Source organism: Xylaria bambusicola (genome assembly GCF_022495145.1).
Source record: "Xylaria bambusicola strain CBS 139988 unplaced genomic scaffold F5B22scaffold_44, whole genome shotgun sequence".
In the NCBI taxonomy this organism is placed as follows: Eukaryota; Fungi; Ascomycota; class Sordariomycetes; order Xylariales; family Xylariaceae; genus Xylaria; species Xylaria bambusicola.
This window is the reverse complement of record NW_025953597.1, coordinates 210-205,642: the sequence shown is the minus strand read 5'-3', so window position 1 is coordinate 205,642 and position 205,433 is coordinate 210. Positions and strand designations below refer to the sequence as shown.

Below are 205,433 nucleotides of genomic sequence, written 5' to 3'. Positions count from 1 at the left end.
AGAGGGATTGGATCATCCACGACCGGGGGGTTAGGGCTGAGCGGTTTGAAGAGGGAAAGATATGGTCCAGGAGAAGAGATCGGTGCGAACCTAACCGATTTCACAGGCTTGATTGGTAGAGCAGGCAGCAGAGCAAGGGCGTCACTGGCCGAACCACGATCTGCAAGTTCTCGAAGCCGCTGCTTTCGAATACGAGATGGTTCTCCACGTTTGATCGTTGACTGTTCATAATTCGGAGGCGCGCTGACAATCCCATTACCCGTCACTATATACCTTGTTGTTTTCTTTGGTAAATAAACTGGCTTAGCAGCCAAATCATCTTCGCACACTTGCGTGCTGCACTCGGTCTTGTCGAATGGTTCTGTCTGCGTGCTGCCATCGACCATCAAAGCCTGCTTCGGCTCTTCCAAAGGCTCTAAAGGCTCTACAATGGCCGTGGTGATGGCAGGAGAGAAAGAGAACGTTGGCGGGGTCGGTTCAGGGCGACAAGAAGAAAAGGGATATGGTACTACCGACGCTAAGACTTTGACGGCGTACATGCGCAACCTTGAGATTGCTTTCTTGGTATGATCACGCAACATGGCGGATACCGACGGCCACACGACCTTCACGACAACTGGAGTTAATAAATGCCGGCCATCTAGGGAAAAAGAGAACAATAGGGACAGAAACTGATCCGAATCTCAAGAACGCAAGCTCCCTTGACTATCTACTCTTCTCCCCGGGACACACCAGACAAGATATTAAAGAACCCCAAAATACTAACCTGGCAAGCAAGTCGGAGGTATGGTAGCATAGGCATAACTGCTGCAAGGGATATATAGGCCCCGCATTTGCCCCGGTCGCTGTTGATGTAGTAATAAGGGAGCCAAACTGCCAGCAGCGAGACTCGGAATTTGTCGCCGAAGAAGAGATACAGGCCTGCTAGGCCGAGAATATGCGCATCGAACATATATTCGTGTGGCTCCGGGAGAGACTCAATGTGCTTAGACATCATGGCGGTTCCGAGAAACAAGAAGAGGTCGAGGGAGGGCCGCCACACGGCGGTACTGCTGCCGAAGAGGCAGCACACAAACAAACCGAGAACGAGAAGTCCAGAGTTCGCTGTGTACAGCATCATGACCATCAGGCTAAGACGGGAGTCAGTGGCCATAGGCACATTTGATTAACGCCTAGGAGAGGGGAATGACGATGACCCGTACAGGAGAACTCCTTTGAACAACAAAACAGTATCTCAAGAGATACATACAGGTGATGACATACAGCTTGTGTGTGTATAGGTATATAGGAGGGGCGGGGTTAAGAGAGGCGTTGAGGAGAGCGAGTTTGCAGCAGCTGAACTTACAAGGTGATGATGGCCTTGGTGACCACTTGGTGGAGGGTGAACATCTTGATGATCTGCTCTTGAAAATAACAATGAGAACGATGGTGTTGGTAATGTTGCTGGCGCTGAAGCGGAAGCTTGAGCTGGAACTGAGAACCGATGGGGATGTCGAAGAAGAGGAAGAGGTCAAGGATGAGAGCTCTAGAGAGGACTCAATGTTGTAGGTATGGAGCGGCTTCGAGTAGGTAATGCAGGTGGTTGGTTGGCGTGGATAGGTACATGTTGAGGTAACTAATAGAGGGTCGGTTGTTTGCCTCGCGAGGGAGGTAGAGAGACACAGCCAGCACTCAAGTGGTCAGGTCGACGACGGACCACCCAGGTGAGAGGCCGTGCTACGCGAGATACGTACCAAGGTACTTCAGAATCGCGGCTATAGCAACAAGAAGGTGAATGATCAAAGGTGCCTACATATCTTCTCGTCTACCCTTCGAGATACTCAATGCCATGGAACGCCCGTATTGAATGGATAGCTGATCAGAGGGGTTTACGGCCGAAGTCATCAGATCGCCAACCAATTAAGTGATTATTTTTCTAAGATGGAATGGCCTTCTTCATCGGTCGCATACTAATTCAACTTCATTCGACGAGTAACCGTTGTGTTTCATAAATTGAGGGCAAATCGGGCTCAATGTGAACATCCATTTGCGGGCCGGGCGCTTCCATTGTGTGAGGGACAATGCAAACACTGCCGTACTCAATGTACTACTATTGTATACAATGGACAAAGTACCCTTTGATAATACCCTCAGGTCTTCTATAAGCCACCCAACGTATTTTCTAGTTAATACATTTATATCTGTACCAGTGTTGGCTGCCATCGAAATCAATGCGGCACAACCAACGTCGAAGCGGGAGTTTATATACTGTCTCTGGCTGTACTTTTGATTAGATTACATAAGTACATGAGTCCTATTTTTGAATGCACCTCATCCCTTGACAACCACTTGACTACTTACCCCTCCCTTGATTTGTTTCAAGAAGACCGGGATAGATCTTTGCAGGTATTTCAAAGCCACAAAGACGGAGAATGACTAAATCTATCGCGTACAATAATTCAACCGATTAGATTGCATCAACGCCCGTCCATGGAATTCCAATTTTTCTATTTCATAATTGCATATATTGACTTCGCCAAATTGCAACGACTTTTCCAGCTCCTACCGAAACATCTTTGGCCCCCCCCCCCCCCCCCTTTTTTTTTTTTGAAGCTTGTAGAATCCTGAACACATTAATGTTGATGACGAAGACAGTCAATTCTCATGCCGTCAAAAGGCATCCTTCAACCCAGCCAGTTCCCTACGATCTTTTTGACAATTTAGTGAGTTACTCGTACCAATATTATTGAGCGAAGAATAATTCAGCTTTGATTCCTTACACTCGTCAACTCTGAAGATCCTATGCCAGATTTCGTGCCCAAAGGCTACATGTAAGACATGGGACTTAGTGGTAACTAAAGCGTCACGTGTTTTTGCGCTATCATATAGAGGCGTAATCATACACTATCAACAAAACTCATTCAGGTATAAAGTCTACTTTTTATACAGCTTTTTAGCGGTTTATGCAATTCTATAGGACTGAAAAGGTCTCTTGGGATATCTGAATAGGATCCTCTGGACTCGTAGGTTATAAAAGTACACGCTCGAGGTATATGTAATCCAGTAGGTCTCTTCGATGGTAATATTTCATAATTGGGGTCAGAGGCACAATTTATGTCAGAAGGGATGCATATGACATACGGTCAGGCTCTCAATGTGGCACAAGGTCTAAAAGGTCAGAAGTTTGAAGGCATTCAGACTTCTCTGGCTACATATAGTGTATCTCTTTGTTCCTCCGTCCCGAGACCCCTGACGACCTATGAGCTACAGCTCTGTTGTTGGAAATACGATTGCGAATTGAACAGGCAATAATATCAGCTCTATAATTTTTATAGTTTCATCTACTTACTATCCGCATACTATTCATTTGTAATGCGGTTGGTTAGCCTGCTTACATCAGCGCATAAACCCATACTTTGCTGACCATTGCATTGCGCTGTCTTGGGAATAGGTTCTTACTGACAAACGTTTGAGTAAGGGGGGGTACATCAACATAGATGCTACTGCCACTGTATCATCGATCGAGTTCACTTCTAAAACGATACAAGTTAAGTTCTTTTCTTAGGATTGTTGGTTGTGTACACTCCCTATAATCAGTAAAGTCAACCGATGGTCAACCTAGAATTCGATTTTAATAATACCCTTCTAAATCGTTGTTGAATCATACAAGATCAGAGTCGAAATTGTATTTGTGCTATTAACTTTGCGTAGTAGCAAGTTGGCGTTGATACCTCAACCATGGGCTGTGGCGAACTGTCTCGTATTGTAACAAAATTTGATGTTATCTGCAACTTACGAAATACTTGGGTTGCCTGACTGAATATAATAGTGTAGCTAACTGAACTGGAAGAACAGTTATAGATACAGGGTTCCTGGTTTCAGCCGTTCCGAGTCGCATAGTAGCCATCGCGATGACGATTTAATTGCTTACCACGCTCCTTGGCTCAATTACATACAGTTTTCCAGCAAATGCACACACTGCTGTCAGAAGATCTCTCTTGGCACCAGAAGCAGCTATCACCGGGACGCCGGCAGAATACTAGCAAAGCGAGGCTTCAGCCAATGTAACATTGAAATCGAATGAGGTACTTATAAGCCCAAATTCATGGGTATCAAATTGCAGGCTAATTACATAATCTGACATTTATGTTCCTAGGCCGTAATGAGAGCTGACAATATACCACAACAAGCCACCGCCAGAACAGGGGCTATGTAGCTGCTTGGCAACATGAACCATGCATACCTTGGGGTTAAGAAAGCGGAGTACTGTCTGCTCCAAAACAGCTTAATTCAACGCCCACTCAGACAGTTGGCCACCCTAAATAAACTCAGATTTCAAACTTCAAAAGCTCCCTTAGTCTCATGATGGATAAATGGAACTTGGAAGTTGCATCCCTCTTCTATCAGCCCCTGCACGGCGAGCTACCGCTCCGACTTCTTCTTATTCACCCTGGGAAACCTGAAGAGCCGCTCAGAACCGAGCTCATTACTACATCGCTAGGAGAGTCTGGGGGCGATTATGATGCCACATCGTATACCTGGGGTTCCTCTGAGAACCCGGAACAGATTGAGTGCGGCAAATACAAGCTTTGGGTTCAGAGGAATGCGTTCCATATGATGCTAGATCTTCGAAGACCTCATGAGCCCCGCAAAGTCTGGATCGACGCCATCTGCATGAATCAGTGCGACCTCGATGAACGCGCTGCGCAGGTTGCTATCATGCACCACATCTACCGCAGGGCGGCGGCGACATGGATCTGGATGGGTCGTCCTGATGAATACAGCTCTGCTGCGATGACGTACGCGGCTAGTCTTGATGCACAGAAATTTGTTAGAGAATTCTCTGATTGTCAATTTGGTTCCAATTGGTTCCGTTTTGTAGAGAAATCATACTTCTTTGACCCTTCATTCTACACAGATCTTAGCGCCGAATCAATACGGGATCTTGCAGTCGCCATCGTGAGCTTTCTGAACCGCCCATGGTTTTCTCGCGTGTGGATTCAGCAAGAAGCTTCATTGAGCCAAAGTGCACGAGTGCTTTGCGGTTCAAGTGTCGTGAATTGGGATAACATATTTGCGCTAGCTGTAGGCAGCCCGATTCTTCCTAACTCATATACCCCCCTTGTACACCACAGCCTCCTCATGAGTGGTCTCAGTGCATATCTACATTGCTTAGCAACGGGGTTTGGGGAGATACATTTACCTACATAGGTCAACTAACCGCCGATGTCGAATAGTGGATAATGTGTCCGAGATACACTGAAACATGGCCACCCTATATTCACCATCACCTTAGCCGGACAATCAACAACATACAAGCAGTAAGAATCATCCAGAGATGTCGCCATTATTACTTTCAGGACCATTACGGGCAGACGGATATTACGTTGGGATTTGAGGGTTTGGTGGACAGTGTTTCTCGCTATGAGGCGACGAATCCCAGTGATCGGATCTATGCAATGGGGAATATCATAGTTGACTCCAATCAGTGGTTTGAGGTTGATTACAAGGTCCCTTGGGAGATTCTGGTAAGTTTAGCCAATGAGTACCGTTGTCTAAACAACTTAATCCTCAGCCTCCCACGATATCATGTTATGCTGCACCCCTATCTGCTCTGTTCGAGGTGTCACAAACTAACCTACATCTGAAACTAGTACACCGACGTTGCTCGAAGATTCCTCGATGCTGATGGCCTACGTTTCCTAAAAAACGCGGGCAGGATCCGACAGGAAGCTAACACTGCTCTTCCATCCTGGGCCCCAGACTACAGATATAAAGAGGAGAGCGAGTACATGATAGTGATACCTAGCACACGCCTGTGGAAAGCCGGTGGAAGCATTCGCGCCGCATTTATTTCACCGACCAAGATGGCTAACAGTAGAGTTTCCCTGCTTCCGAAAGGTAGAAAAAGACATTTTCCGATGTCGGATGAGCTAAAGGACTATAGGGGACCCAAAAAGTCTCTGCTCCAGAGCTTTGCCTCATTTCGATGCTTGATGGCTGACGAGATCATCTATGTCGGTGGCTATGTCAATAATGAAAACGGATCACTCGAGACCAATATTTCACAGATTGTCGAGAAAATGAAAAAGGATATCGAGTATGTTAACGCACTTGGAGTGTCGACGTACATCAATGGAGAGACAATTCTAGACGCATACAAACTTACCCTCATAATGGCGTGTGATGCTCAGCAAGAACCCGTGCGTTGTGAATATGTTAAAGAGCATTGGGAAAACTTGTTCAATTGGTACGAAAAGGGTGTGAGTATCCCTCTTTGGTGATTCTTCTCGATGAATTCCTGCGTAACAGCGAGTGGCTTGAGATCTATGACCTTTTTATTATTATTTTAATAACCATCATGAAGTGTCCAGGATATTGGGATGCAGGTACAATGAAGCCAGCGATGAATCCCTCATTTGAATCATCCGGAGCCATGACTACATTTTGCTTCGCCATCACCCGGCATGGTTACTTCTGCCTGGTACCTCGCCTTGTTCGAGTTGGTGATGAGATTGCTATCTTCCAGTCCTACGAGCTTGCGACGGTCTTACGTCGGGTACCGCAACCACACCCCCCGAATACCCCTAAGCAAGGTCAAAAATCCGGAATGCCTACCACAGTTGATCATTACTTTGAACTCCTTGGAGATGCTTATGTGCATGGGATGATGGAAAATGAGGCCCGCTGTATCAGCGACGAATTTGATTGTCGTTTTGAGTCGACGCAGGCCCAGTGGGACAAGATGCTCAAGGCATCAGACGGGGGTAAAGGTGAGGCATGGAGAACGCTAGATTTAGATGGCAACTATGAGAGAATCTTCAGGACACTTGGGCCGCGTACAGTCCGTCTAGTATAGTATTTGGTCGTTGGTGGTAGTCGATAATACTGCCTCGAACTGCATGTTCAGTCTGTACGCATGTAACATCAACAACCAAGTACAGTATATCATTTTACTACTTACAGCGAGTACTTCTTATTTCATCCTTGCTCGCCGGACTACCGGACTGATAGCCGCTTGGCAGATTACGTTTCGGCCTGGTAACGATCTGTAAACTGGATAACGAGTCGATATCGAGCCATTAGCGAGCTGCTAGCAATCTGGCACAGCTGTCATATTTTTTTCCAATTGGAAAGTGTATACCGTAGGTCGTAAATAGATACACTGTACTCGATGGTCGTTGCTGATGCAGACTTCGAACCCAATCTACACCTACGTATATCGCTCTGTGTTTGAAGGCCTACCTATTTGTTTGGTATCAAAATAGTGCTCAACGGGATACCTAACGACTTTGAATACGCGTGAACCATGATAGGCATCCGTCATTTCCTAGATTGTAACTGGTACAATGAACAAACAGGTGGACAGGCATTACGCCACATCCCCTGCAAATGCAGCTTGAACCAACGGTACTTGTTTCGACAACGGCCAATCTTGCGCTTTTGTTTGCTTCCTCCAAATCATGGAAGACTTCTTGTGTCAACATCAAGCCCCACATTTGGAACTAAGCTCCGAACAAAATAAACGTTGCATGATTCCAGCACTCGACCTATGAAGGCTATCGCGGATTAATGGCGGTCCCAAGCAGCCAGGCAAGCGCGCGAGAGCTTGTGAGAAAGATCACAAAGGATCATGGCTTCGTTAGCCCCGATAGGCTCGAGCAGCTCGAGTCCTTCGACCCAGAACTGCGACGCGAGATCGAAGAGGCATTGCTAACGAAAGATAAGATGATAGGATCAAGTGTGTTGACGTAAGCTCCCTTCTATTCGACCATATTCCTCAGATACATCTGGCTGACATATCCGGAAGACTGGCAACAAATCTCTACACAAGCAAAGCTCGTTTCATCTTTGAGCTATTACAGAATGCCGACGACAACACTTATTCCAAAGCCCTAGGATCGGGCGATATTCCTTATCTGTCGTTTCGAGTGCATCCGCGTTGTATCGTCGTCGAATGCAACGAAGATGGCTTTACTGATAAGAATCTTGCGGCCATCTGCTCTATCGGCAAAAGTTCCAAGGTTGGGGGACAGGGCTATATTGGAGAGAAAGGAATAGGCTTCAAGTCTGTTTTTATGGCCGCTTCGAAAGTCCACATTCAATCTGGGGCCTTCTCCTTCTCTTTCAAGCACAAGCAGGGAGACTCGGGAATGGGGATGATCTCTCCATTGTGGGAAGAGATCGACGAGGAGCTTCCATCGCCGTTGACCAGATTTACGCTCCTTCTGCACGATGACGGGGGTCCAGCAATGCGTGCGAAAATGAGGCAGTCCATTGAAGCTCAGTTTGAAGAGTTGCAAGAGAACCTATTACTATTCATGAAGAATCTAAAAAAACTACACGTAGTTTTCTGCGACGAGACGTCACAAGAGATATCCTCTACGGTCTTCTCGATCGAACGTCCACGGCTTACTTACGCAGTGTTGAGGAAGAAGAAAACGAGTAATGGGGCAACTGAAGAAAGTGTCAAGCATTTCCACATCACGACTCACGACTCACGAAGCCACGAACCTTGCTAAGAACGAAAACCGAACCTACTCGGAAATGGAGGAAATAACTCGTGGTTATGCCAAATCCCAGATCATACTGGCTTTTCCTCTGTCGGAGTCGCAGGTCCCTATTATTGAGCCGCAAGATCTATTCGTATTTCTTCCCGTGCGACCAGTTGGCTTCAAGTTCTTGATCCAAGCCGATTTCGTCACGGATGCCAACCGACAAGATGTTGTTAAAGATTCTCTTCGGAATTCTCAACTCGTTGATTCAGTGGCTGAGGGTTTCATCAAAGCGGTACTGCAATTTTGCGAGCACGATACTTTACGCTTTCAGTGGATGAAATACTTGCCCGACAAGGAGAGCAAGAACAAGAACGAGTGGCGTGGGCTGTGGCTTTCTTTGGTCGAATCGATCGAGCGCCGACTCGGTCAGGCGCCAATTCTCTTTAGTCGGGAAAGTCTTAGCCCACGCTTGTTCTCCGATCTTTGTCGACTGAAGGTAGGTTGGCTCGATGAGTTCGAAACCCCGCTCTTCGATGACGAGAGCCCTGGAAAAGTCATATCCCATTCCTACCACCGAACGGATCTCAACATATTAACGGATTATGGACTTCGCTGGGCCACAGTCGCCGACATCATGGGATGGGTGACGAGAGATCTACAACGCGGCACCCTGTCGCGAATCAGATCGTCTTCAATGTCAGATGACTGGCACTCGCGGGTTGCAAGACTACTGAACTTGCCTTTCAAGCAGGATACATGGACTAGTCGGCAGCGGGAACTCAAAAGGCTTCCCCTTATACCTCTTGCAGACGGTACTTGGGCATCCACGGAACAAGCCCCTATCTATTTCCATAACATAAACCACCTGAAAATCCCATCCAATATCAATCTTCGGCTTGTTGCGAGAGATGTAGTGAACGCTGACCGAATAACGCTTTTCGAGAATCTTGGTGTCAAGATGGCTTCAATTTCCCTCGTGCGAGAGTCGATCTTTAAATTTCATAACTCGAACGACCCTGACCTTGAGACGTCGAAGTGCCACTTAGAGTTTCTTTACTTGACAAAGAGCGAAGTTAAACATGTGTCGGAACCTTTCGAGGAACTCAAAGTTCTCAATCAAGATATGACGGCCGTTTCGCCTGCTTCAACGTACATGTATATTGTCAATGACGATTTGTATGGTCCTTGGGAGCTGTTCCGAAAGACAGTCGAAGGGGACAATCCAGGCGACGGAGCACCAGGGTGGGATGCTAATTTCGTTCACCAGGAATATTTTCACAACCCTCCCGTTGACACTGAAGACACGACATGGGTAGACTGGTTCTACTCTAAGCTTGAGGTAGAAAGGTATGTAAAACTTCAGCTTCGACGAAATGTGAGAGATTACATTCAGAGGTATAGACCGGAGAAATACCTTGGCTCTCTTCAGGTGTCTTATCAGCACAATACGCGCCTCACACCAGAATTTATTGAGACTATTCGAGATTCCATCGTCTTGTGTCGGGGAAACCGCCAGCTACCACTGAAGGAGACATTCTTCCCGACAACAGAACTAATGAAACGCACCGAAAAGTTTCTTGGGCAGGGTGTGTTCTTCCCATGGCTACAGCTCGAATTTGAGAACGACTCGAGCAACATCCCGCCGAGATGGAAGTCATTACTTGACACTCTTCAAGTTTCAATAGCTCGTAGCGATGTTGATTTTGCGTTGAGCATGCTGAAATCATTGTTGGGAGCATTCCCAGGCGAGGTCGCTGTTTCAGATACTACTCGACTGTTTGAGCTATACGACCACATACAAGAGAGATACTGGGCGAGTGAGAGCCGTGTGGATAAAAAGCAGATAATCAGGTGTGTTTTTCTATCGTCATCTTGAGAGAAATGTGCTTACTCGCGTTTAGGGCTGTGTTCTCAGAACAACCGTGCATCTATATCCCACGCTCTCCATCCTCCTACACCTGGACTTTGCCAGACTGTTGTATATGGGATGCTCCCCAAAAAATGACGACCAAGTTTGTCTTGAAGAGGCTGTACAGGAGCTGCTTTTGCAAAGATGGTGCTAAATGTCCTCATTTCTCCACATTCTTCACTGAGACGCTCGGTATCCAAGAATCTTGCACATGGCAAGACTACGTCGAGGAGCTCAAGGCTCTAAAACAAAACGACTGCAACGATGTTGATGCCATCACGGGCATCTATGAGGCGATCAACGCCTTAGAGCAACGAACTATTGACAATGTCGCTATACGGTAAGCATTAAAGGCTATTTCGCCCTATATTCTCTGTGTTACTTATGATTCTATCTAGTCAAGAATTTGAGATGGGTGCTCTCATATATGCATCTGTGGACGACCTTCCTCCATGGCACACGCCTTCTCAGTGTATCTGGTCAAAAGCAGCACGACTGAGGGGGAAAGTCTCGCTGAATGAAGATTATGAAGATCTAGAAAGGCTGTTCACACAAGTCCTCGATGTCAAACAGGTAGATTTAATGATGGCTATTGACGAACTAAAGCACACAGGTAGTCGACCCTCAGTTATGGTGCCGGATGTGAAAGAGTTGATCTGGACTGTCAATTCATTGCTGTCCGCTGAGTCAAACCTCCCCGACCCTTCAGCTATTTTAAATTGCTCTATTTTCCCCGTCCGGTACCCTCACGGGGATGTAACATGTAGTTCAGTTTCCACCGAGTTCTTCATAGTGGATCGTGAGCAACTGAGACAAAACTTCTCCACCAAAGTCAAATTCCTCGATTTCAGCCTCGAGGATGTGGTTCGATTGCGCCATTTCCTTCATTGGGCGCGACTCCAGAATCGTTACCTTTCCGAGTGCGTTAAAGAGGTGACGTCATTCCCTGGAGAAGGAGCCAGTCCAATTTCGAGTCTAGATGTTCAAATAAGATACAGAGCTCATCCGTTGCTCAGGTTAGTCCCTTCAAAATGGCTCCCATGAATGGTCCACGCTGACCTTGATTCCAGAATTGCCTGCCACTACAACAGCCCTCGTTCAAAGTCCAGTAGAGATATATACTGCCTTTACGACGCTCTACATAATGCGAAGCTCTACGAGACGGATGGAATTTTCTCAAATCTTCAAGTTATCCAGGACGGGAAAGCTCAACAAGTCGAAAGCTCAAGGACCACTATACACCTCGACGAGGATCATTCTGGGCTCAATGTCTATTTACCTCGCGGCAAAGACAAGCAGAAGTATACTTTTACGAACTCTCTTTCGCAGAAGCTATTCATCTGGATGATGACTGACCCAATTACCCAACAAACCGACTCGATTGATAAGGATGGTGAACACGCAACAAGAGATATATTGCTCTCACCTTATTCCGAACTCTCCACACGCCTTGGATGAGAATGGAATAGCAACAATACATATCGATAATACTGACGCGTCGATATTACCAGAGCCGGGGTCGCCGTCAACGCTTACAGACACTGTCCCTGATGGCATCCATGATCTTGACCTTAGCGATCATGATAACGAAAATGAGGCATCCAACACTAGTACCTCCGACACAGAGACGTTGCGTGACACTGCTGCTTCAAGAAGAACTAGCCCCGCCAGATTGCCGGGATCGATATCTTACGCTCAGAACCCCTTCAGAGAACATATCCTGTCGCCGTGTTTCGAACCTGCTACAATCACTCGGAATAGTGCCACTGATCAACACTACGTCGCTATCTTAAACAGAGTGATTGCGGCGGGGAGACGAGACAGCCTCCCAGTTCATGGTGATCTCAATTCGCGGCAACAACCCAGCTCCTACCATACTGAACTACTGTTGGGTTTACGCTCTCCCAGTCAGATCGAGCGGGACTGTAAAGTTGGTGCTGCAGGGGAACTATATGTGCGCTTTCAATCACACAGTCGCCTCCTTGTTAGGCTTAGTTTGCTGATACGTATTGACTAGGTTTTCGAATTGCTCTCGCACCTTTCTGAAGTTGATGGATTACCCGGATTCTCTAGGGACAATTGGAAGAGCAACATGAGGAAATACGTGACCATCCATCCGGAATATACTGGTATGGGTGAATGGCGGGGTCGGGAGACTTCCGACATTACTTACTCGGACATTCAGAGTAAGCTGACAACAGAGCTCATTGAGAAGGGCTACCTCCCTCGAAATACATGGGAAGGGAAATATCCAAATTATTTTATCGAGGTGAAAACGACTACTAGCTCTTGTGAGACGCCTTTCTACATAAGTAAGGCACAATACCAACGAGTGAGTGATGGCAAGCCTTTTCTAGACGCATGTCGGCGATGTCAAGAAGTCTACAAATTGAGAGGACGAAGACTAACAGATCACAGGTACAAGACAACTTCAACGAAACCGACAACATAGGCAATACTATATATGTCATCTTCCGCGTGTATTGGTTAGGCCAAAAGGACATGGGTCTTGCGATTTACCTCGACCCAGAGTCCCTTAAAAGGTCAGGACATTTGAAGTTTCAAAGCGAATTGTGGTCCGTCGTGCCAGGAACGGACCAAGACAGCCTTCAACCAAGTTGATACTGGATCGGTGAAGCATGTGTTTTCAATAATCCTTATATTAAGGACGTATAATTTACATTATACGCTGTATGCACCCCGTTGCCCAAATTTCCAGCACTTTCGTGAGTGAGCTTTTCCGCAGACCTGGCCTCATAGTATTTAAGGAATGTAGTATAGCAGTTTCAAGGCGTAGACAAGGGACACATGATCTGCGAATAGTGGTGCTTTCGGTTAACCACATTAGCTTCTCATCAAATGCGACGGAAAGCTGCCCTCGACATTGCTCTATTGCCATCACCCCGTTCTCATCAGTTGGTGTCCTGGGCTCAGAATAGTCGCAGCAGTCAACTTCACTACCTGACATAACCAGGGCTACTAGGATCAGGAGGATGGTGTTCTTCGTGGTCATCGAAATCTATGTGATTTGCGATGCGATTTCGCGTTGGATTGTTGCACCCAGGGTGTGTTATGGATAATCTTGTGTCCATTCTACTAGGATGGTTTGTAACAGGTGTATGCGTCTGAATTGCAGATCGCCTACGGCTACATAGGCAAGATCCTTTATGACACATACAAAGGTATGAATGAAGACTTCACTGGCATGCGACACTCGCGAGCTTTGGAGATCAGTAAAGGCTTGAGATAACATCCATAACTAGCATGAGATACATTGAGCTCACCGTAGCTCTCTCAGAATAAGATCCTATGTTCTTCAAAGTGGCTGCTATAACAAGGGTAGGTAAACTGGGCTTGGAACTGGGAATTCAGATTACAATGATCTCCTAGGGCTACAGTAGTCCTTGACCAACCAACTCCTTGGCTGTTGGTGGCTTGATTTGACTCTATATACAATTGGTCTGCCAGCCCAGACCGCCTGGGTCTCTAGGGTCTGTTTCAAGAAGCGAAGTCTGTATAACCTCATTTTCCAATACTGCCCAATATCTTGAAAGATCATGAACAGCCTGTAATGGTCCTTCGTACGGCCGAAGTCCAAGGCGAATCCCCTGGCGTTAAATGGAACAACAACAACAACAACAACAAGTGCAAGGCGAACTGCATATTTCAGCCGGCACAGAGGTTACACGTGTAACACCTGCGTTAAAATTGTTGACTGATTGTTTTCTATATATTAGAACAACACAATTCACATCCGTTGCGAAGCTACAGGCTGCGCCAAGACCTTCCGCACGAAAAGCCATCGTAATAGACACATTCGCAACACTATCCTGAAGGGCCGCCAGAGAGAGCCTCCATGGAAGGAGCACGAAGATGAGAGAGAAAGGCTGAAGTTAGTATTGAAAGAAGAAACCGCTTCGGAGAATGACTCGGACCGCGAAGATGACCCCCCGGCGACAATGGAAGTACGCACTAGCTTATTTTCGGAGAATACTTTACCTTCCGAGTTCCGGAGGACGACATATTCATGCTCGAGTTCCAAGTGGATGTAAGTGGACAGGATCGATCTGCAGGGGCTTACAGATAGACAGGGGACCCATGTTTTTTCACTTGTTTCAAGATTCACAGCATTGGCTGCACACATGCTAGATAAGGCCACTTGTAGTGGCTAAACGTATCGCTTAGTTGACTTTCAAGTACTTACTCGTACTTACCAACCTGTATATAGTTTGATAGCTAGCAAAAGTGTCATGGTCATGTAGGGACTAAAGGTAGTTTCTATCATTTACTCGGGCAGTTTAATAAGACTTATATAGAAGGTATCTCGCCCTTGTCTAGGTAACTAGTTGCTTACCAATAAATACCTCCTTAAGCGGGCGAGATGTTGGGTACCTACTTAATAGTGATACATAGTCAGTACTAGGAGTATAGAAAGGTTACCTCTTTTGGCCACTGCAAGTGGCCTCTAGATCAAATGCATATCTAAACGAATCCAGATCTTGATAGTGCCAACTAGCGGGAAGCGCTTCCCATTGGTGTCGGGTCTACTATACATATTGTATAGCATAGCTATTAGATTCAGTACCGGACATGCTTGTGGTTCTTGTTCTCTCATAAGGCACTATATAGGTCTCTCGTGTACTTCTGAGACTCGTATTAAGCCGCTACAATGTCATTAATTGCTCAAGTACGTAGGTCATCAAGTGCATGTGGACTAATTAGCCCATGCAACTATGTCACCAATTCCAACAATAGCTGTGTGCTCCTACCTAGCGTACAGTAGGGAGTGTCAAAGAACAATTATATATCAGCTTGGAGTCAACTACAAGGAGGTCTAACACGTATGTGTCAAGTTTTTCCTATCTCTCCGGAATACCTTTTTTGTTAGAGGCTGCCTTTCCAAACTATGAGTGGTAGGTCGCCAATAAGTACTTAATTCAACGTAGTCCAGCCATGATACGTCAAGGGCGAATTCCGGTTCTTCACTAGATTGCGATTTTGCATGGCTCAAGCATATGAGGATATCAAATTTGGGATGCTCGAAGCTCTAGTATCCGAGACTTATATACTACTGTAACATTCAAATTTGTATGCGAAAGCAAGATGCGGACCAGTGCTCCTCCACCCCCAGCTCGGATTATGCAGGTACATCCACAATGCGAGATCACATCCGAGCTCCGCCAAAATGAAGTACCGAACCTGGAGGAATGTCCCTGTTTTGGAATGAAATCAGAAGACACTTGGTTTTGTTCCAATGTCTTCAAAACGAGCCTTAGAAACGGTTCTTCTAATTTGACATCTGATGGCCTAGAACGAGCAATTGGAGATTCTGGAACCTCTGATTTTGATAGGAAAGCCGAATATATCGTTCAGTGCGCTAGCATTACATTGCACAATAAAATTTGACTAGCAATGACTTCACAGGAGGTATCAGAAGACATGCACGTTGATCTTTTAAACGAAATTCTTCCGTTGAATTCAATGTATTTATCCCTAGGCCATCTCGCCCCTCAGTACTTGAACGTAATCAAACACCTTAGAGATGTAAGAACTATACAGCTCTTTAGGCATTGATGGTCGTAGTAGTCTATCAACACTCGTCCGCTTCGGTAAGCTTCCTAGGGGTTCGACCTAGGACCGCAATCATTTGGCCGATTCAGGGGTAAATATGAACAATCTGGATAATCTATCTACACATAATAAAAATACATGGCACTAGTCAAATAGTCCTGTTCCCAACCTGCATCGCTCACTGAAGTCCCAGTGTCTGTCGTGTGAGCTCCCAAAGTCTATCCTGCTTCGCCTCGTCATAGGCATAGGGCTTCACGCCCACCATGGTCTCGATTATTGGTTCGAATTTAGCGACTTGGCAGTCTTCCAGATACTTGCCGCCCTTGCCCTCCCATTCATGGCTGACGGCAGCATACACAGTGGTTGCTGCGCCCTGCTCGACACCCTTCAAGAATTTCTGGATTTCGGGTATGAACCACCCTTGCTTTTCTTCTTCCGTAACGTGCTTCTGTAGATTGGTCATAATACCTCCGGGCATCACTGTGATGTCCAAAGTTAGATATTGTATCTTCATCTAGGCGGAGGTATTAAAGGAATTTGGGGTCATAAGAGGCTGCAGATTCAAACTCGCTTCGAGAGAAATTATCATGTGATGCCAGCTGCGCATTGAGTATAATATAACCACACCGAGAGAGACTTACGACTAAGCGCGTGTAAGCCGCGAGGACCGAAATTGCGGTCGACGTAGTTTGACACTATAATTATTAGAATCAGCCACTGCCATTCCATATGAAAACGCTTTGAAACTATCGTTCTGGCATCCGCAAACACTACAGAACGGTAATGGAAGGGAAAACATACTGTAAATCTGCGCAAGTTTGCTCTGTCCGTATGCCTTCCACCCAGTGTATACGCCGGGCTTTTTGAGCTGAAAATCGTCGAACTCGATCTCTGAGCTATGGTGGCCGGAGCTCGATACATGAACAAGTCTAGAGTTGAACTCGGGCGTGGAGCCCTTCAGCAGGGCATCCTTAAGCAGGTCGAAGAGGAGGAAGTGGCCAAGGTAATTCGTAGCAAGCTGCATCTCGAAGCCTTCGGGGGTTTCCTCGCGCGTCGGAATCCGCATGACGGCGGCGTTGCAGACGAGGAGGTTGAGGGTAGGGGACTTCTGGAGAAAATTGGCGGCTGCGGTGCGGACTGATGACATATCACTCGTGTCCATCTGAAGAAGTTCGACGCGTCCGGGCTCGAGGAATGACTCGCATGCCTTTTGACCTCTCTCTAGAGAGCGAACAGCGAGGAAGACCTTTGCGCCAGTGCGAGCCAAGGCACGAGCAGTTTCAATCCCTATGCCTGATGACGCTCCTGTCATGAAGAAGACTTTATCCTTCATGGTTCCTTCGCGACCTTCATCTTTGATTATCTGTAGGGCCGTAGGGCGTGCGTCTCCTGGCCCGGCAGCGTTTCTGTGGACGTCGGCGTAGCGAGACATGTTGAGAATTTGGTAGTATAGAAATTGAAATGAATATGTGAGATGTGAGATGTCCTCTATGGATTTGGAGCTCGGGTTCGATGCAGACAAGGCTTGTGATTTCTCAGACTGCAGTTATGAATGGATATTTATATTCTATTTCATCTATATACATCGTGTATAAAAGACATCATGTCACTGGTAATTCCGGTAACGCCGGTCATCGCCATCTAATGGGCAGTGAGTCACTGGTTGCCAAGATGAAGAACTTCATGGTGAAGAATCACGGAAAACACTAGTCACGATTTCTGTGCATGAAATGCAAGGAGGAGAAGTTCCTGAAAATAGATGTCGATGCAATATTGAGCCTCACTTTACCGTATGCATGAGCCGGGATTGGGAGGGGTAGCTCCGATAAGCCCGGCTGAGCTGCATTAGGGCCGTGGATCCTTGGACGGCACAAACGGATATAATCAGGGTCAGCCATCTGCATCGAACAAATAGGTATCTTCCGATATACGCAGATTGGCGCAAATTGGCATCGTGCTCGGTTAGGATCGATGATATGAGATAGGGTGACCTTGGTTTTGTCAGCAACAAATGCTGGCCGTGAGATAGCCCTTGACAACGAGGTAGTATATAATACCTACCTTCTACTGAATAATTCACGAGAAAATTCGGAATCACCCATCGCCCTCTCTCTTTCATCCTTAATTTCTGATCTCTTTGTCCACTTACATCAGACGGCGGCACGCCCGGGCTCTCTGAACGCCAGGGTATCGCATCGCATCGCGGCGTGAGGCTTTCTCTGCGTTGCCAGTACAAGCCAGTTATATGAACGATATGCCCCTCGGATCCCCTCGGATATCCATACCGAGCACTGCACTTATCCAAGAACTATGTACGTCTTGTAGACCCTTTACTATCTACTCATGAGCATATGCATATTTTTTACACTACGGGGTGGGACGCTCAGGAGTCAGAACTCGTGTACGTCGACCATGATGAAGGAGATATTCGTACTTCAATCATATAAACTTGTCCACTTTAGGCACGTAGTTCGGTGGATGTAGTCGATTTAAGCGTAGGATCTATCCCTACTTGGGATGTGGTGAAGGGGAATAGACTCAGTCGGTAGATGGACATCTCAGCCAAATGCCTCACCTTGTTCCGATTCGCCCCTACAGTACCTACATGCACATGGGCCGTGCGCTGATCTCTCATCGATGAAAACTCATCGCCCTCTCTCCACCACCCGTCGGCATGGTTTATTACACAACCAATCAAGACACGGCTCTAGTCTCGCATTACTGTGCTTATCTGGACTGGAGAATTTGCCTCGGCTTGAGGGCCCTGCAAGCTGTCAGCGCGACACCACCTGTTTTATTGATTGGGGTAAGTAGGTACTTAGTAAGGCAAGGCGGAAGCAAGCTGTCAGCGCGATACCACTTGTGTTGGTTGGAGTAAGTAGGTACTTAGTAAGGCAAGGCGGCAGCAAGCTGTAAAATAAGTGCGCCGCCGTCATTGTTGCCCGGATTCCGCCCGGATCTCCAAATTCAATCTGTACCATAACTGCTAAATAGCGGTATCCGCCCCCATGAAGAGCCCTGGAGGAGAACTTTTCGTGGTTGTTTCCGGTCGCCCCCCGTCGGCACGCGAGCGAAGCGGCCGAGGCGGCCCCAATAGGGGCGTCGTGCTACCCCCGAATGCAAGACGTCAGCAGCGTCTAATATGATGATGCTCCATACCTACGGTAGGCCGAACTCTAAGATCACCACCCCCCTACCCCAAACTGTTACGGTACCGTGGCTCTCCATCGTTTTTAGATTTGTCGGCCAGAAGCCGACCTCGGTATGGCCAATTGCCTGTCATTCCCGCATCATCTGGCCGCATACTGCTCGCTCGCCCGGTCGGTTCTAACCATGCAGGTAATTATGACATTCGAATCATTCGCTCGTCGGTACCAACAGCCTGTTTCAGTGACCTTCTCTCCAACATTTGGTCCTTCTCGCAAGTGTCATGTTCGCGCTTTTCGTAATGCCGCTGCACTACACGAAGCGCGAGGGGTGGTTATACTAAAAGCTGGGAAGTTATAAAAGTCCATCAAGCTCCCGACGACATCTTTGGAATTCGCTCTTCAGATACAAACCAGTATAGAAATCAACAGTTTAATAATACCTCAGCGCAAAATATCTTTTCAAAATCTTAATCTTAGATCTCTACCTTTTTAGTTTGAAGCTCACCGAAATTTCATTTATATATAAGTCACCACATAATCTTTGCATCTTGACATAACCATCATGAGCGGAACCCAAGACAGAGTTGCCCACGGCAATGAAAAAGATTACGGTCGTCGTCTGCTGCCTCATGTAGTTGACGACATTGCCAGCAGAGAACCTGAGCGCGAATGTTTTTCTATCCCGCGAACCTCTGACCCTAAGGATGGTTGGAAGCCGGTGACATTCAAGCAGTACGCCAACGCCATCAATCATGTCGCTCGTAGAATTATCAACAACTGTGGCCATCCTCCCGTCAATGCTTGCCCCACGATTGCCTACGTCGGACCTAATGATGCTCGCTACATTGTCCTAACACTAGCTGCTGTTAAGGCGGGATACAAGGTGAATTGGCCGTCAATAACTTCTTGAAGACTCAAAATTAATGTGCATTGGATTAGGCCCTGTTTATTTCACCTCGTAACTCCCAGGAAGGGCAGTTGAGTCTTTTTGACAAGACGGACTGTCACATTCTTGTTTTCCCGAAGTCACATCGCACAATGGTGCAACCTTGGTTGCACGAACGAGATATGCAAGCCATTGAGACCGGTCCCATCGAGAATTGGTTCCCAGAGACGGAGGTAGAGCCGGTGCCATACCCCAAGACCTTCGAAGAAGCGAGATGGGAGCCGCTTTGCGTTCTCCACACCAGTGGCTCGACCGGTATTCCCAAGCCCATTGTCGTTCGCCACGGCATGATGGCGATCAGCGACATCTACCATACAAAGCCGGATTGGAACGGACACAAGATCTTCATCAAAGGATTTTGTGAAAATATCAAAAGAAATTTCTTCACAAGTACGTTGACATGTTGCTACTAGGCAAGTTTTTACTAAGAAATGCATACAGTGCCCCTGTTCCATGCCGCTGGATTATTCGCCTTCTTGATTATTGCTATATATTTTGAAACGCCAGCGGCACTTGGTATTCCTGAAAGACCTTTGTCGGCTGATTCTGTAGCCGAGTCCCTTGAAAATGCTGACGTACAAGGGACAATGCTTCCGTTAGTACTGCCTTTCCAGGGCAACATCCCCTTTCTACTGTATAAGAGAACCTGTTACTAACTGTGCGAACTCCTTTAGACCTGCCATTCTTGAAGACATGAGCCAAAGCGAGCGCTACATTGAGTCTCTGAGAAAGTTGAACATAGTATACTTCGCTGGCGGTTAGTTCCCTTCAACTCTTGAACTCTGTAGCCAACTAGAGACTGATACATCAATAGGAAATCTAGCGAGGGAGGCTGGAAATAGATTGGTTGAGAGCGGCGTCAAGCTTGCTAATGTCATCTCTGCTACGGAGTATGTGAGAAGCTTCTCGTACATGTTGAACATCGGCTGATCGGATGTCATAGATTCTTCCCATTCCCAGTCTACTTGCAGCCTAATACTAAGTTGTGGCAATACTGTGAGTCTCATTCCGGAAATACTCTATTTCCCATCATATTTGAAGCACTTGAAACTGCTTCCCTGACACTTAACATCGGAAGAACCTCACTAACACCTTCCCCTTTGAAGTTATTATCCACACAGAAGACTTTGGAGCGGATTGGAGAAAAGTAGAAGGCGAGGATGATGTTTATCAGCTGGTCTGCGTACGCAAGGATAAAGAACCAGGCATCCAGGGGTTCTTCTACACGTTCCCGGACGATAACGAGTACGATACGAAGGACTTGTATAAGCCACATCCCACTCTGCCTGATCACTGGATCTACTACGGACGCGCAGACAGTGAGTAATGTGTTCCTCCTTTAACATGATACTGTTCACTTTTGAAAGAGTTACAGTTGCTAACAGCTCACTATCCAGATATCATCGTCTTCTCCACCGGCGAAAAGCTAAACCCCGTGACCATAGAAGAGATAGTCTCTGACCATCCCGATCTGAAAGGCGCCCTCGTAGCCGGAACGGGACGCTTCCAACCGTGTTTGCTACTAGAACCAGTGTCACAACCCAAGAACGAAACCGAAGCTCAAGAGCTTATTGACAGGGTATGGCCCTTGGTAGTCACCGCGAACAAAGAGACGGTTGCCCATGGCCAGATCGGGCGAGAATTTGTTAGGCTATGCCCTCCCGAGAAGCCTTTCCTGCGAGCTGGAAAGGGCACAATTCAAAGAGCAGGCACATTGAAATTGTATAAAGACGAAATCGACGAGCTGTATGAGAAGGCCGGCCAGGTGGCGGATGGAGCCGCGCCTGAATTGAACCTCAGCTCTGAACAGACTCTGATCGAGTCCATTCAGGACTTGTTCCACAGCAGGCTCGACAGTGGACAAGTTCTCGAGCCAGACACTGATTTCTTTGCTTCTGGTGTAAGTACTTTCACAATCAGCTCTTGTTGAATTCTCTCGTGCCAAGACGGAGATCTAACTTGATGAACAGATCGACAGTATGCAAGTAATTGGTGCCTCTCGATTGCTTCGCGCCGGACTAGAATCCGCAGGCCACCAAGTCGACGCCGACGCTATTGCAACGCGTGTTATCTACGGCAATCCTACACCTGAGAAGTTGGCCAAATACATACTATCTCGTGTCCGACAGGGCAACGTGCCCACTGCCGTAGCGGAGGAGGAGCACGAAATCGACGATATGAACGCGTTGTGGCAGAAATACACAAAAGACCTACCAAAGGCGAAGCCGGGTCGTCCAAACCCCTCAGACGATGGGCAGGTAGTAGTCCTGACGGGCTCTACAGGCATGTTGGGGTCGTACATGCTTGATCAGATGATTAGAAGCCCCCGAGTGAAGAGGATCATCTGCCTCAACCGGTCACAGGATGGCGGCAAGGAGCGGCAGGCGCAGGCAATGAAGCAACGCGGACTATCCACGGACGACTCAAAGTGCACATTCTTACACGCCGACATGTCCCGATCCGACTTCGGACTTCCGCGCGACGCATTCAACGAGCTACTCGCAACGGCAGACCGGTTCATCCACAACGCGTGGCCCGTCAACTTCAACATCCCGGTGCAATCCTTCGAGCCGCACATCCGGAGCGTCCGCAACATCGGCGACTTCGCGGCGCAGGCGGCGAAGCGCGTGGCCGTGGTCTTCATCTCGTCGATCGGCACGGGCGAACGGTGGGACACGAGCGCCGGGAAACTCCCCGAGAAGCGCCTCGAAGACCTCGCGCTGCCTGCGGCCGGCTACGGACGCAGCAAGATGGTGGGCAGTCTGATCCTCGAGGACGTGGCGCAGGCGGGCGACTTCCCGGCGGCCATGATCCGCGTAGGCCAGATCGCGGGGCCGCAGGCCGAGAAGGGGTTCTGGAACAAGCAGGAGTGGCTGCCGTCGATCATCGCGAGCAGTCTGTACCTCGGGGCGCTGCCGTCGGACCTGGGGAGTTTCGAGCGCGTGGACTGGACGCCGGTGGAGAGCATCGCGGGGCTCGTGCTCGACGTCTCTGGGGTATCGCAGGACGTCGGCGCAGATGAGATTGCCGGCTACTACCACGGCGTGAACCCTTCGGCGACGACGTGGACGGCGCTAGCGCCCGCGGTGCAAGAATTCTACGGCACGGAGCGGATCAAGGAGCTCGTGAGTTTCCGCGAGTGGGTTGAGAGATTGGATGAAAGCCAGACGGGAGACATGCAGGCGCTAGACAAGAACCCCGGCGTCAAGCTGTTGGATTCGTACCGCGGGATGGCGGCCGAGGGAGTGAAGCCCGTTGTCTTCGACATGGCGCGTACGACGCTGCGGAGCCCCTCGATGCGCGAGGCGAGACCCGTGACGACGGAGTTGATGAGACACTGGTGTCGACAATGGAACTTTTGAGAGGGGAGTTGAGGCTATTTACCTACCTATGCTATGTACTTGTTTTGACCCAACCCTCTCTCTGTTCACTGGTCAGGATAGGAGATACAGGTGTCTTTATTTGATTTTATATATAAGCAGGCTAATTTAGAAATTTTCATTAATTCATGAACCATTAATAAACATACAACTTGACCTTTCGTGTACAACTTGCGTGTCCAAGTGTAGCAGGTATGTACCGTAGAGGTGAGGTGGTCTTTCTTCAACTTGGCTTCAAAGCATCCCTTACCTATAGGTACTGATATAAGGATACTGTACTGGTTAGGTGCATTGACCACTGAACTTCCCACCTACAACCTTCACTTATTTAGCTGGCTATAGCACTCGCTGGCGAGTTATTCAATAAACCATATTTTGGCTATGGCCGTCCACTCTCTATCACGACCTCGAGAACATGACTTCTTTTCACATTCAGCTGGAAAACTCCTCGTCTTCCAGCTTCCATGATCTGTGGTAAATGAGAACATATCAATGTAGGAAAGTTATGTGTTTCCAGCCAAGAATTCTTCTACTCTACAGCCCACAATACATCATAATATGTAGGTATCTAGCTGTCCACGTACCAGTCGAGGCGGTGAAAGAAAAAAGTGAGAGACTCTCACTGGATACAGAGGTGTAGAAATCTCTCAGTTTTTCCTTGCACCGCCTCGCCAGTTTCATAGGTACCTATTTGATCTAGTGGCACGCTTTAGGTTTCCTGTGGCTGTGCGTGCTTGAGATCAGGTACCTACCTACTTCCGATATCATGTGATGGAACACTGACGAACGCCTGCACTCTTTAGGTTGAACCTTAGGTAGGTACAGTACCATCCGATCTTGATATATACATATATACACTTAAAGATGTAGACAATTAATTATCTGCTAATTTCTTGCTTCATTGATATAAATACCTGCCCATCTATGTAGGTAAGTATACATATAATTATTATTCTGTTCCAAGTCGTCAATAAATACAGCTCGCGCCAAGTCGGTACCAAGCCGGCGAGCTGTGGCTCGTGCCCCCCACGTTGCTGGGCTCTAGGGTTTACCTATGGATATGTACCTCTTCTTCGTGGCAGGCTCGGCAGGTACCTACCTTACCTGCTGAACTGTGCTGAGCTGTGCTGGAGCTAGGTACCTCTCCAGGTACTTACAGGTAGGCAGTCAGAGCGCTGTGGCGCCTTGGGCCGGTAAAATCCCAGCGCACTGTCGCCTCACTCCAGTTGCCTTGGGCAGACCTTTCCAATGGGTCAAGCAAAGTACCTGGCTGGCACTAGCCCACTCCGAGGTACCTCTGGGTCAAATTCGAATGATTCAGGAAAAAAATACAACTTTTTCGATAAAGTTGCTCCAACACCACGACTCGACTCGACGTACGATTCCCAGCCAACCACCATCGCCGCAGTAAACCTTATACCGTCCCCCATCCGATACGACCATCCCCAGCATTTCACAGCTGTGCTTCATCGCCATCCCCATCGTCAGTCACTATTCTTGTGCGAACAGCGAACAGCCCACCACTCTGCTCAATCGTTTCAGCATCATTCTGTTGATAGCAATAGCGATAGCGATAGCGATAGCATCATCAGCAATAGCTTCCAGCATTCGCCTGCTCTTGCACTCCATCCAGTCCGCGTTATTGGCCGCGTAAGAAAAAGAAACAAAAAACACTTCGAAAGAAGGAGAACGCGACCGTGATCGGCCAATCTCCCTCCCTCCATCTGGTCCACCGACGACGACGACGACGACAACGATAATTACGACGAGACGTACCTTTCTCTACCTACCGCCTTTGCCTCCAGTTGCCAAGTCTTCTCTCATTGCTGCTGGCCATTTCTGGAGCTGCAAGCAACAGAAGAGGAATCCGCCCAAATCAACGTGCGTGTGTTTCCTGGTACTGCTGTACTATAGCAAGACAGCCTCATTTTCAAGATCAAGATGGCTACAAATCTCCCTTCCACCTTCGCGTCGGCCGCAGCCGGACAAAATTCCAATCGCGACGCAAGATCCGGCAGCAGAGGTGACGGACGTGGGAATGCAAGCGGAGAGTGGTATGTGCCCTTGCCCTCGACTTGTTCACTTTTGCACAATTATTGTGCCGTCTAGCCTATGGCCCCTCATCTGCATCTCACTTCCCTGGGCTTTTTTACTTGATGTCGTTCAGGGCCTGGTTGCCAAGAGTGCCTTTTGGGCATATCGTGATTGTCGAGACAAACCTCGATCGATTCATGGTTAAACTCTTCCTGGCCGACAACGCTCTGTCCTCTGCACTTTACTTTACTCGTTGTCACTCTTACCTCGAATGGTCGCATCGTAGCTACCCCAGGCACATGCACCTACTCTAACACATCTCTCAATATATCTACCAAAAACTTGCTAACTATCGCTAATTCAATTGACTATGCAGGTCTCGCCCGGCACGCACCATGAATGGCACCATGACTTTCCGCCGCACATCTACGACGCCTTCAAGCCAAGCCCTGAACCAATCAAACTCGTCAGAACCCGTGTCTGTTTCAGACGACCCTTCCGTTCTCGCAGCTATGCCCGTTGGTTCTACAGTCGTCGAAGACGCTGCGCCGAGGAGGTATTCCCGCGAGGATATGCTATCCATGTTCAGCCATGTGCAACAGGATTTGCGCTCACAGCAGCCTGATGTTTCCGCTATTTTTGTGTCCGGCTGGAGTCCGGGTCACGCTAATGGCGTATCGACTCGCGGATGGGGCAAATCCAATGACTCGCACGTGCTTCCTCAAGAGCCCGACATTTGCTGGGATGCGAGTGGCTCTACAAAGGCTATAGGCTTGCAAGACATGACAAGTGAGGAAAAAGATGTAGGTCTGACTTCTATCATCAAATTGACAACATTGTCTGCTAGACGCGAAAGACTGATATTCGTGTGACGCTAGGCCTTCTTGGACGTCAACTCCACCATGAAGCCCCCGGCGGCCCAGAACAAGGAAGGGGTCCATCCGGGGGGAGGCATGAATGGTCGGAAGACTTCTCTGTCCCAGGGTACCTCTAGCAGCTTCGGGTTGCCTTCAGCTTCGAATACCTCCCGTCCAGGTACACGGCGTCGTGAAACAGGAGACACCAATCCGTTTTCTGGGGCCGGTGGTTTAAACTCACCCATCTCCGCGAATCGCCCTTCGCGAGACAATGGTTCACTTTGGTTGGATCGAAAGAATACCGATGCCAAGGATTCATCAATGTGGGAGGAACCCGAAGAGGACCTGGGGACGAGGGATACTACAACCAAGTCCATGCCATTTGGTGGTCTCATTCGTACCAGTACAAATACTAGTACGACACCATTTGGTGCTTCTTCTCCGTGGCAAACGACCCCGTCGGGCGGATCATCCGGGTTGGGCAGTTTTGGGAACTTTGCACTGCCTGGCTCCACCATCGGGGAGAAACGTCCTGGAACTACACGAGGTGAGAGTCGTTTGGCTCATTTGATTCCAAGAGACACATCAGAAAACTCATCTAACAAATTGGGCGATGGCCCCACCGCTGCCGATTCAAGTCGGACATGGCGCCCCCGCCCACGGACTGATACGGATCCATTTGGCGACGAGGGCCTCTCTGGAAGTGCTGTGTTGGGCGGCGCTCAAGACACGAGCCCTCCAGCGGTGCCTCAGCCTCAACGTCACTTGCACTCGTATGATACACCGATCAAAGGATCCGCTAGTGATTTCGGTATGTCTGGACTGAACCTTGGTGGTCATGGCGACCATGACCCGACTCCATTAAGTCCGTCAGAAACGAATCCTTTTCGAAGTCCCCCGGGAGACCGCGGTGACCATGATGAGATTTTGGATAAGTCCCAGGGACTTGGTGTCGACCATGGCCTGAATTATGGTGGTGGGGTGCTACGGTCGTTCCCTCATAGCGCCGTAGATGGAAGTGATCGAAGCCAGACGTCTAGTGTCAGCGCCAAGGCCTATCCTTTGGGCAATCTCTCTGGGTGGCCATCCTCCGGTACCCCAGACCGGGAGAGAGCCCCGTTCGGCGGGTTTGGTGGCTCCCTATTCGGCCAAATGGGCGACATGCAATCACCCGGACTCGGTAATCTTGGAGGTGTGTTCGGTCCTGCAACAACAGGAAGTCTTAGTGGGACCGGGTCTTTGAGCCGTGGCAGCAAGCTGGGCTCTTTATTCCCGGCGGCCATGCAAGCGCAGATGCAGTCACATGAAAATGAAAATTTGGGAGATTCGATGCCTGATATCCGCCAGCCCAATCCCCTCGGTGCAATTGGACGCAACCCCCTGAACGACCATGGGAGGGAAATGGAGAGTCCTATGAGATCTGGCAGAGGGGTTTTTGCGAATATGTTCGCCTCTCATGCTGAGGCGAGTCGTACACCAGCAGCTACAGATCCCATGCTTCATGGTGGCATTTCCGCTGCCCCAGGCCAATCGTTTACCGCTACGAGCAGCACTCCTGCCTATGCAGCCATGCAGTCTTCTGAACCACCCTCCGCTCAAGCGCGCACCATGGTTATGCCAGATCGCATGCGCTGGACGTATCTTGATCCTCAGGGCAGTGTCCAAGGTCCATTCACTGGTTTGGAGATGAACGACTGGTATAAAGCCAATTTCTTCACGCCGGACTTGAGAGTCAAGAAATTGGAAGACGTGGAGTTTGAGCCACTGGGTCAACTGATCAGGCGCATCGGGAACTCCCGTGAGCCATTCTTGGTCCCCCAGATTGGCATCCCTCATGGACCTCCAGCACAAGGCGGTCCATTCTCCCCCAATGCTAGCGGTGTAATCCAGCCTCCTCTCTTGGCCGCCTTTCCTAGTTTTGGAAGAACCTTGACCGCCGAGGAGCAGAATAATCTAGAGAGGCGCAAACAGGAAGAGCAGTATCTTGTAGCGCGCCAGCGCGAATTTTTCTCTAGCCAGCAGGCAATGGGTCGGATGCCGATGCAAGGCGTACCTGGCCTGAACCACCATTCCAGTGCCCATAGTCTACACAGCCAGCCGAGCTTTGGAAGTATAACATCCCCCATCACGGCACCTCCCCAGGCTCCCATCGGCCCAATCGCTACAGGGAATTCTTTTTTCGATTCGCTAGCCACACGTCAACCCGCCGCGCACGGTAACTCTGGTCCCCTCCCCGATGTTTTTCGCGAGGATGAATTGACCGGTGCCGAGCGCCAGGTGCTGGCTAGCATGCACAACACGGGAGCGTTAGGCGGGAACCTCCCTCAACAATCCATTGACGTAACTTCACCCGAATCTGGTAATCAGACTCAACTGCCCGAAGCCAGCGAGCTTACCGACGACCATGAAGGATTCCGCGACAGGCTGCAAGAATTCAAACAACTTCGCGCACAACACGATGCGGAGACCCTGGAGCAGAATTTTACACAAGGCTCTCAACAAGCCGGAGATGAAACAGTGTCTCGGGCCGCCAGACAAGCTGAGGCTTCTGACCCCTCATTCACATCCGAGCGACCCAGCGAGCTAGACACTGTGCGACAAGCCCACAAGAAAGAGCCCGCGACGGTAAGCAAAGAGTTCAAGGAGTATCAGCAGGCTCAAGCTGCGGCAGCGGCAGCAAAACTAACCGGGTTGCCTATGCCGTTCCCACCACCGCCCTCGGGCACTCCACTTCCCGCACCTGCTCCTCAGCGCGTTCGCTCCAACCTGCCAGAGCAATATGCCACTAGTTCTCGATCTGGTACTCCGGATGTTAGTTCGGCGACATCTACACAGATTCCTCCTCTCGCCCCGTGGGCGAAAGACGGTGGTGTAGAATCACACAAAGGTCCAAGCCTCAAGGAAATACAGCAAGCCGAGGCTCTGAAGGCCGCCAAGGCAGAAGAGGCTGCAGCTCTAGCACGACGCGTCATGCTCGAGCAGGAAGCAGCGCGTGAGCGTGAGAAGGCAGCAGCAGTGGCACCTGGTCTCCCGACCTCAAGCACTTGGGGCACTGCATCTCCAGTCAGCGCCGGGCCAGTAAGCAGCCCTTGGATCAAACCCACGGTCGGGAAAGGAACGGTGCCGAGCTCATCTACACCAAGCGCCTCATCTGACAAGAAAAAGACACTGGCAGATATCCAGCGCGAGGAGGAGGCGCGGAAGCAGAAGGCTCGGGATCTCGCAGCACAAAGTGGACTAACGGCATCAGGGGGTAAACGCTACGCCGATCTTGCCAGCAAGACTGGTGCACCAAGCGTCCCGGGTGCGCCCAGTGGTAATCAAGCATCTCCAGCACCAGTCGGCTCCGGTTGGGCCACAGTTGGGGCAGGCGGCAAGGTCAAAGCGCCCCCTACCGGCCCCGCCTCACAGGGTCGCTCAGCCAGTTCAGCCGGGCTCAAGCCCGCGACTAGCGCCCCGGCCCCTTCGCCTCGTCCGACGGTAAAAAACACGGCATCAACAGCAGGCAGTGGTCGAACGGAGGCTGTGGATGAGTTCAACAAGTGGCTCAATAGCCAACTATCTCGAGGCATTACCGGTGTTACGGACAGTAAGTAGACCGACTCGTGACGGGCCTTCCCCAACTCCACCCAGCCCATCGTTTACATGATTGTTTGATAATACTTGTACTAAACGAAGTCGTCGCAGTTGATACATTCGCATCGACTCTGGTGGCTTTCCCGTTGGTGCCTGAGATCATCTCAGACGCCATCTACGCCAACTCGAAGACCATGGACGGGCGCCATTTTGCGCAGGAGTTTATCCGACGCAAGAAGCTCGCAGAGAAGGGCATCGTGGAGAAGCAGCCAGTCAACAGCCCGTCGACGGATGCTCAGTCCGCCAGTGGGGGTGGGTGGAACGAGGTGGCCAAGAAGAGCAGCCACAAGGACAACACCAGCGACACAAGCTCGATTCAAGGTGCAGGCTTCAAGGTAGTCCCGTCTCGCAAGAAGGGCAAGAAATAAAGGGGGGTGATTTAGGAGCAAAAAGTAGGTGGTGGTGGTTGAGAGGAATGTCCGTCTACTGATGTCTACTGATGTCTACTGCCGGACGGCGATACTTGATGTACGGCAAGCCGGGTGATGTGATACGACAGTGTTACCCATGAGTGTAGAAACTTGTCAAGCATGCTGCATCGCATCAGCCTTGTACATAGTACACGGCTGTATCTGAAGTTGGACGAGGAAGAAAGAAGCTGACTGTAGTTGCTGAGCGCTAGCGAAGATGCCTTGTTGAGCGAATTGTATCGACTAGGCTGAATGAATTTGCTGAGCACATTGCAATGCTACCTCCTGTCTGAGTGATAAGGTAACAGATTCAGGCTGACTATCAGCAATAGAATGCAATCTACCATGCTTAATACACGGTGGACTAGTATAAATAATCCTACGTGAACACACGCTTTATATAATTACCTACCCTACATTGGCGGTTACCTAGCAAGGGTTGAGCTAGGTATTAGATTAGATGGCGGCTTAATGTGGAGGCATGCAGGTACTTTACGAGCCTGGTGCGCCAGCTGTGTGCGCCTGGCAGCTCATGTACAGCGTGCAGTGCACTGCCCCTCCATTTGCCCCTCGACTGCCCCTCCCCCACTATGTCGCGTTTTTTTTTTTTTTCTTCTTCCTGTTATCCTACCAGCAAGAACACCGCAAGCAGTAGTAGGTAGGTAGTATATATAGAGATCTGTTCTAGTATATTCTAGTTTACTGTAATCAAATCAATTCTCAGTTTCGGATGTGCTTTGCTAAGTTAAAAGAAAATCCTTAGCCAGAGCTATCTTAACCACGTACCAGCGTACACTTTGCGATATTTGGTGCTATCTTCCTAGGTTAGCTCACCAAAATTCACCAAGTCACTACCTTCCAAGCAGACCACCGGAAAAGAAAGGTCAATCTCTCTTATTGATGCACATGGGGAATATTTGAATGTTATTTTACAAGTGAAGGAACACAACATAAAAGGCAGAAATAAGACGTCTGTCTATGTTGACTCAAGATGTCGTCTATATCTACGGGTGATGCCGTGAGCTCGACGGACAAGGAGCCCTGGGCTACCATACTGTGCCCTCATACACTTCTATCCATCGAAAAGACCGCCGCTGAAAGCACATTCAGTCAGATATTAGCAGAGCCACTATCGAGAGAACTGGTCGGGCGTTTCGCCCGCTATACTATCCATCCCGAGCCTGTGCCGCCCGACAGCCAGGATTTCATAGCCTCGCCCTCAGCTACGATGTTAGAGCTGGCCAAGGCAGGCCTCAAACTAGCATTTGCATCTCTAGCTGCCTTTTTGCAGGCCAACGTCACCGGCCCCGTTCTCACTGATGCGCATTCGTTCGAGGCCGTCTTTCTGGAACACTTTACAGCTTCAACGAATTCCGAGCATTCTACAGATGGGCCTAAAGTTGTTGAGAATACTGCGAGTCCCCAAACTACAATAGAGAACCTCCGTTTTCGGTGTCAGCGTTCCCTTGATACTGATGGTGTCTCTCCATACCCGCATATTCCTTATATCGAGCTTTTCTGCTTGGCGCGCTTCCTGCTAGCTACGGGAGGCGTCTTGCCTAGCGCTCACTCCATTCCCTTAGCAAAGCATCTTGCTTGGTCGAGGTTGAGGGTTAACCTGTGGCATTACAAGCTACTCACACAGCCGTCGCTGGGACCTGGCTCCTTATACACCAAGAGCGGTCGCTGGACTGACGTCGCTACCCTGCAAGAGTTGATCCAGGCAAGTCTGACTGACGCTGAAACCGCCCTATTCGGGTCCGGTGCTACAAGTGAAACCATCCAAGATTTCCAGTGGCCCTCTGAATCTCAGATCTTATTCAGACTAGAAGAAGCCAACTGTCACATCTTACTTGGGAACGATACTAAGGCTCTTCAGGCGCTAGAAGATGCCACGAGACTTCGTGGTTTCATTTATGCCCTCTCTGGCGCACTGGGTAAGCGCACACGCTTTCAAGAGAACAGTTTCAGTCAACTCGTGGTTCTCGCAAAAAGTCTACAATTGTCATCCGAATCTACCAAGGAGCGGGGAGAGAAAGAAACAGCCCCATCGGCTCTCCTATTGAATGACGATACTTTGTTAGAGAAGATTCAATTTAACAATGATGAGCTTTCTCAATCGGGTTCTTCCCTGCCTATTGAACTACAGAAAATCAAACCAGATGATCAGCCGAAACTGCATCCAGTAGACCAGATAATTCTACTTACCGAGGCCACTCTCAAGGATACATTCTCTCCATCTGACACCCTTACATTAGAGGAAATACTTCCATATGCAGTGAGGGTCATCAATGACGAATCTGTTAATTGGCAGATATATACCCAAGCTCTCCTTGTTAGATCACGTATCGAACTGAACAGGAGTCGCACAGTTGAGAGGGGTGTATTGCAGATGCAAGCTGTGGCAGACCAAGTCATCGCCGACACTCAAGATAACTCCCCGTCAACAACAGCACAACAACAAGATTCCGCTCTTGATGTTCCCGGAATAGTAGTTACCTCTGATGGCGAACCCGCAACTCATGTAAACAACAAGAAACCAACGTCATTCCTACCAGCCCCCAAACCATCCGAATCGGCGACACCGGAAGAACGACTTCGGTATGTAAATGCCTTGGCATCACCACCACGGTGGCATTTAGAGTCGGAGCTTGCGTATGCCTGGACTTCAGTTGGGTCGCTCGTTTCCGCATTAGAAATATTCAAGCGCCTAAGACTCTGGCCGGAGGTTGCCCTCTGTCTTGCTACCGCCGGCGCCTCAGACGATGGATCTGGTCGTGGTGCAGGAGGAGAGGAGAAAGCTCGCGCCATTGTACGATGGCAGTTATTCAAACGATCGACAGACTCATCGGACGGTGTTGACGATGAGGACAAGATCGACCTCGATTCCATCAAGCCCGGCGATTTTCACGGGCCGGAACGATCGCCGCCCCCGCCCAACGCGCCCCGCCTCTTCTGTATCTTGGGCGACATGGAAAACGACGCGAGCCATTACACACGGGCCTGGGAGATCTCGAACCGGCGCTTCGCACGGGCCCAGAAATCATTGGGTGAGTTTTATCTGCAGAACAAGGAGTGGGATAAAGCGCGCCAGGCCTACCAGCAAGCCGTCGGCGTGAATAGATTGAGCCCAGAGCTATGGAACCGACTAGGCGACATCGAGCTTCGCATGGGTCATTTCCCTGACGCGGCCGAAGCCTTCCAGCGAGGCATCGCAACGGCCAATGGGAAGGAAGGGGGCGAAGATGCTCGGACATGGAGTAATCTTGGCACGGCGTATCTTAGCTGGTATCGCGAAGTGCTCGCCGAGGCGAAAGCGCGAAAGGCGAAGACAGATGCCGACGACGACGAGGAAAACGACGACAGCAGCGCCAACATGCCCAGCACTCAACGCGCGGCGGAGCTCGGGCGTTCCGCATCGCAGCTCCTGCAAGACTCGCTCTCAGCCTTCAAGCGCGGCGCCACGATCGCGAATTCCAACTGGCGGATCTGGGACAACGTGATCACGCTCGCGGCGAGCCTGAAGCCCGTCCCGGCCCTCGACGACGTCCTCCTCGGCGTGAAGAACGTGGTTCGCATCAGGCAGACGGAGAGCGCGCTCGATCCCGAGATTCTCGCGCTTTTGGTCCGCGAGGTCACGAAGACCCCTGCCCCCGTTCGTGCTACAAATAATAGTGATAGTAGTGAAAGTGGAATACACGATCCGCCACGGGGCTCGCTAGAGCACAAAGTGCTGTCTCTTTTCGAGACGGAGATCGTGCCCCTTATCACTTCTAGCTCTACAGCCTGGGACCTAGTCTCCCGCCTGCGGGCGTGGAAGAGGGATTACGGCGGCGCGCTGGATGCCGCGGAAAAGTCGTGGCGCGCTGCGATTAACCCCGGCAGCGTCGGAAGCACGCTATCTGCGTCAAGCGGCGGGAGTCAAGAAGCGAGTTGGTTGACGGATGCGGAGAAGTGGGATGTCGTCGTGCAGCGGACGGCGGACCTCGTCGCCGCGTACGAGAATTACGGAGCTAGGATTGAAGGGATTGGGGATCGATGGAGGGGGAAGACGAGGAGTGCTGTGCGGAGCGTGCTGGGGAAGGCGAAGGAGGCGTGGGAGGGGGATGAGAGGTGGCTGGTGTTGAAGGATTTGATGGATGGGTTGAGATAGATAGTGAATAGAGTGATGTATATTGTGTGCGTGATAATGTTATTGTTTTGATAGAGTATGGTTCGCAGGGAGTACGACTGGATATTTGATGTTGTGCTGTTTTCTATCACGAGTATGTTCAGTCCCTGTCAAACAAGGACAGGACGTTTCTGGTGTCGATGTAAACACTTTAGCTTCAAATATTTAACGCAGCTTCATATGACAGAGCTACAGAATTCAAGTATTTTCAAAAATAAAAAGTTCATTTCATCTAAATTCTTTCTTTCATTTCACTTTCTCAAACCAAGCCAAGCCAAGCCCATCCAATCCAAACCAAACCTATCCAAAACCGTTCCAAAAACCAACCATCCAATTCCTCCCTCATACAAATCCAACCCCTCTCTACTCCTCTACCCCATCTATTTCCCAGATATTGTTGAAAAAAAGGCAAAGTACAGTACACCTACGCCATACCCGCCGTACCACCACCCAGCCAAGCCGTTCACCACCATCCCGGCGCCTTCCATACAGAAAGAGAACAACCACAAAGTAAGGAAAAAGAAGGGAGAGACAAGTTGGTTTACAGTTACATGTTTAAATAAAACAAAAAGGAAGTCCAAGGAGTGAGAATGTAGTTAATTAGATTTGGGAAAAGCAAGAAAAAACGTGCGATTGCATTGCATTGCGATAAAAGCCAAGAGCAGTACGGAATGAAAAACAAACGCCTAGACCAAACACGAAAAGAAAATGAAAAAAGGACCGAATTTGAGGACCGAAGCCCCCAGAATGAAGGAAGGGCACTGGATTTGATAATCGATTTGAAACATCTTTCAGGTGGACCGGTTAAGTTCAGTGAACGCGGAGGCAAAGCAGCTAAGTAGCCAGTGTTAGATACTTCTCAGCTAATACCGAGTTCTGCCTCGTTCGCGAGTTTTTTTTGAAAAAACGTAGTTTATCTGGATCGCATGGCGGGTCGCAGTTCATATTATTATTGCCAAGTAAGTCAGTCAGTAAGGAGTCTGTCGGCCATGGTGGTGGTAATGGCGATAGTATTGCCGAGTGAGTGGACGGACAGGACACGTGAGAAATGATTAGAGCAGGATATAGCTGCTGGGCGAACGGTAGGTAGGTAGGTAGGTAGTCAGTCCATGTGATGATACGTGTGGGTTGAATGAAGGTAATTATCACTGTGACGTTTTCCACTCCGGATGAGATGATTGGATCACGCCGCCTCATCCGAACTTCAGAGTAAGCAGGACTTTCTCTTGGAACACGAGGTTGAGAACGTGGCGTATACATATACTTCGTCACCAAGTTCTGTCACGGATAGATTGAATTCGACCCAACCGTCGTCGCGGGGTTTGAATCATGTGTCCAAGTGTGTCCTCGTGCAATATGTCGTTATTGGATATATGGGTATGGTTGCATGGGTAAGGCCGAAGATGGTTTAGGGGGGGAAAACGGTCTCTGAGGCGTATTGGAGGCGCGCGATGCATCTTCATTGGTTCGGCATCGCCCAGCTGACACTCCAGGGTAAGGTAGCTTAAGTGAACTCCCCCACCCACACGCAATTCTTTTCTTGCCGCAAGTAAGGTAGGTTAGTCACGACAGCTACCCTCATGTGCTTGTCGTCGCACTCACGGGGAGCAAGTCATGAGCAGGTAAGTGTACGTAAATGAGTTGGCGCACACATATGGTGGTGATGTTGCTGCTGCTGCTACCATGGAAGAGAGCAGCGCGCGTGAGGTAGGTAAAGAAAACACGGTAGATAGATACAGGGGTCAATCAGGGTGTATAGACAAGGCGAGAGGGCAAGGCAAGGCAAGGCAAGGCAAGGCAAGCAAGACATGCATTCTTCCTTGCCAAGGAAGATGGACCAGGGGGGCAGGTGAGTATAATGCCAGGGTTGGAATCGTCATAAAAGGGTAGGTAACATCCATTTTATCCATCATCCGTCACCTGCAAATGAAACCACACTTGCCAACCTCTCACATGGGAAAAAGTTGCGCAAGCAGAGCAGCAGCACATTTCCAAGGCCGGCGCGCGCTTGTCGTGCGCGATAGCAGGGGCCATATCACTCGCCCACACCCACGCTTTAGTCGCGGTGGTGCGCGCTGGCGCCGTATGCAGCGCTGGTGCCGTACACATGACTAGAGTGGTGGTGGCTTGCATAGGCAGGCGTCGACGGCGCTTCGCCGTAACCGTTGGTATCCCAGCGGGACGACGCGATGCCGTAGCCGTGGTGCGCCGACGAGTGGTGATGGTTTGCGTAAGATGGTAGGCTGGGGATGCGGATGCCTTGCGGCGAGTGCGACTTGAGGCTCGGAGACAGCGTGCGTCCCGTGTAAGGGGCCCAGCTAGGCGGTGGTGGCACACCCGAGAGCGAGCGTGGGGAGGCCATTGTTTGGGAGTCGTGGTGATGCGAGTAGCTTGTGTCTGCGATCGTCGGGGTTTGGGGCCCATAGAGTCCTGGGGATGTGCTGCTTACGGGGGTGAGGAGAGCGGATGGCCCTGATGATGGGTGGAACGAAGGTGCCGGGTGATGAAGGCCGGAGGAAGATGAGGGAGACGCGGACTAAGTGTCGTATGAGTGTTAGCTCAGCTATAGTACAGACAAGAAAAAGGTGTAGTTGCAGAGAAGGGGAAGAGAAAAGAAGACCAGAGAGCCCCAGTTCGATCATAAAAGGAGCCATCTCTAAGACTGGGATTGAATGATGAAGAAAAATCGCAAATCCGTCAATATCACAGAAACACGCGCAAATGAAAATAGGTGAGGAATCAAAGAGATGATCTCAGATATCACGACTTACATATTTCGAAATGATCTTCTTCAGTGCTGGCCCCAGTATCTTCCAGGGGAACACCTTGACGTCCTTCTCAATATTTCTAGGCTTAGGATTCGGGAAGCCCATGATAGTCTTGAAGAACTCCTCGCTTTCTGGTTTCGCCTTGCTGACCGTCAACGGCTTGAACCCCTCAAGGTTACGGCGGATGCGGTTCTTCTCCTCAATGCTAAACCTGTTCGGCGCCACGACGAGCTGCTCGAGAAGTGAGATAGTGTCGACGCTCGTGACGAAGCACTCGCGCTTCTCGTTCCAGTAGATACAGCTAATGCAGATACTGTTGGGCGGCCGCTCGCTGATGGACACGGGCTTAAACGTTGTTGAAAGCGTCGAACCTTGCTGCTTCTTGCTGAACAGCACGAGCCTTCGACCGTTTTCGCACTCTTCGGCCGTCCAGCCGCTGGCCATCGACTCCAGGTCGCCGTTGATTTTGAGCACCGCCTTGGTCGTGTAGATAGCGTAAGGGTTAATGGACGCTCCTGATGAAGAGGTTGTTGCTTGGAGTGTGCTCGTCCTGATGAGTTGCGGCGCGCTCGCCGTTGGTATGGGCAATGCCGTCACGCTCGGACGTTGGACGGTGGCATGGTGAATGCTGGGCGGACTGCGAGGCGACGTTAGGGGCGGCCCGTACTGAGTAACCCAAGAAGGCGTTTTGAGCAATGACGGCGGACGAGGGTAGTCGGCCCCGTAGGAAGGGCGGTGGTATGTGGACAGCATGCTGGTGTTGCTTGGGTTGTTTGGATATCCTGTGGCGTCATAGCTGGAGTGTGTCGCCGGAGCATACGGGTATGTATTTGTAGCAGCGCTGGCGGCGTCGTTGAGATGATCAGGTTCTGGTTGAGGTTCGATTTTGGGAGAATTTGTACGTTCATGTTGCTGCTGTTGCTGCTCGTGCTGTTGCTGGGCTTCGTCGGCATGTGACTTGATGGAGGGTCGCCTCGTGCCACTTTCATGGGACCCCTCTGCACCCACAGCCTGTGTGTCATAGGTAAACGTGCCAACGTCGATGTTGGCCAACGTCTGGCCGTCTGGGCTCTCGATTAAGAGTGATATAGGCACGTTGCCGCTGAGTACCCTCGTGTCTTCTAGTTGTGGTGCGTCTCCGCTGACAACATACCCAAGCCCACTGCTGTCGTTGGCATCGCGGATCGCATGCGCTGGGCTCTTGTGCGACCCGAAGGCGAGGAAGAAGTGGCTTGTAACTGCTATCAAGTCGTACGTCGCCGAAATCTTGAGAACGACCTTGGTGCCAAAAACACCGCTCGTAGGCTGATATGAGGTCAGTGTCGGCACAACCGGTGACATGTATTGGCTTGCTGAGCTGTTGGCGGCGAAAGCCAAATGGTTGAGTTGTGCTGCTGCCGCTGCTGCATTCTCTGTCTGCTGCGCCGCAAAGGCCTGTCCCGAGTATTGATACTGAGTGTCTTGGTACGGTCTTGAAGAATCAAATGCTGTTACAACATTCTAGTCAGCGAACACGTCAAAATCCTACCAAGCTTGACGCTCTAGGTAGAAGAGCGCTGCCAGCTTCTTCCTCAACCACGCCCACCCAGTCCCCCTCTACCAACACAGTTCGTCTCCCGCACCATGCGCCGGATGATGTAGCTGGAGGGCTTCGCCGAAACAGATTTCGCATAGATACGACTTACAGTGCATTGGGGGCGGTTCCGTCTTTGGACAGGCGTCTATACCAAGGAGACCCGGCGGGGAGTCCCCACGAAGGTCTCCCCCGTTCGCTCTTGCAGCGGCTTCCTCTTCGTATCGAAGCGTGACGGTCTCGGGGGACTCGATGGCGTCCGCGTCAATAATTATCGGCCTCTGTGGATGATACTGAGGCTTAAGAGGGAGGTTTGTCAGCTAGCTGTCCCATATCTAAGAGACACCAGGGCCAGCCCGCGAAAAGAGTGTTTGTTGACTCACCTCGAACAGCTTGTAGGTTGGGTAGTTAAACTTGACAGCAGACATCAAGATATGTCTATTACAGGCAGCGCTGAGATATGAGGGTTGAGGCTTGTTCCAAATAGAGTGAAAACAACCAACACTTTGTTTCGGCAGCGATTGTGAATACAGAAAACTCAATGGTCAAACTACGCAGTGTGAACCAGTTGAAGAATTCCTAAGTGAGTCGACTGAAGGGCGGACAAGTATAGATGTGCGTCTGTGGGCAGAGAAGGAGGCGCGTGTGAAGAATGAGGGGGAAATTTTGGATGGATTCTGGCGTGCTGATGGGGATTGTCGCTCTACCTTTCTTGGCCAGTTTGTCTCAGAAATAGTCGAGTCTAACGGACGATCTGCTGGTTGCTTTTTTACGTTACTAGTTTCCCCCTTCTCTGGGGAGCGGGAAGAGTGAAACACAAATGCCCTTGCGAGGTTGATGGTATGTTTCCCGTATGTTATTGGGGGGGGGGGGGGTGGTTGTCGGCCCGCAAAAGACAAAAACAAGGCTGTTGTAGATCCAGGTGCGATTGATCAGAGACTGTAGACTGGTTCTACGGCTGGTTTGGGCAGACTAATGGGGAGTGGCCTTCCTTTTCTCATCAGTCCCGGACTCTTTGATAGGTAAGTCCACAGGGGGGAGTTGGCGGTTCAAACGTTGCTCATTGGCTCAACGGGCAGTTGACAAACTGATTCTGAATCGGGGTCTCGGAAAGTTGGGAGCGTTTAACACTTATCTTCCCGTCCTCAAAGAGCAACTCATAAGCGCGACTCTAGTGTGTATGGTGTGTCAGTTTATTCAAGAAGTTTCCTTCTCTCGAATTTGTTCGATGGTTCGTTCAAGGGAGAAGCCTGTGTCTAATAAGAACGCTGAAGAAGCAAATCGAGCCTGGCAGCGCTTTTAACGCAATCAGATCTGGGGCGTGAGACGACACATGATAAAAGTGCTGGCGCAAAGACACAAAAGCAGGAGGTCATATCTTACATGAAATTAGAGGCGACTAATAGACAAGATGCGGATTTCGCCTAGTTGTGGAGCAATCGTTCTCTTGCATGCAGGCAGCCCGAACCGTGTTCGCATGAGGTTCACGCGGATGAGCTGCAACCAGATAAAGGTAAGTAATCAAGTAGAGTTCGTGCGGTCAGTATGCCTATACAGCAAAAGCCGACTGATAAATAGATAGGCTGACTGTTTTCAAAAGGCTGTCAGCAAGTGATGGTGTAGGTTAGCTTCTCGTTTTGATAGGTCGATCCTCTACTTTTCAAAGGGAGAATAAATTAGAGCCAAAAAAAAAAAAAAAAAAAAAAGGGTAAAGCCCTTCGCTCGTTTCTTGACGACGTGGAGAGAATTGAGACGCTGTTCCTCACTCTGGGACACTAATGAAAGAAAATCTGCGAAGGGGATAGAGGATGGGATAAAGACTTAAGAGAGTCAAGAAGAGGAGAAACGAGACACATGGCCTGAGTCGGTCTAGATGGATGGCTGTGGTAGTTTTGTAGTGCAATGAAATGTAATAAATGTAATGGGGGGCTGCGGTTACAAAAATCCATTGAAAGGTCGGCGGATGAGACTACGGATACACATACGGGCAACTATGGACGGGTACCTTGCTTCTCGGCCGTTGATCTCAAGCCTTCGTTGATTCCTAGTCGATTCGTTTAGGATTCCCCCTCTCAAATCGCTCGATATATGTGTGTAAGTCTGTATTTGTGTATGTGTGTACGTGCGTGAGGTGGCCTGCATATGACTCTAGGGGGGCCGCCAGGTTACTTCGTCTGCTGCTTGTTCTTGTTCTCTCTTTGAGTCTACCCAGTGTGGTGAGTCGGACACTTGCGTATTGTACACTAAGTAGGTAGGTGTTCCAATCAATACCAGCGTGGACTAATAGTAGAAGTAGTGGATACTACCTTGGGCAGTCTAAGTACGCCCATCCGCTCGCAGGGATGTTGGACGTTGATGCTGAAATTCCCTATGTCTCAATAAGAGCTGCAAATCATGCAAGGGTGTTCGCATTGAGCAAGAGGAGGGAAAAAGCAGGTCGTCGCCAGAAGCCCGGTACGGGGGACTGGAGGAAGAGCAGCCTTTTCTCCCCACAAACTCAACGGGGGCTAGCGGGTGGAAATGGTTCAAATGGTTCGCCGGTGCAAGACGATCATGGCAGCAATCTGGGAGCCACTCCTACTGGCACCCGAGAGAGTGGACCAAGTACGTAGTATGCGTGGAAAAAGAAGAAAGGAGGCGTACAGCCCAAGCCTAAACAAGTAACCCAAGGTGAGGGAGACGGTGGCAGCAAGGGTACACTTTGTGCGTAGACTCGGTCCTACTCTGAGGCCCAAGTACCCCTAGACAGAAAGTGACAGAGATTTATCAGATTAGTGATTCCCAGTTACTGCAACAGGCAAAGCCGGCCTAGGCAAGACAAGTTGATACGCATGCTGTAGCGTGGTAACGGGCATAGCAGCAGCATAACTAATGAAAGAGGGCGGGCTGGCTTTTAGCCACATCTTCCCAGGACCGGGACACGGGAATCTGGCGAGCCATGGTTGAGCATTGCGCCTACATACGATCAAGGAATAGTTGTTACTGGAGGGCTACGATGATATGTTCGCGATGCCACAAAGGGCTGTCAGTGCTTGCTGGGCATATACCTGATACTAGATGTAGCAAATCTGGCGTTGGTGGTCACAATAGTGAAACTGGTGAGTGAGATAATATTGAGGGCTACGAGTATGCCGTTACCTACCATGAATTGTCGACATATCCCATATCCATAAGTAGGTAATACGCATTCCTGATGCGTATCATATGACTTGCTTGCCTCGCTTAAGCTTGTTGCCATGGGGGGCCAAGGCGCATCATAGTGCTCATCACATGGCAACACGTCCATGTATATGCCATATGCAACATCATACGTAGCAGCATCATACCTGCTACTTCTTGCTGCAGTGAATACAGTGAAAAGCCCCGAGGATGACTTGCCGGGGCGCCATAAGTAGCCATAAGTAGCCAAAGGTCACCATCAGACGCCCTGGCAGAAGGCTTGGTTGGGTACACACAACGATGTGTGGACTCCTGTCGTTGTATTGGCTGTACACTTCCGGAAAGGGAGAGATGAGCCATATAATTGGTCCTTCCGCCGTAATACGTGCGGACATGGGAAGGTTATTGGTCGATCTGTTTGTACAGTAGGCGATCGAAGATCCCTAACCTAGGCATCCCGGAACAGGGGGACGAAAGGCTTAGCTTCTTGGGGCTCCCTGAGCAGACCTAGGAAGGCCAGGCAGTGGACGATGGCCGGGGACACATCGTCGTACCGTCGTCTGTTGTGGTGGCCTAGGATCTATTAGGTCCTCTGCGGTAACATTGAGATCACAGTGCTGTGCATGCACTACCTTCTTGATTCACTCTTTCTCACCTTAGCTCTTCATCGCAGTGAATCGCACCCGAATGCTGGGGCATGCTGAGGAACGTCAGTTACACCGTCATCCAATGTGTGGTACATAGCGAGATGAGCAAATCTCAGGACAACTGTAGCATGACTAGCAGGGGCAAGGGGCAACGTACATGAATGCCATCACCGAACACACACACACACACACACACACACACAGAGCTTCACCAGCAGCTCAATGCACATACCTATGCTGTAGTTTTCGTGTACTTACCCAGCCCTGGCTGCAGCTACAAGATGGCTGGCGATTGCATAGTGTAGCGTGTCGCGTAGCTGAGTACAACAGATGCCCCAGGAAGGCAGAGAAAGAAATGCTGTCCTAGTGGTTATGGGTCAGGCAGACCTCCCGGCCACCGAACTGTGCTACAACAGATCCGAGCCCGTTTTAGAACCGCCTTGTCAGAAGAGACATGCGAGCTTCAACGCTGAGCTCGTGATAGATCATGAACATTCTTGTTTCATTTCCCACTGGTTGGAATGTTGCAGCAAGTTGTGGTATGATCGCATTAGCTAGCATTAGCCAGCATTAGCTATATGTGTAGAAGCAGCTGTGAACCGATCGCTAGCACTGAGCAGATACTGAGGGAGCATGATATGTGGCTGATACACACCGCTCACTACTTAACCCTATGATAGTCTGGGTAATGGTGCTCGGGAACTGAATGTGGACACTGTGTGTCTACCTCTGCCGTTTGACCCGGAGACAATAGGATATTGCCTATTGTCCATCTCGTCGAATGCACAAGATGAAATGGCCTTCACTTGCGTGCTATCCCCTGTTCAGACACTGTAAATTTCTATTTGCGGTTCACAATCCACAATCCTCAAACCTAAGTTCCCAACTAAGTCGAGCAGTCTGTTTCTCAGCCATGGTGTTAACAACGGGTCCAGAACATTGCAGTCGTTGAACTGTCGAGGTTGACTGCATTCTTTCCAACTATAGAAAATACCATATCGAAGTCACCATCCATACTATACCGGGGTTAAAATCTATAGCTATGTTCAAGAAGACGATGTTATAGCGATCGAAGTTGATCACCTCATGATTTAACTTGTGTTTTCTCTCTTTGCCTAGATCTGATCTTCAAAGTAAGATATTTCACAATCTATGTATTTATGTAAACAGCGACGAGTCGAGAAAGAATTGCAGTAACACGGGCTTCAATACGGGATTCAACGGAGGGGGCAAGCAATGATAACCTACTTGCCTACATGTGACCTAGATGCGGATCTTACCGCACGAAGTCCCTCGCCCGCCTCGATATCTCAGCATTGGTCTGCGATGATCATCCTTGGCACCCTGGGGGAGTCAAGACACCCCTGTCCAAGCCTACGTCGTGAAAGACGCCACGACCCAGACAAACAACTGCCTAATTTAGACTTAAAAACATTATGATTACTGATGCTGTGGAGATGCTATGAACTACAAGTTACGGGCCAGGCAGTGAGTCTAAGTTCTGTCTGTATACATGCCGATACTTTTGGCGACATTGGCCAAGATTGCGATGGCAGATGTCCAGTCCTAGGTGCATAGGTAGCTCGATTGTGACGCACAGTACTAAAAAGGATTTTCTGCGAGGTATTTCGTGCATGTGCCGTTACACGTGGTACTCGTATCCTTGGCTACGGCCGTACAGAGAGTACCAAGAGTCAAGAGTACAAGCCGGACTCTTCACTTCTAGGCATTGCAGCCGCAGCACATAGTACCTATCTGACAGACTGCGCTCTACTGTGTCAAAGTCTGTCTTGATATGACGATAATTAGTCGGGCAGAGCCAAGACGAATCCGGCTTGAATCTTTGACAGTCATACCATGGCGCTTAGAATCTTGGTAGCAGATTGCTCGCCATCTTGAAGTGACCTGTGCATCAATGCCAGAGTCGTACTTACTGTTTGCCCGGTAGTTGAGTAAGACAAGAGGCTTACCTTCTTAAGATGGGAAAGATCCCAAGGCGTTCCCTGAAGTATTGGCCTGTGCATGGCCGAATGGCTTAAGATGGCTGTATTGTGGACTGGCAAGGGCTGATTACTGTATGTACTGGATTTTGTCCTAGAACTCGGGTGTACACTCCAAGTAAAAAGTCGCCTACCTGTACCTCTATGTAGGTAGTATGCTGTTACGTAGCGGGCTAAGTGCGGCCTGGGAGTGAAGAGGCTGCTCGTTTGAGCATCAGAATGCGATTATTTACACCAGAAACATGCAACGGCTGCTGGTTCCAACAGTCTGGTGCCAATACTTGCGGATCTGAGTCTTTGTCTGACGGACTGGAAAAGCTCAGCCCAACAGAAAGGAATAGGTACCAGCAGGAATAGGGAGAGACATGGATAGACATAGCGTGCTCACGTCTCCCAGCATCCAATCCCCAGGAACGGCGTTTCTGGCGTAGTTCTAGGGCGAACAGCGGCTACCCGCATACTCATTCGTTACAGGCTCTGCGATGAGTCGGTCTCGTACGCATCCCGGGCCGCTGGGACGATGTACTCAAGATCCTGTAATGAACAAAGCCGGGGTTCTTGGTTTGAAGAAGATGATTCGCATGGTCTCAGAGCATTTCTCAACTTCCAGCCTATGTCACTAACTGGGCAGTGCCTACGCCTACAAATTGGGTTCCACCGGTTCTAAATCTTGGCCCGTGTCAAACTGAGAGGATAAAGGCATTTCATGACAATACCGCGCCTATTTAATTAAGGACTGGGATCATTTAGACTATGAGAATAAAGTATATAATCAATGAAGAAATAACATACAGCTGTATAATAGGTTAGAGAAAAATTTTCCATAGGTCCTCAATGCCGATATACAGATCAGTAAGCGGGCTGGGGGGGCACAATGGGGTTCTCTACGCTCAACGAAGAGCATGTTCCTCAGGTGATGAGCCGTTATCTATCTTTGGGCTTCACAAAGCGCCCAGCAAGTAGCCTTCCGCTGGTTTATGTTATTTCTCAGTCAGTCATTCTCAAGAGTAGCAAGCGTTATTAAGCTCGTCCTTGAATGCGTGTCAGCGACTTCTTATCCATGCAGCCACAGAAACTATAAACCACTCGGCTCAGGCCGAGTATGGGTCGGCCTGTTTGTGACATGGTCTCAGAGGCTATTTTGTCTGACCCAGGGCAGACAAGGGGTACGGCGATCCTTGGAAAGGATCTAGCTAGGGTGAGGCCACACATGCGATCCTCGTAAAGAATAGACGTAGACTGATTACAACGACGCTGAAAGCCGTCAGGGTGGAGGCCATAATTTCTGTCGGGTCGCTTTGTATTATTACGTCCTACGGCAGGCAATTCGCCATGTTACATAAGATATGCAGACTGCAGATCCTGCTAGTCATCTACGCAAAATCTTGCGCGCATCTGCACATAGGCTGGTCGCGCCTTAAGGTACCATGATGGTTTTGTACCAGTCTGGCCCAGAAAGGTAACGGCAAACGAGCAACACGCGTAGTTGCGCTGAGATCATGCACGAGCACATCGTCTCCGTCACAGATCTCGTGAGATCCCTCCTTGGGAGACCTTGATCCTGGCGGTTGGAAGCCTGCAGCATCACTCGAGATGCCGTGTGACGAGTACAACAGCGCCACAGAGGGTGGCTTCTAGCCAATAATGGCAGTCTTCCGCTTGTTAGTCCAGTTGAGCAGAGAGAGAAGACCAAAACCCCATCCAAGGCGCTTATACTACTGGGGGTTGATTTGAGAAAGGCTTGTCCCATCCATATTCCATTATTACCAACTCTAAGCATGCTCACTCACCACTTACGACCATCTCACATGATCTGCACTTAGATGTGCATGGCGCCGCTATTAAGGTAAAAGAGTCAATGTCGCCGGCGAGGTTCCGATGGTGCTAAGTTCGTGGGGTTAACCTCGCCTAACACTTGCCTTTTATTTTATTTTTTCTTCTCCCGATGCTCTCAACCCATTTACCATGTCCACGGTCCAGGGGGTATGCTTTTGAATGGATTTCCTACTGGACTGTAATAGCCACAACAATTCATTCTATAAACACTCTCGCAATCTTTCCATGGTAATATTCTCAACTTCGGGGAGAACACAAAGCAATGAATTGGACTTTTATCAAAGCCTCCCGGATTGATGCTCTGTCAGGGGTGATTTAAGCACATACATCCTGGTTGAATCTCGGTAATTGGTGCCTACGGCACGTCCTATCCCATTGCTGTAGTCATTTTACGAACATCCGTGCTTAGATAGCATATCCCGCAAGAAGCGACTAGACCACGTCGAACCCCATCAGCCCATATCAAGAACAGGAACACATGACAATTTGATTAGACATCCAGTAACTGCAGCGCTCTGGACACACACAATGTGACACAGTTAGGTACCACATCTCCCATCTTAGTCATGTTACACGGGGCGGATGAAGGGTTACGAAATCTCGCCTATACCAGCCAGCGTATCGAGCCATCACTCACACAGCCTTCGGTTACTCTGGGTTACCGAACCTTTGGGTCCAACTGTCTGACCTTGCATGGGGCCATTGACTGGGTTGATTTGTCGTGACCGGGGCCTGGGTTTGTAGAACGTCCTGCGCGGAAAGGCAGCCAGCCGTCCGACCTACCTGATCTTGGTTCTGCCCCTCGATCCTGCAACTACGCGTCGTGCTCCGAGCCTGCCTATATTTACGCCCGTAACGTAGCTAGGACGGGCTTGAAGAAGAGGGCCTGTGTAGCCTCGGTGTTGACACCATTTAATAGGGGTGGGCCGGCACTGTGGAACAAATGAAGTCCCAACGATTGGCCAGAAGCTACCTGAGAACTGTAAAAGCAGGACTCAGCTTTCATCATCACAGCCAAGCGTAAGATTGTCTAATGTGGCACATCGGCAGCCAGATTCCCGGACATGTATCTTGCGCCTATCTACTATCTACTCTGTCTGCTACTGTTTAAGGTAAGGAAGCTATGACCGAGGAGTTACGTAGGTGGCCGTGGGCTATAGCCATAACCGAAAAATGACGGCCCCCAGCGAGCCATGGGCAGCTAGAATGGGGGCAAGAATTACAGGATGGACATGTTCCGACAAGCATGGCCCCTGGTATCTATTCCTAGGGGGTTTGAAGCGCGTGAAGAGATTTTGCTCAGTCTTGCTGCATGCCAGGCGCCAAACGCAACGACGTTCTTGACATGGGCTCGGCTAAATACGTGACTTTGATTATAGTGGTGCAACAGTCTACCGGCATTCTGGAACTGGATGGCCAACAGAAAGCCTTAACGGGGTTCCATGTATGTTACCGCCGAATCTACAGATCTTCATGATACTCTTGGGCCCCAATGTGCGCGCTATATTCTTCTTCGTTCATTTTTGCAACTTTCACACTACGTCGGAGAAATCGCTGCTCAAGCTCGTGCAAGCGTCAGGTACTCCAGTCTCCAACCTCTAGCAGGAATTGCATGAGAATTGTTATAGACGCTACAGACTTTTATCTCTTCTCTCTGTTTCCAAGATGGCAACGGCTTAAAACAAAGATTGATCAAGTAGTGCTGGCTTCTCGCTGAGAAGAGAGAAGCTGAGTCGATGTCTCAGCTTACGGCGAGAGTTCCCCACGTGGAGTTAATGTTCGCCCTCAGTAAACTAGAGCGAGTGCCGAACCCTGGATCCAGTTCCAGGGATATTGAAAGAGATCGTTTGAACTCCCTTAAGGAAGCCTTTGTTTCTCTATCAACTGCCGAAGGGCCGAACCATCAGATCATTGCCGGGTCCAAAGTAACTGATCAGTCATTACGCAAAAAAATAAATATGAAGATATCACAGATATAAAAAGCGTCGCCTTCAAGCACCCGCCAAAGAGTAGCAGGACCAGGGTAGAGTGTATGCATGCAGCCGCACAGTAGACATTCTGAAATACAGGGGACCACTGGATCGGACTCAAGCACTGCTTGATATCGGGTGACAAACCACGCACCATATGGCCACCGAGACGATGAGACGAGCAAAGCAATAAGCTACTCACCAAATCCATAATGCATTACACATCTGAAGGTACCCTGTCGTGCTGTATATCTTGTGCAGGGCCAGAGGCAGTCGATCAGCGTGTAATCAGACGAGTTCTTCACGATGTGCCAGACCGACTGACCCATACCGTCGAGTTCAAAGTATTACTTCAAAGGAGATTGCCGAGAACCTCTGTATCCCTCCGGTCGGGAAACCCTAGTAGAAGTGGAACTGTCCGCCCAAAATCCGCACGTATGTTGCGAGATAGGACTACTGACGCTGTCGGCTTAGCGTCCGCTGTCACTTTTTCCTCCCTTACTTTCATGCTTCGTTTTTCTTTTCCGACATCCATAGCTAGCTGGATGGTCTTGGATGCTTGGCTTAAGAGGGGCTTTTTGTGATCGGCGAATGGGCAGGTCCATCTGGTTTTCAACTCATTCCGCCTTTCTATGTAAGTACTTGATTACTTGGTCAACACCATGCGAGCCCGCGTATGTATAGATTGTTTTCAAATGTTGGCCTTAACATGTTAGATTTTAGATGACCGAGACTCAGAGATATGTACCTCCTATACCGTCTATCAATGGTAAATTGTTGGATAGCGAGTAGGCTGCTTTAGAAATCATTTCCTACCTATTTGATACCTGGAAGAAACTGAGAGAGATATATAGAAGTTCGGAAGCTGTACGAGCATCCACCTGCTACATCTCAAGGTAACGTCACATATGGAGCGTCAACAAAGTGGTGCGGCGTAAATTTCTGCTAGAAATAGCGCAACAGTATCATCGAGTGGCTGCCATTGGCTCCATCACCAACACGCCATTCATATCTCAGCTACGTTTACTGCGAAAGCCAGACAGCTGTCATATTATTATTATTATTATTATTATTTTGGCAATGTCACCACTCTGTAGTCAACTGTAAGATGAGTATTTTGGACCCTCTTAGTAGAGACTGCTGGTCAGAGAGACATAAGATCTCTGTGCCACAAAAGAATCGCATTATAGGCTCCTATACCGCAGGATCTATACTACGTATCATTAAGCTAATCTGACCCGTCATTACTGTGGAATCGAAGCATCAATAAAGACATCTACAGTTATGAATTAGGGGTTCTCCCTTGCCTCATCAGTCTCGATTCTATCTTGATTTTATTCTTATAGTTCAAAACTAGTGTATAAGGAAACGAACAAAGTATAACTTCCGCTTATCCGACTTTGACATTTTGTGTACGAGGGGGTTAAACTCGCCCATCCACATCGTTACACGCGTAATGAGTGGTAATAACTAGCATGTAGCATAGAGTCCCTGTGATTACATTCTCTCTTTAGAGGAGGGCAAGAACCAGTGTGGATGAGCAGGGGCTTCGAGGCCGAGACGTCCGAGGATGCTGTAAGCCATCCGCTCCTCTTCAAGGATCCATTGATAGATTGCAACGAATAGGATAGAGAATCAAGTTGTGAGGATAGTCCATGCACTACTTGCACTATTGATTATTGAGGGAACTGTATGGGGTGAATCGGCATGCAAGGCACCTTCGTGCATCAATCTAGGCAATAGTAAGACTATCTGAGACACAGATAATAATCCCTTTGTCACGAGCATTTGCCGTTAGCAGGATTCTTATCCCCCGCGACCATTACGCAATTCCTCGGAGCGAAGGTATCGAATCCAACGAGAGCTAAAAGTTTAGAATCCCACAAGGGGAACCCACCAAACATAGTGCTCAGCGAGTTACTTTACAAACACGTAAGCAGTACTGTAGTACGCCGAATGCTTTTTACCCCTATTTCCGAGCAAAATTGACATCATCATATCTTTCTATCTTTGTAGAACTTCTTGTAGATATGAATTCTAGGTGGACACACAGCGCACATTGACATACCTCGAAAATTCAAACAGTGGGAAACTATGCTCTTCTGGTAGCAGCAAAAGAGGAGGGGGGAGCGGGCTCATGATGCCCAAACTCTTGGTTAGAAACGGGAACTTGCCAATGATATTGTTATCTATATGTCTATTATTTTACATCGGCATCAACTAGGCATGTGTCCATAATATTAATAATTGGCATCAGTATTAAATTTGTCTTTCAGCAGAACTTTGTATGGTGCTGCTACTGTAATATTGAAATTCAAAAGAACTATCACGGCAACAAATAGTAAGAGACTCTCGCGCCTATTCCGCAGCCAATATGGCTTGATGGGATCTGACAGAACTAAGCGAAAGGGTTTCGTAGTTTATATAGTAATTATTGTATAATTTATCGTCTTTCTCTCCTAGGGAGAATACGGGAATGTCAAATCTAACGGCGGGACAAGAATCCTGTGGAAAGCATAGCAGTCGTAAACATTGTTACTTTTTGATAAGCAATAGCTGCACGTCTGACTGAGAATAACATAGTATCAACTGGTAGCAGGCGAAACTTCAAGCCTCACTTATGAATCCTTGTACATACGTTGTGACATGGAAATCCCAGCGTTAATGGGAATCAAGCTGGACAGTGAATGTCGATGGTTGATAATTATTTTTCGATCAAGTTCTACGTAACCCCGAGAGATTTGTCGAGATGACCTAATCAGACTGCATGAAGATAGACAATCGTCAGATATTTTAATTTGACTGATGTGATTTTGAGAATAATTATCTGAACAAAAAAAAAAGTGAATATGAGTTTATTAACGAGCCAGCAGATGATGGCCTGAGAATATTTTTTTTACAAAAATTTTTAAATTTCTGAATGTACATGTGATCCGCTTGAAATCGCCTTAGTAGAGCATAATCGTGAACCAAAACCTTGATACAAGAAAAAAATACCGAAACCAGAGTCCATAAGCGTGACAGGTTCATACTAAACTGCACATAACTACAGGCCTTGGAAAGATATCTGCCAGGGAGACAGGAGGTGTAAGAGATCCACGCCTTTAATCGTATGGAAAAAAGGCCTCCCCAATTTACATATGAGCTATGCAACAATACTGAAGCCGAACGATCCGTCAAAGATATCCAAGTCTTCAGGAACCTTGCCTCCACGCATGGCCTTCAGGACGTGTAATTCAGGGGCGCTTCCAGATTGGTAAAACTTCAAGAGGTTGTCCATATCCTCGTCGGTGAGGGCACACATGTCATCCCAGCTGTAGGCGTCGCTCACCTTGGTCATCCAGCGCATTCTCTTGGGCCCATCGGCTGGGTCAGGCACCATCTTGCGGAGCTTGACACGCAGCTCACCGATCCTCTCGATGGCGTTGCCGACGCCGGAGGGCAGCTGATTCCCGATCCACTTCCGAATGCTCGCGGCTAGACGCGGGCCTTTGCCGTTGGTGCTCACCATGATCTGGAGTGGCCCATCGCGATGGACGCTGCCAAAGTAGAAGTCGCACTCGGAGGGGACGTCGGCGATGTTGGCCGGGATACGATGCTCCTTGCAGAGCTTCCAAATCTGTGTCGAAGCAGCCGGGTCGTCGACCGCAACGAGAACCATGTCGGGAGGGGCGTTGGTGGGAGGAAGAGTCTCTAGATCGGCAGGCTCGAATACGCGATCTATGTGCGTCACGTTGTCGTTGGTGTCGATGCGATGGCGTACTTCGGGGTTGAGACCGGAAGACGGGCACACGACGATGACATTAGCATCGGCATTGAGCACATTGAGAATTCTACCGGCGGCGACCTAGTTAAAGTAATTAATGGAAGTTCCTTGTCAACTGGAGGTGTAGATGATATAGGAGAATGAGAGAAATAGAAAAAAAAAAAAAAACATAACACCGACCTCGCCGCCGCCGACGACCAAGACGGTTTTGTTCTTGATTTGCCAGGCCAAGATCAAACTACCTCCTCCCTGGACGTCGGGAAAGGTGTGCTTGTCGGTGTTTGTCATGTTGGCTGACAGGTCATGGCAACAGAGGCCCTCGACATGTGACGATGTGGAAGGAGAGGAGCCAAGTTGCAAATTGGCTCATGGTGGTGGCATCGCGATATCGATGCTTCGTTGCCATGGCAGGCAAGAAATTGTCCAGTGCTTTGGCGAGGGTGCCGGAGAATATACGCCAATGACGTCGCTAATGCGGAATGGACTTGGGGCGGATTTAGTGGATCTGGCGCTTACCGGCCCCCTGTAATGACTGGAGTATACCAGTAAAGTAAAGTGCCTTACCGCTCACTACATTGCGCATGTTGGTTCTCTACAGGGCCATGTCTGACGAATCCCAATCCTTCTAAGTTCAGCCTCGTCACTTCGTTGCCATTCACCGGTTTGCGACCTTGTAGAGAAGCCCGTGGATACCGGTACTGAAGCTGAAACCTAGGTAGATTACCTAGCCTAGCTAGCTCATTTGTCTGCCTATACAATCGACATTTCAATTCGTCGTTCTCCCCTCTCCAAGCCTACCTACCTACCTACCTAGGTAGGCAGTGTGACAACCTCAAGAACCTCCCGTAGCTTACCTCCTAGGTAGCATCTTCCGCTCATTCTTGCAGCGTCCTATCCACCTCAAGGGAAGCACCGTTCACCGTTCTACCGACTGTGCCTTCGAGCCAGCCAGATGGCTCTATTCCCTTCTCCCGTGCTGTAGGCTCCTCCTCCCGCTGCCATGTCTGGACGCAAGCTTGGAGGAGGTCGGGTCTTGGGGAGTGGGAGGGGACTCGCGCCTCCAGTGTCGCCCGCCGTTCGCAGAGAGAGCGCAACGAGTCCCTCCGTACCATCCGATAGCACCTTGTCTCTCGGCTCGCCTGCTGCTTCTGTTTCGCCCACCGCCTCGAGCCCCCTGCCCGACTTCTCTCAGGACCTGACTTCCAACATCAGCCTCGCCGGCCCCAGCGACATAGGCAATGCGAGCTCAAGCCTCGTCTGTCCCATCTGCAATGAGGAGATGCTCACCCTCTTGCAGTTAAACCGCCACATCGACGATAACCACCAGGAACTACCCGAGTTCGAGCAAGACGAGGTCAAGTCGTGGATAGATAAACAGGTCCTCAAAGCGAAGCGTTTCCAGCCTCTTTCTCTTATCAATCAGAAATTGCGAGGTCTCGACGTCTTTGAATCCAACGAGTCGGCGTCCCCTCCTCCGCCAGTATCTGCGAGAACCTCGAGAGCACCCGCTCCTGAAACCCACATCGACCCTGACGATTTGATAAACACTTCACACTGGCAAAGGTCAGGGCTCAACGACTTATGTACAGACCCGGCTTGTGGCAAGCGCCTTGGCGCCGTCAACGGCAGCATCAACTGTAGGCAATGCGGTCGTTTATTCTGTGAGGAGCATACCATGTACCAGATGAAGCTCTCGAGATTGGCTGCGCACGAACCCGTAAGAGGTTACTGGTATAGGGTCTGTGAAACATGCTACAAGTCGAGAGAGGGCTACAATGATCATAATGGCTTTACGAGGGACCACACCCAAAGCTTTACAGCCATGCGGAGGAAGAGAGTGGACAAGCAGACACTCGAAGTTTCGCGTCTCGAAAAACGGCTCACCAAACTGACACACTTACTGGCAAATCCTCCCAGTACGGTATCGACCAGTAGCGGTGGAACTTTGCTATCTCCCGTTTCGTCTCTCAACGGCCAGCGAAATCAGCGCAAGCTTCTGGAGCAGTCGGTTGTAACCTGGGAGGAAGACGCCAAGGTTCCCAGGTGTCCATTCTGCCAGCAGGAATTTGGATCATGGACCTTCAGGCGTCATCACTGTCGCATATGTGGGAGGGTGGTATGCGCGGATCTCCAGACTGCATGTTCATCCGAGGTAGGTTTGAACGTAGCAAGCAATTCACCTATGCCATCAGAGAAAGCGGAAGGCGAGTCCATGTGCGTCGATATAAGAATGTGTCGCGATTGCAAATCGACCCTTTTCTCCAAACGCGATTTTGTTGAGTCCGTCATGCGCAAGCCGCCCGATCAACGAGCATATGAGACATTGAGGCAATTCGAGCGAGGTATTCAATTGTTATTGCCTACGTTCCAGCGCGCTCTTCTGCCTCTCCAAGATGAAAACAACCCACCTAGTCATGCTCAGATACAAGAAGCTGCTAAACTTCGAAAGCGATTGACGGAGAGTTTCACCAAGTATGATGTGGCGGCCAGACGGATACGCGATCTGAAGACAGATAGCCCGTATCAGCAGCAGCTACAGAAAGCAATCTATCAGGCGGCGTCCTCTTTCCTTCACATGCACATGTTACCCCTGAAAAACATACCCCGATTATTAAAGCACCACAGTTCAAATGGCTCCAAACACCGCCTCATTGCCAACGGCCATGTCGCGAGCCCATTACGGCACGCAGATAATTCTGAAACAGCCAGTCAAACAAGCGAAGGGAGTACTGTGATTTCTGCTCTAGAGACAGAAGAGAAGGACCTACGAGAGCGTCTCATCGTGCTCGAGGAACAAAAGTATATGGTTCAAAAAATGATCGATACATCGAGGGGCGCGCGGCGATTCGAAGAAGTGAGCGCCCTCACACGCAACGTAGAGGAGCTTGAACAAGAGATAGCGGCGGCCAAGGCCAGTGTAAGTAGCGTAGAACAACGCTGGCAGGGCTTATATGCCAACGGCAGGCCCACGCTTCCCTGAATCACGACCGTGTACAGTTTGTACGGGCAGTGATACCCTGGCGCAACGAATTTGTGTTGTTGCTCTGATTTCTTTCAGGTTTTAGGGGTTTGGGGGAATTAGTCTTCCCATATCATTTGCATAGCACGGCGCTAGGTTGTTTTTCAAGGGTTGAGGGGCATATATGAGCACGCATGGTGTTACATTTGAAAGCCTAGCATTGTTCACATTCACTGCCTTTTATTGCTATTGCTAGATTTATTTACTTTGTATAAAAACCTTGTTCTTCTCAACTCATGTTTCTAGTAGCGAGGCAGACTTTGTTTTTCACGAAGAACGTGCAGGCCGCTTTGGTGAACGAAGGATGGCCGAGCGGAGGTATCTCTCGCGTATGTTGGTCTTTTCCGGCCATATCTTGACGAAGCGGTACGTTATGGGAGGAACGTCGGGGCGGTTGGGATGTCCCGCTCTCCAGAGTATCCGCAGATAGGCATCGCCGAAGCGATCCCAGACAACGGCCGGTTCGGCCGTCACCTCGAGCACGTCGCGCTCGCCGAGATCTTGGTAGAAGGCGTCGAACATGAGGTAGAAGTGGCCCAGGAGATAACCGCCGGCGTACCTGTCCGGCATGAGGTCGTCGGGCACGTGGCTGTGCACGAGCTCGAATAGCGTCGTAGCAATGTTCCGGAGCAGCGGCGGGCTGCACCGCGCCATTCCCACACAGATATTCGTCGTGGGTATGGAAAGGGGCAACGCAGGTTCCAGCTGGGGATCGTACGCCCAGCCCTCGTCGATGTCGGCGGCACCCAGCCCGTCGTCGTTAACATCCTCCGGTGACAGAAACGGGGCTTCCTCGTGCGGGAGGTTGAAGCTGCAGTTCTGGATGGACAGACAGAGGATGTCGTCCACATGGACCTGCACGGTCCGATGTACGACGGGCTCGACGACGCTCGATCCATTACCGTCGCTGTCTTCGATGCGCAGCGGCGTGACACCCCGTAACTGCCCGTCGCCAGCGCGCACGAAGAGACCTCGTGTCGGACGGGTGAGGACGATGTCAGCGCGTTTCGATTCCGGGATGGCGCAGATGATGCGCGCCTCGCGGCAGACGCTGCGCACGGCGGAGCGAGCCTGCCACGACGAAGGGTCGTAGGCGAAGACGTCGTCGTCGTCGTCGTCGATGTCCAGACGGCGCAGGTCGAGGTATAGCCACGGAGGCGAGGTGCTCCGGTTGCAGTTGGCGTGGTCGTTGGGGAAGCCGTGCACGTTGAAGAAGTTGACGCCCGGCGACGGCACCGCGAGACGCCAGATGTGGTGGCGGAGCTCCGCGGGTAGGGCCCCGAAGCGCGGGAACTGGGGCGGTGTTGTCTCGGATGTGGTGTGAGAGTTGCTGGAGTTGGATTCGTCCGAGTTATCGCTAGCTGTGTCGATGATGTCTGCGGTGCTTGATGCTGGTGATGTCATTTTGTGGTATAAGGAAGGAGATTTTGGCGGGAGTTGGTCAGGATGATGATATCAGGACTGCTGTATATATTTTTTATAGCTTTTTATGGGTTATATTCAAGAGTAGATGTGATGATGGATTGCTTTCGATGTGTGATCAGATGTGCAAGTGTAGATAGATAGATCTTACATAGTAATACCTACTGTAAGTAAACTGCTGAGCCGAGGTCGTGTAATACACGGTGATCCCTTGCCCCGACGAAAATGCCCAAATGTATTGCATCCGAATACCATTATATACATGTACCCAATACTGGAACAGAGTTATTCTCATGCCACTGCTATTGGTACTGATAAGCCGTTCGGATCTGGGGAATATGTACAGAGATACGATGGATGCATCCTGACCCATCCATCATCCATGCACATGTAGGTACTATGTAGGTCATCAGCCCATTTCCTTTCCATTTTCGAATAGCCGCGCCCCTCCCCCGCATCGCATCGTCTCTGCGCTGTGCTGCGCTATCAGATGATACTAAGGTACCTATAAGTACCCTGTAGCGAACCATTAGGTACATCCTCACTTGTACCTACAACTTGCACCTCAGGCCAAATAGGTATTCCCTTGAGCTCGTTCCATGTCATCGTCCTATGAGCCACGATTGAAGAACAGTAAAGCGTCAACTCTTCAAGATTCAATCAATACGACGCGTAATTACTTCTAGACATACAGACATTGGCTGTGATTACGGGATCATTACTGTTTTGAAACGTGAAAGTACGCGTCAAAGTTGATGCGCTAGATCCTTGCTTCCCTCTGTCTGATCCCACATCTACCACCACACGGATTATAGATTATCGCAGCCTCGCATCATCAAGACCTCAATTCAATCATTCATGCGTCGCCATTCTTCGAGTTTTCTCTCTCGAAAAGTGTGGCTTTAACATCTGTGCTATTTATCACTACAATTCATCGGCACACAACAGCACACTGGGCCATGCCTCCTAAGAGACGAGGACGTCCTGCGGCAACAGAAGCAACGCAACCAGAGCCCGTTGCTGATCATGAGCGCCATGGCCACGGTGACAGCGACGGCGACGCTGCCTCAAACAGAGAAGCAGAAGATTCGGATCCAGATATAAGCCAAGGCGAAGCCGAATCCGCAAGCTTCAAATTCTTCAACACAACATTTTCCACTTTTCGCGTCTCCCCGCTATACATAGGCCAGAACTCGCTCACACCCGAGGGGCTGCAGAAACTGTCCAGGCGTCTGCGCGACACCCTCGTGGGTGACGTCGTGCGTGGCGTACAAGTTGGTCTCGAGAGCGATACCACGCTCGGCCGCCTCGGCGTACTAGAGAGGGTAGAATGGCGAGAGTGTGACTCCGTACTTCTTTTCCCCACATTAGCAGATACGGGAAGCATACACGACGAGGCGACGCAGGGCCGCAAATACATGCAGCCCAGGAGGAATAAAGGGAAAACTAAGGACACAGGCGCACAGTCAGAGCAGGTGCCACAGCTCTTATGTCTAGATCTACAGTACGAAAATGCTGCCTTCAACGCCATCATGATACCGTCACTCGATGACGGGAGAAAACTAAGCGGGAATAAAATACACGACGATATTCGAGATGAAAATGAAGCTGGGTTATCGCAACCTCCCTCGTGGACGCAGAACATTACAATGTCTAAAAGCAAGTCGCAAGACAAACGAAGAGAGACAACAGAAGACGAGTACAAGGATAGTTCCTTCGCCCACTTTCCCTTACTACTGATGCGCATGCCTGCTCCGCTCAAGGCCGTCCTGGTAGATTTTCTCTCTAGCACCTTCGATTGCCGAATCAGCCCTCTCCATCTCGGTACACGGACTCTAGTCCGCAGCTGGGAACGGTGGATAGAAGAAAGCAGCGCGAGTACAGGAAAAATGCTAGACAAAGACATTGCGCTGACACTTGGATTTCATCTCGAACCTATGACAGACACGGCAATAGCAGGCTCAGAAGCACAGCAGAAGGCCCACGATCATTCAAAGCCAACGGCGCTAGGTCTGAAAACTATCGACATAGTGGTCCCCTCGGAAGAAATCCGGCGTTTCTTACGCGTTGGAAAGAAGACTATCACAGATCCTAGTAACGGCAAGGATCAAACAGGTAGTAAGAAACGTCCTGCCACAAGCTCCGCACAAGAGCAGGAGAAGGAACGACTCCGACGCCGGAGATTAGGAGGGAGCAAAGACGAAGAGGGGTGGGCATGGCGCGAGAGTCCGCGCGAGCAAGATCAAGAAACTATAGCCGATAATGACGACGGGATACCAGAGACCTTCTCCCAGCCCTTCACAGACGCGTTATCACACTACCTAGACCACCACCTAGCGCTGGACATGACGCACCCAGGCGTGCGCGTGCTACGCGTGGTCTGCGACGCCTTCGCACTCTCCGATACGCGGGTGAAGGTCTTCGCGCCTCGCGGAGGTAGAGGTGATGATAATAATACGCATGGGGACCTCGCCATCGACACATTCCTGCGCAGCCTGGTGCGCAAGGCCCAGGGCCGAGAATGGAGTCAGAGTGCGCTGCAGCTGGCGAATCTACAGGTCATAATGTGAATGATATTTGATGACACAGGATTATGTCTCTACCACCCATGCCTTGCTTCCTCGCCAGCTTAGTCCACGTATATTCATTATACGTATCACGGTATTTTGGACATACGTATTCGAGTTATCTCATCAGTCCATACCCTTTATATAACGAACCAAATGTCCCCTTCGACTAAGATCAAGTCAGGGCCTCTCGAAGAAAAGACCAAAATAGCATAGGGAATGCTTACGAAGCTAAGGGGTTCAGGGGTATTTCTCCACGCTGCGGACTGTAGTTCTACCTACAATATGACCTTAGCTACTTATTTTAATTGAATGAACGGATGAATAAACCCCTGTACCTTATCAAACAAAGCAGAAGTCTAGATAGGTTAAGATGACTATATACGCCTAGCCGCCTATACTCTGTAATCTTGACAGACAGGCTCAGCCAAGAGGATATATAGAAGTGTAAACACCATTGACAGCGAATGCGAATCCTACTTCATCACCTCAGCGCCCTTTCTACATATATACACATATGTTTGTATGTGCTATAATCACCGCTCTTCTACACCGCATCCATAATAGCAAGACAGCCGAGTGTCTCAGCCAAGTAAACCTGATACTTCCTTATTCGGAGGAGCGGTTCGTTAAGCGCTCAACTGATGCCTTCATTTCCGTATATATATAGATATATCAACTGCTACTGAGGATGACCATCGCCAAGTATTTCATCGCCTAAGCACGGTTTACCTAATACATATTACATCCACCTGCGGCTGAACATGCAGATCAAGTATGTACGTCTACGTGCATGGGTACATGCATGTCTTACAAAAGGCCCTTTATAAGACATGCGGAAATTAGAGATTCTATAGACCCGTGGCTAGCATAAGACATTGAAGTTTAGAGGGTAGGTATTGCGAATAGATGCAATTCCAAGACGTGTTATTAGCTCTTTTTATACTACAAGGAGCTGACAGGACGGCTTCTAAGTAAGCATGTCTTTTCCATATCATGTAGTTTCTTCCAATGCTGTGATATCCCAAATATTACTACGTAATGTTGTGTCGTGATTATCTACATCTAGCTATTGGGATCAATGTTGAGAAGAAGCAGACTCCAAGTTTCTCGGACTCGTGACACTTTTTTCTTTCTACATATACTTTTGTCCATATATGCAAGGTGTCTGAATCTGAAGAAAAGCCTCGGGCAGACAGACCTTCATGTCCATTATAGATAGAATATTAAAAACCCCGACTTTCCTCCCTTCTTTTCTTTCCCGTTTACAACACCATCTTGAACGTGGGATCCCGGTCATCTCTGTACCCCGCATACTTATCGTATTTACCCCTAGCCTTGTCACGGTTGACTTTCCAGCAGTAAAGGACGTTGGCGAGAACACTGTTTTTTCACTCGCGCGATTAGTTTATCAACAAATTCTACACCCATTATCAAATGGTGCACACTCACAGGAACCAGCCAGCCGTTAGAAGACTGAGAACGATGGTGTGACCCTTGTGATACTGCGGGCCCTGTTTCTTGGGGTATATAAACACGGCGACGAATCCGCCGGCGTTGGCGATGGCGAGTTGGAGGGCGCTCGTCGTAGCTCGCTTGTAGTGACCTGCTGAGTTCTGCATGGGGGATTTTCTAATTAGTTACATTTTCCCCTTATATTCAAGAATGAAGAGAGGAAAAAAAGAAAAAACCACTTACATTCGAAAGCCAGCCCAAAACTGGCGGAACGCTACTGTACAAGCCCGTGGCCATGAGAAATGTCATGCCGTATTTCACATTGGCATAAGGCGTGTTGGCTATGACTGCGTATCCGATGATGGCAATGGGCAGCGAGCACAGCATTATGATGCCGCGGACGTGGAAATGATCGGATAGGTATGCGGTGCACACTTGATAAGCAGTCAGTCAATATCGAACGTACCAAGTATACAGACCAAGGAACAAACAGGGGAGGATGTAGATAGGTAGGGGGTAAACTAACATGTAGCAACCACGGCAACGGCATAAGGAATAACGGACCAAAGCTGAGCTTCGTTGGCCGTGTAACCCAGGTCTTTAATAATGGTAGGTAGCTATAAAAAATATTTTCGTTAGATATCTCTTTCATAATTTCTTTCTCATGCCTAGGAATGGAGTCCCGCATATAGAGAGAAAGTTCGAAAAGAGGAATACGTACGAAGAGGCCGAAACTATACAGTCCGCTGAGAATTCCAAAGTACGCTGACGCAGAGAGCCACGTCTGCCAGTTGAAGACGCCGCGGGCAACTTCGGACCACGCGAACCTCTCCGTTTCCTCTCTGTGAATGAAGGATACGTTAGCCGCGTAAACTGCACCGGTATCATTGACGATAGATTTTCGGGGGAAAGAAATTGAAGGTAAACGAACTGTTCTCGCCCACCACTATTAGTAGTCTGCGCACGTAAGCGCTGGACAGCATATTCTCTCTCCTCAGGCGTGAAGAACCGCGCCGACGCAACGTTATTGGGCAGTAGCCAGAACGTCGTGAAGCCCACCGTGGTAGTCTATTGTGCGCGCAAGATAAGATAGGAATCAGCAAACCATTGGTCTTTCTCACTAATTCACTCAATTTTATACATGTTATGCAAAAAAAAAAAAATTTAATTTGATGAACTTACGAAGAGGCCGAAAATGATGAAAATCCATCTCCAGGAGCTTAGACCGCCTTTACCGCCTAACTCGGAGATAGCTCGCGCGAGCAGTCCTGGGGAGAGTTGATGTCAGTTCATATTATTTGATGAATGTGTCATCTGGTACAGAGTGGAATGACAGGCTGTCTAGTGGGGGGGTGCCACATACCTGAGAATGCGCCCGATAGAGACGCAGAGGTATAGAATATACCAATTCGAATGGCAAGTTCGCTTCTCCTGTAAGTACTTGACAAATACAGAATCTGCGAGAGAAAGACGTGTCAGCGAGTTTTGGCTGTATCGTGTCGAATTTGAGGCGGGCTAGCCCGATGTGTCCTACCATGCCGGGTAACAATCCTCCCTCACACAGACTATAATCAAGCAGCAAGTTAGTACAGTACCACTCCAATAAGGCCAGGATAACAAACAGAGACTTCAACGAAACGAAGAATGTTGAGGAAATATAGAACTTACCCCAGAAGTGCCCTCACAGCCACAAAATGCGCAAACGTCTTAATGAACCCCGTGCTCATAGCGATAATGCCCCAGAAGAAAGCCAGACACGGCAGCCAGATGCTCGGCGTGACCTTCTTCAGGATGAGGTTGCTGGGTATCTCGCCGAAGATGTACGTCGCGTAGAAGACGGCGAGCCCGACGTCGTACTGGTGGTCCGAGATGCCGATCTCGTCCTCGAGACCGTACAGCCGCGCGTTGCCGACATTGGTCCGGTCGAAGAAGGAGCACAGGAATAACACGGCGAGAATGGGGAGGATTCTGTTATGTTTGGAAAGAAAGAGGTGCGTTTGTTAGCTCGTGAACTCATCTCTACCATGCAGTTTTCCTAGATGTCCCCTCTCCATGACATGAACAAGTTCATTTCCTTCTCTTTCAACTTCTTATGCGTCGCGTGTCGAAAATAGTTGAAAAGTTGAATAAGTTTCGTAAAAACACACCTGGTATCTAGTTTCCAAAGGACTCTCCTCTCCAACTTCTTATCGACGACATCCTGCTCCTCGGGCGACGACAATTCGCCCTTTTCCACACTCTCCAGTTCATCAGCACCGCCTCTGGACGCTCGCAAGTCGGATTCTTCTTTCTCGGACATGTTTTTTTTTCCGTCGCTGTTGTTTCTCTTACACCTGGACTTGGCTCGGCGGGTGGCTTATACTAGTCAGAAAACCAAGAAGGCAGTAACACCGGCAGTGAGAAAGGGAGGAACGGCACGCTCCTTTCACCTTTTATACCAAGATCTTGGCGACGAGGAAACCAAGACAAGACAAGCTCTAGACAAGGAGACCGGCGGTCTTGGTTTTTGCGGGGTAGCACAGACTTTAATACGCTACGCTAAGTAAGCGCTGGTAATCATCGAAGCCAGCACAGACAATGGGCAGAAAATGGGGATGGGGATTGTGGGGGAGTCGACCCGCTTACCCTCCTGGACAAGGCAGGGGGGTCGGACTCCAAATTCTACCGAAGTATGCAACGAGAACAAGTCCTGCGTCAAGTCATTCGCCCAGACTCGCCAGATACCATGTCCTCACATATCCAGACCATGTCATAGATTCTTTTGTTATTACATGACTGAGAGGGGGAAGGATTCGGGGTTGGGTAGGATCTGCTGATCTTTCGCTACATCGGGATGCTAGGATATGACGGCGCCGCCACTATGATTCGTCGCCTAGCGAGAAAGGAGATACCTAGGTCATCTGGTATTGGGGTGAGCTCTGGGGGTGAGCGAGGCTCCGATAGTGAGGGGAAATGAGCAATGGTGCGGTGAGACATGCTCGACATGGTTTTTTTCTTTTCAAATACGGTCAAATACGCTTACCCCTACCAGATCCCTACCTACTACGTATGGTAGAGATGCTAGTTTAGACCCGGCAACCAAATGTTGTGGCCATCCAATGAAGCAATTCGTGGCGCCGCTATCCTGGTCTTTTTATTTAGGGGCGCAGAAAGAGTCTAGATTCGGGAGAACAAAAACTGCCGTTGATTCTTCTGCTTACGGTATTGAGTATGAGTTCATGAATAGGCCTTTCAATATCTACAGCGCCGCTCGCCCCTCTTACCTACCCATTTCTCATCGCCATGAATTACATATAAACACAGGGAATGTCCATTTTGCACAAGGACACTTGATAGTCATACAAGTACTCCATCATGTAAACGTACTCCAGTCCATCCAGTCCAATTCCGACGGTTGTTGAAATTGGAAGTCTTCCCACAGGGCATCGAGTCCCACATCGGTGTTGTTGATGGCCTCATTCAGTTGGTCGTTGGACATGGTAGAAAACAGCAGGTAATCGGATGGCATGTCACCGCCTGTAGGCATCTGCAGCTGCGCCGAGACTTGGCTCGTCGTCAGGTGCGCTGTTGCATTGGCACTAGGGTTACTGGGGTAGACAGGCCCAGTATCCATGACTCCGTTGCTCTCTGCCAACGGCACTCTTGTGGTCTCAGCAGATCGCAAGGCAAGTTTCAGGATCTGCCTGAGCTGTCCGGCGAAAAGACAAGAGAGTCCCCTCCTCTGTACAGGCGTGGACCCTATTCTGTCCAAGACATCGATGGTCTCTGCGATCAGCGCTCGAATACTAGGTGCCAAGCTGGATCCTCTATCATCCGCGACCGTGCTGACTCGCAGCGCAAAACATGCCGCGAAAGAGATCATAATGGCCGTGTTGTTGGGCATAGATCGGAGTTGCCCTTCTCCTTGAACAGCAACCCGTAATACGTTGAGAGCAGAAGACAGGCCGGCAGCTCGAAAAAAGTGTCTCGCTCCGACTGGCGCAGTGCTGTGGTTAATGATGCTAGAGTACATGGATAAGCGGGTGTGAGAAGCGAGTATTTCCACATATGGAGGGAGCGCAAACTCTGCGTATGCTGTCAATGGATTGATTGTCGCACAAGCAAGGGAAGCAACTTACGCTCTCGCTCTCCGAGCTGTAGGGGCCAAGTGTGATACCACCTATCAAAGAATATAGTAATTTCATTCTTTAAGCTGTGAAACGTGAGTCATTGCTCCAAATGATGGAACAGGGATATATACATACTTGTCGATGACAGTCGTCTCACTGACTCCCTTTACGTAGCTGTCACAAATTCCTCGCAAGGTTGTGATCAACTTCGCCTAGAAAACAGCCCATTAGCAGTTGAGTAGGTCCAAGGAACGTACAGGGTTGAATCTTACCAGGTCCCTACGGAGAACAGCCACAGATACTATTGACCCGTCCCAGCGATCTGCAAGCTCGCAAAGATGCCACTGGTCGCAATTCTCAATCAGTTGTGACATGGGTAACATGTAGCTCCTCCCTCTAGCTAGACATACGCTAGGCGACGAAGACGCGTGTTAGTAAGTATGCAAGGAGCTCTCAGCAGCACAGAATCATTTACCCTCTCTCAAGAACAAACAGAGATAGCCACGTTCGTTCCCTTCTCCTTATGAGGCGCCTGCCCGTCTCCGACTCTGGGTCGATTTCAGTGAACCCATCAACATTCAGAGCCTTCCTAGTGGAGATCTGGTCAGACAAGGGAACGTTATCTTTTGAGAAAGGCGCTTCCGGCGATGAGGGTAGTATGATCTTGTTCAGGTACAAATCTAACGCGATACTCGAAGCCATGGACATGTATGTCGAGGTGTCGTCGTCGGCCCAATGTTCGCCAGCCGAAATCCAGGGAATATTGACCATAAAGGCCAAGACGATCTCGACAGACTTGTATCGTTTCGAGATGACTAGGTCTGCGAGCTTCTGGCGATGTCTTGAAAGCCGCTTATAAAGGGCTTCCAGGGATGGCGAAAAGAGTGCCGAAGCCGCGACTATTGACGTGAAGAGGAAAGCCGAGCGCCTCTGCACGAAATCAACAGTATGTAGGACGGGGTCGATCCCCCATCTCGTATGCGCCAGGTTTTCATAAAAGCTGAGACATTTGTCAGCACCAAAAGCACCTTGAGAAGCCTAAAGGTACAGCTTTTACTATGCAAATAGATGCTCGGCCTCGGCAAGGGTGAGGAGCCCAAGCTCGACAGGGTCTAGATCAGGGCCGATATCGAGACGTGGTCGGAACCGGCCAAAGAATGCAGGCAAAGTGCCTTCGTAGTCGGCTCCGAGGGCCCGTTCACGGCTCGGGAGAGATTTGGACGGCAGATGGCCCGTAGCGGATCCGATACCAGCGACGCCGATGGAAGACAACAGCTCAGATGTCCTCGCGAGCAGTTGCAGGGGGTTCTCAGCATCGTCCAAGTTCAACTGGCGGTCGTCATCCACGGTTTGCGACACGGTCGCAGCGTCACGCGACTCAGCTTGTGATGGTGGCGTTCCATGGGAGGCTGACGATTGCTGAGGGGATGGAATGGATCCATCATGGCGGCGCCCGTTCGTACCAGAAGCCGAATGTTTCTGGCTTCTCTCCGCACTGAGGAGGTCCCGGCTCCTCTCGAGTAAGTATCTCAGTTCGGCCGACTGTTCAGAATTCTGGATCTGATCAGAGCCGGGATGGGTCCTCTTCAAGGCCTGTTCGATCTGGAAAACCGCCTTTTCCAGCCCCGAGTGTTTGCTGGCGCGATGTGTGTTAGTATATAGGTAGGATATGTAATTGAGAAGCGGCAGGTGACGGGGATGGTTTACTTTTTCACGCCCTTATGGCGGCCGACGTGGAACAGGGGCGCACTGCACTCGAGCTTGCGCTGGGTACAGCGCGAGCAGATTGTCGAGCCTTCGGGGCGCACACACTTCACCTTTGACTTTTTGCAGTTGAAACACGAAGCCAAGCGCTCTTCATCTTTGGATTCGCTATTGGACACCCAGGACGAGACTTCCGACATGGTACCGGCATACAACTAGATTACGGAGGAGAGAATAGCAGCGAGCGAGGCGACAACCATGACAGCAGCGGCTGAGCAGTTATCCATACTATGATCAGGCGGACGACCATAGCAGCAGCAACAGCAAAGACGGGCAGACGAAAGACATAAGAAGCCGCACAAAGCAGATATCGCAAAGTGAGAAGGGAGCGGTGGCTGAGACAGCGCCTTGCGTATCGCTCACGTTCTCAGTGAGATGGTTGTTTCTACCGGGTATCTTAGGTCAATACTTATCCATCCATGCCCGGATGTATATGCATCGTGGTCGGAACTTGGAGTGGGCTGTATAGATGATAGTACTGCTTCTTTGTCCCGCAGCCCCACTTCAGACCACTAAGGGCACTATATACTGTCACTATTTTGTGCCCAGGTAGGTATTCCGCAGGCCATACCTCTAGGTACTCTACAGCAGGCCTGCAGGTTAAATAGGCGCCTACAGACTTTTATTTAAACGTCGCCACTTCACACGAAGACGGCCTTTGACACAGCGAAACCAATAGACCAACATTATAACATGAAGGCACACGTAGGCCTCTAAGAATCTATCTACTTTATACATCATATGTCTTTTGCTCTTTCACCTATATTTTTAGTATGATAACATTACTCACATAGTCTTCTATTAGGTGTGGTTGGTTAGGTATTGGTTGTCAGAATACCTGACCCGAAAGGCTTGAAAGGCATGAATAGATGCGTCCCCAAAACACGGGTTCAAGCCTCTACCTATGTCCATGTAAAAGTCAAGCAGGTCCTCGTCTCCCTGTCTCTGTATGCTGTAGGTATGCTCTTACATTGAGTCCTTTCGATATGGTTCAAAATACTGGGAACGATTTGGGCAGATTTGCACCACAATACCAAGCCACTAATGCGTGCGTGGTCCATGACCTACATGTGCATACTTACACATGATCAGCATTTCTCTTATTCCCAACCCATTCCGTTCATTTTAATGTATGCTTCTACACACAGTAGTCATAGAGACGGTAACTTGAATAGCCTACAGTCTACCCGGGATGACAAGTTCGCTCCTATTGGATTCATTCCAGAGTACGGCAGGCAGAAGAAGTCTAACGTGTTCTTCTATCATCAGCCGTTCATGCAATCAGACGGACCAGACGGAGATAGGGTCCCGCGCGAAACCCAAATCGGTAAGCAATGCCACAGGCAGCGTACGGAGTTAAGCGATTCCATATAAGCCGCGCCTGACATAAGCCTTCTATTTCTACTTATATAAGCTATCTATATAAGCCATTGGCGTTGACCATGTCGAATACCCTCGAAGTGGTTGTTTAAATCCAGCAATCATTCCATATAAGATTCGTTTCCAGAGTAGATTAGCTTCCAATCTGTTAATATCCTTCATACTCCTCATACCATAACAAAAAAAATCTTACTGAAACACGAGCAAAATGCATTTGATCCTCACAGGGGCAACGGTAGGTTCCAACATTTCATATCGTACCTCCACTCCGACTTTTTCGAAGTAAACCTAACATATTATTAGGGTCTTGTAGGATCTGGCGTCTTAGATGCCATGATCAAGATGAAAGACGTCACAAAAATCTCAATCCTGAGTCGACGGCCTGTACCAATGGCAGAGGATGCTAAAGACCCTCGAATCAATGTCATTATTCACAACGACTTCGCCAAATACGACAAGAGTATTCTTGATCAACTCAGGGGCGCACGAGGTTGTGTCTGGGCATGTAAGCCAACCCTCATTTCACCGTTCACTAGCCTCCCTCTCCAGTTTAATGATGCATTCCCAGATCCAGGCGAGGTCTTCACGCAGGGTGTAGGAAGTAGGAGACAGGAGTGATACACTCGCTAACTAATTATTGACTATTTAGTGGGCATCAGTCAAACCCAAGTCAGCAAAGAGTGAGTCATAATCAATCATTCATTCGCCTAGAATACCGCAATATACAATTACTCATACGTGTATCTAGGGACTACGTCAAAATCACCAAAGACTACGCACTAGCCGCAGGCGAAGCCTTCTCAGACCTGGCCCGCGAGAACGAGCCCTTCAACTTCGTCTACGTCTCCGGCCACGGCGCAACACAAGAGCCCGGCCGTTTCTCAGCCATATTCGCCCGCGTCAAGGGCGAGACGGAGATCGCGCTCGCCGAACTACGCAAGAAACACCCCTTTCTACACACCAGCTCCGCCCGCCCGGCCGTGGTCGATGCGAGCGCCCATGAGGCGATACAGCCGTATATTCCCACGCGACCGCTCGCGTACCGCATGCTCGCTCCTGTCCTACTCAAGCCTGTCCAGGTCGGACTGCCCAGTCTTCACAGCCCTACGCAGCCGCTTGGCCGGTTCCTTACTGAGATGGCTATGGGTAAGCATGCGGTTGGTCCTGCTCAGGATATCGCCATGATTGGCGAGTTGCCTATATATGAGAATTCCGCTATTAGACGGCTGATTGGGTTGGATTTAAAGTGAGGTGCAAGAGTCTTTCTTTTCTATCCCTCTTGTTCTCTCTTACGAAAGGGCATATATTTGTAAGTATGTATGTACTGGATAGGATCTGGCGTTCACCCACCTAGAGACACGGTGACCTTTGTATGATAGGTTTTGTTCGGATTAGCGTCTATGTAAATGGAGGGCTGCGATATGCAGAAGAGTAATATGTATCATCTACATCTATTTAGCCCAAAAATGGGACTTGCGCAAGACTTTGTATTGCCCGAACTGTCCCAGACGAGGTACTGTGGGAATGTCGGTCAGACATTAACCCTATTAGTACTCGAATCTCCATCTAGGATCAGAATCGCCCTTCCAGTCCGGGATTTCCCCGACTTCTTTCACCTCCTCTGCTACCGATGCACGTCGCTCATTTTCCTTCTTCAAGAGCAAGGCGAGACTTGTCACGACGATGGTATTTGCGAGCAGGTAGCCGAGCGCGAACGAGTGTCCCACGATGAATCGCGGCCCGTCGTGAGACCGGTACAGCTGAGTCCCTAACACGGCGCCGAGGTTGCCGATGCTGATCTGCATGGCGGTAGAAGTCGCACGCTTCGTCTGGCCCGATACGTTAATGGTAGGCCACGACAGAACGAGCGCCGTCGCGGGATAGATACCACCTGCAGCGAAGAATACGGCGGCGTAGCTCAGGCCGGGTCGAGCGACAGGATCAGTATTACCGAGCAAGATGGCATATCCGATGGCGGCGAAAACAGCCGAGCTCCCAATGAACACAGCCCGCTTGCCCAAGCGTTCCGACAGCACGGCGACCGCAATCGTCGTGCTAAACGCAAAGGCATATGGGGGCACAGTAAGCAGTTGTGCGGTTGCAGCTTTGTAACCCAGATCTTTAATAATAGTTGGCTAGAATGTTTCATAACTCATTAGCTACGGGTAGTCAAGAAGCTGTAAGATGTTACGTCTCGCGACTCAAACGTACCAGGAATAAAGACAGCGTGTATAGCGGGAGACTCATCGTGTGAAATCCCAGTCCATAAAGCCAGCACTTGGGATCCTTAAGAGCCTCTTTTACACCGTCCCAGCTGAAAGCTTCCTGGTGCGTTGCGTCGCAGTCCGAAGCGAGCCGCTGGTGCACGAATTTCCGTTCGTCGTCCGTGAGGAATTTACTTGTATGTGGATAGTTGTGTATAAAGATATATCCTATCGCGGCGACGACCACCGTCGCTATACCCTCCTGCTCACGGCCGTTAGTCAAGCTGCCAATCCAGGGGTCTCAGAAATAGAAAGGATCAAACGCACAAGTATGAAGATCCAATGCCATCCATTCTCCCACACCGTACCCTTCAGTCTTCCAATTCCCTGAGAAATTATCAGTCACAGGACGCCTAAATCGGGGGAGCAGTGCAAGGAGAATCTCACATAGGCAAGGGCGCCGCCAAAAGCACCGGCCAGTGACGCCGCGCTGAAGAAAAGAGCTACACGGTACTGCCGCTCTTTTCTCTTGTACCACATAGAGAAGTAGTACGTCACACCGGGGAACAAGCCTGACTCTGCTACGCCGAGGAAGAATCTAGCTGCTAGAAAGCCCGCCTCGTTATGCACTATGCCCATCAGCGTAGAGACTACGCCCTGTGAGTTAAGAAGGAAAGTTAATTATGAAAGGCCGTTAGGTGAGCATATGTGTATAGAGGAATTCAGGAGTACCTACCCATGCAATAGTCAGAGTTGGCAGCCAAACTCTAGGACTCGTCCGCTTCAAGACGACGTTGCATGGAACCTATTCTCCGTAAGCCTTTTGGTTCGCGCTAAATACTTAGCTAGCTAGTTGACTTCAATGAGAAGACGGAGACAGAAAAGTTTTGCTTTACCTCAAATAAAGTATATCCGACAAAATAGAGACTGAGTCCTATAAGATAGTGATCCCCGCCTATACGTATCGTCGTCAGAAAAGCCGATCTCAAAGCATCTCGCGGTCATCGATGGGATTAATTACTCATTTTCAAATCGTCAAGGAGACCTTCAATTCTAGCATTTCCCACTGAAGCAAAAGGTTGACCAGATTAGTCGTTTGCGCACAAGCAAGTTGTTTTTAGTGTTGATCTTCATCTTACCGTTGCTGCGGTCTAGGAAACTGAGAAGGTATAGTATACTGCAAGATCCAGGGTATCAGTATCAATGTATATATCATATGAAGATCCCGCTCGAAAACAATTCAACCAGCGAATTTGAATGAGAAATACTCACGCAACCGGAGGCAGTAAATGGCCATCTATCTTTCGCAGCAGAGATCTCTCATTGATGGCAGGGCCAATCGACTCCCGTGAAACCGAGGCATCATCAGGACTCCGGGAGACGACCCCCGCCTGATCTTTCTCGCTCTCTATCTCCCCCATCATGACAATAATTCTCACAAAGCAATCCGCACTCGAAAACCAAAAGTAATTACTCTACGTCTGAAACCGAGTAAGCAGCAGACGTAAATATTGTTGATGAAACACCGACACAAATAAATCACATATCTCATTCAATCTTTATAGTCCGCAATTAAGCGGGCTTGACTTTCTTTTGTGTGGGTTGCCGGCACGATGGCGTCGCAAGATCGGCTGCCTTTCCGAGTTGAAGAGGACTCCATAGCGCCACAACTGATCGTGGAAATCGCATTGGTTCATCCGGCTTGTGATTGGGCCCGGCCAGAGCACGCCTTGACAGCGATGTAAGCACGACATTTAGATTGCGATGCACACTTGCTTTCGCTATGTGACTTAACTACGTAGAATACGCTGTAGAATATGCATGCAGGTCTCAGCTGTAGCTTTGTTATCCATTCTACTGGTATCTCTGTGCTTGCTGTGTCTCAACTTATGTTATGCGTCATGATTAGCTTGAGCTTGTTTCAAGACTATCACTGGCCCTGTATGTCAGATCGTTATGCGGGGGAGGGGGGTTGCTGTTGTGAGCAAGGCTACACAGCATGATGCTACCTGAACTACGGGACATGTGGTCATGATAAAGCTGTGTAACGATATGATTTTAGGACTGTCGTACGAATGACGCCCGCCGACTGGCCAAGTCAGCCATAGCCAATACATCTACAATCTAAAAGAAATAGTCCCTGTCTCATATGGGAGAGAATTGAATAGTGTTGTGAGACGGTCCGAGAAGTCACCGAGACCTGCATTCCAGCATTTGATGTGATGGGCAGAGCTGCAAGGGATTAGCCGTACGCTGACGACCCGTCCATCATCGAGGCGTGATGAAGATGTTCTTTCTGCCGTCGCATACGACTGCTGAGAACTTCTAGAATCTCGCACGGTGGAAGCACTAATGCCTATGATATTGTGGCGGCTCTAGATTGCCATCCGACTAGAGGCACGTGCGACAAACTCCTTGGCGAAAGCATCTACCGCAGTGAATGACGGGGAAATCGTCTGCGAGCGTCTCCGAAAATGAATTTTGTAATGCTCGGCAGCATGCGCTGAGTTGCTAGGCTCTGAATGAGTAAAATCAGATTGGTTCGGGTGTAAGGAATTCTTAAAAATATGACCTCCCTTAGTTTACAGCTTCGACATATGCTCCGTTTAGCACTCGGACGTATTTTGATTTGCAATCGGCTATCGTGGATGCAGACACTCTTAAAAGTACTGAGATGTGTTCTTACCGACGTTCATAGCTTTCATGTTGAGTATTTTAACAAATCTCGAAGCTTAACTACTGGCAGCTACTAAACCCTTTTCATAATTTGAATTTATGTATCCCTTGATGCAATGCATATGGCGTCGAATCGATCAACAATACACTGTATCACAAGCTCCAGTAGCCCGAGCTGAAGGAATTACAAAAAGATGTGCATGAGATTTACAATACGAGCATTGGCATTGGCTCCATATGCGACTTTGAATAGGTATCAATTACACACTGGTTTTAGGTCAAACTCTTTGGTATAACTGATTTTTTATACCGCCAACGATATTCCCGTCGCGTAATGTTTCTTGAGATCTAGGTTCAGGTAGCATGATAGTCATACTGTTTATCTTATAAACGTAAATGGATATACAAGTAAATGTCATAACTTAATGAAACTTTTGGTTCAACAAAGGAAACACCGTTACACATGCACATGTTGTATGCGTTTAACATGTAGTATTCAAAGCCCAATGAGACCCAGTCTCAGAGAACCACGAACTCATCGAATTTGAAGCTACCGGTATTCGGCCCTCGCTAAGGTAAGACATGCCGGCGGACCTCGGAGGACATGAACACTGGTCTGACTGGCAGCTATAAGAGCTCATTGTACAGCTAACATGACTAATGCCATGTGTCGACCCAAGCTCTGATAAAACTGTTCTGAAAATCGATCCGGATTGGACGCTTACAGCAGACAGGTAGTGACAATGCATGACGAAGACTGTTGTTTTACTCTTGATCTTAACACCAGTCTTATGCCAACTGCATAGTTATATTTCTGATCTCTAGGCAGTTTAAGGCACGCCCGAGAAGCTTCAGCAAATGACGGCTATCTAATCGTACTGAGCAAGAGGAATTGCTGAGGAACTGAGAAGGAACGGTATCTGCTGATAATATAAAACAGTATTTATAGTTACTCGAAACTAACACTCAACTTCTCTACAGCACTTGCTAGTAAACTGATCAAATAAACTCACAATAGCGAGCAATTAAACTATCATAGGGCGTTACCCAATATCACAAGAAGTTCATCAAGGCTAATCGTACTAGCATACACAAATAGTTCTTTTTTTCAACGGTCTTAGCATGAAGCTGAACACAGCGTGCTTGGGCGAGTAGAATAAAATCTACTTGCTTCCAGGATATGCACGCCCCGTAACAATGTTAACGCCAGACATCGAACTTGTTTGCGCGAATGGGCCCCCAGCAGTTAAGAGATAGCGACGCCCTTGAGAAGGTTTGAGGTTGTATTGCCTCCTCCGTGTGCGGGCTACTTATTGGGGGTGGCTACGCGCTGCTACAGCTGAGCACCCTTGTTCGACAACCCCTTCGAGCTGTGTGGGGTTGCGATCCAGCCACCCCCCATAACAAAGTACTTACAAGATCGGTTCCTGACTAAGTTACATGTCATCTTCTGCTCATCCGTAGAACTTCGACGGCGACGAGGCTATGGAGCTTCAGAGACTATCGCGCTTCTTACGATCACCACACAAGCTGTATACCTGGCAGACACTATTCTCCCTCTTCCATCTTGCACTGAACAAACATATCATCATCATCGAATATCTCAGGCAATACTTATCAGAATGTTCAGCCATCAGATGTGGCGCCTGCTCTCATGCATTCTACTGCAGGCAACGAGAGTACTCGTAGGCGCCGCCACGCCCATCGACCCCTTCGGGCTCTACGCTTACGGGCCCGGGATCAGCGGCGCCCGGGTCTTCTATTCCAACGGTTAGCCCAAAACGGGAATATCTATCTACCGTGTACTCCAGCTAAGGCAACAGGTCGAATGACTGATCGATATTTCCACAGAGCTGGCTTTCATCGGCAACCAGACGCAAATAGATGACGAAGAAGCCGCTAGTGTCTTGTGTAAGTCCGAGCCTTCTGCCCAGCTTTAGGTTGCTCTTCCATGTAGATGGTCAATCTTATCTCATGCGCGAATGCACAGTCAACAAATGGGGTCCCAATAACGAATTAATCGCCAATCCGGAGGGAGGATCCTCTCCCCCGTCATGGTCGAACAAAGCATTCTACATCCCGGCCGCGCGATCCCCATCGCACGACGTCGGCTTCACGCTAGAGCCTGACACAGACATGGACACGTCTGGATTCATATTCTACGGCGCAACGATGCTGCACGCGAGCAGCGGGGATAATAATCTGCGTAGTCTGTGGTATGCGGTGCCGACGCGGTATGAGAAGGTGTGGTCCTTGCAGTGGAATACCACGGGCGATGGCCATGTAGCTGTTACGCTGAGAAAGGTGCCGCCTGCGAGGCCATTTCGCGATTTGGAAGATGATGTTGGGATGTGGCTTCAAGCGTAATCAGGTAGGTAGGCAGGTAGGTAGAAATGGTGAGATGGATCTTGATGGCACAGGCGGTCGTTTAATTACAGGTGATGAATGTATATGAATAATGAATGATAAAACCAGCGTCTCATTCAAAACTGATAGAATCGAAACTCAATATAGCTGGGAAATTGGAAGGCATCAGGCCTATTTTCGGTTCTGCTTTTCTTTCTTTCTTTCTTTTCCCCTTCTTCCTTCATCTATATTCCAGTTTGAAATAAACTACAGTATTTTGTGATTTAACATCGGTGAGTGGTTACCTCGGTCAATGCAGACCCGCCTCTGGTGGGGTGGAATCCGGTAACGGCGGAGTCGGTCGACCGACTCGTGCGGCGCCCGAAGAATCTATCCCCTTCCGTCCCGCAAGTCGAGAGAAGGGCGTAGAGAGCTCGAATATAATTGAGCCAGTGCTGTACTTTGTCACTTACTCACCTCCCCATTCATACTGCTCTCTAGCAAGGCTTTGAACATCTCAGGCCACGTCTTCGGTATTAATCTAGCCTACACCATACTGTACCTACGCGCTCATACTAGACACACTATTATACGATGGCGCATGCTAATTGTCATGTTCGGCACGCGCGCCGGGAAGGTATTCGCACGCCCCCGATCGGGACTCCATCTGCGTGACAGATATTGATACCACTGCCTTGGCCCCAGATATACCATCCATCTTGCAGATGATTCGCGAGTTGGCCGACTATGAACATGAGTTGGATGCTGTCGAGGCCACCGAGGCCTCGCTAGATGCCACAATAGCATTTGCGCCTGATGGTGTTGAGTCTTCCACAGCCGCGCCCAACACGGAGCCTATAACGCCCACGCGGCCCTCACGCTGCCTCATACTCTTTAACGAGAAGGACGAGCCCTCGGGCATGGCCTTGTACTTCTACAACTACAGCACTTGGCGCGCCAAGGCCGGTATTTACCGTGAGCTACCTGGATGTCCTCTTTCAAAAGGACGAATGCTAACACCTAGATCGGCCAGTTGAGGACTTGTTTGTACGCTCAACGGAAAGAAAGAAGGGGTATGGCAAGAGGCTGCTCGTGGAGCTGGCCAAGGAAGTTGTTGCCATGGGTGGTGGGCGGCTGGACTGGAGTGTGCTGAAGTGGAATGAGCCGAGCATCAAATTCTACGAGTCTATCGGTGCCACAGCCATGAACGAGTGGGTTGGTATGCGTGTTGACCGTGAAGGCCTGACCAAACTGGCTTCCCTGTTGGACTAGGCTGATGTGAACGAAACATTTTGTACACGATACAGACAGTCAGGACAAGCCATAGATTACCCAGTATAAACCTCGGCAGTGTTCAATCGAGGGGGAAGGGGGGGAGGGGGTTGACGTTAAGATCATGTACGACAGCAGTAGCATAGATATCTTTAGCCGCCCTTAACTTCTCGATGTTGTTTACTTGTCGATGACTGTTTCCCCCCGTTCAGTAGGCTTCCGTCATTTGCGACACCTTCAAAGAAAAAGAGATCTCTAGGCGATGGTGCTGAGATTCTATCCTCCTCCTTCCCCCAAGACACAGACCACTTCTGCATTCCGGGTTTCTTTTCCATGAGGGGCGACATATTCCAGATACGGGCGTATAGGCGCTGGAGCACCCGGGGACTAATGACTCGAACACCTATGGGGTTGCCATGGCCGCGAGGGTCCTGGTCCTCCTTACCAGTGAGAGACTTCTGCTTGCGGCTGCTTCCCCTCTCTATAACACGTGCTGGTTTGAGGACGTGTTGGGTCCAATCCCAAGGCTCACTCATAGAGGCAAGACTATGGCCTTGAACGGGCCGTGCGACGGGCCTCCTCGAGGGTATTTTCAGCTCGTCGGTGCTCGGCTGAGCTTGGACTAGGGCAGCCAGGTGATCCCATTCACCGCGAGGTAGCGGAGGTAAGATTTGCTTAAGGACGCTGGCCCAGTGTTTCTTCAGCTTGTTCCGAACCAGTTTACGGCCGTAGGGTTGGCCGAAGCAATTGGTACCGGTCGTGATGTGCCTGGTATCGAGGGCGCGACGCATGTTTTGGGGCCAGTCGCGGGCTTGCTGGGAAACTTGGGACCGAGCGAGGGCCTCGATCATGTCGATTGACCAATTCTCAAGCCAATCGTGGCTGGTAGGCGTAGCGGAAGCACTGGTGACACCGGGTGCGCCATTGGACGGGGAAGAGGTGACGACATTTTGGACACGGGATTGCTCTAGCGCGGTGGTATCGGTAGGAGGGGCCCGGGCGAGCTGGGAAGAGGTGAGGATACGGCGGCGCTTGCCAACTCGGCCGGTGGCCATGAAGCAGAGGCGCTCGATGCGGTGGATATTGCCAGCATTGGCGGAGCGCAGATAACGGAGCGAGGTATGGGCCTTATTGATACTGGTGGTCGCAGGTTGCTTATCACGACAGTCACGGAATCTCTGTTGGATGCGCCAGGCGACCCAGGGCCGGCATAGAGCCGGGAGATAGGTGGACTCGCGGAGAAGATGCCGGTAGAGGTGAAGAGGGGTCTTGGGATGGGGAATTTGAAGCGGCATTGCTCGTGAAGGCCGAGATGTAGAGCTCCGTGCGTCCGAGATCGAGGCACATTTTTCACGATGTATCTCGTCTCAGTCTCAGTCGTAGTCGTTGAATGTACCTAGGTACATAGTAAAAAGCATGGACCATTCTTTTCCCATGATCTAACCCAGAAGATCATCAAGCTAGGCTAGATCGGGCAGCTTACTCGGTAGAAATATGCGCCTCGGTACTTACATACTTGCCTAGGTAGGTAGCAGCCAATTAATCTTGCAGAATCTACTTACGCGCCCACGTCCTCCACAATCCACGCGCCCACGCACGCAACGCTCGCTTGCAGCAACCCTCGACGCTCCACGGGTTCTCTCTTTTTGGGGGCTGTCGCGTCTTTTTCCAGCCAGGGACTTTATCCCTTTAGGTTAGCCGATGTAATGCCATTGCCCTTGCACCACCGTCTGCTCCGTTGCTGGGAATCCCTACCTCTGATCAGAGCTGATCAGTCAATCATCTCCCGTATCTGCCCCGTGCCCGCGACCAACTCCAGACCAGGACCGACACAAGAAAAGGGCCCCCAAAGACCAGGTCTGACCAGGTCCGTGACCGAGTCCGTGAAGCTCAACGCGTCCCCTCCACGCTCTGAACGCGCCGCCCACACGAAACACACGAAAGTGACACGTCCATGCCCTGGCCTACACTATTCCCAATCCTCGCTCTTTAATTGAATCGACCGTGCCAAGATTGCGAAAAGACTGGCTCCTCCAAGACTGCCGACGACCACACAAGCCTGTGTGTATGAAGCAAAGTGCTTGCTTGCTTGGTTACCTACAGACTACAGACTACAGATTAGGTACGGTAGATACTTACTTGCTAGAAGCTCGAGGTTAATCCTTCCACCTTTGTACATCATCTCATCTCCTTGTCATCTGAGCTTTCCCTTTCTCTCTGCTACTGCTACTCTACATACCCACGTATTTTCATGTTGGACATATCTATTTTTGGTCGGCCCTCTTCGCACTTCCGTAGATCTATCTATCTATCTACCTACCTAGGCATTACATCGTCTAGGGGCTGCTATCATTCCACACGAGTGCGCTGCCTCTTTGCCATGTGCTAACCTTGGCTCACCTTAGCTCACCTCACTCTCACCCTCTCCCTTATCCTTACACTTGCCCATACTCTAAGTCCAGGTGTAACTCTTATCTCTTTTATCTGTCTCTTCTTCATTTCAGCCCCAATTGTCATCCACCTTGGCTGTTCTCCGACTTGTCGCAATCCACCACAGTCTATTCCCCCATCTTGGTACAAGCGAGCCAGGTCGTCTTCCACAAATACCCTAGATAGGTAAGTACCTTCGTGGCTTCCCATACCCTAGTTTCTTTGCCTGCCGACACTATTTGCCTGGGTCTTCATCCTAACTTCATGCTTTTGGCTAGTATTCTATCCGTAGATGTGCATGCGCTGCCTGTCCTACTGCGCCTCTAATTGTCTGTCTGTCTGTCTCTCCGTCTCACTCGCTCGAGCCAATTACCGATTCTTCTGTTTCGACTCGACAGCCTCTCTGTCTTGTGCGCCTCCCTCGCCTCGTCTTCCTCTTAGACCTGATCTAGTCGGATACGCCAGCTCTTTACAAGCAACACCAAGTAGTAGAGACGACGGCGAGATCTACTGCTCCTATCACAATCTTCGACTACAGAGTGTCATACTATTCTCGCGGATGTTGCTCCGGGCGTAACCACAGTCGCCGTCGCACCCGACTCTAATAACAACTCGTACAACCACCCCCTTACCATTGTTGCCCTCGCCTTCTCTCCGCCCCATTGAGCGATTTCTCCGGCGACATTGACGTCCATGTATGGCGTCGACCATTGTTACAGCCCGTCAGCAGCAAACTGCAAACCATAACCCGATAACTACCACAGGGACTGCCATAGGGCCTTCGTCCTCATCTCATCTACCCGCCTCTGGTACCCTCCAGCGATCCTTCTCCTCGATACCTCCACCCAACCATATCACTGCTGGTCGGAGTAGCAGCTTCGATGCTGCCGGCAGAGACCTCGCCATGTCTCAATCACAGTCGCAACCCTCTTCTCAGCAATCTTTCACCATGAGTCAACCCCAGTCACAATCCCAATTTTCTCGGCATCAACTGCCTGATCACCCTAGGGGCAACCCGCGGGAGCAACCACGCATTATATACTCGGTCAGTCCCATGCCCTTTTTCATCTGCCTTATTACTCCGTCAGCGCATTAACCCCTGTTCGTTAGGCCGTATATTCCGGTGTCGATGTTTACGAAATGGAGGTCAATAACGTGGCCGTTATGCGCCGTCGCAATGACAGTTGGCTTAATGCGACACAAATACTAAAGGTTGCCCGGATAGATAAGGGAAAACGTACCAAGATCCTGGAAAAAGAGATTCAGACGGGCGAACACGAAAAAGTTCAGGGGGGTTACGGAAAATACCAAGGCACATGGATTTGCTTCGAGCGGGGCGTGGAAGTGTGCAAACAATATCATGTTGAGGAGCTATTACGTCCACTCCTAACCTACGATATGGGACAAGATGGTGGCATTGCCGGTCGTGGCGACCTAAACACCCCTACAAAAGAGCAGGCTATGGCCGCTCAGAGGAAACGCATGTACAGTGCTGGCAATGATGGGCGCTCGAACGGTCTGTCGGGTACTTTTTTCAAGAATATATCAAGTACGGCGTCCAACGCGGTCGCTGCTATCAGCAAGGCCCGGTTTGATTCGCCTGGTCCGAGGAGTCGTAATGGACCGGCCGGGCTGACGAGGCCGCCGAGCTTTAGTCGCCAGCCCTCATCGCAGAATGTGGACGATTTCCCAGCCAACTCACAGCAGAGCTTTGCTTCCGACTACGGGCAAAGCATGGACCCGGTATACTCCACGCAACCTACGCAGATAATAACGGGAGATGAACCACCACGTAAACGCCAGCGCATTGCTACACCTTCCGAAAGCTTTGGATATGCTTCGCAATCCATGGAGATGTACGCCAACGATTATCCAGGATCACCCACAGAGCCAAACGAATCATTTGTATACGTCCAGGCCGGCATAAATACTCATGATCCGGACGCAAATTTTCTCCCTCCTTTACCTTTTGACCTCTCCCCAGAGGCTGAGCGCAAGCGTAGTTTACTCATGAGCTTATTCATGGATAAAGGGACAAATGACGTAGACTACGTACCAATGGAGGCTCTTCAGTCATTAAGCGCTGTTGATCTTGATTCGCCTATTGACGCCTCCAGCAACACTGCCTTACATTGGGCCGCAACGTTAGCTCGCATGCCACTACTACGCGCTCTGATTTCAGCGGGTGCAAATCCCTCCAGGGTAAACGCTTCTGGCGAAACAGCCTTGATGCGAGCTTCGGCGGTCACCAACAACTCAGAACAAGTATCATTTCCTGAGCTGCTTGACGTCTTGGGCAACACCATTGATATCCGAGACAAGCGGGGACGCACTGTCGTGCATCACATCGCCTTGTCCAGCGCCGTTAAAGGCCGTAGCCACTCTAGCAGATACTATCTGGAGAGCCTTCTTGAATGGGTGGTGAGGCATGGGAGTGCTCCTAGTAGTCAGACTACAGTAGCGAACGGTGCCGCGCCAAAAATGAGCATAGGCCGATTCATGAGCGAGATTGTCAATGCACAAGATAAGTCAGGCGACACGGCCCTCGGTATCGCCTCCCGCGTGGGCAATAGAAGCATTATATCACAGTTGCTCGAAGTTGGAGCAGATCCAAGTATTGCTAATGCAGCCGGATTACGACCATCTGACTTTGGAGTAGGTAGTGAGGGTGTTGATAACGGCACAAACGGCATAAGTGGCACAAACGGAATTAATGGCTTAAATGGCGATGTAGCAGATGGTAGCGTCACTAAAGCCGTTGGAAGCGGCAACATGAGCCGCGAGAGCAGCGACGATATCATTACTTGTAGGTATCATGTGATTTCTTTGATAGGACTTGTACTGACCTTGACCAGCCATCACGCATCTCCTCAATGAAACATCGAATGGTTTCCAAGCAGAAGTCAAAAAGAAACAAACGGATCTCGACTCGCTGCACGCTACATTACGGTCCACATCTACACAACTCCACGATGCTCGAAGAACCCTCGAGTCATTACAGGCGGCGGCCAAATCGCAATCCTACACTCGGCAAAAGGTGTTCAACCTGACACGAGGCCGGGAGGAAGAACAGAAACGTCTTGCCAAGATCGAGCAAAACCAAGGGCCACTCGACGAGAGCAGCCTATCTTGGGAGGCTGGGCTCCAATCCCTCCCCGAGCTCGGCAGTAACGGAGAACGGAGGGATGATGGGTCGATACCTAGCGCCACGGTCCTGCGGGCTCGGATACAGGCGCTCAAGAACCGCACCGAGCTGACGAGAACTGGCGTGGCGTCACTCAAGAGCCGTAGCAAAGACATTGAAATCAAGTACCGCAGGCTCGTGACCTTGTGCACGGGAACACCGGAGAATGAAGTGGACACGGCCCTGGACAACCTCGTACGGGCCGTCGAGAGCGAAAAGGGCGAACTCGATTTTGGCCGGGTCAGGAGATTCCTCGGGGGCATTGACACAATGGCGTGAATGAATGAATGACCATGATTCAATTTGCATCTGGCGTTTCTCCTCCCCCTCTTTGTTCTTGTCTATCTGTCTAGGTTTTGTTGTTATTGGTACCGCCTAGATATGCAGATTTATTTTTTTGTACCATTTGCACGGCCCGTCTCTGCTAGAAATAAATACCTAGGTGGTGTTTGGATGGTGTTGTCGGATGGGATGGTTTGGACGGCGGCATTTGTCATTTTATTGCACTGGCATAGGCATCTATTGATATATGTGTACTGTTTTTCCAACTTCGTGTGTTTTGCTTTTTCTGTGTTGTGTTCGGGTAATTGATAAGGTAAAGCTTTGGGAAGAGGTAAAGCATTATCATTATCATTATACCTATGAATTCTTGAGATTATTGGAAGACCAGCCGGGCTTTTTCTACTGTGTTACTGACCCAGGTCACTTTATTTTATTTTATTTTTAATTTTTATTCTTTTACGTATAAATTAATAAGTATGTGCTCGTGTTCTACCACGTATTTGGCCTGAAGAGCATGAGCGACAACGGAATAACCAAGCGAAGCTAGATACAATGATATACTTACTCGAAACCACCACCCGATTGATTTATCGTAGAAATTTAGAATATGAGCGTTGTACTGCATACTATTAAGCACTCTAAAAATTGGGTTTATTTACTTGAATGCATTGAGAGAAAGGGAATATGTGATGTACTTCTTCCATTCCACACATAACTTACTGCACACTTACCTAATGCACTGTAACTTACCTACCTACTTAGTGGACTCTTAATAGCTCGGCGGTTGATTTACCCCCGCCTCCCTCTAAGCTAGGCCGTTCTAGGCACTTTCTAACGACGGGCATGTCGTGACGTAGGTAGGTTAGCTGTAAGTCTCAGGTTGTCGGCGCATATAGAGAGCCAGAGGTTGCGAACGCGGCCCTTCAGAGGCGTACTCACCGTGATACATTTACCTTCTTTTTATTTAATTTTATTCTTTTGTCTTTCTTTCTTTCTTTCTTTCTTCCTTCCTTCCTTCGCGATTTGCGACATCGGCATCATGGCGCAATGGCACGATGTATTCCTGCGTGCTGCTCCTGTTCGCATCTCCTACCGCTGGGTGGCACCTACAACGCGACGACGGCATGCTAAGCCCATACCATCGCCGTTATTATCTCAGCGCCTCTACTACTCAATTGACAAGCGCCCGGCGACAAAGCGAGCCTCGAAAGTCTTTAATTCGGCTGATGAGGCCATCGCCGACGTCCAAGATGGTCAGGTCATTCTCAGTGCTGGCTTTGGCTTATGCGGGGTAGCTGGTACGGGAACTCTGAGCCTACTTATTCCTTGATTTTAATTTTCATTTTTGTCCCATATGCTCTATTTCTCTATCAATCAGACAAGCTAGCTGACGCTCGGCACAGAAACTCTCATTCAAGCTATTCACAAAAAGGGCCTCAAGAAGTTGACGGCCGTGTCCAATAATGCCGGAGCTGGCTCCAAGGGCCTCGCGCTACTGACGGAGAACGGGCAGCTCGACCGCATCGTTCTCTCGTATCTGGGATCTAACAAGTCGCTGGAGAAGCAGTATCTGACGGGCAAGATCGCCGTCGAGTTATGTCCGCAGGGCACACTCGCCGAGCGCTTACGTGCTGCTGGTGCTGGAATTCCTGCGTTTTATACTGCTACCGGTGGAAGTACGTTCTGTCTTGTATTCTCTCTCTTCTCCTTCTTTTTCATCTTGGGAACTTGGGGTCGCATAGTGGGGTAAAAAAAAAAGCCTGATCAGCTAATGATGAGTGAATGAGTACAGAAACATTCATAGAAACGGGTGAGATACCCATGCGGTTCACGCCCGAGGCCGTGTTAGAAAAGGGGCGACCGCGTGAGACGAGGATATTCAACGGCAAGTCGTATGTAATGGAGACGGCCCTACCGGGCGATGTGGCGATACTGCGGGCGTGGAAGGTCGACGAAGCGGGCAATTGCGTTTTCAAGTCAGTAACCCAAACTTACCATACCACCACCTCACATGTGAACAAGTGATCAAATTCCCTTATTTAAATGAGATAGGAAGGCGGGTTTGTTTACGGTTTCATTTTTTTGAGACTTAATGCTCACCAACCTATGTGAAACAGATACACAACCAAGACTTACGCGCCCCTCATGGCCAAGGCGGCACGTCTGGCCATTGTCGAAGCCGAGAACATCGTCCCAGTAGGCTCAATCGACCCGGACATCGTGGATCTACCAGGTATCTTCATTGACCGGATCGTCCCGGCCACAGCGCCCAAGACAGCCGAAGTGGTCAAACTAGCGCCAAAATCGGACAGCAGCTCCAAGAAACAGACGGAAGACTCTAGATCACGCATCGCCAAGAGAGCTGCAAAGGAACTCAAGGACGGGTATTACGTCAACCTGGGCGTGGGCATCCCGACGCTCGCGGCGTCATATCTGCCAGAGAACGCAAACGTATGGCTGCAGTCGGAGAACGGCCTCCTGGGCATGGGACCGTACCCATCCTCGGAAGAGGAGGCGGATCCCGATCTTGTCAACGCAGGCAAGGAGACAGTGACGCTCATACCCGGCGCATCAACATTCGACTCGGCGGAATCGTTCGCCATGATCCGCGGCGGCCACGTCGACGTGTCGATCCTGGGCGCCTTCCAGGTATCTGCCTCGGGCGATCTCGCCAACTACATGATTCCGGGCAAGGTGTTCAAGGGCATGGGAGGCGCCATGGACCTCGTGTCGAACCCGGACCAGACCAAGGTCGTCGTGGCCACGGAGCACGTCGACAAGAACGGCCGCAGCAAGATCGTGCAGGACTGCAAGTTGCCTTTGACGGGCAAGGGCGTCGTCAGCACGATCATTACCGATCTCGCTGTGTTCCAGGTCGATCGGAGCAAGGGCGGGCTCACGCTGACGGAGGTCGCTGAAGGTGTGGATGTAGAGACTGTGAGGGCGAAGACGGATGCTGAGTTTTCTGTTGCGGAGGATTTGGGCACTTTCTAATATTTAGAGTGGTGTGTTTTGTTTCGCTCGTCTTTTCGCTTACTTGGGGCGTTATATTGTAATATGAAGATCTTTATGTTGTATATATACCATATTACTACATCTTGGAATTAGATATCATACATCATATCATCACCACAGGCTCAACCACTACGGAATCAAGTCGTCAGTCTATTTGATTATATATTGCAATTCCCCGTTGTATATGTACAGGCATATGTACACAAAAGTCATTCATACGAAAACTCTTGTTATTCCAGGACCCCTCAACATCACAACTTGGGCCGAAACCCAGGGGCAAAAGTCGTCCCCTCGCCACCCCCAATCGCATGAATTAACTTATCCACGCTCTCCAACAACCACAGATTCCCATCATCAGTAGCAAGCCACTTCCCACCGTCAATATGTCTCTCGTCCTCAGCATACGCATCCTCCAGCTCGTACGCCTTCCTCAGCCCAAACACATGCGACAGGACCTGCGGCCCAACACCCGTCTGCGCGCGCAAACAAGCGATAGCCACAAGCGACGTGAGCACTCTCCCCACGGGCAGCGGCCACTCCATAGGCGGATTCGAGAGTAAATGCGCGTAATGGGCATCGAGGATATGCACGGGCAGGTCCGGATGCGACTTGGCGAGCTTGGCTTGCAATTTCCGCTCGAAGCCGTAGTACACGCTGTCCCAGAGCACCAGGCCGTCGAGTTTGCGGCGTTCGAGATTAGAAGGCGTAAATTCGCGGGTGGGCGTCGTGGAGAGCGCGGACGTAACTTCGGACGGGAGACTGGCGTGGAACTCGCCGAGCGTGTTTATGGTGCGCGGGATCCCGTTGAACGAGATGCACTTCAGCCCGACTTCGCGGATTAATTCGGCGATTTGGACGGCCGTGCGCCTAGGTTGGTGCGGGGATGCGTTGGCGAGGTGGTAGATTTGTGTCATTGCCTCGGGACAGTTCATTGTTGCCGAGACGGCTGTCTGTGCGGGGATCGGGATTGTGAGCAAAGATGGAAGGCAAGGCAAGGTGATGCAAGGGTGAAGTGACTGTCATACCGAGAGCGTGACCCAGGGCAGAACCCCGACCCTCTTCTCTTGCGCATCGCTTGCAAAGCGCTCGAGAGCGGGCTTCACGCGGGCAGCGGCGCGAGTGTGGCCTGGCTTTGCATGGGCGGCGTTGACGAGGGCCTTGACGGCGTCGGATAGCTTCGTCATGTAGGGCGGTATCTAGAGTTTGATAGGAGTGTGATTCCCGTGCCAGAAATGGGATGCTCTAGTCGTGTGTGCTTCTCGTGCACCTTGGTTGCGTTGTCTTGACTGTCAATTCTTGAAGTATGTCATGCTCCAATAATCGTCGTCGATGATCGAATGAATTGAAAGGGAACGCTGCTAGATTCCGAGGTGGATCATGGACAATGTCAAGGGAATTGGCGGGGCGTTCGGCCGTTTTACTGCCGGCGTGGATCCCTGTAAATATACCATTACCTAGGTACCTAGTTAGAGAATGGTGAATGGTTCAAAGCTAGCTCAACTATCCATATTTACCTGTCTTTTGTATAACATTTCGTATAACAATAATTGTAGGTGAAATCTTCAAGCTTCACTTTTCTCATGCTATGTGGAGGGAGTTCCTTCCAAAGGTATGTGATTCTGAAGTAAGTACCTACCTACCTACCTAATGTACCTAAGTCCACAACTTGGAAGGCACAACTGCTATCTGTGAGTGCTCAGAGAGTATCGGTGAGTATCTGGCTCAATAAAACATGCGTACCTATCTGTACATTCAAGTACCTGCAAATGCACATTGTGTACCTCATGAGTACCTACCTGCATATGTACATATATGTGCTCATAGACTCGAACACAATCAGAAGAATGCCTTCTTCAGAGGAGAAGTGGCAAGCCTGAGTAGCGAATTCTACACCGTCATAACATGCATCATCATAACGTGGGAGCTATCCAATCGAATTTCTTGATAAAAGTTTAGATGTGGGATGAAAATATAGCCGGCAAAGAAGAAGCAAACGGACAGAGGCACAAGACCAGGGGTGGGTGAACGCGAACTTCCCAACAACAGCACACCGCAACTCTCCTACCAGCATTCAACCCGCCAAACGAACATCGACCGCTTCACTACCTTACGAGGAGACAACGCAAGGATAACACCACTACCATTGACAATTCATGCCGGATCCGGTCGTCCACGCTTTGGGGGAGCCTAAGATGGAGGCAGACCAAATAGGCCAGGCACAGCCTTCTACGACTCAAGAAGCCCGCATAAGTGGAAATGACACTGCTACTTCAAGTTTTCTCGCCCATCCCTTCCCCGAAGAAGACAACAGTGATGGCACATATGAATTAGAAGAGGAAGAAAGTGAATTCGACGAAGACCTAGAAATGGAGTACGACGAGGATGAATGGTATCGCGAAGAGGATATCCCGGATTTCGAGACCATTCCCGTCCGCAAAGCCCAGCGCACGCCGCAGATGCTCACGTGGAGGCGCGAGAATGAGGCTCTCATCGAAAGATACGTCAGTGAAAAAGCGGCAGACCTGATAGAAACAACCAATTCCTGCATCAAGGCCCACTGCTTCGATTTCAAATATGATGACTCCCTCGACGACCGGGAGGACATGATATATCATGATCTCATGAAGCCACACTGGACGGACGAGGGGATTTTGAAGTGGGAGGCATCCCATCAGGTTTTCAAAGGTGATACTTACGATGACCTGAATAACATGATGAAGGAATTGCGATCGACCCGAAACCCAGATGCAGACCGGATCAACACGTATTTCCCTCTGCGTACACCTGTACCACCAGCTCGACACCCCTACGACCTCGTGGAAGGCATCTATGCTATGCACATCCTGAGAATGAAGCGCCTGCTAGACCGTGCAACCTTCCGGCTCGAAGACTGGGTGACGACAGCATTGGCGATGGAATGGGCACGACGGACGCTGTTACGAAGTCTACGCTACATGAACCAACTGAAGCGCAAATACCCGCCCGTGATGATGAAGAACACTAGCAACAGCTTGCTGTTACTGATTGTGGTGAAGGAGCTCCATGACAAGCCTTGTGAGAAACGGGCGGAGCGAGTGCAGAGGGGAAGAGAAACGTACGTGGCAAAATGCTCACGAAATGGCATGAACTCTTTGGATTGCGGACTGGCCCAGGGTGACGATATGAGGGTGAGATGGCATTGTACGCCGTTTGAGTAATGCCAGGAATGAGAAAGTAGAAGAGGATAGCTACGGAAATGACATGAGAAAGAGGATAGAAACGGAATTGATTTGGACTAGCTAGCCGGTGAGTCGGTTGAGTCTCACCAACATCAGGATCTCATACCTACGCTAAGCTCAGGAAAAATGAACAACAAATGTAGAATATCTTGGCGTCGCAACTATTGAGATCCGTGATGCAGCCTTTTTTTCCCTGCGCGTCACCCTCCCGACAATTGGGAGTGTAGTAACGGGTACGTTAGGTATTAGGTACGGGTTACATGCAGTATGTAAAGCACGCCAGTGGCGGCACCAATCCCTCGGCGCCTATGTAGATAACACGAAGGGAACAATAAGAACATTTTCGCGTTTCAAGCACTGAATCAACGACAATCTCCATACAATTATCATGAGATCGCGTAGAAATCTTAAATCATGAAGTTTGACACTGCATCTTACTCTAAAACGCACAAAGCCCGATCCTTGGTCTCAGCACGCGCTCCGGGGAACCTACCTAGTCTGCTGTCCCATGTACTCGGCGACGACACGCGATTTGGGGGAAAAGGATGGATGAATGGATGGATTCCTACATCGGATGGTGCCGAGCAGGATTCCCATCACACCACACCACACCACGCTGCGCCAACATACTACGTAAGTACAGTAGGTAGTATACACTACCCGAGTGGACCAGTTCAGCCGCTAGGATTCGGAACCTGGGGAGGCTTATAAGGACTTTGCATTTTATCTCTACGACAGGATCAATTAACTAAGAAAAAAATATCAATAGCCGTGTGATGACCTCGTTTGCAACACTCACTTGCCGAAAAGAATTATGTAAAGCAAATGTTACATCCTCGTTATATTTTCGTAAAAAAAGGGTATTTATTATTCACATCGAAGTATAAAAAAAGAAGCTTTAAACCAGGAGAGAATGTGTGTGTGTATGCTGACACATACGATAAAATATAATATCGCGCACTATATCCTCGAAGCGTACGCCTTGCCTCCCGACATGGCCTTCCTCCTGCGATATGTCTCGCGGTAATTATACCGTTCGTAAGTGCCGTAGCCGTACGCGCCTATTCCTAGCAGGAGCCAGACACCCGATACTACCAAGCCGATTGGGAAAATCAGGATGTTGACGCCAGGCAGGACGAAGGGAACGCTGCCAGCCTCCATTTCCTGTGTGATCTTCTGTTGCGCGAGGCTGGCTTGGCCGAATCGCGATTGGACGACTTCCTTGGAGAAAATGCCATTGACGAACGCCGCTTCGTTGGAAGAGACGTTGGCGCTGATGGTTCTGCCTGTGGCATCTGTGGCTGTGAGCGTGAAGATTGGCATGATTAATGGTTCTATTTTTTGTCTGATGGCAACATTAGTAAGGACGAAGGAGGCTAAAGGAAGAGAAATTGGACAGCCATACATTGTCATGGGCGGGATCATCTGATCCTGGTTAATCTTTCCAACAATCATATACGTCCGCTGGAGAGTAGGACTCGCGTTCTGACGCTTAGGAAGATCGTCATTCCCCATGCTACGGCCCGACACTTTTTGTCCATTGATCTCGGAAGCGGTGGCTCCACTGAATCTGATACCGCCTGACATCTGCTGCAAAGGGATCCCTTCCCAATTGCCAGTCGGCGCCGATACTTCGAAAAGTCGCAAGTCGGCCATGAATTCTCCTAGGTTCGTATCTAACTGGACCAAGTTGTAGCAAACTGCCATGCCAGAGGGATTGCTAGCAGCAGAGAGAGTTGAGAGTGTATCCGTGCAGGCAGCCACAGTCTCGGCGTCCCATTGTGTCATGTTGACGGATCCAGTAGTCATGTTGCTTTGCCTCCTCTCTAACATTCCATATGCTGCATCCTCCATTCGACTCTCCAACGATACCCGGCTTGAACCCACGACCTCTCTCACGACGATAGTGCTTGGAGCACCATACACATACCCGGCAAGCAGGGACATAACGGCGGCGGTGGTCCACATCATGTTGGTGCTGTGATACCCGATATACCGAAATACTTTTTAGGATTGGAAATATAACACTGATCTATTCGTAATTAAGTTTTATCCTGTTGTAGTTGAATGCGTAAATCCGTCCCGCGGTCGAAGAAGAGTAAAAATCCGTCAAGGAGCAACACCGATTAGTTGTGTCAAGCTCTCAAGGCAAGCAAGTCCACTTGGCGAAGCAATAGAATGTGAAAAAGACCGACTGCTGGCGGCGGAGCGCAGAACCGAACCCGAGCAAGTAAGAGAAGAAGAGAAGAAAAGAAGAGAAGCCTGCCGGCAGGTAGAAAGGAAAGGTCGGCTTGGCTTCAAGCAAAGAGGGTGAAGATCAATGTGAAGAAGAGAAGGTCATAGCGAAAGAGAGCTAAGGAGAAAGAGTGGGAAACAAGGTTAGTTTATTAGATTCGAGCTATCATTCGATGGAGACGTGAGAAACGAAACTTGTGAACCACCCAAGCTCGCCAGGTAGGTCGAAGCCCATCTTGAGTGACACTAGAAACATGACACGCCGTCCAGACCATTCCCCCTTTCAAACCCCCTCTCTTGTCATCGTACGCTATACTAGGTACTGAGGAGGAGGCATCGTGTCACATGCCCTGGTACCATGATCATGACGGATCTCACCTAAGTAGCAGACAGTTTTGCAGCGAATTGTCAAGGCGCAGGCCTGCAAAGGGGGGGTAGGGGAGGGTAGGTAATTGCTTCTACTGTACTTGTCTTGTCTTATCATTGTCCGTCAGTCGATTGTACCCTGGCGAGGGCCGGGGGTGGCAGCGACCCCGTTTTCCGTGGTAGCATGGTGTCCAAGGCACCAAAGTTGGGCCAGTCACGATAATCTGCGACGGTAGCAAGTGAGGTTGATACACGAGTCTCGATACTATGTACTTCAGTACACTATCCTTGAGACAAGGGTGGGACGAGGCGTGCCTGGGAAGCGCGCTTGGCAAGACATTGGCAGCAGGGCATCACATCACATCACGGCAGAAGAGACCACGGCCCCCTCATGGGGTCTCACATGATGTGATGTATGTGATGTAGTGGACGGATGGGTTTGTGTGAGGGACACACCGCTCCGCATGGGTAATCAGGTAATCGAGGGTGTCTGAGAGGGTGTTTGGGGCGGGCCTTGAGGTTGTCGGATCGACTGACGATGTAACAGGAACGGTCGGAGAAGTGGATTGATGAGCAAATGAAGTGGTTTCGAGGGGTCGGATAGGTTGACACAGGCGAGACCAGGGTCCCGACCCAAAACCATCCAATTACAGCGGTCATAGGCACCCCCGAACAGGCCTATAAGTGCCCCGGTTATAGGCTTTTAGTAGCTGGGACCCTACCGATAAGAAAGGATAAGAAACCACATGCTTAATCAGCCCCGTATCCCGTCTCTGAGTCGTTTCGCTTCGTCCCGACCTATGACCCGACACAGCGCTTAATAGAATACCTATCTACATCTACTGGTCTGATACACTGGCTCTGCACGGCACATAGGCGGGAACATCGCGAGTGTCGAGGTATCTTGTATGTCCATCTAGTTAGTGTGTTTATACTTAATTAAGTAGAGTCATATCCGGTTCACTTGGAAGCCTGCAGAGAATGAATGTTGCGACGGGCAAAACGGGCTTGGCTTCCCAGCACCATTCATTGCCTGAATGTGACTGACAAGGGGTAGGTAGGTACAGCCACACGATAGAAATCTCCTCGGGTTTCTAGATCCCCTCATATGAGAAAACTTCATGACAGGATGGTCTGAGATTCGAATGAGCAAGAAACAATCATATCAAATGACAATAGTATCCCTAGAAAATACAGTAAGTTGTTCTGTATTTATGGAATATGAATCAAGGTAGATACATACTTACATGTGTATTTGCATGGTACCTGCAAGCAATAGAGCTCGCAACCTAAGTACCTACTGTAGTGTACAACAGATCTACCTATCTCACTTTACATGCACTTTTCCCCTTTCATGGTTTTCCTTGCTCATAATTAATACTTAAGTATGTAAGTAGTACGGAGTATATCTCGTAATCAGCTCCCCTGACCCAGACTCTCACGGTCTGTGGCTCCCCTGATGCACAACATCCCTGAACCAAACGAGTGGGTGATGAATGGACAATTACATGCTTACAGATAGGCCCGAGCGCACGCTCTTCTGTATGCGGTAAACTCGTTAAATACCCTCGATAGGACCCTTTCTCAATCTACATCCTCGTAGAATAATTGTCCATGAAAATTCAATACCGGACTGTCATTGCGCTGACAGTCGAGGACATCTGAATCAGCGAGCCCTACAAGAACGCGTGACCCTGTCGGAACCAGGGGAGTATTATGGTCGCATATTCAGGGACAATGATAATAACGGACGACTCGCGATATTTACTGTTGGTTCATCTAGTCTTATCGGTCTTGTAACCCAGAGCTTCGACTAGATGCCGCCCTCGACGCTGGAAGCTCTTGGGGAATTGGTAGCCAGGACAAGAAATGACGGCGCCTTCGGTCGAATGCACAGTCGTTTCGTTCTCTCTCAGTAGCGAACTGCGCAAGCATGTAGCCGAAGAATCACATGTTCCGCAACGTACTTCCACGGTCGACACATCAAGGCTGCTAGTATATCGCCAAGCGGCAGTGTTGTCGAGGTAAGTCTGTTAGATACAGTTCGGAGCAAGCTCGAGTACAACACGTCCAAACCCCTTCCCCCGTCGTAGATTGCCTGAAATGCTCTTATGGGCGAATTCATTCAGGGACAGAAGTTACATGATGGAGTTCTGCAGCAGGCTTCGTTTAAGAACGTGGCTCTTATTTACACGTCTATAGATTCCGCTAGGTAGAAATTGTGAGTGGTATTGACAAGCTTGAATGTGGCTTACTTCAGACATGTGCATCCGTATCATGGAGTGAGATTTCGAGAACAAGTTACCTTTTCGCTATGCACTCAAAGTCTGGACCTCAGATCTGCTTGACCGGCTAAATTTTCCTGCAATATCAATGCGGCGTAATCATTCTGGATGGTATAATCTATATATGGTGAGAGCATATCAGGCCTTCGAAGAAGGGGCGGATTATTGCAAGAATGAGAATCTGGTCAATGAGATGGTACCACGCTAGCTATCGGTGGGTTGAATTTCTAAGAAGCCACACGTGAACCTCATATTGGGAGATATACTGTTGCAGACTGCGTGGAGGATTAACATAACATGCATGCACTCGAGAGGACCTGTTTTCTGGGACTGTCCGTTTACAAGTGTCCTGGATTCCCTTGCTTAACTGCAACAGCGCGCCGTTAACAGACCAACATGGTACTTATCTGATCTGTTTTTATTTTCAATAATTTCTTCCTTTATGGAAGTCAAGTCTGATAATTCAGCGATGGCGAATTCCTCGGTTAGCTATTTGGACGGCGCGTTGTTGTAGCTTGGTCGGGTAGTTAATTAAAAGAAATTCGCGAAAGACATCACACACAAGGCGATGTATGATGTACTACAGAAGTGTGTACATGCGGAATACCGGCAAAGTCGGTATACCTAGATCTCATTCCTAGCTTGCGTCGGTCTAGCGATAGCAGCACACGACCGACTGCATGAAATGAGATGCCTTGAACTAGATCTCGGGAACGGGCATTTTTTGCACAATACTCAGCCAACTTTCTGAACTAAGCACAATAGTGCGCCGCTACATGACAAGACGAACAGCTTCAATTCTCAGCCAAGCCTTGTTGCGGATCGACCTAGAGTCCGTAGCCAATCGCAACCGTTCCTTTCCGCGTAAACCTTCTTGGCATCTCAATACGCGGAACATAGACAAGATCCACTATGCTAATTTTTAGAATCTCTATACGCGGAAAACGCAAGACAACCCTCCTCTCAGACTACATGTCCGTACGTCGCCGTGATGATACCAACGCCCAGTTCGTAGGGTTAATGCCGAGACTAATTCGTAGACTTGCTTGATAACTACTTTAGATAGACATTAGACGCCCTTCTCATGCGCCTCTAGACTACCGAAGTTCTCCCCTGACCCGCCCCCAATACGCGGATAGTTTCTGCTTTATTCAGGAGTTAGGCGCATGGTAATGAGGCTATACACCCGACTATGGGAACTGAATCGCCTGATTCGAAGAGATCAAAGTCCTATTGAATGAGTAGTAGTAAGAATGGCTAGGGCTAGGCAGACGTTTAAAGAATTCTTTGCGTGCGGCTGTCACCATCTTGTTCGTCCATATATAGACGCTCGTATGTTTCGAGCGATGTCTTTTCGCCGTAGAGTCGCTTCATCTACCTATGACTTGAATATCTCCAGCTAGCACGACTAGCAACGAACCGAGGGAAATCCGATTTTCAGTATCAATCGTCCTTGTCAATAATTAACATAAAGGATTCCCATCGTCTCCGACCAGCACCGTCAAATCCCCCAAGTTAGACAAAAACGTGCCGTGCGTCACGATGTCTTCACCTGAACAACACTGCTCCCTGGGCACATGTCCCCTATCAGCATCCTACTACGGCTACCGACCTAACCTCGGCATCGACATATTCTTCTCCATCGTCTACGTCGCCGTCATAGCCCACTGTCTTTTCGTCGCCATCGTCAAGCGGAAGTGGCTCAGCTACACCATCTCGATCCTCCTCGGCGCCCTGCTCGAGCTGATCGGCTACGTGCTCCGGTCACATGGATATTTCCACCCCTTCGTTCGCATCGGATGGATCATCCAGTACTCCCTCATCACCTTTGCTCCCGTTTTCACAAGTGCGGCGTAAGTACCGCGTTTGCTCTGCTCTGCTCAGCGAAATACACGACAGCTAACAACCTTTCCCATATAGAGTCTACGTCTGCATTGGACGAATAGCAGACTACCTGGGTAGGGGCAGCTTCAACATCCGACCTCGGCTGTATGCGCGCATATTCATTCCCAGCGATGTATTCGCGCTGCTCATCCAGGCCTCTGGCGGCGGGATATCGTTCGGCGAAACAGCCCCTGCAGACGGGGGCGTGTCCACGGGCCAAAGCATCATCATCGCCGGTCTCGCTCTCCAAGTGCTCTCACTGACGATATTCTTCATCTTATTTCTCGGGGTCCTCTGGCCGGCGAATCTGTTCCGCCCCAACACGTACGGCGGTAAACTCAACCGAGAAGACAGGCGGACGAGAAGATTCGTCATCTTCATTCTCGTCGCTATCCTCCTGATCATCGGCCGGTCGGCGTTCAGAGTCGCGGAATTTTCGCAGGGGATATTCTCGTCTCTCGGGCACAATGAGGTCCTCTTCATCATCTTCGATGGATTCCCCATCGCCATTGCCACGTCGCTCTTGGTCATCTTCCACCCTTTGTACACGCTTCCAACTACGCCGCGGGCTAGCAAGTTCGCTGGCCAGGAATTGAGATTCTTACCTGTTGACCAACGGTCCTAGACGTCAACTAGCCCTTGTAGAAATACTCCTTTTTTTTGGGTACTGCGGATTATAAATAGAGATGGAGCTACTAGCGTTTATTTAGATTAGAGACAGAACTGTGCATACACGGACCTATTAGCGCTAGGGGTTGGATATACTCTTTTCATTCCAATTCAACATAGCCACCGCCCGCCTCGTGGATATTTTATTTATCATATGACCGTTTTTCCAATATCCTAGATTAGTGCAACACAAGTATAGTATCGCAAAACACAACCGATACATAGAGCAATAAAAAGGGGCTTATGGCACCTAATCGTTACAACTCATATTTTTCTACGTAAGAAAGCTGAAAAATGACAAGTATATAATAACCAAGATACAAAGTAAGCTTTTAAATTCCAATTATCCACATCCTCACAATCATTCACCATCAACCCTCAAAAGAGCAATTCCCCGGGCCTCCTAACCAGTGCCGTCATAATACCCTCCAGCTCATCCAGAAGCTCCCCAGCAACACCAATCCAGTCTTTAAAAGTGACAATCTCCAGCGTCAAACTATCGCCCTTCACAAAAGCCTGCACCTTCCACTCCCTAAGCGGCTCGAGATGCGGATAGACCGTCTCGAGTCTGCATTCCGCGGCGCCGAATGTGAGCTCCTCGACGTGATACACGTCCTGATGGACAACTGAATCAAACCAGTCGACGCTCGCAGGCCACTCCGTGCAGTCGCGTACGATCTCCGTGAGGCCCATGCATTCGTGCTGCGCGCTCGCAATGTGCTGGTACTGGACGTGTTCAAGCAGATCCAGACCCGTCCAGCCGTCTTCGAACTTGACGCGCACGGGCACGTACTGCCATGTAGGCCCCATGACGGCATCGGCATTAGGCAGATCGATATTACGCCCGCTAACGACCTCGCCAAAGACGACGTCGCGCAAGCCGAGGCGGCGCGCAAGACAGAGCGCCCACGCCGCTGTGGGAAGAGTGGCGATAGTAATGTCCTTCAGACGAGCAGCGATATCGACGGTGCGAGTCAAAGCCGCAGGCGTCTTCGAAGTGAGTGGCAGATCCGGACGGAGGACCGTCAGTGCGCTGCCTTCTAATAAATCCCGCCAGTAAGGGATACTTTGCGGGATGCCCTTCTGCACAGCATAGTACACGAAGGACGAGAACGGGGCGGAGTTTCGCGTCGGCTGGCTGTCGTACAAGGCGGCGAGTTGGCGCAGGAGCCCCGTGAGGCAGATCTCGTCGTACTGTGCGTGCGAGATGCGGATGATCAGACAACTGCTATCGCCTTCGCCCCGGACAAAGAAGAATTTGACGAAAGGGGACCCGAGAGGCATACGGGTCTGGATATCTAAATCGCACAATTTGTGGACGAATGAGCTGATATCCCCCGCGATGTCGTATTGGTCGATGGCGACAGGCAGTGCTTCGAGGACGACGCCGTAACACTTGCTGGCGGCTTCGACGAAGACTGTTCTTAGAATCTCGTTTTTAGCGACTAGATCATGGCAGCTCTGGAAGAGCCTGGTAGTGTCCACGGGTCCGGAGAGGTGGAAGAGCTCGTATCTGGCTGAATACCGAGGCAGCTCTGTTGTACCTTTAACAGCAACCTGTTGTAAAGGTCGCGTGGGCAGGACGTCCAAGATCTTAAGATTTTCCTGGAAAAGCATTGGCTGAACATTTTCAGCTATGAAAGCCTTTGCGTCGTCGACATCGAGCAAGGAGAAAGGGGTTGAGTTGAGCGGAATCACTTCTGAAGCCGGCGCGTCTCTTTCCTTTACAGCCTTGGCCATTTCGTAAAGGGTGCGATGTTTGAAGATCTCAGGAACCGTCAGTTCCATGCCCTTCGCCCTCAGCTCCGACACGACCTTCATCGACCCGATCGAGTCACCGCCCAGTTGGAAAAAGCTATCGTTGAGCCCGATCTCTTCCTCGCTTATTGATAGCATCCTGCTCCATACCTGGCGCAGAATCTTCTGCTTCGTCGAATTAACAGCTACCCGTTTCTGCTTAAAGCTAGGCGCTGAGGCCTGCCCTCTTGATTTGTCCACGATGATAATCTTGCCATCGTCCGTGTATTTCGCCATCTGCGTCGTTCGATATAGAACACCGTCGAGAAATTCGCTTATTCTCTCAGGATTCCTGACTTGCTCCATCGAAAGACTATCCTTACTCCGTACGAGCAACTCCCCTACAGCACCAACAGGCACGAGGTGCTGCAATTGAAAAGGGTCCACGATCCAGGTCTCCGTGATAGCGGATTCCGAGATGGATAAGGGCGAGCCAGCTAAGCTTGAGCCACCAGTGCGGCTAAGCTGCACAAGCTCATTTATGTCCTCATTTACCACCATATCAAGCTTGCTGCATGACAGGCTAGGGTTTTCAATGAGCTGTCTGGTAATTTGTTCAAGTTGAATAAGAATCTTTTTCATCTGCGGCATAGATACCGTTTTCGAATCGAAACTAGCCATAATGAGGAAGCCTTGGGGATCCAACGAACAAACCAGCATCAGCGCATATGTATTGAACTTGAGAGCTTCCTGTGCCGCTTCTGTGTCACCCGCGGGTACGAATCCATCTGCTGGTCCCCTCTCCTTTTGACCGATATCTTCGCTCTCGGTGCTCGGATGCATCACTATGCCCGTCCGTAACTCACAGGCTTCTCGGGTATCAGGGCTGAGGCGTCGAATATGCTGCAGGCCGAAATGCTCATGTGGAATAGCGGTAACAGACTGGTCGTGAATCTCTCGCAGATATTCTTCTACTGTCACATCTGGATCTACGGCGACGCGAACGGGCACAGTGGCGATCATCGGGCCCTCAATCTCCTCAACGCCGGGGATGGGAGCATTTCGTCCTGTAAGAGTTTCGCCGAACACGACATCCTCCGAGGCGGTATATCTCGACACTAGAAAAGCCCAAGCACCGCGAATAATTGTAGCCACTGTCATCCCCGTTGTGATTTTCCCAGTGGGAACATAGTGCTCTAGTAAGGAATCAGCTTGCTGCTGGTAACCTGGCCACGGTAACGCGGGGAACTGCTCGCCGGTAGCCCCGGCGAGACGCTCCCGCCAGTACTCCTCCGATTCCTTTCTGTCCATCTCGAGCAAGTATTTGATAAAGTGCTTGAACTGTGCCGGTCGTTCGATCGACTTCCCATCGTACGCTGCGTTGACACGGTCCACCACCAAAGGCATACTCCAACCGTCATAGAGGGCATGGTGCATTGTTAGGATAAAGTATGCTTTCCCCTGGCTCTCCTCGCTGCAAATTACTCCATATCGAACTAAGGCTTTGCCGAGACCAACGGCGATTTTCATGTCATCCTCCAAATATTTATTAAGACTTCTTCCAGGCGTCGCTTCGTACGTAAAGTCGTCTTTGACAACCACTTGCATCAGCCCATGCTCAGGGACTTGAACAATTCTGGTGCGAAGGATAGGACAATCGACTGAAGCGCTGCGGAACGCTTGCAATAGATCCTGCGCGGCGGTCCCGCTCTCGAGCTCTATCACACGTTGCGCCACATACGCCTCACTGATCTTGGCAGAGAGAGCCATAAGACCTTCCTGAAGTGGTGTACATGGGTAAATATCCTCGATTTCATGAGCATCGACGCCGCAAAACGCCGCACACTGGGCGCGCGCAGCATCTTCCGTCCACTGGGCATCAAGAAGTGAGAAGGGCGCGATTTCGGTCGCACCATGTTTGACACCGGCTTTTGCTACCAGGGCCATTTCGGACAATACTGGATTACTAAAGATACCGGCAACCGTGAGGGAGATGTCCCGGGCCCGCGCTTCAGCTACTAGCTTCATCGCCCGGAGCGAGTCTCCGCCTATTGTGAAGAAGTTGTCGGAGGCACTGAGGTCCATATCAGTACCGAGTACCTTGCGCCATGCTTCAGCTAGCTCCAGTTCCATAGTAGTGGAAAGCTCTCTCCTCGGAGTGGCGGCCGCCGCATACCCAGCAATATCCTTTCGACTCAGTGAAGACCCTATTTCTCGTAGACGCTTGCGGTCTGTCTTGGCAGAAACTAATAAGGGCATGGTCGACAAGGGGATGTAAACTGCGGGAATCATGTATATGGGAAGATCATGTGATAAGCGGCTGTTCATGGTCGTAAGCGCATCTCTAACTTGCGAGGAGTGAGTACCCAGAAGAGACTCAGATTCGGATACTAAGCCTGCCTTGTCGGAGATGAACGCGACTAAGGAAGGTTCACCTGAAGACCCTGCGGGCTTGATGACTTCGATCGCTATGCGTGTACCTGGGGGGAGTTTGTCCCGCATGTTATATTCAATCTCTGCAAGCTCGATTCGCTGACCGCGCAGTTTTACTTGCTGATCGGCGCGTCCGACAAATATAATTGTGCCGTCAGTATCGTATCTGACCAGATCGCCAGTTTTGTATAGCCTTCCCTCGCGACCTGGATATTTGGGACCCCCAGCAAGCAGCCACTTTGGATTATTCACAAACACCGCTGTAGTCTTTTCCGGCTCGGCTAGGTAACCTGGTCCTACTATCGGGCCCTCTATCAAAAGTTCACCAACTTCGCCGATGGCCATGAGATGGTTGTGGTCTGTTGGCTCGACTATCCAAGTTGCGGCGCCTACGCCTCTCCCGATGCTGATATGAGGCTTATGGGATTCAGCGCCGACATCGCTATTTACGGTGCAGCCGACCGTACACTCAGAGGGCCCGTAGGCATTGACTACTTTTGTGGTCTTGCTCCAAACCGCAGAATCACCGGCGGAGATGGCCTCACCTCCCAAGCCCAGAACCTCGAGGGAGGGAATAATGTCGGGGTCGAGGACACGGGCTACAGAAGGTGTCATATGAGCCATATTCACATGCATCTTGCGGATAGCACCACTCAGGTCATTGACCCGATCAGCATCAGAGGGGATACATAGACAACCGCCGACTGATAGTGTACAGAGCATACAATCAATGCACACGTCAAAGGCGTAAGATGCAAAATCAAGAACCCTGGAGTGTGCCTTATACCCGACGGCCTCTGCACGAGGAATCGCACCACTTGTATAATTGACATGAGATATTATCACACCCTTAGGTTTGCCAGTGCTGCCTGATGTGAATTGTATGTAGAGATTTGTGCTTGGTGGCACCGTGGGTAGTGCTGAAGGCGTCTGGACTTCGTCTAGGAGTTGTTGGGTCAAAGTGAGGCGAGTCGCCTTAGGTGCGATGCGACATCCAAGGTCTTCTTGAAGCCTCGAAGTGACGAGGACAGTTGCGCCGGTCTGCTCAACGATGGTTCGCAACCTCCCTTCGGGCTGGCTAGGATCTGTAAGTGCAAACGTTGCTCCTGCTTTCATGACAGCTAGAACCGCGATAGCAGTCCACCGAGACTTTTCAAAACACAAAGGCACAACGGCGCCTGGTAGCATACCTAGTGCAACCAGTTTTGTGGCAAACAGATCGGATAGCGAGTCGACATCACGGTAGGTGAAGCGACCATCCCAGGATTCGATGGCAATCTGCTGCGGTTGTTTCTGTGCCTGCTCCCTGATAATATCGTGCATACAGGTCGCCAGAGTAGGGGGAAGGGGCGAGTTCCAGGTCCATAACTGTTCGAGTTGCTCAGCAGAAAGGCCGTCTGCTTCTACATCGGTAGGGGGAGTCGATAGGCCAATAGAGGCGCCCTCGTCGGCAAGGAAGGCGTCATTGAAGCTGTCGACTCCAGCATAAGCGGCCATGGCTACTAGCTAAAGCGATTCCCCGTTGAGTGAGTGAAGAGGCAAGCGAGAAACGACGCAGGGAGCTATTGACCTAGGACGCATAGCCTACCTATATGAAGGGTTCAGCCGGCTTATACCTATCCATTGGTACTCCCATTGGTACCGACAGCGGTCCCTCTTCGCGAAGGGGACTTTCCGGATTGGGGTTGTCGTACGCGCCTCATCGGGGCAGATTTCTCAAGGTAACCCACACCTTGTGAGTGGGCTCGGTGGGTTGCAGGCATTTGACAAGCTGATGCGACGCAGACGACCCGAAGCCGGCCGGCTAGGGACCGTTTTTGGCTCGGATCTGATAAGTAAGAGCCGGATCAGATAACCCATGATGGCAGGAGTGGATGTTGGTAGCCTGTAGTAGGCGTTTCGGTTGCATTAGACGGTGGCTTGGCGATCCCACCCTGGTGTTGTTTATGACAGTAGCTCGAGCAGACTCGAGTAGGGCTTCGACGTGTACAGAACATGACTGTTTTATGGAGCGGTTTCGTTCCGCCGGCGCCAGCACTACCTACAAAAAGTGGCACTTGGTAGGGGTATGTAAGTAGGCAGAGACAAGGTGAGGCTGGTCCCTACTCGCCTACTCACCTCCCTACATAGTAGGTAGTGCAGAGTAGTGTTTGCTAGAAGCCGATGAGGCAGGGGCCCTGGCACACCACGTTAGGATGTTGCGTTGTGAAGCTGTTGATGGGCTGACTGGACTGGGTTGACCGGGTCTGACCGGGGTTCGGATCTGATAAGATGTACCGGCACACTGCCGCTACTTACCTACATACTTATATATGTACAGGTCAAGTGCCTGCATATGCCTTCCCTCATGTTCATGCAGATGATCTCGGTCACTACCTACCTACATCTATGTACATACATACCCAAGGGCCTACTCTCACCGAACACATGGAATAGATAGGTAGACCCAAGCGGACCAGAATGACAACTACCGTACTTCCCAGATCGGCAGCAGAGACATGGATTGCACCCCCTACGATACCTAGGTAATTACTATGTAAGTAGACAGAAAGTTTGTCATCACTGGCCGATCTCGGATTATGTTGTCTATTTGAAAAGGCAAACATGCCATTATGGTCGCGCTTAGCTTGATTCAGCACTACTATTAGCTCATTCTTTCTACCTACCTCCCTGGGTAACTAGGGATACAAATATGATGGCGGAAATAATCGGCTTGGTTGGGACTTTGGGGTTAGTTTTTTACGCTATGCGCATCGTCAACAGAGGTGGGTTTTCGCTTCTGAAGGTGCAAAAATGGCGCATTTCGGGGACGGTCCAAAACATGATTATAGCAACTCGTATCTGAAAGAAGAGTTGAGCAAATTGCGCCGTAGCATATTGGAGGCATTCATGGCGCGATTCAGCCGAAGGAAAAGAGCTTGCTTCTCTTTATATGTACGTTCTACCTAGCATAAGTACGAGCATAGGTATACCGGTATTTATTTGTAAGTCTTCTGCGAAGTTCAGTCATGTCAGATTCAGAATTTGCCGAAGTACAGAAAGAATAATTTGTTTGATCGTGCCTACCAAGAAAATTCGTTCCTACTCGTAAGACACCTAGTCGATATCCCTCCATTGCTTGATTGTCGGAGAGTGAGACAGATCACTTCCAACTGACACGTGATGCGCCTCTGCAAGTACAATGTACTAAGTACTTATGAAGAAGTACCGAGCGGTGACCGACCCACTCCCAACCGTTTGAAACTGAACCTGAAAGGAACCAAATCTTCCCCACCGTAAACATTAATCCTCCCCATCCCAGCTTGCTTACCAGACCTCCAGTTCGTGTCTACTGTGTGCGCTTATAGAAACTGACCAAGAGAGGGACAAAGGGCAACCGGCCAGGTGCCGATAAGATAACAGTCACGGCCCTCACCCCGGCCAAGAGCCGTGTATCCACCCCAACCACCGCCGCCGTTCCACCTCCCTCTATCCACAGCTGCCGGGAGGGGAGCGTCAGGCTCACCCAGGACGAGTCCGTTGCCTCTATATAGGTACCTACTGTAGGTCATATAGCTAGGTAGACTGTCTGTTCACGCCAGGCCTGGGCCGGACAGCCATTCCATCCGAGCCGCTTGGTTGTCCGCCGCCACCTATTCCTTCTGGTCGAGTTACAGGCTACCGAGTACATATTACGGACTACCGACTCCCGCTTGAGGATCGCGCACCGCGGTGCATGGTCGCGAAAGTGCGCACTTGTATCTTTGTATCGATAATACTATAATGGCCGACGAAGATGTGCAGGTAACAACAGCGACGGCGTCAGCAGCGCCGGCCACTGGGACGCGGACTCCGTCCCGCCGCAACGCTGACCGTCGCACACCGCGTTTTAGCTGGAACCTTGCATACGAAGACACTTTCTTCCGATCCCTCTGCGAGTCAATGCAGCTTGGCTACAAGGACAGCCATAATTTCAAGGCCGGTGCCTGGGAGCGAGCCGCTGTAGCACTGCGCGACAGACACGGCGCGTATCCCGAGAAGAGTCACCTCATCAACAAGGCCGACAATGCGCGCAAGAAGTTCCGCATGTGGAGGGGCCTAAGAGAAGATCCCGACTTTCTGTACAACCCAAACACGCGCATGGTCACAGCGAGCGAGGAGGCCTGGGCTCGACACTTCGAGGTGAGTTGATACTTTGTGGCCGTAACCTCTCCAATTGCCAACCAATCATTCTCTCCGTCATTTGGTTGTTAGGATTACAGTTAGTTGACCTTTCATGGTAGAAAGAGCCATTATCGAAGGCGCTGCGGGGCCGGCCCTTTGACCACGAAGAATACATGGAGATTCTATTCCCAGACGTTGTTGGATCTGGCGGCGCGCCTAAACGCATAATGAAACCGAGGCGCAGGAATCCTGATGGGTCGATGCCACCACGCCCGACCGATGTCGACACTGCCACCGTGGATCCGAACCTAGACTCGCCCACGTCCTCCACCGCATATAATCAAGCCTCCTCCCAAAATCAGATGCAACCATCACCACAGCAACCACCCACTGCACCCTCCGCTCAGCCAGTTCAACGCCCGACAACCACTACCATTCCCCCACGCACATCCACGGCTGCCAGCTTAACTGCTCTCACGCCACCCGAAGAGACGGCACCAAATACACAGTCGCGCAAGCGAACCCAATCTGACTCTACTCCTGCTAATCCTGAGAAGCGCAGAGGTCGGCCTTCCCGCTTTGCTCCCAGCTTCTACAACCAGCATTCTGCACCCGCCATTTCCAACTCGTCCACTGGCGCTCCATCCTCTTCCACCGCCAATGCCACTCAGTCCACACCTCCTCCCTCCATCCCAGCTGGGCTAGTGGAAAACGGCATTTTGTCACTGGCAGAGGCACTCAAGGCTCGCGTTGCACCTCGATGGCCTGAACAGGCGCTTGAGATATTCTTTCGCGAGTTTGCTGACGAAGACTTGGATCTGCAGCTCAAGATTGCTGAAAAGGCGCTCTGCGACGAGAACAAGGCCATGATCTTTGTGAAAATGTCACCCGTTCTGCGGCGCCACTGGATGACTAGGCTCAGAGAGGTGCACATAAGGAATCTGGGTGGTGGTGGGATTGGTTTAGGAAGGGTTGGCGACGAGGCTTCTTGAGCTGTGGCAGACAAAACGGTATAGTTCAAGCCTAAAGAGACTTGCGCACCGCGATGGCATTGGTTTAATGCTTACACATGCCCTCGGATCTGGCAGCGGAGTCATAGTGCTGCTACAGTAGTATTGTCCAGGATATCGACTCGCCCTATAGGGCATACCTTTGCACGGCTTATCAGATTCTCGAGCTGGTAGGTCAACCTATATCTGAAGAATATTGGAATCTTCAGATTATGATTACGGGTAACAAATATTATACAATGATGGGACAGCGATACAGCGATGATAATGAGACGGTGATATAAAAGCAGGCGAAAGGCGCTGTTTCATATTCCGACGGGGCTTGGTGAAAAAGGTACCCAGGTATACATGAACAATGAAGGAAGGAAGTCTTCATCACTCTATACCCTCTAAGGACCATAAATGGGAAGGATTACGGAAGGAACGAATGAATGAACGATCGGATGAATGGATGGATGGATGGATGGGTTGGACTTAGAAACCTGGCATCTCATAAGACAACAAGTAAACTGAACTATAATGAACTGTAATCTCACCCCATATAGGTTTATATGTAAGCTTACATACGATACCGTAAAATACGATTGATTCATCAAATTCACGGGTAGGTAACGTGACCCTTATCCGCCTAGGGATTAAACATCCCTGTATCGTGAAGTTGAAACCTATCTGGGTAGGAGACACAATGAGATAAATGAGAAGAAAAGATATGATGAAAACCCAGAGCAGGTTCACCAACAAGAAAATTCATGAGATGCCGCTCACCGAGCGCAGAGACGATATGAAGTGAAACCCTCACACGGCGGCTTCCGACTTTTGCTAACCCTCCTGTCCATCAACAAACCATTCCCTTGAGAACAGCATGAAATGAGGGTTTCCATATGAACTTCTAATGGACGTCGCGGCAGTGCACTTTCACAGCTTCAATACATACTAACTGACTTACGTATTACTAGACATGCATGATACAAGAGAAGAAGCGGTAGGATAATATCTGAACGCGCGAAATTGGCTAATTCTTTCCCAATGCAAGGATCAGATTCCGGATATACACACTAGAGAAGTTTCTTATACGGTATACGCGAGTTTCCGTGAGGAATTCAGGAAACAAGAAAACCCATCAAGTTAAGAGAAAAACCCCCCAAGGACAGACAGACAGAAAAAGACTCCCATGTGTCGCCGCCGTAATTAAAGAACGCCGCCGAAAACAACCGCCGTTTCCCTCATGTTCCTTTGATCCTCTCTCTCCCTCCCGCGTTGTAGATCAAGATGAAGGACTTGAGTCTCTGCAAGAGCCATTTCTCAACAACTATTTATGCCGAAGATAGATAAGAGGAATATTCTTTCCTTTTTTTTCTTTCTACGATCGGTCGCTCTTCTTTCCCTTGTAGAGATATCTAATTCGCACATAATCACGTTAGCCCAATCCAGCAATTTCAATCCCATATACCCATACCCCTCGAAATAAAAGAGCAAGAGAGATCAATCAGGTGCCAACTTACCCTCCAAGCGTAGCCTCGAACAACCCCACACCAAGCGCAACACCAGCACCAAGACCGACGTTCCTCCACGTGAGCTGGCCGCGCTCGTACAGGCCCAGAGCCTTGTACCCGAGGTACGCACTGACGCCAACGACGGCAGCCAGATTTCCCGCGACGAGGGCGGTGCTCGCGTTATCGCTCAGCTCGCCGAACCACTGCGTCAGGAAGTTGTCGGCCTTGCGGGCCTTGCGGGCGGCGGAGCGCTTCTTCTTGGCGAGGTCGGCCTCGGCGCGGGCGGCGGCATCGGCGGCCTTCTCCTCGCGCTCTTTCCGCTGCTGCTGCGTCTCCGTCTGGACGTCCTGCTCGAGGAAGTCGGAGGGTACGGTGCGCACGGAGGGGGTGTCGACGTCGATGAGGGACGACGTCGACGCTGTTTCGGAGGGGACGATTTGCGGGGGTTGAGGGGCTGCGGCCTGTTTTTTGTTTTACCATGGTTAGCTAGGCTGATTGACTATTCGCTTTGTCTTTCCCTCGTTTTCTCTCGTCTTGATTGTAGTCCCGATTGTAGGCGATAAATAAAGACTTGGGGGGAAAGTGATGGTGACGCAATCAATGTACCTCTTCGGGTGTCTGTTTGGGACCGGACGCGGCGACGTCTGCGTATGACACTGGGGACACAAGTCTTGTTAGCTTGTCTATGCTAGATATCCTGCGGATTGCTGATGCGTAGACCACCATTGAGACGGCACAAGTTTCCCTCCCTCACTCACTTACTTTTCTCGGGGATTTCTTTGTTTCTGTTATTTCGTTGTAGTGGGCAATATGATATGATTGCAGGTGAAGGTATCCCGGGTGCTGTGTAGGAGATTGTTGGAGGCTATGATTGTTTATGTGATAGGTTGGTTGTGTGGGAGGGAAGAAAGAGAGGGAAAGATGGGTTTGTCGTTAAAATATGGCGCTTGTGTGTTTTCAAGGTTCGCGAGCACTGCCTGTGGTTGGTGGTGGTGAGTGATGGTATCAGTTCTCATCCAGTTCCCATGCCGTCCCCATCCCATCCAAGCTGCTGGCTTGCCTGCTGGCTTTTGCCTGCTTTGCTTGTCCATGTAAGTACATGATACCTGCAATGTATGGCCCTCAAGCAGGCCAATGGCTATTGCGTACGTACCTGTCCCCACGTATCAATTCCGTGACCAGATCACACCAAATCAGACCGAATCGCGGGCCAGAAGCTCCTCGATGCTCGTGTGACGTCAGGTGCCCTCTAACCGCTCGACACTTAGCCTAATGCGGTATAACTCGGTCCGCGTACAACTCACCGTCACCGTTAGGAATATCTCCCCTCAGTAACTACTCACGTGAATTGGCAGCAATCTTGTTCTTGTTCTTGTTCTTCTTCTCGTCTTGTTATATCTCAGATTAGGAATTCAAATAGTAAGCGAATTGTGTAAGTATGTGGTGATTTGTTTCTGGCTGCGTTTGATTCAATTTTGGTATGAGAATTGACCATTTGCATCCATTGTACTTTGCTGCTAACTCTCGCTACTACTGTATGTATGTGCGTCCCAATTTGGTTTAGCGCCCGTAGAGCTGCCCTGCCCAGACTCGACCTCACAGAGGTTTTTTTTTTTTTTTTTTCACATGAACTATCCATAATATTACCTGGAAAGTCACCGAGAAAAAAAAAAGATATTCAGCTTGATATGGACAATAACTGGGTACGGCAATGCGAATTGTTCATATGTAGTAAGTTGTTGATGTTGTTAAGTCAAAGATTTAGTCCATTAAAAGAAATCCCATCTGTGGGGTATAGCCACTAATTACCACCACCCCAATTGAATGTTTGTGTCTTCTGATGAAGCGGACTGTTCGTAATAAAACGAAGGGCTAAAGGATAACGCAGGCCCCCTTCGACCTGTTACATCGTCAGTTGTCTCGTCTAATGGCATTCATATCGAGTTTACCCTACCTTTGTAAGCATCGATAAGCGAGAGGAAGGGGAGGACAAGCATTGCAACAGCAACGGTCTGACCAAACCCCCAGCGATTGTCCCCAGGGTTGTTCAACCCACACCACTCCTGGATGCCCAGCTCCAAAGCATAGTCCGTAATTTCTGGTGGCTGGCTAAATTTCTGTAGCAGGACGAACAATATGGAGATAATGACGCCAAAAGTCTGAATTCCCAAAGCGAATTTCGGGCGAGAAAAGAGACAGAACTGGATTAAGCACATGACGCGTTTGGTCTGCTTGGTGGGTAATGTCTTCTTAAGGCAATTTTCTACGTGTGATAGAGCCTTCTCCAGCTTTTCCTTCAGCTCCGAAGAGACCTGCATGTAGCATATCCAGAATACGTAGAGGATCAAGAACGCCGGGATAACACGTTGCGCTATAAGCCATGATTCTGCATAAACAATATCGTCGCTGCCGGGACCCGGAGCTCCTTGTAAGAGCCAAAAAATCGGTCTGAAGGTATGATAGCTCGTGGCAGCGGATCCGGTAAGAAAAAGTGCAAATATCAGGATGATCCATTTTCGAACTTGCATCATTTCCTCGACTTTCGTATGCCCAGGCTCCTCCACTTCACATAACTGAGCCCATCGGAGGAGACAGATGAGGTGAGAGCTACTTGATAAACAGCCGAGGTAGACAACTAAGACGAAATGGGCGTCCTGGTAGTCCAGAGCGTCTTCTATGACAAAGTCTTCCTTGTAGGCGTATAGATTGACATATGAACTGAGCAGCAAGGCAAAGCCAGTAATAAGCTGTTGATCGGAGAAAGACAGTATGACTTGATCAGTCCAGTGGGGTTGTTGCTGGCTTCTTGACAAGGACAATATAATAGTTGTAAGTGCTGCGATAATGCTAGAAACCAAGATCTGCCTCACAGAAGCTAAAATTAGCTGAAATGTAGGATGAAATGGACTAGATACCTACACCGAGGCCGGCCTGATCCGGGTCTGCCAAGTCGGAGCAAGTAATATTTGTCCAGTAGAGGTAGTTAATAATGAAAGGATTTCCGCTGAAAGTAGAGCCATAGCTTTCGTCAGACATCTCATGAGAAGTGAATAAATGTGAATGCAATAGTATGTAGTTGTACGATTAACTATAGAAATTAATATGATCCAGTACATAGAAAGCTATGGGAAACGATACAATGTACAGCAACGAGAAGAAAAGGGGTGAGAGAGAGGGGGGGCTGAGTTGGTTACCTTTTGGGGTCCTAAGCCTCCAACTCGCCTGAGCTCAGAAAGGTAAGGAAAGGCGCAAAAGAAAATTTGCTGAGAAATTGAAATGTCGCCAGATACGTTTCCTCACACGAATTATTGGGTGAAAGAGTTGAAGCACAGTTAGGATATCTAGATTAATTGTGTCAACGTCAGAGCAGATCGATAACAGAACGAATCGCAATTTGCTAATCAGCATCTGGCTGCAAGTTCTGCACCCCATCCAAAAAAGCACTGTCGTTATCCTTCTGCTACGGATGGAACCAATCAACCGCATTGAACGCAAGTGGTAGGAAGTGTGGCTTTCTGCAGATCGCCAAAATGGGTTTGGACCTCACGAATTCAAGCTGCTACCCCCATAGTTGCAGTTCTTTTTATATTGGTAATATCACATATTTTAATATTTTAACAGAAATATTAACAATTTTGTAATGACCATTAGTCCTCTGTTTTAATATTAATTAAGTTTAATAGTTTAGCTATTAACGCTGTGGTTGTGTCACGAAACATTATTTGATTTATACTCTACTCATCATACCGTTATTGGACGAGGGTCTCAAAAAAGGCTTTATGCCTAGGCTAAAGCTATATACTGCGAGTCTCTTTATCCATAGCCCTAGGATCGTGACAATTGGGGGCATGGAAATACAGCTGTCACGGAATAAACTAAGCCTAATTTCCAATACACAGCCCAGACCCATAAAGGCGAAGTAAAAGGGCAAAGGGCAAAGCTAGAACTTCCTTCCTCGCGCAATTAACGATAAATTTGCAGTTGAGTATAGCTGAGCAGCACTCTAACAGCAGCCCGTATCTATCTACCATCCCTTAGCCTGGATCAGCAACTGGAGAGTTTCCCGTTGGTCCCGCTCTCTAGGTTCACGTTTGGCGCCGCTTTCGTAGTTGATCCCTTACGTCCATAGGAGGACTAGGCATTCGTCGTCTTTTACGATTCTAATCTATAGAACAATAAAGGACAGTTGCAAATCGAGGAACACAAGAGGATTCGAAAGCAGAGCTTCTATTTATCGTATGTCAATGGTTGGTAAAAATACCCATGTAAGAGATATATCTATAGATATCATGATCATATTTGTGGTGACAGGATACCCTTTGCCTCAAGCACTTGAGAGCTTGGGTAAGAAGTATAGTCGGAAGCAATAACAGTCAGCAAAGCCCAAACTGCCTACACCTTTTGAGCTACTATTATTGCCTTCTATGTAGCTCGGCGTCGCGTATCTTCACACACGTGCCCGAAACTTACTAAGTAAGTAGCCTCGTAGTCAGGCTGTTTGTTACATAGCCGTTATGTTATGTTACCCAAGTACTCCTAGCACAGCAGCAAAGAAGTGGAGAAGTGCATGAGATAGTGATAGTGATTGGTTAATGGACCGGGTTGTTGGTTTGAAATTGTCGCTACCAATGTACGTGCGTGCTTGTCGCTACAGTATATTATCTAGACTACCTACCCACCAAGGTAGGAAGGGAGGGAGGAAGGTGGATATCTACCTACATATATATGTTCAGTACTTCTCACCTTAGAAAGAGAGCACTACGCTATGTCGCTCCGACCAGGAGTTATCCTCAAAGGCGCACGAGCAACCTATAAATTACAACAGGCCCTGAAAGGCGACACCGTATTTAAGGCTCAAATCCTCGACAACTCCCATTCAGATTCAAAATGGCATGTCACTACACACTATTCAACTTCATGTGAACCGTTACATATTGATGATCTGGCCTACAGGGCAGTCATTAAGACTTCGACCACCGAGTCTCAGCGTCTGGTCTTACACAGGGAATTCACCAACTACCAGATACCAGAGATTCGACAGTCGCCGTACATTCGGCGCTTACATGAAGCCGTTGGGGCTTTTTTCCACCGCGAGTTTCAGCGCGATGAGCCGCTCGAAGAAATTGATCGCCAGCATTATCTTGTATTCGAATGGATGGACCAAGACTTATGGCAGACGCCTTCTGCACCGTTTCGCAGTGGGGACCACCCATTTCCTAGAATCGTGAGCAGGTCGGTCCTAGAAGCCCTCGAGATCTTCCGTAAGGTGGGCAAAGCACACACCGGTACGATTCTATCTATCTATCTTCGAGCGTCCTTTCAAGCTGTAATCGATTAACATGATCATCGCCTTAGATATCAATCCAAACAATATCTTAGTCTCAGGGTTAGAAGGCAACAACCCCGAGGTTAAGGTAGCTGACCTAGGAATGCGTAAGTTACCTGAGTTCTTCCCTTCTTCTAGTTACCCATAACTCTCAACCATAACCGTCGTAATTGACATTATAAGCTAGTACTTTCAGAAGGTCGCAAGGGATATATCTTCCAATGCGCCCCTTGTCGAGCACCTGAAGTCTTTAGAGGGGAGGGCGTGTTCCACTCATCAGATATATGGTCCCTGGGCGTGACAGTAAGCTGCTTCTCACCGCATGTATAGCTGTTGAATGATATGACTGTTAACGTATCGGTCCACTCGCCTAGCTTACGCACTGGCTGCGACAGGAACCCCTATTCGGCGCTTCCGATAAGATCGTCGAGGGTCATGAGGAATCATGGTGTATAGCTAAGATTATGTTGATGGTTGGGCCAATGGGGGAATATAACGGCTATCCTGAGATCGAGGACCAGTGGGATATTGCTGAGCAGCTGAAAGACATGGACGCGCCCCCTGAACTGGCAAGTGGCAAACTAATGAAATACAAGCCTTTGCGGGAAGAGCTTGCGCGTACAATAGATCCGCCGATCTCGTCCTCTATCATTGACTTTATAGAGTCGTTGCTTATCATTGATCCTAGCAAGCGACCAACCGCTGAGGAGGCTCTACGACATCCGTTTCTGTCGTCTTTGATGACAAAATGAACTATGTGGTCTACCTTCTTGAGGTATGCTTAACTCGGCACACATCAACTGAATGATTTTTGAAAAAGGAGAAAGGGAGAGAGCGCCCCCCCCAAAAGCCCGCCCTAATCAACTCTGTATCATATACCACACCCCACTACTAGATACTAGCTAGACTGACTTCCTGGAAAGTCAAGTCGAAGGGTTAGCTTAGATATATATTTTCAAATCCTTCAATAATGAGACTTTGATGCCTTTGCCTCGCTTATTCTACCTCATCGCCCCGTGCCGCTCTTATCCTTTCACACCGCTACGAGCCATATATTATACTTACAGCAAGTAGTCAAAAAGAGCCATACATCAATTCAAGCAATGAATGTGAGTCTGAACCTACATTAATGCAATTTCCACTAATTCCTTACGCAGGAACGAGCAGTCATGGGTCATGAACACAATACCCGAACGCATAGGCTTATAGGAATAGGAAAGGAGGAATTGGAGGAGGATGGGTAGGTAATTTGTGTTAGTGTATCTAACAACGTCGCTGTCATCTCATGCAAAATAATTTACACATTATCTACAAATGTAGGTAGTTTTTCTTTTTTTTCAAAAAAAAAAAACAAAAACAAATCCCGCCAGCGCCTCTATGCTCTATGTCACAGACGCTTGAAGTAGTGGTACAGCCCCCGTTTCATGATAGACGTGTCTCCCCTCTTGAAAACTCAAAAAACATCCCATCTCTTATTCAGCATTGGACCAGGGATCCTTTTTCGCAGATTTTGACGGCGAAGGTGTGACTTGTTCTACTGCTTCTGGCTTTGTTGCACTTATCTTCGCATCTGTCTTCGTCGTCTCCTTAGTCGTGGGCGCTACACTCTTAGAAGCGGGCTCCGTCGGGGCTGCATTAGCGACAGAAGCACTTTCTGCCGAAACATCTCTAGCAGCTACGGTGTCTGTTGGCGCTCCATCCGCCGTGGCGGCCCCGGCTTCCTCGTCATCGGCTAATTCATCACCGTACACCTCGGGATGTAACCTGAAGCAGTCTTGCATATGCCTATCATCTTGCGTTAGCTGATTTACTGTTGTTATACCAAACGCAATGCGCAAAAAGCGCAGGATCATCACGTACTGGAATTTATCGATGCAGTCCATGCCCTTGGGCTCTTCTTGTGAATATACGAAGCAGCTGAAAGCAGCCTTGAACTGCTCGCCACAGGGGCCATCCGCCATGCCGCCCAAGCATGGACAATCCCAGTTGATCTCGCCGGTCTCAGGGTTGAAAGCGCCCTGTTGCGCCGCCTCCTGTTCTAGTGCCTCTGGGCTGCCATCCTCCGGCGCCGGCGAAACGTTACCATCGAGTTCTTTCGCGGGTGCCTCGGGCGAAGTCTGAGAAGCCAATGCAGCTGTCTCGGGCTCGGGACTAGTTTTGGACTCTGGGGCAGCAGCGGCGGCGGCAGCGGCTTTTCGTGATCGGGCCTCGGCTTCTCGACGCTTCTGTGCAACGACAGCCTCGATAGTGGGCAGGTCTTCGTCAGAGAACTCGGGAGGTGGCTGCACTGTCGCGACTGTGATTGCATGGCGTCAGCACATAGCATGGTAGTAGAGTATAGAGAGGCGTTCAACATGTTTACGCTGATAACCAAGGGTGTCGCATACGTTTCGGCTCTTCGGCAAAGACGTTGCTCGTGCTGTAATAGTAGACAGCACCAACAGCCAATCCCCACCTCACGGCGGAGCTCTTCCAAGTCCGTCTCTTGTCTGCCGGGGCGGTCGAGGCAAAACGGCGGCCGGACGCGGCGGGGGTGCGGGATGATTGGCGCAATGGACCTATCGTCCGCGGCGCGGATCGTAGAGCTGCTCTGTACATGGCGTACGTACTCCTATAGTCGTAATCTAGTCGGCGAAAGCAGAGAACGAGCGACGGGACGGAAAATAGAGAGATTGGAGAATGACGGGAGGGGAGGGGCCCGTCAGCGAAGGGTGAACGGAGGTTGAGTGGAATTGGAAGTGGTGATACTGGGTTTGTAAGCTGTTTCGGTTAATCGTCATAGCTCCCGAGAAATTTTTGGGCAACCCAAAATGCGCCGGGCAAAGCCGTCCAATGTTCCGCCGGTGCCTGGACCCACAAAGTCCGAGGATAAAGTACTGCTACCGTCTTTGGCCTTGTGCCTTGCGCCAATAGACAAGTACCGATACATATGAAGGAACTACTATGCTCAATTCTCAATATGAGAGATGGCAAATGCCCTGTAGCTATCTCAGCTTAAAACCCTCATACTTGAGGATTGCTTGTCCCTCAGTATCGGATGCGACCTGGGTACCACAAAGATATTCGAGATTCGAGAGATATACGAAGGAATTAATTAGTAGTCATCGACATATTTAGATGATCTTCTGCCTCTGGCTTCTCACATACCTTACATGCTCCCCTCCAAGATTCACCCACACGCCAAGTATGCATTAGGTAAACTCAACGTGAGTATGAACAACATCAATGCAGGTATCCGTTGATAAGGCGGGTGAACACTCCTATGTAAAGACACAGCTTCATTATCAAACTTGCTGCTGCATAAGCCGCTCGCTCCACTGCCGTTCAAAGTGACGCTAGCCACGACAAATGGATAGCTAGGCTTACTTTATCTCATAACCGTAGATAGAAGAATACAACGTCACTTGACTCGAACAACGACATGAGTGAGTAAATGGGTGATTTCTTCATTAAAATCTGGCGCCTTTTCTCGTACTTTTCTATCCATCCTCTCATAACACTGATATCAGTGCTGCGGTGATCAATCTTTCCGTTCATTTACTTACTTTTTCGTTCGAGATGGGCTCAAACTCACCACCAGGCCCTGAGTGCATAGAATGGTACCCTGTGAGACAGCTTCTAGGATATCCCGGACACGAGTTCATCCTCATAGTATTACACCAGCCCATCCGAGATCCCTGCTTATTTGGGGATCTCTGGAGCATAGGTATGTGGCTTTACTTATTTGGAAACTTCTGCTTTTTTTTCCCCCCCGAATATTCATGTTTGGTTAGATTTCTGCACAGCAACAGGGTGAACTGATAGGTTTCTCAAAAAATAGCCGAGACCAAAATTGCTGCAGATGGAGGTGCCAACCGGATCTACGACCTAAGCAAGCGAGTGGTCCCTGAAAAGGGCACCGCTGGGAGTTCGGGGCCATTTGTGAGCTTGATTGCACATCCGTAATAAACCACATAATTGGATGAACAGCTGATCTCAAGCTATGCTTGACAGACGGATCTCCACACCATCATAGGGGATCTTGACTCTCTCACGGACGAGACCCGCCAGTACTTCTCGCGCAGCCGCATCATCCGCGAGAGAGAACAGGATTCCACTGACTTCGCCAAGGCCGTGCATCTCGCCCGCAAGGAGTCTCCCGGCCGGGACATCGTGTGCATGGGCGGGCTCGGCGGCCGCGTGGACCAGGGCCTCAGCCAACTACACCACCTGTACCTATTCCAGAAGTCACCGACGTACGCGGATGGCCGGATGTATCTGGTATCCGGGGATTCGCTATCATTCATTCTCAAGGGTGGCGTGAGGCACCGGATCCGGGTGCGCGAGCCAGAGCTGAAAGTCGCCGATACCTTCCGCCGGGTCTCGCGCGATCCCTTCGCGAAGCACGTCGGCATCGTCCCTGTGGGCGAGCCCGCTGTCATCTCGACGAAGGGGTTCGAATGGGATGTTCAGAATTGGGATACGGCCTTTGGGTACCGCATGAGCACGAGTAATCACGTTCTGCCGGACTCGGAGGTCGTCGAGGTTCAGGCGGATAAGGATGTGTTATTCACGATAGCGTTGAAACAGGCCTCGAATGACTAAATTTTACCCACAGGCATTCCATTTATGCATAAACATTCCATACTCTGCCGTTAAGTAAGGGTATATGGGAAGAACTTGCACAATGGCCATCTGGCATCTAGCCGATGACTACATGGCGGATCTTAGATTGACGTCAAAAGCATACTGCTATATCTCACTTGATAGAAATATATCCAGGATCGGGCATCTCATGAATGAAGAATGTCTTCAGCCATATGAACCGAGCGAGTGGAAGGGATAGAGAAAGACGGGGTGATAAGTAGATAGAGCTTGTGAAAATAGCTTTGGGCAACATAGATATACTTAAACGATTCAACACACCTGGAAGCATTTGAATATATATTCCTTTCTGCCAATATCCAAATATGCTAAAACGCCGGACTCCTCGCTACACAGACCCAAGCCAATGCTTCTAGCCAAACTTTTTCCACACCGAAAAAAGAAAAATGACGGTATATACACATATGATTACCCCGTCCTATCAATCAATTCCCTCTTAATCCCAATCTCTACCCCAAAGCTCACAATCTCCCTATTTTCGCACATCAATATCACCTCAGGAAGTGCAAGACCAACCAGCAGAACCCGAAAAACACCACCACACCACCCCAGAATATCCACTTATCCTGCTTCGCCCGTCTCTCGATCATGCGGATCGTGTCCCCGCTGACGCCAAGCGTATTCGCAACGCTGTACAGCCGGCGCTGCGTGTTCTTCAGCATGTCCCGCTGGGCCCCGAGGTCGCCCAGCACGGCCTGGCCGCGGGCAATGTACTCGTCGAGCGCGGTGTTGGTGCTGGCGAAGAAGTTCTGCTCGCGCATGGCGTGGGCTTCGCGCGTGTAATCACCGCTGCCCATACTCATCTGGCCACCGCCCGCGACGACGCCGCTGCCATACCGGTTCGTGGGGACTGTGGTGGGCGAGGAGGATGCGCCGCCGTTGGATGTGGACGCATACGGGTTCTCGGGCGTCGAGGTGGTGAAGGGCCGGCGGCCGAGGAGTTCGGAGCGGCTTGCGTCATGGACGGCGCTTTCGCGCTGGAGCTTCAGGGCGTCCATCTCCTCGCGGAATTGAGTGAGTTCGCTGCGGAAGTTGCGCAGTCGTTCGTGGGCCTTCTCTTGCTTGGCGGGGTTGAGCTCTTGTTTTGCCAGCGCCGAGTACTCGTCCAGAGTGCGTGAGAAGGCGGTCAGCGAGGCGGATAGCGCGCCGAGGGCGGCGGGTGTGGGTGCGCCATCGGGGGAGGAGGAGAGGTTAGCTAGGTCGCGCTTGATTGACGTCGACTGCTTCAACGCAGAGTTGAATTGGGTGTTCTGGGAGAGAAGCAAGGGGTTAGCCGACAGCTCTCACAGTCCGAGTCCAAGCTATAGGGGGCCAAGAATGGTAAGTAGTAGTGGTCTTACCATGATGTCTAGCTATGGTGGTGACTGGTTCGAGTAAATGAGAAAAGGCCGAGAGGAGTCGAGGAATAGTTGTATTGGTCAAGCCCTGATCTCGCAACCTGACGAGGCGCATACAATCCAGAACCCTGGAGGCAGGTAACTCGTAACTCGAGGCACCTTGCTTGCCTAGGAGTCCCTGTTGTACGGTGAATAATGCTTGTAGTTTAGTTGAGAATGATAATGTTATCGTGAAATGGAATCCGGAATCCCCTGGGCGTATGGTAGAGAGGAATGAATGGTGAACGGAATAGTTTAAGGCATCCAAGAAGTATGTATGTAGCCTGAATACTGGACACGGAGTTCTCAAAAATGTATGTACAGTGCTTGTCACTGTACTGTAGATACCTAACTTCGGTGCCTTATGAGATGCAGCTAGGTGTCCTGTGCCCACTTGGGTAGCGTGCCATGTTAATGAATTGGCACTGTGGCCAACCCTTTCCACACAACATCGTCCAACATATTGTTTTGAGCTGCAGGAGAATTCATAGGTTAAATTGTACACTTTCTTCATTGACTGTTCGAATGCCATATCTAGATGGCATTGCCTCTATATCGGCTGACAAAGGGTCTGGTCATGATGTCATCTATAAACATACACGATAGTATGATATGTAGGTATGTCCATCTACACAAAAGCCCTAGATTTGCAGGCATTACCTATGAAAAAAAGTTAGGGGAACTAGAAAGAAGTACTAAAGCGAAGGCAGCAAGATGGTAGGATGGAGAGATAAAAGCTATCTCGCCACACGGTGCCTGGCAAGGCCTGCATGCTGATTTTCTACTTATATCTGATGGCATCTTGTTTCTATAGCCGAACCGGCTCCGAGACCACCACTCTGATTTGAAGCTAGATCTACCTACGCACGCCGATAGTTACCCACTAGATGCCCGAACGATGGCTGTTATTAGCATTGCATGGATATCTCCAATAGCAGTTGCCCATATGATCATTCTAGCAGCCTCGTTCGGAGTCCTATCATATACCCATTGGCCGTGTCCGAGCCGGTCATGTAGTTATTCCATCATCGATCACTTATATGTAGGTATATATACACACACATAAATAAGATGCCCCCCCCAATCTTTTCCTTTAGTATATGATATCCCTAGGCCAATTCACTCAGTTTCCAGACGACTAACAACCGCAAGACACCTCATGATATAACATGTCTGGTCCATCGCCAGATGCCACCTCGGAACAAAATGGCCGAGGCCACCACAACAACGCAGAAAAGGTCAAGGCGAGGACATCTGATGTGAAATCCACAGAAGGTGCCGCAGACGAAGAGCCGCCCACCGAAATGCCTGTTCCTTCAGGGAAGAAATACAGTGTCTTCACTACCTTCGAGAAAAGGGCCATTGTCCTTGGCGCCGCTGCCGGGGCTTTCTTCTCCCCGTTGTCTGCCCAGATCTACTTCCCGGCTCTCGAGACCCTTTCACGCGACCTACATATCTCCATCACCGAGGTCAATTTGACCGTGACTACCTACATGGTAAGTTTTAGATAGCTCAGCCTAAGTCTCTAATCCAGTACCTGACTCACCTGAGTAGATCGTTCAAGCTATCGCGCCTATGTTCGTGGGCTCGTTAGCCGACTCGGCCGGACGGCGTCCGGCCTATATCTTGTGCTTCATCATATATATAGCTGCCTGTATTGGGTGTGCTTTAGCTCCCAACTATGCTGCTCTGCTAGTTCTCCGAGCTTTGCAGGCCGCCGGCTCAAGTGCCACCGTCTCCTTATGCCAGGCTGTCGTGTCTGACGTAGTGACATCGGCTGAACGTGGTTCTTACGTGGGCTTCACCTCTGTCCCTATAATATTCGCACCCTCAGTCGGCCCCGTCATAGGCGGCGTCATATCCCAATACCTAGGCTGGCGCTGGATCTTTTGGTTCTTGACAATACTCGCCGGCTTTGTCCTCGTCCTGTTTCTGCTCTTCATGCCAGAGACTTGTCGACTCATCGTGGACGATGGGTCAGTCCGTCCTCATACGTTCTACCGCACCTTTTGGCAGCTGATCAAAGATGCTAACCGCAAGAAGAAAGCCATCCCGGGTACATCTGCCACAGAGAAAGATTCAAAAGGACAGAGCAGCCGTATCCAGCGACCAAACCTTGCGCGGACCTTGTTCATACTATTCGAGAAGGAAATGTTTTTGTTATTGATGTACAGCAGCTTGATATACGCCGGTTTTTACGCCGTCTCTACGGCCATCCCGGCCCAGTTCGCCAGCCTTTACGGCTTCAGTGGTCTCAAGATCGGACTCATATATATACCTCTGGGCGTGGGCTCTATCGTGGCGGTTTTCGTCATGGGAAAATTAGCAAACTGGAACTATAGGCGAATCTGCAAGAAACTCAACATTCCATACGACAAGAGCCGTCAGCAAAACATGGCGGGCTTTCCTATTGAACAAGCTCGCCTACAGATCAGTCTTCCGTTTCTGGCCTTATTCACGTTGGTCCTAATCGGGTTTGGCTGGGCAGTCCAGTACAAGGCACATTTGGCTGTTGAGATCGTTTTACTATTCTTACAGGGCGTTACGCTCGTTGCTTTTTCGAACCTCCTTAGCACGCTCATCGTAGATATCAATCCTGGTGCTGCTGGTGCCGCCACGGCGGCTAACAATCTTACTCGGTGTCTGGTTGGAGCGGGTGCCTCGGCCTTTATCAACCCACTCATGACTGCCGTTGGGCCGGGATGGGCTTTCACTATTATTGGCCTCTCCTACGTGGTCTTCTTTCCCGCGTTGTGGCTTGTGCTGAAAAACGGAGTTAAGTGGCGCGAGGATAAGGCCCGGAAGGCAGAGTTGAAGAAGCAGCAGAAACAACAAGGAGAACATAGCGCTGACCATGTTCCGAACTCTGGGCAAGAGCATGAGAAAGATGGAGATCAGAGTGGCTGAAAGTCCTAACATCTTGAAAAGGTACACTTAAGTAAGACCAGACGGCCAGTCTCCATCTAAGCTGCCTATCCCCAGCGAACCTGCTGATATTCTAAGTATAGAATTCTAGAGCTCGTGTACATAGTAGATATATAATAGATAGGTAGTCAGACAGCAAGCCCTGGCACATATACGACTGGCATTCTATATGTCGCAAGCCACAAGTTTACAAAGAGTTAGTTAGAAAACAAGTTTTACCATAGACTTTTTCCCATCTCTAGTTACTAGAATCTTTTAACATGTACACTATAAGTATTATCTAGGAATGGTTCGTTTTACCCACTGAAAGGAGTAGACTAACGATAGAAGTAACATACCATCTCAACGCAGTGGTAAGCACTACACGTAAGCGTGAGTCCACACTCTGGGCGGCTCGAGAAGCCACATGAAATAGTACTGATACTAAGTAGAGTATGGTTCAATTGCTGAAATCAAGCCTAGACTCCACCCCGAAATACGCTGTACAGAGAGATTCTATTTACCTAGTATGCTGGTCAGGAATACGGCTTCAATACCGCGGCAGGTAATTAACGGGAATCAGGGTCCTGCGTAGCTCATAGTCACGATAGCAGACAACGACGCTAGGCAGGTCAGCTCTTTTACATGCACTTGAAGTTCTTTCGTTGTGGAGGTGGGGGCCAAAGTAGGATCTACTAAACCCAAGCTAAATAGATGGATAGAGCCTCCATTTCGGGAAATGCCGCCGTCTTTCGCTAAACTCTCTCTGTTCCAAAGAAGCTGGAAGGTAGGGGAAACCCCTGGTTTCATCAGCCCTAACACTCCGTCCATCTCGGGAAGAAAGCGGTGTCGATTGATACCACTCTCTCATCCCACCTAGGAAGTATTCCTCGGATGTCTACACACCGGCCTGGCTGCATTGTGTGGCCCTGTGGTCACAGACCATACCTATTTCAAAGCGCTTACGGTCGACGCCCTTCAAAACCGGGCATACGAGGTAAAGACTGGGTAGGATGAGCTTATGTGTTCTAGAGAATGTAGGGCCTGTGGACTCGAGGCCTCTTAAGACATCTATCTTTGATACTATCATCATCTGTTGTAATATTGAATAATGTACTACCCATCACCACATTGGTGCGCTTGGTATGGGACGGGACGGGGTTAATGGACCTAAGGAAACCAATCTTGCCTTTCATGTGCCTCTGTCCGTCTCAGAGTACCATTTTTTATACAGTACCTAAATATAGTATCCATTTATCATTGTCAAGGGTACACATATATGACTAACCTTAGTATAGCAAGGGCGCTCCAGCCGCACGACCAGTGATTGTTAATACTTATGGAATTATCACGCAAAGACCTACATCCAGCCTTTTTTTCGCTGCATATACTTGTCATACCTAGTCATTAAGTGCATATCTTTGCCGCTGCCGACGGCAACCTACTGTCTAAGTGTCTGCTAAGTGGTATAATGGCTGCCAGGTCGTGAATCCTTCGGGCTACTCATAACCTGAGGGGCTGACGGCCTTAGTCCTGATACACTACTCCACGTGGTTGTGACAGGGCGCCTAGGTAGGTACCATCTTACGGTCTGGGTATAGGTATATGAGGTAGGGACGCTGCTCTTCTGGGAGGTGCCAGTAGTTGATTTAAAAAGGCCGGGGAGAATCGCCTGAATATTAGTCGCACGTGTATATGTGTTATTACACACCTTCATATCAGAGTTCCTCTCGTTGATGCTTGTGAGACTACAATACGTTCACTTTCGCAATGAAGCTGCTTACAGCCGGTCTGGCTTGTCTGTCCGGTCTTCTCTGCGTGGTACAGGCCTCGCCGACGCACCAATTTGACCACTTCTTCCCAGGATGGAATAATCTCGTCCAGAACATCCTGCGGGAGAACTGCTCCGAGCCTTACGCCGAATACTTGGCGGATAATCTCAATCTCACGCTTGGATTCCAGTCCCTCGTTAACCCGGTGATCGATTGTATCTTGGAAGAATTCCCAGAGTTTCGCAAAGCAGAATGTAAGTATGATTACCGGATTACCAGATACGCCCAATCTGTCACGTATCAACTGCTCAACTTACCTGTTCTTGCTTGGGGAAAGCTCCATTTTAACATGTTTTATTAGTGGCTACTGGCGCCCTTGTCCTAGGCTTGATTCCTACTATATTGCAATCTATTGGTAGCTCGACGGTGGAAACGGCCCTCGTCGGGCTGCGACGCCCAGTGTTAGGTTTCCTCATTTCTGCCGGTAGCCCAGCAGTATCGATGATGAAGACGAATGACTTCGCGCGCGCAGTGACGGAATTTGTTGAAGGCGGCGAGCCGACAGAGCTCGGCATCGAGAGCCTGCGCTGGAGCGCGGGACGCGCGACATGGGCAGTTCTCATCGCAATACTCGAATATGTTATTGTGGGAGGTGCCGTGGCGAATGTCTTGCACCTCGCCTGGGAGCTGGGCTACCACGCCGTCGCCATTTTCGCGCCTAATACCATCTTCGGCGTGCCGTTGTGGACGCTGGGCGCTGCGCTCATCCACGTCGCTGGTTGTGCGGCCTTGTGGGTGCGCATCCGGATCCGGACTGTCGATGCCAGGAGTGGACCGGGATATACTGTGAGCACGAAACCCCTGAATACATGGGTACCGGCACAGTTTCTCCCGGCCGTGTTCCAGCCCCCTATCGTGTTCGAGTTGCGACGAGATAGAAGCAGTTCTTTCTGGTTCTACTCATTGACTTGGGCCATCAGCATCGGCATCTTGGCTCAAGTTGCTTTTGGCACCCTTGTTCTATCAGGGTTGCTATTCTTCAGCTTGGCTGACTGTTTGATCATCGTCGGGCGATACACAGTCAGTGCTGTCGCCTGTCGAGCGGTGGTAAGGCTAGAGTTAGCAGGGATGACGGCGGCGCTGGCCAAGCCTACGAGTAATGAAGCAGCGGTGCCGCTTACAGACTGGAAAGTACAGCCGCAGGATATTTCAGATTGAAATATTATTCTTGTTTGTTATTAATCATAGATGAAACTGTTTGAAATTGGATGCAATAGGTGATAGCGAAAAGTGCCTGTATTAAGTTAAATCTGATCCATGAGATAGATCAACAAGGGCTGAGCTGAGATACATAATGCCTCAGCGTTCAAGCAATATCATACTTTCAATATCAGGCGAGACTGTGATCCGGCTAACAGAATGTTCGTTCTGGATTAGGTATTTATCTGTCTTATATCTGCTAAGCCGGTCATTGTTTAACTTGAGTCAGCGATTTGGCGTCATCCCCGCAAAGTGCCATATTATTTCCCCGGATTTTATGTGGCTTAGGTAAGTAGCAACGGTACACAACAAGGTGGATCTGCCGAAGAGCCTCGGCTGAATGTTCAAGACAGGGTTCTCTACACGCCGAATCCCTCTCTCTCTCTCTCTTCCAACAAACTTTCCAATTCTTGTTCTCAGGAGGCGAAACCTGTCACTCGTAATCTGATTTCATTCATTTTGCATTTCGCAAAACCATCCGGTGTGTCCGACATAGCATTCTTTGACTCCGCGACCTCTCACCGTAATCATTTGCATCTTTGTACGGAGACGGACGAAATGGCGGCTGAGCGTGTTACTTCTCTCCTGAAGCATCTATCGCCGAACAGCTCGTTGGCGGCGATGTAAGTGAGCCACTGCACTATCCAGACCATGACACCCACGACAACTTTTCCCGGGAATATCTCGCTGACATCTTACACGACATCAGAACCTCCAAGAGTCCCGACGATGTAGTCATTACCCTAGCCCTCCGGACACCACTCTGCAAGGGCCGCAAGGGCGGGTTCAAGGACACAAGCCTCGAGTATATCATGTACGCTATCTTGTTAGCTACACGTGAACGCATGGGCTTCTCGCCAGAGCTCGTCGACGACATCTGTATGGGAAATGTGTGTCAACCTGATTTGTTTACTCTCGCCCAAACCCCGTGAGAATGCCAATGCTAATCAGTCCATTTGCCTGACAGGTTTCCGACGGCAAAGCAGCCTACAAGGCCCGCGCCGCAGCCCTCGCCGCGGGCTTCCCCAACACCACGAGCGCAAGCTCCGTGAACCGATTCTGCTCCTCCGGCCTCAAGGCCACGGCCGATATCGCACACGCCATCGCCGCAGGCTCGATCGAGGTTGGTATTGCCGCTGGCGCTGAATCGATGTCAATCGGCGGCGATGCACTTGATGCGCCATTCGACGAGGAGGTGCTCAAACATAGCCAAGAAGCTCGAGACTGCATGGAGGCCATGGGGTGGACAAGCGAGAACGTCGCGCGTGATTTCGGGCTGACCCGTGAGGTTATAGACGAGTACGCTGCTGAGAGTTTCCGCCGTGCTGAGGAGGCACAAAAGGCTGGTTGGTTCGATGACGAGATCGCGCCCGTCACCACCAAGGTCAAGGGTCCTGATGGTGAGCTGAAGACAGTCACTCTGACCAAGGACGAGGGCATCCGGCCAGGTACAACGGCGGCAGGGCTGGGCAAGATCCGCGCCGCTTTTCCTCATTGGGGACCTATTACAACCGGTGGAAACGCCAGCCAGGTCACCGATGGCGCTTCAGCCGTTGTGCTCATGAAGCGTTCCAAGGCGATTCAGCTGGGTCTGCCTGTTATGGCCAAATATGTTGGCACAACTGTCGCGGGCCTGCCGCCGCGCATCATGGGCATTGGACCCACGGTGGCTATCCCGAAGCTGCTAAAGCAACACAATTTGTCGTTGGATGACTGCGATATTATCGAAGTTAACGAGGCGTTTGCCACAATGGCCGTCTACACCAGGGACTTCCTGAAACTGGACCGGAACAAGATGAACCCGCGTGGTGGTGCCATTGCCCTGGGCCACCCGCTGGGAACCACGGGCGCGCGACAGATCGTTACTGGTCTTAGCGAGTGTCGCCGGACGAAGAAAAAGATTCTGTTGACGAGCATGTGCATTGGCACGGGCATGGGTATGGCTGGTTTGTTCGTCAACGAGCAAGTATAAAATGTACATAGTTGCACTAGCGACAGCGCGAAAGAAGTTACACGTGCGTATTTGTGGAACGATATATAGCGGTAAAGCGATCAGAAGTTATTTTGACTATTACAATTTTTTCCCCTTGATTCATTCACTCTCTTTCCAGCTGCTATCATATATCCGAGGTATCGTGCACATGTTAGCCTCAGATCAGACAGACCGCATAAAATTAGCTCTCAGATTATACTATATTTCTATCTATCAGGTAGATAGCTTTCCCAAACGCCTGGTATCTTTGCACTATGTATATGCAAAACTCTATATCTGGTTCGGAGACATGCCAACTGGGTCTCATAACGCCCTATACCGAATTCCAAACATTCCCGTATAAGATGAACCATAAACCATGAGTATCCTATCAGCAATAGTAAGCTCTCGAATCGTGACTTGGAGAGCTATCATCTCCATTCTCCCATTATTTCTTTCATTACTTGTCCACCTTCTGAATGCTTTAGCTACACGCACGTCTAGAAGAGTGCAAAGCTACCAATGAGTGCCACTGTCATAGCCAACAGCACACCAGTCTGTGTCCGTCCAGCCCGACCAGACTGGGGATCTACGCCGGTGGCTTGGCCGCCCAGGTACCAGGAGCCGATATCCGTCAGCTCGCCATCGTTGTTGAGCATGACGGCGTTGGGGCCGACGTTGCTAACATCTGAACGGAATGAGCCAAATAAGCTGTAACGCGCAACGCTATCTATACGGTCGAAGTACTCGGCAGAGGTGAGATAGAATTTCTGAGTCGTCTCGAGGTCCTGGTTGTCGAAGTTGTACTCGGTGATCCACTGCGTCTTGTTCGGGAACCTGCGAGAGAGATGTCAGCTGGGTTCACGAGAATCCATAGAGTATGCCATGTAGGCGGTGACGAAGGTGAGGAACTTACGCAGCAGCATATTCACCAAGATGACTTGCCAGGCCCTCGAAGTTTCCGTACCAGTGGATTGTCACAAAGTCGTAGGAGCAGTTCTTCTTGTTATCATCGGTGCTGATGAGTTGCGAACAGTTGCCCAAGAATTCCTGCAGCCAGGGAATCCCGCCTGTGCCGCCCGTGCAAGCCGGTAACCCGGCCTTGATTCCCTTCTCTTGCAACGGTATGATATTGTCGACCCAGACTTGGGCAGCCTTCCAGGGGTATATATCGCTTCCTCCGTATTGGCTCGGCCCGTCGGGTTCGTTGAATGTCAGCACGTGGCTGATGTTGCGCCCATCTTCGATCAGTCCGTTGACGGTATCCAGAAACGACGTGTCGTCGAGAGAGCCCCATAGCATTGGCACGAATTCGAAGTCACTCTGCGGTTGGTCGGCGTATACAGGAGACGGGTCCGGGTGGTAGTTGTAGTACCATGTCAAATCAGAGCCGTCTCGGACCCAGATCGAGTTATCCTCTGGGCTATCCTTGTTGGGCACGAAGACGAGACCGCGCTTATCTGATGGTGATGGCGATGGTGACGGTGACTGCGCGCGCACAACCGACAAGGCGGCGGCTACTACCGCAAAGGAGGAACGCATAGCAAAGTTGGCGCGAAAACGAATGAATGAGTATCTGACGAAGTAAAAGAGCGTCGAGGGCTGTCCTTCTAAACGATCGAACTCGCGAGCGGAATTATTCTCGCAGCCGCCTTCGACGGATAGGCTCAGCTTTGGGGCAGACACCCTAGAGTTGAGTACACTATGGATGTATGATGGGTGTTGTGAGATTATGAAATTATTGTATTAATCTACCATACCAAAGATAACCAAAAAAACACGAACAGACAATTGACCAAAGAAGGACCTAAAAGCATTTCAAAAAGCAGAGAAGCCTGAATCCCTAATAAGCATGACAACCGGGAGCGACGGAGGCAAGCGAGTCGTTTCACTGCAGCTGAAGCGCCTAGCCAGCCCACCGTTCCCAGACTGCTATCGAAATGGAGCTGAAAAAAAATATGCATGGACAACTCGTCTAGAACCAGCGTTGCAATTGTAGCATATCAGTATGATAGCACTGGACGATGACGGCTTGGCTCTGGCTCAGCTCGAAACCAATACGAGTTCGGCTAGGTAAGCACTATCCAATATACAGATTCACCCCTGTCTATTGCCTTGGTAGACTGACGGGAACACTGCCGAGACCGTTCTGGGTCTGGATTGGAGATGCTGATCAATTGGTGAAAAGCCAGCGAGTGCCTCTAGAGTGCTCTGGGATGGTGACGGTGCAATAGGTACCATCCATCCTACCGTTCACTAACCTAGGGCGCTCCGCCTTTATCTGCGCCAAGTCTAAAAGCTCCGGAACTCTAGGTGGGTGAGGCATAAAAAAGCGCTCACTATTGAAGAACGTGAAAAGGTGTTAACCTCCGTGTGGGCAGCATGAGTCGCAAGTGTACGAATTGAGGCTTGTTTTTTTTCATTCTCGACGTCAGTTATCCCCTCAATATGTTTCCAAGGCCGTCAGTACCTGACTAGGTGGACCAATTATAGTAAGGTAAGATAGATGGCAATCTAGATCATCAAGGGTTCGGTTCCCGACCCTCGTGGTGACGCTCGATAAGCTGAAAAACATCCCTGCTTCCATAACCCATGATCATTGAGCTGCCCATCATGGGAATAGGTATGCTTATAATCACCGGTATATATACCTATAATATATTCCTTATATTTATACTTACGTACGAACGACGCACTCTCCTGCATTAAAAAGTATACTGTCACGTAGGCAGCTATATCAAATAAATAGAGCTTGGTGTCAATGGCTATACCAGATGTCGTCGCATAGACGATTGTTCAGGTTCCTTTGACGGGATCTTTAATACCTATAATATTGTGTATTGATTTTTATCCTAGACATACAACGTAGGAAAGTATGCCACTTTCCTCAAAGCCGCCGGCCACGATGCCCATGTAGCTAGCTAGTACGAGGTCAAAGTGAATCGTGCGAGTCAGTCTTTTTCATACTAAAGGTAGGCAGGCTATCCACTGATGATCGGATTCCTGTAGCGCCTAGGTTTCCCGTCTAACCCCGAAAACTCATCCCGCCATGTTGCTACCAGTCGTCTACGTGTCGCCTTTGCCCAACCGAACGATTTATGCTCTACCTCGTCGGTTATAGAGCCATGTCGCACCGCAGTTGTAATAATATACGCATACCATCAGAGCCCTCGAGTAGCACTACATATAGAGTATAGATAGCGCGCTCGTAATAGTCAATTGACTCATCATCTCACGTTTTAGCTCTCGGTGAGATTATAGATCTTCTGGATACTTTGAAGCATCTCTTTGTGATCGATCTTGAGGTCTTTGAGCAAGCCGTCTTGAAAGCCAAACACCCAGCCGTGCACGACGGGGTACTGGTTCTTGGCATAGGATTGCTGAACAGCGGCCGTCTTGATGACGTTTCGGCATTGCTCCCGGACACTCAGCTCGACGAGCCGGTTGTAGCGCTCGGCTTCGTCCTCAATGGCGTCCAGCTCCTTCTCGTGAAGGCGGTAGACGTCGCGGATGTTCCGGAGCCAGGGGTTCAGCAGACCCAGATCCTTGGGCGTCATGGCGGCCTTGACACCGCCGCAGCCGTAGTGTCCGCACACGACGATGTGCTTGACGTGGAGGTGGCACACGGCGTACTCGATGACGCTCATAACGTTGAGGTCCGTGTTGACGACCAGGTTGGCGATGTTGCGGTGGACGAAGACATCGCCGGCGCCGAGGCCGGAGATCTGCTCGGCGGGGATGCGAGAGTCACTGCATCCGATCCAGAGATACTCGGGGCTCTGGCCGGCACTCAGCTTGGCGAAGAACTCGGGGTCTTTCTTCTTGCACTCCTCGGCCCAGGCGCGGTTGTGATCAAACACGCGGTCGTGAGTATGCTGAAGGTAGTTGGCAATATCGGAAGGCGCCATATTGCGAGTGATGTCGTTGCTGTTGAACCAGGTGTGGCCGGTCTTATTATTGCTGTTGCTACCACTGTTCCCGGCGCCGCCGCTGCTACACAATCGAGACTGAATTGATGCTGAGACTGTCGAGGTTGGAATGAGGGTTCGTTTGGCACATGCGGAGAGCAGAGAACGGTAGCCCACCGTCGGTCTGAGCATCTGGCCTATCATGGGCTTGTTGTACAATGGCGAGGGAATTTCTGCGGTTAGTGGAGGTATTTTATTCACTGCCACTGGGCTACCTATCATTCCTTTTGGTGAAGCTTACCTCCCACGTCCAACCAGAATCTACTTTGACTTACCTACCTACCACCAGACTACCACCAAAGCTCCGACCAGCCGACCAGCCTACCGGTGTCGATTATTTGCGCCACCACAATGGCAGAGTAAAGAAGCCTTTGCTAGCTGCTTGGGGGATGGACGGATGGGGATCTCCTCGGACTACCCGTCGATCTACCGCCTACTACCTAAGCAGGTTAGGGGGGCTTCGGGGGCTTGGATAGGGCACTATAGGCGCCATACTAGGGCTCTGACTAGACGTGGTAACATGCTAACAGTCTGCTAACAAATCTGCTAACAGCCCCGAGTGAGTGGTCGGTACTTACCAAGATTCATGTAGCGCAGCTGATAAGGACAAATGCAGTATGTACCTACATGCATAGTGTCCATGAGGAAACAAAAAAGAAAATATAGGGCGTAGGGCGAGACTCTGGGCGGAAGAAAAGAAAAGATAGGAAAAGTATCAATATAGGTAGTTGAGGTTGGCTTAGATAAGAGGCATCTAGGTTTCACTCTGTTCCTGACATGTGATGAGTGACCCGTCATCAATAGAAAGCAACACGCCCTCTTGACATAATATAATGATATCTGGCTGACAGGGTATTTAAGTAAAGCACTTCCTACATAGTATATACCTTTGCGTGGCACGTGGCTCTTGTAAGGATATACCGATACTCGCTTTGCAGGGGTAAAGCCACTCTAGCCAGATCTCCGAGTTACATATATACCTACCTACTATGTAGGTCATCATCTCATCCTTGTTCTACGTATTGTAGGATGGTAGGTCATTCGCCTGTTGACTTCTCTTATATTATAAACACCGGTGCTCCCCGTCTAGAGTCGCAGTTCAAGCCTTTCTCACCAGCTTTTAGTCCGATGCTTCAAGCGTCTATTTACTACATGCCACATTCTGGCACCTATGTGTCTATCGCCATCACAAAGTTGATCTTGGAGGCTGGAGGTTAAGTATGTTAGCAATGTTCCTAATCCTCGAGACCGAGTATATCGCATTGAAGAAGACTTCGCATTGTTGGGCCTGTCGCAGTATTGTGATGTCCAATGAAGCTGTGAGGTATCTAGACACTGCCTACCTCTTCCAATACGATATTGTCACGCATACCTAGTCCGCAGCAACGGCATGTCCCGCTAAAACACACCTCGGACAAGAATTTATATATCAGTTTCTAGGGATGCATTGCGCTTTGACGTCTTTGCCGGCTGAATCATGGCTGATATTCTGTGCATGCGACGATCCGCGATGTAACCTCGAGACCATGGATGGGAACGATTTACCAATCGTCTTGCTGTGATCGATAGATAGCCAACATCCGGTACAATGTGTGAGTTTCTTTCTTCTCAATTAGGGCTCTAACCAGTGTTGAGCATAATCATCAACAATGCATACATTTTGTCATGAATTTCGGAAACATTTAGGAGCTGCCTACAGATCTGCCTCTTAGGTGCGTCGTGTAAGTTTTGGTGGTTACCGTTTAACTAACTCCAACGCTCGGCATGGGGTTCTTTACAACACACCGACAACAGGGGGCGGGCTGTCCCGTTTCTCGAGATTAACCGGTGCTGGGTGGCGGTATCATGATAGCGCCTCGAAACTAGGATGGTGTTGCAGTTGTCGATCATGAGGTAGATAAGATGAATGAACCCCAAGAGTTCGGATCTGTATAAGCCTATCTACATCTCATCCGGACAGAATCCTTTCGCCGATGTTGAATTTTACTACAAGATAGCCAGGTATCGTTGCCCAGTACCAATATACACCAAACTATCTTCGTCAATGTCATGAATACAACGGGGCTCCCACACGATTCTCGTGGGAACGTGGTCATTATCGCTGGAGTCGTGACGAATAGCTTGGCAGCACTCGCAGTTTGCGCTCGAATATATACACGCCATGTGATAAAACGATCGCTTGGTGTGGACGACTGGATGGCTGTGTTATCCTTGGTATGTCGTTAACCTGACTGAAGGAATCGGATTCCCTGGTCAATGAAGTAGAATTTGTTCTGAACCGGTTGGCTTCCTTAGCTACTCACGATAGGGATGAACGTCTCCCAAAGCATCAGCGCGACAAGGTATCTCGGTCGTCATACATATGACCTAGATCCGCTCGTGGACATTCCTCGCTTCCTTCAGGTGATTAGTAGTCTTTCAATTTTCCTTTCTCTTCATTTCCCTGTCTCGTTGTCCGTTAACATTAACACCCGCGACGTGAAGCTATTCTGGATCAATGAGCTATTATACAACGCTGCCATGCTCTTCATCAAAATGACTTTCCTGACACAATATTATCGTGTCTTCCGCCATGTCAACACACTAAAGACTACATACCTGGCGGCAATTATTATCATCGGCGGGTGGTGTACGGCTCAATTCCTCTCTGTCATTTTTATATGTGTTCCTGTACAAGGACTCTGGGATAAGAGCGTGAAGGCAAAGTGTCAGAATCAGCTGATTGGGGTTTATCTTAACGCCGTGGGCACTTTGGTCACTGACATAGCCATCCTCGTTCTGCCAATCCCGGCGATCTGGGGGCTGAATCTGCCCAAGACACAGAAGTGGGCGCTGATAGGTATATTCAGTATTGGGATTTTCACGTCGGCGATATCCATTGTTCGTCTGACAACACTTAATAGCCCTAATGATGACCTGACGTACAACGCGGTAACGTCGTCGTGCTGGTCGGTGGCTGAATTATCTTCAGGCATTATCGCCGCAGCATTAGCCACCACTCGACCCCTTGTCAGTAGCTTCGTGCCTTCTTTCGCCTCAAAGTTGAATAGCGCTCTGAAACATTCTCGTCACTATGGTGATGGGACACCAACAAAAGGCTCTGGGAGATGCGTGCGCATCGTCACAGCTCTTGGAAGATTTTCGAGGGGCACAACGAGAAGCATGGTATCGATATGTGATACAGATCTCTTTGGCCACTCCGGGTTCACTCAGCAAGAGAGCCAAGCACAAGGAGAAGCTCCCGGGGTAGCAAGGGGGCAGAGCTTGGATACTCTGAACACTTGGACTCGCAAAAGCGAATCCTTCAATGTTGCACGAGGAGATGGCGATCCTACTTCGGGCCCTATTGAGCGTTCAGGGTCACAGAGGAGCTCGAGGTATTGCTATTACGAATCATCTAGCAGAGATTCGGAGGCGGACCTGGGTTTATGGCCTTCGACACAGACAAAGGTGACGGGGGGACTACCGCCGTTGCCCCAACTTCATACAGAAGAAATCGAGACAGCAAAGCCTCAGGCTTTGACGATCCGAGTGGACCGTGACTGGGAAGTTCAGGAGACCTTTGTCTAGACTGGACTTAACCACAATCTCATAGTATCGATCTGTCGGTACATTGTGTATAGAACTGGGAAATACATCGTTACGCCGGGAGTGAGTGGACTGCAATCTTCTTTTGCATGGCAAGCTGATTAAGATTCCAATAGCCACAGTGACGGTAACCTATTGTTCAACATCCGCGCTACAATATTACCAACAAAATGAAACCAAGAAGTTACTCCCCTTTGTCTGCTTCGAGCATGGGTGACAAAGTGATGGAGTATCAGAATAACATGGCTTACTTTGAGAATCTCTCACGTCGCCGTAGCCTATGTTCTTCGTGGGGCCAATGTTTCCCCTGAGAGACCAGCACTCAATACTTCATCGAAGGCAAGGGAGGGTCACGGGCCTGAATTACAATGGTGCATATCAAGCCAGCAAGGCACATAGTATTTCGGTGCGTGTTGCTTAAGACCCGCCACGAAGGGAGGCACAGATTTTCTGCTTCTCTCTGTGTTGTCAGACAGCATTAGATAGCGCGGTTTGCCTCCTTGTCGCCCTTCCGTCATTATGTCAATTCAATAGCTGACAACTCGTTCCTATCAAACCCGCTTGACAGTCGTGCTCAGGCATGGCTGCCGTAACTCTATGTGGCAACATATTGTTCAACCGGTTCAAGTATGCCACCGAAATTCAGAGTACAGGCAGTGATACGATATGTCATTTCACGCCCTTGACATTACACCAGATGCGGTACAAGAGGACTTGGCAGTAGACATGGAACATCAGTCACAAGCCAACGACATAACCTCGAATCAATGCTCGAAGTCTAATCAGCATCCAACATGAATCAGGACGAGTCGTTGACTCCCTACATAAGACCAGTACATCCTAGCCAAGGACTTGCCTTGCATAGAAACCTACTCTTGTGCTGCCTATAGGCTTTCCTATGCGGCGGCCCATTGCTCGTTAATCGGCGCCATCTATGAGCCACAATGTTGTTACCCATATATGGCTGATTATACCCAGGTGCTTCATCACTAGGTAGGTATCTATAACCCGAGCCTCTATCTATTCAACATGGGTTAAGAACATAGCACCAATGGTGGAAAGCAAATTCACATGGACGCACCCAGACCATCATTGACTGTGCAGGGATGAAGCTTGTGCTGTTGACAGGAACAAGCAGCATTTCGTGCATAGGTCTATGAGTAGGGACTTGAGAATATATGTATCTACGCCACTCGACTCCTGACAACATCTACCAGCTTAGCCATAGCTATCTAACGGGTGTATATACTCTGTACACGTGTATTTACTGGGATAGGAAGATGGGGAGGGGACAGGCTCGTTACGGATTGGATAGGACCAAATAGATTCGGAATCTGCGGATTGTATGGCGCTCATGTCGCGTTACCAACCCGCGATATCCATAAAAGAAAGAAAGAAAGGATCTGAACGGAGGAAAATGTACGTGCTACGTATATGAACACGTATTAACCACTTGGCACATGCGACATTCTCGTGTTTTCAGCTGTATCCGTCCCTTTTGCTCGCTCTCTACAGTCAAAGTATGAGCAAGGCGGCGATTGTTTCTCAAATAAACAAGCAGTGGACCGAGGTTGCTGCTGTGCGAGGCTGGATCCTAGAGGTCTAATTGGTGTAAGGAGGACATGGAAATACACGCATACGTCACTACCTGCAAGCTGCTGAACATTTGATGGATCATAATACTATACTATACAGTACAGCATTTTGTGCTCCCCGATTGTGAGACTGTTTCGTGATACTTGCTCTTCTCACTCAGTCAACTAATCAACTTTCAGGCCTCATGCCTTCTACCCTGTATCAATGCCAGGGGTGAGCCGGCCGACCTCCAAATCACATCACAAGTCGATGTACCTACTTATGAGACTTGCCTCCGCACCCCCCACCTTCGCCCGCCATGTCTGTGGCTCTTTTGGGCGTATTTGTATAAGTGAATTTATAATACGCATTGTCAGCGTTGTTGCCGCTTAAGATGCTGTGGTGTGGCAGACAAGGAGAGGCAAGTCTTGAAAAGGGGAAACTAAGCGGCGGCGGTGGTGTCGGTTCTGCATCTACACTACCTACCTAACCGACTAATAACATCTCGACACAGCAAAAAAATCTTGGGGAACCTATAGTAATGATGTTGACACACAAGGGGGTGGTCAGCGGCGACTCACATCACCCAAGGTCTTGATCGTGTCTTACTTCGTAGATGCGGGAGAGGCCCCCAAAAGAGCATTCTACCGAGGTGTGAGATCTTAGTGCGTCCATACATCACACGGGGTAACGGTAGCCTACCTGATACGTATAGTAAATAGCTCCCGCTATCGTCGGCTTCAAGCTGAAAGCGTCCGTCTAAGCATTGTGTTTCCATTCTTGGCTGCTCGCCTGGCTATGGCTGAGATGACAGCGCCATGCAGCTAGATACTGTAACCTCGATGCATACAGCTGGCTCCGATATCCTACTGCACCCTCCACGCGTCGCATTGGCGAGCTAGATAGACCAGCATGCCACGTTTTTTACTCGCTTCACGCGTCAAACACTGGACCCAACACTGTCGCTGCTGTACAGGAGACTAGGATTGTAGTCATGTGGTCCCGTGGGCTGGGTTGCTGCTGAGCCGTAGACTAGATCGCCCTTGTGCAGGATCAACCATGCATATTCGGGGTGAAGCAGATGGCCGAACTGGCCGGCCGGGCGCCGGCGTTTTTTGATTAAGTATTTGTCTAACGTCCTGTGCCGGTTTCAAACATCGACGCCACTTATCGACCAATGATAATGTTCTCCAATCAGTGCTTGATTAGAGAACGATAAAGCGAGAAAGATAATGGATGGGCTGCACGGTTAGATTCCTTCATCGATGAATTCCTCCAACTTCCCCTACCCTGTTCTGCCCTGCCCTCCCCACCCCCAACCCATTCATCCATGCACAATGTGACTCGAGTATAGTATGCGCTAGTAGGATGTAGTGCACCATTTTGAATCCCGTTGATACGAAAGCCGATGATCCGACTTGACACAGAGAGACGGTATGCCATCTGTCCACCATAGGGAGAATGGCTGATGGATTTTGGCCGCAAATGCGAAGCTTCGTTCACTTCTACTCGTTGAGGAGCTGTCAGCTCGTAGCACAGCTTCGACCTCTAGATAAGCTCATCGACGACGTTGGCTGGTGGTGCGACGACCTAATTGGGGAATCCATTGATCCCAAGGCCGTGGAGCGGGACTCCTTCGCGCCCCCGGTCGACAGGGAAGCTGTACTAAGTATGGAACCGCGCTCCCGAACGCTCGCTGTAACCGAAGAAGATAGATGATGCGCCAACCTAGACTTAAAGTACCTAAGGTTAGGCCGACTGCGGCCCGTTGCTGAGGTGAGATGGGGTAGAGGGGAAAGCCGCATATAGTGTGAGGACTATTCTAACTTAGCTCCAACATGGAGCAGACTGAGCTTCATCTCATCACCTTTATATGAGACTGTGAGGCATTTATATGATTACGCTCGTTAGATATAGATTCAGTGATACCGGGAACCTACTGCTCTATCATAATGGTGTCTTGATTTCAATGGTCGAATAGGAAGGGCGGCAGGGTATACGACGGTTGAGTATATGGATAGGATGGCATGGGATGGCACAAATTGAGACAGGATAGGACTCTGATCCTTGGTTCCCATCTAGCCAAGCCGAACGTGAAGGTGTTATTGGATGCACTCACGGTGAAACAGACATACACATTATGATACGCACACTTTGTGTACGCATATACTATTTGCATGACCTACTTGGGCAGAGCTCGGGTCAAGAGCCGTCAACGTCTCTCGCTACCCCGTTACTCCGTATCTCCCAAAATTGGCCGAGCCACAGGCAAGCACAAAGCACAAATTCAAGCAATAGCTATATCGCTAGGTGCACGGCCCTAACAAGGGATGAAAGAGCCACGTCGTGGACATTTTTAGGAGCCACGAGAAACGAAACTCCAACGCCACAACCTAGCTATATAGATCTCAGATTCGAGGGACTACTCACAAACAAACAACAGATGGGCTAGCGTGAGTTTACAGCCATGGGAGGTATACATGATACGGGCTATTACTGATGATGATGACGACGATGGGAGCGTTGCGGTGAGTCACTGTGGAGAAGAGAGTATACTACAGCCCCCTGGATCCTGTACGATCATAACCTTGCACCAACGGGTGAATCCCTCGCATAAGTTTGTTGATCACTGTTGGCTTTCTTCGCGAATGCCGAGGTCTAGCGGTCACGATCTAATTAGGTATTCAGCCTGGCCATCGTAGGGCTGGCTGTTCCGGACCCATCTGATACAAGACGCATGTTTTCCGACTCCTTACATTCTACGCCGTAGAGTAGCATAGCACGTCATCTTCATGATTGGATACCGACGGAACGGAACCCGTGAGACAGCTGGACCGATAAGACTCCAGCTTCTGGCGGATGCCCGCCGTTCTCTCAACGACGACATGTAAGACAGGCTGGCGAGAGTGTATTTCTCGTTGTCTCGGGTTGTTTGTACACTTACATGATCAGCCGATATGAGCACGGGCCGCAAGATGCTTCAGCAAGGTCTCATCGAATCCTGTTCTTTTGTTTATTCGCTGTTTCTTTTATGATTGCATCGCAGACCTGTAAGTGGTAGAATGTTTCGTTTCGGACACATACCCTCACACACCTTTACGAAGAGAGCCCCTTGAAAACTCGCAAGACACAGAGAGAGAGAGGGTGTGCGTATATGTGCGTGTCTGCGCGTGTACTCCGTAGTGTAAGTAAATATTCCCGTATATGGCAGGGCGGGTAGGTCAAACGACAGGGGTCGGGGTAAGTGGAGGTACGATGTACAGTACTGCGCCCTACTTGATTTTCTGCTCGTGGAAACTTATCACCTGCCCAGCGTCACACTATCCAGCCTAGGCGTTGTCATGCCCGGGCTTATCCATATCCATCCTGTTCATGCTGTCCACACGTGTAGCTCAGCCCTAAGAAAGCATACCAGGCAGCCAGCATGACCCCAAAGACGGCCAAGTTCTACACTGCATTCTTGGGTAGAGGTGACTAACATACCTTGTCGCCCACCTACCTAGCCCTAGTTAGGCATGGGTGGGCTATGAGGGGCTCATGATCATGTATTTCTTGGTAGATGTTGGTTGTTGGCTCCCGTGCTGTCGAGATGTGGCCTAGCCGTGCGGATGGGATGGGTTCAAATAGGAACGCTGCTGCCTTTGCTATGGAGTCGTTGGGTTCCCGAGGGAGGGTCTTGAGGACCAGATATAAGGCAGGACTGTGGACGCCTCCTCGCGAGTATTTCCAGTCTATTCTACTTCCCAACAGTCTGCCCACTTGCTCCTTGTAGTATCCCACATAACCATTGCCACTTGTTACTAGTCGTAATAATGGCCGTCGGTGTTCCGTCCCGGTTGAGGTCATACCTCCGCCGGAAGCTGGAGAAGTCGAGAAAATGCACGGCCCCTGACCCATCGACAAATATAAACACGACGGAGAAGAATGATTCGGCTCCGCCAACGCCTTACACAACAGTCAAACCCATACCCATCGTGCCTACGCCAAGGGCTAGATTTGATGAGCAACAAAACAGCTCCTTTTTTCAAAAGCTCCCTTTCGAGATCAGATCGATGATCTATGCCTACGTCTGGCAGGGAACTTACGATCACATGTACCATGAATCCAATGGGCGGCATTTACATTTCAAGCACGGCCACTGGGTCAGCACCCGTTGTGTCATGTATCAGGAAGATGACGAGGATACGGATATGATTCAGAAGCAGATGGATATAATACGGCACTCGGGCATTGGAGACCTACTTATGTGGCAACGAAGGCTTGCTTCGACATGGGGCCAGCGTCACTGGAGATGCGCAGAAAGGATCGAGTACGGGAGGCCAACCTCCATCGACCGTACCGATTTGGGAGCACTCATGGTTACGTGTAAAAAGATGTAAGTTCCTCCCCCTCCTCCAGGACAAGCCCCGGCCTTGGAGACTAGTATATGTTTACAGAGCTAGAAAGCTAACTTTTTGTTCTCCGTGCCAAGGCATCCAGAAGTGATACAGTCCTTCCTTGAATGCCACAAGATCATATTCAACGACCTCTTCTCAGCTCATCGGTTCCTAGCGCCGTCTGGGCGTCACTCTCCTCTTATTCGACACATCCGGAAGCTCGAGCTCACATTTAGCGTGCCCTTCCATGAGTTCACACCCTTCATGGTCATTGGCTGTCCGGACACCGACGACCACCGTGGGGATGCCGCCGAGCGCACCACCTCGCTCGCGAAGGCCAAGAGCAGCCGCCTGGGCGCTGTCTTCGCCGCCGTCGCGGAGCACCCCACATGCCTGCACAGCTTGCGGATCTCGCTCGATGTCTACGACCGCGGGCCTTGGCGGAAATTGCCCGAACGCACCCTCGCGTTAGTATTAGAGCGCATCCCCGTGCGGAGGGGGAAAAGGGGCGAGTCAAACTACACCCTCGAGCTTCCACCTGCATTACCTATTCGGACGCATTATACCGGCTTGCAGGAATTAGAGGAGGACGATGAGAATGGCGGGAAGAGAGCTACGCGAGCACCGATGTCGTTCCATGTCATGCGAAGAATGCCCTTGAGGTATTGGCAGTTCAACCCGGGCGAGGTCGAGCACTTCGTCTGGGAGACGTGCCAGGGTGAAAAGCGGGAACACTGCTATATCGCGCTGAGCAAGACCGCAAGACTCATCTCCAACCCGTACCTCGTCGACTTCACCCAAAGGTGATGAAGTGGAATGTCATTTTGGTGTGTGCTGTGCACTCGCCATCTACTGTGAGGCTGCCTACCTTGATGGTCGGCCACCTGCCGTTGACGTTACGTCTTCTATCATCACTTGCTTGCACTTTAGACGAGGGTGAGTCAACAGCCTTGTCACTGTTCCGTGCCGTTCCATTTATTGTGGATGTCTGGACAGGGGGTGCGGTGACCAGGGCATGTGCAGCGAGGTGGCATCACATGCGTTGATGAAGCTGTTCAAATGTACCCCTCCTTTCCTGTATTGAGGCTCTACATACGTGAACCAGCCCATCTAATCTAACCAGCGTCCGCTCTGGGTAGCGAGACGTACTAATTATAGGATTGGGAGGGAAATATGCGTTAATAGATGATCAGCGTGGTCGCAGGATCTTGAGGAATGACCCCACTGGTGGCTAATGAAGCTCTGAGGAATTTGATCAGATGGATATACCATGTGTAATAGGTAGACCGTAACGAATACCACAATACTTCCCAGTGATCCTAATCTCTTGGCTCTTCTACAGTATCTTGCCTTCGTTTTTCCACTTGCAGCTAGAATCTAGTTGTATTTTTTTTTTTGCAAAATAATACAAAGAACCATCCGTATTACGCCGAAACCAGCGCTCATTGACTACACTAGAATGCACCGCCCAAGTAGTTCAGTTCCCACAGCCGTATCGCAAGGGCTCGTGACAGAGCATTCCCCTTCTGCGAAACGATGAGCAACCAGACAACGCTCTCTCACCGCTCTAGACCTACTATGTGATAGGAGAAAAAGCCTGACGAGGCCGAGTTGCAATAGCGGAGACAGCCAGCAACCTAATACATCATCACGCGCTTTTCCATTCCCGCCCAGGCAGATGCCCGATCCCAGGAGCTTTAGGCGGTTGGGCAGCAGGAAAGACACCGCCATTTCTTCTTTTTTTTTTCGGCCTTGTCTTCTCCCTCCGTACGTCCGTCATTGTTGTTGTCGGCCGTTGTCATCTTAGTGTTTCCTGTTGGTACTTTGGCGATGCAGGTCGTGCGTGCGTGCCACCCACTTGGGGAAATGCAGCGTTGCAGTTGTTGGTTTTCGATGCGTCGGGCAATCGCAGTAATAGCGGTCCCCGGTAGCCCGAGAGATTCAGCCGGGGAAGTAAATGCCGTTGTGCGGCGTTGTAGGACTATCAGCTGAGTTTCCCATGTTTCGGTGAAGTCACAATCTTTGCGATCCCCCAGGATCTCACGATACGATTTCCCTAGTATTCAACTCCTTCAAGTGTTCTCGATTTGTCTCTTCAGGATTTTGCGTCCGGGCACGTCAGCGATTGATAACCACTCATAGAACGCGATTTGGTGAGTATGGGTAGGGGTGAGTCGATGTTTACCTATATCGGGGCCTAGGCTATCCTTCGCAGCATGAAACTAAAAAGGGTTGGCTACCGAAGGCTTCTGAAGGTGATTGTCCGACCTCTATGTCATTTTTCTTCACCGGAATTTTCCGAGACGAGAGATCCTGTCTATCTACTACAGAACGAGGCTATTCGTAGCCACCATTCATCCACGGCTATGGATGGTACATCTTCCGACGACAGCGAAGATTTCGTTGCAGGTGATGTCTCAAGATGGAGAAAGCCAACTTTCATCCCCCTTCTTCACATCTGATTGTCGTAGTCAGAAGTGCACAAGTGAATAGCCACACCAGACGCATCATCACAGCATCATAGCACAAAGGTGCTAGGTGTCCAGGACGCTTTGAATTATGCAGGCATGACATCGCTTTCTCTAGGTTTGAGAAGGGTCATCATCGAATGCCATTTACTGCCCAATCTTCATGTGAGAAAGCAATGTATGGTAGGTAGGAGCTATGGGAAACCCTACAGACCGTTCGAACTTGTAGGAGACTCTTCCCTTGGCCTTTTCGTCTTGCAGATCCCTACGTACCTACATAAATATGGGAAGTGGTTTTGGAGATATGTTGAAGTCGACCGCACGTACCATATACCACAGTAGGTACCGTACCTGGCTAAGGATGTGCTTATATAGAACATATCATAACTTCAACGATTTTGGCAATTTTTATAATATAGCTACTGTTCAATTCGAATACACATGGAGTCCTAAAAGCATCTTTTGCAACGTGATGAGGATATGAACCTCAGACTGCCTCTCTTGCTGGGGTTTGGTGGGGGTAGCATGCACCTAGGGTCTTTAGCACGCGTCTAGCACAGCGCAGGTACCCAAGTACTCTTTTATGTTATTATTCCGACAATCAACATCAAGTTTATAAACACCCCGACTTTCTCCCCTTGGACTGTTGCTGTCTTCATTTATCGGTGCCTTTCCCTGCCTTTCCCTGCCTTTCCTTTCCCTGCCCTTCACGGTTGCCGGGCGTCTAGCGTAGCGCCATCGCGCCAATGGGCCGATTCGTAACTGGAGCTGGCTCTGAGAGTCGCAATGGACGACTTTTCCGATGATGATTTCGATGCTCTCAACGCCAACGCTCTCCAGGAGCTGGAGAACAATGCCATTCAATTCACTCAAGCTCAAAAGCCCTATCCGCGCCAAGAACCCCCACCCTTGCCTGCTCCTCAGCCACGACAGGACGATGGCTACGATTACGAGGACGACGATCTCGACGATGCTGTGGTAGTCGTCCAGGATGCTCGCCAGCCAAAGCCTGCTCTCTCGCCCACTCGTGATAGATCGGCCCAATTGCCAACAAGAATACCACTTCAACAGCAGCAGCAGCAGCAACAGCAACGACAACAACCACACTATCACCATCCCAATCAGCAACAGCAGCAGCAGCAGCAGCAACAGCGAAAAGAGACATGGCGCCCCAACGGCCCTTCTCATGCTACTGGAGTTGGTCCTCGACCTTCACAGCAGATGTCAAGGAGCCAGAATTTCCCCTACAGCCAGATACCCCGACCTCCACCTCCCTTACCCCGTCCTGCTCCCTCGATCCCCTCTAGATACCAGCCGTCCCAGGCACCACGCCCGACGGGGGTCTCATCTCACGAGATCGCTGCTCTCCAAGCACAAATCCTAGACCTGAAATCAAAACTCACTACAAAGGATGGAGAGATTAGCATTGTGCGGAAACGCTTGGAGAAGTCTCGCGAAGACCATGAGCGCGAACTTCAGATCATCAAAGCGCAGACGGCTGAACAATTGGCGAAGCAGGAGCGGGCAGTCGAGGCGGCGAGAGCTGCTAAGGAATCAGCAACCACCGAGCTCGAGTTTACAAGGCGAGATTTAAGGGAGGAGGTCGTCCGTGCCAAGCGTCATGACGGACCGGGAACGCCCAAGAAGAATTCCGTTGCGAAAGCCTGGGGCGTCTCAGACGGGTTCGAAGATGTTGAGATGGCCGGTAGCCCGACCAAGGGCAAACGGGGTAAGAATGCCGGTCCGGTGGCTAGCTCCGTCTTCGAACCGTCATCGAAGCTGCTGAAAACTCCTACGAAAAGCAAGCGGAAGCGCCCGGCCGTTGACAGCCCCGTCATGGCCCTCGAAACGCACTCGGATGATGTTGTCATGCTTGACGATGTGAGAGTAGATGAAATCGGCGTTGTGCAAATGCCACCTTCCATGCAAGGAAATCTATCTTTTGATGTAAGACTCGGAAAAAAAAAAAAAAAAACGTCAGACTCTAACATGCATTGTTGTTGCTAATCATCCCCTAGTACGTTAGAGCCATCTTGAACCATAGCGCTGGCTTCGGTCGCCCCTTGACGTTGGAGTATCTCTCTCATTTCAAGCTCCCATCTAGGCCCAACGAAAGCCTTGCCTCTATCCTCTTAACAAAGCTCAGCACTGCTGGAGACCCCAATGACCCCACTCAGCTGCCCATACAATTTTGCTTGGAGGTCATTCGAATATGGGATGCTTGCAAGAAAGAAGCCTGTGTAAGACGCAATCACTTCGCTGTATCTTGTGTCTTTAATGATAGATTTGTTACTGACTAATTGTAGTTGGCTCCTATTACTTCTCTGGTAGCGCTAGTGTCGTTCACCTTGCAATTACAAACTGTGGCGTTGGCTCCCTACATTGCTCCTACCTTGCTACCGGTAGCGATGGAGGCTTGCTATGAGGTGGCTATACCCCGATTTAATAACTCTGTTCCCGGGGATCCGACGGATGAAGCCTTTATCAAGTTCAGGGATAGTATTGACACGACTAAGATCCTATCCCTTCTGTATCTCACGGCTCTCGGATGCGCGACATCGGAACCAGTTGGTGGCAGCATCTTATCTCCAGTCGTTGATTTCTGGAACTCTGTGCACATACAATTTGTGCTGATGCTTCTGCATAGCAAGCAGCCGGTTGGTGACTTCACCGCAACTTTGAGACTGCTCGGTACATCCGTCTTCCCCGACAGCATCGGCCCCATCAACCCAGACAAGGAGCCGGAAGAGGTGGGGCGATTGCTGATAGACCGGATCTCCGTGCACCTCACGGAAACGCCGCGATGGGATATCGACGAGGCGCAGCTTCGGGAGGTGCGGCTCGCGGCGCTGCAGACTCTCTCGGCATTCGCAAGATCCTCATTGGGGCTCATACAGCTCGCCAAACACCAATGGATGATTCCGCGGCTCGTGACACTCCTGTCGTGCAGCATTGAGGAACTCTACGACGGCGACATGCAATATTCGTCGGCGGATGGAGATGCGGCGCCGTGCGGACTACAGCGGCTCGTGGCGCACGTCATGCAATTGCTTCACATGGTTATCACGGCACCGCTCGGCAGCGACACGGTGGACGTGTCGGCCAAACTGGCCAAGACGACGGGCGGCTCACAAAAGTACCTGATTAGCTTGTCGAGGCTGAACTTCGCCGACGACCTCGTGTCGGAGGATACGGCGGAGCTGGCACACGAGCTGCTCGAGATGGCGGTGACGTCAGAGGCGGGACAGGAACTGGGCGAGTTTTTCAACGGTTGACACAGGTTTTAACAATAACCATGTTCGCCGCTAAACAAGAGCAAATGAGACCTCACCCTACTCTATCTATGCTCGCGCCCTTTCCTATCTAGTCTTCTCACGAAATCGGCTTTTATTTTTATTCAACTCTTTTTTTTTCCCTCCCGTCGTTGGGCTTGGTTTTGGCTGGGCATATTTGGAGCTTGGGAAGAGGGTATTGATGGGAGCTAACAAAGGCGGACTGGATATCACACACAGCGGTTCTATATGGATGTTTTATATGGGTGGGAATACCAATACCCGGATTGGGGATGACAATGACGACAGTAATGACAACAAAGGGCATACTAGGAGCAAAGCATGCCGGTGTCTGTAGTGGGGTTTCTGCTTATCTAAGGTTAGATATGTCTGGCTACTACTGATATTTTGAATCAGTTGTGTTTGAACACATTGCACTCGGTGTTCTGGGTTTCTGTCAGGGCATTGCATGAACTGAATTGGATTGACTAGGTAGATGGGAGAGTTCCCAGCAGGGCTACAGTACAGGGTCATTTCGATGGAACATTGGAGCTCCCGGAGGAGGAATACTCAGCATTGAACAAGTTCAATACCAGCTATGTACAGTTAGATGTAATTAACGTAAAAGGATAATATAGGGGGTCTCATCTTTTTTAACACTGCCTCGACATGTAAGTATGTAGTACCGGTAGTACGGGCGTGCATGGGTGGGCAATGTGGGTGGGGTACCAAAAAGCAGCCCAAGTCAGACCCAAAGTCAATTAAGGAAAAGGTAAGATAGGTACTTAGTACAAGGCACCGGTATTTCCGATCCCCCACGGTCCGCAAAGTCCGCAGAATACTTACTTACGTGCCTTACCTCTGCCTACATCATACATCATACATCATACCGTACATCATATATACATGCATGTGCAACAAAGAGTGAGTAGGTGATAGCTTTCGTCGTTCAGATCGGATGAGACAGAGACAGAGACAGAGACATCGTCAGTCATAGGCATCTAGGAATACCTATACCCCGAAGCCCTCACCTGCAAACGTCCCGACAACTACAAACGTCGCTCGCTCGCTTCCACACACACACAAGCACGCCCGCCCGCACACGATACGACAAACATCTGCTTCTTCTCCTCCTCCTACCACCACAAGTGTGTGCGCGCCTGCATTAGTGTCTCGGTCACTACCGTCATTGTCGTCGTCGTCTCCCCCTCCTGTCGATATATAAAACAAAAAAGGACAACTCGCCGCCATGACGAAGCCGCGTCGTGGGGTTCGCTTCCCCAACCGAGCCAACGGCCACGAAGGAAGAAGATCGAGTATGAGCGAGATAAGTGAGGATGGCTCTGGGTCGCCGCTGAGGGCGAGGGCCGCCGCCACAACGTCAACACAACTGGATAATATCCGTGAGGTATGTCTCTCCTGCCACCCTCTTTTCTCCCCTCCCCTCCCCTCCTTTCCTCTCTTTGTCCAACGGCTTCGCTCACTAGGTATTCATCGCCACGTAGAAAACGAACGAAGCCGCCGCGCAGCCTACCGAGTACGAGAAGAAAAAGGCCAACTTCCTCGTCCGTACATTCTGGACCTTTGTCATGATCGGGCTCTTCTTCGGAGCCCTGTTTTCCGGTCACATCTACATCATCATGTGCATCACCATTGTGCAAATCGTCTCGTTCAAGGAGGTCATTGCCATCGCCAGCGTGCCCAGCCGTACCCGACAACTGCGCCCGACCAAGAGCCTCAACTGGTACTGGCTCGTCACCACCATGTACTTCCTCTACGGCGAGACTGTCATCTACTACTTCAAGCACATCGTGCTCGTCGACCGCGTTCTCCTGCCCCTAGCCACCCACCACCGCTTCATCAGCTTCGTGCTCTACGTCATCGGCTTCGTCTTTTTCGTCGCCAACCTCAAGTCCGGCCACCTCAAGTTCCAGTTCACCAACTTCGCCTGGACCCACATGGCCCTCTACTTGATCGTTGTCCAGGCCCATTTCGTCATGAACAACGTCTTTGAGGGCATGATATGGTTCTTCCTGCCCGCCTCGCTTGTCATATGTAACGACATCTTCGCCTACATTTGCGGCATTACCCTCGGCCGTACCCAGCTGATCCAGATATCACCCAAGAAGACCATGGAGGGCTTCCTTGGCGCTTGGGTTATGACCATTATCTGGGGCACAATGCTGACGAACGTGCTGATGCGCTCCAAGTACTTTATCTGCCCTGTCAACGATCTCGGCTCCAACATCTTCACCGGCCTCGAGTGCGATCCGAACCCCGCCTTCCTAAAGCAAACCTATACTTTGCCCGACCTCTTCTTCCTCCCCGAAGGCACCAACTTCTCTTTTGACCTAGAACCCATGCAATTCCACAGCATGGTTCTCGCCTCCTTCGCCTCGCTTATCGCGCCCTTCGGCGGCTTCTTCGCTTCCGGACTTAAGCGCACCTTCAAAATCAAGGACTTTGGCGACTCCATCCCTGGACATGGTGGCATGACAGATAGGATGGACTGTCAATTCATCATGGGCTTCTTCGCTTTCATATATTATCAGACTTTCGTCGCCCAGCACAAACTCAACTATGGCAATGTCATGGAACTCGCCATCACAGGCTTGTCGCTGGATGAGCAGATGGAGCTGGTGAAAGGTTTGAGCAAATATCTTGAAAATCAAGGCGTACTTAATTCCGAGGTGAGTTAACAATAACCCCTTGCGCGCTATTCTCGTTGCGCCATTTCATACAATGATACTAACGAGCACTCGCTTAGATCGTAGCATCTCTTGACAGAGCTTTAATAGCACGTCGGTAGAAACAAGTTAATCTCGCTCTTTTTTTTTCCTTGACTTTAACGAATAGACTCTTATTCTTTGGCGGGCAATAGGGGGGGCAAACAGGAGTGGACATGCGTGTAAAGGAAATGAGGATGAGAGAGAGAGAGAGAGAGAAAAGAAACACTGGTTTTCAAAAGCTCATGAGAGCACGGGATGTCGATTTTGTGACAAAAAGCGGCTATATGGGTTATGAGTTGAGTTGGTACGAACTCTGGTATGACCTTGTTTTTATCCCGCCCCACGGATGTTTGTCTGTCTAGGTAGTTGATGGACGGCCTGTGTAGTAATGTAACATATACTCCATTTGTATCATTTGTCAGTTGAGAAGCGATGATGTTCTGGTTATGATGTGCGGTCAGTGATTTGTATTGGCCGTTAGGGCAACTGTGGTTATGATTAGGTGAAACCTATGCGCGAAGTTTTTTTGAGGCTCCTTCTGCTTAAGGTGTGTTTAGTGTGTTTGGTTAAGGACCTTATTTGGACCCCGTTCCGGTTCTGCCTGCTGTACATTTGTGTGATGGTAAGGGAATATGAAGGCTGTCTACTTTGTTCAATCGAATACATTATCACGACCCTTTGGTTGGCATGACGAGAATCAAATATACAAGGAGGGGGTACGGAACCACTCACTACTGGCATCCGGCAAAATAGAGAACTGGGTTTCGGATGCCCAGAGATGACTTCACCTAGTTATGTTGACGTGTACGTAGGCCGATGGTCCGATTACTACGTAACTTCACACAAGTACAACGAGTTATGACTTCAGCCAAGCTACCTTAGTCTGCATTAGGATCTGTGTTTCACCTTGAGCGCCTGGAATGTGATCATGATCACGATCGGCCGGAGTTGTATATTATCCTTCCCAGCACTAACTTGATTGAATGGCCGAACCTCCGTTCGAGATTACCTGTCAAAGAACACGGGCCCTACGGAACACATGTTTTAGCCATGAAGACATCAAGAGTCACGACGCTGTTGTTGACCGTTGCCAGTAAGTTAGTCGCACCGCAAAGAATTGTATTTAGATGTGCCATACTCACTTATACTATGAATAGCTACGATAACATCCAGTCATGCATTAGGTTCATCCTGCCCCAACATACCAGACCCGCTGTACCCGTACAAGACAGCTCCAGGATGGTCTTATCTCAAGGTAGGCGGAGGTTTACATAGCCCCCGCGACCTTGTATTAGACGGCAAGGGTCGACTTCTCATTATCGAAGAAGGGCTTGGTCTTTCCCAGCACATTGTGGATGCCAACGGGTGCATTACCAACAGCCGTCTCCTCATCTCTGACCCCGATCTCAACCACGGCATTTGCCTGAGTGCAGACGGGAAGATATTGTACGCGAGCTCGTCCTCCTCTGTATTCAGCTGGACGTATGATGCCGTCAGCGGCGATGTCGACCAGGATCCAGTCTTGGTCGTATCGGGCATGGCGACCTCCGGCCACGTCACGAGAACACTAGCCGTTCCGCCGCACCGGGATGATCTTCTAGTTGTCTCTCACGGTTCAGATAGGAATATCGACGAGGAGACTAGTGATGCTAGGACCGCGAGGGCCATCGTCAAGGTCTTCAATGTGTCCTCCGTGCCGATGGGAGGCTGGAATTACATCTCCCAAGGCTGGAACGCGGGTTTCGGGCTCCGAAACGAAGTCGGTCTCGCGTTCGACGGGAATAACATGTAAGGACTTCTTAATCAATATTAATGAGGTGAGAGAGTGACTGACACGCGGTATGTATGGTAGGCTCTGGGGTGTCGAAAATAGCGCTGATAATCTCGCTCGCACCATCAACGGCACAACGACAGACGTACACGCAGACAACCCGGCCGAAGAACTCAATTACCTCGGGGACGTGACGGTGCCGAACGATGACTGGTATGGCTATCCGGTGTGCTTCACAGTATGGAATCCCACCGAGCTCTCTTTTGATCGCGCCTTTAAAGTCGGCCAGCAGTTCGTCCAAGTCCCTACCTCGTCCTTCAACGACGAGACTTGCGCCCAGGTGTCCGTGCCACCTGTGCTTTCCTTCCAGGCGCACTCGGCGCCCCTCGGGTGCAAATTCGATGCGAAATTCAGCAATTTGTTCGTCGCGATGCACGGTAGTTGGAATCGCGATATGCCGACCGGGTATAAAGTTGTTGCGGTCCCGTTTGCGCAAGGCCCGGATGGAGCGTATGCGCCTACGGCTGCGTCTTGGAGCGTCAGGGGCAGTATCGATGTGTTTTATCCACCTGATGAGACGGCGTGTTCGTCGGAGACTTGTGTGAGGCCTGTGGGACTTGCGTTCGATGGTGCTGGGAGGTTGTATGTGACTAGCGATGCTTCTGGGGAGGTGTTTTTACTTTCACAGGGCTGAAGGGGTTATGTTCGAATTGAGACCATGCGCATGGCTATCTTCGCTGCTTTTTATCAGGAAACCTTACATGAACAGCCATTGTTCGCACCAAGGTTGAGCATATTACTTAGCCCGCTAGGGATAGAACTCATATATTTTCATTATTCATGATGGAAATACTCAACTCTAATCTAAACATGAACCTCTCTTGAGGCGCGCTTTTCCTGCGCCTGGTCGTCGACGTGCTCAGCAGCGCCACCCATCATATCAGTCTCTTTCTCATTGATGGCCATATCCAACCTATCAGCATCTTCGTTTCCACGTCGACCGATCTGGTACCAAGGCAGCTCGAAAAGACGATTCATGCTCTCGAGCGATCGGCCACCTGTCTCAGGCACGAAGAACCAGACCCATATACCACCGAGTATGGTGATGGCCGAGAAGAACCAGAAAGTACCCTTGGGCGTAATTCCCCCATCTCTCGTGGGCAAGAGGAGGACAGGCACAGCACGTGCGTTTCCGTACTGGTTGGCAAAATGTAACGTCATGGCAAGGGAGGTCGCCACGGCACGGATGCGCAAGGGGAACAGCTCGGCCGTCAGAAGATATTGCATCGAATTCCAGCCGAGAGCCCAGCCCGCGCCCGAAACATAAATGAAAGCAATGGCAGCACGGCTAGCGGGGACGTCGGATTTGGGAAGCACAAACCCGTCGACAACGCCCAGCTCCGGCGTCGCAGTTAGGAAACTCGCTATGTAAATGACTGAAACGGCCTGGAGTGTGATACCGATGAGAAGAGCGCGTTTACGTCCGATGACGTCGACGAGGAATAGGGCGCACACCAGGGCGGAGATGAACTTGACAATGCCGAACACGCCGCTCGCTAGGAGCGACTCTGTCGTGCCTTCGATACCGAGCAGCGCGAAGAGGTCGGGGGCATAGAGTGTGATCGAGCCCGCGCCACTCCATTGGGATAGCAGCTGCACCATCAGTGAAAGATATAGACGGTAGGCGTTATTAGGGATCAAGAACATCTCCTTAAGAACACCGGTCCAGCTCGATCCCTTGGTAGCCTCCATCTCCTCCTCGTGGGCGGTGCGAATCTCGGTGATCTCGCGCATAACATACTCGTGGTCCGGTGGCAGTTGACGAATCCGTGCCATTGTCTGCAGTGCCTGCTCATGCTTCCCTTGTTTGACGAGGAAACGTGGCGACTCGTTTTGGAAAAAGGTGAGGATGAAAATCAGACCAGCAAAGATGATGTGAAGACTTGTCGGTATGAGCTACGAAAGGTTCCATGTTAGCACAGAAAGCTTTATCGAGGTAGCAGTTTATGATTCTTTACTTACCCATCGGTTAGATGTTGTGTCCCCAATATTGACCTGTGCGCCATAGTTCGTGAAGTACGCCAGTACGATACCGAGGTATACAGCGCCGGTGAAGACACAGGTGCAAAGACCACGGATAGACGCAGGTGCTATCTCAGCGATATAGACAGGTCCAACGACAGGTGTTTGGCCGACACCGAGGCCAGCAATGAAGCGGCCAGCGTACACAGCGCCCAGACTGTTACCGTGACCCATGAAAATGGCGATGCCCACAATCCATAGCACACACAGTTGTCGTGTTGCCCAGATACGGCCGATGCGGTCACAAATCAAGAAAGCGATGAGGGCGCCGGCGACTGATCCGACTTGGACCATGGCCGAGACATTTGCCTTGATGTTGGCCTGCTCGGTTTCATTGTAGTTCTCGTAACCGATGGAGGCCTGGAAAACCTTGGAGTTGAAGGCGCCATTGATCAGGCCCTCATCCACACCACGAGCAGCGCCGAGGAGACCGAACGAGACGACGGCAAACCAGAGACGCCAGTTGAAGATGGCCTTTGGCTCGTCGAGGTTCTTCAGTCTGAAGATGTTGACGGGTTTCTTAACACCGCCAGCCATTTTATAGGAGAAGGAGAGACAAACAGCGAAGTCGTTGTGGTGAAGTTTCACAGACCAGAAAGACACGCGAAAGAGATGAGAAAACGACCTCTGCCCAAGTTCACCAGCCCGCCAACTCTACGGTGTAAGATGAGGGGAAACCAGAGAGCAGCGGCAGCTCACCTCTTTATCTACCAGCCAGCAAAGGAGGTCTCATTGTTCGTACTTCGATGGACCAGGCGGCAAGCCAGATATTGGAGGCGTAATATGTACACCGTAGCTTAGAGGTCGTACCATACTGTACCAATCCTTCGGCAATCGTCACCCTTGACATGTTGTTGGCTTGCGCCCCCGGTCCTTTTCCCCTCACGAGACCTCCCGAACTTTTCGGTCATTGGCACGAGATCCACGAAAACCGACGGGGCTAGGTAGGTATTGGGGGTTATGCAATGTACCATGGTAAGCAACCATTCCGTAGAGCAGGTACCATTACAACAAAGTTGGACGGATCGTCGTCAACGGATTCACCCCATACAAGCTATTTCAGCGCTATACTTACTATTGGGCTTCTTTTGGTTGGGGTTGGACTAGGTAGTAAATTAGTCTCCTCAATCTACCGCTATGAAGATTCATCGCGCGTTCGCACGTGTGCAATGCCGGTGTATTATCGCTTCGAGGAGATGCTGTTAGGATATCGGCCGGTAACCGAGCGACGATCCCTTCTGCATCCATACACGTATTTCCAGAGAACTGGCTACATAGCTGTCTAGAGCACAAAAGGTAGTGATTTACCTACGTTGGATAGGCCATCGACCTAGCTGCGTGAGTCTGTGCTACCCCACGGTTCTGCCCACAATTGATATTCCACACACCGCATGCTAACTATTACATGTGAGTGAGCACCAGTCCAAACAGGGTGCGGCGCAGTGCAGTAGAAAATGCAGTGAGCAATACTGCCTAGTAAGTTTTCTAAGTGTTTTATCAGGTAGTAGGTCTAGATATACAGATGCACACATCCACACATAGAAAGAAACAGATGAATGTGTTCGAAGGGAGCAATCGACCAGGACCAGGCATGACGAGCAGAGTGCACTAACTCAGTACACTAGCCAACCCAGTGGAGTGGATTACCCAGAGTCTGAGGGGGCACGTTTCTGCACGTTGAAATACCAAGAAAATCTTCAGGCCAAGATCCGGGGACTCCAAACGCCGAGACTGCAAGTCGCCCACTAAGTGGCTGCGAATCCGGGGTAGATGATCACGACGTTAGTACGTGATCAGCGTTTTCTGTCGAATATCTCGTTATATAGGGTATGACGTATCTTGGTGTTAAGGCAGTAGGGGTGATAAATAAGGGAAAGAAGACGAAGAAGGGATGGTGGAAAATGTGGAAAGGCAGATATGGTGATTCGTCAATGTAAACTCTACCTCGAACGCGACTTTGTCTGCCAAGCTGACTTTGGTGCCCATTCTACTGTATGTAATGGTTTTGGGTTCTTGCTTAACGACTTGCCGTTTTTGTCTCTAGTCCGATCGTCGAGTCGAGCGCGATGCAGACTCGAGAGGAACGGGACGGAAGACATTATCGTATATAGGTAGGCATCTTGCTTAGTATGCATGTATGAGGTGAAATCACGCATATCACACAAGGCATTGTGCGTTGTTCGATAGAGCTAACAACCAGGTTGCCGGTATATCTTGAGCTAAGTAGTGTAGAAAGATCCCGAAAAAGTCCGTATGACTTACCTATATAGATGCCTTGCATGGCGGTGTGCTTGAGGCACGATCAAATCGGCACGAGCCCCCAGGTAACCGGGGCTAAACACATAGCCGCCCAAGTTTTCCTATTTGTTAACAACAGCGACGGTGAACTGTATGAGGCTAGACAGCCAGTACAAGTTCACTGCCATCTTAGGCGTTACTAGCTGGCCGAGCTGCACTAGTATATACAAGCTTGAACAAGCTGCTGACCCGACGCCTCGCCGACGTGTGCCGGCATCGCACGACCAGACCGTCGCTAACGATCTGGGCAATCCATGGCGCGGAGAAATATAGGGTCTCTTGTCCATCCCCGCACATGCCTTGTTTCGCTATCATTGCGGTGAGATGTGTACAGTATGACGGTACATGACAAGGGGAGCATTGGTACGTCTCCAGCCATCTTCCATGTCCGCCCATCTCTCCTCACAACCCCACACATCCCCAATTCTTAGCGCTTGCTTTTTGAACCTGACTCGAGTTCCCAAATACAATATTTTTCCCGGGGTTACCTAGTGTATTCATAGATAAGTACAGCTGTGGGGGAATTTGGGGATGGCTCGTTAATCAGACGAAGACTACTGGGACCTTTTCTCCCGAGCCTCAAGATAGAAGTGCCTTGGTTGATGTAATCGATATCGGTGCACTAAGCGCGGGTTTTCCGCAGCATGCCAAACAACTGGGACGCTGTTCATACGGTTCCCCAAGATTCTTGTCTCCAAGGACGAAATTAAGCCCAGACCACTCCTCTTGACCAGTATAACCAGACCTTGAATGCCACACATTTATTTCTTATCTCTATAGCTCCAAAGATTATAGGCAGCTTGCTAGTTACTATCGTCGAGACATGCCTACCTTTCCTGATGAAATACTTGATTTCGAGTATATATGGTTTCATCACATGATAATAACTCCACAGTAATCTCCGAAAATACATTGGTAGCACTCTGGTCTATCACGTCTAACTACTGTTATGGGCAAGTACAGCCGACCATGCAATTCGCCTACGGCTACGAGCGTACGCAGCGCAAAACACCTCTTTATGACTTGAAGAGAAATGCACGCAATTATTGAAAGTGAGGTTATACAGGCCTCGCTTCATGAACAGATCAATGACACTAGTTGGTTAGGTCAGGCAGTCCAATTGTATATAAAATCAAAGTCAAGCTACCAATGCTGGGGGGGCTGGATAGCTAATCAGGACTTTGGCAGCCCTAGCAGAATATTGTATTGTGAATAGCTTCAGTTCCACTCTGAGTTACATGTCTTTATCATGATGGTTTATTTAATGCCAAGCTTCAGAAAACAAGTTAACAGTTATTAATCCATTTGAAACCATCTACTAGGTATCATCCTGTGAGTAATTCTCCAAACAGCGATGTAACACAGTATGCACTTTGGCGCCTTATCCTGATAGTAAATCTACCTAGAAAATTCAACCGAGCAACTTTAATTTTAAGCTATTAGATACAAATAATGTCAGCCGGGGAGAGCATAATAAGTTAAAATGGAGAAAAAAGAAAAAATTCCCCGTGGTACTAATGATTCAGTAAATCGAACAGCCAATGCTTAATAGCATAGGGAGGTGTATCGCTTTATATTAAGAGACCGTGCTGTGTCGTTAGACCTGTATCCCTGTCCCATGCTTAAACTATGTAAAGTTATGTATTTATTTCTCCATATAGATCCTGCTACGAGGTATATGGTGTCCTTGGCTTGAACATCATATTATTATGAAAATTTCCTCGGATGGAGGACGAAATCCGTGGGTAGGTAATCATCGGGAGGACTGGGCATAGCCTATCGTCCCCAGGTACCCGATACGTATTATGATGAAATCCTACATAAGGCACTCGGCCCATCATAGGCCATGCTTAAGTGAATATGCAACATGAAGCATTTTCTCTTTGTTTTTTATCGCTTGTCTATGTACCCTAGAAGGAGAGGGGGTTGAGCTAGAATATAGATAGATCCTCTCACTTGATGTTATGATGCTGACTAAATCACGGAAAATATCCGATTCTAGAGCTATTAGCCTGACGGCATCTATATGGATGTTGTTAAACATAAAATTGACTACCACTGTAGTCTTATTGTAGCTTAACCAAGTTCTTATCTCTAAATCTTATAGACGGGAAGATACGCTACTCATTCATCACGAAGATATATAGGCCTAGTCCTTATATACCGTATATACGAAACCATATATCACGTTCTCACAATCCTCGGGCTGCTGTCACGATGCTATGGCCACATACAAAGAGACCCTCTGTATAGAGCCTTAACCTAGCCGTGAAGACTTCAGAGACCTTCGTGCAACAACAAGTTTCAATATAGCAAACTCTAGTTGCAGTTCCCGCACCATATATATATATACATACATGAGTGATTCGGCTTTAGTGGCACACTTATAATTCCCTTACCTATGTAACAATGCTGTAATAGGTCAATAATTATTCACAAGCTGTATAATATGTGACTGCGATTAGTTAGCATGCCAAAGGCAACACTCCTAACACCTCTCGCTATAATAAGAATATATCCCATTTCGTTCATATTCATATATAATAGGCGGTACACCGAAATCTATATACCTATATTATTCATACATACCAGTTACTAGTATCTACTGAAGGTCTATGACAAATCTGCGTCGCATATAAGGGGGGGTCCACCTAGCCCTCAACCCAAAACAGCCTCCTATTTAACCGCCGGCCAAGCCACATGATATGGAAGCAGTCTCCCTCGTTCGGAAATGGCTGCCTCTATAGCAGTCGGAATTCGGCATCATTGCGGATGTTGCACCCGTGCAACCGGCGATCGGCATGGCCAAGCAGGACGGAGCAAGTCCCAACGAATAGCCTGCAATGACAGACCCCCGTAGCCGTCTGATCTGACAAAAATCGGAGCTCGAGGTAATGGCATACTCAATGATAATGCTCTGAGATGTGCGATGATCTCTTCATATAGTTGAATATATTACGACGATGGCTATGGGAAAATTGGCTCTAACGCGGCCTCTTAACGAGCTGACTGAATGGCCCGAGACCGCCTGTGAGGGAAATGACTGGATTTTCAACTCATTTATCTCCACGTTGCCCTCGGGAGACTGCGGAGGGGTGGTAAAGTAGGAACCGTAGATCGCGCTGACAGAGTCTGCTTGGCCTCGAGGTCCCGTTGCTTGGCCACCTTCATTCGGTTATATCACTGCTCAACCTTGCCAATCTCGCATGGTCAAATAATAAGGCCAGATGGACGACAATGCCAAATGGTTGGCAGCATGCGACCGCAGCGTTATTATAAGGATAGCACGGTAGAATTTAGTGTGATCTTACGGCTTCTCAGTGTACGCTTACCTCAGGTTGAAATAAATTGTAACTTTCGCGACCATGAAAAACTCACAGTACAAACCCGCCGCTATCTCATTGCTACTCGGTGCACTCCCTGTACTGGCTCAGGACACATGTCTAACAGAGAAATGCTGTCTCTCAGACCCGCCACATCCTTTGCGGCAGGATGCCCAGCTCCGGTGCCCCCCTCCCATTGACGACGACAATGGGCCGGAACCTGTCGACTGGTCGCCCTGGACGCACCAGCCTGACTGCGTCAGCGCGGAGAGAGATCCAAAACTGAAATATTGCGTGTACAGCAATTCACGGCATGGCTACCAAGGAATCAGCCTTATCACGAAGCCCAGGACGGCAGCGGAGAGCACCGTCATGCTCAACGAAGAGTTCCCTGGGGGTCATGGCCTCAACAATACTATACCGAGCTACGCCATCATCGATATTCCTCCGAAAGGCAAGGGGGTAGTAGCTACACGAAGGATCCGCCGCGCGGAGGCATTCATGTCGGATTGGGCGAGCGTAGTGCTCGACCTATCATTCCCCAAGGCTACGCAACAGCATATTGGGCACCAATTCCTCCATTTGGCTGCGGAACAGCTTTCGGACCCAGGAAGGGTTCTTGGACTCGGTCGATCGAGCACTCAGGCCGTCGACATCATGGAGGACATACTCGGCACCAACTCTTTTTCTTATACTCTTGGCGGGGATTCGCATATGGCGCTATACCCAGAAGTTGCTGTGAGTCCGACCAGCCCTGAGCGACGTAGTATGATGTAAAGAATACTCACAGTGAAGAATACAGAGGATCAACCACGCCTGTAGGCCGAAGTAAGGCGTCAGTGTTCCCCTAAAACACAGAAGAGAGTCTAATAAGCATTGATAACGCAGTGCATTTGTACGATTCAGTCCAACTAGTTTCGATGTCAAGGTTGTCGCCTTCCGGGATATCGAAATAGGAGAAGAGATCACGATCAGTTGTGCGCAATCCCCGATCCGATTCTTTGCAATGATAAAGACAAGACACATGCTAACCAGCGGTCATCTATTATTCAGATATCCCCCTGAACCACGCAAGAGAGAAAAGACAGCGCGCTCTCCGCCGCTGGGGCTTCGAGTGCAAGTGTAGTCTCTGCACAGCTTCGCAGACGGAAATAGCGGCGTCCGACTACCGACGAGAGAAGATTGCTTCGTTGCAAGCCGGCATTATGAAGGCGATCGATGAATTAGACGGCACGGCGGCCGTGCGTGCGACGTATGAGATCCTTGCGCTCGTCGAAGCGGAGGATATCCCCACGATGGTCGCCTCGCAGTACGAAGTGCTCGCTAGACTTTACTGGAAAGCCGGTGATAACGATACTGCTGTCCAGTATGCTCAGAAGTCACTTGATCATCTTAGTGACTTGGGATACATTGACTCCCGCCCGGATGATCTTGAACTCTTGTTGAAGGACTTCACTCGGTGAGATTCTCCATGTTGTGCTATGAGCAGGGAGCTTGTTTAGGCGTTATGGTATTGGGTTTATGTAGTATTGGTGTTCAAGGTTAGGCTTAATGAATCTATGTCGCCACTACTGAGATCTCAAATTGTGTTCAATCATTTTGATGATATCTCTATCACCACCTTAAAAAATATGTCCTGTAGTTGCAGAACTGAGGCACCATATGAAAGTGACCGGCTTGATTGAAAGCTATATCTTAATATAATCTGGTTTTTCGAATGAGATCGAGTGTCGATGTTCAGTCGCTGTGGGGATGACTGCAACTTGTCGCGATCCTGTTCGTGGATTAACCACATTGGAGTCGAACGAATGTGACGTACAAAAGTCAGGTAGCGTTGAGGGTTGCCAGGGAGGTTATTCACACCAACCCCGCATGACATGACGATCCCATATCTTCAAACCAGGGTTATGAGAGACTTGACGCGATATAGCTACGAGTTTATATAATACATTTGAGTCAGAAATGAATGGTGTTATACGTTGATGAGAATGCATGGAATCGCTGCGTTCTGGTCGCTTGCTATTCCAGGCCTTCTGATCACGGCATCTTGGGGCTGTCTCACCGACGATGACTGTAGTCTCAACGGCATTTGCTCGCAGTGCAACCGAACGTGTATCTGTGATGTAGGCTGGCGGGCTGAAGATTGTAGTGAGCTGGACCTGTACCCAGCTGTGAGATGGACTGGGTATAACCATACGAATGCAACGGGACCAGACTTCTACAAAGAAGGGGCTGGGAACTCATCGTGGGGAGGTCACATCGTTCATGATCCATCAGACAAGAAACTCTTCCACCTCATCACATCTCAGATGGTGCATGGTTGTGGGCTTGCAGGTTGGAGACCATTTAGCACCATCATAAGAGCCGAGTCGAGGACAGGCCCAGCAGGGCCTTATGCGTACGCGCAGACACTATTCGGTACATTTCACCATAACCCGACGACCATCTACAGCCTGGCCGATGGCAAATACCTGCTGTACTGTATCGGTCGCGATCTCGAAGCGCCCTCAACGTGTTCATCGCAGAAGTTCAACAATACCATCTCCGTCTCCAGCTCATCGGATCTGAAGAATTGGGAGCCCTTGGCAGCCCAGTTGGTGAACGTCACAAATCCCGCGCCATGGCCGCTCTGGTCGCCGCAGAATCAGTCCCACGCGATGCTTCTGGCAGTGGAGAAGAATAACATCTACACAGCGCAGAGCTTCAGCGGGCCCTACAATCTCACGGTCGAGCCGCACAACACGGACCGAAGCGAGGACCCGTTCCTATGGCAGGACAGACGAGGCCATTGGCATATTCTGGTGCACTATCTCATCGACATCGACGTGGGTCTCAAGGGCCCGCGGGTGGGCGCCCACGCGTATGCTCGGCAGTGGCAGGGACCGTGGACATTCAACAATAGGACGCTGGCGTACAACACGACAGTCGACTTCACGGACGGCAGGTCGACGGTGTTCTACCGCCGAGAGCGGCCCAAGCTCTACTTCAGCGACGATGGTGCCATGACGCCTCTTTATCTAATCAATGGCGTACAGGAGTTTAATCATTCAGGCAGCTATACGTTGATCCAGCCGATCGGACGCGGGGCTGGAGACTATGAGAAAAAGCTTGGGTTTCTGTGAAGAAGAGAGTCGGACATTTCTGCGGTCACAGGCTCTTGTTACCACGCGTGACCTATAATGTATCCAGGTATTGGCTATAGGTACCTGGCCTAGCCCATCTAACCTAACCCACCTGCAAGCTACTGTAGGAAGGTGCATCTCCTAGTCTACCTAGTCTCGTCAGTCCCTTCCCTTGGTGATAACCATCTCACTGTGCGTGATTAAGTGATGATCTACTGTACGTGATGAAGAGATGGTTCATGGCTCGCACAGTAACAGTGTATGGTTCAGAGAAATTGTTCAAGAGGATGACAATGCAGAAATTTCGCTTCCAATCCTCATTCCGGTCATTCAGCTGGTATGATGCTCAGCTGGATAGGTCCGTCCATAGGACCAGGGCCGGGTAATGGCCGGGGAGGCATGGGCCAGCTCAAACATCACAGGTCTGAGGTCCCTAAGGCCCCAAGGGTACCACTTGATACTGTGCTGTGGTTACAAAACCGTTGCCCGCCAAATAAATCTGCGAATCGGAATCGTGATATATCATTGATTTACACCCTCGACACCCACTCAGCTTCGTGGCAGCCCTTTTTGAATCCTTCTAACCATATGATCAATTTCGCTACAATATCTGCCTTACTCCGGCCCTTCATCGCACCCCCATCCTTGCCTTTTCTTCACCCCGCCGTGCTGTCTCGCTGCATGGCCGTCGCCCACGTCCTGTCGAAGCGAAGTTAGATAGTTTTGATGCATTGTTAGGCGAATATTAGGTTTGGTTACCCCCGGCGCCGGCCTATTGACGGCATTGAGAGAGAGCATTGAGAGCACCTAGGTGTAGGTAGTATTAGATAATCTACCTCGGTGGGTAGAGAATGCCGGCACCACCGCCACCGGCCGGTGGCTCGCAGCCACCTTCACGGCCAAGACGAAGAACGACACAACCGCCGTCCTCGCCGTCCTCACCCTCGCTACCACACCACCACACTCCCTCGACCCCGAGCGGTCTGCGACAAAGCCGTACTGCCTCCTCTGACTCCGACCCTGAGACCAGCCCGACCGACCACGTCGAACAGGGTGGCGACGACTATACCAACAACGAGAGCAAGCCTGCATCTCCCTGTTTGCAACAAATTCCCGAATCTAGTATACCTAGGTCCGACGACCAGCCAGGAGGCCTTTCGCTTCCCCAGACTCAAGACTCGACGGCGGCGACGACAACGACGACGACGACAACGGGTCTTGGGCTCAGTCACTCACCACCAAGTCTTCCTCATCCAGACCCAATTGCTCCCAACCCAGCACCCGAGATCAAAACCTCCTCTGTGCTTTATGACGAATCAACATCTCTCCTCCACAGCGAACGGGCTCACGATGGTCCTTGCAACCATGGTACATTTTCTCCACGGGCAGTCAGTCCTCCCTTGCAACATCTACATGCCGAATCAGAGAGAAATTCATTGCTGGGCTCGGAGGCGTCCGACGCCGTAAGCGAGAATCAATCATCAACACCACGAAAACTCTGGAAGAGGGCTTTCTCCAGAGTGATCAAGAATAAAAAGATGGCAACATCGAGCGCCTTGGCCCAGCGGCACGGAATAGAGTACTCTTGGTCCATGTTCCTCTCGTACTACATTCCGTGTCTAACGTGGATGCGTCAATATCAGTGGTCGTGGCTGATAGGCGACCTCACCGCTGCCATCACCATGGCCTCCATGTATCTACCCATGGCCCTTTCTTACGCCGAGAACCTCGCCCACGTCGCCCCTATCGGCGGCCTATACGCTTTTGTCTTTCAACCCTTCCTCTATGCGCTTCTAGGTAGCTGTCCCCAGATGGTCGTTGGGCCAGAGGCCGCCGGCTCTCTGCTCATCGGCTCGATCGTCAAGGCCAACATAGACGGTGGGAAAGGAGAAGATGATAATGCCATATTGCACTCCAAGATCGCCGGTGTCGCCGTGGGTCTAGCTGGTGCCTCCGTCTTCATCATGGGACTAGGTCGTTTTGGATTCGTCGATAACGTCCTCAGCCGTCCATTCTTGCGTGGCTTCATCTCGTCCATTGGCGTTGTGATATTCATAGACCAGCTGACGCCAGTTCTCGGTCTAAACAAACTGGCGGCTAGTTTACCCAACATACCCCATCACACTACTGTCGATAAATTTATCTTCATAGTCACACACCTTGGGCAAGGGCATCGACTTTCAGGGATCATCGGCATTGTGAGCTTCGTCATCATCATGGTTCTTCGGTAAGAAACTCCCACCATCCCTGAGAGCTAATACTAACCACCATGTGTGTTGTCAGTGAAATCAAGCGTAGGCTACAACCCCGGTATCCCACCGTGGCGTACTTCCCGGACCGCCTCGTTGTTGTCGTTCTTTCTGCTTTCTTGGCTTACTTTCTTGACTGGGAAGGGAAGGGTGTTGAGATTCTTGGCAAGGTTGAAGCCCCGTCTGGCCATGTCTTCACTTTCCGTAATCCCTTCCAGCTATCTCACCTGCCTCACATTCGGGAAGCCATGGGCACTTCATTTCTGATCGGAATGCTTGGCTTCTTCGAGTCCTCCGTTGCAGCCAAGAGTCTAGGCGATACTGATACCATTGACGGCATGCAGCTCAGTCCCAATCGGGAGTTGATTGCTTTGGGGACCGCAAACATAGTTGGTGCGTGCTTCATGGCTCTCCCTGCGTTTGGAGGCTACGGTAGGAGCAAGGTGAACAAATCAACAGGGGGGAAAACTCCCATGAGTTCGATCTTTGTCAGTATCATCACTGTCGTCTGCATTCTGTATCTATTGTCATGGTTTTACTATCTTCCGGTAAGTCTACTTGTCCTATCTCAACCCCAAGCCGAAATCTCTATTGGACGGCCAGACTGATTCTAGATATAGAAACCGGTTCTCTCTGCACTGATCATGGTTGTCGCCTATTCTCTCATTGAAGAGATCCCCGAAGACTTGTTTTTCTTCGTGAAAATCAGGGGCTGGAAGGAGCTGTCTCTTATGTCTGTCATAGTCCTCGTTACCGTGCTCTTCTCGCTTAATCTTGGTATTGCTATTGGCATAGGCCTGTCTCTACTAGAAGTCGTGCGCCATGCCACTCGTCCTCGTATTCAGATCCTCGGCCGTGTGCCCAACAGCGACCGTTTCGCCAATGCCGAGGAACACCCCGAACAAGTGGAGTTCATCGAAGGCTGTTTGATTGTGAAGATTCCTGAGCCCCTGACATTTGCCAACACAGGCGACTTGAAGAGCAGGCTACGACGCATAGAACGCTATGGCACGAACATGGCACACCCAGCACTGCCGCGTTTGCGCCCCCAGCACAGCAACCGAAACATCATTTTCGACATCCATGGCGTCACATCGATGGATGGCTCAGGTACACAGGTATTGGAGGAGATCGTGCGCAAGTACCGGCAGCAAGGCGTTAGGGTGTTCTTCAGCCGGGCGCCGAGTCGCAACCACAAGGTGTGGAAGCTTCTCGAGTGGAGCGGCATTGTCGCGCTCGTTGGAGGCGAACACCTCTTCGTCGATGATATTCAAGATGCCTTGCGTATGGCTGAGTCGGCGCACATAGATGCGCCTGGGCGCGAGGCTGACTGCGGTGCAACCTTGGTCGCATAAACGCGGCTCTCCAAGGAAAAAAAAGTTATATTATGTGAATTATACCCCCCATAGCGCGCATAGAATCGGTCTTTGAGATATGGTACAACAAAAATTATAGCAGCGTTAATAGATAAAACATGCCTTGCGAGGGTTATCAGGTGTATAATATGTGGAGTATTTAAATTGGTATGCCTTGATGCTGTGCAGTATATTGTTTGTGTTACGTGTTTCTAGATCGGATTGATAACAGTCTGGACCTTTCTCATTCCCGTCTTGGCTGATTTTGTATTCCATGTGGAATAATATGGCACAGTGAATATCAGATGTCTTGAATGTTGATGTAGTGGTGGCGATGCTAGAGAGGAAATGGTGAGGACGATGCAGATTTAACGCTGCTTGAATGAATGGGATATCTAAATGATGTGGGGATTCGAAGAAAATCATAGTATTTAAGCCTTAAGCTGTGTTGGCATATATAGCAGTACTACTAGGTATTTGAGTACCCGGTGCATCGGTTTTTACTCACAAGCTGGATTATATAATACCTAATATTAAGGGGGGGGAATACGATGTGGAATGCTAAGAAAAAATATGCTTTAAGGATGATTATATCTCATAGCTATAGGATATTACTCTGTTTAAATCAACAGTGCAAGCTCAACTAGTTGTTATATATACTGTGACAGAGGAAAAGCGACGCCGTTAATCCAACGTGTGGAATTAACGGCTTATATAGTACGCTACATATACATACATACAAAGATTAAGAGAGTAGAATAGTAATGGGTATAGATAAACTGGGATCTGTACCTTATTGGCATAGTAACAGCCTAGAATTTTGCGGCAGGTTAGAGTATGGAACCATATCTCATCTTCAATTTTGGCGCACTCGGGCGAAGCCGTTATACCTTTTTTTCTGCACATTTACCGGCACCGCTTTGATAAGAGAGTGAGCTCTCTGCATCTTTTTTTATTGTCACCTGGCCCCCCTTTCGATTGGGACAGGTCTTGAATAATATGGACATCTGGAACAAAATGATGGAATGGTGATACACGAAGGTTAAGGCGCAGTCTTGACATAGCCACGACTACTACGGTTTACCCTTTCTACCCCACAGTTTCAATATCTTGTCTTGTACCACTGGTGGATGGCAGGTTGGGGCTAAATGCTCCGTTTGATTTTTTGGGGTATTCTTTTTACCTATTGCCGGTCTTTCCTGCCCCTTATCCAGGCCTACTTATATAATACTCTGCTATGTGTATATAATACCGCACCTTGCTGTTCGATTGGGTCTCTTAGGTAATACGCCCATGGAACTGGGAAAGTTATACCCGCTGTGTAGAACAATATTTCAGTGGCTGGGGAATAGTCGAGCTATGTAATTACACATGTAGTGATGACGTTAGTCCAGGAAGCATCGGTACCTCACGGTTAGATGTTAACTTGGTAAGTATAAGTATACAGTAGGATTTGCTACTTTTGGTCCACCGTAGTAATTACTATGTGCCGAGATTGAAACCTGGGCGAGGCGATGCGAGTGATACAGAATTTGCAAACGATCCAAAGGATGAAATTCCGCCTCTGTCTGTGCGGCACAGACGTCACCTGGGACTGCCAGTGCGTAACTTAGGAGCAGCGTGAGATACTGGGACTACGCTCGGATGATTCTTTGTTTCTTATAATACATGTATGGTTGCACGTAAAACACTTGTGTATATGTATTGAGTCACTTCACGGGGTTGTGAGGTGTTACACATTAAAACGTTATTGAGATATGGGAGAAAGGTCATGTTTGTCTATACATCACAACGTATAGAACGACATGGGTTGCGTATCAGACATTGGACATCTTACCTATAGTGGTTGTGAGTGCTTAGTGGCTGCTTTAAGTACGCATTTCCTCGTTTTCCTCGTTCATGCGATTACGCCCCAACTTATCAGTTCTTGGTGTTGTTGATTAGTGTCACGAAAAAAACAACGCCGTTAATCCTGTGCAAGATTAACGGCCTATATATGGCATACCCACTACTTCGCGACGATTAGGCATGATGTCTAGATACAACCAGCCCCCCGGTTCGACATTAAAGTGAGTATACATGGTAGAAATGTATAAACCAGGGTATACCAAGACACAGCGCGAGCTGATGAAACCTAACGGGTGCTGTTATTTGAATATAACACGTTTTTAACCGCTTATATGAGCTTGGCCGTGAGACGTACGGGTAGGGAGCTGGGATCTAGATATATTATAAGCCTGTCTAATAAATAGCTCAGGTAATCCACTCCATAATTATGGTGAGATAGCCATTGTTACTAATTTAGTAGTTGCTCTACAATGAGGCAGTGCCGGTAGGGACTTTGCGAGGCCAATTTCCGGTATCAACTATCGTGACAAGCACACAAAGAATAATTATCCTCGTGAGTCAAGGGAGCGATCGTGCCACGGGTCGGACTAGCTTCGTAAGTCGGATTCAAACCTCACTATTAAGAAATAGGCCACCTTTACTTAAGAGACTATCCTCCAATCATGTACGTATATAGAGCGGTATTCTCGACATAAAAAGGGAGTATTGACAAGAACCCTTGTCCTATGACCACACAAGGTATACTTGGCTATACTTGCTCCTTGCACTCTAGCAGGAGGTATTGGGGTTTACCTAATAATTCCAAGCTACCGACTTGTTTCAAGGAAAATAGCGTCACGACACAACGGAAGGGAGCATCACCCTCGCGGGCAGACATATCTGACATGAAAGAGACATGCATCTGTCGGCCAAATCAGGCAGTTGAGCTCATGAAAACCGTCCCAAGCATACATAGCCACCTCTAGCGCTGGAGGAGCGACAAATTTCTCGGACATAATTGGCGAATATCTCCTCATTGTCCCACCGAAAAACCAAGATGATGCTTGGCTGCTGGTTTTACGTAGAAAACACCAAATTCCTTGGCCACGACACCGCTTTCCTTCCATCTTGCCCCAACAAACAAACCATGACCGATTGCCACGGGAGTAGGTCAATAGTGGCTGCCGGCGGAGATGCCAAATGGCCCGTAATTGCAAGTTAGTTGCGCCATCGACGTAGGGAGGCTTGGCGCGGGGATTTGAAGTCTACCCGGGTACAGCGAGTCCGGATTGGATGAACCTCATCTTCGTGTCGACAGTCACAGTAATAATCGATGTGCTTCTCAGGTCGAATATAATTACCTCCATGACGAATGACATATGTATCAGATGCCAAAGACCAGCAACACAGCTCCTATTACTGTATTCAGTGAGAGGAGCATCAAGTGTCTAATAAATACATAGTAGCCTACTGTTGCAGTAGCTTGCGGACGATCTCGTGCCCATGCATGGGAGGAGGATCGAGATAAATGTCGTTCTGGAAATGCCGGGGTCAACTTTGGTGGATGACCGAGCCGGGCGTGTGATTGGCCCGAAAAAGCCCCCGAGACCAAGTTAGTCAAGTGCGTATCGCCGGCGGATGTGATTGGGTCGCCGCCGTTTACACAGCCTCAATCGCCAAGGATCAGCAGAGATTTCTTTGACCGTCGAGACAGTACAGGAGAGGGCTCCAAGACAGTAGAGGGAGCACGTTGAGGAGTTGGGTCTGGGATTCTAAATGGCATTCGTATGGCTACGTTGCCGGCTGTGCATGTGTGGGCTTGAAAAGCGTCGTCATGGAGCGAGAGGAAGAGCGCAGATGGCGGTGGTCCCGTATTATATCATCAAGATATCTAATGAATCCAGCTGCTATGGACATGTACAGAACGCTGATTTCATTTCCAGGATTCCATATCTCAATCTAACTAGGATGCCCCAGTACAAAGCGCAATAATTACCGATTCTAGATTGGCGCAGGGATAACAGTCAGCGGCCTCCCGTAGAATTGCCTCTTTGGCACAGCCTCACTCACGTCACCTTTCTTCGCGCCCGAGCCCAGACTTTTCGCTCTTATTCGGGTTTGACTGGTAGTCATGAACTGCTGATGAGCTGCGCCCATGCTGCACTTAGGCAGCCAGCCCAACAAGAAGGATTTGTTCTTGCGAGGCAGGCAGGCTGATGCGCGCCACTGACGGCCGCTGGATGGCTCTAGGATTGTCTTCTCTTGAGACGATTCGTCACAACGCGCTCATCCTCCCTCTCGTCAACCAACAGTGCTTCCTTGAGACTCATTTACCGCCACCGAAGCTCAGCGTAACGGCTCCACAGCCCTCCATTGCACATCGTGCCAGACGAAGCTAGCACCTAGTATCTAGATCGGAGACAGTATCCTCATTTATACTCGCTGTCTTGGCCTTCATTAGCGAGACGCTCCAAGCTCTACGCAACCCAAAAGGCAAAAGCCCAGGCTCTGTCCGGCAAACTCTATTTCCAACACCCATATATCACAAGAATCTGACCGTCATATTCATATTATTTACGGTTAGCCACTCATCCCGGATTAATAAAGTGAGACTTTCCCAGCTTACTACATCATTCCGCCGCATGTTGAGGCAGAATCCCCAGACACAGCCCGGAGAACCTCTCCAACTACTACATATGATCTTACGTCGCTCACCGAGAGGTATTACTTGAAACCCTAGGACATATCTCAGCTTCGACCACTAGCCGGGGCTTGGGAACGAAAACACTAACCATTCTTAACCCACTGCAACCGCTCTTACCTTCGATACACATAACCAGGAAGAGCGTGAAAAGTTACTCAACATGGCTAGCAATAGCCTAGCGCCGCCTACACTGGCGGTAGACACTCGTGGTCGTTCGAGGAGCAATACCGCTGAAACCACGACAGATGCAAGTGGTCGCTCAAGAAGCGACACGATCGAGACTCGCGCCGTGACACCGGCTGGGTCCTTCGTCTCGAATGTATCAAATCCCTTCCTGACGCCTTCCACCTCAATCAACCCCTTTCTGACGCCGGCGCAATCGGACTGTGGTTCCAGCGTCATAACAGTAGACCCCGAGTCAGCATTACGTCCTGATCCAGGGACAGAAGCTGATTTCGAGGTGAAAGATAACCCGTTTGCGTTCAGCCCTGGACAACTGAACAAGCTATTTAACCCCAAATCTCCGCTTGCGCTTAGAGCATTGGGGGGACTGTCTGGCATTCAGCAGGGGTTGCAGACTGACGTTAAAGCTGGCTTAAGTATTGATGAAACAACTGTTCGATCACGGGTTACGTTCGACCAAGTCGCTAGGAGGACATCCGATAAGATTCAAGAATCGTCAGAACGAGTTTCAAATCCGGATTCCCATCCCTTTGCCGACAGGGTGAGAGTGTATGGGAACAATGTTTTGCCAGCAAAGAAAGCTACCCCCTTGTGGAAATTAATATGGATTGCCTTTAAAGACAAAGTCATCATTCTCTTGGCAGTAGCCGCAACGGTCTCTTTGGCACTCGGTCTCTACGAGACATTCGGAGTCGAACACGAGCCCGGATCCCCTCCAGCTGTTGACTGGATTGAAGGTGTTGCCATCATAATAGCTATTCTCATTGTAACCCTGGTGGGATCACTCAATGATTGGCAGAAGGAACGAGCTTTTGTCAGGTTAAACGCGAAAAAGGAGGATAGGGAAATCAAAGTGGTTCGATCCGGAAAATCGTTCATGATTAACGTACGCGATATCCTCGTTGGCGACGTCCTACACCTTGAGCCTGGCGACCTGGTGCCAGTCGATGGCATTTTGATAGATGGTCACGATATCAAATGCGACGAATCCTCGGCCACAGGAGAGTCGGATGCGATCAAGAAGACACCAAGCGGCCAAGTTATGACGGCTTTGGAATCAGGCAATGCTAACACCAAAGGTCTCGATCCTTTCATTATTTCCGGAGCGAAGGTCCTTGAAGGCGTAGGAACGTTTCTTTGCACATCCGTTGGTGTTCATTCGAGTTTCGGTAAGATCATGGTCTCTGTTCAAGCCGATGTGGAAGCTACACCTTTGCAAAAGAAGCTGGAACGTCTCGCCGTTGCTATTGCCCAGCTAGGAGCAAGCGCAGCCGTCCTCTTGTTCTTTGTCCTCCTCTTCCGTTTCCTCGCGAATTTGCCCAACGATAGCCGCTCCCCGCCTGAGAAGGCCTCTAGTTTCCTGGATATCCTCATTGTTGCTGTCACTATCGTGGTAGTGGCCGTGCCCGAAGGTCTACCCCTAGCTGTCACCCTTGCATTAGCCTTTGCGACGCAACGGTTGCTCAAGGAGAACAATTTGGTGCGTGTGCTGCGCGCTTGCGAGACCATGGGTAATGCCACGACTATTTGCTCAGACAAGGTTAGTCCCCCAGAGCCACTTTACCACTCTCCTTAGCCAGCATCGGACTTCATGTCTTCTTGCTCTCAGGGATTCTTACTATCTGAATGATTGCTAATCATAGCGTAGACCGGTACCCTAACTACCAACAGGATGACTGTTGTGGCTGGAAGCTTCGGACAGTCAGGCTTTGTGAAGCCCGAGAACGAGAATGCCAAATCTAAGACAGTCTCTCAGTGGGCCGCTGACCTTCCCCAAGCGACGAAGGATGCATTAGTCCAATCTGTAGCTATCAACTCGACCGCGTTCGAAGGCGAAGACGCTGGTCAATTTACGTTTATCGGTTCCAAGACGGAAACTGCCCTTCTGGAATGGGCGAAAAATCACCTAGGGATGCAGTCACTCCCCGAGCTCCGTGCTAACGAACCGGCGGTACACATGATGCCTTTTGATTCGGGCAAGAAGTGTATGGGTGCAGTTATCAAGGTTGGCACACAGTACCGACTCTTAGTCAAGGGAGCCTCAGAGATCCTTTTGGGCTACTGTAACAACAAAGCCGATGCCATGACACTGGCTGACACATCGCTTACTGATGACGACCGTATGGAGCTGACGTCAACCATCGACAAATATGCTAAAGACTCTCTTCGCACCATCGGTCTCGTATATCGTGACTATCCTGAGTGGCCTCCTTCGCACGCTGAGGTCGAGGACGGCCACGTCCAGTTTGCGTCCATTCTAAAGGATCTGACTTGGCTCGGAGTCGTAGGTATTCAGGACCCTGTACGGCCCGGCGTTCCCGAAGCTGTCCGTTTGGCTCAGCATGCTGGTGTAACGGTTCGCATGGTCACTGGAGATAACGCCGTGACAGCACAAGCTATCGCCACTGAGTGTGGTATTTACACTGATGGACTCATCATGGAAGGCCCTGTTTTTAGGGCTCTGAGCGATGAAGAAATGAACGAAAAGGTAAAAAAGCTCCAGGTTCTGGCACGTTCGTCTCCAGAGGACAAACGCATATTGGTGGCGAAACTCAAGGCCCTAAATGAGACCGTTGCCGTCACCGGCGACGGGACGAACGATGCTCCGGCTTTGAAGACAGCTGACGTGGGCTTCTCGATGGGTGTATGTGGCACTGAGGTCGCCAAAGAAGCCTCTGAGATTGTATTGATGGACGACAATTTTACCTCTATCCTTACAGCTCTGAAATGGGGACGAGCCGTCAATGACGCGGTTCAGAAGTTTCTCCAGGTAAGGACCATCGCTTCCTCGATCATAGAAAGGACCGTTTAGTTTCTAACAATTACCATAGTTCCAAGTCACTGTCAATATCACTGCCGTCCTCGTCGCATTCATCTCAGCCGTGGCAAACCCCGACATGAAGTCGGTTCTTACAGCCGTACAACTTCTTTGGGTAAACCTTATCATGGACACCTTTGCTGCGCTTGCGCTGGCCACGGATCCTCCCACAGACAAGATCCTTAACCGTTTGCCTCAGCCTAAGAGCGCCCCGTTAATCACCGTCAACATGTGGAAGATGATCATCGGTCAGACCATATACCAGCTCGTTGTGACTTTCACGCTTTACTTTGGAGGAAATCAAATCTTGGGTTATGACCCAAATAACAAGACACAGCAGAAGGAGCTTGCCACCATGGTCTTTAATACATTCGTCTGGATGCAAATTTTCAACGAGTTCAATAACCGACGTCTAGACAACAAGTTCAATATTTTCGAAGGCGTACATCGGAACAAATTCTTCATTGGCATCACCGTGCTCATGGTAGGCCTTCAAGTGCTCATCATTTTTGTTGGTGGCGCAGCCTTCGAAATCAAGCCCATCGACGGCGTTCAATGGGCTATTTGTATAGTATCAGCGTTCATCTGCCTGCCATGGGCTGTACTGATCCGCCTGTTTCCCGACGAGTGGTTTGCTGCCGTCGCAAAGACAGTCGGTGCGCCAGTGGTTGTTTTGTACCAGCTTGTGGCCAAAGCCCTGCGTAAGACGGGTTCCCTTTTCAGAAGAAAACGACAGGGCGAAGAGCCATCACAGACAGAGGCGGAAGAGTCGGAAAAGTCGGAAAAGTCGAGTGGCAGCGCATCTGTGCCCGCCATTATAGAGCAGGGGGCTCCTGCAATCATCTTACCTGAGGATGGCACTGACGAGATAAATCGTAATCCCACTATACAAGTAGAAGATATAGAAAAGGGACGGGTATAGATAGATAACGAGGCTTATGAACAGACTATAGAATAATCATATCAAACGTTATTCCAATGACTCCAGTCACGCGCGTCTTCCCATCTACCTATGTACTACCGTTGACAGTTAAGCCAAAAATTCTCGGCGAATAGCGTGAACTGTGATTATGCGCAAATGTCGCAAGGATTACCTAATTGGACCCAGAACTCGGGTTTTCGGGTAAGCCACCTCGCGCGACAGCTCCTCGCCCGTAGGCCCCATTCACGGCAAATGTAAGGGTCTAGGACTCCACACCGGTACCTCCGATAATACTTCCATTTGACATGGAATTTTGCGCTCTCTAAGCTAGTTCATTACCTCAGGTTCGGGTATTTGGCTGGTAATCTGTAGTCGTGGGTTGAGGGTTAGCAACTCCGTCATGTTACCTAGCGCCACATAGCAGACAGCATATCACGATCATTTGGATCTGTGTATTAGTTAGTGTAAGAAGCTTAATGACATAATGACTAGGTTAGCTATGGAAAACATTTTACTAAATATGCCCGCCGCCTAGAAAATATGGATCGGTGACCAGGGTGTATAGCTCCTTGCCCAATCATTCCAATCTGAACTCCAACCTGGACTTCGGATAATCAACAAGCGCCGCCCTCGCTCCAGCTCAATTGCCGGTTCTTGAAAAGAGGGAGCAATCTTGGTGGGGGCTAGCCCGCCCGCATACGACGTAGGTATCCTCAAGTGTGTATACAGTGACCCTTCTATCTACAATGTTGGTCGCTTCCGCTCTACCACTCGCTCTAGTCGGCAAGGAAACGGTCCCCGAGGGTGAGACCGGTGGCACCGAGCAGAAGTTTAGGTGTCGGTTGATCTATACTCGCATGCGTGTATAAATGTAAAACGCCATCCTACGGTTTCTGTACCAGGAAAAGTATCCAGCAGTTTCTCATTGCAATCTAGAACCACAACCTCAGATTTATTCAACATGGATACAAGTATGGATGTGACACAAGAACTACTGAAATCCAACCATGTCTATACGTTGGGCGCTCTAGGCTTAGTTGCCATATTGCTGGTAAGAAACTTTCATGTCTCGGTCTCCCGCGAAGCATCTGACATCAGTTTCTACTAGCTACTTAGCTCGACCCTCAGCAGTCCTCTTTCACGAGTTCCAGGACCGTGGTATACTAGGTTCACGGATGTTGTCGGAAGATTACACTGGATGGCTGGGAGAAAAGCCCCTTATATTCACAATCTTCACCAAAAATATGGTACGAAACTGCCCTGTCCTGTCGGCTTGTACGAATCCAGCATTGTTATGTCGTCCATACTGACTGCCGTTAGGCCCTATTGTCCGAGTTGGCCCTCGTGAGGTTTACATTGCGGATCCACAAGTTGTCAAAAGCATTTTCAAGGTTAAAAATGAATTCCCCAAGTCTCGTTGGTACTTGGACTTTGTTCCTTTTACCATCACCGTCTTCAATACGCCAGACATTCCTACACATAGGCGCTTCAGGAGATTGCTTTCGGCACCACTCTCCGAGTCTGGTCTCAAGGAATTCATGCCGCAGATTGAACAAAAAGTCAACCTTGCCATACAGGGGATGGCGGAAGAACACAAGACTCGTGGCGCTGCTGACATCTATAAGTGGTGGCTTTATCTTACCACAGATGTTATTGGAGAGCTGAGCTTCGGAGAATCGTTTCGGATGCTTGAGACTAATAAAGTCCGTTCTAACTCGATGAGTCTCATCCTATAGGACAGTTAACCGGTACTAACTCGTTTGTTCTAGATCAACCAATATATTACTGACTTACAGGGGGCCGGGAAGTTTGGGTCGTATCGATCAGCCTTCCCTTCTCTCTTCCGGTTCTCGTATCGCTTTGGTATCCCACTTCCGATGTCATCAGCCGCCCAGGCGGCTGTCCGGCGCATACGCATGTATGCGGATGAATCTATTAGCCGCCATAGAGCCATCGTAGAGAGGGAGGGCCCTGATTCTAGGCCGACTGTCTTTACTAAAGTCTACAAGGCCGAGGATGAGGCGAGCATCACCCAAGATGAGATCCGGGATCATGCACAGGCCTACATTGTCGCTGGCAGCGATACCACCTCCAATACTCTAACTTATTTGGTGTGGGCTGTGTGTCGCAATTCCAAAGTCAAGTCCCGCCTCGTGAAGGAACTCGAAGTGCTTCCAGACGACTTCGCTTACGAGGACTTGCAACAAGCACACATCTCTTACCTTGAGCATGTCATTGACGAGGTCCTTCGAAGGTTCCCTGCTGCACCTTCTGGTCTACCAAGAGAGGTCCCGCAGGGAGGTGCTGAGTTGTGTGGATATCATATCCCAGCAGGATACACGGTGACGACACAGAACTACAGTCTTCATCGGGACCCTGATGCATTCCCAGATCCCGAAAAGTTTGATCCATCTCGATGGGAGAATACGACACAGGCGATGAAGGACGCGTTTTTGCCTTTCGGTGGTGGCTCCAGAGGTAGGTCGCCTGCTCTTCCGTTCATCCTTCTCGAACCCAGCTATAAATTACACCCTCTTGCATCGTCTTCCCTTGTCTTCAGAACTCATGGTCTCGATACATCGCATAGCCCTATAACGAATGAAATATGCTAATAGCTTTCTAGTTTGCATCGGACTACATCTTGCAAAGATCGAACTTCGGCTGGGCGTGGCTCGGTTCTTCAAGAAGTTCCCTAATGCGAAGATGTCGTCGCTCGAAGGCATGACGGATGAGGACATGGTGCCGAAGTTGTTTTTCCTGATCAACCCTCAAGGTCATCGCTGCCTGATGGAGCTTGAATAATCTCCCTTCCCTTGACTGCCATCTTTTAGCGCCAAAGATTGTAATACTGATTATGTACGACCGGTATAGCGTGTGATTTTGACTTCTTTGACAAAATAAACCCAGACAAATATAAGCTTTAATATTATCATCTCTATATACTCTCATTGAATAGAATACAATATCATCATACACAACTGAGGTCAATCCCTAAGTCACGAAATGTATTTCATGCGTGCTAGTAAAGTAATCGCCTTGTAACCGAGAATCATATTTTGGGCAGTGGGTGGTTACATGGTTTATATAATGATACGCAGTGTTCGAAAATGAATAATGTCTCTAGTCCCTTTATGATATGGGTTGTTAGGAAGAAGGAAGAAGGAAGAAATAGTAATTTATCACAATTGTTAGTAGTAACGTTGATTTCCCCTCTGTTACTTCAGCGACCAACGGCCTGTTCATTTCTAGCAAGAGTCAATCTGACATATAGTTTAAATGTTATGTAGTATGTGGTCTCTGCTAACTAGGTAAAAGATGATGTTCTAACCTCTTTGAAATATACCCATGTTGTGGAGAAGTGGGTATGTTATATAGCATCATACTTACGCGTATATCGGGGATATGCTAAGCTACCCATCATATATACTCTGTAGAGTATATACACTCACAATGGCCTCGGAGAATAAATACGATTATCACCAGCGCATTAAGCCATAACTTTGTGTCCACTGGTTTTAGGATTTCCGTGCCTTGTGCTTTCGGTTCGTTTTTGAGATAGGTGTAGGACTTATGCATCATGTTCGAAGTTTCTATGGCAATATTGGGGGCCTGTTACGGAACCGCACTGCCATACTATACCTTTATATTATACCAATACTGGAAGATAGAAATGAAGAGCTCTGGATTTGGTAGCCTGCATACATTAGATATAGCACTGTAAGAGGTCACTTATAATGAGATGTGGGAGTGAACAACTATGTCTTCTCTACTTTAAGACATCCGCCTGGGTTTCCTATCAATGCTACGAATATGTTCTGCCTGCCCATCATCCAGGCTCTTGGTCCAGGGGGCTGGATATGCTTAGCTGAAGATTGTGACTGCTGCTATAGGGGTAGCCTCTTAAGATATTAACTACTCTATGTGCCGAAGAAATACAATTGGGTTTATATCCTATTATAAACCGTAATTCATATATAATGTAGAAAAGGGTAGCCCGCCACATATATTATGCACCCGTGAAGGATAAAAAGGAGTTTAAAACGTGTAGAGAGATGGGCTTAATCTCTTAGTAAGTTAGTATACTAGGAGTGTTCTGGGGTAATGGAAACTGTGAAGTAAAGTGCCCCACGGCTGCACGATTGACTCTACAAGCTCCCAAACGCTGTCAATACCTATCGCCCCCAATGGTGAGGCCAGATGTGCTATATAACTGTCATACTATTAATACCTGTATGACCGCCTGGCAGATAGAAAGCCCAAGCCGTCACGGTGAATGGTTGGAATGATAAATATATGATTGGTACGGGCAGAAGCATGAGCACCATGCACACTATCTATCCCCTTACACCACATGTAGCTCAGTCACCTTCCCTTCAATTTATTATCCGTACGCTTAGAACTATTAGTACACAGGCGTGCGCCACACCAAAAACACTAATACCGCTGTAAATTAACGTAATCTGCACAAAATACTAAAGGATCCACCCTTAGTAAGCTTTTCCTACTTATAGCGGACCTTCCTATACCATAATATAAGCCCGTTACACTAGACCCCTAATTTATTAAATAAATAAAACCTTCTATGCTATTTGTAACTAATTTATAATATAAAAAGGTTAAAATTAATAGTACTTTTGCACTATTTAGAATAGCTATAAAGAAGAACGTTATTAAATAAAAACCTTTATTATAAAGCTTAATTATAAACTATTTTACTAAAGTAAAATATAGCGTTAAAATAAAGAAGGAGGTTTTTATAAGCTTTATTATAATTTTAAATAACTTTATTAAATTATTTAATAAAACGAACCAAAGTTTATAATATAAGCTTATTAGGGAATTAATTAATAAAGTTAATTAATACCTTAATATAATAATCTTTATAAAGTTTAAAAATGCTATATTAGTTTATTTATAACCGTAATTAACCTACCCTATAAATAATAAAGCTATTATTAATAGTAGGGCTACCTTAAAATAACTAATACGGAAAATAATAAAAAGCTTAATTAATATTTAAAGTATTTATATTATAATTATCTATAATATTAATAAACTATTAACCCTAATTATAAATATTTATAAATTAATAAGGATAAATATTATATTTATATTATTTAAAATATAATTAATAATTATTAATATAAAAAATCCTAAAGTTTTAATAACGCATCTCCCACTTGACCTGGCCACCCAATTGACCTGGCCACCCCAATAACCTATATAAAACCCCATTATTTCAATTTCTAATAACTTTACGAATACTAATCGTACGATTTAATAATTAGTACCGTTAAATCCATTAGTCAAAGGGGGATCTAATGGTATTTTTTACTATTTTTTACAAAATTTATTAAGCGAGATATTAAGCAATACGCTAAAGTGGCGCTAAGCAAGGATTATTTTAACGCTTACTTTAACGTATGGCTTAATAACTCCGCGAATATAAATCGTAAGATTTGGTGGGGGTTACTGTTAAATAGCTCTTTTTATTACGAATCTAATGGTATATTTTATTATTTTATACGACTAATATTTGTAAAGTTATTAAATTATCACGTGATTAGCGCACCGACGTTTCTTGTATGGGCTGGGGGGGCGGCCAGGTCAAGTGGGAAATGCGTTAAAAGTAATAAAAAATAAATTCCTATATTAATTAACCCTATTTATAACTTAAATTACCTTAATTAAAGAACTAACGTTAAATAAAAAAGAAATAATTAATATCCAGGCTATAAAAGTAGGGTGGTTAATATAAACCTTAAAGCCTAAAGCTTAAAATAAACTAATAACCCTAAAAAATTAAGCATTTATTTTATATACCCTAAAAGTAATAAAAATGAAACTCCTAAAAATTTAAATTATTTATATTATAGTTAACATTCTTATATTATTCCTAAATTATTTAAATAAAGGAATATATAATAACATTATAGCAAATTAAATAAAACAAAAAATAAAGGTATAAATAAAGGTTATATTAATAAACGTATACTTATTATAATATAAAACGAACCTATTTATAAAATATATAACTTAAGTTATATTTTTTAAATAATTAATTAAAAGCTTTAAGCTCTTTTTTATAAGCTTATCTTTATAGTAAATAAATAAAAAGCCTATTATTAAATACTATAGGACCTATAATTTAAAATATTAAAAATATTATATTATTAAATAATATAATAAAATAACCCGGTATAAAAATTATAAAGATTATATAATAAACTATAAATTAAACCTTTATATAAAGCTACCCAAATATATTAATTATTATAAACCTTTCCTAATAAGCTATATAAATTATTTAATAAAGCCCCGTTAAATTAACGGAAAAATTATAGCCTTATTTAAAGTTAAACTATAAAAGGTTAAATAAATTAGGGAGAAAAGGTATAACAAGGTCAATCGCCTACCTTTCGTAGTAAAGGACCTCCTACCATTTAACTTAAATAAAAACAATAATAAAGATATCCTAACTAGGATAGCCCATTCCGCTAAAATAGTATAAATTAATAAAGGACGGAAAAAACTAGCTTTAATAAATACTAGCTTACCATTAACGTTTATCCCTATAAAGTAATTTAAAATCTTTAAATTATCCTTAAAAAAATAATAATATAAGGAACAATATAAAAGTAATTTAAAAAATAATAATAATTAATATAGCTAATAATAAAAAAGTATAAAGAAGTTTATATAATACTTTAACTTTTATAAATAATAATAGGGCTACCATTACCCTATTATATAAAGGATAACCAACTAATGCCTATATAGCTTAATAAATTATAAATATATATTTAACACCCTACCCTAAATTAAAGGATAAACTATAGGATAAGGAATAAAAGGCGGTAATTCTATTAAACTAAACTTTTAAAAGCTTTATAAATTATTATTTATAATATATAAAAGGCTTAACTAATCTATATTACATTTTTTTAAAGGTATTAAAAGGAAAACATTAATATATTATTAATATAAAAGCTTTAAATAGCTACCTTTAAGGATACCCTAACATAAAACTACCTAAAATATACCTTATATACCCCCCTAAACTATTAGGATAATAAAAAAAACTAACCTAAAGTAATAACTTATATATAAAAAGGAGCTAACCTTTTAACTACTTTCCGTTAACTAATTTAGTTAAAAAATTTACTTTAAATAAATATTAACAGCTACCTTATATTAAATTATTATAAATTATTAAGAATTTTAAAGGTATTAAATTATATTTATACCTTTAAACCCCTATAAAACTACTTAATAGTAGGAAACACTAACATAAAACATTTAAATTAAAAACTAAGTATTATATTAAAGGATAAAAGGTACCAGCTTACAATATAGTCCTTAAGGATAAAAATAAACTATATAGGTAAACCTAGTAAGCCTATATATAAAAATAAATATATTATTAACCTTCCTTTTTTAAACGTTCCCTTTTTAAAAGTATACCTAGATAGGAACTATATATCGGAATTAAACCATTACCCTATTAGGATTATATACCTAAATAAAAGCTATAAACTTTTATTTAAACAATAAAAGTAAAAAGTTAATAAGGATAACTTAAGCAAATTATTAAATATAATAAAAATAATAACAACTTCTTTCCTATTAATCTATTAAGTTAAAAGCTTAAAAAAATTAAATATAACTATAAAATTATTAATTATAATACTAATTAACAGTATTAAAATAATAAGCAATAAACAATAATATAAAGGCAAATTAATACCTTAATAAATAACGGATTATATAACAATATATAGGAAATAAAAATAGGTATAAAAGCAAGCCCTAATAGGAAAGTAAAATAATAAAGAAATTTTAAATAAACATAAAACATTTTTAAATATAATCTAAAAAGTAAAAAGGAATTATTAAAAAATAAAGATTAATAAGGTAAAGATAAATAAAAACCTATATAACTTAATTAACTAATATAAATTAAAAGCCTATTTATATATACTACTTATATATAATTTAATAATAGGATAATATATTAAAAAAGGCTTAATAAAGGCCTAACTATTTTATAAAAGTATATTAAAGCAATTTAACTTAAATAATAATTTAATAGGCAACTTACCTTATATTATAGAAAACTTACCTTAAAAGATAATAATTATATAAAAAAAGATCTACTAATATATATATAAAGTTATATTAACCTTTTTAAAGGAAAATAAAATTATAGTAAAAATTATAAAGGTATATTAAATATATATAAAAAAATACTATAAGTAATTAAAGGAAAAGATTTTAAAAGTTAACTACTTCCCCTTACCCTAAAAAACTATATAAATAATAATAATATTAAAAGTAGGAAAGATAAACTTTTCATCCTTCCGCTTATTTAAGCCTATCGTACTATTACTTTACATTAATAAAAGATATAAACAATTAATCGCTAAAAAAATAGCATAAATAGGATTATAATTAGGGATCTTTAATTTATAATATATAGAAGCTTTATTAATACGTTTAGCTATAAACCTAATAGCCAGCCTTACTTATAAAGTAGAATTAGCTTTAGCAGCTAAAAAAAAGGCAACACTAATTACCTTAAATATATAAAGGGCATTTAATATATTATTATAAAGGTGCCTATTAATAAAAATAGCCTAATAGGAATAGTTAAATAAAGTATTATAATTAATAAATAACTTCCTAATTAAAAAAATATTAAAATAAAATTAGAAAAATATATTATAAACATATAAAAGCAATAATATAAAACCCTATAAAGCTTACCCTAATCCCCAATATTATATATAATCTATATAACTAAACTAATAAAATAAAATAATAGTAAATAAAAGTATATAAATAATATAATAATTTTAAAAGTTATAAATATATTAAAAAAAAGCATAAAGCTAACTTAAGTTAAAATAAATAAAATACTATCCTATAAAAATAAAAACAGGATCTCTTTTACTTTTAAAAAGATAAAGGTAATATATTTTAATAAAGGGAAAAATATAAATAATCCTAATATATATACCTTAATTAAGATAATTATATTAATCCTACTTTATAAAGAAGAAAATACTAAATTATTAATATAGCAGGTAATTTAAAAATCATGCTTAACGTTATATTAACTTAAGGTTTAATTTAACCGGAAATTATTATTTAAATATTATATAAAAAAGAGAGCTACAATTATTATAAAACTATTTAATTATATTAAAGTATTAATAATTATAAAAAAAGAACTACCAGCTTTAGCCTTATATAAAGTAATTAAAACAATAATATTTCCCTTATTACTTTATAAATACGAAGTATAATATAAGGGTAAAATTAAGCCCTTAATATATATAACATTAAAATACCCAGTAAAAACGAGCATTAAATTAAGGGGTTATATTAAATTAATATAAAAAGTATTAATAAAGGTAGTTAAAAAGGTCCTACCAATTTTAAAAACGCAACCTAATACAATACTATTTATAAATAGCAACCTTTTAACAGCTTAAATTACTTTTAATAAAGCTAGATTCCGGTTTTTATATAAGGTATATACCATTATAAAAGGATACCCACTAATATTATAAGCTAATATAAAAATAATTAAAAGAGAAAAAAGGGCTAAATAATAATAATACTTAAAGTTAAACATTTAACTAATAAGGAAACTATTATAACTAATAATAAAACTAATTTTATACCTGCCTAAATACTTAAAGGGCTTTAATATTAACCCTATAAAGGGAAAAATAAAAAAAAAAGCTATTAAAAAATTTAAAAAATAGTTTAATAAACAATTAATATTCAATATAATAATATTCTTTAATAAATTATAAAAAAATAAAGGGTTAAATTATAGCTATATAATTTATAAAAGGAAAAATAAAGTATTTAAAGGAAATAATAAAATAACTTTTATAAGGGTTATCTTTAATGCTAAAAAAGCTAAAGCCTTCCGGGGCCTATAAAAAGCGGTTGAATTATTCCCTATATATAAAATAATAATTTATATAAATAATATATTAATAATTTAAAATATATAAAAGAATACCCCTATAACTTTATAAAATACCTTTATATAAATATATAAATTAATAAAAGGGTATAATATAAAACTTAAATAGTATTTAAGTTATATAAATATAAAAAAAAAAAATAAATAAATTTATTTATAAAAGAAGTAGTAGAAAAGGGCCTAATAGACTTAAAATTTATAAACCCTACAATTATAAGCATTAAAGCACTAGTTAAACAATTAATTAAAAATATAACAAAAGCATAATAATAAAATAACCTATTAATTAAAAACAAAGTAGAAAAAAACATTAAAATAATTTAACTAATTAAACATTAATCTATAAACATTTACTATAAGCCCAAAAAATGCCCTAAAATATTAAAGCTCTTAAGGAATATCTTTAATAAACTCTTTATATACCTTTTAAACTATAATAACTATAAGTTATACTATTATAAATTTAATTATAAAAAGGTTAAGCTATACTATTTATATTAAAGTTTAAACTTTTAATAAAACTATAGTAATAAAACCTATATATATTTAATCTATTATAAAAGATTTAAAAAAAGGAAAGTATATTAGCCTAAACTACTAAAGTTAAAAAAAAGGCAAAATAGTAAAAAGTAGGTAAAAAATAGCTAGCCTATAAGGTTCCATAAACTAGAACTAATTAACTCTTAAAACCATAAAGCTTACTTAACCTAACTCCTTTAAAACCCTCCGGACTTTTAAAAATTCTATAAAGCTATAAAATACTTTTCCTCTATCTATATCCTATTTATAATATAAAAAATATATTACTAAAAACAAAATAAAGCACCTAGCCTAAAAGAATATAAAAATAATAAAGAACTAAAGATTTATAAGCTATTTACATTTATAAATAATTAACTCTAATATAACCTACCTTAAAAATAAAATCGTTTAAACTAAAACCTCCTTTCCTAAGCTACCAACCTAAGCCTAACCTAAAGCAACAAAAAAAAGGAAGCCCCAACCCTAAACTATTATTAAATACCCCTTACCAACATTTAAAAGCAAAAAGACCTAATAATACTACTATAAACAAACTTTAAACTCCTTTTATAAATAAAATAAAAATTACTATAAAAAGCACTATAACCCTAAAATATATATATTAATTACTACCTTAATCTTACTTTTAAATACCTAATCTTAAATAAAATCCTTTTATAACCTATTATAAGCATTTGGAACTCCTAAGTTAAGCATACCCAACTTTAAACAAAAAGAAAATAATAACTATACACCTACCTAACAAAACAAACAGGGAAACCATTACTAAAATAGCTCCCTCCCATAAATATATATAAACCCTTTCCCTAAACTCCTACTTATATATAGCCCTAAGCTTAAAATTAAATCCCCCTATTACTTATAAAAATCTTTCCTTTTAAAAGCTTATAACATTTTACAATAAACACCCCCTAATCCTATAAAAATAAAAGTACCCTTAAGTACCCATAGTCTTCATCAATACCATAAATACTATATACTAAATAAGCCTAACCATTGCCAGAAGTATCGCATTTAATAAAAAGCCCCTTAAAAAATAAAATATATTATATATAAATTATAAATAACACTTTTTAACCCTATAATCTCCCCTCTCCTACTATATGAGCTATACTTATAGCTTTATTATACCCCCCCTTCCACCCTCTATTTCTATTATTTATTTCTATTTTTTCTATTCTATAAAAGTAAAAACAGATTAATATACCCCCAAATACCCATAGAAATACATATTAAATAACTATCTAAAAGCAAAAATAAATTAATATACCTTAAACATTACTTATTATTCTACCACCTACCTATTTAACAATCTTTATTATCCTAAAATTACCTTTAAAGTAGGGCTATAAACTAAGAAGCTAGCCAAACTACTAAGCTTATACCCTAAACCACAAAATAAAACCTTAAATCGATAGGTCTCCTATAACTAATCCTTAAATAAAGGATAAACCGAATACATAAAGCATGGAAGTCCTAAACGGAATAAACACGGAATTATAACCTAACACACTTAAAAAGCGAAAAATTAACACCTATAGCTACTATATATACATATTAAATAGTTCAAATAGTGAACAGCGTATCACGTCCCTATGCCCTTGCGGAGGCTTGGGTAAGCTACTACGTAGCATACCCTCACAACATTAAACACCATCAATCAATCAATCAAACATGTAGCTCAGTTTCTGTCTCGGTATATACGGCTAACTGGAGTGGAGACAGAGGGCCAGGGAATTGACATTGCGTATAATTGACCCGAATGAGACTTCAGCTCCGGCTTATACAGAATATGCCTTGTCCCATTACAGTGGATGCTAATTCCATTCCACATGAATCAATCACTTTCAGTCCTCACACGTGCTAAGAAAGTGTACTGGGAAAGACAAAAAAGAAGTCTAATAAGAGGCAAAAACGTACAACACCAGGGATTCGCTGGTCGTCAACGACCCAACTACTAATCTAGCGGTACCGGTATCTGGTTTAGCTATGGGGAAGCGGACGGAACCCCGCGTTCTCCAGCTCCTATGGTCGTACGTGGCATATTTTCGTCTATTAAAATTTATATCTTTGCCGTGTTTACATGCAATGGAGTGTTTGCAGGTGAGTTACGGTTCATTCCTAACCCCCTAGCTATTAGAAAGCCCTGGAAGCCAATAGTAGATAATTGAAGGTTTATACTTATGTGGACAATATCGCCACTGATCATGAATCATGTGTTAGATGAGCGTGTATAGATAGCAATTTTGATATACATGTTCAAATGCCCAAGGCTGCCCTTTTTGGGGGTTTGATTTTCTTTGGTTAACCGTTGTAGGTTGGTATGACAAGCGCAGGAGACTGGGCTTAGAACTGGAGCTGTTCAGATTACAATGATCAACTAGGCCTACATGAGTCCTTGACCAACCAATTCCTTCTTGGCCTCGATGGCTTAACTCAACTCTATGGTCTACCGAACCTAGTCTCATGGGCTTGTTTCATAAAGCGAGGTCTGTATAACCTCACTTTCCAATATTTCCTGCATGTCTCTGAAGATCATGAACAGCCTGCAATGGCCTTTCGTACGGCCGAAGCGCAAGGCGAACTGCATGTTCAGCTTGTACGTGTGTAACAGTTGGTAAGTGTGTGTAATCCCATACCCCTGAATGTGTGAGGAGCTACTTACTGTATGTGCCATGCTTCGGTTAGAGTGCCTACCTAGTGTTAGTGGAGCCACTAGAGCGGGACATCCTGTGCAGCGGTCTTGCCGAGGTTGGCTTCCTTTGTGGGACGCAGTAACTCATATGAGAGAGGGCAATGCCAAGAATATCTTCGGGCATAAATAACCCATTTGAGCGAGATTGGTAGTAAAGTTTCGCTGAGTCTCACCGTTATCTCACCATCTTGGGGGCCCGGTGAGCTTGGACTAGTCTCATATTTATATACGTCCTACATTATCATTACACCGCAAGATAATATGGGTGTTGAGGATATACCTGTAAAGCGAAGCGACGGCCGTTATGATAACGTCGACTTTCGCAAAGCTATCGGACACAAGTTTCGTCCGATTAAATGCGCGTATAACCGCCGTGACGTTTTGCTCTTTGTACGTGAAATCCTACGGCCTAGTTTTGCCCCAACCATTTCGTATTGCCCATCTGAGAACGTGGAAGATAGCGGTGTTATTCCTGATTCCTCGATATTATTTTGCTAATATTGGACGACTGGCCTCAGGCGAACGCAATTGGTGCCCAGGCCGATGAGAAGCACCTTCTCTATGAGCTACACCCGCGCTTCGCCGCGTTCCCGACGTTCCCCATCAATCTAGCTTTCAAACAAACAGATCAAGATGTGTTCGACTTTGTGGCGCGCACTACATCAGAGTCCGTACCGGGCATGCCACCATTTGATGCGCAACGCTCCGTGGATGGCGAGCGAGGCATAGAGATATTGAGGCCAGTCCCGACAAGCTCGGAAGGTCTAGACCTAGAGATACATAGCAAGATTGTCGGGGCATACGACAAAGGAGGTGCGATGATCTCTGAGCAGGAGCACGAATTAATCGATGTTAAGACTGGAACGGTCTACGTCAGAATGACCAGCACGGCATTCGGCATGGGTCAGGGCGGGTACGGAGGTCCCAAGGGCCCAAGCAAGCCTGCTATTAAGATGCCCGCGCGTCAGCCAGACGCTGTACACACATATAAAACGACACCGGAGACGGCGCTTCTATATCGGTTGTGCGGCGATTACAACCCAATGCACGCAGACGATGACTTTGGGAAGCGCGCGGGCTTCCAAGGGGCTATTTTGCAGGGCCTTGGCACATGGAATATTGTGGCGCATGGATTGCTAAGAGGGGTGGGTGGTTCGGACCCCACGAGGTTCAAAGCGTTTGGTGCAAGGTTCAAGAGCGTTGTCTACCCCGGTGATGAGCTGGAGACATGGATCTGGAAGACTACGTCCGACGGTCGATTCGACAACTACGTTTTCGAAACCATCGTGAAAGGTGACGGTAGAGTAGCACTTTCGAACGGCTACGCCAAGATCAAACGGCAGAGTAGCAAGTTGTAGTAGCATAAGTAGCATGACGGCAGGAAGCGACTTCAAAGTCCAAATACTATTATCATTATTTTCATTGTGATCGCCGTTAATTCAATGCTCGCTCTTCAGTCTACAACAAGTGGGACGTGGATTTTGACTATAAATGCGACGGATACCACTTTGGCTTCCTTTTTTCTCTGTAAGCTGCAAGGCCCTCGGCGGCATTCTTGCTTTTCAGCATATTCTCCGCCCAAAGTTCCTGACCCCTCATTGTGGCTCTGCTGATGCCGGTTTCCCAGGCCTCACGCGCAGCTAGACGCGAGATAATGACGCTATCAGGACACAACGCCGCTATCTCGTCCGCATAGTCGATCGCCCGTTCCAGCAACTTATCCTGTGGCACTACCTCCTTCACCAGGCCCCATTCTACAGCCTCTTTCAATGTCAGCGTTCGACCAGTTAGCACCAGGTCCATGGTTCGATGGTTTCCAAAGAGTACCACTGTAGTAATCGAGGTTAGCTATCACAATGCTGCATATCTATGGGGTATTGGGTCAAGATGGAAAATAAGGGGCTTAATCTTTTCTTTCTAGAGAGTGGGGTTCCCATGCCCCAGACAATGTGGCATCGAGACTTACTGCATCTTGGGAGTGCGCCAGCGAGGGCTGACACGCCACGGAGGACCTCGGGGAGACGGAAATCGGCATTTGGCGAGGCAAATATTACGTCGGCATTCAAGACAATCTCCATGCCACCACCTGTTCATATCATGTAAGCCCCCATATACATACACCAAGCGCTATCCATATGTGTGCTTGACTCCTACCATGCGCATGACCATTGCAAGCAATGATGATTGGCTTCTTGCCCGTTCGGTTCGTCATACCACCAAATCCACCGTGAGGGTATTCGTGCGCAACGTCGTTCGTGTTGAGGATGTCCAGCCGCTGTTTCAAATCCATGCCAGCACAGAAAGCGCGTTCGCCTGCGCCAGTAAAAACGGCTGCCCGCAGCTCTGGTTCGCTATCATACCATTTCCACAGAGTACCTAATTCGATCGTGGTCTCGACGGGTAGACAGTTCATGAACTGTGGGCGGTTGATTGTAACGAGGAGGATATGCTTTCGTGGGAAGGAGATAATGCATTCTCCCACGTGCGGATACGGGACTTGGATCCAGTCCGGGACTGGGTTCTTCGTACGTGGCGCAGAGGACGACATCTTGGACAAGTTGCTGATGCAAAGACTCTGAAACAGAGGTTTTGGCGTGCGCGCGCCTTGCGAGGGCACTGGGCTATCTCGCCTAGACAAGGTGGATATGTTGTTTAGGGGCGAGACAAACACGGCGATGAAGGAAGCATGGCCCAAGGATGAGGGTGCCAGGAGCCGTGGACGCTCATTGCAACGGGCGGATGACCCACGTAGAATTGATGCTGCTTCATGCCGAGAGTGACGCGAAAGCTAGATGGATCAAATGGAGTTACACTAAGCCCGTCACAAGTTAGAGCAGCTAACGTAGCATCTGCATAATACTGGAGAAGGTTAACCGAATAGGTTCGCGTGCGTAGAATCCCAGTCCGTACTTACTAACAATGTTAGCGTAGTGCTTCGCGTTCCCTACGAATCCTAGTAGTGTACGTACGTTGTGTACACTACATACTACATAGTACTTATTACATTGCCGTTTATTGTTGCTTTGTCATCCAATGATTCTGTGTAGAGACGAAAGACCTGCAACTTCGTCGGGACTTTGTCTGTTCATTTCGTGTCGTCATTTTCTGCTGGTCTACCAGGACCTAAATATACACATGGAGACGGAAAGCATTATAATCGACACACGTTTTCGTTATCATTGCAATCTTTCACTATTCTATGGACATCATTGGGTGTACCATTGGTCTGCAGACATTGCCTGCGACGTTGTTTGCGGATACCTTCTAGTTGAGGATGTTGTCTACAAATGTTATCTGGGTTGGAATGCTACCCCCGGACGCTGTCCTGAGGATGCGATTTGTTTGGCTCCGGCTGAGATGCTATTTAAACCGCTGTTTAAGGTTTGGGATTTTGTTTCTATTGGTCTACCAGGACTTTAACATATACGTAGAGACAATGAGAACGTTATCAATTAATTTATGAGGGGGCAATTGCTAGAACGCTATCCTAAAACACCGTCCCTATCACGGAACCAAGGAAGCCTAATTTCCAATATATAGCATGGACTAAGGAACATTATATATAACGCTAAGAAAGGGAATAAGGGGCAAAAATTAGAACTTCCTTCCTTATATAATAATAGAATAAATATATAAAACTATAGCTAAGTAATATTATAATAGTTTATTATATTTAAAAAATAGGTAACATCCTTTTTTAAGGATTAGTTTATATAAATACTTTAAATTTACCTTTGGAATATTATAAAATTAAGACCTTTAACCTTTAATATTTTTACTTTAGCAAAACTTCCTATATATAGGTATATAATTATTAATATTATTAATAATTATTTAATAATTATAATAGCTTTATAAAACTTAAATTTAAATATTATAATTTTAAGAGATAACGTATCTCCCACTTAACCTGGCCACATTTTTAACCTTTATATATACATTTAAAAATATCTTAATAACTATTTATACGATTAACTTAAACTAATTTAAATCTAAATTGCTAAATGTTTTTATAACATTTTTACAAGTTTATACATTATAGTTAGGTTTACCGTAAGCCCTATAATGCTAGGCGTAAGTTTCCTTCTTCCTTATATAACAACTACCTTAACGTACGATGTAATTTTTTGCTTTAAAAATACCCTATACCTTTATTTAATCCTTAATATCTTTAATAATAAAAGATCCTTTACTTTATAATTTAATTCTTTTTATATAGTAATGTTTATTAAACTTATAATTTATTTTATAAAAGCTTTTAACCTTTCCCTTTAATAATATAAAATAATATATAATATTAATTATATTATATATAATTTAACCTAACCTTTTAATAATAAATATAGGAAAGCTATTTTAATATTATATAATCCTTTATTTAATATATTTAAAAAGGGAATTAACTTTAATTAAATTATTTAAAGTTATAATTATATAAAGATTAAATAATATTGGAAATAAAGGATTAATTTAAAATATAATTAAATAATTTAACTGGTTAATAATATAATTTAAATTATATAATATTAAACCTGCTCCTTTAAATCCCTTTTATATATTATTTAAAATAATTGCTTTATTAAATATATAAAAAAATATAGTTATAAAATTTTCCTTTTAAATATAAGTAATATATATTTATATAAAGCTTTTAATTTACTTTTTATATAATTATTTTAAAGGGTTAAATACCTTAATATTAAATAGTTAAAAGTAATAAAAGGAATAGGGAAATATATAAAAGGTAATAATATTATTTTTTTTATAATATAATTTAAATTTATATAAATAATAGCTTTTATAACTATTAAAGAAAAAAAAGTAATAATATCCTTTTATATAAAGCTTTATATATTTATTAAAATGCTTAATTTAATTTATAGCTTATTTATTTATTATTTAATTATTTTTTATAATTATAATCTTTTAATTATTTAATATATTATTATTTTTATATTAAAGTATAAAGTAATTTTTCTTTATTAAAATAATATATAATAAAATTATTTAAATAATTATAAACTATTTTAAATTGCTTAATTAAATAGCTTATAGTTTTTATTTATATTTAATTAAAATTATAATTATTTTAAATATAATTTTACTTATTATAAACCTAGTTTTATTAAAGTTATAAATATTTTTTTTTAAATACTATTTTTATTTATTATTTTTTATATAAAAATAAACTAAATATAATATTTAATTGGATTTTCGTTTAATACCTATTAATAATTAATTCTTTAATTAAAATATATTTAGATATTTAAAGTTTATTATATAAAGTTTAACGTTTAATTTTTTTTAATTAGCTTTTAACCCTATAATATTATTAATTAATTAGCTATATCTTTTATATAACTATATAAAAGCGAAAATAATTTTATTATAAAATTAAAAATATATTATATAATTGATTATTTTTTATTTAAAGTTAATTAAGCTTTTAAAGGTAATATTTTATTTATTAATTTAAAACCTTTTATTTAAAGGGTAAATATTATATAAAAAATATTATAAATAATAATAACGTATTAGATAAATAATTTTAGGTTTCGTTTAATAGTTTGGAGTGTAAGCTATAGGTTGCTTTTTTTACGAAGGGTTTTTATAATTATTGGTGGAAAAATAAGGGATTTTTTTTATATGCGTACGAAGGTTAAAAATGTAGCCAGGTTAATTGGGTGGCCAAGTTAAATGGAAGATGCGTTATATTATAAAGATTTATAAATATTTTTCAATAATTTTAATAGCTTTTTTAATAATTATTACTTTATATAATAGATATAATATTTTAAACTATTACTTTAAAGGAAAATATAAATATATTAATAAAGAAATTTAAACGAAAAGATATTAAATATAAAGTATATTAAAATTTAATATAATAATAAATAAATATAATAAAGTAAACCTATATTAAAGTTTTAACTTTAAGGATTATATTAATAAATAAATTCTAAATAATAAAAAATATTAAAAGGAATTTATAATAATAAATAGTAATATTTATTTAAATATAAATAAATAATAATTAATAAATTATTACTTTATTAATATTTTAAACCTTATTTAAAAGAACTTAATTAATAATAATTTAAATTTTAATATTAATTATAATCCTTTTAACCTTATTAAACCCTTTTCCTTTATTATTAACTTTTTAAATAAATTTAAAAATTATATTAAATTTATCTATTATATAAAGATTTAATATTATAATATTAATGTTAAATTATTAATAATATATTATTAAATATAAAAAAAACCAAAAAGGGGAACCTTTAATATTTAATAAATTAAAATTAAATTTAAATAAATAATAAGCTAAATATATAATTTAACAATTAAAAATATAATTAAATTTAATATTAAACCAAAGGGTATTTTTTAATAAATTTAATAAAATCTTATATATATACTTTAAGCTATTTAAAGCTATATATATTTAAGTTTAATAATAGGTTAAAAAAGTAATAAATAATTAAAAAAATTTATTTAAAACGTTAAATAATTTATATATTATTATTAATATATATATAAAAGTAATATAAAAATTTAAAAGTTTAAAATAAAAAGATTTACCTTATATTAACTTTATTTTTAAATTTATTAAATTAATAAAAGAAAGTAAATAATTAAATAAATAATAAATAAAGGGGTTAAAAGTTAAAGTTAATATTAAATTATAAAAGGCTTTTATTTTATAAATAAATTAATTAAAAGGGAATAATATAATAAAATAAATATAATTATTATATAACTTTTTTAATAACTTAATAAACTTTAAGTTTTAAAAGGAGTATTCCTTTTATTTAATATAAATAAATTGCTTAATATATATTTTAATAATATTAATTAAATAAAATATAGGTAACTTAATATAATTAAATAAAATTTATATTAAGCAATTTAAATTACCTTTAATAAATAAGGAAAAGATAAAAAAATAATTATTAAAGTTATATTTATATTATAAAGGTATAAAATACTTTACTTTATTTTACCTATTAATAATAAAGGTAAAGTAAAACTATAATTAAATATTACTATTTAAATACTTAAATAAAAATAAAGTAAAAAATATATAACCTTTAATAAAAGTTATAATTAAGGATATAATAAAAAAAAAACTAAAAATAAATAAATAAATTTATATATTAAATTAATAAGCTTTAATATATCCCTTTATTTTAATACTTTAATTAAATTATATAATAAAATAATAATTAAATATTAAATTTTTATTAATTTAAAATATTTATTATAAAGCTTTATAAATATAAAATATATATAAACTTATAAAATATTAATTATAATTATAATATAATTAAAAATATTATACTTTATAAATAATATTAAAGTAAAAGTAATTTTTAAATAATATATAATATAATATATATTAGGAAATTTTATAAAAACCTTAACATTATATATATAATTATTAAATAGGTTAAATATTATTTTAAAATTATTATAGCTTTAATATTATAACTTATAAATTAATTAATAATTAAATATATTAAAAGTATATAAAATAAAAATATAAAAATAAAAATATAGTAAAATATTATTATTATAATAAAAAAATATATTTAAACCTATAAATTAATTTAAAAAAAACCTATAATTAAAACCTATATTATAAATAATTATTATATTAATAATAAAAACCTATTAAAAAAGTAATTAAATAAAAATATAAATTTTTATAATATTAAACTTTTTACTTTTATATAAAGTAAAAAATATTATAATTTAATTTATATTTATAATAAAGTTTTATATATTAACCGATTTATTTAAAAAGGTAAAATAATAGGGGGCGGAAATAAAAAATAACCGCTTAATTAAAAATATTATATTAAATACCCCTATTAAAATACTATAAAGCATTTTAATAGGGGAAATAAATAAAAATAGTAAAACATTATTAAATTACCTTTAAACCTATTAATAATAGGTTAATAAAACGTTATAACTATAATAGATAATAAATTAAAATATTTTTAAATATTTAAAAGATAAAGAATCCCTTATAAAGGAAAATATTCTTATTAAGCTATTAAAGGAATATTATAATTTAATTAAAGCTTTTTTACTTTAAAAAATAAATAAATTATTATTATATTAACTATTTAATTATAGGATAAATATAATATTAAAAAAGTTATTACTTAATATAATAATAAAATTAATATCCTTTTTAAAACTTTTAATAATTTAAAAATATTTAAATAATTATTTAATAAAAGGGTTTATATAAATTAATATATTATTAATAATAATACTTATCCTCCTTATTTAAAAGTTAAAAGGAGAAATAAAAATATATATAAATTATTAAAAATTAAATAATATAATAATTAAAAATTAATACCTTATTTTATTAATTTATAAAATATTAAATATATTATATTATATTAAAATTTATATTAAGGTAAATATTATAACAGCTTTTAATTACCTTTAAATTACTTTTAAGGATAAATAAAAAACCATTTTTATTATTAAGTTTAATTTATTTCAATATTTAATAATTAACTTTAATATAATAAAGGTATTTTAAACCTTAAAAAAAGCTTTTATAATAATATTAATATTATTTTATTATAATCCTTTAAAAAAGATAATAATAAAAATAAATGCTTTAAATTAAATATTAAAAGAGGTACTTTTTTAAATTAATAAAGCGGGTTAATAATATTTAATTACCTTCTTTTTAATAAAACACTTTTTAATTAAATATAATTATAAAATCTATAATAAAAAGTTATTAATAATAATAAAGGAATTTAAAAAATAGTAATTAAAGCTATAAAGCTATAAAAATATAGTTAAAATTATTATAAATTATAAAATTTTTTAATATTTTATTATTATAAAGCTATTAAATTAATAATAAATCTATTAGTTAAAATTTTTAAATAACTTTAAGTTTTAAATAATTTATAAATTAAAAAAGTATATTATAATCTTAAATATATTATTTTAAAAGTAAAGCTATATATTAAAGAATAAATAAAATATAATAAATAAAAGGATAATATATTAATATAAAGCCCTTCTCCTATTAAATAAATAAATAGGATAAAAGTATAATAATATTATTTTAATATAGCTATTTTCCTTTAATAATAATAAACTAATAAATATTATTATAAATTAAATATATTAAAATTTTCTATTAATAATAAAGTTAATTAATATAATAAAAAACTTAAAAGTTTAATATTTCCTTAATAAAATAAAGGTAAAATTTAAAATATTTATAAATAATTATATAATAAAATAAAATTATATTTATATAAAGAAATATTTATATATTTTTAAAGATATAGTAATAAAGTTAAAAATTATATATAGGATATATAGCTTTATATTAATAGGATATTTAAATTAATATAAAAATTAAAACCTTTTAAAATACTTTTACTTTTAATTAAAAATATTTTAAAATATAATTACCTTTATTAAAGGATACTATTTATATTAATAAATTAAGAACTTTAAAGTAATATTAATTAAACTATTTAAACCTTTTTTAATATTATATAAATTATAAATAAATATATTAATAAATTAAATAAGCCCTTTATTATTATATATTTAAAATAATATAAAATATAAATTAATTTTAATTATAATAAATAAGTTTATAAAAATAAAATATTTTATCCTAATAGTAAATATAATAATAAATATATTAATAAAGGTTTTTATAATATAAATATACTATTTATATAATATATTAAAAATAATTATATTAAATAGGGATTTATAATTTATATTCTACTTTTAAAAGAAGTTAAATTATTACTTAAATATATAGCTATATACTTTAATAATATATTATTTAAAAATTATTAATATTATAATAGAATAATATTTAAAAGCTTATTATAGCTATTATTAAAATAATTAAATAAAGTAATTACCTTTAATTAAATTTATAATAAATAATTAAATATCTAAACCTATAAAGCTAACCCCCTTTTTTATAAATTATAATTAATACCTTATTATAAGAATTAAACTAATAGGGAACCTAATTAAAACTAAAATAAAAGTTTAATAAAATAAATTTTTAATTATATTAAATATAATTAATAAGATTTAAAGAATAATAAAAAAGGTTAAAATATTAATAATTATATCTTAAAAATATTATATTAAAAATATAAATATATATTAATTAAACGCTTTAAGCTATATAATAGGAAATAGGGTTTAAATTAATATAAAAAACATTAAAATAAATTAACCTATATTAAAATTAAAAAATAAATAAATAAGCCCCTTTAAAGTAATAAAAATATATTAATAAACTATAGCTATATAATTACTTTAATAATATAAAATATTAAAAATATTTTATATATTATTAATATATTTAATAAAAAAAGGCCTTTTAAAATAGTTAACTTTAAATAAACTATATAATAATAAGGTAAAGGGAATAATTTTATAAAATAACAATAGGATTAAAAAAATAAAATAGTTATTTAAAAAAATCCTAAATAGTAAAAGAAAAAAAAGTATAAAACTTAAATATAAAATTAAATAGCTAACCTTTTATTAATTAATTTAAAAATTAATAATAAACTTTAAAGGCTATAAGAATAAATTAATAATATTTTACTACTTTAACCCCTTTAAATTAAAACTATTATATTAATTAAAAATGCCCTAAATAAAATAATTATTAAAAACTATATATTTATTAAAGTAAAGGTATAAATAATAAAATATAAACTATATATAAAAGGAAATATAAAGAAAAACTATAGATTTATATAAAAAAGAAAAAAGTTATTTTAAAAATTTATTAAAAAAAAAAAGATTAAAAATTTATTATTATAATAAAAGTAAATTAAAAAGCTATAAATAATAAAAATAAAATAATTAAACATTAAAGCATTATTTAGATTAAAATTAAATTTAATTAAATTAAACTAAAAAAAAAAAACTAAAGTAAAACTAAATAGGTATAAAAAAGTTAAAAAAAAAATAATAAAAGTTAATAGGATTAAAACTTATATTATTAAATTAAATTTATACTTTTTTTTAATTATAATTATATTAATTTAAAACTAAATTATTTAAAGAATAAAAAGGAAAAAGTTAAAAATTTTAATAACTTTATTATTATTAAGCTTTATAATTATAAAGTTAAATAATAAAAAATTTTAAATTAAAATATTAATACTATTATAATAAAAAATTAATAAAAATAAAAAATAAAAGGATAAAAGTAAAAATTTATTAAAAAAAATTATAAAAATTCTTTTTAATAAAATGTTAAATTATAATAATTATATTTTTAAATTAAAAACGGAATAATTAAAAGTCCTTTTAAATATAAACTTCTTTTTTATTATTAAAGTAAGGATATAATTATAAAGTAAAGGTAAATTAATAATAATAGTTAAAGTAGGTATTATAAGTAATATAATCCTTTTAAAAAATAAAAAAAAAATATTAATAAATATTAAAAAAAAATTATATAAGGATAATATATATTATTTTTATATTTTTAATATTTATAAATATATATATTTTATAAACTTCCTTTTTTATATTTTTAAATATAAAAGTAAAATTAATAATTAAAATAGTAACTTTATAATATAATATTAATAAATATATATATTAATATAATATAGTTAAATTAATAATAATAATAATAATAATATTAATAATATATTAAAAACTAATATATTAAAATAAAAGTAAATTTAAATTATAAATGTTTTTAATTATTAAAAGTATTATTTATTTAAAAAAATATAATTAAAAATTAAAAATAATAATAAAAATTATAAAATAGGAATAAAATGTTAATAAAATATAATTAATATATTAGTTTATATAAATTATAACATTTATTATATTAAATATAATAGGTTAAAGAAATATTACTTTTAAATATATATATAAAATAAAATAGTATTACTTTTTAAATAGTATTACCTTTTTTATAATATATATTAAGGTTAATTTAAAAGTAATAAAGGTAAAACTTTTTATTTATAAAAATAAGTATATATATTAATATAATAATAATAGTAATAAATAAAAAAAAATAAAAAAAGGTATAAGTAAGGCATTTAAAAAAACTTTTTTTAAAAAACTAAAAATAAAGCTAAGCATTACAATTATAAAAAGGTAATAAAATAAATATAAAAAAGGAAGGAAAAAAAATAAAAAAGCATATAGGGTAAATAATTAATTAATATAATAAAAATTTTTACTATAGGGCTATAGGGCGCTATTATATTGTTTTAAAAAGAAGTATAGCTTAAAATAAATAATATAGCATATATATTATATAACTATATTATAAATAAATTTAAACTTATATAATTAAAGTTAATTATATTTAAAAGAGGGGAATATTATTATAGAATTAAAAAAGCTTAATTTCCAATATATAATATAAATTAAGGAACATTATATATAACGCTAGGAAAGGGAATAAGGGGTAAAAACTAAAACTTCCCTCCTTATATAATAATAGAACAAATATATAAAACCACAGCTGGGCAATACTATAACAGTCCCGCAGCAGACAGTATCTCTGGGATACTATCTCCGGGCAGATATATATACTATAACAGACACTATCCAGAGGATAATATCTAGGGACACCATCCCTATATAGCGTCTATAAATAGGACTTAGGAAATACATCAACTTCTAACTGACCACTTCTAACGACCTTACATCAAATACTTAAGCAGCAATACACCTGCCGAATCCTTAGATCTTATATTGAGCTAACATTGAAAAACAAAAAATAAGTGTACCACTCGCTACATATACACCCCCAGCCTACATAGTAGACCTGACAATCTTGCGTCCTGTGGCTCTGCCCGAGATAAGTTTGGTACCTGAGAGAAGCTGGTTGAAGGTGGTACCAAAGTAGTCTCCTGCCACAACCTAACAGCTAAGGCCAATTAGTGCTTCTAAATATGAAACCCGCCTAACTAACTACTCTGTACGAATCTTTTCACCGGAATATAGGTAGAGATAAAATATTTGACTGCAGTCGATTGCTCTGATACTGTACTAGCAGTCCCTTATCCGGCGATTGTTCACGTACATTGAGCGCTTCACTTTTAAGTCCTATACCCGTAAATCATTCAAGGACAGGGTTAGCAATTAGTATTACTACATTATACCTGTAGTAATTCACTATTATTAAGTATAAAAAATTAGTTTTTAATATTTTTTAAAAAGTTTTAAGGATTTAACTATATATTTAACATTTATTATTTAATTTTATTAATTAAATAATTTTAATATTTATATTCGATTTAATATAAAAGAAAATATAGGTGTAGTAATAAAGTGTAATAAAAAAATACTACACTTTTTTACTACACTTATATTTTTCATTATATAAAATTAAATATAAGTGGTAAAATTAAGTAGTTTATAAAATTAAATAGCTAGGTTTAAATATATATTTAAATCTTAAAATTTTTTTTAAAAAAATTAAAACTTAAATATGAAAATTAAAAAATAATGAATTACTACAGGTATAGTATAGTAATACTAATTGCTAACCCTGTTCAAGGAGATAGGTATTTAAAGCTTAAACTACTATTTAAACTAGGACAAGTCTGGATGTGCAATAGGGCCCACTCTAAACGTGTAGTACATAACTATTAACAGGGTATTCCAACTAACTATAACATCTACACATTGTATACATTGAAAAACGCACTAAAATCAGGGGTTATAAAGTATAAGGTTATTATAAGTTATTAACTAACACCTTTTTTAATTATATATTTTAAAAGTATAACGTTAATATATAAAAGTAATAAAATTGGATTAAAAGAGTTATTAAAGGTTAAAAGTTAAGTAATGGTTGAAGCTTTGAAGTTGTAGATAGTGCGGAGAAAATAGTACCAATGAGGCGTTATAGCCCGCTATAGTCTCTAACAGCTGAGTGCAGTTGTGTACTGCACGTTTAGAGTGGGCCCTACTGCACATCCAGACCTGTCCTTAAACTATGTCAAATTATCAAGGGGTGGGACAAAGTATTAATAACCAGCGAGTCAGCGCAGTGACGGAGTGGCATGTCAGATGGCGTCAAAGCATTCCTGAACAGATAACTTGCCAAATGTATATTGTCAATGACTTCCATTTTGTGATCGTTCTTGTGGGAGACTGTCACCTCCAAAAGGACACGGCCCCTTGGTAGGGAATATCGCCTCGTAGTAGCCTCTTTTCACCCCAGAAGCAGAGACGAACCCCAGGCGCCAAAGTCTCCTCTTCATTGTTGACTGGGTGTTCTTATGAGCCAAACGCCGATACAAACACAATTCCCAGGCTTCTCCGGCAGAGGGGATGCACAACTGCATCCAACATGGTTGTCTTCCACAGGTGTGGTCAACTCGGGAGCCTATGCAAATACATTCCACCCCTCAGCAGCAAGCTGAACAGAAGCATCCTTGGTTATGAGTCTGAAGTCTGTGCCGCTAACATTACGCCATGACTTTTAATTTTCTCCTCCTAGTCTACTACCATTTCGACACCTGTAGCATCGATACCTGATCGATAAATGTTGGAGCTTCGGAAAAAGGGACTGAAGTGTCCACATGGCTTCATTCAGCACATTTAGGAGTCGGGGATATGGGTTGATTATCACCATACTGCTCGTTCCGGTCTTCTCAGTCTTGTTCTTCTGAGAGAATTGGATGAAACTTAGCCTCTCGGCACAAAGCTAGGGTGTAAATACCGCCGCCGGCACACAAGAGCAAATGATTCTGAGGTTAACATCGGAAACACTGATACTATACTATTAGAAACAAAGAATTAACGGAAGAACTATTACTTGCACTGAAGCATACGTTTACAGCGAAGCCCAAAAGAAATCGGGGTCATGCAACAAAACTATACAGGAGGGTAATGAGGCAACGGAGAAGCTGCACGTGCTGTAATCCGGATTGTACGGGAAGAATCATTAATAATCAGGGCTGAAGCCACGGGAATCGCAAGGACGTACAGAAAATCTGTTGCTAATAGTGCTGCGAGCCCAATCTTCCTAGCTGTCGATAAATTGAGCCCAGAATTAGATTGAAGTGGAATCATGATGACATAGATATCCATGAACGCTCCCAGCCCGCTAGAGGTTATGGGTATCTTGTGATTTGCGCTAATTGTTCTTGCCAAAAGTGAGGCATCACTGAGTCTCGAATCGCCCCCATACGATATGTGGTAGTAGACACTTACTGCTAAAAGCGTGGGATAGAAGATTAGAATGAAGGCGGTCCCAGCTCTAATCAAAGCTCGACTGCGAGGTGGCGGCGGGAATAGGCAATGGTAAAAAGCCATCAAAGCAAGTTTAGTTCGAGCTCTGCTCGCCGAGTATAATATTGATATAGCAACAGCCTCCTATAGCACATTAGCCTCAACGGTGATCGTTTTGTCTTCTGTGGCGAGGTATATACCCGCCTTAAAAAGGGCCGTGGTAATCGCGCTACGTAGGAAATCCTAAAGGTGACGTCCGTAAACATTCTAAGGGGTTAGATTATTTTTCAGTAAAAAATCATCTAGAATTAGTAGTGAGAATGGTGGTCTTACAGCTCCTGAGTAGTGTTGCACATAGGCCGATGCTCGATAACTTGATACGCCTTGGATAAAGGTGTTAGGGATTATATAATAAGAAGGACCAAACCCGGCAACAATGCATAAATCTAAACAGTCAATCCAAGATATCATAAAGCAGTAGGCATAGTATCACTTACAATCTCCCCAGTTAAGCCTTTGCCGCCGATGATAACGGGGATATAGGCGAATGATGAGACATATTACTGCGACAGGTAGAGTGATGTGTATATTAGAAACGAGTGGTATTCAAGCCTACGACGGAGGGTCTGTAGAATTACTCTCTTACCCTGCCGGGGATGGTGCAATTGGAGTCTCGGTAGGATCAAAGTCAGCCATTCTGAGATACGATGATGCCAAAACAAAGAAATGTAGAAGATCCGAGGCGCGGTCGGGACTCTCCAGCTTTACCTAACGTTCGTCTATCCTTAAACGAACCTGCATACGACTCTATATATATCGAATTATTATCGTATGGCTTCTGCTGTGACTGTCTGCTAGCTAAGTTCACCCTGGTGCACATAATGGCGCCGCACCGCTATGAGATATTAAAATTGCCGTGTATCCAGATAATTCTAACATCGACTCCACTGAACTGGCGATAACGTTGTTCCAAAGGGCCCGTCTGATGCTTCCTATTAACTCAATGCCCCAATAGATATATTATGTTGCAAAACATGTTACTCAGGATTCTAGTTCTATTGGTACCACCTTAGACAGTGGCTCAATAGTACTTATTATGCCGACTGTGCTTCTCTCTTCCAAGCCAGACTGGCAAGGTAGCTGTAGTCCCCCGAGGCGGTTTCTCGATACATTGAATACTGACTTCTGCAACGGTTTCTCGTATGCTGTTGACGTCTCACCAATAAGCAACATGACATCTTACCCTCCCGGGCGAATTTCCAATAGAATCACGGCCTTCTCCGCGCTCAAATTAGCTGCAGCGTGACATTAGTGGCATGCAATCATCGATGCGCTAGTTTTAGATGCTGTTGCCTTGCCACCTCTAGAGTCCCTCATACTCCTAAGGCTGTCCTTTTCCAAGTTTATTCTCCCTATTTTTTTCGAAAGTCCTCTAATCTTTTGATTTGTGTGCCCAACTTATCAAAATTTACAGGGTTGAGCCAGTCTTCAAAGGCATTTTTTACACCGGGCCAGTCGTCGTCAACTATAGCAAACCAAGCTGTATCTCTATTTCTTCCCTTGATGATCATATGTTTTCTGAACACGCCTTCGAACGTGAATCCCAGCCTGAGCGCGGCCCTTCGGCTCGGTGCGTTTAGGGTATTGCATTTCCACTCGTATCTCCGGTAGTCTAGGTCCTCTAACGCGTGCTTTGCCATGAGATACATGGCCTCGGTCGCGGCGGTGGAGCGCTGTAGCTTTGGTGAGAAGAGAATGCTGCCGACCTCAACTCCGCGATTGACTGTATCGATTCGCATGTAGCTAGCACAACCCACTACATTGTCGGCGCCATCTGTTGTCCTGGGCTGGTCGCTTGGAATTATGGCGTATGTGATTGTGTCTTGGCTCAGGATTTTAGCTTCCATTGCTATGCGAAATGTCGCAAGGTCGGCGAAGGGCCCATCAAATAAGTAGTCCCAAAGATAGGTGTTCTCTTCCCCAGACACATGCGCATAGAGAGGTTCAATGTGCTCTGAAGATAGGCCGACCAGGGTCACATATTGACCTGACAATTTGGCATCCTGAGAAGGCCTCCTCGCAAGCTTTCTCTCCACGATAGCACCTAGGGGATTTGAAGTTTTTGAATTCATTTTAAAAACAGTGTTGGCTTACAGGGCCAAGGTTTTTGAGCCCAAAAGGTGTTGATGCACAGATTCCGACCATGTTAATAAATCAATGAAAAGTGAGTCAGCTAAAACGCGACTCCGATCTCGCCCACCCCATCTTTAATGATCTATAAGCCCACCTATTAACAAACAATCCAACCCTGTTAGGGTTACATAGGGGGTTCCTATAAACCAGGGTTGGTAATTAGTCAGACTAAAGTGAATAAATGAGTGACTAAATTAGTCACTCATGAATAATCACCTTAAATAATTAATATAAAATCGAATTTTCAACCTTTTTTTATATTATTAAATGATTAAAATACTACTTAAAACAATAATTATTATAATATATTAACCTTTAAAAATAAACTTAAACTGGATTTTTAAAAGCCTTAATTAAAATTTAATTTAATTAAATAACGCATCTCCCACTTGACCTGGCCACCCAATTGACCTGGCCACCCCCCTAGCCCATACAAAAAACGTCGGTGCGTTAATTACGTAATAATTTAATAACTCTACGGATATTGGTCGTATAAAATGGTAAAATATACCGTTAGATTCGTAATAAGAAGAGCTATTTAACGATATGCTTTACTAACTTTTACGACTCATATCCGTGGAGATATTAAGCAATACGCTAAAGTAAGCGCTAAATTAATCCTTGCTTAACGCTCCTTTAGCGTATTGCTTAATATCTCGCTTAATAAATTTGGTAAAAAATAGTAAAAAATACCTCTGGATTCCCCTTTAACTAACGGATTTAAAAGTACTAATTATTAAATCGTACGACTAACATTCGTTAAGTTATTAAAGATTAAAATAATAGGGTTTTATATAGGTTATTGGGGTGGCCAGCTCAATTGGGTAGCCAGGTCAAGTGGGAGATGCGTTAGGTATAATATATAAAGTTATTAATAATTATTAAAAATATATTATTAATTATAAGGTAACAAAGTAAAGAATAACATGTTAGGTTATAACCTTTATTAATTAAGCTATATATATTATAATAAATATATTAAATGTATACGGTGCTGGAATACTATATACATTATAAAGGAGCATTATAGAAACGGTAAAACGTAAAGCATATATCAATAAGATTATATGATTTATAATTAATATTTATATATATATATTTATATATATACTTATATTTTAATTTACCTTTTCCTTCCTTTTTTCTTTAATTTAGAATTTTTATTTATAATATTAATATAATTATACTTTAAACTTTTAATTATAATATTATTTTAAGCTTATTTTTTTATTAATAAATGTTAAATAAGTATATTATTTATATTTAATTATTATAATTTATAATTTATAAATTAAACCCTTTTTTATTATTATATCCTATATTTAATAATATATAAATATAATCTTATAATAGATTTAATTAATTATATTAAACTTTATACTTTTAAAGATTAAAAAAACCTTAATTAAAATAAATAATTTATAATGATTTTTAATAATTATTATTCTATAATGCATTTCCTATTTAACCTAACTAGCTAATTAATTTAATTATATTTTTAACCTTTATATATATATTTAAAAATATTTTAATAACTATTTATATAATTAACTTAAACTAATTTAAATTTAAATTATTAAACGTTTTTATAATATTTTTATAAATTTATATATTATAGCTAAGTTTATTATAAGCCCTATAATATTAAATATAAGTTTCCTTTTTTTTTATATAATAATTACTTTAATATATAATATAATTTTTTACTTTAAAAATACCTAATACCTTTATTTAATCCTTAATATTTTTAATAATAAAAAATCCTTTACTTTATAATTTAATTTTCTTTATATAATAATATTTATTAAGTTTATAATTTATTTTATAAAAGCTTTTAACCTTTCCCTTTAATAATATAAAATAATATAAAATATTAATTATATTATGTATAATTTAGCTTAACCTTTTAATAATAAATATAAAAAAGTTATTTTAATATTATATAATTCTTTATTTAATATATTTAAAAAGGAAATTAACTTTAGTTAAATTAT

The 205,433-nt window shown here is 46.4% G+C and overlaps 52 protein-coding genes across 52 annotated transcripts; 31 read left to right on the top strand and 21 right to left on the bottom strand.

The window, feature by feature from the left end:
• Positions 1 to 4,211: 4,211 nt before the first annotated feature.
• On the top strand, positions 4,212 to 7,050 carry F5B22DRAFT_379073 (uncharacterized protein). The gene is made up of 4 exons (XM_047971257.1): positions 4,212 to 5,064; positions 5,217 to 5,507; positions 5,634 to 6,242; positions 6,347 to 7,050. Exons 1-4 carry the CDS (start codon positions 4,342 to 4,344, stop codon positions 6,836 to 6,838), a joined length of 2,115 nt encoding a protein of 704 aa, XP_047827846.1. The 5' UTR covers positions 4,212 to 4,341; the 3' UTR covers positions 6,839 to 7,050.
• Positions 7,051 to 7,551: 501 nt separating this feature from the next.
• F5B22DRAFT_638424 (uncharacterized protein) lies at positions 7,552 to 13,008 on the top strand (the record flags this gene model as incomplete). The annotated part of the gene is made up of 9 exons (XM_047977585.1): positions 7,552 to 7,730; positions 7,790 to 8,445; positions 8,486 to 10,328; positions 10,379 to 10,726; positions 10,785 to 11,402; positions 11,457 to 11,687; positions 11,776 to 12,340; positions 12,404 to 12,698; positions 12,839 to 13,008. 9 exons carry the CDS (start codon positions 7,552 to 7,554, stop codon positions 13,006 to 13,008), a joined length of 4,905 nt encoding a protein of 1,634 aa, XP_047827845.1.
• Positions 13,009 to 15,970: 2,962 nt separating this feature from the next.
• F5B22DRAFT_379034 (short chain dehydrogenase) lies at positions 15,971 to 17,674 on the bottom strand. Its single transcript, XM_047971256.1, has 3 exons — positions 16,759 to 17,674; positions 16,599 to 16,652; positions 15,971 to 16,437 (listed from the first exon to the last, which is right to left on the bottom strand). The coding sequence occupies exons 1-3, from the start codon at positions 17,387 to 17,389 to the stop codon at positions 16,136 to 16,138; spliced, it is 987 nt and encodes a 328-aa protein (XP_047827844.1). The 5' UTR covers positions 17,390 to 17,674; the 3' UTR covers positions 15,971 to 16,135.
• Positions 17,675 to 19,566: 1,892 nt separating this feature from the next.
• Positions 19,567 to 23,662, top strand: F5B22DRAFT_378949 (uncharacterized protein). Its single transcript, XM_047971255.1, has 9 exons — positions 19,567 to 19,989; positions 20,046 to 20,442; positions 20,494 to 20,647; positions 20,727 to 20,809; positions 20,867 to 20,942; positions 20,996 to 21,048; positions 21,159 to 21,371; positions 21,450 to 21,952; positions 22,023 to 23,662. Exons 1-9 carry the CDS (start codon positions 19,669 to 19,671, stop codon positions 23,412 to 23,414), a joined length of 3,192 nt encoding a protein of 1,063 aa, XP_047827843.1. The 5' UTR covers positions 19,567 to 19,668; the 3' UTR covers positions 23,415 to 23,662.
• A 1,085-nt stretch (positions 23,663 to 24,747) lies between these two features.
• F5B22DRAFT_619057 (uncharacterized protein) lies at positions 24,748 to 30,813 on the top strand. Its single transcript, XM_047975761.1, has 4 exons — positions 24,748 to 25,486; positions 25,843 to 26,269; positions 26,345 to 29,912; positions 30,011 to 30,813. Exons 1-4 carry the CDS (start codon positions 25,374 to 25,376, stop codon positions 30,325 to 30,327), a joined length of 4,425 nt encoding a protein of 1,474 aa, XP_047827842.1. The 5' UTR covers positions 24,748 to 25,373; the 3' UTR covers positions 30,328 to 30,813.
• A 385-nt stretch (positions 30,814 to 31,198) lies between these two features.
• F5B22DRAFT_378862 (uncharacterized protein) lies at positions 31,199 to 34,948 on the top strand. Its single transcript, XM_047971254.1, has one exon. It carries the CDS (start codon positions 31,361 to 31,363, stop codon positions 34,520 to 34,522), a length of 3,162 nt encoding a protein of 1,053 aa, XP_047827841.1. The 5' UTR covers positions 31,199 to 31,360; the 3' UTR covers positions 34,523 to 34,948.
• Positions 34,949 to 36,596: 1,648 nt separating this feature from the next.
• F5B22DRAFT_649574 (uncharacterized protein) lies at positions 36,597 to 39,309 on the bottom strand (the record flags this gene model as incomplete). Its single annotated transcript, XM_047979191.1, has 4 exons — positions 36,597 to 37,076; positions 37,312 to 38,795; positions 38,994 to 39,162; positions 39,265 to 39,309. The coding sequence occupies 4 exons, from the start codon at positions 39,307 to 39,309 to the stop codon at positions 36,597 to 36,599; spliced, it is 2,178 nt and encodes a 725-aa protein (XP_047827840.1).
• A 12,012-nt stretch (positions 39,310 to 51,321) lies between these two features.
• F5B22DRAFT_619043 (putative siroheme synthase Met8) lies at positions 51,322 to 53,076 on the bottom strand. Its single transcript, XM_047975760.1, has 2 exons — positions 52,440 to 53,076; positions 51,322 to 52,340 (listed from the first exon to the last, which is right to left on the bottom strand). Exons 1-2 carry the CDS (start codon positions 52,545 to 52,547, stop codon positions 51,639 to 51,641), a joined length of 810 nt encoding a protein of 269 aa, XP_047827839.1. The 5' UTR covers positions 52,548 to 53,076; the 3' UTR covers positions 51,322 to 51,638.
• Positions 52,904 to 55,392, top strand: F5B22DRAFT_378835 (FYVE zinc finger protein). Its single transcript, XM_047971251.1, has one exon. It carries the CDS (start codon positions 53,260 to 53,262, stop codon positions 55,237 to 55,239), a length of 1,980 nt encoding a protein of 659 aa, XP_047827838.1. The 5' UTR covers positions 52,904 to 53,259; the 3' UTR covers positions 55,240 to 55,392.
• F5B22DRAFT_378838 (uncharacterized protein) lies at positions 55,393 to 57,038 on the bottom strand. The gene is made up of 2 exons (XM_047971252.1): positions 56,866 to 57,038; positions 55,393 to 56,742 (listed from the first exon to the last, which is right to left on the bottom strand). Exon 2 carries the CDS (start codon positions 56,680 to 56,682, stop codon positions 55,546 to 55,548), a length of 1,137 nt encoding a protein of 378 aa, XP_047827837.1. The 5' UTR covers positions 56,683 to 56,742; positions 56,866 to 57,038; the 3' UTR covers positions 55,393 to 55,545.
• A 225-nt stretch (positions 57,039 to 57,263) lies between these two features.
• F5B22DRAFT_378819 (kinetochore complex Sim4 subunit Fta1-domain-containing protein) lies at positions 57,264 to 59,762 on the top strand. The gene has a single exon (XM_047971250.1). It carries the CDS (start codon positions 57,660 to 57,662, stop codon positions 59,268 to 59,270), a length of 1,611 nt encoding a protein of 536 aa, XP_047827836.1. The 5' UTR covers positions 57,264 to 57,659; the 3' UTR covers positions 59,271 to 59,762.
• A 636-nt stretch (positions 59,763 to 60,398) lies between these two features.
• On the bottom strand, positions 60,399 to 63,165 carry F5B22DRAFT_378615 (major facilitator superfamily domain-containing protein). Its single transcript, XM_047971246.1, has 11 exons — positions 62,870 to 63,165; positions 62,391 to 62,690; positions 62,257 to 62,287; positions 62,086 to 62,179; positions 61,905 to 61,990; positions 61,654 to 61,790; positions 61,444 to 61,564; positions 61,249 to 61,339; positions 60,966 to 61,156; positions 60,720 to 60,883; positions 60,399 to 60,650 (listed from the first exon to the last, which is right to left on the bottom strand). The coding sequence occupies exons 1-11, from the start codon at positions 63,019 to 63,021 to the stop codon at positions 60,533 to 60,535; spliced, it is 1,485 nt and encodes a 494-aa protein (XP_047827835.1). The 5' UTR covers positions 63,022 to 63,165; the 3' UTR covers positions 60,399 to 60,532.
• A 641-nt stretch (positions 63,166 to 63,806) lies between these two features.
• Positions 63,807 to 67,187, bottom strand: F5B22DRAFT_378613 (uncharacterized protein). The gene is made up of 7 exons (XM_047971245.1): positions 66,539 to 67,187; positions 65,889 to 66,467; positions 65,307 to 65,831; positions 65,104 to 65,242; positions 64,967 to 65,043; positions 64,841 to 64,914; positions 63,807 to 64,787 (listed from the first exon to the last, which is right to left on the bottom strand). Exons 1-7 carry the CDS (start codon positions 66,733 to 66,735, stop codon positions 64,075 to 64,077), a joined length of 2,304 nt encoding a protein of 767 aa, XP_047827834.1. The 5' UTR covers positions 66,736 to 67,187; the 3' UTR covers positions 63,807 to 64,074.
• Positions 67,188 to 68,076: 889 nt separating this feature from the next.
• On the top strand, positions 68,077 to 69,374 carry F5B22DRAFT_378640 (uncharacterized protein). The gene is made up of 4 exons (XM_047971247.1): positions 68,077 to 68,210; positions 68,279 to 68,480; positions 68,625 to 68,655; positions 68,724 to 69,374. Exons 1-4 carry the CDS (start codon positions 68,184 to 68,186, stop codon positions 69,223 to 69,225), a joined length of 762 nt encoding a protein of 253 aa, XP_047827833.1. The 5' UTR covers positions 68,077 to 68,183; the 3' UTR covers positions 69,226 to 69,374.
• On the bottom strand, positions 69,374 to 71,799 carry F5B22DRAFT_378669 (major facilitator superfamily domain-containing protein). Its single transcript, XM_047971248.1, has 9 exons — positions 71,452 to 71,799; positions 71,319 to 71,356; positions 71,201 to 71,245; positions 71,076 to 71,134; positions 70,916 to 70,984; positions 70,627 to 70,836; positions 70,507 to 70,566; positions 70,187 to 70,441; positions 69,374 to 70,110 (listed from the first exon to the last, which is right to left on the bottom strand). Exons 1-9 carry the CDS (start codon positions 71,601 to 71,603, stop codon positions 69,523 to 69,525), a joined length of 1,476 nt encoding a protein of 491 aa, XP_047827832.1. The 5' UTR covers positions 71,604 to 71,799; the 3' UTR covers positions 69,374 to 69,522.
• Positions 71,800 to 73,750: 1,951 nt separating this feature from the next.
• On the top strand, positions 73,751 to 75,509 carry F5B22DRAFT_378582 (uncharacterized protein). The gene is made up of 3 exons (XM_047971244.1): positions 73,751 to 74,625; positions 74,707 to 74,766; positions 74,846 to 75,509. Exons 1-3 carry the CDS (start codon positions 74,478 to 74,480, stop codon positions 75,220 to 75,222), a joined length of 585 nt encoding a protein of 194 aa, XP_047827831.1. The 5' UTR covers positions 73,751 to 74,477; the 3' UTR covers positions 75,223 to 75,509.
• On the top strand, positions 75,510 to 76,549 carry F5B22DRAFT_378579 (acetyltransferase). The gene is made up of 3 exons (XM_047971243.1): positions 75,510 to 75,838; positions 75,907 to 76,176; positions 76,235 to 76,549. The coding sequence occupies exons 1-3, from the start codon at positions 75,796 to 75,798 to the stop codon at positions 76,471 to 76,473; spliced, it is 552 nt and encodes a 183-aa protein (XP_047827830.1). The 5' UTR covers positions 75,510 to 75,795; the 3' UTR covers positions 76,474 to 76,549.
• On the bottom strand, positions 76,505 to 77,860 carry F5B22DRAFT_619004 (uncharacterized protein). The gene has a single exon (XM_047975759.1). The coding sequence runs from the start codon at positions 77,766 to 77,768 to the stop codon at positions 76,626 to 76,628; it is 1,143 nt and encodes a 380-aa protein (XP_047827829.1). The 5' UTR covers positions 77,769 to 77,860; the 3' UTR covers positions 76,505 to 76,625.
• A 1,947-nt stretch (positions 77,861 to 79,807) lies between these two features.
• F5B22DRAFT_638412 (uncharacterized protein) lies at positions 79,808 to 82,366 on the top strand (the record flags this gene model as incomplete). The annotated part of the gene is made up of 3 exons (XM_047977584.1): positions 79,808 to 79,948; positions 80,014 to 81,709; positions 81,759 to 82,366. The coding sequence occupies 3 exons, from the start codon at positions 79,808 to 79,810 to the stop codon at positions 82,364 to 82,366; spliced, it is 2,445 nt and encodes an 814-aa protein (XP_047827828.1).
• A 1,021-nt stretch (positions 82,367 to 83,387) lies between these two features.
• Positions 83,388 to 85,513, top strand: F5B22DRAFT_618999 (succinyl-CoA:3-ketoacid-coenzyme A transferase). Its single transcript, XM_047975758.1, has 4 exons — positions 83,388 to 83,667; positions 83,773 to 84,045; positions 84,162 to 84,345; positions 84,487 to 85,513. The coding sequence occupies exons 1-4, from the start codon at positions 83,409 to 83,411 to the stop codon at positions 85,361 to 85,363; spliced, it is 1,593 nt and encodes a 530-aa protein (XP_047827827.1). The 5' UTR covers positions 83,388 to 83,408; the 3' UTR covers positions 85,364 to 85,513.
• F5B22DRAFT_618998 (uncharacterized protein) lies at positions 85,514 to 86,568 on the bottom strand (the record flags this gene model as incomplete). The annotated part of the gene is made up of 2 exons (XM_047975757.1): positions 85,514 to 86,334; positions 86,410 to 86,568. The coding sequence occupies 2 exons, from the start codon at positions 86,566 to 86,568 to the stop codon at positions 85,636 to 85,638; spliced, it is 858 nt and encodes a 285-aa protein (XP_047827826.1). The 3' UTR covers positions 85,514 to 85,635.
• Positions 86,569 to 87,433: 865 nt separating this feature from the next.
• Positions 87,434 to 88,799, top strand: F5B22DRAFT_378218 (uncharacterized protein). The gene has a single exon (XM_047971242.1). The coding sequence runs from the start codon at positions 87,538 to 87,540 to the stop codon at positions 88,579 to 88,581; it is 1,044 nt and encodes a 347-aa protein (XP_047827825.1). The 5' UTR covers positions 87,434 to 87,537; the 3' UTR covers positions 88,582 to 88,799.
• A 763-nt stretch (positions 88,800 to 89,562) lies between these two features.
• F5B22DRAFT_649557 (uncharacterized protein) lies at positions 89,563 to 90,573 on the bottom strand (the record flags this gene model as incomplete). Its single annotated transcript, XM_047979190.1, has 1 exon — positions 89,563 to 90,573. The coding sequence occupies one exon, from the start codon at positions 90,571 to 90,573 to the stop codon at positions 89,563 to 89,565; it is 1,011 nt and encodes a 336-aa protein (XP_047827824.1).
• Positions 90,574 to 90,907: 334 nt separating this feature from the next.
• F5B22DRAFT_618980 (uncharacterized protein) lies at positions 90,908 to 91,871 on the bottom strand. Its single transcript, XM_047975756.1, has 2 exons — positions 91,519 to 91,871; positions 90,908 to 91,468 (listed from the first exon to the last, which is right to left on the bottom strand). Exon 1 carries the CDS (start codon positions 91,861 to 91,863, stop codon positions 91,603 to 91,605), a length of 261 nt encoding a protein of 86 aa, XP_047827823.1. The 5' UTR covers positions 91,864 to 91,871; the 3' UTR covers positions 90,908 to 91,468; positions 91,519 to 91,602.
• Positions 91,872 to 94,340: 2,469 nt separating this feature from the next.
• On the top strand, positions 94,341 to 96,365 carry F5B22DRAFT_378089 (RTA1 like protein-domain-containing protein). Its single transcript, XM_047971240.1, has 2 exons — positions 94,341 to 95,341; positions 95,409 to 96,365. The coding sequence occupies exons 1-2, from the start codon at positions 95,031 to 95,033 to the stop codon at positions 95,995 to 95,997; spliced, it is 900 nt and encodes a 299-aa protein (XP_047827822.1). The 5' UTR covers positions 94,341 to 95,030; the 3' UTR covers positions 95,998 to 96,365.
• F5B22DRAFT_378036 (peptide synthetase) lies at positions 96,162 to 102,095 on the bottom strand. Its single transcript, XM_047971238.1, has one exon. It carries the CDS (start codon positions 101,706 to 101,708, stop codon positions 96,420 to 96,422), a length of 5,289 nt encoding a protein of 1,762 aa, XP_047827821.1. The 5' UTR covers positions 101,709 to 102,095; the 3' UTR covers positions 96,162 to 96,419.
• Positions 102,096 to 103,868: 1,773 nt separating this feature from the next.
• Positions 103,869 to 105,471, top strand: F5B22DRAFT_378097 (Myb/SANT-like DNA-binding domain-containing protein). The gene is made up of 2 exons (XM_047971241.1): positions 103,869 to 104,372; positions 104,474 to 105,471. Exons 1-2 carry the CDS (start codon positions 103,974 to 103,976, stop codon positions 105,344 to 105,346), a joined length of 1,272 nt encoding a protein of 423 aa, XP_047827820.1. The 5' UTR covers positions 103,869 to 103,973; the 3' UTR covers positions 105,347 to 105,471.
• Positions 105,472 to 106,288: 817 nt separating this feature from the next.
• On the bottom strand, positions 106,289 to 107,674 carry F5B22DRAFT_378041 (uncharacterized protein). Its single transcript, XM_047971239.1, has 4 exons — positions 107,620 to 107,674; positions 107,464 to 107,513; positions 106,867 to 107,318; positions 106,289 to 106,761 (listed from the first exon to the last, which is right to left on the bottom strand). Coding segments are annotated over exons 1-4 (540 nt in total). The 5' UTR covers positions 107,621 to 107,674; the 3' UTR covers positions 106,289 to 106,724.
• An 829-nt stretch (positions 107,675 to 108,503) lies between these two features.
• F5B22DRAFT_618961 (uncharacterized protein) lies at positions 108,504 to 110,225 on the bottom strand. The gene is made up of 4 exons (XM_047975755.1): positions 110,052 to 110,225; positions 109,777 to 109,945; positions 108,812 to 109,718; positions 108,504 to 108,757 (listed from the first exon to the last, which is right to left on the bottom strand). The coding sequence occupies exons 2-4, from the start codon at positions 109,891 to 109,893 to the stop codon at positions 108,663 to 108,665; spliced, it is 1,119 nt and encodes a 372-aa protein (XP_047827818.1). The 5' UTR covers positions 109,894 to 109,945; positions 110,052 to 110,225; the 3' UTR covers positions 108,504 to 108,662.
• A 1,305-nt stretch (positions 110,226 to 111,530) lies between these two features.
• On the top strand, positions 111,531 to 113,187 carry F5B22DRAFT_618957 (kinase-like domain-containing protein). Its single transcript, XM_047975754.1, has 4 exons — positions 111,531 to 112,142; positions 112,213 to 112,290; positions 112,371 to 112,486; positions 112,558 to 113,187. The coding sequence occupies exons 1-4, from the start codon at positions 111,623 to 111,625 to the stop codon at positions 112,933 to 112,935; spliced, it is 1,092 nt and encodes a 363-aa protein (XP_047827817.1). The 5' UTR covers positions 111,531 to 111,622; the 3' UTR covers positions 112,936 to 113,187.
• Positions 113,188 to 113,403: 216 nt separating this feature from the next.
• F5B22DRAFT_377889 (uncharacterized protein) lies at positions 113,404 to 114,953 on the bottom strand. The gene is made up of 3 exons (XM_047971236.1): positions 114,571 to 114,953; positions 114,044 to 114,479; positions 113,404 to 113,968 (listed from the first exon to the last, which is right to left on the bottom strand). Exons 1-3 carry the CDS (start codon positions 114,779 to 114,781, stop codon positions 113,656 to 113,658), a joined length of 960 nt encoding a protein of 319 aa, XP_047827816.1. The 5' UTR covers positions 114,782 to 114,953; the 3' UTR covers positions 113,404 to 113,655.
• A 568-nt stretch (positions 114,954 to 115,521) lies between these two features.
• Positions 115,522 to 117,043, top strand: F5B22DRAFT_377875 (thiamine pyrophosphokinase). The gene is made up of 3 exons (XM_047971235.1): positions 115,522 to 115,889; positions 116,004 to 116,104; positions 116,177 to 117,043. The coding sequence occupies exons 1-3, from the start codon at positions 115,742 to 115,744 to the stop codon at positions 116,765 to 116,767; spliced, it is 840 nt and encodes a 279-aa protein (XP_047827815.1). The 5' UTR covers positions 115,522 to 115,741; the 3' UTR covers positions 116,768 to 117,043.
• A 275-nt stretch (positions 117,044 to 117,318) lies between these two features.
• F5B22DRAFT_649549 (V-snare-domain-containing protein) lies at positions 117,319 to 118,782 on the bottom strand (the record flags this gene model as incomplete). Its single annotated transcript, XM_047979189.1, has 2 exons — positions 117,319 to 118,077; positions 118,768 to 118,782. 2 exons carry the CDS (start codon positions 118,780 to 118,782, stop codon positions 117,319 to 117,321), a joined length of 774 nt encoding a protein of 257 aa, XP_047827814.1.
• Positions 118,783 to 118,955: 173 nt separating this feature from the next.
• On the top strand, positions 118,956 to 121,110 carry F5B22DRAFT_658770 (major facilitator superfamily domain-containing protein; the record flags this gene model as incomplete). Its single annotated transcript, XM_047980149.1, has 2 exons — positions 118,956 to 119,699; positions 119,758 to 121,110. The coding sequence occupies exons 1-2, from the start codon at positions 119,373 to 119,375 to the stop codon at positions 121,108 to 121,110; spliced, it is 1,680 nt and encodes a 559-aa protein (XP_047827813.1). The 5' UTR covers positions 118,956 to 119,372.
• A 1,243-nt stretch (positions 121,111 to 122,353) lies between these two features.
• Positions 122,354 to 124,365, top strand: F5B22DRAFT_618937 (uncharacterized protein). The gene is made up of 2 exons (XM_047975753.1): positions 122,354 to 123,133; positions 123,241 to 124,365. Exons 1-2 carry the CDS (start codon positions 122,878 to 122,880, stop codon positions 124,095 to 124,097), a joined length of 1,113 nt encoding a protein of 370 aa, XP_047827812.1. The 5' UTR covers positions 122,354 to 122,877; the 3' UTR covers positions 124,098 to 124,365.
• Positions 124,366 to 124,397: 32 nt separating this feature from the next.
• F5B22DRAFT_377737 (Thiolase, N-terminal domain-containing protein) lies at positions 124,398 to 126,372 on the top strand. Its single transcript, XM_047971234.1, has 3 exons — positions 124,398 to 124,762; positions 124,849 to 125,029; positions 125,107 to 126,372. Exons 1-3 carry the CDS (start codon positions 124,698 to 124,700, stop codon positions 126,109 to 126,111), a joined length of 1,251 nt encoding a protein of 416 aa, XP_047827811.1. The 5' UTR covers positions 124,398 to 124,697; the 3' UTR covers positions 126,112 to 126,372.
• Positions 126,362 to 127,757, bottom strand: F5B22DRAFT_377728 (glycoside hydrolase family 128 protein). Its single transcript, XM_047971233.1, has 2 exons — positions 127,028 to 127,757; positions 126,362 to 126,948 (listed from the first exon to the last, which is right to left on the bottom strand). Exons 1-2 carry the CDS (start codon positions 127,651 to 127,653, stop codon positions 126,612 to 126,614), a joined length of 963 nt encoding a protein of 320 aa, XP_047827810.1. The 5' UTR covers positions 127,654 to 127,757; the 3' UTR covers positions 126,362 to 126,611.
• Positions 127,758 to 129,350: 1,593 nt separating this feature from the next.
• On the bottom strand, positions 129,351 to 130,223 carry F5B22DRAFT_649544 (carbonic anhydrase; the record flags this gene model as incomplete). The annotated part of the gene is made up of 1 exon (XM_047979188.1): positions 129,351 to 130,223. The coding sequence occupies one exon, from the start codon at positions 130,221 to 130,223 to the stop codon at positions 129,351 to 129,353; it is 873 nt and encodes a 290-aa protein (XP_047827809.1).
• A 1,569-nt stretch (positions 130,224 to 131,792) lies between these two features.
• On the top strand, positions 131,793 to 134,197 carry F5B22DRAFT_377160 (uncharacterized protein). Its single transcript, XM_047971229.1, has 3 exons — positions 131,793 to 132,293; positions 132,375 to 133,730; positions 133,784 to 134,197. Exons 1-2 carry the CDS (start codon positions 132,129 to 132,131, stop codon positions 133,647 to 133,649), a joined length of 1,440 nt encoding a protein of 479 aa, XP_047827808.1. The 5' UTR covers positions 131,793 to 132,128; the 3' UTR covers positions 133,650 to 133,730; positions 133,784 to 134,197.
• A 4,177-nt stretch (positions 134,198 to 138,374) lies between these two features.
• On the top strand, positions 138,375 to 140,848 carry F5B22DRAFT_377208 (uncharacterized protein). The gene is made up of 3 exons (XM_047971230.1): positions 138,375 to 139,617; positions 139,714 to 140,554; positions 140,758 to 140,848. The coding sequence occupies exons 1-2, from the start codon at positions 139,055 to 139,057 to the stop codon at positions 140,423 to 140,425; spliced, it is 1,275 nt and encodes a 424-aa protein (XP_047827807.1). The 5' UTR covers positions 138,375 to 139,054; the 3' UTR covers positions 140,426 to 140,554; positions 140,758 to 140,848.
• Positions 140,849 to 142,523: 1,675 nt separating this feature from the next.
• F5B22DRAFT_618925 (uncharacterized protein) lies at positions 142,524 to 146,015 on the top strand. Its single transcript, XM_047975752.1, has 3 exons — positions 142,524 to 144,033; positions 144,105 to 144,326; positions 144,393 to 146,015. Exons 1-3 carry the CDS (start codon positions 142,873 to 142,875, stop codon positions 145,359 to 145,361), a joined length of 2,352 nt encoding a protein of 783 aa, XP_047827806.1. The 5' UTR covers positions 142,524 to 142,872; the 3' UTR covers positions 145,362 to 146,015.
• A 222-nt stretch (positions 146,016 to 146,237) lies between these two features.
• On the top strand, positions 146,238 to 148,376 carry F5B22DRAFT_377143 (phosphatidate cytidylyltransferase). Its single transcript, XM_047971228.1, has 4 exons — positions 146,238 to 146,282; positions 146,338 to 146,766; positions 146,864 to 148,048; positions 148,126 to 148,376. The coding sequence occupies exons 2-4, from the start codon at positions 146,608 to 146,610 to the stop codon at positions 148,165 to 148,167; spliced, it is 1,386 nt and encodes a 461-aa protein (XP_047827805.1). The 5' UTR covers positions 146,238 to 146,282; positions 146,338 to 146,607; the 3' UTR covers positions 148,168 to 148,376.
• Positions 148,377 to 149,137: 761 nt separating this feature from the next.
• F5B22DRAFT_658764 (soluble quino protein glucose dehydrogenase) lies at positions 149,138 to 150,610 on the top strand (the record flags this gene model as incomplete). The annotated part of the gene is made up of 3 exons (XM_047980148.1): positions 149,138 to 149,180; positions 149,245 to 149,875; positions 149,940 to 150,610. 3 exons carry the CDS (start codon positions 149,138 to 149,140, stop codon positions 150,550 to 150,552), a joined length of 1,287 nt encoding a protein of 428 aa, XP_047827804.1. The 3' UTR covers positions 150,553 to 150,610.
• Positions 150,611 to 150,657: 47 nt separating this feature from the next.
• On the bottom strand, positions 150,658 to 152,952 carry F5B22DRAFT_618920 (major facilitator superfamily transporter quinate). Its single transcript, XM_047975751.1, has 2 exons — positions 151,881 to 152,952; positions 150,658 to 151,814 (listed from the first exon to the last, which is right to left on the bottom strand). The coding sequence occupies exons 1-2, from the start codon at positions 152,475 to 152,477 to the stop codon at positions 150,723 to 150,725; spliced, it is 1,689 nt and encodes a 562-aa protein (XP_047827803.1). The 5' UTR covers positions 152,478 to 152,952; the 3' UTR covers positions 150,658 to 150,722.
• Positions 152,953 to 157,603: 4,651 nt separating this feature from the next.
• F5B22DRAFT_649537 (uncharacterized protein) lies at positions 157,604 to 159,024 on the top strand (the record flags this gene model as incomplete). The annotated part of the gene is made up of 4 exons (XM_047979187.1): positions 157,604 to 158,299; positions 158,364 to 158,389; positions 158,450 to 158,538; positions 158,615 to 159,024. The coding sequence occupies 4 exons, from the start codon at positions 157,604 to 157,606 to the stop codon at positions 159,022 to 159,024; spliced, it is 1,221 nt and encodes a 406-aa protein (XP_047827802.1).
• A 109-nt stretch (positions 159,025 to 159,133) lies between these two features.
• Positions 159,134 to 160,833, top strand: F5B22DRAFT_618915 (uncharacterized protein). The gene has a single exon (XM_047975750.1). The coding sequence runs from the start codon at positions 159,544 to 159,546 to the stop codon at positions 160,681 to 160,683; it is 1,140 nt and encodes a 379-aa protein (XP_047827801.1). The 5' UTR covers positions 159,134 to 159,543; the 3' UTR covers positions 160,684 to 160,833.
• On the top strand, positions 160,834 to 164,454 carry F5B22DRAFT_618913 (sulfate transporter family-domain-containing protein). Its single transcript, XM_047975749.1, has 3 exons — positions 160,834 to 162,910; positions 162,967 to 163,480; positions 163,553 to 164,454. The coding sequence occupies exons 1-3, from the start codon at positions 161,535 to 161,537 to the stop codon at positions 164,285 to 164,287; spliced, it is 2,625 nt and encodes an 874-aa protein (XP_047827800.1). The 5' UTR covers positions 160,834 to 161,534; the 3' UTR covers positions 164,288 to 164,454.
• A 4,292-nt stretch (positions 164,455 to 168,746) lies between these two features.
• On the top strand, positions 168,747 to 173,266 carry F5B22DRAFT_376968 (calcium-translocating P-type ATPase). Its single transcript, XM_047971227.1, has 3 exons — positions 168,747 to 170,541; positions 170,650 to 171,771; positions 171,833 to 173,266. Exons 1-3 carry the CDS (start codon positions 168,979 to 168,981, stop codon positions 172,739 to 172,741), a joined length of 3,594 nt encoding a protein of 1,197 aa, XP_047827799.1. The 5' UTR covers positions 168,747 to 168,978; the 3' UTR covers positions 172,742 to 173,266.
• Positions 173,267 to 173,714: 448 nt separating this feature from the next.
• Positions 173,715 to 175,543, top strand: F5B22DRAFT_638395 (cytochrome P450; the record flags this gene model as incomplete). The annotated part of the gene is made up of 5 exons (XM_047977583.1): positions 173,715 to 173,792; positions 173,850 to 173,988; positions 174,062 to 174,444; positions 174,511 to 175,219; positions 175,365 to 175,543. 5 exons carry the CDS (start codon positions 173,715 to 173,717, stop codon positions 175,541 to 175,543), a joined length of 1,488 nt encoding a protein of 495 aa, XP_047827798.1.
• Positions 175,544 to 186,116: 10,573 nt separating this feature from the next.
• F5B22DRAFT_618905 (HotDog domain-containing protein) lies at positions 186,117 to 187,405 on the top strand. Its single transcript, XM_047975748.1, has 2 exons — positions 186,117 to 186,372; positions 186,501 to 187,405. Exons 1-2 carry the CDS (start codon positions 186,244 to 186,246, stop codon positions 187,338 to 187,340), a joined length of 969 nt encoding a protein of 322 aa, XP_047827797.1. The 5' UTR covers positions 186,117 to 186,243; the 3' UTR covers positions 187,341 to 187,405.
• Positions 187,406 to 188,919, bottom strand: F5B22DRAFT_618903 (carnitinyl-CoA dehydratase). Its single transcript, XM_047975747.1, has 3 exons — positions 188,137 to 188,919; positions 187,949 to 188,068; positions 187,406 to 187,811 (listed from the first exon to the last, which is right to left on the bottom strand). Exons 1-3 carry the CDS (start codon positions 188,528 to 188,530, stop codon positions 187,468 to 187,470), a joined length of 858 nt encoding a protein of 285 aa, XP_047827796.1. The 5' UTR covers positions 188,531 to 188,919; the 3' UTR covers positions 187,406 to 187,467.
• A 13,161-nt stretch (positions 188,920 to 202,080) lies between these two features.
• Positions 202,081 to 203,524, bottom strand: F5B22DRAFT_618899 (putative acetyltransferase, GNAT family). The gene has a single exon (XM_047975746.1). The coding sequence runs from the start codon at positions 203,376 to 203,378 to the stop codon at positions 202,659 to 202,661; it is 720 nt and encodes a 239-aa protein (XP_047827795.1). The 5' UTR covers positions 203,379 to 203,524; the 3' UTR covers positions 202,081 to 202,658.
• Positions 203,525 to 205,433: the final 1,909 nt, after the last annotated feature.

What these genes read in the sequence shown, in the direction of transcription:
- F5B22DRAFT_618920 (XM_047975751.1), bottom strand. Translation starts at nt 152,477, where the DNA reads ATGGCTGGCGGTGTTAAGAAACCCGTCAACATCTTCAGACTGAAGAAC. An exon ending in ACACAACATCTAACCGATGG is followed by an intron (nt 151,815 to 151,880) that starts GTAAGTAAAGAA and finishes AACCTTTCGTAG; the next exon opens with CTCATACCGACAAGTCTTCA.
- F5B22DRAFT_378036 (XM_047971238.1), bottom strand. Translation starts at nt 101,708, where the DNA reads ATGGCCGCTTATGCTGGAGTCGACAGCTTCAATGACGCCTTCCTTGCC.
- F5B22DRAFT_378949 (XM_047971255.1), top strand. Translation starts at nt 19,669, where the DNA reads ATGAGCGGAACCCAAGACAGAGTTGCCCACGGCAATGAAAAAGATTAC. An exon ending in GTACAAGGGACAATGCTTCC is followed by an intron (nt 20,648 to 20,726) that starts GTTAGTACTGCC and finishes GAACTCCTTTAG; the next exon opens with ACCTGCCATTCTTGAAGACA. An exon ending in TACTAAGTTGTGGCAATACT is followed by an intron (nt 21,049 to 21,158) that starts GTGAGTCTCATT and finishes TCCCCTTTGAAG; the next exon opens with TTATTATCCACACAGAAGAC.
- F5B22DRAFT_378089 (XM_047971240.1), top strand. Translation starts at nt 95,031, where the DNA reads ATGTCTTCACCTGAACAACACTGCTCCCTGGGCACATGTCCCCTATCA. An exon ending in CCCGTTTTCACAAGTGCGGC is followed by an intron (nt 95,342 to 95,408) that starts GTAAGTACCGCG and finishes TTTCCCATATAG; the next exon opens with AGTCTACGTCTGCATTGGAC.
- F5B22DRAFT_618937 (XM_047975753.1), top strand. Translation starts at nt 122,878, where the DNA reads ATGAAGCTGCTTACAGCCGGTCTGGCTTGTCTGTCCGGTCTTCTCTGC. An exon ending in AGAGTTTCGCAAAGCAGAAT is followed by an intron (nt 123,134 to 123,240) that starts GTAAGTATGATT and finishes ATGTTTTATTAG; the next exon opens with TGGCTACTGGCGCCCTTGTC.
- F5B22DRAFT_378097 (XM_047971241.1), top strand. Translation starts at nt 103,974, where the DNA reads ATGGCCGACGAAGATGTGCAGGTAACAACAGCGACGGCGTCAGCAGCG. An exon ending in CCTGGGCTCGACACTTCGAG is followed by an intron (nt 104,373 to 104,473) that starts GTGAGTTGATAC and finishes CTTTCATGGTAG; the next exon opens with AAAGAGCCATTATCGAAGGC.
- F5B22DRAFT_378613 (XM_047971245.1), bottom strand. Translation starts at nt 66,735, where the DNA reads ATGTCGGAAGTCTCGTCCTGGGTGTCCAATAGCGAATCCAAAGATGAA. An exon ending in GCCGAGCATCTATTTGCATA is followed by an intron (nt 65,832 to 65,888) that starts GTAAAAGCTGTA and finishes CAAATGTCTCAG; the next exon opens with CTTTTATGAAAACCTGGCGC. An exon ending in CTGTTTGTTCTTGAGAGAGG is followed by an intron (nt 65,243 to 65,306) that starts GTAAATGATTCT and finishes TTCGTCGCCTAG; the next exon opens with CGTATGTCTAGCTAGAGGGA.
- F5B22DRAFT_378218 (XM_047971242.1), top strand. Translation starts at nt 87,538, where the DNA reads ATGCCGGATCCGGTCGTCCACGCTTTGGGGGAGCCTAAGATGGAGGCA.
- F5B22DRAFT_618899 (XM_047975746.1), bottom strand. Translation starts at nt 203,378, where the DNA reads ATGAATTCAAAAACTTCAAATCCCCTAGGTGCTATCGTGGAGAGAAAG.
- F5B22DRAFT_618915 (XM_047975750.1), top strand. Translation starts at nt 159,544, where the DNA reads ATGAGAATGCATGGAATCGCTGCGTTCTGGTCGCTTGCTATTCCAGGC.
- F5B22DRAFT_379073 (XM_047971257.1), top strand. Translation starts at nt 4,342, where the DNA reads ATGATGGATAAATGGAACTTGGAAGTTGCATCCCTCTTCTATCAGCCC. An exon ending in AGGTCCCTTGGGAGATTCTG is followed by an intron (nt 5,508 to 5,633) that starts GTAAGTTTAGCC and finishes ATCTGAAACTAG; the next exon opens with TACACCGACGTTGCTCGAAG. An exon ending in TCAATTGGTACGAAAAGGGT is followed by an intron (nt 6,243 to 6,346) that starts GTGAGTATCCCT and finishes ACCATCATGAAG; the next exon opens with TGTCCAGGATATTGGGATGC.
- F5B22DRAFT_378615 (XM_047971246.1), bottom strand. Translation starts at nt 63,021, where the DNA reads ATGTCCGAGAAAGAAGAATCCGACTTGCGAGCGTCCAGAGGCGGTGCT. An exon ending in GCTGTGAGGGCACTTCTGGG is followed by an intron (nt 62,288 to 62,390) that starts GTAAGTTCTATA and finishes GCTTGATTATAG; the next exon opens with TCTGTGTGAGGGAGGATTGT. An exon ending in AATAGTGGTGGGCGAGAACA is followed by an intron (nt 61,565 to 61,653) that starts GTTCGTTTACCT and finishes CTTCATTCACAG; the next exon opens with AGAGGAAACGGAGAGGTTCG.
- F5B22DRAFT_377728 (XM_047971233.1), bottom strand. Translation starts at nt 127,653, where the DNA reads ATGCGTTCCTCCTTTGCGGTAGTAGCCGCCGCCTTGTCGGTTGTGCGC. An exon ending in CTTGGTGAATATGCTGCTGC is followed by an intron (nt 126,949 to 127,027) that starts GTAAGTTCCTCA and finishes TCTCTCTCGCAG; the next exon opens with GTTCCCGAACAAGACGCAGT.
- F5B22DRAFT_618961 (XM_047975755.1), bottom strand. Translation starts at nt 109,893, where the DNA reads ATGTCTGACGAAAGCTATGGCTCTACTTTCAGCGGAAATCCTTTCATT. An exon ending in CGGATCAGGCCGGCCTCGGT is followed by an intron (nt 109,719 to 109,776) that starts GTAGGTATCTAG and finishes TCTGTGAGGCAG; the next exon opens with ATCTTGGTTTCTAGCATTAT. An exon ending in GCTTATCGATGCTTACAAAG is followed by an intron (nt 108,758 to 108,811) that starts GTAGGGTAAACT and finishes ACGATGTAACAG; the next exon opens with GTCGAAGGGGGCCTGCGTTA.
- F5B22DRAFT_618980 (XM_047975756.1), bottom strand. Translation starts at nt 91,863, where the DNA reads ATGACCGCTGTAATTGGATGGTTTTGGGTCGGGACCCTGGTCTCGCCT.
- F5B22DRAFT_618957 (XM_047975754.1), top strand. Translation starts at nt 111,623, where the DNA reads ATGTCGCTCCGACCAGGAGTTATCCTCAAAGGCGCACGAGCAACCTAT. An exon ending in GGTGGGCAAAGCACACACCG is followed by an intron (nt 112,143 to 112,212) that starts GTACGATTCTAT and finishes TCATCGCCTTAG; the next exon opens with ATATCAATCCAAACAATATC. An exon ending in TATGGTCCCTGGGCGTGACA is followed by an intron (nt 112,487 to 112,557) that starts GTAAGCTGCTTC and finishes CCACTCGCCTAG; the next exon opens with CTTACGCACTGGCTGCGACA.
- F5B22DRAFT_378579 (XM_047971243.1), top strand. Translation starts at nt 75,796, where the DNA reads ATGGCGCATGCTAATTGTCATGTTCGGCACGCGCGCCGGGAAG. An exon ending in TCGGCACGCGCGCCGGGAAG is followed by an intron (nt 75,839 to 75,906) that starts GTATTCGCACGC and finishes CCTTGGCCCCAG; the next exon opens with ATATACCATCCATCTTGCAG. An exon ending in CGCCAAGGCCGGTATTTACC is followed by an intron (nt 76,177 to 76,234) that starts GTGAGCTACCTG and finishes TAGATCGGCCAG; the next exon opens with TTGAGGACTTGTTTGTACGC.
- F5B22DRAFT_377737 (XM_047971234.1), top strand. Translation starts at nt 124,698, where the DNA reads ATGGCGGCTGAGCGTGTTACTTCTCTCCTGAAGCATCTATCGCCGAAC. An exon ending in AACAGCTCGTTGGCGGCGAT is followed by an intron (nt 124,763 to 124,848) that starts GTAAGTGAGCCA and finishes ACACGACATCAG; the next exon opens with AACCTCCAAGAGTCCCGACG. An exon ending in ACGACATCTGTATGGGAAAT is followed by an intron (nt 125,030 to 125,106) that starts GTGTGTCAACCT and finishes TTTGCCTGACAG; the next exon opens with GTTTCCGACGGCAAAGCAGC.
- F5B22DRAFT_619004 (XM_047975759.1), bottom strand. Translation starts at nt 77,768, where the DNA reads ATGCCGCTTCAAATTCCCCATCCCAAGACCCCTCTTCACCTCTACCGG.
- F5B22DRAFT_377208 (XM_047971230.1), top strand. Translation starts at nt 139,055, where the DNA reads ATGGCCGTCGGTGTTCCGTCCCGGTTGAGGTCATACCTCCGCCGGAAG. An exon ending in ATGGTTACGTGTAAAAAGAT is followed by an intron (nt 139,618 to 139,713) that starts GTAAGTTCCTCC and finishes CTCCGTGCCAAG; the next exon opens with GCATCCAGAAGTGATACAGT.
- F5B22DRAFT_378838 (XM_047971252.1), bottom strand. Translation starts at nt 56,682, where the DNA reads ATGACATCACCAGCATCAAGCACCGCAGACATCATCGACACAGCTAGC.
- F5B22DRAFT_378835 (XM_047971251.1), top strand. Translation starts at nt 53,260, where the DNA reads ATGTCTGGACGCAAGCTTGGAGGAGGTCGGGTCTTGGGGAGTGGGAGG.
- F5B22DRAFT_618925 (XM_047975752.1), top strand. Translation starts at nt 142,873, where the DNA reads ATGGACGACTTTTCCGATGATGATTTCGATGCTCTCAACGCCAACGCT. An exon ending in AAGGAAATCTATCTTTTGAT is followed by an intron (nt 144,034 to 144,104) that starts GTAAGACTCGGA and finishes ATCATCCCCTAG; the next exon opens with TACGTTAGAGCCATCTTGAA. An exon ending in CTTGCAAGAAAGAAGCCTGT is followed by an intron (nt 144,327 to 144,392) that starts GTAAGACGCAAT and finishes GACTAATTGTAG; the next exon opens with TTGGCTCCTATTACTTCTCT.
- F5B22DRAFT_378669 (XM_047971248.1), bottom strand. Translation starts at nt 71,603, where the DNA reads ATGATGGGGGAGATAGAGAGCGAGAAAGATCAGGCGGGGGTCGTCTCC. An exon ending in TTTCCTAGACCGCAGCAACG is followed by an intron (nt 71,246 to 71,318) that starts GTAAGATGAAGA and finishes CTTTTGCTTCAG; the next exon opens with TGGGAAATGCTAGAATTGAA. An exon ending in ACACGCTGTCTTTATTCCTG is followed by an intron (nt 70,111 to 70,186) that starts GTACGTTTGAGT and finishes GAAACATTCTAG; the next exon opens with CCAACTATTATTAAAGATCT.
- F5B22DRAFT_378819 (XM_047971250.1), top strand. Translation starts at nt 57,660, where the DNA reads ATGCCTCCTAAGAGACGAGGACGTCCTGCGGCAACAGAAGCAACGCAA.
- F5B22DRAFT_618905 (XM_047975748.1), top strand. Translation starts at nt 186,244, where the DNA reads ATGGGTGTTGAGGATATACCTGTAAAGCGAAGCGACGGCCGTTATGAT. An exon ending in GCCGTGACGTTTTGCTCTTT is followed by an intron (nt 186,373 to 186,500) that starts GTACGTGAAATC and finishes GACTGGCCTCAG; the next exon opens with GCGAACGCAATTGGTGCCCA.
- F5B22DRAFT_376968 (XM_047971227.1), top strand. Translation starts at nt 168,979, where the DNA reads ATGGCTAGCAATAGCCTAGCGCCGCCTACACTGGCGGTAGACACTCGT. An exon ending in CGACTATTTGCTCAGACAAG is followed by an intron (nt 170,542 to 170,649) that starts GTTAGTCCCCCA and finishes ATCATAGCGTAG; the next exon opens with ACCGGTACCCTAACTACCAA. An exon ending in CGGTTCAGAAGTTTCTCCAG is followed by an intron (nt 171,772 to 171,832) that starts GTAAGGACCATC and finishes CAATTACCATAG; the next exon opens with TTCCAAGTCACTGTCAATAT.
- F5B22DRAFT_377143 (XM_047971228.1), top strand. Translation starts at nt 146,608, where the DNA reads ATGACGAAGCCGCGTCGTGGGGTTCGCTTCCCCAACCGAGCCAACGGC. An exon ending in AACTGGATAATATCCGTGAG is followed by an intron (nt 146,767 to 146,863) that starts GTATGTCTCTCC and finishes ATCGCCACGTAG; the next exon opens with AAAACGAACGAAGCCGCCGC. An exon ending in AAGGCGTACTTAATTCCGAG is followed by an intron (nt 148,049 to 148,125) that starts GTGAGTTAACAA and finishes GCACTCGCTTAG; the next exon opens with ATCGTAGCATCTCTTGACAG.
- F5B22DRAFT_378862 (XM_047971254.1), top strand. Translation starts at nt 31,361, where the DNA reads ATGTCGTCTATATCTACGGGTGATGCCGTGAGCTCGACGGACAAGGAG.
- F5B22DRAFT_377875 (XM_047971235.1), top strand. Translation starts at nt 115,742, where the DNA reads ATGGGCTCAAACTCACCACCAGGCCCTGAGTGCATAGAATGGTACCCT. An exon ending in TGGGGATCTCTGGAGCATAG is followed by an intron (nt 115,890 to 116,003) that starts GTATGTGGCTTT and finishes CTCAAAAAATAG; the next exon opens with CCGAGACCAAAATTGCTGCA. An exon ending in CTGGGAGTTCGGGGCCATTT is followed by an intron (nt 116,105 to 116,176) that starts GTGAGCTTGATT and finishes TATGCTTGACAG; the next exon opens with ACGGATCTCCACACCATCAT.
- F5B22DRAFT_619057 (XM_047975761.1), top strand. Translation starts at nt 25,374, where the DNA reads ATGGCTACAAATCTCCCTTCCACCTTCGCGTCGGCCGCAGCCGGACAA. An exon ending in TGACAAGTGAGGAAAAAGAT is followed by an intron (nt 26,270 to 26,344) that starts GTAGGTCTGACT and finishes GTGTGACGCTAG; the next exon opens with GCCTTCTTGGACGTCAACTC. An exon ending in CATTACCGGTGTTACGGACA is followed by an intron (nt 29,913 to 30,010) that starts GTAAGTAGACCG and finishes AAGTCGTCGCAG; the next exon opens with TTGATACATTCGCATCGACT.
- F5B22DRAFT_378640 (XM_047971247.1), top strand. Translation starts at nt 68,184, where the DNA reads ATGCATTTGATCCTCACAGGGGCAACG. An exon ending in TGATCCTCACAGGGGCAACG is followed by an intron (nt 68,211 to 68,278) that starts GTAGGTTCCAAC and finishes ACATATTATTAG; the next exon opens with GGTCTTGTAGGATCTGGCGT. An exon ending in ACGAGGTTGTGTCTGGGCAT is followed by an intron (nt 68,481 to 68,624) that starts GTAAGCCAACCC and finishes TTGACTATTTAG; the next exon opens with TGGGCATCAGTCAAACCCAA.
- F5B22DRAFT_378041 (XM_047971239.1), bottom strand. An exon ending in CCAAACAGACACCCGAAGAG is followed by an intron (nt 107,319 to 107,463) that starts GTACATTGATTG and finishes AACAAAAAACAG; the next exon opens with GCCGCAGCCCCTCAACCCCC. An exon ending in TTCGAGGCTACGCTTGGAGG is followed by an intron (nt 106,762 to 106,866) that starts GTAAGTTGGCAC and finishes TGTGCGAATTAG; the next exon opens with ATATCTCTACAAGGGAAAGA.
- F5B22DRAFT_377889 (XM_047971236.1), bottom strand. Translation starts at nt 114,781, where the DNA reads ATGTACAGAGCAGCTCTACGATCCGCGCCGCGGACGATAGGTCCATTG. An exon ending in CTTTGCCGAAGAGCCGAAAC is followed by an intron (nt 114,480 to 114,570) that starts GTATGCGACACC and finishes ATGCAATCACAG; the next exon opens with TCGCGACAGTGCAGCCACCT. An exon ending in GACTGCATCGATAAATTCCA is followed by an intron (nt 113,969 to 114,043) that starts GTACGTGATGAT and finishes GCAAGATGATAG; the next exon opens with GCATATGCAAGACTGCTTCA.
- F5B22DRAFT_377160 (XM_047971229.1), top strand. Translation starts at nt 132,129, where the DNA reads ATGAATACAACGGGGCTCCCACACGATTCTCGTGGGAACGTGGTCATT. An exon ending in GGATGGCTGTGTTATCCTTG is followed by an intron (nt 132,294 to 132,374) that starts GTATGTCGTTAA and finishes TGGCTTCCTTAG; the next exon opens with CTACTCACGATAGGGATGAA.
- F5B22DRAFT_618903 (XM_047975747.1), bottom strand. Translation starts at nt 188,530, where the DNA reads ATGTCGTCCTCTGCGCCACGTACGAAGAACCCAGTCCCGGACTGGATC. An exon ending in TTGCAATGGTCATGCGCATG is followed by an intron (nt 188,069 to 188,136) that starts GTAGGAGTCAAG and finishes TGATATGAACAG; the next exon opens with GTGGTGGCATGGAGATTGTC. An exon ending in TGGCGCACTCCCAAGATGCA is followed by an intron (nt 187,812 to 187,948) that starts GTAAGTCTCGAT and finishes CGATTACTACAG; the next exon opens with TGGTACTCTTTGGAAACCAT.
- F5B22DRAFT_379034 (XM_047971256.1), bottom strand. Translation starts at nt 17,389, where the DNA reads ATGTCTCGCTACGCCGACGTCCACAGAAACGCTGCCGGGCCAGGAGAC. An exon ending in CAAACTTGCGCAGATTTACA is followed by an intron (nt 16,653 to 16,758) that starts GTATGTTTTCCC and finishes TAATAATTATAG; the next exon opens with TGTCAAACTACGTCGACCGC. An exon ending in CGGCTTACACGCGCTTAGTC is followed by an intron (nt 16,438 to 16,598) that starts GTAAGTCTCTCT and finishes TGGACATCACAG; the next exon opens with TGATGCCCGGAGGTATTATG.
- F5B22DRAFT_618913 (XM_047975749.1), top strand. Translation starts at nt 161,535, where the DNA reads ATGCCGGCACCACCGCCACCGGCCGGTGGCTCGCAGCCACCTTCACGG. An exon ending in GTCATCATCATGGTTCTTCG is followed by an intron (nt 162,911 to 162,966) that starts GTAAGAAACTCC and finishes GTGTGTTGTCAG; the next exon opens with TGAAATCAAGCGTAGGCTAC. An exon ending in CATGGTTTTACTATCTTCCG is followed by an intron (nt 163,481 to 163,552) that starts GTAAGTCTACTT and finishes TTCTAGATATAG; the next exon opens with AAACCGGTTCTCTCTGCACT.
- F5B22DRAFT_618999 (XM_047975758.1), top strand. Translation starts at nt 83,409, where the DNA reads ATGGCGCAATGGCACGATGTATTCCTGCGTGCTGCTCCTGTTCGCATC. An exon ending in TGGCTTATGCGGGGTAGCTG is followed by an intron (nt 83,668 to 83,772) that starts GTACGGGAACTC and finishes CGCTCGGCACAG; the next exon opens with AAACTCTCATTCAAGCTATT. An exon ending in TTATACTGCTACCGGTGGAA is followed by an intron (nt 84,046 to 84,161) that starts GTACGTTCTGTC and finishes GAATGAGTACAG; the next exon opens with AAACATTCATAGAAACGGGT.
- F5B22DRAFT_378582 (XM_047971244.1), top strand. Translation starts at nt 74,478, where the DNA reads ATGTTCAGCCATCAGATGTGGCGCCTGCTCTCATGCATTCTACTGCAG. An exon ending in CCGGGTCTTCTATTCCAACG is followed by an intron (nt 74,626 to 74,706) that starts GTTAGCCCAAAA and finishes ATATTTCCACAG; the next exon opens with AGCTGGCTTTCATCGGCAAC. An exon ending in AGAAGCCGCTAGTGTCTTGT is followed by an intron (nt 74,767 to 74,845) that starts GTAAGTCCGAGC and finishes GCGAATGCACAG; the next exon opens with TCAACAAATGGGGTCCCAAT.
- F5B22DRAFT_619043 (XM_047975760.1), bottom strand. Translation starts at nt 52,547, where the DNA reads ATGACAAACACCGACAAGCACACCTTTCCCGACGTCCAGGGAGGAGGT. An exon ending in TGGTCGTCGGCGGCGGCGAG is followed by an intron (nt 52,341 to 52,439) that starts GTCGGTGTTATG and finishes TACTTTAACTAG; the next exon opens with GTCGCCGCCGGTAGAATTCT.